Source organism: Corvus hawaiiensis, chromosome 4, assembly GCF_020740725.1.
Source record: "Corvus hawaiiensis isolate bCorHaw1 chromosome 4, bCorHaw1.pri.cur, whole genome shotgun sequence".
Taxonomy (NCBI): Eukaryota; Metazoa; Chordata; class Aves; order Passeriformes; family Corvidae; genus Corvus; species Corvus hawaiiensis.
This window is the reverse complement of record NC_063216.1, coordinates 6644056-6932413: the sequence shown is the minus strand read 5'-3', so window position 1 is coordinate 6932413 and position 288358 is coordinate 6644056. Positions and strand designations below refer to the sequence as shown.

At 43.7% G+C, this 288358-nt stretch overlaps 1 protein-coding gene across 2 annotated transcripts; it reads right to left on the bottom strand.

The window, feature by feature from the left end:
• Positions 1 to 143331: 143331 nt before the first annotated feature.
• On the bottom strand, positions 143332 to 269917 carry ST8SIA1 (ST8 alpha-N-acetyl-neuraminide alpha-2,8-sialyltransferase 1). 2 transcript variants are annotated; one of them, XM_048300122.1, is made up of 5 exons: positions 269204 to 269472; positions 242972 to 243116; positions 209036 to 209145; positions 204957 to 205049; positions 143332 to 160924 (listed from the first exon to the last, which is right to left on the bottom strand). In XM_048300122.1, the coding sequence occupies exons 1-5, from the start codon at positions 269446 to 269448 to the stop codon at positions 160438 to 160440; spliced, it is 1080 nt and encodes a 359-aa protein (XP_048156079.1). In that variant the 5' UTR covers positions 269449 to 269472; the 3' UTR covers positions 143332 to 160437. The 2 variants fall into 2 exon arrangements, with proteins under 2 accessions (XP_048156079.1, XP_048156080.1); XM_048300123.1 differs by lacking the exon at positions 204957 to 205049 and having other exon boundaries at positions 269204 to 269917.
• Positions 269918 to 288358: the final 18441 nt, after the last annotated feature.

Here is a 288358-nt window from a genome sequence, read left to right as displayed (position 1 = left end):
CAGGATTTCTGACAGACAGAAGGGGTTGCAAGGTTGTGTGTAGTTTGTAATAGGGGAAGGACGTTTCACTCCAGCCGCACCTAGCTCGACACCCCGAAAAGGGTGAGCGGTGTCTAGAAAGCAAGGGGGGGTGACTCGAATTTCCCACAAACTGCACACGTCTAGGTGGAAAGCACCCCATACTCATCTGAGGGCTCTGTCTTCAGATTTTTCACAAAAAGATCTCTTCGTGTAAAAGGGGGATCTGTTTTGGTGGGCGTGTGTGAATTTGGACTGCTTGGTGTAGTGAAGAGACAACCATAAGTAACTTAAGGAGTACCTCCCAGGCAGATTTTGGTCTCTTCACCCACCCAGGGAAGCAAAGGGAGACACGGCGAAGCTGTTTGTGTCGCAGTGTGTAATTAAGTTTTACCTTCCTGTAGTGGTTTTGATCCCTTCATAAAATGACTGAAAATCCTAGTGCAAATAATAAAGCTGCATTTTATGCTCTGCTAGCAAAACATAATGCCCGGCCCTCTCCGGGAGGGGAAGAATGGGTTCAAAATAACTGATTTAATTTGGAGAGTGTGACTGATAGAATATGTTCAGTACAACATGAGACAAAGTTTAAATTTGGCCAAAATAAAACCATAATCTGCTCCATTTTAGGAGCATGCCTTACAGCAGCTATAGATCACTGCTTTAAGCGATGTAGTGAAGAGAAAGCAATCATAGATTCCCTTCAAAACCTAGTGGAAATTTTACAGGAACAATCAGATGAAGAAAGGAATGAAAATCATTTGCTGCAGGCTGCTTTGAGGGAGGAATATTTTAAGAATTCAAAGAATGCTGACTCACCAAAAGAGACAGAGGAAAAGAAAACTCCTAATATTAACCAAATATACCCCCAGGAAGAACTAGTGCTAGTGAAAAATTGTGGGGAAAACTGCTGCCCTCGTATGAGACCGCTAATTAAAACAGAATATAATTATATCAATGATGAAGATTTTGAACCGCATATCACCACTAAACAAATACCATACACTGCTACTGAATTGGCTAAGTTAAAAAAGGAGTACGGGCGGCTCCCCCACGAATCTGAGACGGAATATGTCTTCCAAGTGTCTCTCACCAGAGGAGACCAAATTCAATTACCTGAACAGGAGGCCAGTGGATACTGGGGACATGGAGTTTTCTTAACAGCAGGAGACAAACATAACACATGGTCGCTGACTCAGCGTGCAGCTTTCTGGGCTGGGGGACTCAATCCTTTAGAAAGGGGAGACCCTTTTGCTATAGTTGGTACCCCCGATCAACTTCTAGAAAGCGTCCACAAAGCTGCCTGTCTGCAAATGATCCATGAAAGGAAATTAACTCCTGGGTACGAATCCCCCACGCAATTACCTGTTAAACCTGAACTGATGACCCCTTTAATTCGAGGCCTTCCAGAATCACTCAAACCTACAGCAATTGTCCTTCAAAAAACCATAGGTGCTGTAGGTCCTGTAGAGAGGTTGGACAGATTCCTTGGAAACCCAAGAGACCAAACTGCATCTACCGATCCTGGGTTTACTCCGTATTCAACCCCCTCTCAGCCACCAGGTTCACAATCAAATTCACCTGCCGGTGATTGCAAAGTTTGGACATGGAGTGAGGTTGCAGAAGATCTGATTAATTACAGTAGGAAATATGGACCTATAAAAATCCCAGAGGAAAAATCAGAAAAAACAAAAGGTGTCAGGTACATTAGGGCTCCTCATAGTGAAAAACCAGAGAATGTAAAACAGATCCCTAACCATCAGCATTGGTGGTTATTAGGTATGAAAAAGGGGGTCCCCAGAAATGTGATGCATGGCTTACCCCTTGATAAATTGAGTAAGGTAGTGTCTAACTGGCACTGCCAAAAACCCATTCTACCGAATTCGTCACTTTAACCCAGTGCACCCCTCCTCTCTCAGAATCTGGGCAGTGAGTCAAAGCCACTTCCCCCTCAAAGTCCGGCCAATGAGCCAAAACAGATTCTTCCTCAAAACCAGGGAAACTAGACCCTCCGTTTCTTGTCAGTGGGCAAAGAAATGGAGCATAGGTATACCTGAGAATGCTCACTAAAAATAAAACAGGGGATATAATGATCACAGCTATTACAAGTCCTAAACGAGCACCTGTAACTTTTCTGATTGACACTGGGGCACACATTTCTGAGCTGACAAAGAAAGATGCCCAGAGGTGTGGAATTGTTCCAACAAAGAACCAATATTGTGTTTTAAGTGCCTCGGGAACAACAGAATCTATGAATGTGGCCTTTGTCAAGCTCACTTTGCCTGGAGAGGAAAACCAACTCTCTATCAATGTGGTGATTGGAGATATTCCAACCAATTTATTAGGGATGAATGCCCTTGCTAGGAGGCAGTGGGAGGACTCAGAGGGTCCTCTGTGGTCTTTTGGCACACCACATTTTGACATCAGACTGCTCCAAGCTGCAGCCTCCCTACCATTCAGCAAAGTAACTAATGTGAAACAATACCCCCTTCCCCTGGGTGCCAAAGAGGGTATCAAGCCAGTGATACAGGAGCTATGAGAACAAAGAGTAATAGTTAATACCCATTCTCCTTTCAATTCTCCGGTGTGGCCAGTGCAAAAGCCTAATGGGAAGTGGAGGCTGACAATAGATTTTCGTAGGCTAAATGCTAACACAGACCCTCTTACAGCAGCAGTCCCAAATCTAGCAGAATTATTAACACTGATTCAAGAAAAGGCTCATTCAATCATGCCACCTATAAATGTCAAAGACATTTTTTTCATGATACCTTTACAGCCAGAAGATATGGACCCTTTTGCTTTCACATGGGAAGGACAGCAATACACTTTCACTAGGCTTCCTCAAGGGTACATTTTCCTACCCTGGCTCATCACGCTTTAGCCCAAGAGTTCGAAAAAGTACCCAAAGCGGACAATCTAGCTGTTCATCAATACACTGATGATATCCTTGTGGAAGGAGATGAAATAGAAGAAGTGAGAGATACCCAAAAGAAAATAAGCTCCCACTTACAAAGCCCGGATTTGCAAATTCCCTCAGAAAAAACCCAAAAGCCTTCACATGAAGTGAAAGTTTTGGGAATTTGGTGGAAAGGAGGTATGACATGTATCTCACCTGATACCCTAACCTCTTTAGATCAGATTAAAATGCCTGAATCCAAAAGAGATCTCCAACATGCTTTAGGATTTTTAGTGTTCTGGAGAAAACACATCCCAGATTTTTCCATAATTGCCAGACCTCTTTATAACTTGTTAAGAAAAGGGACAAAATGGGAATGGACTGCTTCTCAAGAAGAAGCATTGCAATTGTTGGTTTTTGAAGCAACGGCTCACCAAGCCCTGGGCCCTATTCATCCTAGAGATGCTTTTCAGGTGGAATGAGGATTTGTCTCCTCAGGGTTGTCAGCACACATATGGCAGCGGGGTCCTGAGGGTCCGACAAGGCCTGTTGGTTTTTACTCCCGTGGCTTTAAAGATGCTGGAAAAAAGTACACTACCTGGGAGAAAGGATTGTTTGTGGTTAGCTTAGCTCTCCTAGAAGTGCAGAAGATTGCACGACAACAACCAATTGTTTTGAGAGGCCCTTTCAAAGTTACTAAGACAGTCTCTACTGGGGCCACCCCACCTGACGGGGTGGCCCAGAGGGCCTCAGTAAGAAAGTGGTATGCTCAGATTGAACATGATTGTAGCGTCTTCTCAATAACTGAAGGAGCTGTAAAAAATCTGGCAATGCAAGAAACTGAAAACTTGGGTAGCAGCCAAGACAAACCTGCCTCAGTCATTAAAGTAGCCCCTCCTTTTTCCCCCAAACAGTCAGCAAATTCTTGGTTTACGGATGCTTCTGCCAAGTGAGAAGGAAAGGTGTGGAAATATAAGGCTGTAGCCCTCCACACTTCCTCAGGTGAACGAATTATCACAGAGGGGGAAGGCAGCGCCCAAGTTGGCAAGTTGATAGCTGTTTGGAGTGTTTTCCAACGTGAGGCACAGAATACTTCTCCTGTCTGTATCTACACCGATTCCTATGCTGTGTTTAAGGGATGGGCTGAGTGGCTTCCTTTTTCGCAGCAAAATGATTGGGAAGTTAACAGAATCCCAGTATGGCAAAAGGAAAAGTGGCAAGAAATTCTAAGTATTGCAAGTCAAGGGAGTTTTGCCGTGGGGTGGGTAGCCTCTCACCAGACAGATGGAAATCCAGCAGGAGAGTGGAACAACAAAGCTGATGAATTAGCAAGACTAAGTCATGTGAAAAAAGATCAAATTACAGAGGACTGGGAGCACTTATTAGAATGGTTGCACTTAAAAAGACAACACACAGGTGCAAAAGATTTGTACAAAGAAGGCCTTGCTCGCGGTTGGTCTGTTACCAGAGAAATGTGTAAAACATGCATATCAGCCTGTGAACAATGCCGCAGACAGCTAGAAAGACACCCTTTGGAAGATGACCCTCTGCATTTAAGAAAGGGTAAAGGCTTACGGGATGCGTGGCAGGTAGATTATATCGGCCCCTTTAAAAAGTCAGGAGGTAAACACTTTGTGCTGGTAGGAGTAGAGATTATATCTGGGTTAGTCCAGGCCGATGCTTTTAAAAGAGCTACAGGAGATAATACTGTTAAAGCATTGCAGGGATGGTTTGGAACTTTCCCAAAACCACAAGAAATTCAATCTGATAATGGGTCTCACTTTACTGCCAAAGTTGTATAGGACTGGGCAAAAGGTGAAGGGATTAAATGGACTTTTCACATGCTTTACTACCCTCCAGCTAACGGCATTGTAGAAAGGACCAATGGTCTCTTGAAACGACTTTTGAAACCACAGGAGGGAATTGGGATGTTCGGCTATGGGAAGCTGTGAAAGGTGTGAATGATAGATGGGGGGTAAACAGGTGTCCCAAAATCACTGTCTTTTTCCCAACAGCTCCAAGCATAATTCTCTCACTACAGGGACCAAATGATCCTAAGAATCCTGCACACTACCCTGGACAACCTGTTTTGGTAGACCTTCCTACTGTAGGAGAAGTAACACTAGTGCTAAAAACCCCTCTGAATAAATATGCATGGATAGCCTCTGATGCCCTAGGGAGAGAGCATCGGATACATACACGCTGCATAATTCCATCATTCCAATTTTCTGCCTTTTGGTGGCAGACTCTGTTGTGTTTACTTTTCACAGAAGAACTCCGAGGGACATGAAGAAGACCACATAAACCATGATAAGACTTTTCTGCATCCTACCACAACACCAGGGCCAAAAACCAGCTGAGTGGCCATGGTCTGAAGCTACCATTAGGTACACTAGTGCTCTAGGATCCTATCCCAGAGATCGTTGCCCGAACCTAGCCACTGTAGTACTGCACGACTCTGAGGTATACCGTCCAAGTGAATGGGGATGGGACTTGAAGGATTGGACTAGAATCCTAAAAGGAACAATTGGTGAAAAAATTAAGGTGGGATGCAGAAAAGTAGAAGGATCTCTTTACGAGAAAGCTTCCACCATTGCAATCGCTGGAAATTCTCTAAAACCAGATGGGAAAAGTGATTTGCACCCCACCATCACGGCCAAACTCTGCCCTACAACAGAGTGGGAGTGTGACAAACAAACCCCCTTCATCCTGTGTTGTTGTCAGAAGAATGTTGGTAACTACACCTTAGACCCCAGCGCCAACAATGTTGAAGTCACAAAGCTTTGCAGAAACAAACTAACTGACTGCTGGTATAACTTTCCTCTAACCAAACCAACCTGTGTAACATGCAATTGGCAAAATAACATGGCAGATCAGCCAAGTCTGAAAGGTTTAACTTATAAATTCAAAATAAACGCCGTAGCAAAGCCCATACTGAGTGCAGTAATCACATACCATGGTATAAGTACCCCCCTTGTGCTGGATGACAAGAATAAAGCTTTTCCACCCTTTATGGTAACCCAAGGTGACGATGTTACAATACGATGTGGATTAATTGCTGAATTTTTTACTGAACCTATACACAGTTATAGCATTGGACCTCACAGCTGTGTTTTGTTTTGTGAAATTCAAAATCAAGATTGTTGGCTAAACTTAATTGCTGTACAATTTTCTCATAAAGTCATGTGTGGTAAAAACAATACAAAATACTGGGGGGAACTCAAAGTCGATGTTGCAATACCTACCACCCAACCACCGGTCATGCTAAGCCCGAGAATTTTTGAAATTGGACCATGTATAATCACCAAAACAGGCCAACAACAAATATTGCTCAATCCGGCATGGTCCCTTAAACAAGTCAAGTTGCTGATGCAAAACACTGTCTCAGAAATTCAGCCAGTCCACCTTTTCTGCAAACTTGCTTCAAGGGGTGGACAACCTGGTTGCAAAAGCAGAACCCTTCTAAGAAACAAACGCAAAGAGATATAACCGGTGTTGTGGGAACAGGATTGGGAATCTTAAATAGTATTGATTCAGAAGTACTAATGAATAAATTGGCTGCCACAACTAGAGATTTGACTAAAATACAACAACCCATCAGTGGTTGTTATCAAACATATTACCAAATTGAGAAAAGGTAAATGTGAATGACCACAAATTGATAATTGACACGCTTGGTGCTACACAAAACAACATTTCTTTGGCTCTCAGCTGCGTCCAGGCTCAATTGTGGATGCAGTCAGTTGCTGCCTCAATTATAAGAGAAGGCAAAGAAGGCACTTTTCCTACTGAAATTTGGAAAATAATCTGGGACGGTGCCACTGATTTTGAAAGAGAATTCCAATCCTGGTGGAATTTAGTGAATTTTACCTACAATCCCATCACAAACACAGCCACAGACTTTGTACTAACCATACGTAATGCTTCAGTGCATTTGATATTCCCTATCATTGCATTAGGGCTGAACCATGATGCAGCTATTCTCTACCCTTTCCAGCATAAAGAATGGGCCCATCAAATTGGTAAGAAGTGGCAAACTGTTAATTTGGAAACTTGTATTGTCTGAGAACAACAAGGGTTTATCTGTGAAAGTAATGCAATTAGACCTCAAGACATTTGTTTGGACACAGAACAAAATATCTGTCATTTTAAAATTCATCCTAAGAAGATTCCTGAAACAGAGCTTGTGTATATAGGCAATGGATGTGCATGCTTAAGAACTGCATGTGATAAGGTATTTATAGAAAATTTAGTAGTAGATACTAAAATCCATTCAACTTTTTGTGTTTGTAACTTTACTAAAATCACAGGATGTGAGTTCTCTTATTTAGCCCCATTTACTTCTTATTGTCTTTTACAGTCCAGTTACACACTGATCCACCAATTATTGCCTACCCCCCATTGGGATGAACCTTAGTTTGGTAAAGCACTTGTTGCTTCACCAAGATTCCATTGAAATTTTGGAAAAGATCAAGAAAAACGGACAGAAAACCTTGGTAACTGTTCATCACAATGTGAAAGAAATTCATCGTGTTCTAGAAAGAGGAAAGAAAGATGCTGGACACAGCTGGCGGGATACTCCTTTTGGGTGGTCACCTACTGCTACAGGTGTCCTGAACAAATTGTGTCATCCAGTCCTTGTTCTCTTGATTTTAGTTTTGATTGGTTTTGTTTTATCAGCAATCTTACACATCATGAATTGCAGAATGATGAAACAGTTAACACAATTGACATCTGTAATAGATGTGCGCAATTTGGACAATATCCCATCCACTGTGGACACCCCTAAGGTTATTGACACAAGACAAACTACATGAGTATTAAAATAAGATAAGACATGATTAAAAATTACATGTGTATTTTGATTAAAAATTACTTATTCCTTCTTTTTCCTTTTCTTTTCTTTTCTTTTCTTTTCTTTTCTTTTCTTTTCTTTTCTTTTCTTTTCTTTTCTTTTCTTTTCTTTTCTTTTCTTTTCTTTTCTTTTCTTTTCTTTTCTTTTCTTTTCTTTTCTTTTCTTTCTCTTTTCTTATTTTCTCTACCCTTTTCTGGGATATGCTACCAACATTGACGAGTCCTGAAGACTTCGCAACAACACTACGAAATCGTGCTGATAGAGCTCTCCTGATGACAATTGTGAGTCATGGGGTGGTGTAAGAGACGGTCTGAAGATCCCTCATCTGCCTCACGATCATTGCCGAGGACAGAGGCTAAACACAGGAGTTCCAACCTGCCTAAGGTGGGATGTCTGCCGAGTGTTGCCTGTGGGTGTGCCCGCTGGGAACTGGTACACATTCCTGAGGAAATTTGTGCAGGTCACGGTGGACTGCACCGTTCTTGCTGCCCAGGCAGGAAGGACTGCGCTGAAGCGGAAAGGAATGACCTGTCCTGTACACCTGTCCTGTACCTGTTTCCCAAAGCAACGGGCCTCATAACAACGGCTGTAGATTTGCCCCACCTCTTGGGGAAAAGGGGGAGATGTGGGGATACAGCTAGAAAGCAGAAGCGAGAGCACTGCTAAACTCATGCCAGAAGTAGACGCGCTAACGCTGCTCGGTCGCGAACCATGGCAGGCAGTATAGTTAGCACAGGAGACAGGCATGCTTGGTATGTACCTGTGATAGTGCTAGTTTTTAGTTTTGCAATGTTATTACAAAACATAGATATGGTCTTGGTCAGTTGCCCCTCGTTTCTAAAAAGGGCTATAAAGGGACTTTCTGAAATAACTGAGATGAGATCTCCCCACGGAAAGAAGACTAATCTATTGGCAGCAGACCACGAGGACTTCATCTCATACGTTGGTAGCTATTACACCCCCTTTCTTCCTCTCTACTCTTTTACTTTTTTTTTCTTTATCTCTCTCTCTCTCTTTCTCTCCTCTATTGCATTACCGTGTTGTGGGTACTTAATAAAGGTGCACTGTTTTGATTAAAACTGAAATCCCTTGTGTCCTTTTGCACTCTGAGATCTGTAAACGAACTATCACGACCCTCGCTTGTATTAACAGATCGTGACACATGTCCAAAAGAAAAAATCACTGGAACAAAAAGAGCAAACTGATCCAAGGTGAACTGATCCATGGTGAAAAACAGAAGCCTACGAAAATCTGGGGAAAAAAAAAAGGCAACTCACGTGCCCGATTCACAGATGCAACTCTTGCAAAACTTTTGAAGGCAGTCTCACTCCCTCTGCTGAACAATCAACTGGAGGAAATCCCACTCCAAATCTGTGGGAAACAACAAAAGTGGTGCAACAAGCACTTCATGGAATAAAAACTAAAACTCCACCTGAATAAATTAATGCAATTAACAACCTGTTTCACTCAGACCTTTTTTTGTTTTGTTCTGAGGAAATTTGTTCCTTTTCTCTTTTCTAAGAATGTCAAACATCCCTGCATTGATGATAAAGAAAGCAGTTTGAGGGCAGAGAAAGTGCAAGCAGCAGAATCACACCTAAATGTGATAACCATTTATTCACGTGGACACTGTCACTTTGTGTCAGCCCCAAGAAGTTTTACTTCTTTTTAATAATGGGTCTAGTGGGCCAAATTTTCACTTATTAAGAACCTACCAACACGTTGGATGGAGCTGCATGAAAACCAATGAAATGTAAAGTGTCACCATAATTGCTTGCATTGTCAGTTTGTTAACGTTTGCCATTTAAGAATTTATACATAATTGAAATCATACAAATATGTTCTAACCTTCCCAGTTCTGCCTCAGAAGACTTCAAAATTATTATAATTCAGCTAATTTTTTTTATTTACTATTTAGTGAATTAAAGAATCTTGACAAAACACAAGCAAATTCTACATAAGAAATGATTAAATCCCCCTTCCTAAACCAGGAGGGCTTTTTGCAGCCATAGACTGCAAATAGGACATGAATAAAATACAGAAAAGCCTTCTACCAGCTCTCAAACTAAAGTGCTGTTCAATCTCATGCCATATGTCTTAAGAAGGTATTTTATCTTTGCCTCACTCCACCTATTTATAGCACATTCTGCAATCTCAGACGAGGGTGCAGAATGTGATGAAGGCAATTTAGTCACTAAAATTCAAAGGAAAAAAAAAAAGGCTATTTGGATTAATGAAACTAATTTTGAAAGAGAATTAATTTCTTTTTAATCCCACCAGCAGTAAAGCCCCAGTTTCTAGTTTGTGTCAAGATTACATTACAACAGTGCTATTAATCTGTCTCCTAGAAAACAGAGCATAGGCCTGATGTAAAGATATGTTTGCATGAGAACATTTTGTATGGAGATGCTTTGTGTGTTGATTTGTATCCTAAAAACTAATCCTTCATAATGTATAAAATTATCCAGCAGAAAAAAAATATTAATGTAACAAAAACTGTAAAAAGAAGCTACAACCAAAGAAGCCTTCCCGAAGATACCTGACTAAGACTTTAAAGTGTAAATTAAACCACTAAGATTAGATAAAGGGAAAACCCATTCCTTAATCATCTCAGGCCTAGGAAAACAAACAAACAAACAAACAAACAAGGCTGAAAGAGGAGAAATACCCATAGATAATGAAATAACAGATCAAGTGATCCCATTAGTAGGAGATGTTGAAATTCCAAAGAAATCAAAACGGGCTTCCCCAGTGATTATTGAACACCTAGAAGGGGCACAACCAGTGTCAGTTAAGCAATATCCTCTAAAGCATGAAGCACCACTAGAAATAAAACCAATAACTGCTACATTTATTGATCAAGAGTTGTTAAGAGAGTATAGGTCTCCCTACAATACCCCAATTCTACCAATACAAAAGCCAAATGGAAATTATCAATTAGTTCAAGACCTGAGAGTGATAAATACAATATCAAGAACACTGCATCCTGTAGTAGCCAATCCTTGCACTTTACTTACAAAATTACAAAGTGGCTGGGTGTGGTTTTCAGTTCTAGATTTAACAGATGCTTTCTTTTGTCTGCCATTAGTTGAAAGCAGTCAGGAAATTTATGCCTTTGAATGGGAAAACCCCAAAACAGGGAAAAAAGCCAGCTTACATGGACCCTATTGCCACAAGGATTCCAAAAATAGCCCCACAAGAATTGGAGATCAATTAGCTAAAGAACTGGAAACCTGGACACCGCCACTCTGGGAAGGCACACTTCTGCAGTACATTGATGACCTACTAATAACAACAAGAACCCATGAAAACTGCAAGGAATGGGCTGTAAGTCTTTGAAATGTTCTGGGACTAAGTGGATATAGGCTCTCCCCTGAAAAGGCTCAGCTAGTCCTCCAAAAAGTGCAATATGAACTGGCAGGAGGAGAGAGAGCCTTGGAAAATAACAAGAAAGAGACAATTTGCCAGATGCCCTAGGCAACTACAATAAAAAAAAACAAAACTAAGAACTTTTCTGGGAATGACAAGACAGTGTAAGTTATGGATCTACAGCTACAGACTAACTATGAAACTCTTATACCAGCTCCTAAAAGAAATGGAGGGGACCCACCTATGCTGGACACCAGAGACTAATAATGCATTTATAACTCTGAAATGTGAGTTAATGCAAGCTCCAGCATTGGGCATACCAGATGTCATGAAACCTGTTCTGTTGTTTTCGTATGAAAGGCAAGGACGGGCATTGGGACTTTTGGCACAGAAGCTAGGACCGTACAAAAGGCCAGTGGCTTATTTCTCCAAGCAGCTGGACGTGGTCAGCCAAAGATAGCCCGCCTGCCTGTGTGCAGTGGCAGCTGGGACCTTGCACATAGAGGAAGCCCTCAAATTCACAATGGGCCAGCAGATAACCATTTTTGTCTCACATACAGTGTCAGCAGTGCTCACACAGAAAGGAAATCACTGGTTAATCCCATCTCGCTTTCTCAAACACCAAGCTGTCCTAACAGAATTGGAGGACGTGAGTATCCAAGTAACTAACATCTTCAATCCAGCAGCTTACCTCCAGGGCAAGGCCGCCGAGGAACCTGTACAGCATTGAAACCATGGAGGCAGTTTACTCTAGCCACCCAGACTTGAGGGACTCTCCACTAGAAAACGCAGACAGCTGGTTCACTGATGAAAGCACCTATGTCAAGAATGGTAAGCGGTTTGCTGGCTATGCAATTACAAGCACAGACGCTGTCGTTGAAGCAAATCTGTTACCTGCGCGGACATCAGCTCAAAAGGCTGAAATAATAGCCCTAACTGGAGCCTTAATATCAGCTGAAGGAAAACCTATCAACATTTGGACTGATTCAAAGTATGCTTTTGGAGCAGTACACGCTCCCAGGGCTATTTGGAAAGAAAGAAGTTTATTGACCTCACAGAAGAAAGAAATCAAGCATGCTACTGAAATTTTACACTTGCTGGAAGCACTGTCAAAACCTTCAAAAGTGGCTATAATGCATTGTAAAAGACACTCCCAAGGTAACACCATCCCTGAACTGAGAAATGCTATGGCAGACAAAACAGCAAAGGTAGTGGCTAGTAAGGTTCAAGTTCAAGCCCTAGCTTGAATCCCTTCTAGCATCCTTAGGAATAAAAAACCCCCACCATACGACACTGATGATTTAAATTGGATACAGGAAGAAAAGGGACAAGTAAGAACAGACAGGTGGGCTAAAATAAAAGATCTCATAGTCATACCCAGAAAACTGTTAAAATTATTTATCCAAAGCAAGCGTTCTAAAACACATTAGGGAGTTGACGCCTTACATAACCACTTAGAAGACAAAGTAATAGCACTGAAATTAAAGGAGACAAAGGAGGAAAAACAACCCTAATACCACTGTTAAGCTAAGCACAGAGACTATCTCTAAAAGAGTTTTACCAAGAGATGTGTGGCAAACTGACTTCTCTGAATTCTCTAGAAAAGGGACATACAAGTATCTCTTAGTCCTCACAGATACTTTTCCAGGTTGGCCAGAAGCTTTCCCTTGTAGAACAAACGAGGCTAGAGAAATTGTTAAAGCTTTAGTACAAGAAATTCTTCCGTGATTTGGGGTACCGAGGGAAATGAATTCTGATAGGAAATCCCACTTTGTAGCCCAGGTAGTGCAAGGAGTGAGTCATCTACTAAGTATACAGTGGCAACTACATACACCATATAGGCCACAAGCAAGTAGACAAGCAAAAAGGATGAATCACTTAATAAAGCAACAATGAGCCAAAATTTGTCAAAAAACTAATTTCTATTGGTATCAGGCTCTGCCCATGGCTTTGTTAAGCATTTAGGTCCAGAATTGCAATCACTACGCACTACGGTTGTTCATTGTCAACCACCACCACCACCTGATAAACCCATTCATAATATGAATCCAAAAGACTGGGTTTATATTAAGTCTCTTTCTGGAAATCCACTCCAGGAAAAATAGGAAGGACCTTACAATTTGGGACAAAACGCGAACCTAGCATCAGATTACCTTAGATAACACTTCTTGCAAATTTAAAGAGATAGAAGAGAAACTTACAGCAACGTTACCCAACTTATCCTGGCTTAAACAATTGTTTGTAACAGTTATTTGTCTTGTGATGTTCTTATTTACTGATTGTATTAGTAGTTATTGTTATATGATATTAGGTGCTTTGTATCTCAATGCGTATACACAATGGCAAAAGCACAAATTTAGAAACAAGATAGAGAAGGGTACTTACATTCAAGACGCAAAGTTTGGAAAGAACTAAAAACGATCAAGGAAAAGGGAGGATTGAGAAGGGGGATGATCCATAGTTAACTCATGTAAGCACGAATAAACTATTAAGAGACAGCAAATGTTAATCACAAAACCTAAGCAGCAGAATTGGCCTTAATCTTGTCAAGATAAGAGGAACAGGATCTTTTGAAAACCAGCACAGAGATCGCTGAATCATCCAGCGAAGAACTGCGCATGCTCCAGAAAGAAAGGTAAAAAGTGCATTGTGACGAAGACTACTGATCTTCATCAGAAAGACCCCCGAAGAAGAAGAGGAGCCTTCCTCAGTGCAACCACCTGGGTACACAGCGCATGCATGGCACATCTGCTAATGATATTAATGACTTCCAAGAAGTAATTTCTATAACTTCTCCTATCCCAAGGAATGTGATGAATATTCATAAATTTTACACATAATGCTGGACTGCATGGAGTGCTCTGTCTGTGTGTGTTAGGAGGAGCGATCCCCAACACACCCAGCGCCGAATAAAGCAAATACCCGCTTCTCTGACTCTGTCTCTGAAGCATCTCCAGGCCTGGTTTTGGGCAATTCAAAATAGGTGAATACACATTACAACTACCCCTGAAGTTGTTGCGTAGGCAGATTTAAGAGGAAAATATTTCATCTTCATCACTTTTCTTCTTTCTTGTTTTGACAGAATTAAGAACTTGTAAAAAATCTGATATCACGGATGCTCACCACTCCTCCAATTAGACTACACTCGCTTAGACTGTGCTCAGGACAACAAAGTCCAGAGCTTTGGATATCTCCCGCTTCTGCCCTAGGAATTGCTTCCAGTGCTGTACCTTTGCTCCAGCTGTGAAAGCAAACCAACAGAACCGAGGAAGTTCTTTTAGAATGAACCAAGGATTCCCACACAGTGTTAAGCCTAGCCCATTTCTCTTGAAGGCTACAACGGCAGTCATGGCAGTGAACACTGCTCTTCACTGGGCCATTCCTCTGAAAAAAAACATGCACCACCTCTCAACCTAAACCGTTAAGCCTCCTGGTGATGCTGACTGACAAAGCGTCCAACTGCAGTTAGATTCCAACAGCTACTTCCAATGACCTGTCAACAGAACTTTGCAGACTTGCAACAGTCCAACAAACTAAAGGAGCTATGTTTTATGGCTGCTTTTCAAACGTCATTGATTTATGGCCCTTTGCCAGGTTAAGTGAAGGTGGCCCGTCCACCTTGATCAAAGTCAGTAGAATTTTGGCCCAATCTGCTGTTATGCAACACGTCATGACACGATCTCTTGGTGTTGATGCAAAATTCCCACGGAAATGCATGTCGTTACATGACTTAAGGCTACCTACTCACAGAGTGTCCACTCCACTGCCACACCCATTTTCTGGCCACCTTTAAATGACTGAGCTGTCTTACTTTTTTAAACATTTCTCAGGGCAATGTGACCACCAACTCCTCCTTTCTGAAGTTTAGGAACCTAATTTAAAAGTAGTACTAGCAATACCAGTTTATCCAAAATCCATTTGCGCCATCAACAAACTCTGAGCAAGTGCTGAGAATTAGTTTCAAGACTTCTACATATTTTTACAGTGGGCTTTTTGTTTGCTTGTTTGTTTTTAAAGCAGATGGAGTAGTGTGCTGTTTCCCTGAGGCTACCAGGGGTGCAAGGCAGGTAGGCAGAGCCCCGGTGTGGGCGGCACAGGGGACCCCGGGTGCTGACGGCTGTCACCGGCGTGCACCAGGTCGGGACCGGCAGGCAAGGCTGCACCCCGCGTCTGCCGCAACACCTGCAGCTTCTGCAGCCTGAAACGCAGCTGGCTCAGGGGTTTAAATCAAGAGCCAAAATATTTTGCTGGTCAATTTGGGGCAGAGAAAGGTCATCACTTCTAGCATGGCATAAGCCTGCCACTACATTTCTGTGAAGGAAAATCACCTTGTTGGAGTGAAACTCCTGGGTAAAATACTGAAGCGCTCTCAGATTCATATTATCCGACATTTCTGTGACCTTCTTTTATACCTGCATTGTTTCATACTGCTGCTTTTGGGCACAAGTTCTTTGTACACTATTCTGGAAATTTAAAAAATCAGAAACAACACCCACCCCTCCCCCACCACCGCCCCTTCCCCAGCCACAACCCTAACAAAACCAACCTGCAGAATCTTCAGGATTTCAAATGAGAACAAGCATAGATGGGACATAAAAAGATGGATCCTCCTTAGACATTTCTGCATGCAGTGCTCTGCAATCAACTAAATTCTACTTCTCATACACCAAATATTTGCCTTGGGAACTCCTTGCTCTCCATTCAAACCCTTCTGGGAGGGTAATCCAGGAGATACTCTACATATTTTTAGCACATGTTGCACTAGGCAATTAAATCCAATGCACACGATAACTTGACTAACTGAGGCAGTGACAAGGTCAATTAAGACCTGTTCATATCTTAATTTGGAGCTCTTCCAACCGCTTGAAAGGTGAAGCCTTGGACATTGAAGGTTCAGACTAAGGAGAATCCAAAACATGGACAGCATCTCCCTTCTGCTGGAAGCCTTAAAGTTCACCACTGCAGTCTGCAGCCTACACAGATCATCTGAGTATTGTAAAAGTTCTCCAAGGAAGAGCAAGAACAAGGCTAATGCATGCACACAAACGCTGATCAAAAGCACTTGATGCTCTTGGACAAAAAGATGTAACCTTCACTTTTGGAAAGACAAGGTGACTATGGTTGTTTCTACAGTACTCGTAGGAAAAAAACCCTGAAGTTTTGCAAAACCTCTTTTCAGGGGTTTGTTAACTTCATTTTTGTTAAGAACTGGGGAACACAGAGAGACCTGTCACTTTTTTGCAGAATGCCATAGAAACTGCTACACTCACTTCTCCCCAACAGTCCAAGTAACCTTCTCTGCAAATACTGACCATACGCAGTTCTGGTTGATACAAACCCCATCACCTAAGAAAGGAATAACTCGGCAAGCAGTTTGCAAAGATGAACAACTTAGCACGACTGCGGCTGATGACATGCCCCGACCTTTTTTGCCTTCAGCTATGGGTGCCGTACCCTCCTACCCTCACACATGCCACTCAAAGCTCCTTGCGTGGAGCTCTCGCACCACCTATGCCAGCAACTGTGCCAAGCTGCCACCCTTCTTCAGCACCACCGCACCTACTACAAGGTAGCTGAATCAGAGGGAAAAGGAGGTCGCCAATGGAGGGAAGTTGTTCCTACTGACAGCTAAGCTCCAACTTCGGTGTCCTTTACGTCCTTTCCAGGACGGGCGGGAAAACGCCTCGGCGGGGCGCGGCGCCGGGCGGGAGCGCCCGGCACGGCACCGAGCGCGCTCCCCGCTCCCTCCCGCCCGCGCCGCTGCGGGGACCCCGGGTTCGCCGGAATCGGCCACGTGCTGCACGGACGGCAGCGCGGCAAAGGCGGCCGCCCCTCGTTGCCCTGGGAAGGCCGGCCTCGGCTCCCCGTTCTCTCCACCGGCACGGGCAGTGCCAGCAGACTCTTGCTGCGGCCGCCGCTGGCCGAAAGCCTCGCCGCGCACCGCCCGGCCGGCCCCGCCGCTCCGCGGGGTCACACGGCACCTGCCGTGGGCGGCCGCCGAGCGACAGGAAGCAGAAGCGCTCACCGCCGCGCTCCTCGCCACCCCGCCCGGGCGCTCCTCTCCTTGCACTACCACGATGACGCCGGCCCGCCCCGCCTTCCCCGTCGCCTGCGGCGCAACGCGGGTGCTCCGAGCCATGCAGCACGCGTGCGGCCGGGCCCTGCCGAGCTGCAGGCGGAGCCGGGGCACGGCCTGGGCGGGAGAGCTTCCGGCGAGGCTGAGCGGTCGGCGAGCGCGGGCGAGCGGCTGGCGGCACGATGGAGAGACAGATGGAGGCGGCAGTACCGCGCGGCGTAAAATAGCTGATCGTGCCGCAGCCGCCCGCTCTGCAGCCCCTCGGCTGCTGTCGAGAAGGGCCCTGGCCCTGGCCGCGCCGGTGGCGAGGTGGCTCCGCAGTCCGCGGGCATCCCTGGCGGGGCAGGGGAGCACTGCGGGCAGCCCCGGGGCCGCGCAGGCGTCTGTAACGCGCGGTGGGAGCCGCCGGGAACTGTTTTACGTCTCCCGGGGGGCTGGGGAGGTGCTCGGAGACCACGCGGCAGGTGACTGCCGTTTGGGAAAATTAATCCACCATGCCTGAGGTTTATGTCCGAAAAGGAGACAGAGGAGTCCTGCAACATTCTTTGACAGGGAGAGTCCATGGGGCTTTTCCCATGGGGTCTCTCAAACGGTTGCGGGATGCAGCCCCCTTTTTATGCCAAGTTCCTGGCCACAACGCCCTCTTCCTTTTCCCCAGTGGCTGAGGTATTCGGGAATTACAGACTTCCGGAACTGCCTACTCTATGCCCCCCTCTAATATGCATCCCCTTTTGGCATCGAAAAGAAAGAAGAAGAAACTATTCCTAATTCTATTAAGTCTTTGTTGCCTTGCTCTAGGTTCAGGAATTTAACACGGCCTTGTTTAATCAACAGTCCCTGTTGATTAGTAACAGTTCTAGAGAACTAATAGTTTCTTCTGTTACTTCACTACCCATAGGTTCCTAGCCTTGTCTACAGGCAGATTCACACGGTCTGTTTGTAAAGACTCATCCATCTCATTCCTTTTAATCCCTCCTCTTTTTATTCTATCTCTATTTGTCTTTACAAACCTTAATTACCATTGATTTAATTTTTTCTTCTGGAGTCTTCTTGGGTTTTGCTATTATTTGCAGTGACATCCTTTTCTGTCCTTTTGTAGTCATTTCTGGATCAGGTAGGCATGGCTGCTAGCGGCATCCCCTTGACCACCTGCTGAAAGAGCTGCACCCAGCATGGTGTCATGCATGGTAAAAAGATTAGAGTTGCTATAGCGCATAAGAGGAGAAATTGTATTAGTCCATAGCTGGCCATAGGAAAACGTGTCCCATTCCCATCCTTTCCACGTTTGGACAGGTCCATGAGCTGACTTCATTTCCTTTGTTATTTGGTTGACCACATTTCCGCTGTCATCTGTTTGCAAACAGCAGCTCGAGTCATTTAATTTCCCACAAACTCCTCCTTCTTCTGCTAACAGATAATCTAATACCATCCAATGTTGAAATACCGCTTTCCTCATTTAAGTGGCTTGGTCAGCAAGAAGGTCAAGAGCTGTGGCTGGCTGGTTGGTTATTATTTCCGAGACAGCTTGTAACCTAATTATCCCATTCAAATGATAAATGGGTTCCCAGGCATCTGGGATTACTTCCTTAGGTTTCCAAGCAGCTGGTCCATTGTGTTGTGTAACTCGTTCTGGTGGCCATTCATCTTTTCCCCATTTTGGGGTGCTCCCTGCAGCCAGGGCTGCATCAGCTGGCTGCTTTTCTCTAATTAAATCATCACAGATTTTGATTCCTAAGCGATTTCCCTGAACTTGTGGTCGCAAAAAGAACAACAGTCTAATATATATACCATATCCCTGACTAGTTTGGAGGTAGCCTGAGCTACGCATGTTGGCCACAAATCCAATAATGTCCTTTCAAAGCCTGTGTTCCATTAGCAAAGGGGCCTTCCTACCCTTTCTCATCAATTGGTGGGTCAAAATACAGCAGGATTCCTGTGCCTAATGGTCCTCCAACAATAGTTGCCCCACCATAAGGGTCACAGCATTTGCATTTCCAAGCTCCCACACAGGGTTCCCAATCTACATTTACACCTGCAAGCTGTTTGGTTGGATTTGGAGCAGAACTCACCAAAAGGGTTTGAGTTCCAATCCGATGTTGCCATTCCCACTGATAATCACAAACAACATGTCTTCTACTTGTGGAATTTTTGTGGGGACAGCTTAAAAATAGGTGGTCAAAAAAACCCCTTGTCCCTCCCCATTGCTTTACAGGCTTCCAAATATTTTTGGTAAGTGTGGTAAGAATACCTTACACAGCTACCATTAGTGAGCTGAACAGGTATTTGATTGCATTTGCCTTGATATTTGGAACAATTGTAAGGAGGGCAATTGTGGGTCCAAACCCAATTGTTTAAACCCAGAGGGAAAGTCAATTCACGAACTCCTTTTCCTACATAGACACGCCCTGTCCTATTTAGGCAAGAGGTGCCTTTTTGAGAAGAAAGAAGTGGCCGTGAACTTCCTTCTTTGGCCCAAAATCCCGTCCTATTGTGGACCTCACGTCGGGTGTTGACCCGCCATTTAGGTTCAGCTGGGCTAGCCAACCATGGCCACTCTTCAGATCCTCCTGGCCCTCCATAGAGCCAGCAATTGCTAAGGTTAAAAACTTTTGCTACTTCTTCTCCTAAGGCTGCAAATTGATTCTCCCACTCCTGGCCTAAACTTAGATGACCATATAAAAGTAAAATTATTAAGGAAAATATTTTAATAATGTGATCTAATTAGCTAGTGTAATTTTCATGTTGTCTTCTGCACCACCTGTGGCAATTGAAGACACAGAAACCACTTAACATAAAATAATCCAGCAAGTATTAGCCCCCAAGTGAGTGGAGATTCTAGAGGAGGGATGCCCATAGAGACTATTTCAGCAGACGGTCTGTGGGTAGGCACGCAGGGCTTCCTCCGATGTCGAAGCACTGGCTACTGCTCTGGCCCACTCCTGCAGTCACAGCCTCCCAGCCGTCTCCTCCAGCTGAGATGTCCAAATCTCCGAGGCTTCAGAGACCTTGACCCAAGTGTTCAGCTGTCTTGATGGCTGTTTCTGTCATCAGTGACACTTGGAATGGGCCACGCCATTTCACCACCACTGGCGCTTCTTTCTACTCCTTAACTAGGACTCAATCTCCTGGTTGGATGTTACAAGCAGCAAAGTCCAAAGGCAGGGCTTGTGCCAGCTGAGCTTCCTGTTGAAGGGGTTTCACAAGAAGCAGTATCCTGGCCACAGATGGTTTTAAATATACATCACTTGGCTGTACCCCCCAGGTTGAGAATTACCAGGGTATTTGCAAACGACGATTGAAAGGGGGATAACTGAATCTCTCTTCTGGGTTGGGCCCTCATTCTCGCCAAAGCCAATGTCCGAAGGCCTACCCATGGCATCTTGGTTTCTATTATCAGCTTCAAAAGGTGTTTATTTCTCGATTCATTTTTTTCTACCCGAGCCGAGCTCTGGGGGTTCCAGGGTCTATGGAGGTTCCATTGTATTCCTAAAGAAGCCAAAACCCCATGAAGGATCTTTCCTGTAAAATGAGTACCCCTATCTGAGTCTATTGCTTCTACAATCCTGTCTCTTGGAATGATTTGTTCCAAAAATGCCTTAATAACTGATCCGGTTGTTGCTGAAGCAGTTGGAAATGCTTCTGGCCACCTTGCTAGCTGACATGCGATTACCAGAAGATATGAAGCCTTCCCACTTGGGGCATCTCGGGAAAATCCACCTGGCATCTTTGGAAGGGACATGCAGCCCAATGCCTCCCTCCCCTGGCAACTTACTTTGTCACTTGGCTGTTTGCTTTAGCACAGATCAAGCAACCTTCAACAGCTCATTTTGCCAGTCTAAAAAGACCCCTCTTCACGGAGTTGTTTTAATATTGGTAGGGCCAAAGGTTCTGGTATCTTTTGTTTGCCATGCCTTGTAAACCAATTATTGCCTTTTTTCTCTGCCACACGACTTTTACCTATATCTTGAACTCTGGTAGAAAAGACAGCTTCCCGGGCAGTGATGGAGTCACTGGGAGCAAAGGGGGCATCTTGGAGAGTTCTGGCAAATGTGTTGCTTTCTGAGTTTCTTCATCCACCAAAAAGGAGACAGAGGAGTCCTGTAACATTCTTCAACTACAGGGAGAGGCCATGGGGCTTTTGCCATGGAGTCTCTCAAATGATTGCGGGACGCAGCCCCCTTTTTATGCCAAGTTCCTGGCAACAGCACCCTCTGAGGTACTCGGGAATTACAGACTTCCGGAACTGCCTACTCTATGCCTCCAATATGCACCCCCCTTTTGGTATGGAAAAGGAAGAAAACGAAACTATTCCTAATGTTATTAAGTCTTTGCTGCCTTGCTCTAGGTTCAGGAATTTAACACGGCCTTGGCTGAGCAACAGTCTCTGTTGATTAGTAACAGTTTCTAGAACTAATACTTTCTTCTGTTACATCCCTCCCTCTAAATTCCTAGCCTTGTCTACAGGCAGATTCACACGGTCTCTTTGTAAAGACACATCTATCTTACTCCTTTCACTCCCTATCTATCTTACTCCTTTCACACCTTCTTGGCGGTGGGATGGCTCCCCCCGGCACAGCATCTGGAACAAAACCCCTGTATACGCACACACACACCTGCTCTTCCCCTGCACTCTGCTGCACAAACACACGCACACACCTCCCCCACACAGTAACATCCTCCTCCACATCCCTGCCATGCTACTTGCAGTGGCCCCACCCCTGCCATCCCGGCTGGCTGGCGGTACCCACTCCTCACATGCTTCCCCATGCCTTGCATTTCCTTGCTGCCCCCTCTGTAGCCTTCCCTCAACCTGCCTTTTCTCCCCTGCCTTGCATTGACTTGCTCACCCATCCCCCACCTGACTTCCTTTCACATTCATCTAGGTCTGGCCTTACCTTTCCTTTTCCTTGTAGGACCCTCATTGCCTTGCCTCGGCTTGCAAAGCCACTACTTGCCTTGCCTTGCCCTTGAACCCCTCCCTTGCCTTGCATGACCTTGCTCACCCCTCCCCCACCTGGAATTCAAGACCCCTTTTCAATGACATTTCATGGCCTTGCCCTGCCCTTTCTGCTCCTCCTAGGAATCTCAAAGCTCTCAAGCATCTCCGGTGTTTCAGAATCACATGAGAGGAAGACCAGGGGAGGACGCATGTTGCCACACTCATCTCTATGGGCAGCCTTTGTCTGGGAGCAATCCTTGCATGTCTTGAATCTTGGAAAGGCAATTCACATTTTGTCCTTGAGCTCCAGGACCAGAATGAGAGTTCTTTTGCATACAAAGGAAAGCAGGTAGCTCAAGTCTTTCAGGTGCAGAGGAGAGATGACCCATGTGGGATCAAGGCCAGACAGAGCAGCTGGTCCCGGCCACTTTTGTGTACCATCAGTCCTTCAATGTACTTCTCACCTGCCTTGCCTTGCCTTACCTTGTCAACACAACAGTTTCCTTGCCTTGCCCTGCTAGCTCTCTGTAGCCTTGCATTCCTTTGCACGGCCATGCCCCACCCTTGACCTGCCTACTGCTTTCCTCCAGGGCCTTGGCTTGCCGAGCCCTTCCTGTTTCTGCCTGGCCTACCCATCAGTGGACTTTCCTTCCTCCTAGAGGCAAGCCTTGCCTCTAACTTCTAGGCCTTCTCTTGCCTACCACTCCATTTGTTTGCCCCTCACTGCTCTGGCCTTGCCTACCTCTCCCTTGACTTGCCCACAATTGCCTGCACTTGGTTTGCAGTGTCTTGACTGCATGGAAGGCAAGGGAAAGAGTGGTAGGCAGGGCAAAGCAAAGCCAGCAAGTTGTAGGTAGTGCGAGGCAAGGCAGACATAGGCAAAGGAAGCAGAGCAAGGGTAGCTTAAGAAGAACTAGGCAAGGTACTGAAGGCAAGGCAAGGCCAAGAGACTCAGAGGGCCTTTCCTTGGGAAGGCAAGGACATAGTGCCAGTGTTGCTGGAGCAGATGTTAAGGTACCATGGGGAGGAATAGTCCAGCAAGACATTTCTCTTCTGGCCCCTGGACATGTAGGGGCAATTGTTGGACATACTCAATACTGGAGGTGGATCAGTCCCTGGATGTGTTGTATTTTGGAGGAGAGGATGCCGTTCCTTTGGAGATGGGCATGTAGTTGTTCTCTGTGGCAAGGAAGGCTGGTTTGGATGCGCACATGAGGTGCTCTTAGGGATTTTAAAGGCTTTTCCCAACAGGCAGAGCTCTGGGTTAGAGCTGTTGAGCTGTCAGTGGGAATGCAAAGGCCAAGCTCATGAGCCTTTTGTCCTGGTGCCTTTAGTGTGTGAGCAGTCCCTGGTGCCGTTGTCTTTGGATCCTGACTCTGGGAGAGGGAAGGCTTAGGATGGTACCTAGAGCTGAGAAGGAAAGTGCTGAGAACAGCATGTGTGCTGCTAGTTTGAGGGGTGCAGTTGAAGTTGTAGGCAGCAAGAGCTTCCTCAGCTGGCACTGTTTTGAGCTCTGTTTTTGCCAGATCGTTTCAAGTTGGTGGGCAGAATCTGTGAGAGGGAAAAGATTTGTTTGGGCCAGAGAGGTTTGTCTGGCTCTTGGAGTGTGGTGTAATGAAGAGTCTGCTCTTGGAAGGGGAAGATTCAGGAAATCTTTTTGTCCTGACACCGTTGATTTGCGTGCAGGGACATTTGCAACTTGCCTCTGCCCTTGGGGTGGTTTCGAGCTGCGCCAGGTGCTTGGCCTTCTTTGGCAAGTCCAGAGCGCTATCGTGTGGTTGTTTCGATGAGCGCTGGCAGTGCCGGGGAAAAAGCCAAGAGCTTTGCTGGTGCAGCCCCAGTCGTGTGGGAGCAGTTGGTGGAAGAGCTCCGCTCTGCATCCTGCCTCTTGGAGACATAAAAGAATGTGATCCTGTGCGTAGCGGGGAAGCAAGAGGAATCTTTTCATTGTTGGCTGTGCAGTTTCTAAGCAGCAAAAGTAAAGGCAGTTCCAGCACGGCCTCTTTCTTTCAGAACCTTTTTTGTGCCATCATGAACATGCACAACATGTGACTCACACCCACTGAACTGCATCAAAGGGCCTGGAGATACACACTTTCCTTCAAGCTCTATGTACCATCCTACCCTCCACCTCTCGCGGATCTCAAAACCCTTCCAAACATCCAGCAGCTGCACGCAGAGAACAAGTCCTAGAATAAGGTGTTGGCTTTCATAGTCCCTCTAAAGTCTGTAAACTAGGTGAAACATTCCAGTGACCAGCACTTTCCTTCGCAACTATATATAGAGCATCATCACATTCTCTCAAAGTGGGTAAGTCCACCCTTGCAGCGCAGCTTTTCCAGCCACAGTTCGGACTGAGAGATGGGCCAGGTAAGAAAGCATTTGTTGACTATCCCTCCTCTCTGGAAGACTTGATACTCACAGCGCAATCACGTCCACACACCTTCAGTGTGGCCAAGTTCAAGCAGCTAGAGCTTACAGAGATGGGAGAGTCAGGACAGAAGATGTTCCAAAAGTACCGTGTAGTTACAGCAGCATTAAAACTGTGCACAGCAGTCTGCAGCACTGTAGCTTCCTTCTCTGACAAGACGTGCCATCCCATTGTTGGCTCTCGCAGCTCGGTTGCTAGCTGCTCTCCTGAAGAAAAGAACTAGAAGAAAAGGCCAATGCTGGGCTGCACTTTCCCCTTGCTTCACGGAAAGCCCCCTAAGATCCCCGCTGCACTCTCTGCTTCCCGTCTCCTTGGCATCGACCTCTATGTTTGCTGCATCTCAGAGCCTAAAGGTAAGCGCCATTGTTTCCAGGGATGGTTGGAAGAGGAATAAGTAGTAGCACAAGTAAATAGTTGTCGTTGAAGTTCCACCTTCTCAATGCTAACGTGAATTCAGCAGGCAGGCATGTGCCAGCTATGATCCTTTCTCAGTCTTTACGCTGCGGAAATGAGCCCGGTGCCCTGCGCCTTCGTTCGGCCACTTTAGTGCCTGTCTCGCACTTTCATTCTGCCGGAGTCGAACGGTCGTCTGCTTCTCGCCCAGAGAGCACGGTGCCGGCAGAGAAAGCCTCCAGGCTGCTGCTTCTGCCGAAACACTCCTGGGCTCCGCACTTTCTCTCTCAGCGCTAGGTAGCACCGCATTCTGTTTGCGTTATAGCCTGAATCTTAACGGAAAGCTTCTCGGCTACGTCTCGCACAGAGAACAGTTGTAGGTCAAAGAGCTTACGCGGAGCTTACCCTCGACGCGTGGATACCTGTATTTGTAGCACATTCCAGTGGCAGCCCTCTTTCCTTTCCAGCCTGCACAGCGCCGGCAGATCGCGGTGCTCTCTGCACCTGCCTTCTCACTTGCAAGTACCAGCGCCAAGCTTACAGCCTTGCAGGGAGCGAAGAGGCGGATAGGCGTCTCGCCCAGAAGAACGTGCCAGGACGGAAAGATGGTCTTCCTTTCTCCTGCTCCTTGCCCGAATTGTGGTGCTGTGTTGAAAGTCTTGCCCAGCGAAAAGCTACTCCAGCAAGTGGTTCTCTCCTGACGCATTTCGCTGAGCGAGAGCTACACGGACAGTTTGCACTCGGTGAAACAGCAAGAAAATGCTTGTCCGTCGAGCTGAAGGAAACTCCCTGCACAGCACACTGTGGCTGCGTGCAGTGTTCACGCTGAAGAGCGGCAAAGCTCCAAGCCATGGCTGGGCTTCACTTCTGTCCAGAGCACAGAAGGCGAAGAACCAAGCAGCTGGGCACCGGGCTCATGTACTCAGGGGAGCCAATTTCAAATGTCCAGCCAAGAGCTGCTTCACAAGCAGCTGCAGCTGAGAATGCTCTGGCTGCTTCAGAAAGGAAGGCGCAGCCCTTGCACTCCTGGACACAAGCTGGCCACAAGCAGGTTCCTAAACCTTCAGTGCTGCAGAGTGCATGCAGCTGGAGCACAGCCAGAAGGAGGCGTCCAGAAAGAAGGCGTTCTTCAAGTCCCCCCCTCCTCCAGGCAGCCTTGCAACTGAGCACAACACACTGCGCCTCGAGGAGCTTCTTCCTCAGATAGATGGACCGTCCCCTTCTTCACTCTCGCAGCTCCGTTGCCCACGTGCAGCAGCTGCTCCCAAAGAAAAAGGCTCCAGGGGTAACAACCACTGCTGGGCTGCACTTTCCCCTTGCCTCACGTAAAGCAACAGAAACTGTCCTCTGCACTCGAGGGTAAGCTCTGGCTGAGCTTGTTTACCTAAAACTGTTCTCTGTGCCAGACGTAGCCGAGAAGCTTTCCGTTAAGATTCAGGCTACAACGCAGACAGAATGTGCTGCTACCTAGCACTGCGAGGGAAAGTGCATAGCCCAGGCATTTTTCGGCAGAAGCAGCAGCATGGAGTGTTTCGCTGCCAGCACCGTGCTCTGTGTGTGAGAAGTAGACGACGGTTCGACTCTGGCAGAATGAAAGTGCGACATGGGTACTAAAGAGGCCGAATGAAGGCGCAGAGCACCGGGCTTGTGTCCGCAGCGTACAAACTGAGAAAGGAGCATAGCTGGCACTCGCCTGCCTGCTGAATTCACATTAGCATTGAGAAGGAGGAAGTTCAACGAAAGCTACTTACTTGTGCTACTACTTATTCCTCTTCCAACCATCCCTGGAAACACTGGCGCTTACCTTTAGGCTCTGAGATGCAGAAAACACAGTGGTCGATGCCAAGGAGAGGGGAAGTAGAGAGTGCAGCAGGGAGCTTAGGTGGCTTTGCGTGAGGCAAGGGGAAGTTGCAGCCCAGCATTGGCTTTTACTTCTAGTTCTTTTCTTCAGGAGAGCAGCTAGCAACCGAGCTGCGAGAGCCAACATTGGGATGGCACGTCTTGTCAGAGAAGGAAGCTACAGTGCTGCAGACTGCTGTGCACAGTTTTAATGCTGCTGTAACTACATGGTACTTTTGGAACGTCTTCTGTCCTGACTCTCCCATCTCTGTGAGCTCTAGCTTCTTGGCCACACTGAAGGTGTGTGGACGTGATTGCGCTGTGAGTATCAAGTCTTCCAGAGAGGAGGGATAGTCAACAAATGCTTTCTTACCTGGCCCATCTCTCAGTCCGAACTGTGGCTGGAAAAGCTGCGCTGCAAGGGTGGACTTACCCACTTTGAGAGAATGTGATGATGCTCTATATACAGTTGAGAAGGAAAGTGCTGGTCACTGGGATGTTTCACCTAGTTTACAGACTTTCAGAGGGACTATGAAGGCCAACGCCTTGTTCTAGCACTTGTTCTCTGCGTGCAGCTGCTGGATGTTTGGAAGGGTTTTGGGATCCGTGAGAGGTGGAGGGTAGGATGGTACATAGAGCTTGAAGGAAAGTGTGTATCTCCAGGCCCTTTGATGCAGTTCAGTGGGTGTGAGTCACATGTTGTGCATGTTCATGATGGCACAAAAAAGGTTCTGAAAGAAAGAGGCCGTGCTGGAACTGCCTTTACTTTTGCTGCTTAGAAACTGCACAGCCAACAATGAAAAGATTCCTCTTGCTTCCCCGCTACGCACAGGATCACATTCTTTTATGTCTCCAAGAGGCAGGATGCAGAGCGGAGCTCTTCCACCAACTGCTCCCACACGACTGGGGCTGCACCAGCAAAGCTCTTGGCTTTTTCCCCGGCACTGCCAGCGCTCATCGAAACAACCACACGATAGCGCTCTGGACTTGCCAAAGAAGGCCAAGCACCTGGCGCAGCTCGAAACCACCCCAAGGGCAGAGGCAAGTTGCAAATGTCCCTGCACGCAAATCAACGGTGTCAGGACAAAAAGATTTCCTGAATCTTCCCCTTCCAAGAGCAGACTCTTCATTACACCACACTCCAAGAGCCAGACAAACCTCTCTGGCCCAAACAAATCTTTTCCCTCTCACAGATTCTGCCCACCAACTTGAAACGATCTGGCAAAAACAGAGCTCAAAACAGTGCCAGCTGAGGAAGCTCTTGCTGCCTACAACTTCAACTGCACCCCTCAAACTAGCAGCACACATGCCATTTTCAGCATTTTCCTTCTCAGCTCTAGGTACCATCCTAAGCCTTCCCTCTCCCAGAGTCAGGATCCAAAGACAACGGCACCAGGGACTGCTCACACACTAAAGGCACCAGGACAAAAGGCTCATGAGCTTGGCCTTTGCATTCCCACTGACAGCTCAACAGCTCTAACCCAGAGCTCTGCCTGTTGGGAAAAGCCTTTAAAATCCCTAAGAGCACCTCATGTGCACATCCAAACCTGCTTTCCTTGCCAAAGAGAGCAACTACAAGCCCATCTCCAAAGGAACGGCATCCCCTCCTCCAAAATACAACACATCCAGGGACTGATCCACCTCCAGTATTGAGTATGTCCAACAATTGCCCCTACATGTCCAGGGGCCAGAAGAGAAATATCTTGCTGGGCTATTCCTCCCCATGGTACCTTAACATCTGCTCCAGCAACACTGGCACTATGTCCTTGCCTTCCCAAGGAAAGGCCCTCTGAGTCTCTTGGCCTTGCCTTGCCTTCAGTACCTTGTCTAGTTCTTCTTAAGCTACCCTTGCTCTGCTTCCTTTGCCTACGTCTGCCTTGCCTCGCACTACCTACAACTTGCTGGCTTTGCTTTGCCCTGCCTACCACTCTTTCCCTTGCCTTCCATGCAGGCAAGGCACTGCAAACCAAGTGCAGGCAATTGTGGGCAAGTCAAGGGAGAGGTAGGCAAGGCCAGAGCAGTGAGTGTTGGGGTCCCTCCCCTGCCGTGTAGCCCTGGGAGAGGGGCCCTGAGGGCACAGACACGGGGCTTCCCTGTCCCTGCTCAGCCTCGTTCCCATTGGTTGGTTTGTGTTCCCTGCGCGGGCAGAAGGACCCTTGGTCCCGTGACTGGAACAGTTCCTCAGCGGAGCTCCGGCCATGCGGCTGGAGAAATAAACATCTCTCTGAAACAACTATCAAGAATCTGTCTGTCCATATATATTTCCTTTCCACGGGACTCCTGGTTTGATATATGCGTGTTGCAGGATCCCCACTGCAACAAATGGTGGAGATTTGAGAGCAGAACGATCCCCGATCCCTAAGCGACTGATTTGTGTGAGTAAACCCTGGAAACTTTGGATTCCTCTTCTTGGTTTTGCTTTGCTATTCCGTATCTAAACTATGGAGGAACCGTGGGAAGACTCTTGGCTCTCAGAGCCGCATATGGACATTTATCTTAAACTTAAAATGATTCTTGAACAACGATTTGTGAATTTTAGCTTGATTCAAGCTCAAAAAGAACTGAAACACTTCCTGGCATGGTTGTTTAAGAACTTTTTCTATGTTTCTTGGGATTTAATTCTTACCAAGGGCTTTTGGAAAACCGTTTGGACACAGTTAATATTGGAGTCAAAATATATGCCGATGGAAGAATATTTTCGTGAATATTATTTAGTTACCGAGAGTGTTGAGCAATGTCAGCTGTGTCCTGGCGAAGGGAAGCCTGGCGCAGGGACCGTGCGGCCCAGGCCACGTGCACCGAGCGCTCTGAGAGCAGCAGCGAGGCAGTTCCCGCGCGCGGGCGGAGCCACGCGAGCCGCAGTGTCGGTGGCGGAGCGAGGCGCGGCGGGAGCGGCGGGACCCGGCAGTGCCCGCCCGGTCCTGTGCAGTGCGTGGTGGAGCGAGCCCCGTGAACGCCCGACCGAGAGGGGCGGCGCGCGGGCAGCGGCTGGCGGCGGTGGCGGTGGAATGGAGCCGTGCCCAGCCGAGACGCGCGCTGGAGCGGGGCGCGGGGGAGTCCTCGCTCGGGGGCCCGGCCGAGACGTGGGTGCAGCGCCCGGCAGCGGCAGCGAAGCTGCGACCAGAGGAGGCGACGCACGGAGAACTGAGCGGCACGGCCCGGCCCGGCCCGCGCAGCCCCGAACGCGACCCCGGGAAGAGCGCGCAGGCACCAGCAGCCCCGACAATTCCAACATGGGAGCGACCGAAAGAGAGGGCAAAGACGCAGCGAGACAGAAAACAGCAGACACTCGGAAAAAGGAAAAAATCATAGTAACTAAGATCTTAGGGATAGTAAAATGGTATAATGTTAAGCAAAATTATGGTTTTATAACAAGGTGTGACAACCAGCAAGACATATTCGTGCATAGAACTGCTATTAAAAAGAATAACCCTGAAAAATGCATCCCAAGCTTGGGAGATGGAGAGGTGGTGGAATTTAATATTGTACTAGGGAGAAAAGGGTTACAAGCATCGCAGGTCACTGGGCCTGATGGTGTTCCTGTAAAAGGCAGTATATATGCAAAAAAATCGTAGTCATGTTAGACAGTATCTCCATTGTAAGTCCCCCCTACAGTTTCCCTTTCCTAATCCCACCTTTCCCTTTTACCCTATGTCCTATTACCCCCAGTGTATTCCCAATCCGTTTTTTCATCCATGGTTTCCCTCACAAAACCATGCTTTTGCCAATTGTGTCCCCAAAAATCCCTTTCCAATGCCGAGTGGGGGATGAAAAGGGGGAGGGAAGAAGTTAAACCCTCTCCTGCCTCAGTTTCCCCACAAAGCATGCTCAGAGTTCTGTCTCCCTTCTGTCAGCCCTAAGATGTTCCAGAGAATCTGTTTGGACATTTAAAGACTCAGGAGGGTGGCTTGTTTTGTTTTGAAACTGTTCTTGTTATGTTTATCCAGTTGTTTTCATTCTCCTTTTATTAAAATAAAACGGGTGAGGTGTTGGGGTCCCTCCCCCGCCGTGTAGCCCTGGGAGAGGGGCCCTGAGGGCACAGACACGGGGCTTCCCTGTCCCTGCTCAGCCTCATTCCCATTGGTTGGTTTGTGTTCCCTGCGCGGGCAGAAGGACCCTTGGTCCCGTGACTGGAACAGTTCCTCAGCGGAGCTCCGGCCATGCGGCTGGAGAAATAAACATCTCTCTGAAACAGCTATCAAGAATCTGTCTGTCCATATATATTTCCTTTCCACGGGACTCCTGGTTTGATATATGCGTGTTGCAGGATCCCCACTGCAACAAGTGAGGGGCAAGCAAATGGAGTGGTAGGCAAGAGAAGGCCTAGAAGTTAGAGGCAAGGCTTGCCTCTAGGAGGAAGGAAAGTCCACTGATGGGTAGGCCAGGCAGAAACAGGAAGGGCTCGGCAAGCCAAGGCCCTGGAGGAAAGCAGTAGGCAGGTCAAGGGTGGGGCATGGCCGTGCAAAGGAATGCAAGGCTACAGAGGGCTAGCAGGGCAAGGCAAGGAAACTGCTGCGTTGCCAAGGTAAGGCAAGGCAAGGCAGATGAGAAGTACATTGAAGGACTGATGGTACACAAAAGTGGCCAGGACCAACTGATCTGTCTGGCCTTGATCCCACATGGGTCATCTCTCCTCTGCACCTGAAAGACTTGAGCTACCTGCTTTCCTTTGTATGCAAAAGAACTCTCATTCTGGTCCTGGAGCTCAAGGGCAAAATGTGAATTGCCCTTCCAAGATTCAAGACATGCACGGATTGCTCCCAGACAAAGGCTGCCCATAGAGATGAGTGTGGCAACATGCGTCCTCCCCTGGTCTTCCTCTCATGTGATTCTGAAACACCAGAGATGCTTGAGAGCTTTGAGATTCCTAGGAGGAGCAGAAAGGGCAGGGCAAGGCCATGAAATGTCATTGAAAAGGTGGGGGAGGGGTGAGCAAGGTCATGCAAGGCAAGGGAGGGGTTCAAGGGCAAGGCAAGGCAAGTAGTGGCTTTGCAAGCCGAGGCAAGGCAATGAGGGTCCTACAAGGAAAAGGAAAGGTAAGGCCAGACCTAGATGAATGTGAAAGGAAGTCAAGTGGGGGATGGGTGAGCAAGTCAATGCAAGGCAGGGGAGAAAAGGCAGGTTGAGGGAAGGCTACAGAGGGGGCAGCAAGGAAATGCAAGGCATGGGGAAGCATGTGAGGAGTGGGTACTGCCAGCCAGCCGGGATGGCAGGGGCAGGGTGGCTGAGAGCGGCATGGTAGGGATATGGAGGGGGGTGTTAGTGTGCGGGGGGGGGGGTGTGTGCAGCAGAGTGCAGGGGAAGAGCAGGTGTGTGTGTGCGTATACAGGGGTTTTGTTCCAGGTGCTGTGCCGGGGGGAGCCGTCTCACCGCCAAGAAGGTGTGGGAGTGAAAGGAGTAAGATAGATGTGTCTTTACAAAGAGACCGTGTGAATCTGCCTGTAGACAAGGCTAGGAATTTAGAGGGAGGGATGTAACAGAAGAAAGTATTAGTTCTAGAAACTGTTACTAATCAACAGAGACTGTTGCTCAGCCAAGGCCGTGTTAAATTCCTGAACCTAGAGCAAGGCAACAAAGGCTTGATAGAACTAGGAATAGTTTCTTCTTCTTCCTTTTCCATACCAAAAGGGGGGTGCATATTAGATGGGGGCATAGAGTAGGCAGTTCAGGAAGTCTGTACCTCCTGAGTACCTCAGCCAAAGGGGAAAAGCAAGAGGGTGCTATGGCCAGGAATTTAGCATAAAATGGGAGCTGTGTCCCACAGTCATTTGAGAGACTGCATGGCAAAAGCCCCTCTAGTTGAAGAATGTTACAGGACGCCTCTGTCTCCTTTTTGGTGGATGAAGAAACTCAGACAGCAACACTTTTGCCAGGACTCTCCAAGATCCCCCTTTGCTCCCAGTGACTCCATCACTGCCCGGGAAGCTGTCTTTTCTACCAGAGAAGTTCGAGATATAGTTCAAAGTAGTGTGGCAGAGAAAAAAGTCAATAATTGGTTTCCAAGGGATGGCAAACAATAGATACCAGAAGCTTTGGCTCTACCAATATTAACTCCATGAAGACAGTCCTTGCACTTCCTAAGGATTGGCAGAAGCCTTCCTCAAGATGTATGCTGCTGTGGGTCTTTTTAGACTGGCAAAATGAGCTGTTGAAGGTTGCTTCACCTGTGCTAAAGCAAACAGCCAAGTTACAAAGCAACTTGCCAGGGGAGGGAGGCATTGGGCTGCATGTCCCTTCCAAAGATGCCAGGTGGATTTTCCTGAGATGCCCCAAGTGGGAAGGCTTCATATCTTCTGGTAATCAAATGTCAGCTAGCAAGGTGGCCAGAAACATTTCCAACTGCTTCAGCAACAACCGGATCAGTTATTAAGGCATTTTTGGAACAAATCATTCCAAGAGACAGGATTGTAGAAGCAATAGACTCAGATAGGGGTACTCATTTTACAGGAAAGATCCTTCATGGGGTTTTGGCTTCTTTAGGAATACAATGGAACCTCCATAGACCCTGGAACCCCCAGAGCTCGGCTCAGGTAGAAAAAAATGAATCGAGAAATAAACACCTTTTGAAGCTGATAATAGAAACCAAGATGCCATGGGTAGGCCTTTGGACATTGGCTTTGGCGAGAATGAGGGCCCAACCCAGAAGAGAGATTCAGTTATCAATTCAGAATCAATTTGCAGCCTTAGGAGAAGAAGTAGCAAAAGTTTTTAACCTTAGCAATTGCTGGCTCTATGGAGGGCCAGGAGGATCTGAAGAGTGGCCATGGTTGGCTAGCCCAGCTGAACCTAAATGGCGGGTCTATGTGAGGGCCATAATGGGATGGGATTTTGGGCCAAAGAAGGAAGTTCACGGCCACTTCTTTCTTCTCAAAAAGGCACCTCTTGCCTAAATAGGACAGGGCGTGTCTATGTAGGAAAAGGAGTTTGTGAATTGACTTTCCCTCTGGGTTTAAACAATTGGGTTTGGACCCACAATTGCCCTCCTTACAATTGTTCCAAATATCAAGGCAAATGCAATCAAATACCTGTTCAGCTCACTAATGGTAGCTGTGTAAGGTATTCTTACCACACTTACCAAAAATATTTGGAAGCCTGTAAAGCAATGGGGAGGGACAAGGGGTTTTTTTGACCGCCTATTTTTAAGCTGTCCCCACAAAAATTTCACAAGTAGAAGACATGTTGTTTGTGGTTATCAGTGGGAATGGCAACATCGGATTGGAACTCAAACCCTTTTGGTGAGTTCTGCTCCAAATCCAACCAAACAGCTTGCAGGTGTAAATGTAGATTGGGAACCCTGTGTGGGAGCTTGGAACTGCAAATACTGTGACCCTTATGGTGGGGCAACTATTGTTGGAGGACTGTTAGGCACGGGAATCCTGCTATATTTTGACCCACCAATTGATGAGAAAGGGTAGGAAGGCCCCTTTGCTAACGGAACACAGGCTTTGAAAGGACATTATTGGATTTGTGGCCAACATGCTTAGCTCAGGTTACCTCCAAACTGGTCAGGGATATGGTATGGGTATGGGGTATATCAGTCCGTTGTTCTTTTTGCGACCACAAGTTCAGGGAAATCACTTAGGAATCAAAATCTGTGATGATTTAATTAGAGAAAGGCAGTCAACTGATGCAGCCCTGGCTGCAGGGAGCACCCCAAAATGGGGAAAAGATGAATGACCACCAGAACGAGTTACACAACACAATGGACCAGCCTCTTGGAAACCTAAGGAATTAATCCCAGATGCCTGGGAACCCATTTATCATTTGAATGGGATAATTAGGTTACAAGCTATCTCGGAAATAATAACCAACCAGCCAGCCACAGGTCTTGACTTTCTTGCTGACCAAGCCACTTAAATGAGGAAAGCGGTATTTCAACATTGGATGGTGTTAGGTTATCTGTTAGCAGAAGAAGGAGGAGTTTGTGGGAAATTAAATGACTCGAGCTGCTGTTTGCAAACAGATGACAGCAGAAAAGTGGTCAACCAAATAACAAAGGAAATAAAGTCAGCTCATGGACCTGTCCAAACGTGGAAAGGATGGGAATGGGACGTGTTTTCATGGTTAACTGGCCAGCTCTGGGCTAAATGAATACGATTTCTCCTCTTATATGCTATAGCAACTCTAAACTTTTTACCATGCGTGACACCTTGCTGAGTGCAGCTCTTTCAGCAGGTGGTCAAGGGGATGCTGCTAGCAGCCATGCCTACCTGATCCAGAAATGACTACAAAAGGATAGAAGAGGATGTCACTGCAAATAATAGCAAAACCCAAGAAGACTCCAGAAGAAAAAATTAAATCAATGGTAATTAAGGTTTGTAAAGACAAATACAGATAAAATACAAAGAATAAAAAGGAATGAGATGAATGAGATGAATGAGTCTTTACAAACAGACCGTGTGAATCTGCCTGTAGACAAGGCTAGGAACTTATAAATACTGAAGTAACAGAAGAAACGATTAGTTCTCTAGAACTGTTATTAATCAACAGGGACTGTTGGTTAATCAAGGCCGTATTAAATTCCTGAACCTAGAGCAAGGCAACAAAGACTTAATAGAATTAGGAATAGTTTCTTTTTCTTTCTTTTCAATACCAAAAGGGGGGTGCATATTAGAGGGGGGCATAGAGTAGGCACTTCGGGAAGTCTGTACCTCCTGAGTACCTCAGCCAGTGGGGAAAACCAGGAGGGTGCTGTGGGTGGGAACTTGGCATGAAAAGGGGGCTGCGTCCTGCAACCGTTTGAGAGACCCCATGGGAAAAGCCCCATGGACTGTCCCTGTAGTGGAAGAATGTTGCAGGACTCCTCGGTCTCCTTTTTGGACATAAACCTCAAGCATCGTGGATTACTTTTCCCTAACGTCAGAGACCTGCCGCGTGGACCCCCTGAGCCTCCCCAGCACTCTGGGGGGTGTAAAATAATTCCCGGCGGCTCCCACCGCGGTTTACAGACGGCTGCGCGGCCCCGGGGCTGCCGGCAGCGCTCCCCTGCCCTGCCAGGGCTGCCCGCGGACTGCGGAGCCACCTCGCTACCGGTGCGGCCAGGGCCGGGGCCCCTCTCGACAGCAGTCGAGGGGCTGCGGAGCGGGCGGCTGCGGGACGATCAGCTATTTTATGCAGCGCGGTGCTGCCCCCTCCATCTATCTCTCCATGGCACCGCCAGTCGCTCCCCGCCTGGCGCGCTCACGCTCGGCCGCGCTCGCCGCCCGCTCAGCCTCGCCGGAAGCTCTCCCGCCCGGGCCGTGCCCCGGCTCCGCCTGCAGCTCGGCAGGGCCCGGCCGCACGCGTGCTGCATGGCTCGGAGCACCCGCGTTGCGCCGCAGGCGACGGGGAAGGCGGGGCGGGCCGGCGTCATCGTGGTAGTGCAAGGAGAGGAGCGCCCGGGCGGGGTGGCGAGGAGCGCGGCGGTGAGCGCTTCTGCTTCCTGTCGCTCGGCGGCCGCCCACGGCAGGTGCCGTGTGACCCCGCGGAGCGGCGGGGCCGGCCGGGCGGTGCGCGGCGAGGCTTTCGGCCAGCGGCGGCCGCAGCAAGAGTCTGCTGGCACTGCCCGTGCCGGTGGAGAGAACGGGGAGCCGAGGCCGGCCTTCCCAGGGCAACGAGGGGCGGCCGCCTTTGCCGCGCTGCCCTCCGTGCAGCACGTGGCCGATTCCGGCGAACCCGGGGTCCCCGCAGCAGCGCGGGCGGGAGGGAGCGGGGAGCGCGCTCGGTGCTGTGTTGGCCTCTCCCGCCCAGTGCCGCGCTCCGCCGAGGCGTTCGCCCACCCGTCCTGGGAAGGACATAAGGGACACTGAAGTTGGAGCTTAGCTGTCAGCGGGAGCAACTTCCCTCCATTGGCGACCTCGTTTTCCCGCCCTCCGATTCAGCTACCTTGTGGTAGGTGCGGTGGTGCTGAAGAGGGGCGGCAGCTTGGCACAAGTGCTGGCATAGGTGGTGCGAGAGCTCCATGCAAGGAGCTTTGAGTGGCATGTGTGAGGGTAGGAGGGTACGGCATCCATAGCTGAAGGCAGAAAAGGTCAGGGCATGTCATCAGCTGCAGTCATGCTAAGTTGTTCATCTTTGCAAACTGCTTGCCGAGTTGTTCCTTTCTTAGGTGATGGGGGTTTGTATCAACCAGAACTGCATAGGGTCAGTATTTGCAGAGAAGGTTACTTGGACTGTGGGGGAGAAATGAGTGTAGCAGTTTCTATGGCATTCTGCAAAAAAGTGACAGATCTCTGTGTTCCCCAGTTCTTAACAAAAGTTAAGAAACCCCTGAAAAGAGGTTTTGCAAAACTTCAGGGTTTTTTTCCTACGAGTACTGTAGAGACAACCATAGTCACCTTGTCTTTCCAAAAGTGAAGGTTACATATTTTTGCCCAAGAGCATCGAGTGCTTTTGATCAGCGTTTGTGTGTATGCATTAGCCTTGTTCTTGCTCTTCCTTGGAGAACTTTTACAATACTCAGATGATCTGTGTAGGCTTTAGACTGCAGTGGTGGACTTCAAGGCTTCCAGCAGAAGGGAGATGCTGTCCATGTTTTGGATTCTCCTTAGTCTGAACCTTCAATGTCCAAGGCTTCACTTTTCAAGCGGTTGGAAGAGCTCCAAATTAAGATATGAACAGGTCTTAATCGACCTTGTCACCACCTCAGTTAGTCAAGTTATCTTGTGCATTGGATTTAATTGCCTAGTGCAGTGTGTGCTAAAAATATGTAGAGTATTACCTCGATTACCCTCCCAGAAGGGTTTGAATGGAGAACAAGGAGTTCCGAAGACAAATATTTGGTGTACGAGTGTTGGGATTTTAAGAGATCTAGTTGTTTTTCTGTTAAAGGAATTTTCCCCCATTCTGTTACTAAGACGATAAATCGCTGGGTGCTTAAGAGAAGACAAAAGGGCCTGGCTACTCTTTTGTTTCACCTGGGTGTGGGTTCAGTTCGATCTCAGCGTCCGGAGAGAGAAGCTGCAGAGAAAGGAGCTGCTGGTTCCTCTTTTCAGCTGTTTTCTGCTGGAAACAACGCCAGGATCCCAAAGCCACTTTCCCTGCCCTGCTGGAGGCCGGGCTGTGGCTGCCCTGCCCCACTGCTGCTTTGAGCTTTCGCTACGCTGTAGCCGTGCTCGCCCTGCCTGGACTTCCGGGGGGGTTTCCCATCTGGATACATCTTGTCCGCCACCCGGGATTTGTGCTCGTGCCTGCCGCTCCAGCCTGCCGTTCCAGTCTGCTGTTCCCGAGAGTCCGGAATCGGCTGCCCAGCGGTTTGTGAAGCCTTTGTTCCATCCTTCCCTGGGATCCCAGGCTACCGGAGCCGCGTGCTCCCCGAGCTCGCTCCGGAGCGCCCCCTGCAGCCGCGGGGAAACCATCGCACCTGCCCTGCTCACCGGGAGCCGCCAGCGCCCTTGCCGGCTGCGAGCGGAACTGCACCCGAGGGGAAAGGGCCTGACAGCCAAGAAGGTTGGGACTGGGTTTGTGATTGTTTGCTGTTACTGCCATAGTTATTGTTGTTTGTTTGACTGGATATATATATATAATAGTAAAGAACTGTTATTCCTATTTCCCACATCTTTGCCTAAAGGCTCTTGATTTTCAAAATTATAATAACTCGGAGGGAAAGGGGTTACATCTGCCATTTCATGGGAGGCTCCCGCCTACCTTAGCAGACTCCTGTCTTTCAAAACCAAGACAACGAGAAGTAGAATTTAGGAGTTGATTGCAGAGCACTGCATGCACAAATGTCTAAGGAGGATCCATCTTTTTATGTCCCATCTATGCTTGTTCTCATTTGAAATCCTGAAGATTCTGCAGGTTGGTTTTGTTAGGGTTGTGGCTGGGGGAGGGGCAGTGGTGGGGGAGAGGTGGGTGTTGTTTCTGGTTTTTTTTATTTCCAGAATAGTGTACAAAGAACTTGTGCCCAAAACCAGCAGTATGAAACAATGCAGGGGTAAAGAAGGTCACAGAAATGTGATGAGCAGGAAAGACTCCACTACTAGAATAAGTAGTAAAGTAGGTGTGTTTATTCCAGCGCTGGGACGCATGGGGGATAATGCCTCCAAAGTCATGCGTGCCGACAGCTGCATTCAGCTTGGTATTTATCAGGTTACAAGTTCCATATTCATTGAGTTTCCCAATACGCCTATACATAATCATTGCCTAGCCCCGCCTAGCCTCGCTTCGTATTACAATGAGCCTAAAAGTCATTTACATCCCCGTTGCGCTTGCGCAGTGTTGTCTGGTGGTCGTGAGCAGGGGTCTCCGAGATGAAATAAGAGTCTTCCTCAGATGAAGTAAAGGGTCTTCCTTATCCTGAACTTTTCACCTTTCTTCCCTGTGCATGCTCTTTATGCCCCTGGGCTAAGTCCAAACTTCAAGACTGGTTTGAGTTAGCTTTAGGTTAAAAACAGGATCTTCGGTCAAGATTCCTTCCCTTTATCAATAGTCTCATATCTTCTCATCCTGCTTTGGTAGGCACAATAAGCTTTGGGCAAGCAGTATGCATCGCTTCTAACAAACCAATTCTTAGTAAATCATTTAATCTCTGCTTCCCCATCCCCCTGATTCAGTCCCCCCTTTTCTAAAGAGTTAGTAAAGTTTTTTACTAATACATACATTCTTTTCCTAATGATTATTTACGGTAAGCATCCCTTAATGCTTTTCCATAGGCGTTTGACAAAGTAGTTAAAACTGATAACCTTTTTAGTACTCTATAGTTCCAAATAAGCAACATGATAGACATACGCAAGGCAGGCACTAACCAAGGTTAATAAGACAATTACGGTGTGACATAACGTATTTAGGATACCAATTGCGGTAGGTGACCACCTGAAAAGCGTGTCCCAGCAGTTATGACTTGCATCTTGTTTTACTCTTTGCAAGATTCTGCTGATTTCTTGTGTGTCATGATGGATGGTGACTAAGGTCTTTTTCCCGTTTGTTCAGATTTCTTCTAAAATCTCAATTAGGTCCTGATGTTTCACTAATTGCTTTACTAATGTTAGGTCCATCCCAATAGGTGTGGGTAGCAATTTATGCTATATGGTGTAGTTAGACCTTATCAATTGATGAGACACAACCGGTGCTAAATAGGAAAAGTCACACGCAACAATCTTGGTAAAATTACAAATACAAAGATTAGAGTGGTTCCTGGCAGCTACATTTATATTACTGTTATCTATCGTCGTAAAAGTGCAGATAGTTCTTAAGCACACACAGCCTTGGCCAATATATACAAGTACAGATTTTGGTGGAGTGTCTGGGTGGATCTCGAAGTGACAAATGCCTTGTTCTGCATCAAGACATACGTCTTTAGCATCAAGTGTATTACTTTCATAGGTAAATCCTTGTTGTTCCCTTGTGATGCAAGATTCTAAATTTACCGTTTGCCATTTTTCTCCTACCATCCGGGCCCATGCTTTGTGTTCAGACGGGTAAAAAACTGTCCCGTCATAGTTTAGTCCCAATGCAACAATAGGATGAATTACGTAAACTGTGGCATTACGTATAGTAAGCACAAAGGCAGTGGCTGTATTAGTCATTGGGTCATAGGTGAAATTTACCAAGGTCCACCAGGATTGGAGCTTTCTTTCTAATTTAGTCGCATTATTCCAAACAGCTCCTCGGATTTCGATAGGGAAAACACCTTCATTTCCTTCTCTTATAATTAAGGACACTGTTGACTGCATCCATAATTGAACTTGTATGTAGCTAAGGGCTAATGATATATTGTCCTGAGCTGTGCCAAGTGTGTTTAATATCAGTTCGTGGTCCAGGTCGCTGATTTTTGCGAGGTCTGGGAGTATTTTTGAGACTTGCCACCGGCTGTTTCCTAACGCTAATAGGGAGGATTGTAGGGGCTGTTTTAATTTGCTCAGGTCACTGGTTGCCGTGGCCAATTTATTCATCAGTCTCTCTGGATCGATTCCATTTATAACTCCCAGTCCTGTTCCCAGCATGCCAGTCAGGTCTCTTGTCATTCTGCCTTTGAGGGGGGGGGGGTTGCTTCTGCAGCCAGGCTGTCCACCCTTCAAAGGATGTTTGTATTAAAGGGGAACAGGCTGGTTGGATCTCAGAAATATTAACTTGCATTAGTAGTTCTACACGCTTAAGAGACCATTCTGGATTAAACAGCAGTAATTGCTGGCCTGTGTTCCTCACTACATAAGGGTCAATCTCATAAATCCTTGGTTCAGGTTTAAGTGATGTGACCTGGGTTTGGATCCGATTGCCAGCGTAGGTTGTAGTAGGCCTAGCCATGGCATTTATCTGGAATTTGAACGAGAGCCCATTACTGTCCTGGCCCCAAAGACAAACTACTTCAACGGTCTGTACTAATGTAAAATTATACCAACAATCTGCTTCACTTGAATGGCTACAGATTTTATTATGTTTGTCTGTAGGAGTAGTTGAGACACTAATTTGGGTTGGTTTTTTATGAGTGGTTCCGTTAATCATTCGGCATCCTATTTTGATTTCTTTTCCTACAGTTCCCTGAAGCTGCCAAGTTTTTTGTTGTTTTTCCCATCCTTGCTTTGTATACACTTGGTTTCCGTGCATGACCACAGTTAGCAGGTTTAAATCCTTTAAATCCGAATATTTCCCCACGAGTCCAGTAAACCGCATAAAGGCTTAGGACCGACCATACGTCTTCTCTCCTATGAATAACTTCCCAACTGGAGGTTACAATTATGACTGTAAAAAACCCCAGTTTTCTGGGTTATACTTGCGTGCCACCCTAACGTTCTCATTTTGTTCGGGTAAACTTCAGTTTCAGTTCACCATCACCAGGGGCCACTTTCAAAGGGGCCTCTGGACCCTTCTTTACTCGGGTATGGTGAATCCAGTTCTCTGATCTTAATTGCGGTGTAAGTGGTGAGAAGTACCTGAAATGGTCCTTCCCACTGTGGTTCCAGAGTCTTTTCTATAAGAGACTTAACATATACATAGTCTCTAGGCTGAATGTCATGTACAGGACCGTCCAAGCCTCGACTTTGGGCTCCAGCCACGTGTTTTCCCATTTCTCTAAGCTGTTTATCTAAAGCAATCATATAGGTGGCTAGTGTCTCTTCCCCTATTTGGGTAGATATGCCTTTCTGTATGCCATATGGTCTCCCATAAAGTATTTTGAAGGGACTTAGCTTTTCTTTAATTCTAGGCTTGGTCCAAATTTGTAACAATGCAAGTGGAAGAGATTGGGGCCAGAGTAAGTTAGCTTCTTGCCCTAATCTCACAATTTGCTGTTTAATCAAATGATTCATTTTCTCTACTTGACCACTCAACCGGGGGTGGTATGGAGTGTGGAGTTCCCAATCTATGCCTAAATGTCGGCTAGTTTGTTGTACCACCCTTGAAATAAAATGTGGTCCCCTATCTGAGGACACTGTGGCTGGAACTCTGAAGCATGGTATTATTTCTTGTAGTAACGCTTTGGTTACTTCTCGAGCCTTAGCGGTTCTTGTAGGAAAAGCTTCTGGCCATCCTGAAAAAGTATCTGTCAGCACTAGCAAATATCGATACCCCCCTTTTCTCAGAAGTTCCATAGAATCAATTTGCCACTGCTGTCCAGGCCCATGGCCTCTCCCAGTTTGGCCCATTTTTGGTTTGGGGGTATTTTTGGGATTAGTCTGGAGTTTTGTATAAGTTTCTGGCGATAATTTTCCCAATTATGTAGTTATATAAGGCATTTGATCCCCAATGCGTTTTCCGGTGCTCCTCTCTAACTAGTGACCATAGCAAATGAGAGGGAATAACCAATTTTCCTTCTGCAGTGATGGCCCATCCCTCTTGGTTGAATGTTCCCCCTTCATCTTTAATCAATTTCTTGTCCTTTTATTATATGTTGGCTTACCCTCTAGGGAAAGTTGTCCATCTGGGATCAAGGCTCCAGTTGTTGTTACCTCACCTTTTGCTTCTTCTTTTGCCTCTATGTCCGCCAGTTCATTTCCTTCTTCCAATTCTGAGCTCACCTTTTGATGTGCCCTTAAGTGCATGATTGCTACCTTCTCAGGTAGCTGGACTGCTTCTAACAACCACATTATTTCCTGTGCATGTTTGATGCTCTTTCTGTGCGAATTTAACAGTCCTCTTTCTTTCCAAATGGCCCCGTGTGCGTGTACAACTCCAAAGGCATACCTTGAGTCTGTATAGATGTTTATTTTCTTTCCTTTTGCTATCTCTAAGGCACGGGTTAGGGCGATTATTTCAGCCTTTTGTGCAGAGGTGTTTGTTGGCAGGGGTCCGGATTCTATCACCTCCCAGCAGGTGGTAACTGCATACCCAGCATGCCGCTTTCCACTGATGACATAGCTGCTCCCATCAGTAAACCAGGTCTCTGCATTGTCTAAAGGGGTATCCTTTAGATCCGGGCGGCTGGAGTAGGTGGCTTCGATAGTTTCCAGGCAATCATGGTGTACCGGTTCCCCTTGATTTCCACTGAGAAAGGAAGCTGGGTTGACAATGTTAGTTACCACTATTTCTACATCATCTTGTTCCACCATGATGGCTTGAAATTTCAGGAACCTTTGTGGGGAGAGCCAGTGCCCGCCTTTCACTTCCAGGACCACGGACACCATGTGGGATACCAGCACAGTCATTTTCTGACCCAAGGTGAATTTGCGTGCTTCTTGGATGTTTAGCACGACTGCTGCAACGGCTCTGAGGCACCCAGGCCATCCTTTGGCTGCTGCATCTAGCTGCTTAGAGAAATAGGCAACTGCCCATCGGTATGGGCCCAGGTCCTGTGCTAGTATTCCCAAGGCAATCCCTTGTTTCTCATGGGAAAATAGAAAGAATGGCTTACTCACGTCTGGAAGTCCTAGAGCTGGAGCAGACATGAGGGCATTCTTTAGCTGGCTGAAGGCCCGCATGGCCTCCTTTGTCCACTGGAGATCTCTGCTTTCCTTTGTAATGAGCTCATATAGTGGTTTCACGAGCAGCCCGTAATTGTAAATCCACAGTCTGCACCATCCTGTCATCCCCAGAAAAGTCCGTAACTCTTTCACTGTCTGGGGTTTCGGGGTTTGGCATATTGCTTCTTTGCAATCTCACCCTAAAGTTCACTGCCCAGCACTGACTTCATAGCCCAGATAGATCACTTTCTGTTTCACCACTTGAGCCTTTTTCTTAGATACCCTGTACCCTTGGAGTCCCAGAAAGTTTAAGAGGCTTACCATCCAGGCTATGCAAGCTTCCTCCGTTTGGGTAGCTATTAAAAGGTCATCCACGTACGGCAGTAGCTTCCCTTCTCCTGGTGGGGCTTCCCAGGACTCCACGTCTTTTGCGAACTGTTCTCCAAACAGGGTGGGACTGTTCTTAAATCCCTGAGGCAACACCGTCCATGTGAGCTGGGTTTTGCGCCCACTCTTAGGGCTTTCCCATTCGAATGCAAAAATTTTCTGGCTGGCTTCATGGAGAGGGAGGCAAAAGAAGGCATCCTTTAGATCTAAAACAGTAAACCAAGTTAGCTCTGGTGTTAAGCATGTTAACAGAGTATAAGGATTCGCTACCACAGGATAGAGATCCTCAGTTATCTTGTTAACAGCCTGTAAATCCTGTACCACCCGGTAAGACCCATCAGGTTTACGGACAGGCAAGATAGGAGTGTTGAAATCAGACTGGCACTGTTTTAACAGTCCCAGCTGTAAGAATTTTTCAATTATGGGGCTAATTCCTTCTCTGTCTTCCCTTTTGAGGGGGTACTGTTTAATTCTAACTGGTTGTTTTCCCTCTTTGAGTTTGATTTGTATTGGGGTTGCAGTTTTGGCTCTCCCAGGTACATCTGTGGCCCAGACTCCTGGGAGCACTTGACTCATTATCTCTTCTCTAGTTTCTTCTGCAGAGTCTTTGGTTGTTAATATTAGGCTCAGTATTTCCACATACTGTTGGTCATTTACCTCCAGAAGAATTTCCCCATTCCTAAAAATAATGGTTGCTTGTAATTGTTCCAATAGATCTCTTCCTAAAAGCGCTTTTGGAGAATTGGGTAAATATAAAAACTTGAGAATGCCCCATTGTTTCCTGATTTTATATTTCAACAGCTTGCAAAAATAAGCTTTTTCAGATTGACCAGTTGCTCCATGTACCACAATGTAGTCATCCCCCTTCAGGTCACCTGTATAGTGTATAAGCCACTCTTTATAAATTCTCCTATGCCTTCTGCCAAGCCTGCTTTGCTGCCACTTGAAATCGTCTTCAAAAGTCTTTACTACCTCCTCCCAATCTGTTTCTAGCGCACTACTGTTTTAGGAATGTGATGCTCCTTGCCACACAAAAGTTTTAAAACAAAATGTTCCTTGCTTTCCCAGCACTGTTGCATAACAGCAAACTGGGGCAAAATTCTACTGACTTTGACCAAGGTGGACAGGCCACCTTCACTTAACCTGGCAAAGGGCCATAAATCAATGACGTTTGAAAAGCAGCCATAAAACATAGCTCCTTTAGTTTGTTGGACTGTTGCAAGTCTGCAAAGCTCTGTTGACAGGTCATTGGAAGTAGCTGTTGGAATCTAACTGCAGTTGGACGCTTTGTCAGTCAGCATCACCAGGAGGCTTAACGGTTTAGGTTGAGAGGTGGTGCACTTTTTTTTCAGAGGAATGGCCCAGTGAAGAGCAGTGTTCACTGCCATGACTGCCGTTGTAGCCTTCAAGAGAAATGGGCTAGGCTTAACACTGTGTGGGAATCCTTGGTTCATTCTAAAAGAACTTCCTCGGTTCTGTTGGTTTGCTTTCACAGCTGGAGCAAAGGTACAGCACTGGAAGCAATTCCTAGGGCAGAAGCGGGAGATATCCAAAGCTCTGGACTTCGTTGTCCTCAGCACAGTCTAAGCGAGCGTAGTCTAATTGGAGGAGTGGTGAGCATCAGTGATATCAGATTTTTTAAAAGTTCCTAATTCTGTCAAAACTTTCAAAAGAAAGAAGGAAAGTGATGAAGATGAAATATTTTCCTCTTAAATCTGCCTACGCAACAACTTCAGGGGTAGTTGTAATGTGTATTCACCTATTTTGAATTGCCCAAAACCAGGCCTAGAGACGCTTCAGAGACAGAGTCAGAGAAGCAGGTATTTGCTTTATTCGGCGCTGGGTGTGTGGGGGATTGCTCCTCCTAACACACGCGCGCACACACACACACACACACTGAGAGCAGTCCATACAGTCCAGCATTATGTGTAAAATTTATGAATATTCATCACATTCCTTAGGATAGGAGTGGTTATACAAATTGCTTCTCGGAAGTCATTAATATCATTAGCATACATGCCACACATGCGCTGTGTACCCAGGTGGTTGCACTGAGGAAGGCTCCTCTTCTTCCTCGGGGGTCTTTCTGATGAAGATCAGTAGTCTTTGTCACAATGCACTTTCATCTTTCTTTCTGGAGCATGCGCAGTTCTTCACTGGATGATTCAGCGGTCTCTGTGCTGGTTTTCAAAAGATCCTGTTCCTCTTATCTTGACAAGATTAAGGCCAATCCTGCTGCTTAGGTTTTGTGATTAACATTTGCTGTCTCTTAATAGTTCACTCGTACTTACATGAGTTAACTATGGATCATCCCCCTTCTCAATCCTCCCTTTTCCTTGATTGATTGTAATTCTTTACAAACCTTGCATGTCTTGAAAGTAAGTACCCTTCTCTATCTTGTTTCTAAGTTTGTGCTTTTGCCATTGAGCATAAGCATTGCGATACTAAGCACCTAATATCATATAACAAATAACTACTAATACAATCAGTAAATAAGAACATCACAAGACAAATAACTGTTACAAACAATTGTTTAAGCCAGGATAAGTTGGGTAACGTTGCTGTAAGTTTCTCTTCTATCTCTTTAAATTTGCAAGAAGTGTTATCTAAGGTAATCTGATGCTAGGTTCGCGTTTTGTCCCAAATTGTAAGGTCCTTCCTATTTTTCCTGGAGTGGATTTCCAGAAAGAGACTTAATATAAACCCAGTCTTTTGGATTCATATTATGAATGGGTTTATCAGGTGGTGGTGGTGGTTGACAATGAACAACCGTAGTGCGTAGTGATTGCAATTCTGGACCTAAATGCTTAACAAAGCCATGGGCAGAGCCTGATACCAATAGAAATTAGTTTTTTGACAAATTTTGGCTCATTGTTGCTTTATTAAGTGATTCATCCTTTTTGCTTGTCTACTTGCTTGTGGCCTATATGGTGTATGTAGTTGCCACTGTATACTTAGTAGATGACTCACTCCTTGCACTACCTGGGCTACAAAGTGGGATTTCCTATCAGAATTCATTTCCCTCGGTACCCCAAATCACGGAAGAATTTCTTGTACTAAAGCTTTAACAATTTCTCTAGCCTCGTTTGTTCTACAAGGGAAAGCTTCTGGCCAACCTGAAAAAGTATCTGTGAGGACTAAGAGATACTTGTATGTCTCTTTTCTAGAGAATTCAGAGAAGTCAGTTTGCCACACATCTCTTGGTAAAACTCTTTTAGAGATAGTCTCTGTGCTTAGCTTAACAGTGGTATTAGGGTTGTTTTTCCTCCTTTGTCTCCTTTAATTTCAGTGCTATTACTTTGTCTTCTAAGTGGTTATGTAAGGCGTCAACTCCCTAATGTGTTTTAGAACGCTTGCTTTGGATAAATAATTTTAACAGTTTTCTGGGTATGACTATGAGATCTTTTATTTTAGCCCACCTGTCTGTTCTTACTTGTCCATTTTCTTCCTCTATCCAATTTAAATCATCAGTGTCGTATGGTGGGGGTTTTTTATTCCTAAGGATGCTAGAAGGGATTCAAGCTAGGGCTTGAACTTGAACCTTACTAGCCACTACCTTTGCTGTTTTGTCTGCCATAGCATTTCTCAGTTCAGGGATGGTGTTACCTTGGGAATGTCTTTTACAATGCATTATAGCCACTTTTGAAGGTTTTGACAGTGCTTCCAGCAAGTGTAAAATTTCAGTAGCATGCTTGATTTCTTTCTTCTGTGAGGTCAATAAACTTCTTTCTTTCCAAATAGCCCTGGGAGCGTGTACTGCTCCAAAAGCATACTTTGAATCAGTCCAAATGTTGATAGGTTTTCCTTCAGCTGATACTAAGGCTCCAGTTAGGGCTATTATTTCAGCCTTTTGAGCTGATGTTCGCGCAGGTAACAGATTTGCTTCAACAACAGCGTCTGTGCTTGTAATTGCATAGCCAGCAAACCGCTTACCATTCTTGACATAGGTGCTTTCATCAGTGAACCAGCGGTCTGCGTTTTCTAGTGGAGAGTCCCTCAAGTCTGGGTAGCTAGAGTAAACTACCTCATGGTTTCAATGCAGTCATGCTGTACAGGCTCCTCAGCAGCCTTGCCATGGAGGTAAGCTGCTGGATTGAAGATGTTAGTTACTTGGATACTCACCTCCTCCTATTCTGTTAGGACAGCTTGGTGTTTGAGAAAGCGAGATGGGGTTAACCAGTGATTTCCTTTCTGTGTGAGCACTGCTGATGCTGTATGTGAGACAAAAATGGTTATCTGCTGGCCCATTGTGAATTTGAGGGCTTCCTCTATGTTCAGCCATTGAAGCTGTGGTCCCAAATATAACAATATTTATTTGACCATTTCAAAAATCCAAATGAGAGGAGAAAAAGATCTCTTAATCCCCTCATTGAAAATCCCACACTTTTCCATAGCATGATCAGAGCCCTCGTACCTGCTTACGGAGTGGTTTAAGTGGAGAGAGCATTGTAAACATCTCTGCCGTCATTGAACGTATTGAGCAGCATACTGCAGATGCAATTTCAGCCTTACAGGAGGAAGTTGACAGTCTGTCCCGTGAAGGATGCAAAACAGGATAGATCCCAATTTCATACTTGGCGCACAAGGAGGTGTATGTGCTATTGTCAATACCACTTGTTGTTCTTATGTGGACCAAGATGGGAGAATTAAGAAAGATTTAGATGAAATTCGGAAAAGAACTCAAATTCTACATGAAGTAGCTTCTAGAAATAACACCTTAAATTTTGATCATATTTTTGATACTCTCACCTCATGGCTACCAAACAGGGCCTGGGTAAAAGAAATATTCATAATAGCTGTAATTGTAGTTATTATCTGTGCAATAGCCTGTAGAGCAGCCGGTTGTGTAAACCAGTTCTGCGGGTAAAGAGTAGAGTGGAGTAGAGACTAGACAAGGCAGAGTTTTGTTAGTCACTAAAAGGGGGAAAATGATGCCATGCAGATTTTTTGCCTTTTCTTTTATACCCCTGTTATACCTTTTTTACAACTTCTGTATTCTTAGTGCTTTTTGCCTACATTCTTGGACTTGTTTGTCAAGCTGAGAGACTAAACCTTTTAGAAGCTTCATAGGTAGAGGATAGTGTGCCCCAGACTCCAAGGTCCTCTCCAGAACACATTTTGTAAACTAAGATAGAACCATCCAGGGGAAGGCTCCTCGGAGAGGGGGGCTCACTTGAGCCTCTCATTGGGGAATCTTTGATAGATATGCTAATTAGTAAGACCTACAATGTTATACTAGATCTTGGGGGGGGCATTGCAGTGTGCATTTTGGTGCATTTGACCTGGATGTGTGCACCTAAGGAGCCTTAAAATAAATACCAAGGTAAAATCCCTTTTCCCCTTCTAACCGTGTATGACTCTTAAGACCCGGAAAAGGAGTCAGTGTCAGCTGAGGATGATCTTCGTTGCTCAAGCCCTACCTGGCATCCAATGAACTGCCTCACACAGCCTAGAAACATGCTCCTTCCCTCAAGCTCCAGGTACAAGCGGAGTCTCTCACTCTCGCAGATCCCCAAAAGCTTAAAACATCTAGCAGCTGCTTCCAAGCAACAAGGCCTATGGACTCTGTGAGGCGTACAGGTGATTCTCCCTTTCCTTCTGCACCACATGTCCTCTCGATGTTGCAGAGTCCACAGAGAAACCGCACGGCCTTTCCACTTGGAAGAGCTAAATGCACCAGGAAGGAAAGCTTTTGCTAAGCTGCCCCCTGGCAGTTTCCTCTCAGCCTTTCATATTCGGAGAAAGTACTGAAGCTATCCACTGAGAGCTGGAAAGAGTCTGATGTGCTTCTCGCACAGAACAATGTCCCAGGACACTCAGGCAGACAGGGAGGGCGCACGCGCACAGAGTTGCTCCAGTTGCCCTCCGCCTCGCAGCCTTCCTTAAAAACAGCGGGCAGAGGAGCTCTGCACATTCCTCCTTTCATACTTTCTGCTTCAGCTGCCTGTACTGTCACACATTTCCACTGTGTCAGATCCCACTTTGAAACCTTAAATCTGCCAGGACGGAGAGCTTGCTTTTCCCTTGCCCCTTACACTGGCAAACTTTTATTCTTGTCACATCAAATTAACAGTCACTATCTCCTTGCTGCCTGTGAATTGCGGTCACAAACTACGGTTCTCTGCACTTACCTCCTCAGCGCTGTGGACCGTCATGAATTTCAGTTAGGCAGAGAGCAACGTGTTCCGGTAAATCCAAACACAAAAACCAAGCACCGGGACAGAAGCACCTGCTGGATTGTACTTTCTCCTGGCAGCAATGTAACACACGACGCACCGCGGCTATGGTCCCTCCTTCTTAGTTATATGTACTGTCCCAATTCTTCCTGCAAGCACAGTCTAGCTTCTAACGTTGAAAGAAAACCAACTGCTGTTCCTATCGCAAAGGTCTAAGAACAAAATCCCATCTCTGGCCGCCGCATTCACCTTGCAGCAAAAAAATCAGGCAAAACAAGCTGCTGAAGAGCACAAGCGCGAAGTCTAAAGCGAAACCGAACAGTCTCCAGAGTACAGCTCTGCTGGGAAAAAGATCCACCACAAAAAGCTTTTGCTGGCCTCCCCATTCCGAATCATACGTTGAGCTTGGACAGCATTCAGGTGACAAACTCAATACTCATCAATCCCAAAACCTCCACTAAATCTGTGGCGATCTGCACGTCCTTTGTCAGCTCTCTGGAACGCCAATCTGCTCCGATAAAAAAACATCCATATTGAAAGACTCATCCAGCAAGTGCTCCTCCCCCGGCACATTTCACAGAGCGACAGCTGAGTGGACAGTGTGGATGCTGTGAAATGCAAAGGGCATCCTGGTGCCTCAAGCTGAGGGAAAACCGAGCACAGCACCCGTGTGCGTGCGGGCAGTACGCATGCAGAAGAGCGGCTGAGTGGAACGCCGTGGCTGGGTTTCTCTTCTGTTCAGACAATGTAAGGTGAAGAACGAAGCCGCAGAGAACCGGGCATGTGTGTGCTGTGCACAGAATTGCAGAATTCCAAGGGCTCATTCACAAGCCGAGTGGGCTGAGAGTGTCCTTGCTGCTCCAGAAAAGAATGTGCAGCCATCGCGCTTCATCCCACAGCGTGAACATAAGCACTTTCCTAGTCATTTAGCGTCGCAGAGTCCCTGCAGCTAGAGCTCACCCGGGAGCACGCGTCTGTCAGAGACTGAAATATTATATTTTATGACTTAAACATTTTCTTAAAGGACTTTTAAAACTGTATTACAAAAGCTGAAGAGAAGACTCCCACACCCTGAATGGGGCCCTGAGGCCTGACACTGCTCGCTGATGAAGATAAGATAAAGTAACAACTCAGGGCTGGGGACATTCACTGAGCATAGGCTTAACACCTCCAAGATGAGGACCACAGCCCCAGGGCTATCAGCTGCCAGGCTCGAACAGACCCTCGCACCAAGAGGTGGAGGGAGGAGAGGCTCTGGGTATCTTGGAAAAGCCTCTGGTCAGAGGCGCAGTGACTGCCCATCCTCCAACTGTGCAGAGGAGCCCAGCTGTGGGGCCCTCACCCAGGGAGGGGAAAGCTTATCCACAGCAGAAGGGGGTGACATGGCTCATCAAAGGGGCCCCCCTCAAAGGGGTCCTCAGACCCTGCACCAGAGCACCAGAGATGATGCAACAGACCCTCAGTGTTGCAAGGGACAGTGTCAAGCTAGCCTCTGCAAGAGGAGGCACATGGGTGTTCCCACCTGGCCCAAAGTGTATATTAACCCACAGGATTCTGCACTCTCCAGCGTGTGGCGGCGTGTGGCGGCATGTGGCGGTGTGTGGCGGCGTGTGGTGGCATGTGGCGGCGTGTGGCGTGTGGCAGCATGTAGTGGCATGGCCACAGCAGCAACGGGGGACCCTCACCACCAGCAGACCAGATGGAGGGGAGCAACAAGATGTCGTTGGGACCCTCAGATGAGTGATATGCTCCCATCTAACCCCTGTCACGTCTCCCTGTTCCCTCACCCCCCACGCACACTCCTTTCTCTCTTTCTTTTCTCTTCCCTTCTCTTTGCCTCTTTTACTATCAAATAAAATACATCCATTTTTTGGCAACAACATCTAACCTCATTTGGTTTTAAACTCATTTCTGGGGATATTTTGAACCTTCCAGGTTCTTTCCAGTTTATGCTCAGAGATTTAGCTTGCTTTGCTTTCCTGGGTCTAAACCGGATTGTAACAGCGTCAAAGCAGAAGGCTTTCCTAAAGTACCCCTCCTCCAAGCAGCCTTCAAAAGGAGCACATCACACTGTGGCTCTGTGCCTTTCTTCTAAGAAAGACTTCTCCTTGTTTTCACCCTCGCAGCTCCCGTTGCCAACCTCCAGCAGCTGCTCTCCTGGAGGACGCCCTTCCTGCTACTCCATTGCCTTGCACTGGCTTTTCCACTCATCCATCATTTCGACTTCCCTACTGTCGGCAATTGAACCACGGACCCAGACTGGCAGGGAATCAGAATCATTTATTCAAAGGAGTGAGTTGGTTTTATACACTTTTCTAAGGCACAGTATTTCCATATATGACGTGACCTATCCCAGGCTGCCACATCAGCAACATACTTTCTCAATGTCCTTTTATGAGATGATCACTCGCTGTTCACTCGTTTGTCAGCTCCCAGCAGGCTCCTCTCTGTAGGGGTCTGCCATGTGACACCTCCTCCCCCCGCGATCCGGTGGAGACAAGCCTCTTTGTGCTGCCATGTGCTCCTTTGTTCTGCCATGTGCCTCTGCAGGCAGAGTTTACAGCTCACAACCTAATTCTCTTATAATTCCCCATACCCATCCCTTTTCTCCGGGCTTTGTCTTGCCTGATCCTCTTCCCCAATGACTCTCATTGCCTTGCCTACCCCTCTCTTATGTTAACATGCCTTTCCTACCCAACCCCGCATATCCTGACAATTCCTGATCATCCCTTCCCTTGCCTCATTGACCCTTACTGACCGCTCCGTGTCCTGGTCTGGTCCACCATGATCTCACATGGGCCACCTCTAACCTGCACCTAAACCACTGGGGCTATGTTCTTTCCTTCCTCTGGGAAAGAACAATGTCTTTCTGGTCCCAGAGCCCAGGGGGAAATGTGGATTGCCTGTCCAAAATTCAAGCCCTACAAGGATTGGTGCCAGACAAAAGCCTCCAGGACAAATATATCTGGCTGGACATGACCTCCCCTGGGCTGCCTCTCATCTGTTCCTGACACACTGGGAGTCTGTGAAGGCCTTGAGAGTCCTAGGAAAGAGCAGGCAGGGCAAGGCAAGGCCAGGAAATGCCAGGAGTAAAGGGGTATTGAATTCAAGGTGGGGGAGGTTTGAGCAAGGTAATGCAAGGCCAGGAAGGGGTTGAAAGGCAAGGCAAGTAAAGTGGTGGCTTTGTGAGGCAAGGCAGGGCAAGGCAAGTGAGAGATAGGTGAGGCAGTGAGAGTCCTAGAAGAAAAAGGAAAGGCAAGACTGGACCTGGCAAAATGGGTGGGTAAGTCTACTTGGGGGATGGGTGAGCAAGTCAATGCAAGGCATGGTAGGAAGGTCAAGGGAAGGCTACAGAGCGGGCAGAGAGGCAATGAAGGCGTGGGAAAGCAAGGCAAAGCAAAGGAATGGTCAGGAATGACAAGGAAATGAGAGGTTTGGTAGGAAAGGCAAGGCAAGACAAAGGAGGGATTGGCAAGGTAACAAGTGTCCTAAGTGGAACAGGCAATGCACGACAAGGCCAAGAAAAAAGTGATAGGGTAGGAAATGTGGAGGTTGGGCGAGCAAATCCATGCAAGGCAATGGAGTGGTAGGAAGGGCAAGGGATGGACACGGATAAGTAAGGAAGTCAAAGGATAGGGCTGAGGCGCTACCCATACAGGATTAGCAAGCTTATCAGCCCTAGAGTTACCTTCTGCCATAAAACCTGATAATGTAGTATGACTTCATATGTGCAAAATGTAGTAAGGATGCATTTGATCTTGAATTTCAGACCACAAAGATTTCAATAATGAAAACAAAACAACATTATTAACTTCTTTCAAAAGTGAGCAATCTAAACTCTGTGCAATATCTGCAACATTGGCAGAATCAGTAACTAGGTTCAATGGGACATGAGAAAAATGCTGAAATGCCATGGTCACAGTCCTTAATTCAACAAGCTGAGCAGAGCCTGACTCATAACCCTCTATCACTTGCCATCCAGAATCATCCTTCTAGGTGACAATTGCCTTCCCAGTTTTCCCTGACCTGTCTGTAAAAACAGTAGGTCCCTGTAGTGGTACTTGGCTATTTTTTGGACGCAAAGTCAAAGAAGTCACTTTGCTAACTGCAATAGTTTATGACAGGGCAAATGATAAGCAATTTGTCCCAAAAAACTTTGTAACGCTGCTTGTAGTGAAGCGCTATTAGCAAAGCTCCACTCAAAATAATCTTGTTCTACTGGAAGTACGATTTTTTCAGGGTCTTTGGTCATGAGTTACAAGCATCGTTGCTGACATTGAATTATCAATTGAGCAATTAATTCAAACAATGTAGGGGCCGTGTTTTTTGGCTGACGAAGTAAAAAAATCCACTCTAAAATATGCAATGGTTCAGTCCACTGGTCATTCCACTGGCCAAAGATACCTGTAGGATGAAGATCTGGAATGGTAATAAAAACAGTCGTATCAATAGAGGGATCTATTCTGTAGACTTGTCTTGTGGAAACAGCATGCTGGACCCCATCCAGTGCTTGCTGTGCTTCAGGAGTCAGGGTCCGAGGCGAATTTAAATCTGGGTCTCCTTTCAACGTATCAAACAAAGGAGACAACTGTGCTGTGGTTAGTCCCAAGTAAGGATGTAACCAATTGATGATACCTAACAATATTTGAGCATCATTTAAAGTTTTAATGGAATTTTGAAATAGTTCATTTTCATGCTGTATCATTTGTTCCAGGATTTTGACTCCCAAATATTTCCAAGGAGGGTGTTGTTCTACTTTTTCTGGAGCCACCTGTAATCCATAGGAATGCAAGGCAGAAAGTAATTGGGGTTGTATCTTCAGCAATTCTTCCTGAGTTGGTGTTGCTATATCATCCATATAATGATAGCAATATGAACCAAGAAACTGTTCACAAATTCCAGATAAAGCTTGTGCTACATACCATTGACAAATAGCGGGGCTATTTTTCATACCTTGAGGTAACACCCTCCATTGATACCCCTTTACAGGTTCAGCATTATTAATTGAAGGTACAGTGAAAGCAAATTTTGTTATGTCCTGAGGTTGCAATGGAATTGTGAAAAAACAATCTTTTAAATCAACAATTAAAATGTCCCACCATGTAGGTATCATTGTAGGTGAGGGGATTCCAGGTTGCAGTGCCCCCATGCTTTCCATCACTGCATTAATATTTCTGAGGTCGTGTAGCAAACTCCATTTCCCTGACTTTTTCTTAATTACAAAAATAGGTGTGTTCCAAGGACTTGTAGATGGTTCAATATGTCCCTGCTGCAATTGTTCTTGAACCAATTTGTGAAGGGCAGCTAATTTCTCCTTTGATAGGGGCCACTGGTTTTCCCAGATCAGCCATTCTGTGAGCCACTGCAAAGGCAGAATAGGGTACTGTGTGCCATTCTGCAATTAGTTTCTCCTAATTCTTATCTCACAGAAAGTAAATAGTAATGAGTATTTTGGAGCAAACCACTACAAGCCCCTATCAAAAATCTGTGCCAATTCACACCCCCCCAGGCTGCTAACACATCCTGTCCCCATAGGTTCAATGGTGCTGCTGCAACATAAGGTCGAATTGTGGCTGCTTGTCTTTCCTCATTTTTGACTAGTACAGGTTGTGTGCTTAAGTAACTTTGTGTTGTTCCTCCCAATCCTGCGATGGCTGACCCCACAGGAGTCAAAGGCCAGGCAGGAGGCCATGCAGAAAAAGAAACGATGGAGATATCAGCACCTGTATCAATTAAACTTCGAAGTTGAATGTGCAATGGGTTGGCACCTGGTAAAGTGAGGGTAAACCTCATATGCGGTCGCTGACCAGAGATGTCTTTGGCCCAGAAAACCTGTGGTGTTCCGGTGGATCCAAAGGCTCCATCTCCATGAATTTGTTGTTCTGTCCTGGGAACACATGACTTAAAAGGCACAGGTTGAGCAATGTGAGTCTTTTCTGGAATAGTAACTTGAGGTGTAGGAGTAGAAACCATAGTACAAATTTGTCCTGTAAAATCAGCTTCAATGACTCCACAAAGATCCCCTGAAGAGTAGCGCTCGATCTTCCCACAAGCAATGCACTCAGCCCCTGGCCTAAAGGCCCATAAGCATTCAAGGGAACCTTGTGTACTTGGCAAGAGTTCAAATTTACTGTTGTGGCGGTGGAAACATCCACGCCGGCGGCTCCTTTTGTGCTCCCACTGAGTTGACTGAGTAAGCCTGCATTGGCAGCATGCCCTGATTTGGCAGCATGCCTGGGGAATTGTTGAGGAATGGTTGGAGGATCAGGGACATGGGTCCCTGGAAGAGCTGTACAAGCAAACACCTTTTTAGATTGACATAAGCAGGCCTCTTGCTAACTGCAGAAATCAGCAGGCCTCTTGCTAGCTGCAGAAATCAGCAGGCCTTTGCAGGCCTTTTGCTAGCTACAGAAAAAGGAAATAATGAGAACAGAAACCATGAGAATAAAGAAGGAAGTCAAGGACACAGATACAGTGTTCTTGACAATACTGTTATGGATAAGAAACAGGACGTGCTGACAAGATGTACTGACCATGAGAGATGAGGAGGAACCCTGATTTCCCAAATCGCAACATAAAGCAATACGTGCAGCCTTTTATCCAGCGCCAATAGAGAAGTGACAAGTATGCATATTTCAGTGTATAAAAGCAGAATCCTGATTCCAATAAACTGAAGCTTGCATTATCAATCACATTGATTGTCTGCATGTCTTCCCTCGCCGGAGTCAACAAGAGGGAATTACTTGTGTCTGCGTGCCCTTCCCCTTTGCACTTTTCTTCCGTTTCCCAAGTTTCCCAAAAATTGACCATTAGCATGATATTTAGATTTACACTGTTTTGCATAATGGCCAGGTTTCCCACATTGATTACAAGAAAAAACTCCTGCTCTCCCCGTCCCTTTCTGTTTCTGCCCTGCTTGGTTCTGTTTACAATTAGCTTTCAAGTGCCCTTGCTGTCTGCATGCAAAACATTTCTGAGGTGGTCGCAAAACAGCTGCTAAAGCAGATATTTTATGTTCCACAGACCTAACCTTAGAACAAGCTGTAACCATATCTGTTAACCATATCTGTAAGTGTAGAGTCCCCCAGAAGGCTATCAATCACCTACAATCTTCATTTGCATTATCCTGAGCCAACTGTTTACATAACACCTGTCTTAGATTTTCATCTTCTACCTGTCTCTCCAATGATGCAGCAAACTTTTCTACAAATTGCAGAAACTACTCTTTTGTTCCCTGTATTATTTTTACATATCGAGGTTTGGGAGAGGCCATTTCCATGGGTTTTATCAATGCACCCATACCTATTTTTTGGCACTGTTCGAGAATTGAAGGATGTCATCTAGCTTGCAAATCAGGGTTAGCAAATGCATTTCCTCCCATTAGGGCATCAGATCCAACTGCACATCTAGGATCATCTTGTGGCCAATGCATATTTTCCAGTGCAGCTCTCTCTGCCATCTGTTTCCAGTGACTCTCAAAAACCCCAAGTTGCACAGGTTGAAATAACACTTGAGCAAGATGCTTAATATCAAGTAAGAATTTATTACCCAAATTATTTGCATAACTTCTTGAGACCCCAGACCATATTTAGCAATTCTCATCTGTAAATCCTGAACCACTTTCCATGCAATCACACTATGGCTATCTTGTTGATTAGATCCTGGTGAAGCCTTAAACACTGGATACACCTGAGCATCTTCCTCTGCACTGGCACTAGCACTAGCACTCCCCCTGGCATTAGGCATAGCCAGCTTTTCAACCAGCTCCCACTCTCCATACTCTAGAGCGTTTTATTTGACTTGCTCCCAAAACCAACCAGGCTGTCTCGGCTGCACTGTCACCTGACAAGGAGGCAGTGTCCAAGGTCTGCTTTTCCAAGCTTTTTTAGAGTGGCGAAGGCCACACTCGCTTTCCTGAGAACACTCCTGCCCTGATGCGACTTCTGAGAGTCTCTGTTTAATCTCCCTCTCATCCCCACTGTCACTGTCAGTGTCACTGTCCTTTGGCAGTGGTGGAAAAAACTGTGAGAATTGTTTCGTGAGTGGCTGTGCAGACAATGGAGATAGAGGCGGGGAAGCTGTAGGAGCAGGCAGTGCAGTAATATCTGCTCTCTGTTCTTTTAAAGTTATCTCTGCCAGCTGATCAGCAGGCGAGGGATATATTTGCATCTGCTGCACAAGTTCTCTAGGAGAAGGATAGGTTGGTGGCACATAGTCTTTCGGGGAGGAATACAACTTTTTATCAGGATTGCAGTTTTCAACAAAAGCCTTTTGAGTCTCAGGCATATCAGGAGCTGCCCTTTCCTGTCTCCTCCTCTAGTTCCATCAGATCGTCTTCTGTAGGAGTTACTTCTGCCTTTTCACTGAGCTGCCCTCCCTCTGCTTTTTCCTGCTCTTTTTTTCATTGTTTTAAAGTTTCAAAGAGCAGACGCCAGCTTGTTGCTAACCTCTGTGCCTCTTTGTTTCCACGAGAAACAGCCTCCCACAGCTTTTCCGCAACAGCATTCCAGGAGCTTATACTGAAAGCAACACTCCCATCTGCTGGAAAATAATGAGATTTCACCCACAATAATATACTTCTCAGTGCATAGTCTGCAGTGCTAGCACCTGTGCTTTTTAACAAGATTTCCATGTAAGACAGCACAGTCTTTTCTTGGCTAGTCAAATTATTCCCCATATAAAAATTGTTGCCAACAGCTCACCTCAATGAATTAAGGTCTTCCATTAAGGTGGCAAAGTCTTGACCCAGGTCAATAGCAGAACCCTCTGCTCTCAAAGCTGTGTTGGCCACCTGTCACCTTGGCACTTCACCCAGCCAAAACTCCCTGCTATCGAAGCAGGCTTCCTGCTCTCCAGGCAGGCTCTTTGGATCATGCTTCCCTTTTGCTCCCAACCACGTCCTGGGTCCAGGAATCACGTCAGGGGATCACCATTTGTTGCAGCGGAGATGGACACACGACACACACTTACTGTAATCCAAAGCCATAAGAAGCAAAGATTTTTATTATTCTCAGCTATTACTCTTATACCTCTTCACAGTTACGGTGGTTCATTATGATTGGCTGCTTAGCAAACAATGACAGGGCTGTCTAAAAAACAATGACCATTCAAACAGCAATACAGTTAGCTATACAAGCAATTAATTACATATTATATGCAAGTTTCCTCTTATACAGTCTTGATGTTCCATAGCAGGAACATTTTCTTTCATTGATTATCATCTGTGGCTTTCACTGTGACTACAGTTTCTCATGGGTAGATTTTTACTGTTTTTAAATCAAGCTCTGTGAGGTCTTAAGACCAGCTGTCAGCCACATCAGATTGCACAAATGGCAAGGGCAAGGAATAGCAAACAAGGTATAGGCCTGGCAAGGCAAGACCAAGGAGGAAAGCAGTAGGCAGGCCAAGGGTGGGGGATGGGCATGCAAGGTAATACAAGGGAAGGGAGGGCTAGTAGGGCAAGGCAAGGAAACTGTTGGTCTAACAAGGCAAGGTAAGTGAGTGTTACATCACAGTATTTCTGCCAGAGAAAAGCTGCCAGGACAGACAGGTCTGGCCGGCCCTGATCTTGTGTGGGTCACCTCTAATCTGCTCCTGAAACCCTGGGACTCTGTGAAGGCAATGTGAGGAGCAGGCAACAAGGCAAGGACTCTAAAAACGAGCTAGGGAAGTCTAGGTGGTAGATGGGTGAGCAAGGCAATGCCAGGCAATGCCATGGTAGGAAGTGCGAGGGAATTATTTGGAAGCCTGGGCAAGGCAATCAAAGGTTGGGATATAGAAGGAAAGGCAAGGGATTGTCGGGAATGACAAGGAAATGAAAGGCAAAGCGGAGCTAAAGGAGGGTTAGGCAAGGCAATGAGAGGCACAGGCAAAAAGCATTAGGGAAGTCAAGGTGGGGGGCAGGTTAGCCAGGCAATGCAAGGTAATGGACAGGAAGGAAGGGCAAGGGAAGGATACAGAGGGGTCAATAATGCAATGCAAGGTGTGGGTAGGCAAGGCAAAGGAATTCGAAAGAAGGGCAGGCAAGGCAAGGCCGGGCCAGGGAAAGAAATCATCAGGCATGTCACAGTGGGATATGAGCATGCAGGGCAATGCAAGCCAGGGGAGTGTTAGGCAGCATGAGGCAAGGGATGTGCTAGATAGGCAAGGCAATGAGTGTCCTAAGAGGAACAGGCAATGCACAGCAATGCCAGGAAAAAAGCAGTAGGGAAGTCAAGGTAGGGGATGGCTGAGCAAGTCAGTGCAAGGCAATGGAGAGTAAGGAAGAGAAAGGGAGGGACACAGAGGGGTCAGTAAGGCAATGCGAGTTTTGAGAAGGAAAGGAAAGGCAAGAATAGAGAGGGGATGGGTATGGAAGGCAAAGTCAGGCCAGGAAGGGGTGAAAAAGGCAAGCCAAGGAAAGGCAAATACCTTGTATTACCCTGAATGCCCATCCCCCACCTCTGATCTACCTATCCCTTTCTTCCCTGGGCTTGCCTTACTTTAGCAGGACATCTGGCCCCACCACAGGAGAGTTCATCTATTGTTTCTTAGCTGGTGCAATAACGCAGGGCATCTTGCGCTCACATGAGCTTCACACGAGCCTTGGTGAAGTAACTCAATCAGGGCAGTTTGCCTTGTAGTGAGTTATTTTGCTGCCATGGGATTGATGCTTTTAGCTGACACTAAACATCTTGCTGTGGAAGCAGATATGGAAAGATAAGCTGGAATTTCTGACTGACAGACACTTCACTTTACAAACTAAAAAAGCTACACCAAACTTTCATAAAGCAGAAGTCTTCTGCACATTCCCTAGAAATGTGTGGGGCTTTCCCCTGAAGTTGGGACACTGCTTTGGGGTTACTCTTTTGGGGGTTGAGTGAAAGGAATCTGTGTACACTATCATCAGTTTGGTGGTAAATTACATTGACTCCTAATCTATACTATTTCTTTGCTAGCTATAATATAGGTACCTTTATGCAGTGCACTGTTTTATGTAATCTGCTAGTAGTTATTTTGTTTTATACTGTGTAGTAAGTAACTCTGTTTAAGGCCTTTTGTCTGTTACCTCATGTCTATTCAATAAATAATCCATTTTATAATAGACCTAAATCAGCCATTCTTAAGAACCAGCGAGCAAGAGTGATTTAGGTGCGGGTCACTGTCTTGGGGTGACTTTATGATGTGTATCCCATATCGCCGCCCCTGCCCAGAAATTAACTTTGTGCCTTTCTATGCCTCTGAACTGAGCCTGAGAGGGGGAAGGAAAAAACTGAGCAAAACTTTTTCAAAGCAGTTTGCAGCTTGTTCAAGGTCACATAGAGATAGCAGGTTTTTCCCAGCTGCCACAGGGGAGTGAGGAAGCACCCAGCTTGCTGCTTTTCAGTCAGCTTTTAGCCAGTTGTTTCAGTTTCTTGTTCTCTGGAGAGAGACTGAGACTTGAACTTCCCTGGAATTACAGATTTTCTCTCTTTTCTACTGGACTGCTTTCAACCTCAGAGCACATCAGGAGGACTTTCCACCGGGCACAGAGGGCCTGGCCCTGGGCCAAGCCCCAGCTCCAAGGAGACCAAAGGGAGGACTCTAACACTTTTTCCCAGGTTTTTCCTCCACAGCGAGAGATTTTATTATTTAGCATTATTTAGCATTATTTTCTTTTTTCCCATGTGTTTGTTAAATAAATAGTTTTATCTCCTTCACTTTCCTTCGAGGAAAATCTATCTTTTCCCGAACCTGGTGGGGGAGGGGTGGTTGTGCCTTCTCTCAGAGGATATATTTCTAAATTTGGCCAAACCGGAACAGTCACCTAAACAGAGCTCCTGCTAAAAATCTGAGCCTAAGGCAGGGCTCGTCTAAAGCTCTCACTCAATCCACAAATATGGCAAATGTTGGAGGTTTTCTCCCAGAGGAAAGCTACCTGGAAATAGGACTCTGGCTGGGCTTGGACTCCCAGGGGCCTCCTCTGAACTGCTCCTGAGAGACTTTGGGGGAAAGCTTTTCTTGCTGTGGAAAAGAGGCATCATTGACAGTCCAGGCACCTAGGGCTGAAAGTGGGATTTGGCCTCCTCAAATGGTGAACATGGGAGGATTTCTTTCAGAAGAAATCTGCTGGAAACTGGGGCTCTGGCTGGCCTTGGACTCCTGTGGGACCCCTCCAAACTGCCAATGAGACACTAGGGTGGAAAACTTAACTTTCTTTGGAAAATAGCAATCATTTTTAGCCCAGATGCCCAGGGCCAAATGTGGGATTCCACCTCCTCAAATGGCAAATATTGGAGGCTTTCTCCAAGAAGTAAGTTGTCAGGCACTAGGGCTCTGGCAGGCCTTGGACTCCCGGGAGCCACCTCTGAACTGCCCCTGAGGCACTTGGTGTAAAGCTTCGCTTGCTGTGGAAAAGAGCCATTGGTCAAGCCTAGGTGTGTGAGGCCAATTAGTGGGATCCCACCTACTCAAATGGCAAATGTCGCAGGATTTCTCCAAAATGTAGGATGCCCAGAAGTAGGGCTCTGATGGGCCTTGGACTCCTGTGGGCCTCCTCTGAACTGCCCCCCAGACTGTAGGGTGGAAAGTTTTCCTTGTTGTGGAAAAGTGCCACTGCTGGCAGACCAGGCATCTTGGGCCAAAAGAGGGATCCTGCCTCCTGAAATGGGGAATGTTGGAGGATTTCTCCCAGGGGAAATCTGCCAGCAACTAGGGCTCTGGCTGGCCTTGGACTCCTGGGGGCCTCCTCTGAACTGCCCCTGAGACACTTGGGTGAAAAGCTTTCCTTGCTGTGGAAAGAAGCCATCGCTGGCAGACCAGGTGCCCAGGGCTGAAAGAGGGATCCTGCCACATAAAATCACAAATGTTAGAGGATTTCTCCAAGAGGAAAGCTTCAGGATCTAGGGCTCTAGCTGGCCTTGGACTCGTGAGGGCCTCCTCCCAACTGCCCCTGAGACACTTGGGTGGAAGGCTTTCCTTGCTGTGGAAAAGAGCCATGCTTGGAAGCTCAGCGTCCAGGTCTGAAAGTGGGATTCTGACTCTTCAAATGGTGAGCATCAGAGAATTTCTCCTAGATGAAAGCTGCCAGGAACTAGAGCTCCAGCTGGCCTTGGACACCTGGGGTCCTCCTCTGAACGGCCCTGTCTTGGGGTGACTTTGTGATGTGTATCCCCTATCGCTGCCCCATGCCCAGAAATTAATTTAGTGCCTTTCTGTGCCTTTAAACTGAGCCTGAGAGGGGGGAGGAAAACCTGAGCAAAACTTCTTCAAAGCAGTTTGCAGCTTGTTCAAGGTCACACGGAGATAGAGACTTTTTTCAGCTGCAGCAGCAGAGCGAGAGAGGGGAAAGCACCCTGCTTGCTTTCAGCCAGTTTTTCAGCTCTTTTTTCTTTCTCCAGAGAGAGAAGGAGAGTTGAACTTCTGTTTCCCTGGGACTTTATTTTTTTTTCTTTTTTTTTTTTCTCCACTGGATTGTTTCAACATCAGAATACATTGGGAGGAATTTCCACCAAGGTCTTGGCCCCAGAGGTGGGCCCACCAGCCCGTCCCAGCTCCAAGGAGGGGGAGAGAGAGATCTACGGAAGGACTCTGAAATTTTCCCAGGTTTCTCTCAGCAGAGTGAGAGGTTTTATTATTTAGCATCATTATCCTTTTCCTGTGTGTTTGTTAAATAGTTTTTGTGGGAGACAGAGGAGTAGAAACTCCTGCAATTAAAGGAGGCTTTGATTTACAACCCTGGAAGAGACTAGGTCTGGCTTAATTGACAGAGATTTATAGATCTTAAGCAAAAGGATTACAAGCCTGTGTTCCTATAGTTATAAGTAAAAATGTACACTGGGTGTTCTGGTGGAGGGTTTTAAATATAATAGCGTGATTTTATATAGTTTAAGTTAAGAATGTAGATGGTATAATAGAGACATCTGTGTGTACGTGACATGAGAAGTTATTGGTCAAGACATAGCTGCATTGCAGTGAGAAGTGCCACAGGTGATAGGTCATAAATCCAAAACAAAGTGTCGTTTTAAGTGCCTATTGGATTAGAAAGTTATAAATGACGATGTAACTCTAAATCTTGGGACTAGTCACCATTATTCGGAGGTATTGTAAAATCTCACACCTTGACTGATGTGTTTTGTTATTTTAAACAATAAATTTGTGTAATCGTGTAGTCCCATCCCTGAAAGTTATTGCCTCCAACGAGTGAACACGTGGGAAATTCGACAAGTTTTTATCTCTTTCACTTTCCTTTGAGGAAAATTTATTTTTTTCCCGAACCTGGTGTGGGAGGGATGGTTGTAACCTGCCTTTTCTCAGAGGATATATTTCTAAATTTGGCCAAACTGGAACAGGCCCCTAGACTCTAGGGTGGAAAAGTTCCCTTGCTGTGGAAAAGACCAATTGTTTGTGCCCAGGCACCCGGAGCAAAAAGTGGGATTTGGCCTCCTCAAATGGTGAATATCACAGGATTTCTCCCAGAAGAAAGCTGCCAGAAACTAGGGCCCTGGCTGGCCTTGGATTCCTCTGGGCTTCCTCTGAACTGCCCCCCAGACACTCGGGTGTGAAAGCTTTCTTACTGGTCTAAAGAGCTATAGTTCACACCTAGGGCTGAAATTGGGATCCTGCCTCCTCAAATGGTGAATGTTGGAGGATTTCTCCCAGACAACAACTGCCACGAAGTACGGCTCTGGCTGGCCTTGGACTCCTGGAGGCCTCCTCCCAAATTGCCAATGAAACACTAGGGTAGAAAGCTTTCTGTGCTGTGAAAAAGAGCCATTGTTCCCACCCAGACACCTGGGGCCGAAAGTGGGATCCTGCCACATAAAATGGGAAATGTCAGAAGACTCCTCCTGGAGGAGACCAGCCTGGACCCAGGGCTCTGGCAGGCCTTGGACTTCCAGGGGCTTTCTCCAAACTGCCCCTGAGACACTATGGTTGAAAGCTTTTCTTGCTGTGGAAAAGAGCCATCATTCACACCCAGGTGTCCAGGGATGAAAGTGGGATCCCTCCTCCTTAAATGGTGAACATCACAGGATTTCTCCAAAACATAAGCTGTCAGGAAGCAGGGCTCTGACAGGCCTTGGACTCATGAGGGCCTCCTCTGAACTGCCCCTGAGAAACTGGGGTGGAAAGCTTTCCTGTTTTGGAAAAGAGCAATCATTTTTTCCAAGATTCCCAGGGCCAAAAGCAGGATCCCACCTCCTCAAATGGCAAACACCGGAGGATTTCTCCCAGAAGAAAGCTGCCTGGAAATAGGACTCTGGCTGGGCTTGGACTCCCAGGGGCCTCCTCTGAACTGCCCTGGATACACTAGGGTAGGAAGTTTTCCTTGCTGTGAAAAAGAGGCATCATTGGCAGCCTGGGCGCCAGGGTCCAAAAGTGGAACTCAGAATCCTCAAATGGTGAGTCCCAAAGGATTTTGCCCAGATGAAATCTGCCAGGAACTGGTGCTCTGGCAGACCTTGGACTCCCGAAGACCTCCTCCCAACTGCCCCCAAGGCACTTGGGTGGAAAGCTTTCCTTGCTGTGGAAAAGACCCATTGTTCGCACCCAGGTATCCAAGGATGAAATTCGGATCATGCGTCATCAAATGGCAAACACTGGAGGATTCCTCCCAGACAAAAGCTGCCAGAATCTAGGGCTCTGGCTGGCCTTGTACTCCTGGGGGCCTCCTCCCAACTGCCCCTGGGAAACTGGGGTGGAAAGCTTTCCTTGCTGTGGAAAAGGACCATAGTTTGCTGGGGCCCAAAGTGGGATTCTGCCTCTTAAATTGGCCAATGTCAGAGGATTTCTCCCAGAGGAAAGCTTCCTGGAAGTAGGATTTTGGCTTTCCTTGGAATCCCAGGGGCCTCCTTTTGAACTGCCCCCAAGATACTAGGATACTAGGATACTTTTCCTTGCTGTGGAAAAGAGCTATTGTGTGCAGCCCAGGCACCCAGGGCGGAATGTCGGATTCTGCCTTCTAAATTTGGGAATGTCGGTGGATTTCTCCCAGACAAAAGCTGCCAGGAAGTAGGGCTCTGGCTGGCCTTGGACTCCCAAAGGTCTCCCCCAAGCTGCCCAGGATACACTAGAGTGGAAAGCTTTCTTTGCTGTGGGAAAGAACCATTGTTTGCAGCCATGCATCTGGGGCCAAAAGAGGGATTCCCCCTCTTTCAGAAACTAGATAAGTTTAGTGTCTCAAGCCCTTTTTTGGGGTGTTTGTGCCAGGAATGAGGCCACACTCAATTTGAAAATTAAAAACTGATTTATTAAACAAAACGGCCGAATTTCTTAATTAAAAAAATCTCATCCGGATCTGCAGCAATTGAAGACACTTGCAGCCAAGAATAGGCTAGACACCCAAAGCAAAGACCCACAGTGCTGGGTCTCACTTGGGTTAGCCCCAAGTGAAATAGTTTAACAAGTAGGCCTAAGATCCCTAGCACTGGGCTCTGCCTGGGCTAATCCTGAGAAAAGTGTTGTAGAGGCAAAGGAGCAACCACCAACACTGGCAAGAAGCAGGCAAAGAGCACTCCTTGGTCTGTGTTCAAGGTTTTTATGCTCCCCTAACCCCTCCCATCACCGTCCACTGTCCTGCCTCCAAAGTACGAGATGATTGGTGGAATTCTTTTCAAAGTCCAACTCATTGGTCCTGGTTCAGGGGATGATGTAAAGTCTTTCTGTCATAGTCTAGCATAGCCATGGAAGTGATTATCTTCCAAAGAGGTGCTTACAGCTTCCTCTATGACCTAACAGAACCTATTAGCTGGCTAGTTTGAATATTGGTAACTTTTTAAGCCACTTAAGAAGCTTGACACGCCTCTGTGATCCACATTTAAGAATGAACAGAGCCCAGGAAAGCTCTCTTGTCTTCCGGCCTTTGGACAGGTAGCGGGGGGGGGCGGGGGGCTGCAGGTGGCCCAGCGGGGCCGGGCTGGGCCTTGCTCGGCCTGGCCAGTTCGGCTGTGGTGTGGTCCTGTTCCATCCACGCCCCCCCCCAGCCCTGCTCCATGCAGACGGCGTGGCCCAGCTCCCCACCATCCCCCCTCCAGTGCGGCCAAAGATTCATCTGAGGATGCCCACTGCCCGGCAAAGATCATGTGACCAACAGCGATAAGCGAACTCCACTGCAAGGCCCAGGTGAGATTAACCCTTTTTTAGTGATGTAAGTTTCCTCCAGAACAGATGAAGCCTGCAGACATCAATCCTCTCCCAAGTCAGAAGAAGAGGGAAGGTGAAGGCACGTGAAAAAAAGAGACAGCAAAGTCAGCAAAGAAGGAAGAGCTGAAACCCTGAGGGAGGAGAAAGAGAAGCTTCAAGCTTAGAAGCTGAAATTCTGTTGTAAAGCTATGGTGATGGACTATGATACATCAGAGTACCCGCTGTAATTTTGTGAAAGCATGGGGGGGTGGAGCGTTCAAATTGCAATTGTGAGCAAAAGTATCTGTTCTGAAATAAGCAAATGACAGTAGCTGTAATTTGATGAGGACCCTTGCTCCCAGGGAAGGAGAAGACCTCTGTTCCTAGAGATGAAAGCGATGAGGATCCTTGCTCCCAGGGGAGGAGGAGGGCCTCTGTTCCTGGAGCTGAAGATGCTCCCAGAGATATGTGAAGAGAACCTTTTCTTCTGAATGGCCCATCCTTAAAATGGTACCCCAGTAGCTCAAGATTGGACCCTCAAAAACAGTTGTGGGGAAAGCTGTAAGTCGAGGGAAGGGACTTTCACATGTGAGCAGAAAACTTACCTGGGTGGCTGTCTTGCTGTGATATTGAAGCCATGAGAGAACTGTTTCTTGTGGCGATGTCTCCATAGCATGAACAAGAAAGACTCCTCTCCCTAAGTGAACTGAAAAAGATTATTATAGAGGTGGTAAACTGACTGAAAATCCCAAGGGTTGTCTTTTTACATTGTCAGTGGCAGAAAGGTGGGGGGAAGAGAAGTGTTCTGAAGGTTTAGTCTGATTTTTTTTCTTTCTTTTAGGTCTTTATATTCTTTTAAGTTTTGTGCCTGCTTTGCTTTCTCCTAATTCTTATCTCACAGAAGCAAAATAAGTAAGTAATGGATATTTTGAACCTAACCACTACACTTAATTGGTGTTTCTGCCCGGTTATGAACTGAGCCCGCTACACTTTTGACCAATGGCTTGCTGATTATTAGGGGTGCAGTCTCTGGGTGATGTCATCTGAGTTTCTGGCGGGAAACCTCTTCATTAAAATTCATGGTTACTATGGAGCGTGGTGACAGGTTACCGGTCAGCTTTCTAAATATAGCACCTTGGCTATGGGTGAGGGGCTTTTTCTCTCTGGAATATAACTGAACTCAAAGATGAATACCACAGGGTTTTTCAATGTAATTTAAACTCTTAAACTCTGTTTAGAACTTAGAAGTCACATTTAACACTTGAACATCAAGGAACGTGAACTGCCAAGTCTCTTAATTAACAATAAACAACATTCATATTTTGAGTTACTTACTTATTCTTTCATCAATGCGAAAGCCAAACTTTCTGGTTTATTTTGGAATTCCTGTTTGTGTGTGTGGACAGTGGTGTGTGGGGTATGCCCAGCCCCTGCCCTGGAGGGATCTCTGCTGAAATAAGGGATTTCGTAATTGCCCAGCAGGACTCCCTGGAAAGGCAACCACTTCTTTGGTCACAGCGAGAAAAGACAGACCCACAATCCTTTAGGAGACCCTATGCAGATCCTTTGTAACCCATTGGCCTTTACCCATCCCCTGTATCCCTATAAAAGCTAGGCCTCTGCCCCTGTGACAGGGAGAGCTCTCGTCCCTGGCTTTCCAGGGAGTACAGACGGACAATAAAGCTACCTTCCGTGCGGAACCAGCCATACAAGCCTCTCGTCTCTCTCTCTCTGGTCTGGCTTGGCCTGGAGGATGCCCTGCAGAGCTGAGCTGGAATCACGAGCTGATAATCACTAAAGAGCTGACAGCCTCTGCAAGGGCCCTCCTGCCTAGCAGCTGAGGGAAGACACCGGGCCTTGGGAAGGCGATTCCTTTCGGGACCATCTCTCTGGACGGGTCACCTCTTCCTGGATCAGAGCCACTGACCCCACCATCAGCTGTAATAACTGGTGCCTGAACAGCCATTGGACCTCAGACCTGGCCTGAGCTGCGTCTTGACCACACCAAGACAGAACCAGCCGTTCGTGTGCTGATCCTCTGAAAATAGACCTACGTTTTAGCAGGTCTTTTGGACAGGGACAGTTTGAGACCCTCGCCTCCCACCTAGGACAGAAGTCCCTGAGGATTGAACTGCCAGACCATCCCCCCAGCAGACCTTTCTAGGAGCCAGCCTCACCAGAAAACGGGATTTGTAAGTTTAAACTTGGGGCTCTCCTCCTCTTTCTTGTGCACAACTTGAAGTAATTTTGGGGTTTTTTCTCTTTTTTCTGCTGAGGGAGGAACTAAGATGGGACATAGGCAAGCTAAACCCAGCCTTTCCCAATCTGAGAGAGACCTATACCCCTTCTCTTAAAATCCAACTTTAAATTCTCTAAAGGTGCTCTTTCTAAGAAAAATCTCAAATCTTTCACTAATTAGATATCTCGAAATTTTCCTGATGCTACCACAGACTCTGTCCTTTTTGATCCATTCTGGGACAGAGTGGGGAAGAAACTCTATTCCTCTCAAGCCACGGGAAACCTCTCTGTTTCCAAATTCATTCCTTTATTTCATTTATTGGTTAAAATGTGTCATGCGAAAAACCCCCCTCAGCCAAACTCTGCTGTTCTCTGCCCTTCCCCCCTCCCACTCCCCCTCTCCGCCTCTGGCAATGGCCAGCCAGAGCTCAGACCCCGCCTGCCGCCCTGGCCCTGGCCCACCTGGGGCGCTGGCCACCCCGCTTTCCTACCTCGATCCCCTATTTCCAGCAGTCCTCCCATACCCAAACCCCCCCGCTCGCCCCCTCGGTTCCACTGCCACCTCCCAGGCAGCATGTATGGGATCCATCCCAGACCTATCCCCCCTCCCCAGGATGGATGCCTCTGAGCCCCCCCAGCCCCATCTCCCTGTGCCCCTGGTTTTTCGCAACCCTTCGCGCACGACACCACCGTTCCCCCCCTCGCACTGGCTCCCGGTGCCTCTGACCCCCCCCCCACCCCACCGCGTCCCACCTCACTGTGTCCCTGCTCCACGTGGCCCTGCCCCCCTCCCACCCCAGCGTGGCGGCCCCGTGCCAGCAAGCCGCCCCGCCACCGCTGCCCCTCTCCCCCCTGCACCCACACAGCAGACATGGTACAACACGGGACCAGTCCTGCACATCCCCGCGCATGCACTGTGGGACATGGAACAAGCGTCATGCCCCCCGCCAGCATCTGCCCCTATCGCCGCTCGCGGGACCCAGCTATCCGCGGTACTGCCCCAGGCTACCGCCCGAGGAGTGGAATCTCCCTCCCCCTTTCCCCCACCACCAATGGCCCTGGCACCCTGGCAGGAGCCAGCACACCCGCTCTCTCCCCCCTCAGCTGCATCTTGTGCAATCCTTGCTAATGCTCTCCCTGCACCCCCCCCCTCCCTCTACCACGGGTTCTTGCGCAATCCCATCTCCTCCACTGCTGCGCTAGAGCCCACTGCCCCCCCACAACCTCCTATAGCCCATGCTGACTCCACACGGAATTGTGAAACCGGCACCACCTGCAACCCGACCTCCCCCCAAACGACCTGCTGCTGTACAACCTCTCCACCCCCATGCTGCCACAATATACCCCGCTCCCATCCCTCAAAACACTCCCGACCCCCTGCTACCCCTGCCCTGGCTAAAGCAAAACTGGCATTTCAAAAATGCCGCGCTACGCCTCCTATAGCCCAGCACCGCCCTGCCACAGCTTATCCCTCCTTTTCAGATGACAGTAGCAGCAACTCTGACTCTGAATCTGAGGATCGATGGGCACAGGCATGCAGGGAGGCGAACCGAGAGGGAGATTGGGAGTTAACCCAGAAAATCTCAGCCTTTCCAGTCATTATAGGGAAAGGGAGGAGGGGTGGTCCGACTACGAAAACATGGGAACCTATCCCATACAAAGAAGTCAAAGAGCTTTGCAAGGCAGCAAAAGAAGGGAGAGGGTCACATTTCTTTAGAAACTTATTGGAAGCCACTTTCTCTGCCTATACATTAGTACCACATGATATTAAAAACATTTTTAATTGCATCCTTTGCCCTGCTGAATATATGTTATGGGAAAGGCATTGGAAGAGACATTTAAAAACATTGTCTGACACTTATGCTAAAGATGCATACCACTTCTTTGGTCACGGCAAGAAAAGACAGACCCACAATCCTTTAGGAGACCCTATGCAGATCCTTTGTAACCCATTGGCCTTTACCCATCCCCTGTATCCCTATAAAAGCTAGGCCTCTGCCCCTGTGACGGGGGGAGCTCTCGTCCCTGGCTTTCCCCTTTGCCGGAGTACAGATCGACAATAAAGCTACCTTCCGTGCAGAACCAGCCATACAAGCCTCTCGTCTCTCTCTCTGGTCTGGCTTGGCCTGGAGGATGCCCCATCCCTGCCCAAAGATGAAATTTATCTACGTTGATGCTGTCCTCACTGCTGCCTCAATGACCTAAAAGTAGATAAGAGCCTAGACTGGGTCAATGACCTTTTTGGATGATGGGGAATAACGGGATGGATTGCATCTTTGATTAAGGGAGTTTTGTGGGTATTCATTGTAATTATTATTGTGTTACTTATGTTCTCTTGCCTCCTACGTTGCTGCAGAAAGGCTGCCGGGAATGCCTTTTTAATAAATACAGAAGGGGGAGTTGTGGGGTATGCCCAGCCCCTGCCCTGGAGGGATCTCTTCTGAGATAAGAGATTTTGTAATCACCCAGCAGGACTCCCTGGAAAGGCAACCACTTCTTTGGTCACGGCGAGAAAAGACAGACCCACAATCCTTTAGGAGACCCTATGCAGATCCTTTGTAACCCATTGGCTTTTACCCATCCCCTGTATCCCTATAAAAGCTAGGCCTCTGCCCCTGTGACAGGGGGAGCTCTCGTCCCTGGCTTTCCCCTTCGCCGGAGTACAGATGGACAATAAATCTACCTTCCGTGCGGAACCAGCCACACAAGCCTCTCGTCTCTCTCTCTCTGGTCTGGCTTGGCCTGGAGGATGCCCTGCAGAGCTGAGCTGGAATCACGAGCTGATAATCACTAAAGAGCTGACAGCCTCTGCAAGGGCCCTCCTGCCTAGCAGCTGAGGGAAGACACCGGGCCTTGGGAAGGCGATTCCTTTCGGGACCATCTCTCCGGACTGGTCATCTCTTCCTGGATCAGAGCCACTGACCCCACCACCAGCTGTAGTAGTGGTGGAGCAGGTTGTGCTTTGCTAGATGAGGTAGTGCACTGGCCCACCCCAGATGGCCCAAGCCCTTACAGAGCTGTCAATCATTGGACCTTGGAGGCAGTGCTAACCCAACCCTTGATTGACTGAGGTGTCAATCAATGACATACTGGTGGCGGCGCTAACCCAGCCTCTGATTGGTCGAGCAACCAGAAGTCCCATCTGGGAGGCAGGCCCTCAAAGGACCAAGGGCTTAAAAGTCTGTCCTAGGTTACAATGTAAGATGTGCCCACAAGCATGTATTCTATCACCATCTTCATGAGCTGTTAAAACCAGGTGGGGCAGTTCTCCCTGCCTCCTCCCTCAAGACTATGTCCTGTTAATGGCCCATCAGTGCCTTATCTCATGACTCATCATTCCATTGTGAGATGCTCCACCCAGTGGGAGAAACCAAGCATCCCATCCTGGATATAAACTGCGATTTTTGAAGACCACAGGCAGCCTTTTCCACTGGATTTCCAGAGGACAAGAGCTACATACCTACCACTGGACCTTCTGAGGAAGACCAGATCTTTCTACACAGGATCACCACTTCAACAGAACCACATCCATTCACTTCAGGAGGACTGTAGCCACCACCTTATCGGACTGCTACTGCTACCCTGACTTACAGGGTCAGGTTGTATCTGACTCTGTCAGTTTAAATCAGTTTTTTCCCTGCCTTGTTTTATTTATTTATTTATTTATTTATTTTTATTTATATATATATATATTAGTAAAGAACTGTAATTCCTGTTTCCCATAACTTTGCCTGAAAGCCCCTTGATTTCAAAATTATAATAATTTGGAGGGAAGGGGGGTTGCATCTTCCATTCCAAGGGAGGCTTTCTTAGGCAGACATCGGTCTTTCAAACCAAGACAAAGGCGCTTACCACATGTGTGGACCCTGACAGCTTCTTGGAATTTCCATCTTACTCGTGCTGGAACCCTTGGGGTTGGTTACTACATGTGTGTTTTTCTGTACCTGTTCTGTTTTTCCATTGTTCTCTTTCTTCACTTTTCATGGAACCTTGTGGGCACCTTAACATTTTCTAAGTTTAAATCATCTCTAGGTTAAATGGGCTAAGTAGAGGCTAAGTTTATGCTAAGTTAATACTAAGTAAATGCTAAGTAATGCAATAATAAGTGCTTTATATTGAATTCAGTGTTGTATTCAATCCTTTGCCAAAATTTCCTTAATTTTCTATATTTTTGCTAGTAAACTTTCTTGTGGTTTTGTGAGGACCCAGTTTAGTTTTGATTTGTCTCAACACTGGTTGTCAGAGGCATGTGGGGGAGGAGGTGCACATGTGCCACTTGCAGGAGGCAGCTAGGAGAAGATCAGGGAAAGCCTTGTGTCTTGGGAGATGTTGCCTGGCAAACATTTCACACCTCACATGGGACAGGCAGTCAGCAGGAGACACTGTACTCCCCAGAGAGACCTCTTGAATCTCATGGCAAAAGATCTCCACCAATGGACTGCAGTGGAAGGTTGGATTGGGCCAATGGTGTCCTGTCAGCAGGCAGACTTTGGGAGGGGCCATGGGGTATAAAAGTAACTGCATCATGATCTTTTGCGGCTTCTTCACCCTGGCCCTAGCCCGCATTTTTGTCCTTTTTGCCCTGGCTCCAGCCTGCCTTTTGGGTCTCCTGCCCCCACTGGTGCTTGCTCACCCTTGCATCTGCCCTGTGTCCCTGATCAGTGCCCTGCCACTTCATCCTTGCGTCCAAACCTGCCTGCCTCTGATCCAGCCTGCCACCATGATCCCCGCTGCAACCCTGTCCAGGGTCCTGTACCTCCTGCCCAAGCGCCCACTCACTCATCTTGTGTCCGGCCACCCATCACAATGGGAGCTGTGCCTGTGGGGCCATGCCTCTCTGAGAGCTGTGCAGGCTCCCCGACAGGCAGCATGCACACACCCCCACCACCTGGACCTCGATGGCACTCCCCAACTTTCTGGTGGTAACGCCCTCTTCTTCTGTCTCTGCCCTCTCTCTCCCCCCATCCTTTTCCATTTTCTTTCCTCCTTTTCTGTCTTTCCTAGTCCTCTTTAATAGAGCAACTCCTTTTTTTCCGTTACCAATAAACGGTTCTCAGATAAAGTTGTCTCCTTTGATTTAATTTCATCCTAGACCATCTGCTTTTAAAAGAACTCCTTGCAGTTCTCCACAGTGGAACACAGCAGGTTTTCACCTCTTCAGAATATTGGGTGCGGATTTTTTCTTTACGCCAAGACAGAGTAAAGGAACCTTGATTTGAACACTTCAATTTAAGTATTTGAGCTGTAAAAGAAGGAAAACCCATTCACCAAGTGTCTCAAGGTCCGTCTAGAGGCATGCCCAGGGTGTCCAAGACCAGCCAGAGCAGCCGTCAGTCCTGGCAACTTTCATCTGGGAGCAATCCTCCGACGTTTGCCATTTTAGGAGGCGGAATCCCACTTTCAGCGTAGTGTGCCTGGCCATGAATATTGGCCCTTTTCCACAGGAAGGAAAAACCAGCAACCCAATGTCTTGGGAACAGTTTACAGGTGGCCCCTGGGAGTCCAGGGCCAGCCAGAGACATCAATCATGGAAGCTTTTATCTGAGAGCAATCCTCTGACATTCACATTCTTAGGAGGTGGAATCCCACTTTTGGCCACACATGCCTTATTGTGAATATTAGCTCTTTTCCATAGGAAGAAAAACCTGGCAACTCAGTGTCTTGGAATAAGTTTAGAGGCGGCCCCCAGGAGTCCAAGGCCAGCTAGAGCCACCAGTCCTGGAAGCTTTTGTCTGGGAGCAATCCTCAGATTCCTAAAATGTTCACAATTTTAGGAGGCAGAATCCCACTTTTGGCCACATGGTCCTGATCATGAATATCAGCCCTTTTCAACTGGAAGGAAGACCTGGCAGTCCAATGTCCTGGGGGCAGTCTAGAGGTGGCCTCTGGAGGCACTAGGTTGAAAAGGTTTCCTTGCTGTGTAAAGAGCCATTGTTCCCACCCAGACACCTGGGGCCAAAAGTGGGATCCTGCCACATAACATGGGAAATGTCAGAAGACTCCTCCTGGAGGAGACCAGTGCCTAGGGCTGAAAGTGGGATTCTGCCTCCTAAAATGGCGAGTGTCAGAGGATTTCTCCCAGACAAAAGCTGCCAGGAACTAAGGCTCTGGCTGGCCTTGGACTCCTGGGGGCCACTGCTTGTCAGAGACTTGATAAATTTAGCATCTCGAGCCAAGCCTGTGTGTGTTTGTGGTTGGGGGTGGGTCAAGCCTTGCTTTCTGGTGAGACAGTGCCCTGCCCCCAGACCCCCCAGCTTGGCAGAGCTGTCAATCACACACTGGGCAGGGGGTGGTTCTAGCCCAGCCCCTAATTGACCGAGCGACCAGAAATCCCACCTTGGGGGAGAGATCCACAGAGGCCCTGGGGCTTAAAACCTCCATGTGCTTGCCTTGTGTCACACCCAGCCAGCCTTTTTAGAGTTTCTGTCTCATCCTTGGTGGAACCTGAGGAGCTGGTAGCTATATGTCTTTTCCTATATCTCTTCTGTCTTTCTCTCTTTTCTTCTCTTAATCCTCTTTCATGGAACATTTGTAACCTAGCATTTACTTAGCCCATTTGACATAGCAACAACTCTTTAAGATGTTAAGTTAATGAAGTTAATACTAAAAGAATATTAAGTAATGTTATGATAAGTTGTTTCATTTTGAAGTTGGTGTTGTATTTTGTCCTTTACCAAAGCTCCTTAATTTTCTCTATTTTTGTGAGGAAACTTTTGTGTATTTGTGACCTCTTGAGAATATCTGGTTGGGATTTCTCCTTATGCCAAAACAGAGTAAAGGAACCTCCAGTTTACCACCATACATCTAAGTGTCTAGGGCATAACACCTCTCCACTGCCTCCAGGACACTAGGGTGGAAAGCTTTCCGTGCTGTGGAAAAGAGCCATCGTTGGCAGACCAGATGCCTGGGTCCGAAAGTGGGATTCCACTTCCTCAAATAGCAAACATTGGAGGGTGTCTCCCAGACAAAAGTTTCCAGGAACTAGAGCTCCGGTTTGCCTTGGACTTTAGGAAGCCTCCTCCTTTTCCATAGTAAAATGTTTCACCCCTTGTGTGGCTGGAGGCAGCCTAGGAGGCACTTCTGAAGCCTGCCTTTTCAAAGTGGGCAAGAGTAACTAACTCCGGGACTGGGACTCACCCCACTGGCTTTGCAGACCTGCCCTGTGGCCGTGGCTGCACGTGTGGGTGTGGAAAGGTTGGGAACAGTATCAGGTTCTTGCTGCTAACAGGAGTAAAAGGCTGCTGGCTGTGCCAGCCCAATTCTGTAAGTATTGATTAAAGATTTAGAATCCAGTTTATCAGATGTGAATTATCAAACTGGGGGATTTCTGAAGCTGCATTAACTCAAGTGGAAAAGCTGTTGTATCTTTGCAATACTCCTGTGTCTAGATCTCATCTTTACCCTGTGATTCCTGTTACCTTCTTGCTTGGAGTCAAATTTTTCTCCCTTTTTTTCAGCAGTATCTCCTTTTCTTGAGCTACAAAACCCTCACTTATTCTCCCTCCATCCCTCTGGACACAGCAGCCACCCACCAGCAGACACATGTTCTGGAGCACTGGCATTTAGATAACCAGTGAACTCTGCAGGGATAAAAGGTGGCACTACTTGATCTAAATGCTTCCAAAAATAGGTAGACTAAGGACAGTAAAGTGAGATCAAGGTTAGGAAAAGCAAGGGGCAGCATCATGGAACTTTTCTTATTTCCCCATGATTAGGCTGGCTTAGTTCTTAATGGTTGATGTTTGGAAACGCATCCATGACGTGCAATTCTGTGTCTTTTAATCAATGTAACAATTATTTTAATTAGAGAAAAACTTTACTTTAGCTAGTCATTGATTATTACTTGGGTGCCTCCTTGGTGTTTTTCCCTTTCCCTGCTGAAACATCTAAAACCAGGAAATAAAAGAACCAGCAACATTGAGCTTTTATGCTGAACTGTCACATACAAGCCTGGATGTTAAAATCTGAAAGTTAGGCTCAGTTTCATTGCAGCTTATCCAGTATTCATTGATAACGAAGAATTCAGCTTGGAATGTTTGGCTCATTTTAGTGGTCAAGTCTGATTATCTTGAAGGCAGGATGAGTGAAAAGAAGCTTCAGATATGAGAGCAACCTGTATTTTCCTGGCAAGGCTTCCTCTTAAATACAGAAATTATTCAAAAGACTCTTTACCTGTTACACAAAAGCCAGGGCTGACTCAAATAGCTGGAGTTACACCAAGGACCAGGCCAAAGGCTGCTTGAGGACAGGGAAAAGGGCAAGAGGGAGTGTGGCAGACCTCCAGATTCCTCCACCACCCCCTGGACAGGGATGGGGATGTCTCTGCCCCACCACAGTACCAGCATCCCTAGGTCACCTCCCACTTGCTATGAGTACACCATGGAGCCAACATTCCCCTGCCCCTTTGCTGATTTTTGAGACTTCCAGATGGCCAGAAGTGCTGGGCAGTGGTGCTGTGCTGGGCACTTTGGGTCTGGCCCCTCACGTCCTCAAAACCCCTGGTATACCTGCCTCTGTTGCACAAAAGGAGAAAGCTTTTGGGTCTGTTTGAGGTTTAACCACATAACCTGGCTGGAGATGTGGTTTTGGTAGGAAGATCTATTTGCAGGGAACTTCCTTAATTATTTTGGCCTAAATGACAGGACTTACTTATAAAGCAAGTTTGTGTGTGGAGCCACCCAGCTGATTCCCCCATCAACTAATCAGCTTCCTCTCCTGCCTTTGGTGACCTTTACGTGAGAGGACAAGATTTCCCAAAGAAAAAACCTAACCCACTGTCTTGGGGTGACCTTATGATGTGTATCTCATATCGCTGCCTATGCCCAGAAATTAATTCCTGTGCCTTTCTATGCCTCTAAACTGAGCCTGAGAGGGGGAAGGAAAAAACTGAGCAAAACTTTTTCAAAGCAGTTTGCAGCTTGTTCAAGGTCACACACAGATAGCAATTGGTTTCCAGCTGCAGCAGGGGAGAGAGGAGGCACCTGGCTTGCTGCTCCCGGGACAGTTTTTGGGCCAGTGGTTCAGCTGCTTCATTCTCCGGAGAGAGACTGAGAGTTGAATTTTTCCTTCCCTGGAATTTCAGATTTTCTCCCTTTTCTACTGGACTGCTTGATTGCTTTAACATCAGAGCACATCGGGAGGACTTTCCACCAGGCACAGAGGGCCTGGCCCTGGACCAAGCCCCAGCTCCGAGGAGACCAAAGGGAGGACTCTAACACTTTCCCAGGTTTTTCCTCCACAGCGAGAGATTTTATTATTTAGCATTATTTTCCTTTTCCCATGTGTTTGTTAAATAAATAGTTTTATCTCCTTCACTTTCCTTCGAGGAAAAAAATTTTTTTTTTCCCGAAACCTGGTGGGGGATGGGTGGTTGTGCCTTCTCTCAGAGGATATATTTCTAAATTTGGCCAAACCGGAACACCCACCATCCTAAAAAATCTTCATAAGTAGTGTATTAAATGCAGTGGCGTCCAGGGTAGTGCTCAGCTCTCTTCCATGGAAGGGGAGGCCAGACAAGACCTAAGGAGCCATCATAGCATCAGGAAAAGAAGCAGCAGCATTTTCCTCCTTTCCCTCTCCCTGATCATATGCAGGATTTACCTATCAGGGCAGTGTGCTGGTGGGGAGAAGAGCATGTTCCCATCCCTGGCTCTGCCCAGAAGTTTCTTATGGCTCCAGTGGGGCAAGATCCTTTCTCACGTGTCACAGAATCATTTAGGTTGAAAAAGACATCCAAGATCATCAAGTCCAACCTTTGACCAGTCACCACCTTGACAACTAAACCATGTTCCTGAGTGCCACATCCAGTCATTTACTGAACACTTCCGGGGGTGGTGACTTCACTGCCTCCCTGGGCAGACCATTCCAATGACTGACAACCCTTTTCATGAAGGAATTCTTTCTGATGTCCTGAACCTCCCCTGGTGCAGTGTCCTTCCTCTCCACAGCTAAACCCGTAACCAGAAAGAGTATGTTCTGTAATTTGCCTTAGAGGAGACTTTTCTTTTCCTCCAACAGCCAGAAGTTAAAAGTTACTGAAGGAGAATTTAATACTCCAAGAATTAACACAGTCTCATCCAGGAAAAGCCTGCAGGTCATCTCCACATGTGCTTTATCATGATGACTGCAGTCAGCAAAATATATCCTGCCTTTAATCTCCATCTCAGTGGACAGTGTTTTATGACTTCCCCCTGGTAACTTCTCTTTCCTGAGCAAATCCAGCTGAATCTGTTCTGCATCCTGAGGGCAAACGTCAGGACACTCGAGTTTCTTCCAGGAAGGTGCACAAACATTGCTGCATTGCACAACAAAGCTCTGAAAGTTTTCCTTTCTCTTTTTTCTCCACAGTTTAACTGAACTTCATATCCCACAAACCTCTCCCAGTATAAAGGGGGTTTAGAGATGTTCAGAGAGGAGTTGGTCTGAGCAAAAGAAAACTGGGATCCTTCTTCACTCCTCAAGGCAAGACTTGCATGCCAGGGCTGTAATTTTGGGTATGACTTTGCTCTGTGCTAGCACATCACAACAGAACTGTCACAGCAGAGTACCTGGCCAGAGGATCTCCTGTCACAGTGTTCTCCATTCAGTTTTCCAGCACAGTGCTGTCCCTGGAGTCTTCTGTGGGGCTGTCTCGGTTTGAAAGACAGGTGTCTGTCAAGGAAGGCAGGGACTTCCCTTGGAATACAAAATGTGACACCCTTCCCTCCAAATTTTTATAACTCTGAAATGATGGGGCTTTCAGGCGAAGAGATAGGAAAAGGAATAACAGCTATTTACTAGGGTGTATATATATATATATATATATATGTATATATGTATGTATGTATAACAAGGCAAACAAACAACAACAATGGCAGAAATAATAGACAAAACCAGAAATCCAACAAGAGGCTTCTCTCGGCTGTCGAGCACTTTCCCCTTTGGTGTAGTTGGCAGGGGCACTGTTGGCTCCTGGCTGGGCCGGGCAGGTGCAATGATTCCTCCGCGGCTGCAGGAGGCAGTGTGGTGGGAGCTCAGTCGCCTCGCTCCACGCGGTTATGGCGGGTGAGCCGGCGAGAGAGAGAAGGGGCTTTCCTTTGCAAACTCATGGGAAACAGCTGGTCTCAGTGCCCCTCGGGAAACTGAATGGACTGCAGCAGGAAACCTCGGAAGCAGCAAGCTGGAACGGCAGCAAACAAAACCCACCCCTGGGTGTACCCACCTCTGCCGTTCCAGCTGTCCGTTTTCTGGTGGTAGCAGAAAACTCCGGGCCCTGCCAGAAGCCGCGGGGCGTCTGGTTGCCGGGTTACAGTGTAGCAAAAAGCCCTGAAGCAGTGGTAGAGAACAGCGGGGCTGGGCGGGGAATCGCTCCCTTGGGTAGCTCGTTGGCAGTGGCCGATCCCAGGGTCACGCTGCGCAGAGCGGGCGGTCCCCAGCAGGGAATGGGGTGCTCCTGGGTTCCGGTGCGGCACGCACTGGCTCTGGGCTCTCAAGTAGTAGAGAAGCAGAAAAGCAAGCCAGTAAGCTCCAGTCACAGTGCGGAAGGGAAAGGAAAAAAAGAGGCAAAAACTACAGGGCAAAAGTATCTCTTGTCAGAGAGGGATCGCCGGGGAGACGAATCGCTGGCCTGGAAGGAAGCAGCTGCCCCCCCCCCCCCCCCCAACTCTCGCAGGAAATCCCGGGCTGGCTCTCACCCATCTGATACTCCCGAGGGGTGAGGGGGCAGCGACCACCCTGGACACACACAAAAAAAACCCCAAACCGAAAATTCATGTGGGATAACAAAACTATCCCCAAGACGAGGGCATTGGGAGACATCAGTTCCAAGCGCCCTGAAAGGATCCACTTGAAAAAATTGCACTTCAGATATGGAGCACTCCACTGAGAAGTATTTCAGAACAGCTCATTAGTAGTGTTCATTAGCAGTAAATGCAAAGCACAGAGATAAAGTGTGTCATAGGAGATATTTCATCTTCTATGTTTCCGTAAAGAAAGTACATACTTGTCATACCGTTCACCACTGACAGTAATACACTGTCCTACCCTGCAAGGAAGCTTTAATAATTTAATGCCTGGGAAATTAAATAGATGGTCTTACTCATTCTGATATAGTGCAGGCAGGTTTGATTGAGTAGGGAAGGGATATCTGATTATTCTGCTGAGAAATGAAAATAGCTAACAGCAAAATTAATTAACTACTATATTAATTGAACAAGTAGCACTAGAATTAATCTGAGCTCTAAACTGAAATATATGTGGATGGGTGCTTGAATGAACATCAGTTGTCAGGTTTAAGTCGCAAGTGACATTGGTGGTTCTTTAGTCATCTGGATCTGGGGAAACTTGCTTTTCTTTGATTGATGGGAAGATAATTCTCCTTTCCTTTGTATAAATCCACTTCCCTGGGTCAGGTCCTTATGAGAGGTGAATGAGCCTTTCTGTGCACAGCCCACTCAAATCAGCAAAATTAACTTGTTAATACATGAGGAAAACAGTGAATCAGAAGGCAATCCAGCCCCAGACAAGAGCAGAGGCACGCTGGGAATATGGACACACTCTCTAAAGGAAATTTGGGCTTGCAAACTAAAGCACTCCCATGCTTCTCTCCCAAACGGATTCCTTTAGACAAAAGAACAATCAAAACCCAGTTGGACAGGACCAGATCCAGCCTTTGCCCTATTGACAGTTGTATGGAGCAACACAGATTTGTACAACTAAAGGTTCCCAGCCAGTTCTTTGTATTTTGAGAAAGGCTGTGTGTGAAACCTGCCCAAGTTATACCAAGACACAGCTGCTGCAAATGAACACAGTTTAAGGAGCAAGACATTAATCTCAAGAAGCTTGGGAGGTATCAAATCTGTTCTTTTCTCCTCTTTGGGGCACAAAGGTTGTATTTCTGTCCCATTCTTTGCAATAATTGAAAACAACCAATTGAAACTTATGCTGAAAGCATAGGTTGGATTTTTCCAGCAAGTTCTTGAGATTACACAGGTTTTCTTTACCTCCCTGCAGGAACTCCCTCCCACACGCCCTTAAACACTGCAGAAATTTTTGGCAGAAATAATGTAGAGAGCTGTTCTTACAGATTACTTGAATTTAAAAGGTTTTAATGGCTTTCTTTTTTTTTTTTTTTTTTGGGTAGAGCTTACCACAGGGAAACAGGAATAGAACATATCTGGATCTCAGATTTTGTCACTGGAGAACTTTCATGTTCAAAAGTTAGCAATTACAATGGCATGTGGGGGTGGTTTTTGCATGTAGGGACAAGGCTTTCTCAATAGACAGACAGGAGAGGGGTGCACGGCCCAGAGAACTCTTCTGAAAATGGTGCAGATTTATTTTTCTTTATCAATATCTATGCCAGCCTATTTCAGTGGTTGATCAGAGACCTGAATATTGAAGACTGGGGAAGACTGTATCTCCTTCTGAGGAAAATAAAACAGAGATAATTTTTTTCTGGTTTACATGGAGTTTATTGCAATGAGGAGCTGGCTGGGTTTTCTTCAGTTTGCTTTGTTGCTGTTCTCTCCTGTGAGAGCCTGGGAGTCAACCTTTCCCTCAGGACAGAGCGGGTGGGAAGGCTCACCTGAATTTCTACAGAGGTCATGTCCCATCCACCAGAATCCCTGCAGGAGGTGCCAGACCCCCATGCTGCCTGTAAGGCTCACAGTGGCATCCCTCAGATGAGAGGGAAAGGACAGCCAGTGCTCCCTCATTCTGGCACAGTGCATCCCAGAAACCTCTAAAGGAGTCCCTGCTAATTTTCGCTCCCATAGTCCCCCTTGATAGTGTGGGCACAATAGTGTGGAAAAAGCTTTCCAAACTGTGGCTCGTGATTTCCCCACAGGAAAGGAAGGTTAGGAACAAGGGAGGGAAGTGCATGAGAAAAGACCCTTACCCACCCCTTGCAGTCCAGTAAATATCCTTCTCACAGTCCCCCAGAACAGGGAGGGTCTGACATTTTATTTAGTGTAAAGTCACCTGAATTGTTGCTGGCACCCTGCTCCTGCCACACATGGCACAAGTTCTGCCTCCAGTTGTGGGGCTGTGCTGGGAACAGATGTGAGAGATCTAAGCTCAGAAACCAGACTTCCTGGGGAGAAACAAGTGATGCTTTCCCCAGGATCATTTCAGAGCTGGCCTTGCCATGCACCCCAGGAAGAGCTGCCTTGAGATCAGGACAGGTGGAATCAGGACAGCACCTGGGCAAGAAAGTGGGCGCATGAGAAGGATGTCTTCTGGCAACTTGTCCACCACTGGGAACCTGGACTCTAACAGAAAAAAAAGTGGGCAGCATTTCAGCATCAGACATTGCTCTCTCTTTACCTTTATTTTCTTAATCTATTTGTGTTTTAACATTAGTTCTTAAAGCAAATGCACTGTACTTAGCAAGCTGTGGTTTCTCTTTTGTTTAAAGAGTGTGATAGAGAGGCACCTGTAAAGAACTGAAGTCCTCTGAAATGAAGAAGGTAACCCCCCTGAAAACAGCCCTCAGCAGGGTTTGCCCTCTCCTCACCCTCACTGACCACACCTGGGACTGCCCCACCCCTCCTCACCCTCACTGACCACACCTGGAGCTGCCCTAGGCATTGATTTACACTGGAATTTCACGAAATCCCACTCTGAGTCTTACTCAATAAGCTGAGCATACCTTGCTGCTTTTCATATTAAATATGAAGCTGACTAATATGGAAAAATATGGAGATGAAGAAAAATAGAATTGATAGGGATTGCAGCTTTAAAGTTTACCTGGATTGGACCTGGGATATGGCATTGGGGAAAACCCAGACTGGATTTTGCCAGAATACAGAATGGGGGGGGGGGGGGGGGAAGGACTGGAATTTTCTGCAATATGGAATGGAGGAAAACATGAACTGGATTTTCAGAGAATACAGAATGGGGGAAAACCCAGACTGCATTGGGGGTCAATCCTGGAATGGGTACAAAATGATGGGTTTTGATCCCAGTCTTTTGTGCAGAGATATACAGCAGAAACTACACCCATGTTACTAAACCAAGAAAATCCAATTGCTTCAATCATGTGCGCTCTGAATCGCTGGACTGCTGGTGATTAATGACTCAAACACTCAACCACTTGCTGTAGCCACCCAGGTGCTGTGAGATGCTGGGCTGTTGTGTGTCATAGCTTACTTGTGCTAAGGGCTCAAATAATTGACTGGGTCCTTTGCTAGTGATGCAAAGAGGGGCCTCCCAGGTGCAGAAGGGTGTGCATACCTGAGGCTACAAACTAGATTTCCAGATAAAGCAAGAAGCTGATAAGAGGAAAATCCTGTGAGGTGGGATAAATCCTTCTTGTCATGCCTCACTTACATGACTCAGCTGTGAAAACTCCCCACCAAAGTACTGGGAGATTCCCACCTTGGATGAAGGTTTTCATCTTGGTTAATGGGCTACCACACCTGGAGTTGCCCCACCCACTCCTCATCCTCAGTGACTACACCTGGGGCTGCGATTTCTTAACTTCCTAAAAGCTTTTTAAATCTCATCCTGACCATCAACAATAAGATTTATTTTATTTGCAAGGATACTCAATAATCAGGAACCCTGCTCTTAAAGCAGTCAATGCACTTTTTGGAGCTCTTTGGAGATTAGAATTGCTGTGGCAATTATCAGGAGCTAGCAGCTTTTGTGAAAGTGACACTACACCATGACACTCCTCAGGCAGTGTGTTTGGAGACCCAAACACTGCATCTTTCAGTTTTAGCCATCCCTTCATTTTATGGGCTCAGATTTCTGCCTGCTACCTGCTTTGGAGGTGGCGTGTTTTCTTGGGGTGACTTTCTGATGTGTATCCCCTATTGCCTGCTCTATGCCCAGACATGAATCCTGTGCCTTTCTGTGCCTTTAAAACTGGGTCCGAGAGAAAGAAAAAAAGCCAGGTGAACTTTTCAAAGCAGTTTTGTGTTCAAGGACACAGATACACACTCCCCTGCATTCTGCCTGGCTGCTCCACTTCTGCAGCGGGGAAGAGAGTTACATTCCTTTTGCTTTTTAGCTAGTTTCTTGTTTGTTAGCTAAAGTACGGAGCCTTGGGGCTTTGGCTTTTTCTCTTCTGGACTGTTCAACAGCACCAACATATCAGCTGGGAGACCTTACACCTTGGCCCGGAGGGGCCCAAGCCAACCCAGCTCTGAAGAGGAGAAAGCCGCACCCACAAAGGACTCTGAAATTTACCAGGTTCCTCCACAGCAAGAGGTTTTATTATTTAGCATTATTCTTTTCCCGTGCCTGCATGCACTGTGTTTGCTAAATAAAAGTTAGGTTTTTTCCTTTCACTTTCCTCCAAGGAAAATTCTTTCCAAACTTGGTGGGGAGGGGTGGCTATAACGTGCCTTCTATCAGAGGACGTTCATTTCGGACGTTCCTCCGAATTTGTCTCAGATCGGGACATGTGTCATGACTGACTTCCACAGGCAAAGCCTGAAATATTCTTAAGATGTTGGTCTCAGAACTAACATTCAGGCCTTGCCAAGCACAGTTCTATCTCACATTTCCCGTGTCTTCAATTTTAGATCAAACTTTGTTTGCTGGACAGGGCAGTTCCTGTTCTCATCATATTAGTAGTCCACGTCTTCAGAGAATGCATATCCTGAGTCTGTTCTTCCATTGGTTTTGCAGGGCTATATTTTGCCTACACCACAGGGTTGCCTAAACCAGGAGTATGAGTGGGCACAGCCTCACATACATGACCTCCTAGAAGTGAGCAGGCATAAAAGGGAAAAGAGAGGACCATCCCACCTCTGCCTCCCTATACACACAAAAATACACATTTTTGTACTTCAGCCAGTGCCAGGGGTGTGGGAAGCAATTCTTTTTCTGCTAATACAGTTCAGAAGAAAACTGCTACTCTGTCCAAGCAAGGAGGAAGCAGGGGAGGATTTATAACTCAGCATAGGGTCTGAGTCAGATCACTTCTGGGAACCACTCTTAAGTAGTGGAGTTGATGCACCATCCCCAGCCACAAGCCAGGTCGACCCACAAATCACATTTATGTCTGATGATATACCAACAGACTACAGTTCTATTTCCAAAGCACAAGCAATATAACCAATAATATTCCCCAGAGTGGATCTTTATTATTTAATAAATGTAGACATTGGCTAAGAACAGTGAAAAATATTAAATATTAATAAATATTAAATGTTTAATAGAAATTTTAAAGGAAGCCTGGAAAACAAGAGACAGGTTTAGCACAAAAAGGTCCACAGTCATGGCAAGATACCTCGGGAAAGTACATCTACAATGATTTGTGAGAAAAAACATTGAGGACTTGCTTCACCAGTGTTGCAAAGGGAACTCATATGATGCAGTTCATTTAAGGACAGCTGAAAAATAGCAATTTGGGGAGGTAGTCCTTTTCTGTTTTGCTGGAGTCTCAAAAGATTAGTGGCAGATGGCTAGATAAATTCTGTGGGTAGAGTGCAGCATTCTTGGGGCTACGGATGTAATTTCTATTTCAAGAATAATAGGGAGGATCTTGGAATAGTAAGGAAAGACACAACACAGGACAGAAAATTAGTTGATGTGAAAAGAAATAGAAAAGTAGTGGGTTTTTTTACCATTTTAATTAAGCAGCTGGAGTCATCATGCATCAATGGATATTTGTATGTGTAATCTTGGAATTGAAAGGAATGAGATAGATTTGTTCTTACAAACAAACTGTGGGTCTGGTGATAGGTAGAGGCTAGATACTGAAAGATGAAAGAAACAGTGGGAGAAATTCCACTGATTGATGAAAGGAATGAGTGGGTTTAGTCTTTACAAACAAACCATAGGTCTCCTGGTAGGTAAAGGTCAATACTGAGAGATGAAAGAAGCAAAGAGGGGAACCATAAATTCCATAGGAAAAGAAAAAAGAGGGGTTTACATTAGAAGGGGGTCTGTTTTAGGCAATTTGGGAAGCCTGTACCTCTCAAGTACCTCAGCCAATGGGGAAAGAGAGAGGGAAATGCAGCCGGGAAATTAGGATAAAAAGCAGGCTGTGTCCTCTAACAATTTGAGAGACCCCAGGGGAATGCCCCATGGCCTCTCCCTTTATGCGAATAAAGTAACAGGACTCCTCTGCCTTCTTTTTGGACATAAACCTCTGGTGTTTGTGGATTAATTTTCCTGACAGGATTTATCCTAAATCTATTTTGTATGCACGAATAAATGTGGTATACACCACACCATCAATGGTAAGAGGCCTATTTAACAACCTTTAAGAAAGATAAGCAATTAAAACTTAGCAAAAGACAAAGTACATGCACTTTTTATGTCATTTCCATTAGCAGTATTTTATATTACAGGCAGAGAAATGCCATGTAATCCTACTAAAATGCAAAGCTGTCATATAAAATGACACATTATCCGTGCACCTCATGCCTCCCAAACCTTGTGAATTTACACCATGCTGAGTACAATTTAATTAAGAATCTTCAGGCAGGGACTGTTGTCAAAGCGGGTGCTTTTCTCTGCATGCTAACAGTTAAAAAAAAACCAAATTTATAACCCAAAGAAAGTGAAAAATCTGCAGCCAGATTCCTGCAAAGCCTGAGACACCAATTAAAAAAGATTAAGCAAAACAGAATGTAATTTTGTGTTATTATTTCAGAAAGCACATCCATAAATTATAAAGCACCATTCCCACTGGAAAGCTGTGTGAGTACAAGGCACTGTTGAGTCTGAAACATTACTGTTCTTGAATAAAAAAAATTGTATTATTCAAAAGCACCACACTGCTTTAAGAGCAGAATGAATGAAGCTGAAGAGTGGTGTGTTGACAGTGCCCTGTCGTCCTGTAGCACAGGTACAGGGCTGGCCCTGCCTCCCAGTCCGAAATCTGGCCATTTTTCCTTTGCTCTGAGCCTCTCAAGCTTTTTAACAAGGGCTTGAAAAATCAGCTTCTCACCTGTCCAAAATAGGGCTTAACCTTCAAAGTTATTCAGCCATGCTGCTGAGAGAGAGCCAGAAGCCAGAAAGACAGTGTTGGAGACCGAATGTTATAATTTATGGTTTAAACATATTCATGAAGGATCTTTGTCTATTATAGAAAAACTGTATTACAAATGCTGCAGAGAAGACCACAAAAACCCTCAATGGGGCCCTGAACTGCTCACTGCCCGTTGATGAAGATAAGAATACATTCACAGAGGGATCAAATTTACCACCTTCAGGGTGGAGACTGTGGAGGCTGGTAGGCCTGCAGTACTAGGGATGAAGAATGTCCATTGGTGGGACAGTCCCTAGCACCAAAGATCCTCCCCAAGTTAGGGAGACAAAAAGGCTTCCCCCCAGGATGTTTTGTTTTACTATGTTAATGTACCCCTGTTCTGCTTCCCCGGTTGGCCCATTGGCCTCCCTGCCCCTTTATACTTAATATGTCCATGCCTTAGAAGGTTCTCTCTTCCTTGCTTCCCATTGGCCTTTACTCCCTCGCTACTCCCTCAGAGTCTCCTATTGGTTCCCTTACCCTAACCCCGCCTGTGTACTGCCCCCGTACCCTCAGATCACTGGCCCCTGATGCTTGCTCTGCTCTTGTAGATAAACCTGGACCCTCCTATGTTATTTGTCTTCATCCCTGGACCCCTTCATGTGCATGGCTGCATTAAACTCCTCCCGTGGAACCACATACAAAGACTCTTCCCATCTCTTTGTTGTCGACCCATTTTCTGGAGCTATCCATGTGTGTGTGCGTGTACGTGTGTGAGTGTGTGGTGGTCCTGTCGAGTGGCTTCGCCTTGGAGACGCTTTTGGAAGGTTGCAGCACCTCACCATCCAGCACCGCCCGCCGTGACAGGAGACCAGAGCCCCAGGGCTATCAGCTGCCAGGCTCGAACAGACCCTCACACCAAAGGGTGGAGGGAGGAGGAAAGGTTTTGGGTGTGTAGTAAAAAAGCCGCTGATGAGAGGCAGTTAACACACATCCTCCACTGTGCAGAAGAGCTCAGCTGTGGGGCCCCTTCACCCCAGGAAAAGCCGCATGCACATGAAGCACAGCAGAGGGAATGTCATGGCCCATCAAAGGCCCCCCTAAAGGGGTCCCCAGACCCTGCACAGAGCACTGCACATGATGCAACAGATCCACAGTGTTGCAAGGGATTGTGTCAAACTGGCCTCCTGCAAGGGAGCCACGTGGGCCTTCCCACCTGGCCCAAATGTATATTAATCCATGGGATTCTATACTTTTTGGTGTGGTGGCAGGCAGCTGGAAACTCTTACCACCAAGAAGATCAGATGGAGGGGAACAATGAGGCATAGTTGGGACCACTGGAAGGGTGATATGTTTCTACTTAACCCCTGTCACTCTCTTCGTGCTCCCCCACCCTCCCATGCTTGCTCCTTCCTTCCTTCCTTCCATCCATAAAATATACCAATATTTTTTGGCACCAACATCTAAACTCATTTGGTTTTAATCATATTTTTTGGGTATATTTCAAACCGTTCTGGGTTTGATCATTTTATTCACAGATGCCTAGTTTCCTTTGCTTTTCTGTGTTTAAACTGGTTCGTAACGGACAGAAAGAAGAAGACAGAGAAACATTTTCAGGACAAGCAAACTCAGTCTTACAACACTGGGATCTCAAGTAAGGAAGCAAAATTGAAGTGGAAGCTTTCCAGTGCTGTTGGAGCAGACAATTCTCATCCACAAAAGTGAAATTACTGATTTTATCACCTTGCCATTGGCATTTAAGAACTTTCATCTAATCCTAGAACATCTGTGTGAGAGCTGACTTTAAATGTGTGATTTATTCATTGTGGATTAGCATTAATACCAGTTGGTATAAAAATGCACACAATTTGTAAAACGGGTAAACATTATCTCATCTAAATCTGTTGCGGTGACAAATTACATCAGTGAGGAAGCCTAAGTTACACGTCAGAATACCTCACACCTAAAGGTTTATAGCCACTTTCCATTTAATATTGCATCTCAAATATAGAGCAAATAGCTCCTGAAAAAACTTACAGATCCCTTAACCATATGTTGCCCACCATGGAAATTTTCTGACACAGAGTGACAGGACTCAACTCACTGTGACATGAAGAATTCAGTACAGGAATCTGGAGGTCCATCTGCTCTGAAGGAAAGGCAAATTAGGCTCATACTACTTCTTGTTTTGCTCATGAGTAAAACTATTAGGGATGTAAATGTGGGAATTGAAGATCTTTTAACTATTTGAATACTCATTCTGTGCCACAACAATAAGGAACCAGATTTTTGGCTTAATTCCATGCTGATCTGGTTTGATATTGTTCCATCTGGATATAACATAGACAATGTATAAGCCACACATTTTGTTTAAAACAGAAGGAGGTGGGGCAGATTCTGGCTTCCTCTGAATGATCTGGCTGGTGCTGAGGGGTTCAAATGTGGTACATTGACCTTCCTATTCCCTGTCTTGATGACTTTAAGTCTTACTCATCCCATCCAATTATCCTGGCTCCAAATCAGTGACATATTCAGAGTATGTGAATCTATCCAAAGAACTGCATAGAAAACACATGAGTCTGACATTTTTCTTCTTGCACAGAGAATAAGTGGGGACACGTCTTTAAAATGCAGGATCTAGGGAGACACTTGATGCTCAGATGGGAATTGAAAATGGATGAAAATATGAAGATAAAGGTCCCATATCATCATCCTGACTCCAGGCAAGGTAGGTTGCTGTAACATCATCTGAGATTCACTTCAGGGATCTTTAACAGAGCAGCCTATTACACACCTACCTCTTACCAAGCACCTATCTCTCTCCTATTACTGTAATGCCTCTGTGCTTCTGGAGTGTTAAAAATATATTTACTCTCCAAAACTAGAAAAGAAAGAAAGCACTTGCTTTGCAGATAGAGACAGAGTATATGAGTACATCTGACACCCAAAGCATCAGAGGAGTTTAGGCACCTGCAGTTTGGGAAATAGCAAGTTCTTTGGAGCATGTGTGCCTAAATTCCAAGCAAAAGTTGCATGGGAGACCTGGAAGGAGAGGGAGCAAGGGAGGACAGGGGAATGGCCTGACTTGATTGTCCTAAATTTCAGATCCCCATACCCCAATTATTTGCCCATTCTGGTGCTGTTTCTGCTTTATTCCAGCAAAGAAAATTCCTAGGAATACCTGATCTCCTGTGCTAGCTCCATCAAAGTGCCTGGATAGCCCAATATCCCCTCTTAACAAGGAAGGCATGCGAAAGGGTTCTGTCACTACCATACATTCCCAGATTCTGGCAGTGGGTCATTTAGGATTGTGCAATGACTGTATTTAATAAATGCCTGCAGAGCTTTCTTGTATGCCTCTGTCTGTATCCTTTTATAAACTACTCCAGAATTTTGGCCTCCCAATATCCTGTAACAGGGAAGGCAGTAATTTAACTGCAGGCTCTGTGAAAATTGTACTTAATTTGTTTTAAACTGGCAGCACCATGAATTCATTGGGTTCACCCTTTTTCTTGTAAAACAAGAAAAATATGGCCAGGATTTCTCTGCCACTGCATTTAATTTTTGTCATAACTAAAACATTCAGAATACTCTAATCCTAAAGATTGGGGGAAAATAGGAAAAAATTCACCTGGCAATAGGACTTTGCCTTTTTTTGATCATATAGTTAGAAATAGTTTGATGCAAAGTTACTAAAAATAACAGCATTTACAGAAAACCTACAATTTATACTATGTACTTTGATCATTGTCTTGGTTTGAGACAAATTAGGGGGAAACACTCTGAAATGAACGTCTTCTCCACAGAAGGCAGGTTTCAGCAGCCCCTCCCCCACCAAGTTTGGAAAGAAATTTCTTGGAGGAAAGTGAAAAAAAAGCTGTTTATTTAACAAGCAGGGCGCACACAGGCACGAGAGAATGAATAATGTTAAATAATAAAACCTCTCACTGTGGAGAAGACCTGGTAGATTCAGAGTCCTTTCTGTAGGTGTGGCTCTGCTCTCTCTGGAGCTGGGGTGCAGTGTGGGCTCCTCTGGGCCGCGGTGTGGGGCCTCCTGGTGATGGTGTTCTGGACCGGAGCTGAACAGTTCCAGGAGAAGAAGAAGCCACAGTCCCAGGAAAACTCCTTGCTTCAGCTAATGAACAAGAAGCTAGCTAAACAGCAAAGAATTCGAACTCTCCGTCTCTCTCTCCTGAGAAAAGAAGCCGAGAGCTGGGGAAAAACAGGAAGGTTCTTCCTTGGCTCTGCAGCAGTGAGAGCACAGGGGAGTCTGTGAGTCCTTGAACACAAACCACGCTGAAGAATTCACTCGGCTTCTCCCCCCTTTATCTCGGACCCAGCTGGCCAGGCCCTTGTAAATAGTCTCTTTCCTTCTATCCTGTAGGATCTCTTCAGGTATTGGAAGGCCATAATTAGGTCACCCCAAAGCTTCTCTCCTCCAAGCTGCTCCAGCATTTCTTGGTAGTAAATGTTTGAGAAAAAGGCAGTTTTAGATAAACATTTATTGCTCTGACAACTCTCACCAATGTTTTTGTCACAAACCTAGTTTTTTATCAATGTGTTAAATCCTTTTGCTCATCATTTTAACCAAAGGGTTCAAGCAGAAGGCATTTATTTTGTAGGGATTTAAACAAGATTCTGAGCAATGCTGGAGAATGGATGCCCAGAAGGTAAAATAATGTTGCTCAATATAGCCCTTAAAATAACTCAAACTCCAGAGTTCATAGTCGGAGGCATAGTGGCTCACTAACTTCCAATAAATATCTTGGGAGACTGCAATATGTCCTACTATTACAGAGCAACACCAAGAGGGATCTGTGTCCTAGTTTCAGCTGGGATGGAGAGAGTTTTCTTCCTAGGAACTGGGGCATGTTGGGGGATCAGGGACATGGATCATTGATAGAATTATGGGATCAATAAAAGAACTGTAGCAAGAGCCTGCAAGCAAAAGGCCTGTGTGAGAAAAACTCTGCATGAGAAAAATCCCTGTGTGAGAAACAAGCCTGAGAAACAAGAAGGGAGTTTGAAGATTTGCAGCTGTTCAGATAAGAACCGGAGAAGGGGAGGGTGAACTCTGAATTCTTTTAATCATAGCATAACTGTAGAAGCTTGCCAATGTAAGTCCAATTATGTAGAAGTAGAAATGCGCTTTGATAAGTTTTAAGCCACTTAAGAGTTAACAAGCTGGTATACTATATAAGTGCCTCGGGATTGCTAATAAATGGGAGCTTGCTTTTATCAACCACATTGGTTTGGACTGCAATTTCTCCTCGCGCCGGAGTCCACGGACTTTTTTCAATTCCAACAGGGGCAGTGCTGGGGTTTGGATTTAGGATGGGAACAACATTGATAACACACTGATGCTTGTACACTTTAGCTTACCCCAAATCTAGGACTTCCAGATTTCCCATGGTCTGTCAGTGAGCAGGTGTACAAAAAACTGGGACAGATGTACCAAACTGCCCAAAGGGATATTCCATAGCAGCATATAAGCTGGGAGAAGTTGGCCATGAGCTGCTTGAGAATGGGCTGGGCATCACTCAGTGGGGAATAGTGTTTATTCTTCTCTTGGGTTTTATTCCTTTCTCTCATTTTCCTTACTATAATAATAATTATTATTATATTTTACTTTGTTCCAGCTATTAAACTGTTCTTACTTTTGGTTTTTTTACTTTTTTATTTTTCTCACCCCACCCCACTAGGTCAGCATGGGGGAAGTAAGTAACTGGTACTTAGTTGCTGTTGCCACAAGAATCTGCTAAACTCTTTTCCCAATTCTGCCTTCCTCTTGGCATTCCTGAAAGGACCAGTGTGGAATCCTGCATGCAAACATGTTGACATTTCAGTTTTGTTTTCTCTTTGAATAAAATATAAGCTGCACTTGGTGTATAATTGTGACATTTAGAATTCCCTTTGCACCAATCTTGTGTTTCTCTCCCATGACATGGATCATGTGGAAAATCCTAGTTGTATGGATAACCCCTTTGAAGCCCCAGCTCTGATTTACACATTGCTCTAAGGTAGGAATTAATGCTCTTCTCTGCTGCAGCCTCTTGGTGGCAACAGCATAAGGCAACATTTCTGAAAGTGTACCAAAGGCTACATTTTCCTATGTTTTGTGGCAGGTAGGGATTCCCTCTGACAGGTCTGGAAAAGGAGGCAGCGTGGAAAAGTCTAACTCCAAAGATCCAAAAAACTCAAGTTTTCTATCTAGTCACTAGGCCCCCTTTCCTTCTGCTCTCACCTTCCTGTCACTGACACCAGTGCCTGGCTTTAACCATGTGTGCACTATTCCAAAGGAGTTCTGACTGTGGCTGAGGGAATCCCAAATCCTCAGCCAGACCTCCTGGGCAGGTGTGTCAGACAAGGAGCAGTGTCCACGTCAGAACAAGCAATCATTTTGTACTGAAGTGCAGGCTCTCAGCCCATGTAGAAGGTGAACACCAGTGTTAAGTGCTAACACACCACTGTGCTGACAAAGGGTATATTCCGTCACCAGAGTACATGCAATAGTATTTTGGTGCTGGATTATTGGTTCCAGTGACCTCTGTTTGAGAGATTGAAGAGCTGCAGCAATTACTGAGGATCCTGCACATTACAAAGGAACTTTTATTTGACAAGTGGTCTTCACTTGAGAAATCATTTCCAGCACAGTAGGAGGTTAAGTTGCCAGCTAACTCCGTTCCTACACGATTTCCCTTGTGGTTTTACAGGCACTTTCATGACTTTTTTGCTGCCCCTTTGAAGAAAAGTGCATTCATGGAAGGTGACAACTTATGGACTTCAGCTCCTGACAGGTTTTTCCAGCCTATTCCTGGTGTGGCATTTGCATTTACTTGAAACAGTGAATTGATGTTGGTTAGCTTGGCAAACTAACACTACTTTGCTTCCTTTAGCTGGATTATTAACAGATGTTGGTTCAGTAAGGCATGCTACACTGCAAAATAGAGCTGCTATTGATTTTCTGTTGCTAGCACATAGACATGGATGTAAAGATATCAATAGAATGTGTTGTGTGAATTTGTCTGATCATTCAAAATCTATTCATGCCCACATTAATGAATTACAAACAAGCATGTCAAAATTGCATGAAGAATCAGAATCTGATTGGCTTAATAGTTTGTTTGGCAATTGGCAAATTGCGAAATGGATCAAAAATCTACTTAAAATTGGATGCCTGATCCTATTGGTTATTTTTTTGCATCCTGCTCATTGTGCCATGTTTATTGTCTTTTTTGCAAAGGGCCCTGCAGAAGTCAATAAAAGCTGCCTTTGTAATACAAAAACAAAAGGAGGGACCTGATGAGGCTGACAGCTGGACTGGGGGCCTCACAGAATGAGACCTGAAATCAGCCAGAATTTATCTGTGAGAATTTTACAGTGGAAATTTTGCAGCTTCAGTGAAACCCACAGAGAAGGCCAAGAAGATAATCAGTGAGAGAAGATGTTCTGCACACAAGGAGAGGATGTTCTTGTTATGGGACATTAAGAGTGTACAAGGAAGAACTTGTGGATAATATGTAGAAACTATACCTTTACTTGTATAGCTAATTGTTTTACTGCTTGAATGGTCATTGTTAGACAGCCTTGTCGTTGTTTGCTAAGCAGCAATCTTAATAGGCCACAGCAATTGTGAAGAGGTATAAGAATAGCAGTAGAAAAAATAAAAAATCTCTCTCGACTTTGGATTACAACAAGTATGTACTGTTATGTCCACCTTGACAAAAGCCACAAACAGGAAGCATTACCAGCTTTTCCAAAGAGAAATGAACACTCAGGCAGGCAATTTTTCTTTCTGTATTCCAGGGTATTGCATACAGACATATAAATTGACAGCAAACCCAAAAAAGAAGCTTAACAGAAAATATAAGTTGTAAATTTTCTTTTAATTTATTTTCCAGAAAGACACTAAGTTATAATTATATAACTTATTATTATAACCATAGTTTGGTTAGGATTTAGCACCTGAGACATTTTTATTGGCATGTCTCTAGTGACTTAGAATTTATTTTTATGATATTTGATAAACTGCATACAAGGAATACTTGGTGCTTAGTGAAGATAAAACAATATTCTAAACTTATGTCCTTTTTATGTGCTTTGCTAGTACCACCTAAGTTTTAAAATCATGGTATACTTGGTTTATTGTTGCTGCCTGCTCAGAGAGAGCCGCCCCTCCCCCTCCCTGAGACTGGTCAAACAGCCATGTGTTCTGAAACCCCTTTGTTCCAAAGCGCGGACAAAACTGAAAGTAACTCAAACTCTGGAGCAGTGTCTGATTGGCCAGTTACCCCGAGTCCGCCCCTAGTTCTCTCCTTTCCCTCTCTTGAATAAAAGAGAGAGCTCAGAGTGGGCCCGCCCTCTTTGGCTCTGCTCCGTTCTGTGAACATCTTCTGTGTGTCTCTGTCTCTGACTGAAAGCATTTAATGGCAGGATTAAGGTATAAGCCAAGGGCTATATTTCTACCTCTTTGCTTCTACTCGTGGTATTAGCTTTGCAGCTACCACTTGCCGTCTTTAGAGCTACTGAAGTGCCAGATCGCCCGTGTAACCTCTCTAGGCTGCTCGAGGCTTTCTAAGGCACTGAAATATGAGCCCAGCCGGATAAGAGCTGTGAGTATTTCCACAGTTTATTGCCAAATTGGCACAATTTCTAATCGCTACTAAAGATGGGTATTTGGCTCCTCATCTTTCAGGCAGCTTCCAGGCAGCTGAATTTGGGTTGTGTCTTACCCAGAGATGACCTACAATGTGCCCAAAACTCCTGAGTATTCTCACCACCTCTTAATAGCAAAGTCAGGGGCATCAGACTCTCTCAGGGTGAAGTCTTGGCACAGAAGAAACACAATGCTACAGTACGAGAACTTGTCAGGATTTTGAATTACTCTGCATTTGCCTTACCCTTTATGGACGCTTTTTTTTTGACTGTAACAGTCACATTTATGTATCACCATCCAAGACATCCCATCTAATATTCCTATTCCAGGCTCAGGTTGAGAAAAATTTTTAAAAATTATCCAATCTTGATTTAAGGATGGCAAATGGTGTAAAATCCATCCCCTTCCCTTTTGCAAATTGTTTCAGTTCCAAGTGATGCACATAATTTTAAAACGTATCTTGTGGGCAAGATTTTTGTCTTTTTGTTCTTGTCCTGGGTTGCAGTGTATTCTATTACCATCCTCATGAGCCGTTGAAATCAAGTGGGGCAGTGTTTCCTTGCCTCCTCCCCCTAGACTATCTTTCTGTTAATGGCCCATCATTGTCCTGCTGCATGACTCAGAGATAACTCCCTCTGGACTCTCTTCTGTTAATGAGCCTAATCAACACTTGGCCTCATGACTCATTACCCCATTGTGAGCTGCTCCACCCAGAGGGAGGAACCAAGCATCCCATCGTGGATATAATCTGAAACTCTGAACACCAGAGACAACCTTCCCACTGGATTTCCAGAGGACAGGAGCTACATAGCCACCACTGGACCTTCTGAGGAGGAGCAGACCCTTTTTTCTACAGGATCGCCGCTTCGGGAGGACTGCAGCCACCATTCTACCAGACTGCTGCCACCACCCTGACTACCAGGGTGCCACGTTGTGTCCTAACTCTGTCAGTTTAACCCAGTGTTATCCGCCTTTATTTTTTCTTCCCCCCTCCTTTTATTTTCCTATTAAGTTGTTATTCTGACTTGGTGTCTCCCACTAGTTTGTTTTCAAACTAGTACATATTTTGGCGCCCAGTGTGAGGCTGGCTGCTGAGAAAAGTCAGAATTACAATTTTGTATTGTAGAAGCCACCTACTCACTATGATGCTCCACATGCTTACGTGGGTCTTGTACTAGCTCTCTATACTTTTCTGCACATGGGGAACTATCTGCCGATTGTAATGCTCCTGTGTAGACCAGGGTATGGTATAAAATTTGCTTTATTAGTCTATTATGCCTACTGCATGATAACCTCTGAGACAATTAACATAATTTGGAATATATACTCAACTTTTTCTGCTTGTCCTACTTTAGGCTGCTACATCTGGGGTCTCAACAATTATACCGAGCCCCTGGGGGGAGGATTAAAGAATGGCTTTTTCCAGCCTTTCAGACCGGACACAGCAGTTTTTGAAAATATTGAGTTCCCTGTGGATGTTAAGGATGGCATAATCTTCTTGTCAGTTCTTTTCTCTTTTTTCTCTATGACCTGCACTGTGTACACCATGCTTATGATCAGAGCTATGGCACAGCATCCTCAGGATGAAAGGAAAAAAAAGAGCCGAGCAACAAGCACAATGTCTACACAGATTGTTGCAAAGAAGAAAGGAACCAAAAGCATAGCGACAGCATCCATCTCTACTCAGACTGTCACAGAGGAGAAAGAACCCAGACAGAAGACCACAGCGTCCATGTCCACGCAGACTGACACAGAGGAGAAAGAACCCAGACGCAAGACAACAGCGTCCATGTCCACGCAGACTGACACAGAGGAGAAGGGAACCAAAAGCACTGTCAGCGTCCCCATGCAAACCATCACTGAACCAGAACAGCCTAAACCGATTGCAGTTGCCCCCGTTCAGAAGAAGAAATCAAAAAGCAAATCAGTCCGCATAGTGACTGACGAGGATGCAGCAGGACCTTCACACCCAGCAGAAGAGAAAGAGCCAGAGATCATCACTCAGTCGCTATCCCTGGGTGAGCTGCGCGACCTGTGGAGGGAATTCACCCACCAGACAAACGAGTCTATCCTGACGTGGCTGCTCTGCATCTGGGATGCTGCAGCCAATGACACCATTCTGGACGGAAGTGAGGCCAGGCAACTGGGATCTCTGTCCCGGGATGTGGTCATTGACCAGGGGATCGGGAGAACCCAAGAAACTCTCAGCCTCTGGTGGCGACTACTGACAAGTGTAAGCGACGGGTACCTTTGTAAAGAAGATCTCCAGGTGCACCAAGGAAAATGGAGCACAATGGAACAAGGTATCCGGTGCCTGAGGGAATTGGCTGTGCTGGAAATAATTTTCTCAGAAGACGAGAGATTTCCTAAGAGCCCAGATGGTGCCCAGTGTACATCACAGATATGGTTGAGGTTCACACCCCTTGGACCAGAAATGTACTCCCGTTACCTGGCAACGCTGCAATGGAGGGAAGGCGAGGACACAGTGGGCGTCTTGGTCAACAAATTGAGAATTTATGAGGACACTGTCACAGCCCCGTTTCGCACCCATGTCTCATCTGTAGAAACAAGGCTGGCTGAGCAAGTCTGGAGCTTGATTGAAGAGGGCCATCAGAAACTGAAAAAGGAACTTAAGGAAGAGATTTACCACATCCCGCCAGAACCAACAAGAGTCTCTGCCATTAGGAGCCGGCGTCCCCCAACCAGGGAGAGAGGATACACCCCACAAGGTAATCTCTGGTTTTTCCTTCAGGAACATGGAGAAGACATGAGTAAGTGGGATGGAAAACCCACCTCCTCTTTAGCAGCCAGGGTACGTGAACTAAAAAGAGGGACAACTACCACAAGAAGCTCATCTAGAGTCAACACCGCTCCAGTCTCTCGCGCACAGAATTCCAGACGGTATAGGAATGATATATATATATATGACCAATCCTCTTGAAGGGACCTCAGGAGCATATTCACCGGAAGGGAGCAACATGCACCATGACCAGGAATAGAGGGGCCCTGCCTCTAGCCAGGTAGAGGAAAGGGACAATCGGGTCTTTTGGACTGTGTGGATCCCTTGGACTGGCACATCTGACCCACAAAAATACACGGCTTTGGTTGACACTGGCACTCAATGTACTCTGATGACATCAAGGTATGTGGGAGCAGAACCAATTTCTGTTTCTGGGGTGACAGGAGGATCCCAGCAGCTGACTGTGCTGGAAGCTGAAGTGAGTTGAACTGGGAATGAGTGGCAGAAACACCCCATCGTGACTGGCCCAGAGGCCCCATGCATCCTTGGCATAGACTATCTCAGAAATGGATATTTCAAAGACCCAAAAGGACGTCGTTGGGCTTTTGGGATAGCTGCTGTGGAGACGGAAGATATCAGACAACTGAGTACATTGCCTGGTCTCTCAGATGACCCCTCTGCCGTGGGACAGCTAAGAGCTGAAGAACAACAGGTGCCAATCGCACTGTCGCCAATATCACACCCACGGAGACTCTGTCATTCCCATCCATGAGATGATTCGTAAACTTGAGAGCCAAGGGGTGGTCAGCAAGGCCCGTTCACCTTTCAACAGCCCTATATGGCCAGTGCGTAAGTCCAGTGGAGAATGGAGACTGACGGTGGATTACCGTGACCTGAATGAGGTCATGCCACCATTGAGCGCTGCCGTGCCAGACATGTTGGAACTTCAGTACGAGCTGGAGTCCAAAGCAGCAAAGTGGTACACCTCCATCGATATCGCCAATGCCTTCTTCTCCATTCCTTTGGCAGCAGAATGCAGGCCCCAGTTTGCTTTCACCTGGAGGGGTGTGCAATACACCTGGAACTGACTGCCCCAGGAGTGGAAACACAGTCCCACCATTTGCCATGGACTGATCCAGACTGCACTGGAAAAGAGTGAGGCTCCAGAACATCTGCAATACATCATCGTGTGGGGAAACACAGCGAAGGAAGTATTTGAGAAAGGAGAGAAAATCATCCAGATTCTCCTGGAAGCCGGCTTTGCCATCAAAAGGAGCAAAGTCAAGGGACCTGCCCGAGAGATCCAGTTCCTGGGAGTAAAGTGGCAAGATGGAAGACGTCAGATTCCCACCGAGGCCATCAATAAGATCACAGCAATGTCTCCACCAACCAGCAAGAAGGAAACACAAGCTTTCCTAGGTGCCATAGGTTTTTGGAGAATGCACATTCCCGAGTACAGCCAGATCGTGAGCCCTCTCTACCTGGTTACCCGCAAGAAGAACGATTTCCACTGGGGCCCTGAACAGCAGCAAGCCTTCGCCCAGACCAAGCAGGAAATTGCTCATGCTGTAGCTCTTGACCCAGTCAGGACAGGACCAGAGGTGAAGAACTTGCTCTACTCTGCAGCCAGGAACAATGGTCTGTCCTGGAGCCTTTGGCAGAAGGTGCCTGGGGAGACTCGAGGTCGACCATTGGGATTTTGGAGCCGAAGCTACAGAGGGTCTGAAGCCAACTACACTCCCACAGAGAAGGAAATCTTGGCCGCCTATGAAGGAGTCCAAGCTGCCTCAGAGGTAATCGGCACAGAGGCACAACTCCTCCTGGCACCCCGACTACTGGTACTGGGTTGGATGTTCAAGGGAAAGGTTCCTTCCACGCATCACGCCACCGACACCACATGGAGCAAATGGATTGCTCTCATCAGACAGCGTGCCCGTATTGGAAACCCGAATCGCCCTGGGATTCTAGAAATTATAACAAACTGGCCTGAAGGTGAGACTTTTGGGTTATCTTCTGAAGAAGAGGAAGAGCAAGTGACATGCACTGAGGAAGCCCCACCATATAATGAGGTACCAGAGACTGAAAGACGTTATGCCCTCTTCACTGATGGTTCCTGCCGAATTGTAGGCGCTAACCGGAAGTGGAAAGCTGCAGTATGGAGCCCCATATGACGAGTTGCAGAAGCTACCGAGGGACAAGGTGGACTGAGTCAGGTTGCAGAGCTTAAAGCTGTCCAGCTGGCTTTGGATATTGCTGAATGAGAGAGGTGGCCAAGGCTCTATCTCTACACCGACTCATGGATGGTAGCTAATGCTCTGTGGGGATGGCTGGATCACTGGAGAAAGGCCAACTGGCAGCACAGAGGGAAACCCATCTGGGCCGCTGAGATTGGCAGGACATCGCTGCCCGAGTAGAGAAGCTGACCGTGAAGGTTCAACATGTGGATGCACACGTACCCAAGAGTTGGGCTAATGAAGAACATCACAACAACAAGCAGGTTGATCGAGCTGCCAAGGTGAAAGTATCACAGGTGGATCTGGACTGGCAGCACAAGGGAGAATTATTCCTAGCTCGTTGGGCCCATGATGCCTCTGGTCATCAGGGGAGAGATGCAACATACCAATGGGCCTGTGACCGAGGGGTGGACCTTACCATGGACAGCATCTCACAGGTCATCCACAGTTGTGAGACCTGTGCTGCAATCAAACAGGCCAAGCGGGTGAAGCCTCTGTGGTACGGTGGACGATGGTCAAAGTACAGGTATGGGGAAGCCTGGCAAGTTGACTACATCACCCTTCCCCAAACCCGCCAAGGCAAGCACTACGTGTTGACCATGGTGGAAGCAACCACTGGATGGCTGGAGACCTACCCTGTGCCTCATGCTACTGCCCGGAACACCATCCTGGGCCTGGAAAAGCAAGTCCTGTGGAGACATGGCACCCCTGAGAGGACTGAGTCAGACAACAGGACTCATTTTAAGAATAGCCTCATCAACACCTGGGCCAGAGAACACAGTATCGAATGGATATATGATATTCCTTATCATGCACCAGCTGCCGGAAAAGTTGAACGCTGCAATGGACTACTTAAAACTACCCTAAAGGCACTTGGTGGGGGGACCTTCAAAAACTGGGACGTGAACTTAGCAAAGGCCACCTGGATGGTCAATACCCAAGCGTCCATCAATCGAGCTGGTCCCGCTGAGTCTGAGCCCTTGCACACAGTGGATGGAGATAGAGTCCCTGTGGTACACCTGAGAGGTATTTTAGGAAAGACTGTTTGGATTAATCCCACCTCAGGCAAAGACAAACCCACCCGTGGGATTGTCTTTGCTCAAGGACCTGGTTACACTTGGTGGGTAATGCAGAAAGATGGGGAAACCCGTTGTGTACCACAAGGAGACCTAATCTTAGGTGAGAACTGTGTGTAGGGTTTCATTGTATATATATGTATGTGTGTGTGTGTGTGTGTGTGTGTGTGTGGAGTTTAAGGAAGGTATCGATTTGGGATGATGTAGATGGTAATAGAATAAGGGGTGGATAATGTCCTGGGTTGCAGTGTATTCTATTACCACCCTCATGAGCTGTTGAAATCAGGTGGGGCAGTGTTTCCTTGCCTCCTCCCCCTAGACTATCTTTCTGTTAATGGCCCATCATTGTCCTGCTGCATGACTCAGAGATAACTCCCTCTGGACTATCTTCTGTTAAGGAGCCTAATCAACACTTGGCCTCATGACTCATTACCCCATTGTGAGCTGCTCCACCCAGAGGGAGGAACCAAGCATCCCATCGTGGATATAATCTGAGACTCTGAACACCAGAGACAACCTTCCCACTGGATTTCCAGAGGACAGGAGCTACATAGCCACCACTGGACCTTCTGAGGAGGAGCAGACCCTTTTTTCTACAGGATCGCCGCTTCGGGAGGACTGCAGCCACCATTCTACCAGACTGCTGCCACCACCCTGACTACCAGGGTGCCACGTTGTGTCCTAACTCTGTCAGTTTAACCCAGTGTTATCCGCCTTTATTTTTTCTTCCCCCCTCCTTTTATTTTCCTATTAAGTTGTTATTCTGACTTGGTGTCTCCCACTAGTTTGTTTTCAAACTAGTACAGTTCTAGACACCTGCTCCTGAGACAGACTCTTTTTATAGACAGCGGGGAAAAAAGAGGCATTGCAAAAGCACAGTTCTTCTGGCCTATATTAGATCAGCTGAAGAGTGACCTAGAGAAGTCGCTTCTTCTCCCATTGGCTCCCTCTTAACCTCTACCTGGACCTTAATTTTGACATAATTTTACCTAAAGAAAAATATTTTTGTTTCAGACTATGATGCTTTGTGCTTTCCCTCCAATGAGCTGAATCAAAGGAATTTCTAAATCTCCCAGTATAGTGCAGATTTTCAAACCTTGAAGTCACTCCATAAGTCTTAAAACTCCCTCCAGTTTTTCAGGATTTTGGGGGATGATGGATGATTCTGACGGTGCTTTGCAAGCCCGATACCAGTGTATTTGGGTCCAGAGGCACTGGCAAATAAGCATCTTAATGTGGTGCTGTGTCTGACTAATTAGGCAAGTGACTCAACCACTTAGTTCAGGGAAATTGTCATAGTGGTGTGACCACAATCATTCACAAGCGATACTGTCATCTATGCATTGCCTTGTGTTGCACAGCTTAGACAAAAGGGGATTTAGAAAAATGTCTTTGTGATTTGGACATCACAAAGAAGCAGGACAGAAATTAATTTAGCTTAATATAGTAAATTATGAATAAAAGGAAAATTACAATAGGAAAAAAACCCCTTGACACTTAATAAACTTTATAATGGGTTGTCTTGGAGTAAGCTATTATGATAGTATATTCCATGATCCTTTGCTTTGTGCCCAAAAATGGTTGATGTATCTTTAAGGCCAGGGGCTGGATGTGTGTGGGGCCGGGGGTAGGGAGAGCCCCTGTATCGGCGTGGGCATTTTTAAAAGCCTCGCTGTTCAGGTTTTCCATGGCTTGGGGAATATCACGAGAAGTGTAAGCTTGGCCTGAGATCCTGTTGCTCTGTGGCTTTTTTCGGCACTGCGACCAGGGCCTGCCTGTTTGCTTCCCTGCTTCGCTATTGCTCAGAAGCCCAGAGCCAGAATGTGATGTGCCAGTTGGGACCAGGACTGTCTCCCGCTGGACCCCTGCCTGCAGCATGGTGACCACAGCTGCTCCTGTGTATTAGGCTCCAGGACTTTGATCCGCTGCGGTTTCTACACTGCAAGCTTCTTCATTTTTTCCCTGTTTCCCGGCCGTTTGGGGGTCCAGAGCCAATGTGTTGGGTGCCGCCAGGACTGTGGCTGCCTGCCAGCGAGCCGTTTCTCTGCGCAGTAGCCCGACATTGCGACCAAGCCCTGCCTACCTGCCCAGAGTGTGCCGGCTGCCGGTGGGTGTACTGGGACCAACTGCTGCCCATGAGCTTTACAAGAGGAGCAATCCCCTGAAAGGACTTAAACAAAGAATTTTTTATTTTTGCATATTTTGGTAATTTGTTTTTACTTGGTTTTGTAGTTTGGCTAAATGTTGTAACTTTCATTTTATAATTTAGTTTTACTTACTTGATTTTGCTTAAACTTTGTAACTTTCAATCTATAGTTTAGTTTTATCATGTAACTGACTTTCGTAGATTTGTTTTATTTGCTATTTAGACCATTAGCTAGTAGTAGAACATTGATAGCAAGGGACTGAGAAGATGAGTAAACCTAACTACCTGTGGCTTGATTACAATGACCTAAGACGCTGAGAGTACTTAATAAGTAGAAACCTGTCCAAATTGAAGAGTTTTATGTTTTGCCTTGCTGACGTTAATTGCATGAGTCTCACGTTACCAAGAGGTGGGCAAGTCAGCAAAGATGGACTGCACATGTGCAAGCATGGAAGTTCAAACAGAGGACATGATGAGGAAGATGCTGGAATCATATAAAACATCCCAAAACCCCAAAATAAATGCTGCAGTTCTAAACAATGAACAGTAGATGACAATCTTGCTCCATGAAAACAAAATGACCAAAAATTTTAAAAAAATCTGAATTTATGTACCAATTACATACCAAGGGGGACAGATTGGGTGTGATTTGGGGAATTCTTTAAATATTATAATGTATACAAACCCAAGGGAACAATGCCTGAACGAGCATGCTTGTGGAAAGGGACACCTCCAGCACGCTTCCAGTACTGAGTAAATGAATGCTTTCTTAACAGGTTATGCTGTCAAGCAATTTTCTTCAAATAACTCCCATCCTCCTTTGTGCCTGAGCTCCCACCACCACTGGAAGAGGTTGCTGGGCTCGTGTCAGAGCGCCCTCTAAAGCTGCAGGGGAGTCACTGCAGCCTCTCTGCCCAGCCAGGAGCCAACAGCGTCCCCTGGTGGTTGTGGTCGTAACTACCGCAAGGGGAAAAAAACTTACCTCATGGGTAGGAAAACCATCTGTTACTGTGTTGTTGTTTTTTCTGTTTTATGTACATCCATATTTGCCAGTAAAGAACTGTTACTCCTTTCCCCATATTTTTGCCTGGAAGCCCAGTAATTTTGAAATTGCAGTAATTTGGGGGGGTGTGTGTGTGTGTGTTTCTTTTCCACTATGGGAAGGTTCCTGCATTCCTTGGCAGACTATCTTTTCAACCAAGACATGGGTGTATTTCAGCTTGGTGTGTTCCTTAAATAACAAACAAAGCAGAACTGCTTCCAAATATTACCTGGAGTAATATTACCTAGAATACATTTTATATAGGAAATCTTCCAAATAACTAAATCTGGAAATCCATCAACAGCAACTGAGCAACCTGGTCTAGGGGAAGGTGCCTCTGACCAGGGCAGGGAGGTCGGAATGAGATGATCTCTAAGGTCCTTTAGAACTCAAACCATTCCATGGCTCTGTGATCAATAAAACTGCAATTCCATGATCTGTGTTTATGCAGCAGCTGCTATTTCAGCCCTGTACAGTAATTACTTCTTTTCCTTGAGCAAAATGAATCCCATGCACAATTAATGCTCACCAGAATGCTCAGGTGAGTGCGTCTGGCTCTGATGGGTGTGTTTTAGGCTTATATTTATGGCTCTTAGCATCCCTGGGAGCAAATTCCCACCCTGGCAAACTTGATGAGGGAATCTGCAGCTCTCCAAACCACTGGCAGATGAAATTACACAGAGGGCTGCAGCTACTGCTTAATTAGGAGGATGAGAAATCTCAGGGAAATGTTTGCCCTCTGTGTGACAAAACTGTGATATGGCTGGGGGGGGAAGTCAGTCCCTTGTGTTGGTATTTCAAACTCCCTCTAATGTTTCAATCCTGATGCCTGAGCTGGAGCTTCAGAAACCACCCTGGAGAGAGAATGGAGAAAAAGGAAAACACTGCAGAATGCTTGGAACAGCTCATTTCAAGCAGAATTGGACTAACAAGATTTTTCCTTTAAATTAACACACCTTTCTTTTATAAACCTATTTTATTGTGCAACTAAGAGAGAGAAATGAGTGCTCCAGACCTTCTACCCAAATTAGCTCAAACTCAGTGTGTGCTTAGATCTCATCTGCACAGTCCTGGCAGCTCCAGAAAAAACAGTACTGGAAAACACTAGGAAGTATTTTACTGCAATATTTATACTTGAGTCTACATCATTATTTCTTCTTTTGATTAATGAATTTTGCTATGCATTAACAATATGGGGGTTTTCTTACCTCATTTCTTTAGAAACCCGCTTACCTACACAGTCATTTCCCTCCTTTTAACTTTTCCAGACCATTCCTTTAGTCACTGGACAAGATTTGCATTCCATCTCCATGGAATGAATGGCATTTCTTTGTGAAGAAGTTTTGCCTCATCATTATGAGGATGCCCTTGTCTTAGTGACAACGTGAAACAGGAATGTATAGCGAGGGACAGCTGAGAAGTGCAGCAGCCTGAGAGACTAAGAATTAGTGGTCCCTGCATCCAGCCTTTTCGCAGGAAACATTGCACTAGAACATCTGCCTGCATGGGAAGAAATCAGTCCAGTCTCATTGTCTGGCTGAGTTTCAGTGGGAAAACCAACTTAAAGTGGGGCTTAATGAAGATCCTAGTTAAGGACCTCTATAAAATCATTTGTTTCCTGCTTGTTATCTGGAATTCTTTAAGAAAACAACTCAGATTAAGTAAAGTTTTTCTGTTTTGAGAAGACAGCAAAGCCATAAAAGAGACTCTGTATCATATATTTTTTTCCTATTTTCTCTAATTGAATGCTTTCTCTTTTTATTTTATGACCTCCAGCTTCTTCAAGATAAAAGACAGATAAAGTCTCTTACAAAGTGAGATTAGTGCATGTGTAGCTGAAAGCTAGAGCTAATACCCTTCCTATTACTTTTCTCAAAGGTACCACACAAAAACAGGGGGTTTTTTTTCAGTCAGCTGCAATGAAGAAATCTGTTACACTGCCAGCAGCAGTCATTCATTTTTCTATCTGTAACACAGGGAGACAACATAATATACAACATCCTACACATGTCCTCCTGCTGAGGTTAATCTTGGCTTGCTCCCATAGAAATGGATGTGAGGATTATGTAGGCTTTTTCCAAGATTAACTAATCTAGAGGGAGGGAGAGCTGAGTGAGCAGTTTGCAAGTCACAATTTATTTGACAAACAGTGCCTGTCTTTCCATTCCTGGTTCCCTGACCCCCGGATTCAGGTTGGCATCAGGAAGAATTTCTTCATTGAAAGGGTGGTCAGAAGGTCCATCGAAGTGGTGGAATCTCCATCCCTGGAGGTGTTCAAGAACTGACTGGACATGGCACTCAGTGCTCTGGTCTGGTTGACAAGGTGGTGATTGGTCAAAGATTGGACTCGATGATCTTGGAGTTCTTTTCCAACCTAATTCTGTGATTCCATGAGGTGAAACAACTGGAGGAAGCTGTGGAACTGTGGAATGGCTGCTTCTTATTGAAAATGAGTGAGTGACAAATCTATGAGAGGAGCTGAGGTAACACCAGACAGCTGCAAGAGACCACTTCATGAATAATGGAATTTTATTCCTCCACACTCCAAGAGTTAAAATGCTTCTAATTGTTCCTGCACAGATGGGACCAAGATCCTCTGTGCTGGGTTTGCTGCTCTCTGGAGAGGCAGAACTCCATTAGACATGGATGGAAGCCTAATTTAAAAAAAAAAAAAAAAGAAGAAGGCTATTAAAACAAACTATGCTTTTTCCTTTCCCTGTATTGTAATCACCTGAATGATGGGTTGGGTAACAAAAAATTTAGGGAAATGAAAAAACATTTCCCAGAAATATGCTGCCATATTTCTAAGGACACCAGCAGGTGCTGCTGAATAATTAATTTTTAATGCATCCATTCTGTTTTACTGCTTACATTGACAGCCATTAGCAATATAAATAACAGCAGATTCTCTTTTGTGGACTAGCTTCTTGTCAATGTTCATTTTAAGAAGAGTAGGACAGAATATTCTCCATAAAGTGCGAATATTTTGTATTCAAATATAAATATACACAGAGTGGCTTTTTTTTTTTCAAGGAATGAACTTGTACTGTCAGAGAAATCACACTCAAAAGCTCTTTGACCACTCTGACCTCTGGTTTTTGTTTGCATTTAAAAGGAATATCTTCCTGAGATCTGGGATTGGAACATGGATTTTGCAGTACAGATGAACCTGCCAAGCCAGTCTGTTGAAACAAAATTATTAAAGCTCTTTAGAGAAAATAAAGTGTGTGAGACAGGGATTGACATATTGCGAGAGCTATCAGGACACGTGCAATAACAGAGTAGTTAAACTAGAAAATCACCATGTGAGTAGTGGGTTACTTGCTGACAGCAAGGAATCTTGGTTTGTTCCACTGATAAATCATGGATATTTTTCCTTCTGGTTAAACGAAGTCCACTGTAAACAAAGAGGGTTAATATGATTCCACGGTAGCATACAGTAATGCATCTCTAAATTGGGGTTCTGCTTGAAACCAAGTTTATGCCCCTTGACACCTGGCCCTTATTAACATGTTAGGGGGTGCTGCAAGAATTTATCCCAAAGCCTCTGAGGCTGTTCCAGCATGTCGCAGTTGAGATGGACACGACACAAATCACGCACACCAACTCCATTCAGAAGACAAAAAGCATCTTTAATTCTACAAAGCCTCTTTTATACGGTTTCTTGGCACTCGTGCTGTTTCCCCACTGGCTTCTACATTAACACCCTACAAAACTACTGGTTACTTGCAACTAACAGCCATCTAAAACAATCTAAAGCAAATATCAGCCTCCCTAGACCAGCTGTGCTTTCTACATCTGTTGTTTATGGTTTCTCGCTTCTGTTGATGCTATAATTCTCACGGGTACAAACCTAATTCTCAAGGATACAAAGTGATTGCGTCCAAGTCAAGCTCTGTGAAGCTTTCAGAACAGCTTGCTGGTTTCCACACCAGCACAAGATGAAAGGGAGAAGTACAAATACTCTCCTTTCTAGCAAACTTATGTACAATTCTCTGAATTCTTCAATTCAAAATAGAGACCAGGAGCAGTTCAGCACTGTTCTGTACAGGAGAATATGCTCACAGAGCAAGACTCCAGCTGTGAGTACTGTATGTGTTTGAGATCTCTTTGTCCTTGCCTCCTATAAAATATGCCAGCTTGTCTGCTAGGATCCAGTTAGGAACTATCTGACTCATTCTTTCTTGGGACTCATGTATTTCCAGAGAACTGCCAGGGATGTTTTGCTGGTGTGATTAAGTGGTATCTCCTGGCATTACCTTCCGTTTTCTTCCAGGAGAAAGCACAACATATTTGGCTTCAACTGAGAAAAATCCTGTGAGTTGAAATAAAACTTTCATACAACATCCTTGGAAAGCCACCAGCTCTCCTGAATTCTTGTGTTAGTAAACTCTCTAGAAATAATGAAGTAAACGAGTACAAAAATTCTTCAAAACCAAAGTGCTACTGGGTTTGAAAATGTTCAAAATGCTCTTTGTGATGCTGGTGGCCCGTCTTTCCCTCCAGTCTCAGAGAGAATGAAGAAATCTAGAAAGTGATATGCAGAGACCTTCCCCCTAGAATTTTTAGATTATTTTGAAAGCAAAAGTCATACCAGTGATTGTTTGCATGCCAGAAACCACTCCTACAGATTTCCAGAAGCTGTAGCAACAGGATCTCCTCTGGAGGAAGAAAACAGGAAAACATGAAATTTGCAGGGAGGTTCATTTTTAGTTTTGTATAGGTGAAGACACATCCAGGAAGAGGGGTTCCTGCACAGGGCACTGGCAGGCCTGACAAACTGAGGCATTCAGTGAGCATGTGTCACTATTTATATTCCAAATTACTCTTCCCAAAAATTTGTCTCAGGAGGAACAGTCAGGCTTTTGTGCAAAAGTGAAACAACATGGAGAAGGGCACAGAGAATAAGATGATTGAGCTGACAGTGAAGTTCTGGAAACAGGGTCTGATAAACTTCTGCAGTTTTAAAATACAGGTCTCATATGGAAAGGTGAATCCATTGTCATTTGTCCCAGATAATAAGGAGAGACAAATTGAGCCCAATGGTACAGCATTGCGAGTGACGCATTCTGAAAAGCACCACTGGCGCCATCTGCCTCCTTGCAGCCTCCTTGGGGGAATCACACCACCCTGCCACGTGTATCTTACATGAGACACAAGGATGGGACAGTTTTATAAATTCCGTTTTCACCAGAGCAGGAATGTCAGCCTGGGGTAAGTTCTGCTAAGGAATCTGTCACCAGCCCTAAACATCTCTGCCTTGTATTCCAGGCCATTAGCAAGGCTATGTGTAGCAGAGATGAGTTTATTCAGCTTGTGCAGCGTATGACAAATGTCTCCTAAAGAATCATAGAATCACAGAATGACCTTAAGGACCATCTCATTCCAACCCCCTGCCATGGACAGGGACACCTTCCACTAGACCAGGTTGCTCAGAGCCCCATCCAACCTGGCATTGAACAGGGATGGGGCAGCTACAGCGTCTCTGGGCAACTTGTGCCAGGGCCTCAACACCATCACAGGAAATAATTTCTTTCTAATAGCTAACCTAACTTTACCTTCTTTCATTTTTTTTTTTTTTTCAGGAAAGAAAGGGTAAATGTGTAAACCAAAAGACTTGGACCCTAATTTCTACTTTTGTTTCTTTAATACTTTTTCCAGGTTAGGGATTGCTCATTTACAAAAGCAACAACAAAATATCTTCACAGACTTTGAGGAAAACACAGGTCTTTTATCTTAAGACATTATTCCTCAAAACTGCTTCTAGCCTAGTGTATTAGTTTGAAAGCAAACCAGCGTGAGATTCCAAGTCAGAACTACAGTTTATTAGGAAAATTCAAATAAAGGCAACAGTACAGAAACACTGGCTTAAACTGACAGAGACAGAATACAGCCTGACACCCTGTTGGCTAGGGTGGTGGTAGCAGTCTGATTAAATGGTGGCTACAGTCCTGTTGGAGTGATGGATGTGGTTTTGTCGAAGTGGTGATCCTGTAGAAAGGTCTGGTCTTTCTCTCAAGGTCCAGTGGTAGTAATCAAGCTCTTGTCCTCTGAGATTCCAGTGGGTAGTGCTGCCCATGGTGTTCCAAGCCTCAGATTATATCCAGGTAGGAATGTTTGGTTCCTCCCCCTGGGCGGAGCATCTCACAATGGGATGATGCAATTTTATGAGTCATGCTGGGAAGATCTTGATGGCCTATTAGCAGAGATACCCCTCCAAAGGGTATTATCAGGTCTGACTCATGGAGAAGATAAAAGAACACTGCCCCTCTATCTTAACAACTTACGTAGATGATATTAGAATACATCGTTTTGGTTACATTTTACATTGTAATTTAGGACACCTAGGAAGGCAAACTCTCCTGACTTCCCCATCATAAGATACTCTCTGGGGGCAATTTAAAGCATTTAAAGTCCAGCTCGCATCTGCTGTTGACTGTAACAGGAATTTAGGGAGTTTTTGAAGATACCCTCCTCAGACCTCATCTGGCTGGAGTATGTAATTGAATAAACAGTGAAATGGAACAGGTAAACAGAACATTCTGCCTCATAAGGGTCTCAAAGGGGTTCTCTTATTTTTGGGGACAGGAGAGGGGGGAAAAAGAGAGAAGAAAAGTAATTGGAGGCATTATATGCAGTGCTTGCCTGGTACTTTCTGATGATTATCCTGTACTTGAGAAGCAAGAGACATTCCAATCAGCTGGAATCAGATTACTCTGCTCAAAGATTTGTGCTACAGCTACACCTGGGGGCTCCATCTATGATTATAATTGATGTAGGCACTGTAAACCTGAGGCATGAAAGAACCTTAGGCACACATAAGAAGAAGTTTATTGTCTAAAAAAGACAAACCAGGCAAGGGGAGAGAGAAGGAAAAAAGATGAAAAGGGCAAGGTCATACCGCAGAGACAGGAGGATGAACGTCTCTAGTGCCAGCTCATTGCTTCGTCTAGGGATCCACATGCTGCTTCTCTCCATGAAATCCAGGAGGAACTACTGCTGGCAAGAGCAGTTCCAAGAAATATTATAATAAATAAATTGCTAATATTTGTCCTAGAGCATTTTCTTTAAGGCTGAAGGGTGTGGGAAATCAGGTCTGGAAGGCAGAGTAGGGGTAAGGTAGGAGCCATCTATAGGACTCAGGAAATTTATTTCAAAGGATTTAAATTTCCATAGTCCAGGGAACTGGCCGAACAGGACTCGAAATTTTCACTGGGAAATAAGAAACAAAAGAGGAGGGAGGAGTAGAAAAAGCCAGAGAAGCCCTCAACTCCAGCTCCTCTCAAGTGTGACAGTGCATGAATCTGTGTGGCAGCTTTGTTTTTCAAACTCTTTCACTCACCAACCCCAAGAAATGTTGAAAAAGTGACTTTGAAAAATAAAAACTGAAAAAATTCCAGCCAGCTACAAATTGAGGGCTTGAGAAATGTCTACATTTCAAAAGTCTTCCACACTCCCCCTCACTGGCCCAAATGAAAATGAACGGGAAACTGGGCTCCAAACTCAGCTTGGAACTTTTACCCAAAAACAGTAGATAGAAATAGAGCCAGCAGGCTGATGAGTCATTTGGGGCAGCAAGTCTCCATGCAGAGGAAATAAGATGTCAGCAAAGTCATGGTTTCCAAAATACACTCATTTAAAATTAGATATTAGTCCTAAAAACTGAAATAAATGTTTTTTGAATAAACAGTAGGCATCACTGTATAATTATCAAAAGTATTTTGTACATGCAAGAATGTAAACAGAGCAGATAAGAGTAATTAACTTAAATCATTAACAGCATTCAGATGAATATAAACTTCACCCTTCCTTTACTTCAATGTTCCCCCAGAAAAGCCACTTAATGGTTTAAGTTAGGGAAATAAAAATTGAAAGATGAGAGTGAGAGCAAAAAAGGCAACTCCTCTGGAGCAAGATACACGAAGGAAGGGAACACATTCATCCTCAAGCAGGGAATACAAAGCAGTCAGAGAAGAACTCTTGGACAGCCAAGAAATACAAAGCAGGGACTGAGGAAATTCGTAATAAGAAGCCCAAGCAAAATATGTGACACAAAGAAAGAGAAAGCAGTTTTTATTCTCCTGCACAGGGGGCGTGTCACAGTGATTGTCTAGCACTGTGTACAGTAATTTCTTCCCTGAAGCAAAGATTAAGTCAACATAGATATAAAATAAGAATTTAGCATCTGGTTCAGACAATACCTGACAAAGAATTTGTTATAAAGTAAATTAAAAACACTTTCCTTGTAAATTATATAACCAAATTATATTTTCCACCATGTGGGAAATACACAGAGGGACAACAAATGTTAAATAAGAGCCTTGGTTTGAAAGACAGGTGTCTGCTAAGGAAGGCAGAGGCCTCCCTTGGAAAGGAAAATGTAACCCCCCTTCCCTCCAAATTATTATAATTTTGAAATTAAGGGGCTTTCAGGCAAAGATATGAGAAATAGAAATAACAGTTCTTTACTAGTATCTATAACAAAGCAATAATACAGAAACACTGGCTTCAACTGATGGAGTCAGGATACGACCTGACACGGTGTTGGTCAGGGTAGTGGTAGCAGTCCGATTAAATGGTGGCTGCAGTCCTCTTGAGGTGATAGATATGGTTCTGTAGAAGCGGTGATCCTGTAGAAGGGTCTGGTCTTCCTCTGAAGCACCATGGTGGTTATGCAGCTTTTCTCCTCTGGGAATCCAGTAGGTAAGGGCTGACTGTGCTGTTCCAAACCTCAGATTATATTCAGGTAGGAATGCTTGGTTCCTCCCCCTGGGCAGACCATCTCACAATGGGATGATGCAATTTTATGAGTCATGCAGTGAGGCTAGATGGCCCATTAACAGAAGGTATGTCTCCGGAGTGTGTTACCAGGGATGTGTCATGAAAGAGATAGAGAACACTGCCCCACCTGGTTTTAACAGATAGTGATAGAGTATGTACTTTTGGTTACATCTTACATTGTAACCTAAGACAGAGTCATCACAACACTCATTTATCAAGTAGATGTAGAATTTAGCATCAGCTTGTTAAAGAAAATAACAGAATTTAGAAAAAATAAACAAAGTTAATTGTGCCACAAGAAGGGAATCATGGTATGCCAGTATGGTAGGAATGTAAAATGTACCCAGTTCCCAGAAGAAATGAACAACCCTAAATCAGCTGGCTTTCCATCGGAGAAAGAGATGGTCTCCATGCATGAGTGAACTGCACTTCTTTCCTTTCCATGATGCTCCTTGCCCAAACTATATTATCACCATCCGACTAATTGCCAAACTGAATTACCAGCAAAATCCAGCAAGCATCAGCTCTGCTATCCAAGATGGAGTATTTAACATGTGGAAGAGCAGCTTGCAATATCCCTGCAGTGTACTTGGGTTCCTGGGCAGATGGGAAAAACCTAATCCAGCAAAGTGCTGCTGGCTCATACCCCAAGCCTTGTGCATCCTCTCTTTGCCGGGACACTGTGGAGAAAGCAGTGGCCTGGATCCATGGAAAGATCTGGGAGAAACCACGTGGTGCCAATTAGCAAAGAGCAGAGCTGACCTCTGCCCAGGGCAGCTCACACAGGGCACAACCCAATGTCTGGAGTATGAAAAAAATAATTTTGCTTTCCCAAGCCTGCAGGACCCTGTTACTTCCTGGTTATCCCTGTCCGCACATCACTGCTGCAATGGCAGAGTTTGAAGTTCAAGCCCCTGGCCTGACTAATCTGAAACAGGTATCAAATAATTTCTGAGGAGCACCTTAGCCTCCAGCATGGAGTGTGAGATATCCTACATTCTTTTCCTTTCTTTTTTTTTTTAAAAAATATTTTTTTTAAATTTAAATTAATCTCTCTTTGTTCTTCAAGCTTTCTCCATTACAATGCAAAAATTGCAAATATTGAGATCTCAAGAAAATCCTTTTTTAGCAAAATATATTGAGGACACATTTAAGTTTATTATCAGAATTCCCTGGATTTTCAGTGTTGCTAAGAGTATTTGATCTCTATTGATGTTTAAATGTATTCCATGTATCAGTCTTGATATAATGAGGGCCCTTAGGCTTGTATTAAAGCTGGTTTATTAGCCATAAAATGTCATACTCATAAATGCATCACCAGGCAAGGAGTCCTGGCAAGTATTTATCTGATGTAATCCACAAGATGTCTTGTGTTGCAGGAAGATCAGCTGTTCTGTCCCACAGCAGCTGCCACAGGAGTCCAGACAATTATTCAGAAATAATGATTTGTCTCAGAGAGAATGGCTAATCAGAAAAAAGTTGCAAATCAAAAAATTAATGAGAAGACATAAACAGCAAACAATGACACAAATTCATCCTAAGCAGACGTAGCTGGCTGGTGACTCAGCTCTCACAGAAAATCTACAGAAGAGGTGGTTTGAGGATCCTTCTTACAGACAGCTGATGACAAAATGACAATCAAGAATCTTCCATTTCTATTTGTATGCATCCAACATCGACATATTTTTCTATTTTGTCTTCTTTCAGTGATGTTTGCAATACCCTTTTCACTTAGTCTGCATAAATGGCTACAATGGAAAGATTAACTGCAGATGGTTTGAGTTTGGTGTCAACTCTGCAGCTTCACACATCAACAGTTGCAAATATCAGTATATTCATCATCTAAAAAGACTTTATTTGGCTTCATGACACACTCCAGTTAGTTCTCTATGAATATAAAATCAGCACATAAATGGCTTAGCTCAAAAAGCAATAAAATCTATTGGTAGCATCAGAAAAAAAGATGATGAATAGTTTTTTATAAGTGATAACTTATTCAGTGTACATAACAAACACACAGTCTGTGCTACCATAATTTTTTTAAGCAGCTGGGAATTACAAAATTTCCTAAAGAGTATATTTTTCCAGGTCACCATTAGCATTATTTATTAGAGTTACTGAAACCTCCTGTGGCATCTATAAAATATGCTTGATTTCAGGATTTCAGAAATGTTATGTAAAGCATCTATTAATATTATACAGCCCTTTCAATGGTGCAATGTGATGGAAAATAACTGGAAGCTCAATAATGAGGAGCTTGTATCTTAAATAATTAAGAAAGCTCTGTAGCAGACAAACAAGGAGATTTTTGTTTCCAATGCAAAACTTTTAATATCTTGGTGTTTTCATTAAAAGCAACAACAATAAAACCCCAAAATTAAATAAAAAATAAAACCAAAACCAAAACAAAACCCCACCAAACCAAACAACACCAAAAAAGAAAGAAAAACAAAAAGCAGACCTGCACAGGTGCCACCTCAATGCTGTGGTGGGACCCAAAGCTACATGTCAGCTACCCTTCCCAACTCCCCAGGATTCCACCTGAGAGATGCTGTTGCCACATGGCACAGGGGAAGAAGAGCCTGGACTGAGCCTGTTTTGGGGAAGCAGAGCCCAGGGCCAGCTGCCATGGACCTCAAAATGGGGGCCACCATCTCACTCTTCCCCACCAAAAACCTGGCAGAGACCCTCACATGACTCTTCTATTCCATTTTTTCCCTCTCAGGTTATACTCATATAAACCTCTTTAAATCAATTCTTTCCTGAACTATTTTGTTGGCACAGTTGTCAATGCCACTTAAGTCAAAGAGAAATGGAAACAGAAAGCATCAGAGTTGTAAATTTCTTGGAGGCAACAAGCCCTGCAATCTATGGAAAAGTGATGCCTTAGGATTTTGGCTTTTATGTTTTTCAGATCCTGTACTGCTTTAGTGTCTAATTCTAAAACTCCATATAGCCTGTTAGCTACTGTTTTCCCATTCTGGTTAGACATAACAAATCCTCTCTAGGCCTAAGACTCAAGGGCATCTTGTTCCAGGTCCCAAAATATGTAAACTAAGCCTCTAAAAGGGGGGACAAACTTGGGGTAATGACATCATTACCTGAAATTGTAATTGGAGAATTAACCCTGCATAGTGGGTTGAACCTGAGTTGATGGACAGACTTCTAGACCAATGATGCTCCTTGCAATTTACATATTTAAACTGTGCAGAAAGGTGGGAATTTCCTTTTTGTTCCAGATAGCCTGCTGGAAAGCCTTCCCCTTTTCTCAACGTCGTGGCACGGACCCTGGGTCGCTGGTGGGGGAACTATCTCAGAGCCGCAGGCAGCTAAAACCAGCCATGGACTGCCACACAGCCTAAATCCATCCAGTGTGGCTTCTTGGGACCAGCGGGTCCCTCTCCTCTCCACGCAGAGCCAGCGGAGCCAGCGGGAGCCGGCGGAGCCTCCTTTCTGCAGCCAGCACACTCCGCGCTGAAGAAGACACCATGCAGCCAGCAGCACAGAGGGAGTGAGGCTTTCTTCCACTGTAAAGCCTGAACAAGGACACTCTTCAACATGGTGGTTTCAGAGTCAGAGAGAAAGAGAAAGTGAGTCATGTGAGACAAAGTTGAAAATGGCGACGGGAGAAAAGAGGGCAGTGCTGCGTTTTTCGCCCGTAGCTTAAAAATACTTCTTGCATGCTGTGGTAAGAAACTGTAATATCACAAACTGTTTGTCTCTTTAATCCATTTGAAGTACATGGGGGGATGGAGAATTCACGCATGGCCTGTGAAGATTGTGAAGAGTGCCTATGCCAGGTAGTGAGAGGCTTTTAGAGACTTGCGAAGAAGAGACTTTGTGTTCAGGCCAAAATAACTCATCCTTAAAAAAGACTAATAACCCCATGTGATGGCCCATGTTTTGCAGTGTGAAGGAACTGTGAGATTTTTCATGGGAGAGATGTTTTACACCACAGCAGATTGTTTCTTTCTGGGCAGGTCTGCTGTTGGTGGCAGTTTGGGAACCACGTGAAGCAGAAGAAAACCCTTTTTTCCTTAAGCATAAGAAAGAGACTTTTCAAGAACTACAACACTGACTAAAATCCCATGTTCTGTTATCCTTTGTGCGAGTTGGGTAAAGGGAAGGGGGTGCTGAAGAGAGGGGAAGTTTGCTTTAATTTCTTGTTATTTCTTTTCACTTTTAATTCTGTTAGTAATAAACTTTTTCTTTGTACCGCAACTGTTTAAGTTTGAACCTGTTTTGCCTCGCAGCTCTCTAGTTTTCCTCAATATTTTCTTATTTTTCCCCTTATGAAAATAACAGATTTCATGTGCTTGACACTTAGCTGTGTCAAACCACGACACCCTTATATGCAAATGGACCAAGTTTATAAAAGTGTGAAAAACGCTTGACCCGTCGTCCATTCTGGGTGTAGCCCTAGGGCTCTGTCTGCCCATAAGTGTACCTTATTGAAGGCCATTCAATAAATACCTGCTTTTATTCTCTTAATTTTGTCTAGCCTCTGTTTTCAGGTAGCCCCATCAAGGCATCAAAAGGAATCATGTTAAAATATACAGGAAGGAAGGGCATTGAGTACTTACTCAAAACATAATGAGATCCTGCCGGAAGGTTTTAATTTCCAGATCCTACTGGATGCTTTTTTTTTCAGGTGTGAGGTCTGAAGCAAAGCACTACAGACAGTAATAAAATACCTTGCTAGTCTGTTAAAAAGACTTACAGGTTACAGTTAAAAAATTACTCACAGCTTTCTCATTGACTTAAAGGAAGAAAGATCAGACTCTCACTTGCAATTATCACACTGAATGCAAGCAGTGTTTCACATCATCTTCTTTTTAAATCCTATTTATTAGCCACTGCTAAATGTCAATGAACAGTTTCAGCAGTGTTTTCTCTCATCAGGTAATGTCACCATTAGTACAAAATGATCCATCATCAAAAGCCTGATGCTTTGAAAGATCCTAGGAAATAGTCACTTGGAACAGCAAGACAGAATGTGCACAGGATGGATGTGTGTGTGGCTTGGTATTACAGATTTTTCTTCTCTCTTTTCTTTCTCATAATTCTGTCTAAATGAAACTTCCTTTGGGAAGCTGGATTTCTAGTTTTTCCTAACCATGTTTTCTGGCATGTCAGGAAACCACAAGCAGTAACACAGATTTGGTTGTTCCCAGTGAAAATCTAGGGGAACAATGACAATTTAAGAAGGGGAGAAGGACAAGCTGGGGGAAGGTGCTCTTTGGGGCTGTAACATACTCTGAATCAGCTGTACATTGCATTTACCTGGAGTGATCTCTCCAAAAGGTGTCAAAAGCCTTTGAAATTCAACAACATTTTATTGAAATGTTATCTAGAAACTTAAAAGAGAGAAAAAATCACAGCAAGCATGAAAGGCAGAGCAGCCCCACTTCCAAATCATGACCCCACAGTCATTTGGGAACACAGAGCTCAGAAATGAAGACAGTATCACTGGTCAAAGGGATGTTTCAAAACCTGGTTCTGTTCAAAACATTTCCTGACTTGAGATTTTTAGCTGTGTCTCCATCCCATCCTTTTTTCAATCTGGAAGAGGATTTGTTGCAAGTTGTATCCAAGTTATGGACATACTCCTATTTCTCAACCACTTCAGAAAGTCTCTCTTACTGTTGTTCCTATTGATCCAGCAGTGAAATGGAAAAATGTGGGATAAGAAAAAAACCCACAGCATTTTATTTTCTTCTTCCATGTACACCTAGTTCCTACAGATAGCATTGTTTCTGTACTTCAAATAACTGCAAAACCAGTGAAAAACCTATGGTGAGGAAAACAAATAATCCTAAAGGCTGCTAAATTTTAACTAGCACTTGTTATCTACAGTACTCAGAGAGACTAATGTCACAATATTAGTATCAGCTGTTCCTTCATCAGAAGCCCACTCCCAGCTGCCAGTAGGGAGGGAATATGACTTGCCTGGTGCCCTGTACCAGGTTATTAGCAGAGCTGCAAGTAGGGGCATATCTGAAGTGTCCTCCTCCAAAACCAGACACACTTGGCTGTCCAGCAGAGCTAGGAGTCATAATTCTGGTTTATCCTTTAATAAACAGAAGCTTTGTTCCAGGATTAGCAAGCACTATGATAGTAATTAAGAGAGGATTTCTTTAAAGGACAAACGTGAATTAGGCACCTATTCATTTTGCTGTAGATGCTAAATGCCCAATTACTCTCTCTGCCCTTGCAAATCAACATTTAATATCAAAAAATATTATGAAAGGCAGTTCTTAAACAGTATGATTAAGACATCTAATGTGAACCTAATATGTGTAATGCACAAACAGGTACAGACATTGTCCAAAATCTTTGGTTTGTGTAAATATCTGAAGATAAAAGCCAAATGATGCGATGGAAACATGGCCTCCAGTGTGGATTTGCAAAACCTCTGTATTCTCATCCCACCTTACTCCTCAAAACAAAGCAAAGCTTTCCCAGTTGCAACCTGTTCTAGTAATGGTATTTTGTGTCATGGTTCCTGTTTTTCTAGTTGGATGATGTGCACTGTACCAGCTGCCATAAGTCTGCTCCAGATGCTCACCTCCTGTGTCCTCCTTGTGATTTCTTCATGGAAAGGGTTGTCAAGCACTGGAAAAGGCTGCCCAGGGAAGTTTTGGAGTCTCTGTCCCTGAAGACATTTGAGAAATGACTGGATGAGACACTCAGTGCTCTGGTCTGGTTGACAAGGTGGTGATTGACCAAAAGTTGGATGAGATGGTCTTGGAGGTCTTTCCCCAAGATTCTTCTTTTCCCCACCTTAATGGTTCCATGATTCTCCTGTCTGTTCTCCAAAGAGTCCCATGCCAAGTCCCCAGGACACTCCTGAGGCCAGTCAGTGAGTTCTTGCAAGGTCCCTTGCATACTATGCAGAGGGGCTGAGCCTGGGTTCTCACTCCCAGATATTTCACTGATGTGATTAAAGATAGTCTTATTTATAGCCTTGAGCACTGGACAAAATTTACTGTTGGGGAGGATGAAAGTTTAGTAAGGTATGTAGGCTTGGCAGAAAGGTCTGTGAATGTAGAAGCTGGGGATGAGGTAGAAATGAAAGCAAGTTTTGATATAGAATACAAGATGTTTTGCTGAAACAGTGATCACTGAGTAACTGAGAAAGCAAAGGTTGGAGATGAGTTGGAAGGAGATTTTTAGGAGTAAGACAAAGGTATGTGACTACAAACAAAGACATGCTTTTCACCAAGTAAATAAGTCTCAAGAAGAGCATAAGTAAATAGAAAACATGTCTTTACCAAAAAGAGAGATATGGCAGGCAAACAAGAAATGTTGATGTAGCAAGAAGAAGAAAGGTCAGAATTTTCCACTGTAAGCTTAAATTGTAACTTACTTACTCTTGTGATTGGATAATAATGACTACAATATGGTGATGGTAGTAGTTATGATAGGCTATAGGCAAATGTAAAGGTATTGTGTATGATGCTTATTGGTTGTTATGTGTTAAGATATTCTACAAAGAAAAGTATATAATGCTTTGTAACTTGAACAGGAAGTGGCTTCAGGTATGCCTACAGCTGGAGCTGGCAGTGTAGGGCTGGCTCTGGATACCCACTCCCTGAAATGCTGTAACTTCACCTATGCAATAAACAGCTTTCAAGAGAGCTGCCTGAAGTCCAGACATCCTTCATGAAACTTTCTCCTAGAATTTACAGATAAGCAATACCCATGATTCAAAAAATAATGTATTAAGTGTATTCTGGTCAGCAGGTGGCAAGCTGTACCATGGTAGGATTTCATTATCCCCAGTGGGTAACTATGGGCAGGTTAACATTGTCACATGAAGACCCAAGGACTGTGCCTTGCAGAGTCTAAGGCAGGAGATATTTCTCCATGGCACAGACTGGCTTCCATTCAGGAATACGGCACTTACAATCTGGGCACTTTGCTTAAAGAGAGACAAATTAAAGATTCCAGGTAGAAAAACAAAATACCTGAAAAAGGCCCAGCAATGCCTATGATGGATGATTTTCAGCAGAGGAAGCATTAGCATCTTACTAATGGACAAAAAGATGCTTTGAAAACAACCAGGATAAAAAATGTTCTCATTAGCACTGAAGATAGAGCAAGTATTAATGAGCTTAAACATCAGTCACAAAAATTTGGCTTAAACAAGGAAAATTTTTATAACCAGTAGAATAAGCAGCCAAGGGAGGTTATGAAACCAGGAACCATGAAGATGCTTAAAGCTAAATAAATATGCATAAATTAGAGAGCATTTACTGCCACTCTGCACTGATTTTACTGCTCTGCAATGCACTGGCAAAATAGAATTGAACCTCATTTGTCAATGTGAGATCTTCTTCCATAAAAATAAATGTGTCTATCCATGGACTCTCATTATAGTAGTTATTCCTGGGATGTTTTTCACAGAAATAATGGAGGTTTTACTGGCATTGGCTTCACATGACACACTCCAAAAAGAGGAGCATTTTCAGAATCCAGGCATTGTTTGCCTTTGGAAGCCTCCAGAGCACTCGTCCTCCCAAGGTGGGCGGGCTTCTGCAGCCTTGGAGAATTCTGCAGGTTTCGGAAAAGTACAGGGATCAAGGAGCAAGTTCTTTGTGGGGTTTTAGGTTAATTTTTTTTAAACTCTGATATACTCTACTAAATACTTGCCCAGTACTTGCTATTTTTGCCCTAACAAACTCTTCTGTAGCTGGATAGTTGAAACTCACTGATAAAAGAGGGGAAGGTGAATCTCAGTCATGAAAATCTGGGGATTGAACTCTGCCAGTGAATGTACCTTAAAATGCAGCATTATTCCAGGCAGGATTTGGCATTTTTTGGACAAAGAAGAAATGACTGAAGGGAGCTGTAGTGGCCGTGTTCAAATATACCAAAAAACCCTTTCAACTGTGATTCTTGTTATCAGGCACAAAGAAGGTGGTTTACAGCCCTTGTGTAAATCATCACACTCACAGAGAATCCAGCAAACCAACAACTAACCCAGGAATAAAACACAGCATTTCTTCAAGGTGATAACTGAATTATTACAACTCTTCAAGGGGACAGGGAGGCAATGTCATTCCTACCTTTGTCAGTCCCCAGTCATCACATTCCTACTCTCATATCATCCTGCCTGCCTCACTGCTGCTGGCATTGCCACCTTCTGTTATCCAGCTGTTACTTCTTGTGACCCTCAACAGGCTCCATTCCCATCCTTGTCAATCACAGTTAGGGAAGTACTAAAAAGCCAGCAGGATAAGAGCTGGAATAAGTAATTAGGAGAAAGTGTGATAACTGAAGAGGAAGCTTTGCTAGCCTGAGTGTGGGATAACAGTAAGATGGGACTGCAGGAAAGTATTTTGGAGTCTGGTTCCTTAAATTGATGCTAGATCTGAGGTACCTCCTGGAAAAATGGTTGGAATGGGGATGGATGAAGTTTGAAAGCAACACCAAGCAGAGAGTTATTGCTGATATGGCCCTTGGAGATGGTTATTCTCATCGTACTTGGTGTTGTAGGTGTGTGTGTATGGTAGTGCTTTCCCTGGAGCTGCTCCTGCTCTTGGGAAAGTGCAGTGCCTTTGCTGGAAGCACATTGGAGCTCCCTGGGGATTGGGAAAGAGGGAAAACGCTATGGGATGACCGTGTGTAATGACAGCAAAAACTGAGAGATGCCTGGTAATGTGAACTAAGGTTCTCCAGGTATGTGTGAGCAGCACCAGGTAAATTATCTGAGGCTAAACAGGGCTAGCACAAGGTTCAGCGCAGTGATTAAACCTCTTATTTGGATCTAACCCAAAACATGTACAGGACAAATCAATTTTCTCTATCTCAAAACATTCACGTGCCACTTGTCTCTTAAAAGAATTTTTATCAGAGATGATAGTGAAGATGTCTTTACAAACAATTTGATGGGTGAAGGTATGGGTGTTAATGTCTTTGAAATGGGTCTTAATGTCTCTATTAACTTCAAGCAGCAGGTTTGTTACAGAGCCCGGACAGCTTGGCTCCCCAAACAGCAAGGGGGTCTGCACAAGCCTGAACTTCTGAACTTTGGGGTAAAACGACAGGTTCAGGGGAGTATATGTGGTAGGAGGTTTGGGAAGGCCGTACCTTCCTATTACCTCAGCCAATGGGGAAAGGAAGAGGGCATCATGTGGCCGGGAGTTTAGGATAAAAGGAGGCTGCGTCCTCCAAAACCTCAAGGGAGAAACACCACAGGTGTGTGCCCCAGTGGACTCTCTCCCTTTATTCAAATAAAGTTCCAGGACTGTCTCCTTTGTGGACACTGGCTTTTCATAGCATGATTTTCTGTACAAGAGGATTAGTTCTGTTGTAGTGGTACGCATTTTATTGAAGATATTTGCAAAGTTTCACCCTCCTTCTAATTTGAAGTTTCCTGGCTTTTATTTCCACCTATCACTTTTTATTCTACCTTTTCTAAGTAGAATTAGTGAGACTAAAACTATGGTAATATTGAAGATGAAGGCAATATCTAAAAACCTCCATTTCCAACAGTCACTTCTGTACTGAAAATCACGCTATGAAAAGCCAGTGTCCATAAAGGAGACAGAGGAGTCTTGCAAATTTATTCAATTAAAGGGAGAGAGTCCACTGGGGCACACGCCCATGGTGTTTTCTTCCTCGAGGTTTCGGAGGATGCAGCCTCCTTTTCTTTGTAAAGACATTAGCACACATCTTTCCTATCACTCTGAACTGTTAAGCTGTAAGAGACAAGGTGATGCTGAATGCTCTCATCTCCCTGTGAGAGATGAAATAACATTTTACTGCAGCCCAAAAAGATTACTGAGTAAAAGAATAAAAGTTCCATATTTGGTTCTGTTCCATATTTGCTGTTATCTATGGTTTGGATGTGTTTTGGCTAATCTGTTGGGTGCTGTTGAGAACTGGGAGAGGGACGGGGTTGAAGATAGGGCCAGAAAAGGAAGAAGGATGAGAGGGGAGGGGACAGAAGAGTAGGTTGGGAGAGAGTGTAAGTTAATGAGTACCCATACAATGGGAAAGGGGACAGGGCACCCCTGGCCATGAAAAGGCATAAAAAGTTGCCATTTTGTTGGAGGGTGTGTGTGTTGGCCTCTCGGGGGGGGGAAGGGGGGGAAGAGACACACCCGACTCAGATGACTCGTTACAAATAAACAGTTTTCTTTTGCTTTGAAGACTTTGTCTCCACTTAATTATACAAAAAAGTGAGTTTATTTCTAACACCCCTCAAATAAAGAGATTCCCAAAGGTAAAAAAAGCCCCCATGTTTAAAAATAAGGTTTCCCTAGTTTAGAATTATGTCCATAGTTGCCCAGAGAAGCTGTGTCTGGCCCATTCCTGGAAGCGTTCAAGGCCAGGTTGGATGGGGCTCTGAGCGACCTGGTCCAGTGGAAGGTGTCCCTGCCTTGGGGGTGGGAACAAGATAATCTTTAAAGTTTCTTCCAACTAAGCCCATTCTAGGATTCTGTGATCAAATTTTAAAATAACCTGATGTAGTCATTATATTCCACCTGTTCTAAGTCTTAGGAAAGTTTGAAAAAATAACAGTGAAAGTAATGAGAGAGATTTGTCTTTACAAACAAACAGTGGGTCTGCTGATAGGTATAGAGAGATCCTGAGAGATGAAAGAAGCAATGGGAAGAACCATAAATTCCATAGGAAAAGAAAAAAGAGGGGTTTGCATTAGAAGGGGGTCTATATTAGGCAATTTGGGGAAAGAGAGAGGGAAATGCGGCCGGGAAATTAGGATAAAAAACAGGCTGTGTCCTCTAACAATTTGAGAGACCCCAGGGGAAATGCCCCTTGGCCTCTCCCTTTATTCGAATAAAGTAACAGGCCTCCTCTGTATCCTTTTTGGACATAAACCTCTGGTGTTTGTGGATTAATTTTCCTGACTGCAATAAATTTCTCACACTTCTGTGGCTCAAATCCCTACTGCTTAAACTTGCATAATATAGCATGGAAGACTTTTTTTTCTTTTTTAGTGAAATCGAAATAATTGAAATTATGATAAAGCAATAATTTCATTGTAACATTAAAAGTACTTTCCTGCAGTGAGAATGATTCATCTGCTCTGTGTTTTTTTTTTTCTTTTTAGTAGTTTGTCCTATCACTAAATTAGACCTACAGCTTACAGCCTGTAATGCACTGTAATGCAAATCTGGACTGTTGAAAGCAAGATTTATATGCTTAATAATTAGATATCTCTCTAATCTTCTTCAATTTGGTTTAGGAGACAACTCATTATTTGGTGTCAGAGTAATTGAATCATTACTTCTATTTTAGAAAAAAGCCGGTTCTTGCAAAGGAACACACTGATCGTAAAGGTGGCACAGTGTCTATCCAGGGGGTTGTTTTTACTTGTTAATTCCACATCCCAGTGCGGCTCTGCCTTTACACCAAGGACATACTGGCAACCGACGGATCCCACCTACCGCTATTTCAGCTGTACTTCATCACATGTCACCTCACCTGTTCCTTCTCTTTTGGGCACCAAGGAGCCCCAGCAATACTGAAGATGCACCAGGTCTCCCAGTAAAAATGAATTTGGCACACAAGTCCTACCACAGCTTGGTTTCAGCTATGGCCAAACGAACAATGAAGTTGTCAAAAGAAAGCAGTGTGGGGATATGGGAGCAATGTGGAGCTATTCCACCAGAAAAGCTTGCCAGGACTCTAAATAAGGAACAGGAGATGAGGGGGGGAAAACCTCATCAGTCATATTTTTATCACAGTAAATTCCCTCCAGCTTCTAAAGAAAGAAGAAATTATCTCAGCACTTGTGTCATGGTTTAGGTTTAATCCCAACTGGCAACTACACCGCACAGAGCCACGTGCTCATTCCCCCACCAGTGGGGTCAGGGAGAGAATTGGAAAAGTGAGAAAACCTATGGGTTGAGATAAAGGCAGTCTAATGGGTAAAGCAAAAGCTATGCACAGAAGCAAAGTAAAACAAGGAATTAATTCACTGCTTCCCATGGGCAGGCAGGTGTTCAGTCATCCCCATTAGAGCAGGGCTCCATACAAGCTGAATAACATTAATAGAGAGAAGCACTATTGTGCTGGAATTGTCTTTTAGGAGCACAAAAACTCAGGAAAAGTGATACCAAAGAGCATCAAACATGTCTTTGAAGGGGAGGGTGTGTGAGGGAACTCCTCACAAGGTGTTTCACACAGAAGTTCTGAAGAGGTGGTGCAAGATCTCACCATGCAGAGAAAAGAGAACAAGGAATGGGGAAGTGGTCCTAGATAGGGTTTTTCCTAAAATTTTTTAATTTGAAAACAATGTCACTACATTATATTTCTATCCCCTGGCTTGGGTCCCCTGTTACTTGCCACTGAAGCATCCTGGATTCCTTATGATCCATGCCAGCCCACTCTTGCATACCTCTGTCTTGCTGTACTACAGCAGGTGTACATTTTATCTTCCCAAAATATTCAGCTAGCAGAGATGTGAAGAAGACTTCTGACAGTCAACTGTAATTTCTCTCCTCTGCCCCCAACTACCAGACCTTCAGTTTTGTTTTTAATCGGGAAATCATGAGTGGTTAATTCTTGATGAATTTATGTTTGTCCATGAAAACAAAGACAGATTGGCTGGAGGTTGTCTCCTGAATCAGCCTGGCTTAAATCATCTGAACCAACAGTTCAGTTTTCCTTCAGTCCTGTATATTTTCCCCTGACATGTAAATTCATGAAATGCTGATGCTACACTCTCCCTAAACAGGAGCTTTCATAAGAATTTTTCTGATTTGTAAAATGTGATTTGTAAAAACAATATTTTATTAGAATTAGTGCATATGCAGTGGGAATAACACCAGCATGGGGAATTTCAAATTTGTTGAGTGGAGTTAGTTAAATGTTTGATACATTTCCCAAGAATGTTTTTCACTTGAAATGACAATTAATTTGTGCCTGTTGTTCACATCTCTGAGTGTTTGCTTTGCACAACAGCAAAACATCTGCATTGCTCTAAGCCAAACTAATATAAACTACCAAAAGAATTGTAATTTACCCATTTACACAATTGCTGTCAGCGGTTTGACAGCTGAAAAATTCCCTGGTTTTGATTATCCCCATAGTCAGTCTTGCCCAGCTGACTAATTGCTCAATAAATTATGGGTTTTCTATGATGGAAAATGGAAAAGAGGGAGCACTGAATAGAGCTTGAATAGCCAAAAGGTAATAGCCATATCTTCCCCATGAGGAAAATCAAATGAACTAAGTCAAAATGTGTCTTTTTGCTTCATTACTGATTATATGAATATACCATGACTCTGTGTGTGTGAACATAGAAATTCTGGGACAGAATGTCCAATAGATACTACAAGAGTATAAAATTGCTTGTGCTGCTTTGAAATGTGCAACTACTGTGGCTTCACAAACCAAATCTAAGTTTAAATTGAAAAAGAAACCTGCTCAGAGCAACAGTCTATATTTTTGCTTAGTATCTTGATGTGGTTTTAAGTCTAGGCTTAGTCTGTGGAAAAATGCCGCACTCTGAACATACCCATTACAGTTGATTGGACATACGAATCTGTAAGAATATTAGGCTATCACCATTCAAAAAAATAATTATAAACCATATGAAGAAAGAAAGAAATGAAAACTTCCTCCTGAATTGATGTAATTAAATTCTAGCATTCTGTCAGGATAAAATGCAGACAGTGATGGTTCCTACTCTATTAATTCTGCATTAATACTGGTACAAATGCTTTGGGAATACTACAAGCTGCTTTGCTGCCCACATGTCAAGAAAATTAAAAAGTAGAAGTCTGAGAAGAACAATCTGGGAGTTGTTAAAGTATTACAAACATTCTGCAGACAGTCTTGAGGAGCTTGCATTTAAATTTAGTGAGGCAGCAGTGGCATGATGATTGTAGGTCTACAGATACTTCTGTGAAGGAAAGTAAGTGCAAATACAGCTTTGTTCAACCTAGCAGGGAGGCACAAGAAGATCCAGGGACTTTTCTGTGAAGTCAGATGGCTTCAGAGTAGAAATGAGGTGCACACAGTAGTCCTCTTTGGAATCCTGTCGCTGCTAATATAAAAAATACAACAATTTCATGCCATCTCTTCTTATCATGAATGGCTTTAGCCATTTGTTTCAAACCATTCTTGGTTTGAAAGACAGGTGTCTGCCAAGGAAGGCAGGAGTCTCCTGTGAAATGAAAAAGAAAATGCAAATCCCTTCCCTCCGAAGTATTATAATTTCGAAATTAAGGGGCTTTCAGGCAAAGGTATGAGGAATAGGAATAACAGTTCTTTACTATTTTATATATATGTGTGTGTCTAACAAGGCAAAGAAACAGCAATAACTACGGCAGTAACAGCAAACAGAACCACAAAGCTGGTGCCACCCTTCTCGGCTGTCAGGCCCTTTCCCCTCGGGTGCAGTTCCGCTCGCAGCCGGCAGGGGCGGTGGCGGCTCCCGGTGAGCAGGGCAGGTGCGATGGCTCCCCCGCGGCTGCAGGGGGCGCTCCGGAGCGAGCTCGGGGAGCACGCAGCAATGGCAGCTTGGGATCCTGGGAAGGGATGGAACAAAGGCTTCACAAACCCCCTGGGCGGCTGATCCCGGTGTCCAGCTGGAACAGCAGGCTGGAACAGCAGGGACGAGCACAAATCCCAGGTGGCAGATGAGATGGATCAAACTCCGGAGCTGTAGTGGGAAACCCTGGGATGTCTCAGCAGGCAGGACGTGCAGGGGCTACAGAGTAGTGAAGGCTCAAATGCAGCGGCGGGGGCAGGGAAAGGTGGCTTTGGGAATCCCGGGGTTTCTCCAGTAGAAAGAAGGCAGCCTAAAGCCGAAAGCCTGCAGCACTGTTGAGATGGCAGCAGCCTCTCCCTCCATCTGAATGCTGAGCACCAACCACCCACACACCCAGGTGAAAGAGAGTAGCCTGTTGGACCACACCCTCAATGGCTAGGTCCTTTGTCCTCCCGAAGTACCCAGCAATTTGTTGCCCCAGCTACATACATGGGGAAAATTCCTCAAGAGGGAAAAAACCAGAAGGGGAATTCCCAAAACCCCAACACGTATATTCTTTGTCACAAACCCAGTTTTGTCAGTAAGTGTGATCATGGCCACACAGCTCTGCTGACCCAAACTGGGGAAAGGTTTTGGTTCTGCTGGAAGAAGATCTTATTTTTGATGGCTCCAGGAGAGGTGGGGGAAAAGCTCCACATGATGAAGGATATTACAAACCACATAAGGCAGGACTGTTCAGTGGTCATTACATGAGTTTCTCTGGTAGAGGTGTTATGAATGTATTGTGATGTTGGTTTTTTGCATGTTACTTAATGTTAGAAAAACTTTACCTAGATGATATAGAATGTCTATTGTTTATGTAGTCAATTTAGAAAAGATAGGCAGAGAAAGTCTTCACATTCCTGGAGTATCTTATCAGAGAAGAAGAAGAAAAACCAGAAACCAGAGAGAGAAGAATTTATGGAGGGAGCAGAGACAGAATGGAGCCAAGGAGGAAGATAAGGCTGATGGGATGATACATAGAAACTCCAAAGAATTTATGAATCATGCATGATTGTGATGAATATGCAATAAGAGATGTACTTTTAAAGACGATCTTTTGGATGTAGAGGGGTACCTTTGGATCTCTGCCAAAGCACACAGCTGTAATACCCTTTTTGCTAATGTCTCCTAATTATCCCTTTTATTAAACTTCTTTTAAAATTTCTAAAGAGTGAACCTCATTTTTCACAGAGGTCCCAGAGGCTTCAGTCTTGAATCATCCCAGCACAGGGTGCTAAGAACATTGAGGAAGCTACAATGTAGGTGTTAAAAAATCTTTAAATTCATTTACCTCTCCAGTAGGCAGCAAATCAAGAACTCAATGATGGTGTGAACTGTGCTGTTGAGGGAAAGAGAACACTGACCTGTTCTGTGAAGTCTCTACAAAGAGCCTGGCCTGGCAGTGAGAAAATTTAATTGATCTTTCTCCTCAAGCAGAGCCAAAATACTCACACACCCCCTCCACCTCAGGTGACACCACTAAAAACATTTGTCCTCATAGAATCACAGCTTCCCAAGATGAGGTGTGAGATCATTTCTGTGATCCTGGAGTAATTACTGAGTGAAATTATTTACATGGGCTTTGCAGGGCAGCAATCTTGCATGGAGAAGCAGCAGAGACACCCCACAAACAGGTGATCATTTTGTTTCAGTTGCTGAGGCATCACAGCTGGTTCAACAGTGATGAAGGTGCTGTGTAAACCACTCATGAATTTTTATCCCAGCACTGACCTTGGTTCTTACAATGGCTCGGACAAAGCGAGCACATAATTTTTCTCCACTGGGTAATTGTCTCTTTAGGAACACAGTAGTAAGAATCATGCTAATAAGGCTTGTAGGATTATTCCAAAGAATTCAGTCTTCTTGGGAAAACTCTCAAGACCTCTTAAAATATTAACGGAGAGTATATAGTATACAAAATAAAGGGAGAGTAAGGTGCCCACATTCTTAACTTGTCAGTTAATTCTGAAAAATAGGTTAGATTGATACACTGGTTGAACCATAGTTCCTGAGACAGAGCATCTGGAAGATATTTTTTACAAGTAAACATCCTTTCCAAGTCATCCTGTCACTCCAGCCATAAAAAAAGAAACATTTCTGCAAGCTTTCTTGTTGATCCATATTTTGTATACAGCCCTCTGCTTATTAGATTTCTGATTTAATTGAAATGTATTAGTTTAATCTATTTTTCAGTATTATCTGATGATACAGACAGGCAGGATTTACAACCTTAACTATCATTTGAGCATTCAGAAATCCCCAGAGGACAGAAATCCACCTCTTCTGCTATTTACAGATACAGCAAAGAAACCCAAGAATTATAAAAATTTTTTACAGATTTCTGAGACAGAAAAATGCAGTACTTCACCAAATCCAAAATTCCCTCTGTGCAGGGAGTGCAGAAGGAGTCAGGAAGACTGGGACCACAAAGGGACCCACTGGTGTATCCACACAGGAGTCTGCAGGCTAACAGCAGCGGATTTTGGCACTGCCAGTGGGAGAAGGAGAGATCCCACTTCCCTGCAGCACAAATTGTGAGGCTGGAAAAAGGTCACTTGGCATAACTATGGCAACTATTTGCTAATTGCTGTAAGGAGAAAGAGAGTCCAGACTTCATACATCTCAGCAAAACATTGACAGTAGAAATGGTGTGGGTCTGCTGGAGAAAATCCTCTATGCCAACAACTGAATTTCAGGATGAGAGTCAGGGGACTGCCTTACTTTCCCCCAGACTTCTTTCCAAACAGCACGCAATGAACCAGAAGAGATTCAAGTACCTGTGTGGGAGATTGTCTTATCATACAAGATAAAATATGTGTCAAATTAGTCTGGAAATGAAACCAACAAAAACTCCTCTCCATCTTAGGTCTTGAGGCAAAAAAAGAAGTGAGGAGTCAGGGAGAAAAGATATGAATGTCAAGACTCTAGGGAGCTGTAAGAATTTATCCTCTTGAAAGTTGTCTCTTGGCTATGGAAGGGAGCATGTGGAGGTATGGCTTGTAGCCAGTAATATCTATCCCTGTTCGTTAGAAACTAAGAACTAGGTGCTTCTCTGATCCTACCAGTCCATGGCAGGGGTAGAGATGATCTTTAAGGTCCCTTCCAACCCAGGCCATTCCATGATTCTATGATTCTCTTTGCCTATATGTTGTGCTTACTGTGAAAAACGAGGTTCACTCTTTATAAAATTTTCAAAAGAAGTTTAATAAAAGGGATAATTAGGAGACATTAGCAAAAAGGGTATTACAGCTGTGTGCTTTGGCAGAGATCCAAAGGCACCCCTCTACATCCAAAAGATCGTCTTTAAAAGTACATCTCTTATTGCATATTCATCACAATCATGCATGATTCATAAATTCTTTGGAGTTTCTATGTATCATCCTATCAGCCTTATCTTCCTCCTTGGCTCCATTCCGTCTCTGCTCCCTCCATAAATTCTTCTCTCTGGTTTCTGGTTTTCCTTCTTCTCTGATAAGATACTCCAGGAATGTGAAGACTTTCTCTGCCTATCTTTTCTAAATTGACTACATAAACAATAGACATTCTATATCTTGTATTACATTACAGAACCTAGGTAAAGTTTTTCTAACATTATGTAACATGCAAAAAGCCAACATCACAATACATTCATAACACTTACCACACATGTACAACATGAGGATGACAATGAATACTTTCCTGTTCATGGAAAGCCAACTTTGACATCCCTGACTGTGTTCAGAAGGCTCCTCTGTGGCCACTGTCACATATTTAGGGCCACTTTTAGGGGGGAGAGTAAAATAAATGTTTCAGAAAGCCATTGCTGTGTGGATTCTGTAGCACAGCTCCTGTGAGAGAGACAAAATTTCAGTCTCATCAGAGTAACCTTGCAATAGCCAACAGTAACCAAAAGCAAGTTGAACCTGGGGTTAGTTTTGATTTCACTCATCTATACTGAGGCTGAAAGAAATAGATAGATTTGTCTTTACAAACAAACTGTGGGTCTGCTGATAGGTAAAAGCTAGATACTGAGAGGTAAAGAAACAATGAGAGGAATTCCACTGATTGATGAAAGGAGTGAGAGGGATTTGTCTTTACAAACAAACTGTGGGTTTGCTGGTAGGCAAAGATAGATACTGAGAGATTAAAGAAGCAATGGGAAGAACCATAAATTCCATAGGAAAAGAAAAAGCGGGGGGGAGGGGGGCATACATTTGAAGGAAATCTGTACTAGGTGATTTGGGGAGCCTGTACTTCTCAAGTATCTCAGCCAATGGGGAAAGAGAGAGGGAAATGCAGCTGGGAAATTAGGATAAAAAGGAGGCTGTGTCCTCTAACAATTTGAGAGACCCCAGGGGAATACCCCACGGCCTCTCCCTTTATGCGAATAAAGTAACAGGACTCCTCTGTCTTCTTTTTGGACATAAACCTCTGGTGTTTGTGGATTAATTTTCCTGACAAGGGTATACCAAAATAAATCTTTTAAGATTGTTTTCTCCCCTTCTGCCAGCCCAACATAACCAAAGAAGAAATCACAAAGGCTTAAATGACCTTTTAAAGAACAAAATCCTGCCACTGACACACATACATTTTGGGACTCCTTCAGAACAAAGGCGGGTTGCACCAATTCACCCTTTTCTATGCCTACCACAGTCCCATGTGAGGTGTTTTCCACTGGCAGAAGATGCTGGTGTTGGCAAATGCTCCCCTCAAAGCTCTGTTCTCCCTGGCAAAGATCTCCACCGCTCTGTGTGGGAACAGGGCACTGGTGGCTGGCATATCCTGAGAGCCGTGACAGGGCTTGCCAGCTTGGAACAAAATCTGGACACTTCGCACCCAGTCTGTGCTCTAAACAGCTGAAAAAATAATAAAAAAAAATGACCTGGCTGAGCACAACAGCCTGGTTTGGCTTCAGGTCAGCAAAACTCATCCCATCTGCAACATAGGAGGGCAGTGTTTCCTTGGGAGCATCGCAGCTGCAGGGAAATCCAGCTGCAGATAACCCAGAGGTGAGGAGATGTGGAGGTACTTTATGTTTATGCTAGGAACCATTTGACTTCATTAAAGGTGGCAGCTAATTTAGGAACTGAAAGGAGGCAAAGTGCAATTTTGGTCACAAAAAAAATCATCCCAGTAGTACCCACAGCTGAACAGTTGTGACATGGATGTTATGAACAGAACAGCAGTGGACAACCTCAGCTTCTTGGCTGCCTTTGGACGAGCACTCCAGGGCTGCTATCCTGGCATTTTAACAGAAGAGAGCTTCCCTGTCTTTGAGCCATTCCCAAGCTGCAGTTCCTGTCCGAAACTCAGAGTCTGATCTGAGAGCCTAGCTGGCCACAGAGGGGGAGGTGGGAGAAGACTAAGGACGGGTCCCTTCATTACTGCTTTGCTGCAGCTGGGATAGCTTTGAACTTTTGCCCAAAGGTTTGCCCTCCTGAGGTTTTCAATCTGTTTTTCCAGAAAAAACGAAGTCACTAATTAGCTTTTATCCATGTCCTTTCTCAGAGCATCTCTAACTGTATTTTCCATATCTGCAAGTTCATGGATCATAGGAGCTGCTTCCTGGCTGCTCCTGTGAGTGTGAGCAGCTCAACTGCTCTAGGAGATCCACAGTATTCCCACTGCCTCCAAACAGACTTCCAGTTGTAGTAACAAACACACACTGCAAGAGTTACTACATTCATCTATCAGGACATGTGAGATGAATGCCTGTGCAATCTTTGCATATCTAATTGCTCTGCAAAGGTCACCTTGGTTGCTGCAGAGAGAGCTTCTCTCCTGTGACAGATCCTTTTTTAATGGGTTGTTTACACACTGGAGTCAGTGACTAATGTGCATTTCTCAAAGAGTTCCTATGCTCTGCCCTGGATGCCCCTTGGCGGGGTGGAGCAGGACATTTAAAAGATGTTTTCTCACACGGGTAAGGCAGGGGGATGTGGATAAACTCTGACTGACTCACCTCAAACTAAGTGAATCCAGGTGCTGTTCTTCATGCCCAGTCTTGGCTGTCTGAGGGAGAAGAGCAGGAAGCACTGGAGGATCTTTCCATCTTGTCTCTAACTCCCCTGGAGCTACCAATGGGCTGATGTGCACAGAGGCAAGAGGGCTGAGCCTGCTGCAGTGCACCCAGGTCTCAGAGCTGACAAAATGTGGAAAGATGCCTTGCTAACACTGCTATTGAGAGACCTGCCAAAATTGGGGTGACCTAATTGTGGCCTTCCAGGGCCTGAAGGGAGCCTGCAAGAAAGATGGAGAGACACTAGTTCCAGGTATCAGGAAAATTAATCCACAAACACCAGAGGTTTATGTCCAAAAAGAAGACAGAGGAGTCCTGTTACTTTATTCGCATAAAGGGAGAGGCCATGGGGCATTCCCCTGGGGTCTCTCAAATTGTTAGAGGACACAGCCTCCTTTTTATCCTAATTTCCCAGCTGCATTTCCTTCTCTCTTTCTGCATTGGCTGAGGTACTTGAGAGGTACAGGCTTCCCAAATTGCCTAAAACAGACCCCCTTCTAATGTAAACCCCTCTTTTTTCTTTTCCTATGGAATTTATGGTTCTTCCCACTGCTTCTTTCATCTCTCAGGATCTCTCTATACCTATCAGCAGACCCACAGTTTGTTTGTAAAGGCAAATCTATCTCTTTCCTTTCACAGGGTCTGGAGTGACAGGACAAGGGGAATGGTTTCAAAATGTCAGAGTAGGTTTAGATTGGATATTAGGAGGAAATTCTTCCTTGTGAGGGTGATGAGTCACCAGAACATGTTGCTCAGAAAAGTTGTGGATATCCCATCCCTGGAAGTGTTCAAGGCCAGGTTAGATGGGGGTCTACGCAACCTGGACTAGTGGAAGGTATCCCTGCCTATAGAAGGGGGTTGAAACAAGATGATCTTTTATGTCACTTCCAACCCAACCCATTCTATGATTCTGTGATCCTGTGATATACCATAGACCATAGTACCAATGGGTTTTTGATTTGAGGTAGAAGATATAAAGAGATACTCTTCATCTTCTATAAAGAGAAAGCCCACAAGCCATGAGAAGCCCATGCTTGGGAGTCTGGGTATCCACCTGTGCAAATCTTGAGTCAGTCCTCATGGCTGATATTGTGGTGCTCTACATCTTATCATGGGAATGTCAAAAGTCAATCTTAGAAACTAGAAATAAGAAAACTCCAACCGATCTATTGCTTCTTCCTCCTACACAGACTCCAAACTACTTCATCTGATTTTATAAATGGCCCTGTTCCCAAGTCCAGATCCAGAAGACTATGAGAGCTTTGCATATGCTTTTGGTTCACTTCTGTCTACCATAGCTACTGACAAGTTTCTTCACATTTGCAAAGCTAAAAGTATTATCCATTTCCAAAACCTTCTTTCAACAGATGGACCCAGAGACTACACCTATACCAATAAATTATGCCCAGTGATTCCCTTGAGTCAGTCTTGCCCACATCCATAATTAATATAAACTTTGGTCCAAAACAAGAGCCCAGCACAGAAAGTGCTTTTGGGAATGGTTCCTGGATTATCCTAGCTTCTAAACTGGAAAACATTTGGGAGATCCCTAGCTGGCAAAGACATGAGAATCATGCTGACAACTTCCCCGTATAAGGAGTTGTGTTTCTGTGCCTGGGAGCCAGCCCAGGCACTGAGGAGTTTAGTGGAAGGGATGCAGCCATAAAGTCTCTGGCAGTTACAAGTCGTGGATCATAACTCATCCTCACTTCTCCAGCATGGGAATCCACAGAGGACAACCCAAAACACCAGGAGTGTAATACTACACTTAGACCCATCTCCTCCTGCTGAAGTGAATGCTCTTACTGCTACAGTCAAGTCATTATCAGACACAAAACAGCCTCACAGGTGATTAGAAAAAAAGCTATGTGCATGGCCCTTTGAGTGCTACACAAACTCCCCCTACCAGTATTCAAATGTCAGCCAGTGTCAATAGCTGTGAATGATGCTTCCATTAAATACTTCCATGGGATTTGCCCTCCTAGACCTGTGTTTGCTGGTTTATCCATCTACTGCAGAATGACAGGAGAGCTCTGCAAGGGATATTTACTTATTTCAGGAAATAAAAAAAAATTCATCTCCAGAGCCAGCTGTATTTTTAGTAATTTTACAAGGTTTAAGAGCCTGTCCAAGAGCAGCTCTGTTCTTAAAAAGTGTAAAGCAGACAACTGCTGAAAACCAGGACCCAGAAATGCCCCAGGCCGAATTTGGGAACTACCCAGAATTTAGCTAAACTACCACTGGTTGCATTTGAAAATCCAGACCTTAATCTTTTGTTGTCATAACAAAAAGTCAAGATTAGGTATTTAGCATTCAGATGTAGGTACAAAAATGCTGCTAGCAAGGATTTTCTTGTTATTTTCTAAGTCCGTGAGAGATCTTTCTCTCTCACAGAAGAGGTAGCAGGGAATGTAAACAACCAAGCCACCTGCAACCTTGAAAAGTCTTGTTTATGGTATAGTAGAAAATATTTTGACAATGGATGTTTTAGGATTTTGGCCAACCACCCCCAAGGGGTGGCTGGTCCTTTGTCCAATTAGACTATGAAGAAAAAAGTCTATAAAGAGTTTGTAAAATAATTAAATAAATCAATCTTGCTGCACAATTCCTGCCTGCTGGATCTTCTCTCCTCCTCCTCCCTATGGCTGCAGGACACGGTGATATACCGTAGGAACCAGGCCTGCGGTAATATTCAGATTCTCATATCTGAAAAAAAGCAGCTGTCTCCAGAACATCAGTAACTTCCAGCTCTAAACTCTCCTAAGGATTTCTATTTCAGATGTGCTTCTCCAATGCTGCTCAGGTAGCACTTAAGTACAATTTAATCTTTCTCTGGAAGTCTGTCTTTGAATGGGTGAATGTATATTTACCCTTTATGAACAACAATCTGGGTCTGACAGGAGTATTAAAGGCTTGCAGGGATGTTGATAATTCCCAACAATTTTAACAGAAATGTATACTACCAGCAAGATTTTTCAGTATTTATTTCTGGGCAGTTTTATTTCTGCTTTTCTCAAGTCAGACTGAAATACAGTTTCTAATTCTTTCTCCTTGAGATTTTTAGTGAACTGAGCTTGAACTCATCTTACATTTTTGTTAATCCTGTGTAATCTTTGTAGAAATCCTGCTACTCTTCCCATTAAATTCAGATCATCAGCCCACAAGTTTCTTTAACACAGATTTGAACTTTTCCCCTTACACATCCATCTGAAATCAGAAAAGTCTGGTTCATATTCTGTTTCATTAATTGCATGGCAAAAGGCTTATGAACTATTGAAAAGGGATTAAAACATGAACACATTCCTTGTAATCACATTATATCTTGAGACAGACTTCAACAATCATTTCTTAATGAGAAGCAAAAGGGAAGAGGAAAATATTGTCTGGCAAGTTATGAAACAGTAAACGCCCTGCTCTGTAATCAAACTGGAAAAAGAAGAACCTACTTCATGTGAGGAACATTTCCACCAACGTAGTTGGTCCTATATTAGTCCATTATTAAGGAAAAATGTATGTGCACATACACATATAGCAGGCCAGTTTGATAATGTATTTTTAAAAAGAGAATAAAAAGAAAACTAAAAGAAGAAAATAAACATAGATCTAAAGATCTTGCCTGAATTGTTTCCATCCTGGCAGAGCACTGCTGATGGGATGTCCACACAAGGCTCGTGCTCTGTGGAATGGACCAGTGACATGAACCTGTCCAAGCAAGCCCCATCACTGGTTGCTCAGTTATTCAACAACTGAAAATTAAATAAGGAATTATTACCTAGTTTGAACTTGAACCAAACACAGAGTATTCTAATCCAGAAAATCAGCCAGCAGAGACAAAAAAAAATGGATACAAAAGTCAACCAGCTTTAGTTACTGGACTTGCAGAACTCTTTTCTACTTACATCCCCTCTGACTCAATTCCCTGCAGTGCAGATGCCTTCCCAAACTTTACCTACTAATCAGATCAATTCCACTATCAATTTTATGCTGGACCCTGGTGGAAAACAAGCAAAAAAAAGCCAACAGGATGCTGAGTTGCATCAACAAGGACATGACCAGCAGAGATAAAGAAACCAATGTCCCACTCAGCACTTGTCAGGCCATGCTTGGAGTACCATGTCCAGTTTTGGTTCCCACTACACAAAAATGATATGGACAGTCTGGAGAGGGTCCAGAGCAGGGCACAAAGATATTCAAAGGGCTGGGAATCTACTATATGAGGAAAAGCTGAGAGAAATGGATTTCCACAGCCCTGAGAGAAAAATGCTTAGGGGAGACCTTAGGACCATATTCCAGTGCTTAAAGGATGGCTTCAAAGAAGATGGAGGCTCCCTTTTCAGAAGGAGTCTCATGGAAAAGATGAAGGGCAATGAGGACAAGTTACATGTATGGATATTCCAATTAGACACGAGAGGAAACTTTTTCACAGTTAGATCAATCAGCAATTGCAGTTATGTCCCCAGGGAAGTAGTGAATTCATCAACATTGGAGAAGTATAAGATTCACCAGGACAGGGGGCTGGGCCATCTTGTCTAGGCCATGCTTTTACCAAGAAAGGCTGGACCAGATGATCTTTGACACACACCGGTCACAGTCATCGCTTGTGATATCAAACAACAATAATTTTAATGTACAAGGCTTCTTTTTCTGCACAGAGTATTTTAGATCAGCATTCCCACTCTGTTCCATGGGTTTGCATTGCTGTCAGTAAACCCTGAACATGGCCAGCATGTGCCAGATATCTGTGGAAGAGCTTGCATAATATTTGTTTCCATTTTCTAGGTACTTCTGTTCTGAGCTCTTCCTAGTGCCAGCAGGGTTTGCAGAATTAAGCCCAGGGGATCTATGAACACAGAATTGCACATGCTTTTATAAAAATTTTCATAACAGGCTTAGGCAGTAGGTAACACCAATCTGAATTATGGATGGATACCAGTATTTGTCAGAAGGATGATGCTGGCATCATCTTCAAAAGCACTTTTTCAGCTGTATTGGTTTCTGTACTCTTTTGAACTTTTTTTTTTTGCCAAACATGAATCTCTTCTTTTTACACTGAATAAATAGTTATTTATACCGCTTTTATATTCAGTGCGGTTGCCATGAGCTTTCTAGAGTTCAGATCATCAAAACATGCACTGATGAAAAAGTATTTGCTTCCTCCAGGCTACTTTTATGTAATTTTTCTCTACAGCATCTGTCTCAGTCTGTCAAATGTCTTTAATGTGGAGCGGCAGCTTTAGCAATTCCTGTAGGGATCAGAGTGGGAACAATTTGGGGGCTTAGAGGATCCCTCAGAGTGGGGGGAGTGGGCAGGGAACACCACAAACAGCAGGGCCCTAAAGGGAAGAGAAAGTTTGGGGACTAGAAAAGGAGCAAGAGGTAGGAGATGAAATGAAAGAAAAGAAGAAGAAATGTGAAGTACTCAAAAAATTGGGAAAGGAGAAAGTTCTGAGAGGGCTTGGCCAGAGCAGGTGGGAGCAGGAAGGGATCTGGAAGGCAAAGGGAAACAAGCCCTCACCCACCATGACCCAATCCCACAGAAACATGAAGGGAGATGCTCCAGCCCCCCATTTTCAGCCACCTTCCCACTGTCCCACCAGCCTGTCCCACCAGCTGAAGAGATACACACCCTTAACACTGCCTAGTTGTCCTCCTCCGTGTCAGTCAGAACATTTGGACTTGGAAAAGCCAACAGGTCCTTGGGCTATTAAGCAGCCCCACTGAAGAAACAGCAGCAGTCACACCATGTAACTTGTTCCGAAGCTGGCAGGGCAATGGGATCAAAGGAAGTACTCATAGTTTGAAGAATCATAGTTTGGGCTGGAAGGGACTTTTAAAGGCCATCTGGCCCAACCCCAACATCAGATGTAGCATTCCAGATACTGATTCAGTTACTCTACATGGGAAAATCCCTTGCCTCAGCCTTCTGGCCACACCACATGGTCACTGGCCATGGCAAGTCCACATTGTTGACTTGACACCCTCCCAAGCCCTCTTGTCACAAGCACTGTCCCCAAGCCTGTCCTTCATAAAAACATTGCATTTGCTGTTTTTGTATCAGACATGAGCTCTGAGGACACCTGATCCCTCTAACAATTATCCATCCCGACAGCTGATAATTCCAAGAGCTAAACCACAACTGCCAGGCCATGTGCAATCTAAACCCAAAGTGTCGCATAATTTAATGGACCTAAGGCCATAGTGCTGTCACTCGTGATTTCCTTTTGTTATCATGTTTTTGTCACACTTTCCCCATCCCCAGACATGTCTGGTGTGTCACCAAAGGTGGTTTCTCTCACTGAGCATTTGTTAGCAGCCAGCTGGTGTCCCAATGGCAATGAGTGGTGGATTTGGAGAGCATAAGGAAAGGAAAGCATCTGATCTACCATGGATGGGTTATAACGTTTGTTAAATTGCTTTTCCAAACTGTTGAAGCCTTCAAATGAAATCTTCGTTTTAATAACTTGAGTGAAACAACTTTTGGGAGATCTAGATTCTAAAACGGACTCTGAAAAACATATTAAGTCAAGGTGAAAATGCTCTGTTATGGCACAGGGTTGTTACAAGAGAATGCAACTGAACTATCTTGAACTTTGTCTTCTTGCTCACATGCATATTTTCAGTTTCATCTCCTTACTGGAAAATCTTACACTCGCTTGATTTTTAAGTATTTTGTTCTATTTTAGAATACTTCTTTTTAAATTTAAACACCACACAGAGTCTGATGGTAATTCAGCATACACAGTTGTATTTTATTTTTAATATCATGGCAGATAATTTCTAAAACAGGGATTCTGAAAAGCTTTTCCTCATCATCTATAACGTTTTTTGGTAGTAAGCCTGCATAACACAGTATAAAAACATTCCCTTTTTGGGAAAGTACTCTATGTCTTATGAAATATTTTTGCATAATAACATGGGTACAGATTAATTTCAACAAGTAGAGCTGCAAGTATCACCACTTGTAATTCTAAATAGTGAATACAAAGCTCCAAGAAATTGATGCATAAATCCTGCATGAAAATTATCTAGGATCTTCTTTTATAGTGATATTGCCTTTTCTTTGGCAGTGTATTACAAGTACTTGATTTTTTTAAACTGTTTTGTAAGATCTATGCATTGCTGGTACTGGTTAAGAAAACCTTGGGTTTTGCTCAGTTATGGGTACATAATAAAGGAAAAATACAAAGTAGATGAACTGACATCAAAATATTGAAAATACGACAGTGATCTTTTTGAGAACTGGATCAAAATTTTTGAGAAAAGGACAGGGTCTAAAGCACATTACAATCTTACCCCTGTTAAATGCCCACAAAATAAAAGGAGTCTGTAGCAGAGTGGACCAGAGCAAATTATTCCACTTCCCAGTATCTTTCAAGATAATTAAATTGGTTCTTCACAAAAGGCCAGATGGCCTTTACAAAAGGGGCCCATGCAGACCTTTTCATGGAAAGTAGTTAAGTCCTTGAGTCCTAACATTCTTTCTTGAAAATACCCAGATATCCAAAGGGGTTGTGTATAAATCTCTCTTTAGTCAGAAGTCTACTTTAGATATCTGAAGCCTTCTCACCAAACCGCAGGATATATATGTATACAGAAATTAAACAGAACAATTAGATTAACGAAAATGCAAAAATGTCGTCGTTTTAAATTTTAATTTCAGTTGCTTAGCCCACCAGACTTGCAGATCTTGAGGTTTTCAGGGAAGAGGCTAAAAGCTGGAGATGAGTATGGCCTGATTTGACAACCACTGAAAACAGTGACAAGAGACCTTGCACTTGAGATTCGATGGAATTCTAAGCCTTTTATGTCAAAAAGAAAGAAGTAGGACCAGAAAAGACTGCAGGGAAGAGCAAAGAACAACAGGGATAATAATCACAGCTGCTGGATGGCTTTCATCAAAAGCAGTAAGTAAACAGGGCGTCCTGTCTGGAGGAGAGAAGACTCAAGGCCTTTGTATGGATAGATCGAGGAAAAGCCACACTACGTGATGGGAAGTTTAATTACCAACCTGAGTGGACAATACAGGAGGATATTTTATGAAGTAGCAGTTTAATCAAGATGGACATAATGAAGTATCCCATGGTTGTGGCACACTTAAAATATTCTCTAAGCAGATATGGCAACACAAAATGTGACCTGGGACTAGTGTCCAACTGGAGGAACTTCTGGGCAGGGCCGCTTGTTTCTTTCAAGATTCCAATTCTCTCTGCCAAAATTTTTGAAGTACATTAAGAATATTTTTCCTTAATATCTGAGGGACTGCAAAGATTTGGTCCTCGTCGACAAACAGCAGCAACTTGACATAAAGTGGTTGATCAGTTTGAGGGGGTAAGGAAAAAATCCGCAGCAGAAATCAAAAATGAAGGTTTTTGTCCCAAGTCCCAGGTCTTCTGAAAATCTTCTTCTTGAAGTTGTCACTCATGTTACATACAATTTCCGTGGTCATTAGGAAGACAGCATGTGCTGCACATCATCTGCTACCTGATGGAGGCTGAAATCTAGTTTTTGAACAGGCTCAAGCAGAATGTCCCAGCCAGATGATAGATCCCGGTGTGCCTGATGCATCAACTCCACAAAACCTCTCAACAGAGCTAGGCAAAATTGCACCAGATGGGAATATCTCCATTAACTCATTGTCATCAACACCACTGCAGCTCTCTCTGCCAGCTGACCTTTGCATTTAGGAGTGTATTTTCTACCAGACACCCAGATCAAACAATAGAAGATGTGCAACACTTCTGCTAAAATGCCATGAAGGGATGAACTGGAAAAGCACATCAAGGAAATAGATACTTAGAAGCCAAAAAATAACAGCCACACCAGGCTGTCCAAGCTGGGTACCTGATAATGGGCTGGAAATCTGGGTGAAAGAGCCCTTAAAGTGAGATACCAAGAGAATTTTCTGCATTGGATGTGCTTCTCTTGTCCCAGCCATGACCCCCCCAATGACATTCAAGCATCTCCTGTCAAAGCCAGACAGAAGGAGTTCTAAGGCCCTGATACTGACAACATTTTGCCTTTTCACAGAACATTTTCATACAAGGAATGAATATCAGTGTCAAGGTTAAAGGGTTAGGAAGAAGAGGCACGGGACTAAACAAAAATACCTGGGGGATCAGTGTAACTAAGGTAGGATTCCTTTCCAGAAGGAAAAACTGCAAGACATCCCTTTCAAGTAGCACTTCACCAGCTCAAAGTGCAAATGTACCTTCAAGGACTTGGACACCTTTCAAGGCAATTTTGCCTTCACAAGGAAGCACCCACAGAGAGAACCTGCACAGAAGTTTCCACCCATGGAGAGCTCCCCTGGCAGAAATTGTCAGAGGCAGGGAGTTCGCATTTTCTGAGCCCCCACTGACATCTAACCCTCCTTGAAACAGGAAGAAATCTAGAGAGTGACCTTGATGGAGATGGTATATTATAAAAACCCTAAGAACTATTAACCAAGAAGAATGAGGAACTCTCATTTAATCACTGTGTAGAAACATGCATTTAGAGAAAGGAAATAAATATGTGAGAGAAACAAGGAAAGTTAAGGCATAATTGAGAATTTCTAGCATAAACATAATCACTGGGATATTATCCTTGATTGGCTTCAGCAATTTATATCTGCCCACACCTGAGTAAACTGGAAGTTAAATGATCTCCCGCTCATCTTGAAACACAGTTTTTTGAAAAAGAACCATCATGGATAAAGGAAAGGGAACATCTGTCTTCCCATCTTACCGCAGCAGAAACCACCTTTGCTATGGATAAACCTTCCAATAAAATGAAAAGAGAGATCTTTGCTTTTTGGTACTTACCAGACCGAGGAACCCTACTCCAACTGTCCCTGCAGTGGCCAGGATCATCTGACCCTTTATCCTCCATTGTTTTTAAAGGGGGCTGGGGTGGGGAGGTTTAAAATGTAAAGAGGAACAGGGAATTACCTTGATTGTTTGGACATACTGGATTAGAGAGCGAGGAACAGAGAAGAAAAAGAAGCCTCACAAATACTCTTTTCATTTCTTAAAATGGTGATATTTATTTGTTAAGATAATTAATTTCAAATAATGAATAATGTAATAGTTAACTTTGAAAAACTCCATCAAAATTAAATTAAACAATGAGCCTGTCCTTTCTGATCATGCTCATTAAGACTCAGCAGCTATGAAAAAAGGCATGGGCTACTATAAAATCATTATTTGTTTCCATCCACTTGCACAAACATTATAAATAAGACTTTCCTTATAAAAATCACATGAGGTGGTTGTGGCACATTTTGTAAAATGCAACTAGAAAAAGACAAGATACTGTTAATAAATAATACATTCAATAACAAAGCAATTTTTGCTATTGAGAGACATTTAGACATTTTGGGGTACAGTCACCATGAAACCATCTGAAAAAGGGACATTCTTCAAAGAAGCACTGCACAGTACTTGAAAAATGAACAAATTCTACAGACATAATCATAGAAAATACATTATTGCAGGGCAAAGAAAGAGATTCCCTTAGTCCTTGTGTTGGCTGACAGCAAACATTTGCTACATTGGAGAGTGAATTAGATCGAAGCCCTAATCACAAGACTTGGAACAATATCACGGTTTGGGATGTTTAACACACTCCACACAAGTACCTTTGCTCCTGATCATGCCAAAAAACCAATGATTTGAGATGTTCACCTAAGTGCTCCTGTCATTTGGACGTGATATCCAGCCTGTAAAGCTTACACATATCAGAAATGAGACAATAAGTATTACACGCTGGGCACTGGAGGTAAAACAAATCCATGGTATTATGCAATCTCAGAGGCATAATTGTTTGCTTATCTACTTTAAAATCACCTCAAGACATTGAACTACCACATTACCATCACATTTTTTCAATAAACTGGGCAAGAGAAGAAGGAACGCAAATGAAAGTACTAGAATTTACCAGCTAACACTGATATCCCACATCACACGGCTCCTTTGGGAATATTGTGTGAGTGAGCAAAAATGGCAACTGTGCCCAGTCCCTAAAGAGCCAGGAGAAACCTTGTGTCTGTCCTGCCAGGGCTTTGCATACCAGCATTCCTGTAAACCACAGACTGATCCCAAATCACCTTGTTTTATCCAAACACTGAGCTCCTTTCCAACACCTGTTTAAGTTCTGGTAGCACCACTGATCCAAGCGGCACTTCCTTGAGTACTGCACCAGGAGGCCTTGCCCCTTCTCACAGCCAGGGTCAGCTACAAAGCAGGAGGTCTGAGATGTACAGATGGTAGGTCAGGGAAGGTGACAGCTGGGACCTTGCAACTACCGGGCAAAGCAAACAGAAGCTTTCAAGCAGTGCTTCCTGGGCTGATTGCCTTCAGATAACATATTTTGTTCTCAAAGTAAAACACCAGGGAGTTGGGATAACCCCAGTGATTATGCCCTGGTGCCCTGGCTGGGCAGATATTCAGGATGGCTACAACTCCAACAACAAATGTTGGTGCCTTGTGAAATCACTGACTTCTTGTAAATACCTCAGTGAGGTAAATGCAAAATTAACAGTTTTGAAAAACCTTTGCCCAACCCATTTCTGTTCTGTCAAGCACAAAACTTCCCCAAGTTGTGGCTGTGCCTACAAGAAATAGAAGGGAATTCACAAAGTTTTAGTTTGCACTTCAGCTTCTAGCCATAAGCTAGAATGTACCAAACCACAGTCACTTATCTCCTGGCACAGGGACAGACATGCAGGATGTGGGCAGGAAACACGTGGCGTGGCATGACCAGTGAGCCTGACTGATCTCCCAGTCAGTGTAGCCCCACAAGCCCACACCTGGGAATTAATCGGATGTGCTGGAAATGCAAACAGATTGTCCGTTAGAGTGCTGGAAAGAAGCAGATTTAACTTTAGGAACAGAGCAGTTTGTTTATTACCATCATAATGGTAAGGGCCACATTACCATGTCCGAATCTGAGAAGGAAAAATAGTCAAAAGGGGATGTGGTTCACTGCAAAACCTGCTAGAAATATCTTCTTTCCATTTCTCTTCCCTTCTCTTTTCAGTATTTTTACACTACAGAGCTCATACTAATAATCCATCTCAGGGACATGACATTCAAATAAAAACACATGCATGTTTTTACATTCATCATCATCCACATGCTACATTTCACAGTTCATTATCAGAGCAATGTACCACTCTAGAAAAACATCACAGTGAGGCACCCTGGTGTCTTTGTTTGTCTGCTTTTCTCTGGAGCGTTCGAAATAGCCAGAGTGTGAAACAGCATTAACACAGGTTAAAGCCAGGTGTCTGGTATGTGTAAGAAACAGAAAAGTTTAGAAGTCCTTGTAACTTCCATGAGGAATAAAATGAAAATAAAAAATACTTGTATTTATGCTGAATGTTTTTATTATTTGAGGTTAGGATTAGGGTTAGCTTTAACTTCCACTTTGCAGAAGCTTCAGAGATTCATCGCATTGCCCAGACTGATAGTACTGGACACATCTGTCCATCCATTCCAGCCTGGAGACTGGCTCTATGTTAAATGGTGGGACAGTTACCCTTGCAAACTAAGTGGAGAGGACCATTCGAAGTCCTGACTACCCTCACTGAAGCCAGAGTTGCTGGCAGGGAACCCTGAATTCACTGCTCCAAAGTTAAGAGACCTCTGCTCCTGAAAAAACTGGAAAACAGAGACTGATACAAATCAGGATGATGTGATTTAAATTGTTCTTTTGTGCCTGTTATATGCACAGTTGGTAACCATGGTTCAGATTTGGTTCCAAAATTTGCATGTGGTTTCAGTTCAAAATGTATCCAAAAGCTCTTAATGAGAACAACTTGTCAGGGTGGTACTGAATATGTGAAAATGAAGTCTGGTATGTTTTGCCTCTAGATAAAGATAGGGCCTGTGCCCATGGGACAGTAATTCCAAACATAGTATTTGATCACAGTAAGGATTATTGAACATATTGAAAAGCAAATTTCAGATCCAATTTCAGCCTTACAAGAAGAAGTCAATGATTTGTCTGGTATAGTTTTACAAAACAGAATGACTCTCAATTTCCTACTAGCTGCAAAATCATTACCACTAGTCGTTGTTCTTATGTAGATCAGAGTGAAAGAATTATTAAGGATTTGGTTGAAATTTGAAAGCAAACTCAAATTCTACATCAGGTAGCTTTCAAAAGGCCCACTGAATTTTGAATATATGTTTGACACCATCACCTCATGGTTATCAAACTGGGCCTGGATAAAATGAACTGTTCATACCACTAGTATCTGTAGTTATTATTTAAATAATAGTTGGCTGTATGATAAAGTGGTGTGGTTAAATATGGAGTAGAGACTAGACAAAGTAGAGTCTTGTTAGTCTCTAAAAAGGGGGGGAAATGACGCCAAATTTATTTTTGCCTTTTTCCTTTTATATATATTCTCTCTATTCTTTACACATATATTTGTAGCTCTGCAGCCTATTATTGTATTCTAGCTAGTTTCCCCAAAAGACAAAATAAATTCCAAGGCCCCTATCCTATCTTGGTTCTCCCTAGGACCCAAGGTTGAGACTAGCTCTTCGAGACATATTTTTATAAACAAAGTTTAGTTTCTGTCTGAAGGTGGGGGGGAGGCAGGATTCAGAAAGAGTTGAACCGGGGGAAATCGTCTCACCCCTTATGTCTCTAATTGGTGATTTTTGTCAATTATGCTAACGTGCCAAACTTATAAAACTGTATTCACCCTGGGGGGGGGGTGGGGGGGGGGGGGTGGGCATTTTGTGGACATTTTCCATGTCTGCCCCTAGAGGCCTCCAAGAAAGACCAGCCTTTGTATTACCTCCTACACTAATATTATCTTGAAAGTGTATTGTTTTATTTCTAGGTTTTTTAAGGCATCAATAGCACCACGGCAGCTACAGGCCCTTATTAAGGAGAAAACTTCTTGTTTCTAACTGAAGTTGAAAGCTATTTCAGATAATTAATTTCTATTTTATTGACACCTGATTGACTATGAGTGCACTAAGATATTCCAAAGATTCAAAATGTCACTGTGTTCAATTTAGGATAAAACCCAAAGACACTTTACAGCCAGACTGGGGTTTATGAAAGCCAGAAAATCTTTCTGTTTTTAAAGAGAATGATAATTTGTAGAGATTTCATTGCTGAAAACATAAGTACAGTTATGAAAAGATAATATTGTGCACAACACAGAAAAAAAAGCATAAGACCAACTTTTTTAAGAAAACCAGCATGTGAGATTAGAATTATGCCTTAGATAAAAATTGTCATTTAAAAAAAGAGAAGAAAGAAGGATTTCTTCCCTGCAAACACTATCAGAAAAGAAGAATTGCAGTTGATAAGCACGGGGAAAAGATCATCCCATTCCATCAGTAAAGTCTAACAGAATTATTTGACAATGAGTGGAAACACTTGCAGACATCAGATCCATCAAGAACAATAAATTACTTCAGGATATCTAATTCTCAGTTACAGCCAGTGAATGGTGAAGCTTCCCAGTGTAGAAAAATCCTTTTTTCATTTTTACTTGGCTCATACAGCACACTTGACAGATCGAGCAGCTCAGGGATCACTTCCATGAAACAAGGACATGACATAGATCATTATTTGATTCCAATCTGACACCTTAGTGTGGCAGAAGTTTGAAATGCAGTGAGGTATTTGCCTTACAAAAGCAACCAACAGCATAAACTGCTCAAGGTCTATACTTGTGGGGAAAAAAGAATCAGTAGATTACAGAATAGGAACCTTTGACTAAGTATCATAACCTGACAGTGCTTTAAAATAATTTAAAATTTTCATAGGATGAATTCCCTCAGGTTTGAGAACAATCAACTGGTTAAAATCCAGGCAATTCTATTGATTTGATTGAGTCAGAACAGTGAAAGAGAGCAGACAAATTGGTTTATAAATTGAGGGGTGTGGCAGAGAGGAGAAAACCTTATTTTCTCATAAAAAATGCACAGCTTTTCCCTGTCCTGCAATCCAGGTGCACCCTGAAGGTAATGCTCCTATTGTAGTTCCTAAGAATGGGGGAGGATTTTATCACAAAAGCATAAATTCACTCAGATAAAAAGGGTAGTTCATTTGCTTGTTTTCACTGTTCAAAACAGATAACCTTAATAAAATTTCTGGGTTTTTTTTCACTTTACTTTCCAAGCATGAGTTAATTAATTCTCACAACATCTGAGCTGAAAGTAATCTCCATTCACCTAACAGAGTAATCACCACAGAAAGAACGACTTCAAAACTCTGGGATTAGTAGTAGTGGAAATAGGAGAGCCTTCATCTAATTATGAGTTAATAGAGTAATTACTACTAGGAAGATGTAAAATGCTGCATACAAATACTGATAAACCTTAAGTGGTTTTTGTCTCTCTGTTAACTTTTTATGTTTAGAGCAAGAGGAAAGTTCAATGTAGTGCAGAGAAAATTTTAATCAACTTGTGAACACAGCAAGTTTCACCCCAGTTCAAAAAGAATTGAGGGAAAGAGAAGCAAAAGAATAAAGATTGAACATCTATTAATAACTTCGGGTTCCAAGCATTTAAACCTATGCTTCCATCCCGTTACCTTTACCAGAGATACTGTGTCATTTTGTGCTTTTATCTCCTTTCTAATATTTGTCTACTTCTTTGGCCACCACTACTAAATGGCAGCACATAAATGGTCACAGAGTTCAGAAGAGCTGAACCTCCATCCTGCGCTTGTTTTTTTTCTTTTTTTGACTACATTTCGAGTATAACTTTTTTTTTTTAGTCTGTGGACACCACATGGGATAATCTAGAATTGAAAATCTTGCAGAAGTATGGACTTGAATGCAAAGCTAGAAGTGCAGAATAATTTGGAAACCTGGGGAAATTCACAGATCTCTTAACATGGTTTCTTTAGTTATTAGTGCATTTTAGGAGAAAAAAAATAGGGGATATTTTTCACATGTAAAATTTTTGAATTTTTTTCCTCTAAATGATTTGAAAGTAATTCTTCAAGATATTAACCAGCATCTGAGCGATAAACTTCAGACTATTTTGTTTATATTTATATAACTGTGTGCTATCTATTTTTAAGGGAGTCTCCAGAGACTTCTGAAAAGAGTAAGAGCTCTGTTTGACTCTTTGTTCCATTTTCAATGCAAGGTGACATGCATAAACAAGAAAAAAAAATCTTCTGTTTCTGCCTTTGCATGGAACAATTCTTGGAAATGCTTATGGAGTGGGAGTTTCAAGAGCACTGAGAGCTGACCTAATCCAATATTGCCTCAGTGGGGATTTCATTACTGATAGAAATAAGACCACAGCAGTGTTTTAAGTCCTTGCACTCTGCAGCATCAGGCAGTCACCTTCCAGTGACCTCCTCCTGTATGCAAGTCTCAGAGAAGATGGCTTTTGGATACTCAGATAGAATTATTTTTATGCATATGTTTTGTAACAGGCCAAACCATGCAGCGTGACCAAATGATAATACACTAAAGGACATAATTTCCAGGCATTTCCATGCTCCTTGCAGTTTTCAGTACAAAGTCCAGGCCTTTAAAACCAGTCAACACATGATCGATCTGTAGGATCAGAGTCCTTGAAGGGCCCTCACAGAACGAAGAAGTATCACTCAGCAGGCAGAGCTATGGCTAAAATATCTTTTTTTTCCTATTAGTGCAGCACACTCTGTATCATCTGCCCAAACTCTACAGCTCAAGAGGCAGCGTCAACTCACATGCTCAAAGGAGTCCTGCCAGACTACTCCAAACAAGCATTTTCCTGAAAACTGGACATCTTCTGGCAGTTTTACTCTGCATATGATGGGTACCCAAAAAGAAAACTTGCATTCCTGAAGAAGGAGTGTTTATTTTCAGGATATGGAGGGCTTATTTAAAAAAAAACAAAAAGCCAAGCATTTCCTATAAAAACCCATGCACAGAAGAAAAAAAAGTTGTAATTATGGCACTTTTGCAGAACACCAAAATATCTGTTGGAGACACCTGAGTAGATGCTTGAATTGGGGTCTCAGTACTCCAGATTACGCAGTTTTAATCAAAATTGCTTTTCCTCCATGCATTTATTTTCAGTGAAAAATTTTCATTTACTACCGAGATAATCACACAATAACAAAGCTTCTGCAGAAGGAAGATTCCTTAAGCTGTTGGTAAGAATTTAGCTTGAAATGTATTAAGCTTCTGTAATTGTTTCCTTCCAATAAACAGAAAAAGATGCAACTCATCTCTGCTATGGGTCCCATCTGAGAGAAACAATTAATTGAATATACAATTAGAAATCAGCAGGAACTGTCCAAAAGGTACTTTAGTGATTTACTGAACACCATCGTACTCATAAATCCCGAGAACTAGTGGTGCTGCTTTCTTAAACTCACTCTGGAGTCACTCACAGGAGTTAAATCCAGGATAAAAGGGGAAAAAAAAGGGTTTAACTTGGAAGGTGAAGACATCAAGTAATAGTAAATTCCACAGGGTCGGAGTGCTAAAGGTTCCCTTGCCTTAGAAGGTCCCGGACAGGATAAATATTCAGCTCAGCAGAAAGCTGATCCCCTCCACAGCAGAGGGAGTACCCAGACAGTAATTTAAGATGCAGCTTTAATAGGCCTTTCTGAGACTTGCCAGGCATTTCAAGTGCTGCTAGAAGCAGGCTGGTGTCCTAAGGGATGAGCGGCCATAATTTCCAGTAAGCCCAGCACTTCTGACTGTGAAGCAGGACAGGGCTTACCATGCCATGGGTAATTATTTGGGATCATGAGCTGGTCATGAAGCTGCATCCCCTGGTCCTGAGCCCAGTCAGGGTGGCATCGGTAGGCACTGGGCAAAGCCACAGCAGTGGCCACAAGGAACAATCAGCCGTTTCCACCAGGGAAAAAGCTCCAGCTCCTGCTCTGTCCCGCACAGCTGGGCCTCACAGCCACAGTTGGAGTGTCTTCACAGTCCTGCAGAGAACTCAGAATGGCCAGAAGAAGCCTGAATCTGGCAGTGCCTCTCTTCTGGTTGTACAGAACCTACCCAAGCATTTTCAATTAGCAACATATTTCCACCACCCCCCCACCGCCCCGCCCCCCACAACAGCTGGAAAGCAGAGTGAGATTCATTCTAAAGCACATGCATTAAGCTGAAGAGGCAGAATACACCAGAGCTCAACCTGCTGCAATAAAAACTGATGAAAATGAATAATTAGAAAGGGATAAGTAGATGTTTAAGTTCTCACTGCTGCCAAAAAAATGTCAGCCAGGGAGAATACATTAAGCCTCCTGTTGGCTCTTTGCATTCCACTTAGGGAAATGTGTTTGTTAATATTTAACAAAAAGAATTCTGAGTATTTTATTAGTTTTTCTGTTCAGAAACTACAAAAAAGTCAAACATATGATAGATTCCAAGAGATAAAATATGGGAATTCAAGGAAACAGATATTATTTTACAATTGCCTTGAAAAACACATCCTTCTTCCATCCTCTTTCTCTTCTCCAGTGAGGGAATTACCAACACCTGGTTGAAGTAGTATTTTTTATTTTGAGCTATTTTGAACTCTTGGTGGGTATGTCAACACTTTAAAAGAAAAGCTGGTTCAAATAACAAAATATATTAGCTACCTTATGGCTGGATTTTTAAAAATCACACTTCTATCCCCAAGGGGAGAGGTCATCTGGAAGGACAGGGAAGAGAGATCCTTTAGGATGATGGTTTGGGGCACAAATACAAGTCCACGTTAAGAGGAGGTCACTGCACACCAGGACAGGTACAGTACCCAGAACACCTCTCAAACAGCCATGGAGATGGGGAGTAGGCATTTCTGGACAAAGCCTGATGAATTTTGCTTACTTGGAAGTATCGGCTAATGGAAACCTCACCATATGATTTCCTAAAGGAGGCCATGATTCAAGATAGCAGCTGGTTAGTCTGTTTTATATCCGTGTTTTGAGAGGAATGGCAGGAAAAAACAGCTTGTCCTTCCTATCACCTGGACTTCTTCCAATACTTACTGATCTATTAAGCTGAAGAAGAGTCAGAGAGGCAGCAAAGGGTGAGATTGCTATAATCTCCTTCATTATCCTCACTTCTAGATCAAAAGGTCCCTTACTCCTTAATCACAGGCAAGGATGAGCCCGATATTAAGTTAGTATTCATGAAGCTGTTTCCAGGAATGGTTTTCCGTAACTACCACATTTCAGGACACTGAGTTTCAAAAAGCAGGTGCTTTGCTTAGTTTCAGCTCTTAGTTTCAGACGTGCTAACTCAGCTGCCTAGATAGCAACATGATTTTGAGAAAAATAACAAAAAGATGAAAGTTAGTCAAGTTGAAAAAACAGCCAATATTTCTATATTCTGTAAAACTTCAGTTGTAACAGAGGCTTAGACCTTTGACTTTAGTAGCTGCCTCACACCAAACCAGTTATCTTCATTCCAGCAAAAAGATAAAAATACAACATTCATGAGCAAGAGTTCTTAGCACTATAACAAGGTCTGTGACAAAATTAGAGGTATTTTTATTCTCACGAGCACATCTCCCACTCCCTTCTCTAGGATTTTGCTTTGCTGGTTTGTGTTTTGCTTGTCTGATTTAGAAAGAGCTCCAGAGGCTTTCCAATCAACAAGGAGGGAAAGGTTTACATAGTTCTATCACAAGTTCAAAAATTGGTCTTGATTTCCTCAAAAGGATTGTATCAAGAGTGATTTCAGTGCATACCTTTCTTGTAAAGGTATTTAATTTATTCTACTTACAAACACAGGACAATGATTCCTATGCAGGCAGGGCAATATTCCAGCACTTCTGTCCCTTGTCAGCTCTATGATAAAATTAATAACTATGAGTATTAACAAATCATTTAGCCAGCCTGAACCAGTTTTTATTGAAGATGAACTGCAGCAGCTTTCAACCTGGCAGATTTGTGCAGTTTTAGCTATACTATCAGGGAAATTCAGGGACTGGCAGTGGAAATAAGAGGTGCTACAGGAGAGAATTTCACTAACAAATATTAAGATTTCAAAAGACTTCACTGAAAATATAGCAACACAAGCAATGACCTCCCTCCTGAAGGTGGATACATTCTCAGGCCCTTCCATGCAATGCTGTATTTCATATCAGTGATCCTACACATGAATTGCCCTCCTCCAAGACATCCAGAAGGGAAGCACCACACTCCACATGGATGGAGTGTTTTCACTCCAACATTTTTGTCAGGTAACAGCCACTCTTATGTTCTCAGTTGTTGCGGTGGTTGTGGCTGCCACCAGACCAGCTGGGGAGCCGCAAGGCCCGAGATCAGCTGAGGTTCAATGGTGGGCCAGCTCCGAGGTGTAGCATCTTCCCCCTGGGTTAGAGTGAGTACCCACAAATGACTATATTTAGTTGGCCCATTGGCCCTCCCCTTTTTCTTTGAATATGTATTTCCCCCTGTTAATATGTATGTTATCTAGAAGGTTCTGTGTACCCTGACACCCCATTGGTTCTCTATCCTTTGCCTCTCCCCCCTCCTTCCTCATTGGTCCCTTTATCGTCAGTCTGCACCCTCCCCGCACCCTGGCCCTTACTGGATTGGACTTTGTTGCTTTGTCCACCCCTTGTACCTCCCCTTATATTATAGTGGAACCCTCTGCCTTCAAGGTCTTTCACTTCTGGACCCTCCCTGGAATAAATTGTCGGAATTCTATGCGAGAGACCCCTCCTGCTCCATTATTTCCGATCGGCAGTTCTGAGACTGCTAGTGTGTGTGTGCCTCCACCGCACCGGTGGTTGAGAGTGCTTGCGCGAATGCCCTCGTGGTCTTGCCTGTGTGCCCCTGACAGGGATTGGCGACTCTGGGAGAGCTGGATCCTAATGTGGGACGTTCGGGGAAGACGCAGCGTTCTCGCCAGCGACACCAAAGCGCGACTGCATCGCCCAGCTGCTTGGTTTTGTCTTTTTGACTGCTCTTGCCACAAAAGACTTGCAGTGCTCTCCTGCATCCCTTTTTACCTCTGGGCAAAAGGCCGATTGCTGGCCAGTGTTTCCATGGACTGACAAGTCAGCCAAAACAGATTTTGCATTTCAAAAGCAGCATTTATTTTTGTTTCTCTCCTTTTCTCAACTGCCAGTCTTCTGGAAGCTATAAAAAATTATTTACCCTTGAAGCCATTACTTCCTCATCAAATGTGGTTGCCTTTGTACAATGCAGTTATACTCACTATATGTAAATGTGAACAGAGCCAGAACTATAAATTTCTCCAATATCAGCCACACATCACACACAGCCTGGGTCTCTCCTGCCCCCATAATTCCTTGGAAGCCATCTCCTAGCAAACATCAGGACTGCAGACACCAGAAGGGACTCACGAAGGCCTCAGGTTCAGTCTTACAGAGAGAGGTGGGGAATACAACACCTCCAGATATCCAGGGCACTGATACGAAACACTGGACAGAGTTTTCCTACAAAAATATTTGTTTTCCCCTTGTTCTTCTAATCCAATTATTTTCCCCACACATGGAACAAATAATTTCCAAGGGGTTGGAGAGCTGTAAGAGAGGTTCAGAAGTTAATCCTAAGTACTGGTAAAAATACCAAAAGATGACCAGCAAACAGGCAGTTCCCCCCTTCTCTCCTTGTTCCCTCTTGCCCTCAAGGCAATGCTGGCATCCTGCTGAAGTGCCATTTTAGCACATCATATTCCAACTGTTGTTTTCACAGATAATGCAATCTATAAAGCACTAAACAGCGCAAACCTGATGCACCCAATAAAAACCATACCGGCACCTCTTCGTCTCCAAGAAAGGCAGCTCAGTCAAATTCTGCCATAACAAGCATCAAGGAAAATATTTTACTTTCAAATCTTTTGCCACTGAGTCCCCACATCATAGGTAACGCACTAATGAAATGGAATGAATTATCAAGTGATGTTCCATCAGTGTGCTGACTGTACTTTTAACAAAAACATGAACAAAGATAACACGGGCTATGAGGTACATTCAGATTTTATCAGAACAATAACTAGAGCACTCCAAAATCTCCACATTACCCTTTAGCATTGCCCTGTGATCCTATGAAACAGTGTCCACTTTATGCTTGGAATACCCATATTCCAAAGGAAAATTTTTATTATGAAACATAAGTTTAAAAAGAAAAACATGACTATTTTTTCCCCAGTGTCCTACACAGACAGTTGAATTATTCATATTTAAAAAAGAGCCATGGATTTTGCTTCTTAAAAAAATTAATTGTATCTATAGAACTTGCAGCTGGTAGTCTACAAGGAGAGACCTTATCAACACATGAGAAGACACATCCCCGAAAATACTAGAACTTTAGAGCTAGAATAGCACAGGAAGTTGTTGTGGAAAGCTGATGACAGTTTTGTTGTTCCAACACCTTGACTAGATTTTCAGTAATAAGATAATAAGAAAGAGAACACTGATCTGGATTTTTCAAGTTAATGGTGGTAATACCTTGCAGCTGAAATTGCACCACAGACTGAGCTGGGATTCTCCTCTTGTCCTCCAGTGCTAAACCAAAGCAAGCAAACAAAAAGATTTCTCATTTCCATGGTGAGAGGACCATCTGCTGCCCAAGTAATAACCCAAAATAAAACAGTCCTTCAGGCATGTGCACACTGATGGAATTCACCACTGCAAGCAGAGATGCCTTACATAAGGCATGCCCTTCTAATTTTTCCTTTTTCTTGCTGGCTGTGCAGCTTTTCAGTGCTCCCAAAGGCTGTTTTACTTCCCAGACTCTCTTTAAGCAGAGACAATCTCACGTGAGAAGTGCAAGTCTTTAAGGCTAACATTACAATCCAAGCAGAAAAGTAAGTCATATGCAGAGAAACGATTTTTGAAGCTTTGACTAATTTTAAATGACACATTCATTTCTGCAACTTTCCTGCTATAAGCACATGAAGAACCTCATTCTGCATGCCACTGAACCCCTCAAATACCCTCAACAATCCATGAACATCTGGAGTCCAAATGAATGCAGAATTAATCCCTAAGGCTGGACAGCAAAACAGGTCAGGAACCATCCCTGCTTTGAAAGTCACTGTGGAAATCTTGCAGCGGGCACTGAAATCAGGCTGCACTTCACTAGTGGTTTTGTAACATGTTTTCTTTTCAGACCAGTTTGCCTTAACCAGCTCTTGCCCACACTACAGCACCGGTATAGCTGTAAGTGCAATGACCTGAACTATCCCAATAAAACCTACAACACATAGGTCTATCCATCCCCAGTAGCAAGGCATTCCTATGACATTCTAACCAGATTCTTAGCACCTTCACTCTCCCAAGAGTCTTCAGAGGGGCTGATGGTACTCAGCCCTTGGGCTTTTAAGCCCTTCCTTTTCCTTCCACTGCTGGGGGCAGGGAGGGGGAGGGGGTGTGGATAAAACAAACCAACAAACAAAAAACGAATAGAACAAAAAGAAACAAAGAGTCAATGACACACACATGCTGTCCTACACACACACACACACCCAAACAGAGGAAAAAAGCAAGGGAAAAGTGAAGTTCTACAGGGTGCTGATCTGGAATGAAATGGAATTTGGAACAGGTAGTCATATTTGGCACTGTCAGCAAAAGCTTGTGAGTGGCCCGGTGATTCTCTGAGCCTTAATGCCCTTTTACACTTGTCACTTAAAAACGTCCCCGGAAAGTTCAGCTGTGCTGCTTCTGACGTGTTTTCCCACTGCTGCTGAATGGACTTGATTGAGAGATACATTTAATTCCCTCCCAATTCCATTAAGCACTAAACAATAAGGACATATTCCATTTGGCGTTCAAGTAGCATCTTTATGGTCCATGCAGATCCCTTTAAAAACAACCAACATAAAACAGAACTCTCTGTTGGAGAGCATGGAAATTAAAAACTATTGGATCTCCCAAATCAACTCCTATGATCCTCAGGCTGAAGGCTGGATTAGAGGGTCCTCACATGGTTCTAGCTGCATTCTCAGTACACCACTTTTATGAAGAAACCAAAGTTGTAGAAATTCCTCTGGCATGGCATGGAATCCAGAGTCAGGCAGGACATTGTCATAGTAATGATGGCTGATAAACTTCCCATGCAGGTCCACTGAGAACGGCCAGAAGCCGTAAATTGTTACTTCCTCACACAGCCCAAGGGCAGCACTGACCAGGAAAAGCCCTGTGGAAAGGCGTTTGGCGTGAATACCTTTGCTTTTCCAGAACTTGCTGATGTCCCGCAGGAAGTTGGGGTTGGCAAAAAGGACTGCCTGCTTGGCACCAAAATCCTCCAGGGTGTAGTAGACGCGGAGGGAGGGTCCTGTCCCTGTTTTCATGGAGAAGGCTGGCATGTAGATGTAGCTGTGGTTATAGACCTTCACACTGTCCACAAAGGCTTTTCGGGACCACAGCAGATTCTGGAACCTGGAAAATCACAAGGAAAAATGAGTTGGTCACACACAGGTTTTCCCAGATGTTTCACAATCCACCTAAGGGCGGCTCTTCATATGCGTATTTACAATTCACTGCATACCTTTTCTGAGCCCAGAGAAAGTCCACACAAACTTCTGGCTCTCTGACACTGCCTCTCTTTTGAAAACAGGCACCTGAATAGACAGTTGAAAACTATCTGGTATCCTGATAACTCCAAAACTTTTCTGATTTCATCTTTCTAAAAAAACCCAAATCAACACTGACAATATTCCATAACACTCAATCCTTTTTAGCAATATTTTTCATTTGTCCAAAAACCAACTTACATTTTTCAGGTACGGGAATCTGTAAAAGAAATTTTCAAATCTGTGTTCTTAAAGGCAGACTGAAATAAGACCCCAAATTAGATTAAGAGGGCAAGGTATATGTACAGATTATTTCTCTGATATGAAAACAGCATATTACAATTTATTTGTCAATAGTTATTTGCTAATGAATGTTTTATTCCTGATGTTTGACTGACAAACTACTCCATAACCAGCATCCTGGACTATAAACTTTCCTGGCCATATGTTTCCTCCCCACCTTTATCACTTGACAATATCCAAAGCCTTCAGAGAGTGCAAAGCTTAGTTCCCAAAAAACAACTTCTGCACAAGCCTCACACACGCCTTTCATTGCAGCTGGGCTTCTCCCCTGCATGTGATCCCTAATTTTTTCCTCAGCTCCCAAATGCCCATCTTGCCTTTGTTGCTGCCTCCTGTCCCTGTTTCCTGCAGCCAAGGCAGATGTGTCATGACTAATTCCCTAGTCACACACCAGAAGAGTCAGAAGAAGAAAGTTAAGTCAGCAGCACTGGATTTTTTTTCCTTTCTCTTGTGCAAGCAGAAATAGGTATAATGATATGTTTTTAAATGGTTATAAAGAGATCAGTTTTATGTATAAACCTCTTTGAAACTAACAAGAATTACACAAACTGGTTTAAATAGAATGCCAGATGACCTCAAGAATCATCAAACAAAATTTCAGCTGAAATGACTGAAAACAAAAAAATCCGAACAGCTTCAACAGCATTGAAATGTCTCATAATATATGCCATGTCTTTTTGAAGTCTTTGTTTTGGCAAAAAACCCCCCAGAAATATTCTTGATAAATTGAAAGGTTTTGTTGACATTTTTAATATGCAATGTTTGGTCTCCTCATTTGCTGCAAGGTTCTTGCAAAACTTCCTGCACATGGTATTAGAATGGAGCTGGTTTGAAAACTGAAGTCTGTCTGGGTCTTCATGGCTTCTTTGCTCTGCAGATCTGCTCCTACTGCATGGTGCTATTTGCTAATGGCGACAGAGCCACTGGCTTCCAAACAAGACATCAATTCAACCCCCACCTACAAAACAAAACCCAATTATTTCATAACTTATTGCATTTGGCATTCTTTCCTGTAGAAACAGCCAAGACACAGCTGAGTGTAGAAGGCCAGCCAAGACCAAGGAGCCTGGCAGAAATTCATTGTCTGCCTGTATCTCTTCATGTGGGCCTCTCCCTCCATCACTATCAGACCTATGACTGTTCCCCAAAATAAGCTTTACCATCCTCTCTTCTCAAGGAGTAGCAGGACAACCTGCAGATTATCAGATACAGGAGCTGGCTCTATCCTACCAAGCTTATTCTGTTTCCATCAGGACACTGTCACTGAGGGGGTAAAAACAAATTAAAAAGAAATCTCAAGCTTAATACTTTAAATATTCACCTAAGTGCTCAGACCCCCAGTACCCAAACATTGTTCTAATATCCCTAATCACCTTTGAATGGTCCTAAGACCAACAGCAGGCTTTCAGTCCCCATAATTTGGGCTATTCACTGGGCATTGTAGGCTCAAACTTCCTTCCACATTAAAGGGGTGTTGAGCAAATGGCTTTATGTTGTAGGGTCTTTGCACCTTGGCTGAGGAAAGGCCAGAGACACATTCACTGTCACTCCTGAGTACTATGTCCTTTCCCACTTAGAACTAGTCCACAAATTTTACTTCAGAGGGCAAATAGTTGTGGTTATTCTCAACCTGCACTTTCCAGCAAATTTACCATTCTTAGAAAAAACCCACGCAGCTCAGGGTGAACACATTAAAATTCCTCAGTCTCAGAGGGCCAGAGACTGTCTCTGAATATTCATTTGCTATCATTGCCACAACATGTTTGCAATTCTTCTGGATAAATCTCCCCAAATAGGCAATAAAGTAACAAGAAGTGAACAGCAGACCCATGAGAGCGGTGCATGGGAGGGACTCCATGCAGGAGGGACAGCTGCATTTGTCACCCTACTGCTAACTGTCCTTCAGGAACATCATCACCTCCTGGAAACCCATGCCTCATTCCACTGATCTGGATGGCAGTGCTGGTAGGCATCCTGCCCAGTTCAGCAGACGGACATTATACAGGTGGCCAGGAGCCCATGGAGAAACATAAAACATGCTGATTATGGCTGGGCTGATGGTCTAACAGCCAAAAAGCTGCTGCCCATCTTGAGCACCTCATGAGGGGACATATTAGAAACAAATGAAAATTTCTGTTCCCTATTTGTAAAAATGGGAGCGCTCTCCAGCATTCTGACACTTTATAGGCTGGATAGAAGCTGAGAAATCTGAGGACAAATGCTGTGCATAAGCAAGTTTCTAGAGATGGTGCTGGAAGCTCAAGTGTGTTTTCCTTTAACTCCCAATCCAGACAGGGAGTCCTGCAGGCTTTGAAGGTACCAGATTGTTGAGGCCCTCCCCCCTGCCATGTAGTCCTGGGAGAGGGGCCCTGGGGCATGAGACACAGGGTTTCCCTAGCCCCTGGTCAGCCTCGTTCCCCATTGGTTGTTTTGTGTTCCCCTGCGTGGGCAAGGACCCTCGGGTCCCGTGATTGAGCAGTTCCTTGGCAGACCTCCGGCCATGCGGCTGGAGAAATAAACATCTCTCTGAAACATTTATCAAGAATCGGTCCATATATATTTCTTTCCACAGGCCTCGTTGTCTGATACATCGCGTTGCAGTATCCGCACTGTAACACCATACCACACCCATCCCAGCAGGCAGCATGAAGGCTACTCCATGCTTGACAGAGAGACCAGGAAGGCTTTTCCCCTCAAGCTTTGTAGTCCCCACAATGCACGACAATGTTTGTCTCCTGCTTGTCCTGGCATAGACACCACCAGCCTGGTGCAGCCCTTGCATCCACATGGACACAAATGCTTTCACTTGTGCCAATTCTCACCCAGGATGAGGAACTGCTGCTTCCTGGTTAGTGCTGGCATCTACTGAGCTTTCAGTCCTTTCAGTGGCACAGCCCAGAAACTATGCAGCTCCACCACACACACAGAGAGCAAAGAAACGCACCAAATGACCTAGCCCTTTGCACAAGAGTGCATCTCGGGCAATGTTATCTCCCCAACGCAGCTTGGAGCAAGAAACAGCTGAATTGCTTTCAGGGTCCTCCCCTGACCTTCTGCAGCCAAGCTCACACAAATGTGTGGTGGGTTGCTAGCACTGGGATAAAACTGGAGCTGGAATCTTCCAAGCCCTGAGCGCTTGCTGCCTGCACGAAGGGGCTGCCCCCCCCCGCCCCGACACTGGCCAGACAAGTCAGGACCTGTCCCTGCCATGCGCTCTGAATCCCCTTTGTTCTAAGTGTGGGTAAAACTGAAAGTAACTCAGACTCCACCGAAACAGAGTCCAATTAGCTGGTTATCCCGGGTCCACCCCTAGTTCTTCCCTTTCCCTTCCCCCGAATAAAAGAGGAGCCGAGCGGGCTCCGCCCCCCTTGGTTGGCTCTCCTTCGGTTGACCGCTGCTTCTGTCTCTTTCTCGGGAAGGGAGGAATAAGACGAACAGGACTGAAGCACAAGCTAGAGCTGTATTTCTGCCTCTTTGCTTCTGCTCTTGATAGTAGCTTTGCAGCTATCACTTGCCGCGTTTTGGAGCTACTGAAGTGCCAGATCGCCCGTGCAGTCTCTCTAGGCAGCTCGGGGCTTTCTAAAGCACTGAACTATGAGCCTGGCCGGCTAAGTGTGCTGTGAGAATATCTACACTGAGCACCACCTGGAGACTCCATGAGCAGCTTGGGAATTTGCAGTGATGTGTTCCAGCAGCTCCATGGCGGCTCCACAGCCCAGAGAGGCACGAGTGACTGAACCCTGGTGAAAACAGATCACAGCAGGTCCAGCCCAGACACTTTTATTTCCACTGCACTCATCAGTGGACAGTGAACAACTCAAATCATCAGCACCACATTTTTCTGTTAGGTTACTAGGAAAGATCAACTTAAAACCAGCAACTTTCAGCAGCATATGGAGGCAGAGCTGCACAGATACCAGAGAAATAATTTCCTTGCTACCAGCTGGAGAATTCCCTCAAATGCTCTGCTCCACTTTGTCAGAGAGAAAGATTCATCCAAGAGAAAACTGCCATGGCACATTGTCATGACAGAACAATCAAAGACTTAAGAGCATTAAGTGTTTTGGGTTTTGTTTTTAATCTGTTTTTAATGTTCTTATTGATGTTCTTTAGCAGATATTCAGGGACAGGGCTTCTCTCTGGTACTGAGAGACAGTTCTCAGTAACCACAAGGAATTTGCCGCAGTGACATTGAGCTAACCCTCTTGTGGATAATTATGGCAGCATTCTCTTGCATCTTGGTTTCTCTTTGATCTCCCCAGAGAGTCACTATCTCATGTGTGTGACAATATCCCAGGCACTGACTCTGTTGGCATCTGCAAAGTCACAAGTTCAGCATTCTGGATTAATTGGGAGTTGACTTACCAGAGAAGAAAAATAAAATAATGAGAGGAACAGCTCAAATGCCAAAGAAATAGTGTATTATTTTAAAATTACGATAGATAGACCTCAAGGGAATAGAGCAGAAGGTGTAAAGACTTATGTTTGTCATGTCCCTATGACAAACAATAAGCTCACAAAAATGATTTAGATAATTTGATGTCAGCATTAGCCAAGAATGATTTAGCAATTTGTTGAAGCTGTTGGACTCTGCTTACAGCTGGGGTCATAACCAGTCAGCTTGCAAACACACATCTGAGCCTCCTCTGCTGTGACAGAGGGGTTGTATTGCGCTCATTTCTCGGAGTGCTTTTCAAACAGCAATGCCCTCCTCAGTGCCCTGTGCTCTCACTCATATCAGGCTCTTCTTGATGATCTGTGTCATACATGAACTCCCTAATTAGCTTGGTCTTTGCATGTTAAGTGTTTTGATTAGTTAATTTTGGGTTACAAAACTTTAATTGAGTGTTAATGTTCACCCATCAGTCCAGGTACAAATATCAAGTTCTGCTATTAGTGTTTTCACTTGTTCAAAGCAGTTTATCTGCACCAGTTCCAGTTAAAATCCCCTAGTTAAAAGTGTCCCAGTTAAAATTCCCTTTCCAACTTTAAAAAAAAAAAAAAAAGTTGTTTTTCTCATGTTCTCTGTATACTTTTGCAAATGTTTTAAGATGTGTTGGATGTATTTTAATATTTATTTTAAGGGTTTCTACTTTGCTCAGAACCAGCTCCAAACCCCAGTTTCTAACAGCCAACAGCCAGTTTTAGACCTTTAGCCGTTGGTCTGTAAGTAAGCTCCATGGCAACCTGAATCTTAATAAGGACATGTTACCACTCTTACTCCAGCTGCTACTACCCCCCTGACAACGACGAGCTATTGGTAGACAGAGATAATCTGTCAAAAGGGAAGCACCAATCACTTAGGACCAAAGGGGTGTGCCATGGGCGGTCCGTGGGCGGACTGGGGTGGAGCAAGGGTACTATAAAATAGTGAGTCAGCCTCAGAGCAGGGGCAGACCACTGCAGATTTAGCTGTAGTGGGCGCCAGTGCTGGGCACTTAAGCCTTACTCCTATTTAGGAGCCTTCAATTTTTCTCTGACTTTTGGGTTAGCTAAAAGTCAGCCCAGCACTGCAAGTTTTCCACCGGAGGTCCAGTGCTGTCTAAGCCCAAAGATCTCTAATCCCTGCGTTCCCGGAAATACCTCTTGAGCCACTAGGATCCCAAATTTTGATATTTTCCTGATTTTTATAATTTTTCAATTTTTCCGTTTTAATAAATTATCTTAGTTTTTCTAAGAGTTGCCTCGTTCCTCACAATCTGCCCCTCTGGGGCTTAACGCAGACAATCTTACTGACACACAGACTGTGTCTCAACAAATTGTTTCCATGTGCTCATTCCCCATGTGGGTACTTCCGGCATGCATTAGGTGCAAGGTAAACTTTCTACTTGTCTACACAGGGAGCCAGAATTGAGGACTTACAGCACTATAAATGGACCCCCTTTCTTACTTTATCCCAGCTTTCCCAACTACACAAGCCACTGCTTAGCTTACGGACAGCTACCTGACTTAAGAATCAATTATAATCCCATTAAAGTCAGTGGCACAGCCAACTCTGGTACCCAGTGCTCTGTCTAAGCTCATTTCAAACACCTTCAGCAGGAGGGATTCTCCCCAGTTCTGACTGTGGGTCCCTCGACAGGCACCATGGTCACCCAGCTGAGAGTTCGTGGCATGGGTGAGGTGATGCTATTCCAGTATTTTCTTTCCGCTTTGCCCTTCTTCCCTGCTGGCTCTTTATGGACCAGATCCTCGGTCCTCTCAGGGAGTGACTGACTCCCAGACTCACTCCAGCTCATCCCTTCTGTTCATCCTTCAGCCTGCTGAGACCCCACACTGCTGCTTCTTATGGACAGGGGCTTCCAACTTCAAACAGCCTGTTCTTCTCTGTCCTCTCTGATACCAATAATTAAAGACAAATTTGCCTCATTCTCCTTTTTATAAACCTTTTGAATGGTGTTTTCCAATGCAGGGATTCTGGGTACTTCCACCATCATCTCTCAATACCCAAAAGAAGGAAAAAACACTCTTTCCAGTGACTTTCTGGGCCAGTCTGTTTCTTAATGACATACTGTCCTTAGCACATGACCTTCAGAATAATTTGATGCATTCAGAAAGTCCAGTTACACATGGCAGAAGGAAGTTTTAATCCCCATGAAGAGGTAGACTCCTTTTCTGACTGAATTAAGTATTAATTAGAGCTTTTTTGAAACCTCCACCCATTACTGCTCTTACTCTGTGGCCCTGGAAATACTATATACAGTGCGAAGGGAAAGCTGACAGTTTTTCAATAGAACATAGAGCTATCCTGTACAGCAAAGCAATGAAACATTAAAATCGGTGTTCACTGGTATTTTGGGACTGTGTGTGATCTTTATTCTGCCAACTCAAATTAGAATGTGCTTTTAATAGCTACTCTTTCCAAAACCAGCAGAGTTAAACATCAATTCTTTCTGTTATCTGGCAGCTTGGATCTTAGCTTTCAGAAGATGAGCTGCTCATCTTAGTTTGACTCTTCGAAAATTGTGGCTGCTGTAGTCACACAAAAGTGGAAATAATATTAAAGGATAGGCAGAACAGCATGGATGCAAATTACTTGCATTGTTAAAATGGCTGCCTGGTATTTCTAAGTCTTCTGAATAGTTCCAAACTCTTACAGCTGGAAGTCAGCAGGGTGGGAAAGTAGGATGAAATGAAATCAGCTAGGAAAAACCCAAAACAACACAAAGTCTAATATCTTTGGCATTTGATTTCACTGGACTGCATGGACAGAGAGAGCTGAGAAGAAACATAAGCAGAACACACATGTCCTCAGGTTTTAATGGAAAAAGAATCACAGCAAAGCCTGGACAGAGACTTTAGGAGATTTACCTTGGATTAAGATGGTATCCCTAACACTGTCTGCTGTGTCTTTGGGACAGCAACCGAACAGGAACAGAACAGAGAAGCATCTCCACACCTGGATCTTTCACTCAAATACATTCCAGACACAGGTCCCTGTGGATCACTGCCCACAGAAGCACTGCAGAAACACAAGGCTAATAACATTATGCCTTCCTGATTGTGCTGGCCTCCTGTGCTTTGTAACCCAAGTGTAAAACCTACCAAATGATTGCAGTTATTGAAAGACCTATTTATAGCTGAGAACACTTTTGCTGAGTCTTGAGTTTTCTCTTTATTGTCATGACATCCTTCACACATTAATAATTTGCAAATATCAGTGAAGGTGACATTCAACTGCATCCTCTCTTCAGCCTCTTAGAGCTCTCTCTCAAAAAAAACCAAACCTGGAAATAGAGAGGAAAACAGCAATGTTTGAATGTGTATTCTTTTAAAAGGTGCTCTGTGCTACAAAAAATATAGACTGACTGAAATTATTTAAAACAGTAAATGCTTCAACAGGGATTATGGCAAGAACTGTAACTAGGACGGGCTCTCTTTTAAGTATATAAGCACCCTTTTTAAACTTTAGTACATGAATCATTGGTGTTCTCTGAGATCAACACAGCTGCAGCATAGATCCCTATTAAACACTGTCAACTAAAAGCTTGGTAAGAAAATCAGATGTTCAGAGCCCATAGGAATATGTGGTGAATATAAAATATTTAAAATCAGGTAAAGTAAATTCACATAACTCTAAAATACATAAAAGAAGATCTCTCTATTTTTTTCTGTAAGCTGTTTCCACTGGGCAACCTGACCTGCATTCCTAAGGGAACAAGCACTGCAATTGATCAAGGTACTAGTGGCCACCTGAGTATAAATAGAGGCGGTGACAAATTGCTCTGGATCCAAACATGAGGCTCAAATGATAGAAAAAAGAGAGAAACAAACAGCAGTTCAACAGCCAAGGAAGTTTCTTCCAGTCCTTGGCACATAAAATCTCAGGCCATTAGTAAAATTCCTGGAAATAAGCCGGGAGGATCCAAACAAGCCCAAGGACTGCAGCTGTAGATCTTCAGAACAAAAATACTTTCCTTCCATCTAATATCAATTTACAGCAATCTCAGTCCTGTTCAGTCATGCCTGGAAGCATTAGATGCTCCCTAAGGCTTCCAGCAGGGTCCAAGGTGTGTTGATTGCTGCACACTGGGTCTTTGAAAGTCTTCCTTCCCTTCTGCAACTCACACACAGACCCCTGAGGAAGACTAAGAACAAAACCAGTATATTTTCAACTGCACATCCAGTATTTTCAGCTCAGATTTCCTGATACAGGTGTAGTTTGTCAATGCAGTAACCCCAGTGAATCTTACTTCCAAATATTTGCCCAATCTGTTATCCTCTGCATCCTCCTAACCAATTATTTTACCCATTTTTTCCCTCTTACTTCATGATTGCCTCAATCCCTTTGTCAAGAGCCTCTTAAAAATTCAAGTATACTCTGCCTACTGGATATCCACATGCACCTCATCAAAGAACCTCCAAAGTTTTACAAGAGCGCATACATTTTCCAGGTGTTCACTAATATTATCTTCTACTATAGTCTCCACCAAATCAGCTGGAAGAGATCTCAGGCTTACAGATACACTTGAGCTATTTTTAATTTGGACTATTTTTAAACACTGATCCCATTTCTAACACCCTCCAGTCTTCAAGTACCAAGGCAGTTTCAGTGAGGAAGTACACACACTACTCTTCTTTCATGGGCGAGCCCAGTTCTGCCTATAAATTCACATCCATCCTGTATCTATACCATAAATTCACTTATAATTATCTTAGTCTCAGTCTGATGAGCCTCCCCATGGGCACAGGGGATGATCTCAGTGTCTTCCACAGTGAACAAAGAAGCAAACAATTAATACAGCCTCCCTTTTATAACCTGTTTTTTAAGCTGGCCATCAACTAACCACACACACACAGCAGGTGGGGGTGGGTGTTTTCTGCTTCTTTTTGGCTTATGCAGTTGCTGGAAAGAGGTTGTAGCACTACACTTTCATTCCTTGGATTAGTTGTTCTTGGAAACTTTTTCTACCTGCCACAAAGATAAAATATTTAATCAGCCAGAGCTTATTATAGATTCAATTTCCTTTGGAAACAGCTCCAGCTTTTGGTAGGATGTTTCTCTGTTTCCATTAATCTCCTTTTTCTCTGTCCTTTAGTAATGTCAACTTCCTGTTACCTTTTCTTAAGGCTTGACAGATACTCCTGGCACTTTGTCCAGTATAATACCCTTAGGAGAGTCCATTATGTTGGGTAGATCATCCAGATGAATTTTCTAAGATGCTTCTTGGTGTTTAAGGCTGAGAATGCTGCTTAAACTGCTTTTCAACACAGTCAAACTGCCAAGGTTTCCCCTCAATTCTTAGTACTGCCTGTACTCAATTTAAATTGCTATAGCTGCAACACTCTTGACCAAAATAATAGAATAGAATCAAAGTACAGATAGCTGAAATATGCTGGAGCTTTTTCTAATATCTCCAACTATTTTGATATCTGTGCAAGTTCTCGTTCCTACACCTTTTTCCCCCTCACTACCTTCAATTAAAGGAGAGACAATGTAAAAGAAGTAAAAAGCGACCTTTTTTTTTTAAGGTAGCAGGAAAGAAGTGCTATCTGCTAGGACAAATGGATACTTTTGAAAGCCATTGAGTACTTTAGAGCCCTCTATGCACTGCCTGAGGAAAGTGGAGCAGAACATTCAATTTCCTGTTTTGCATAGTTTCCAAATGCCAGTGAAGATTCAGTGGCAGAGATATTTATATTATTTAGGAGCAACTTGATAATTGTGGTTGGTGGTTTTCCCCTATCACACATCTAAAGATGCTATGGCTCCTTTTTTTATACAATATGCCACAACTCAGATGTGGCCCCCCCCTTCTCACAATCTGAAATACCATGCCAAAATACCTTTCTCCCTTTTGCTCCCTATCTCAGGGAATGGTCAATCCCAATGAATTGTCAGAACTGGATGGAGCTTGACTGCAGAAGACCGCATTGGCACTTCTTTCAGATTCAGGCAGCACAATAATAAGCTCCTTTAATGTTCAGGGTATTCTGAATTACAGTAGAAATTCTATCAAAAAACTTCTGACAATCACATTAGTACTAAATAAGTTCCACATGCTTATGTGATTACAATAAACACCAAAGATACAAACACAGACTAAGCCATTATTTTAAAGTATTACAGACTAATCAAACAGGAACAAAAGCTACCATTAGTGCCTTGACTCCCCAAAGCAGCAGTAACATATTACCTAAAAAAATTTAGATGTGGACCTAAAATCCAGGCTGAGGGTATTTTTGAGGGAGGAGGGAGGTGTGGTCTGGGGTCTACAGCACAACTCAGACATAGGAAAAGAGAATGCTTTAAGGGCACCCATTAGAGAAGGCCAAGGTATTTTTCAGATGAGTCCAAATTGCAGGTTTGAAAGTAGCTATAAATGTCGAGTCCATCAGCAGCTCCAAAGAACCTGAGGTTGGCCATGAATTACTGGAACAGTCACAGCCATAAACACCCCCTTGAGGAATCAGTCACACAACCAGAAGACTTCCAAATAATGGAAGGACCATTCAGGGATGATGCCTGACAGACCTTTACATCCCCAGCAGCTCAGCACACATATTCCTAAAGCAGCAACTCAAACAGCACAAGTGGTGAAATCCAGCTCCATGTTTTTACAGACAGGGGCCAGGATAATTTGTCCAGTGATGTGTGCAACATTGGCAAGCTCTTGCTGAGGTTTTTATCCACATGCTTTACCCAGATAATGATTTGTAAAACAAATATAGTTTTTAACAAGAGACATATCTTTATCTGAATTTGTCTCAGGGCCAGAATTTCCCTTCCTTAATCTGCTACTCCAGCAAGCCACAGAGAGCAGTGCTGCTCTGCTTCACCAAGCTAGGCAGTAACCTTACACACTCCAGTAGATCCAGCACTTTGCTTGGAATACCAAGTCCTTTTTAGACTGGTCTTACTTGTTCTAAAAATCAGACCATTTTTTCTACTTTCCCCCACAACTACATTTTTATGTTAAAAATGACCAACCTAAGAAGTGCTGTCAAATGTGACGAATCCTTTATTTTGAATATACTTTGACACAGAGTAGAAATAGGATCATAAAGATCCTGTCTTGAGTCTTTAAATTGACACAGTTCTCCTGGTATCAGTGGATGTACACCAACTTTCATCAAATTAGGATATACCTCAGTCTTGGTGATATCATATGCCAGATACTTAAAGTTTCAGGGACCACCGGCACACTGCATTATTCAAGAAGTATGCTGTGAACATACAACTAAAGACAGTGACATCATCTGGATGCATAAGGCTATGGAGATGATTCATTCAGCATAATCATTTGTATTCCTGAACCAGGTTTAATGTACCAGGAAAAATGAGGGATAGCAGCAACTGTGCTGGAGCATGAAGTGAGAAAAATAAACGGAGCACTAATGCTCTGACAAAAACAGTTTTGTGTGTTGTGTTCCAGAAGCCATTCCCAGTTCCATTTCCAGCTTAATGGGCCTATGAGCATGCAGTGAAAAGTGAAACAATTTGCATGAGGGCATGCTAGTGTGCCTAAGGAAAGCCAGTCAGTGGAAGCACGTCAGCCAGTACATGCCATCTCATTCCTAGCTTGTTTTTCCCAACGCCACCTCTGCATTTCCAAGTGCTGGAGCACCAGGTACACTGGAGGCAGATGATGACCTAGCTCAGCTGCATAAACCAACCTCCCCAGGTCCCTTGGGTAAGCCCAGCAGCTGGATCTTTTTCAGCACAATCTAACTCCAATTGTTTGGGAACAGCTCGTTTTCGTGTAGCAACACTTAGATTTCCCCAATAGTCAGAGAGCAAAGGATCACCTGGGTTTAGGATTTCTGCTAGGGCTGGGTTAGGGACAGGTGTTCTGGCAGAGCAGGGATGCCACAAGGGAACCCAAGGAAGAACAGAGAGGATGCAAAAGGCTGCTTGGAAATCCTGCAGTGTCAGCATTGTAAGAGATGCTGACTTCAGAAGGCTCTTTACAACCTTCCAGCAGCCCTGAAATGCTTCGTAACATCCTGTAACTACCTACTACAAAGCCTGGGATAAAGAATCAAGTGCTAGACTGTCAGATGCTGAAAAAACAAACATAAAGTGAGTGGAAGAAATTACGGATATCACCAGTGTCCTCTTGCCTCTAAACTATGATGATATTTGCTATATAAAAAGCTCACAGATGATCTTAAGCAGCCATCTGTGGCTATACTGCAAAATCTATGAGTAGATTCACAATTCACACTCTTGACATGGAGAAAAATTCTTGCTCAGCCCAGATGCAGAGAAAATTTTTCTTTCAAAGTCAGATGTATAGACAACTGAGCACATCCACACCATCTTCTAAAGGGTCTAAACCTTGTTCTAAAAATTCTTCCTGAGAGAACAGCAAGAATTTGTGCAAGTTCCCATTTTCAGGACAACGGTTTTGTACAGCCTTCCTGTGTAACAGCTGGGGACACAGTGCTGTGATACTGTTGAGAAACGGATTGTCCCCTTTCCATTCAAAAGGACCTTGAAGCCAGCAGAAGAGCTGGCTCCCAATTGCTCCAGATACTGCCTGCAGGAAAAAAGCCAGGGTGAGGCCACTGCAAGCTGGGGACGGGGCAGAGCAGGGCTGTATCTAGCTGTCAGCTCAGGGAGGAAGGACCCAAGGAAGGACAGTAACTCAGTGCCTCGCTTTGAAGGATCACAGTAACATATTCCTCACACTCACAGGAGGGGAGGGAGTATTGTATAATACTTTTTACAGCACAATCTGTGCACTGTCCACAGTTTTTTCACTTTATTTTTACATTTACACTGACTATAGTGCTATAGGCTTTCACATGCTTTCAACTTCCATATGTGTACAAGCTCCCACTTAAAATATCCTGCTTGTCATCCTTCTGAATTGCATTTCCTTTGGGGAAGCTCCCACAAGATTCAAGTAGCCACCTTCTGATTTACAGTCCTGATTTGGAAAAAAAGCCCTCAACTTTCTTCTGCAACATTCTAACACTTGAGAGCATGTTTAATTTTCAGATATAAATGTGATAAATTAGCAGCCCATTCCCTCCACATAAAAACTTCATTAAAAAAAAAAAAAAATCGCCATGTTTGAAAACAAAATATGATAAAGAATAAAAATCTAGGATCACAACATTCAAACCCACATTTAAAAAAGTTATGTTACCAGTTCAACATTTCTAAATATACAGCAATATTTTAAATAAAGCTCCCAAATAACTTAAAAACCAATTTGCAAGAAAAAACTCCCTATTTACATTTCTTTAACATTATCCCTGAGCATTCACAGCTAAGCCATAACTTAACAAGAAATCCAGTACATAAGAATAGCTTATTACAACCATAATGGAAGAAGTTACTTCCTCATTTTCCTTCCACAAATCCTCATATTTCAGTGCCATAAAACTTCTAAGCATCTGCACTGCTGTTTGTGTGTTTGATGAAGGATTAGTGACTGTCATTAGTGAAGTACACATTAGCTAAAAAATCAGTGAAAGCAGAAGAGAGAATTTTGCTAAAGGTTTTTTACCTAGGAAAATTCTATCTGTGACCATGTCTTGGGGTGACTTTATGATGTGTATTCCCTATCGCTGCTCTATGCCCAGAAATTAATTTTGTACCTTTCTGTGCCTTTAAACTGAGCCTGAGAGGGGGGAGAGGAAAAAACAACCGAGCAGACTTTTCAAAGCGGTTGTTCAAGGACACAGAGATACAGACTCCTCTGCTTCTAACAGCAGCAAGAGGGAAGGAAGCACCCTGCTTGCTTTCCAGCCAGTTTTCCAGCTCCTTTTTTCTCCAGAGAGAGACAGAGAGTTGAACTTTGTTTTTTCTGGTTTTTTCCCTTCCTCTTTTTTGGACTGTTTCAACATCAGAATACATCAGGAGAATTTTTCATCAAGGCTCTGGAGGTGGGCCCACCACGACCCAGCTCCAAGGAGGGGGAGAGAGACTACAGAAGGACTCTGAAATTTTCCCAGGTTTCTCTCCACAGCGAGAAGTTTTATTATTTAGCATTACTATCCTTTTCCTGTGTGTTTGTTAAATAAATAGTTTTTATCTCTTTCACTTTCCTCCGAGGAAAATTTCTTTTTTCCTGAAACTGGTGGGGGAGGTATGGTTGTAACCTGCCTTCTGTCAGGGGATATTTTTCCTCTAAATTTGTCCAAACCGGCACAAATAATTAGTGGCACCCGAACGCGGTGGCTCAAAGGAAAGTGAAAAAACCTGTACTAATTACATTTTGGTTTGCATTTAATTACTTTGTGTTGGGGTAAAGTCACCATGTTGGTTGAGTTCATAATGTCTCTCTGGCTTGATGTACTAATACCTTTCTGGGCCCTAGGCCTCTTTGCCTATCCACAACTTGCTCCAATCTTGTCCCTGATACGTAACTTTTGCCAAGCAGGGGCACAAATCCGGATTTCTATTTTGCTGTGCTCGGTGATAATGATTTATAAGAAGTTAACAGAGGTACAGGCAGTTGTTCAAAGTGTGTATGATATGTGGTTCCTCCATCCTAATCCCAGTCCTAGTTTCAGTAGCCTGTTTTGGGAATTTATTAGTAATTGCAACCAGTTTGTTAGAGGTAGAGGAGACGGGGTTTCCCAGCCTTTCATCTCCCTCTCCTTTGAGAATGTTCAGTTTCCCCTGGATGTTAAAGAGACCACCCTCCTGGTATTTAATCTGGTAAGCTTCCTCTATGTGGTTTGCAGCTTGTCTAGAATAAGAGCTCAGATTTCCAGGGTGAGCCAGATGTGGAAAATCCTAAATGGTGTGGGGAATGGGAGGATATGGGCCAAATCCTGAGGAAATTCTCTGACCCAATAGCTTGGAATTTTCCCCCTGAACAAATTCAGAACCCAGCGGAGGTGGGGAAATATCTGAAAGAGAAATACAATGACAAGTCTAATGAGAAAAAGCTCATTGCAATATGTTGGGCCTTGGCATATGCCTATCACACACTGCTAGGTACTGTAGAGCAGCAGAGGTAGAGCAAAGGTAGAGGGGCAGGAAGATAAATCAGCAGACACCCCAGTCATTCAGGCTGCAGCCAAACCAGATGGAGAGCCTAAGCCATTGACAGTGGCTCCTCTCACAAGGAAAAAGCACACAACCAAAACTGATTGCCCAGTGAAAGATGATGATGATGCAGCGGAAGGAACCTCAAAGCCATCAACTGACTCAGGCACAGAGACCATTACTGAGTCCATGTCCATAAGGGACCTTCGTAGCCTAAGAAAGGACTATACCCAATGGTTTGATGAATCCATAATAAGTTGGATGGTGCGTATTTGGGATGCTGCAGGTGATGACGTAATGGTGGATGGTGCTGAAGCGAGGCATTTGGGATCCTGTCATGTAATCCAGCTATCGACCAAGCGATAATAAGGAGGGCTGAGTCTGACAGTCTCTGGACACAGGTCTTGAGTGGCCCGAGGGATAGATATCCGTGCAGAGATGATCTCTACATGCAGCAAACCCAGTGGAAGAGCATAGAACAAGGGATCCAGTGCCTGAGAGAACTAGTGGTGGTAGAGGTTGTCTTCACAGATGACCCAGGATTGAGGAGTCCAGACCGGGTCAGAGTTAATCCAGTGATGTGGCGAAAACTCATACAACTTGGGCCACAAGAATACGCTTCTGCTTTAGCAATGATGAAACTGGATTACGGTGTGAATGAGACCGTGCAGGATGTGGCGACAAAGCTCCGAGCATATGCAGATGCTATGCGTGGCCCAACACATGCAAGAATCGCAGCTGTGGAAAAACGTGTACAGAAATTGGAAGATAAAATGGAGAAGAATCACCAGGAACCTAAGAAGGAGATCAGAGAGGGCCGCCTTCAAATCTTGGCAGTACAGATCAGAAATTCTGCTACCAAATGCAGACGTTCCCCAGAGAAAGAGAGAAGGTACCTCCCATGAAAGTGAGCTGTGGTATTTCCTGTATGACAGTGGGGAAAACATGAGGAGGTGGGAGGCACAACCCACTCCTGCTCTGGCAGCATGAGTGCGTGAATTGAAGGAGCGCAAGTCTCAGAAAGGAAGTTCTACCAAAAAGGAAGTAGCTCCAATTGCCCATAGCCAAACTGCCGGAAATGATGGAAAAGACAATGACACTTCTGATCCCCTTGAAGGAACCTCTAAGATGTATCCCCAGGGAAAGAAGCATAACCAGGATTAGAGGGGCCCTGCCTCTAGCCAGGTAGAGGCCAGGGAAAACCGTGTTTTTTGGACTGTGTGGGTTTGTTGGCCTGGTACATCAGAACCACAAAAATATGATGCCTTGGTTGACACTGGTGCGCAGTGTACAATAATCCCATCGCAGCATGGGGGGTAGAATCTGTTTCTATTGCTATTCTATTTATATTGTTATTCTATTTGACCCTCGTGGAAGCTGAGGTGAGCCTGACTGGAACTGAGTGGAAGAAACATCTCATTGTGACTGGTCCAGAGGCCCTGTGCATTTTGGGCATAGACTTCCTCCAAAGCGGGTATTTCAGAGACGCAAAGGGACTCAAGTGGGCTTTTGGAATAGCTGCTGTGGAGGCAGAGGGCATTAAGCAGTTGAACACCTTGCCTGGACTATCAGAGAACCCATCTGCAGTCGGCCTTCTGAAGGTGGAAGAGCAAAGAGTACCAATTGCTACCTCCACAGTGCATCGCCGACAGTACCGGACAACTCGAGATGCTGTGATTCCCATCCACAAGATGATCCACGAGCTGGAGAGCCAAGGGGTGGTCAGCAAGACCCACTCACACTTCAACAGTCCCATCTGGCCTGTGTGCAAATCGGAAGGAGAATGGAGATTGACTGTGGACTATTGTGCCTTGAATGAAATGACTCCACCATTGAGCACTGCTGTGCCAGACATGTTGGAGCTCCAGTACGAGCTGGAGTCCAAAGCAGCAAAGTGGTACGCCACTATTGACATTGCTAATGCATTTTTCTCCATTCCTCTGGCAGCAGAATGCAGGCCTCAGTTTGCCTTCACCTGGAGGGGCATGCAGTACACCTGGAATCGACTGCCGCAGGGGTGGAAGCACAGTCCCACCATCTGCCATGGACTGATCCAGGCTGCACTAGAAAAGGGTGAAGCTCCAGAACATCTGCAGTACATTGATGAAATCATTGTGGGGGGGAATACCGCAGCAGAAGTGTTTGAGAAAGGAGAGAAAATCATCCAGATTCTCCTGGAAGCGATCAAGCAGGCCAAGTGAGTGAAGCCAGGAATTGGCTACGGAAGTAAGTAAAATCTCTCCAATCTATTTTTCCATCTTCATCTATTCTCAAAGTTCCTTGAAACTGTTATTTAATAGCTACTAAAATAAGATGCAGAGATCCAGGTCCTACTTTTTATTCATTCTGGGGCAATTTTTCTGCCATGAGAGCCACATGATTCTCTGCCCTGTTGAATCGCACTGTATATCCTGACAGCTTGGTTTGCCCCATCCTGCTTTATCTTTCAACAGTACCATTTGTTCTTTCTCAGCACAATGATGGCTTTTGGCAGGTTTCTGTTTCCTCTTCCAGAAACAGACCAGCTATTGTGGAAAAAGGATGAAACCAAGATGAAGAATTCCAGTGGATCATCTTTAACCTACTAAATTGCTCCTCGTATCTTGAAAACCACTGTCCTTTCACTGTTTACTCTTTCAAATCAGGAATTTAAAAAGCATCATTGCCAGTGGGGGAAAAAAAAAATAAAAAAGAAAGGAGACAGGGAGTAGAAATTAAGTATTAGGGTGGCACGTTTATAATTTATCTAATTAATTCTGTAGACGTTCTTGCCTTTGATACATTCCAGACCAGATGGCAGAAAACTGCTTAAAAAACTGATTAAAACAAACTTCTTCAAAAAGAGAGTGGCTGAACTTAATAGGAAAGTGGTCTGTGGCGTTTGCTATGATACCCAAATAAACCAGCCAGAACCAATTTCAATCATTCAAGTTTTCACCAAAAACTACATCCCAGAGAGGGATCTTATCATGTTCTGCAATAAAAAAATCACTTGCTGACCTGAGATCTGACTGACACACTTTTTTTTGTGTTTATACTTGGACCTATTTTATATTTGCTTCTGGACTTTCAGTTATCAACATTGCAGACCATTTAGAAAAGGTAAAAATCAACTAATTTTTTTAATTGAAAAAAATACTATCCTGAGAAGAACTTGTAAACTGCTTTTGAAAATACGAAAAATGTGAATTTTATTTTTCAATGAATTAATTACTCTTCTGAAAAATGTACCCCAAAACTCAAAACACCTTTAAAAGTAGATTTTGCTGTATTAATACTGTGGCTGGGGGAAATGACATGCACATCTGTGACGATCAGTATATTAACAGGGAATGTTAATGAGCAAACAGTCCTGGTAACCCTTTAACTGCTGAATCCAGATGGAAGCCCACCCATGCTGGCTCTGTGACAGGGCACACACAGCCAGATACATCCTCTCAAGTATGTTGTATTTTCAGTGAGACCGAGTGAAAAAACACTGCATAAATCCCATGTCTCATCATCTCAGCTGGAGATCCAAAAAAGCTCTGATGTGAGCAAGGGAAAACAGCCAGAAGCAGCTGTTAAAATGCAAGTAGGAATAAACAGCTCAGAGATGGAAACATGAAAAACTCCAACATATTCTAGAAACAGATGCCATCAAAGAAAAGAGACTTCTTTCAAACAAAAGGGTCTGATCCCACTTCAACAGAGCCCCAAAAGAAATTCCTGTTGACTTCAGCATACAGGAACACACAGCACAAATCAAATAGGATAAGAATTGTCTGGAAGTCAAGCTGTTATTTGATGAAAGAGGACTTAAAATCCACCTGCATCATTGTCATAGCAAAAAACTCACTGGGATGAAGTTATCTAAATCTAACAAAGATTAATTCAATATCATCCTGATATAGATCCCAGATGCACTTTTGAGATTATATCTATCACCTTAGCATGAGAGATTGCATTTATCCTTGTAAATTCAAGGGATGACAGATCGGTCTGTTAGGCACCAGCAGTGCACCCTGAACATGTTATGACAAGTAATCTGCTTGAGAACAAGGAATAATTCCTTCCCTAATGCCAGGATCTTACACTGAACGTGCTGCTTAGACAATAAAATTATTGATAACAAAGCGAAGTCTGCTTTGTTTCTCCAACTGCAAACACTGACCACATCCAAATCCCTGTGCTGTGCCTGAAGTGCTGAGGCTGCACTTCCTGTTGAAAGATGGTGGTCATTGGATGTGGTTACACCACCCGATTCGGGACTAGGGAAGTGTGTGTGGCACAGGAACAATGGATGGAACTCACTGCCTGGGCAACGCTGCTGATGTCATGTCTGACTCCAGTGGAGCCACTCCAGGACTTTCCTCAATTCGGGCACAATTACCCCATGAGCAGCATTTTGAAACATGCACTCTCAGGGGAAGGAGTAAAGGAAAGGAAGAAGGACTTTCTTCAAGCCTTTTGGAGTCAACAACAGTCCACCAGCCTCAGCTAAACACTGTGCAAGAAACAAGCCACAATCCCTGAAGGGTGACCACTCAAAAAACTTGCTTGGCCTTTAAATGCTGAGACCCATAAATAAATAATGAAAGGACATGTGTGGAGATGTCTATTATGCAGGAAGCAAGTGGAATGATGAAAACAATTTCCCCACAGTGCAGGGAAAACACTGCAGCTGCATTTGTGGATAAAAACAAAGTTACATCAGCACAACTTGAAAGTCTGCTTATAGAGCACAAGTACAGGTGGCCAAAGACAATGTATAAGTGTCTGACCATTCTTAACTCCCCAAGGCAATGCCTTGCCTAGCACATGGCCCAGCCTTTTGTCTTTTCATAGTTAACACATTTCTTGAGCTGTTTAACTTCCCTTGCTCTGCAAAAGAAAAAAAGGAAAATTGCACTGTGCAAAATCATCTTTACCTTGGAGTACTTTGAGAAAGTTGTGAAACGAGGTGGCTGCATGGACTTACATCAGCCAGTAGGTGCCAACTATTTAAACTGCTCATCATGCCTTTGTTGCAAAGCTGGGATTGCAAGAAAATAAGACAAACAAAAGGCAGAGACAAAAAAGATGAAAAGGTTATATAGATCACCCAGGAACAGGCTGAGGCCAAAGCCATGGAAGGATGCTTTGAGAGGTGCAGCCTAAAAACAAGGGAACAAATTCCCAATAAAACATTTAAAGACAATTATGTGGAAAGAAATGTTTAAAGCTAACAATGTGCAAGCCCCAAGCGAGTCAGAGATTGAGTTCAGTTTATGAGAGGGTGAGAAAGATAAAGGTGACCTAAGGTGACACAGGTTTATATAGAAATATAAACACCTTTCAAAAATCTCTCCACTGCCTTCTGCAGGCTATGATTCTAGCCTAAAGGAACAGGGTTTTCATGCTTTGCTAACATCTGTTAGCAAAATCTTTTCTCTCTTCTTAATGAACATTAATCTAGACCTCAGAGACCACCATTGTCCCTACCAGCCACCTGCTGACCCAATGTGTCACAGTCAGCTCCATCATCCACCTTCTATTTCCTTACTTCCAGGATGCCAGGGCCACTCAGCTGAAAGCTTCATTAAGAAAAAGATGTGCTGGTGCCTATCTTTCTATAAAATTTTTCATGGTGAATTATGACATTCCTTGTTTTCTAGTTTTATCACTACTACCATGCTCAATAAGGGTATTTGAAATGGTTGGTATGGTATGGCCCCAATACAGGCTCTGCAAGGAAAAGTTTACAGTTTAGGAAGGAAAACAAAGCAAACTGATAAACACTGCTGAGACACCAAATAATATCAAAGAAGCATATCTCACACACTATAACTAAAGCCGCACAGAATATGAGGCTCAGGTATTTTTATGCTTTTTTATGACCCAGCAAAAACAAAAGCCAAGGGAGTGGCTACACTCTAAACCCTCTAAAATACTGCAACTACAGAGACATGTGAAAAACCACATTTTTAGGAGGCTTTGCAAAGAACTTTTCATACCAGAGCTTCTCCAACAGGTCAGGTGTGTAGCAGGACAGTTTTAGCCCAGCTGTGGATCTGCTGTGTTTGTGTATGTGCTGTGATAATGTGGTTTAATGATTACAGATGGGGACCTGGCCCAGCATGTGTTTTTACACATTCTCTACTCCCATTAGTCTCTTGGAAATTGCTGCATGGATGGCCAGAAGAAAAAAGACAGATGAGGAGGAAGGAAATGTATGTCTTGTTATGGGATGTGCTCAGCTCCTCAGAGGAGGGGCCAAAGGAAATTCACGCAGGGAATGAAGCCTCTTGAGGAAAGGTGGCATGTTCAAACACTGCTCGTGGAGAAGATTAACCAGGAAGAGGTCATGAGGGACTGACAGGTCATCACCAAAGACAAGGACAAGGCAACTGGAATGGCAAACAAAAGGAGCAGCAGAGCTTGCAGGCTCATTGCATTGTTGTTAAATGATTTAAAGGCCAGAAACATGAAAGAAAAAAAAATCAGTCTGTTTCTTATATGCAATGAGTGGGTGTCTTGGTTTGAAAGACAGGTGTCTGCTAAGGAAGGCAGAAGCCTCCCTTGGAATGGCAGATGCAACCCCCTTCCCTCCGAGTTACTATAATTTTGAAATCAAGGGGGCTTTTAGGCAAAGATGTGGGAAATAGGAATAACAGTTCTTTACTATTATATATATAACCAGTCATAAAGCAGCAATAACTATGGCAGTAACAGCAAACAATCACAAACCCAGCCCCAGCCTTCTCGGCTGTCAGGCCCTTTCCCCTCGGGTGCAGTTCCGCTCGCAGCCGGCAGGGGCGCTGGCGGCTCCCGGTGAGCAGGGCAGGTGCGATGGTTCCCCCGCGGCTGCAGGGGGCGCTCCGGAGCGAGCTCGGGGAGCACGCGGCACCGGTGCCCTGGGATCCCGGGAAGGGATGGAACAAAGGAGCTTCACAAACCCCTGGGCAGCTGGCCCCGGTGTCCGGCTGGACCCTCGGGAACAGCAAGCTGGAACAGCAGGCTGGAACAGCAGGGACAAGCACAAATCCCGGATGGCAGACGAGATGTATCCAAACGGGGAACCCCCAGAGGTCTGGGCAGGCAGGGCGAGCACGGCTACAACATAGCGAAGGCTTGAAGCATCGGCGGCGCAGGATGGCCACAGCCCGTCTCCAAGCAGGGCAGGGAAAGCAGGCGTGGGATCCTGGTGTTTTCTCTAGCAGAAAGAAAAGCGGCCGTAGAAAAACAGCTTCCTCTCTCTCTGGACGCGGAGACCGAACTGCCCCCACCCCCAGGCAAAACAAAAAGAGCAGCCAGGTTCTTTGTTTTCCTGAAGTATTCAGCCATTTGTTTCCCTAGCAACATGTATAGGGGAAAATTCCTTTAACAGAAAAAAACTAGGACTAAACTAAAACCCCAACAGTGGTACTCACTGCCATTTAACCCACTTTGTCATCCCACATCCATGCTGTTCTCCACGGAACCACATGGTTCCTACTAGGAGCTGAGTTTAGCAAGGAGTAAAAATGTCCTTTGGAAGACCCTGAAGTCCCTTTGCCACATCAGTGAGAGCAGCTACAGCTGCAAGTGCAGAGAGTGTCTGACTGACCTGCCTCCCTCATGCTGGAGGGAAATCAAACAAACAAAAACTTGAGAGAATCTCCCATCTGGTCAGTCCTACAGAGCTTTCCTGAACAGTTTTAATGGCACCGTAACAATTAGTCATCTCTTTGATCCAGACGCTATGTCTCCACACCCCAAAACATCTCAATACCTTCATTGTGACTGCAAGGGTTTCCCCTCATCAAAGGCCAGGCAGGCTCAGGACATCCTCTATCATTAGGCTGATGAGAACATCTTTGTAGCTAGGTTGATGAGGACACACTGATTTTTGGTGGTTTGGTAGAGGTTTCAGGTTTTGATGAGTGAACAGCAGTGAATCCACACAGGCTGCTCCCATTTCCCATTTCAAATCTTCTGGATTAATCTCCAGAGGGCTGAAACTCACACCTGCATCCATGCTCAAACAGATGCTGGGGCTTGTGGAGGTTTAAAATTCTGGAACATCTATCACAGAGGAAAGCTCTGGGGAAGAAAAAGCAACCCTAGCCATTACCTCAGATACCTAATTCTGCGAGACTTGGATTATAAATACATAAATGAAAACTCTGATTTAATTTCTCACATTTCATTCCCTGGCAAATGGGAGTCGCAACCATGACAGCAAGAGCATTTATTTTGCTTATGAGAACACTAGCAAAGTAACAATTAAACTGAGGCATCTTAGTAACATGCTTCCTTCCCCACAAACCTCTCCAAAGGACCTTTGTCAATTGACTTACAGCATAAAGTAAAATCTCATAATGTTTCCTGATAAATTATTTTGTAGCAAGTTGTGTTGGTTTTTCACAGCCTGGTTTTTGGTAGTGGGATGGGCAACAGAGGTGGCTTCTGTGAGAAGCTGCCGGAAGCTTCCACCATGTCTGGCAGAGCCAATCCCTGATGGCTCTGAAGATGGACATGCTGCTGGCCAGGGATGGGCCAGTTAGAGATGGTGGTAACACCTCTGTGATAAGATATTTAAAGAAAATCAAAACAAAGTGGGCACAGTTTTTACTAGCCAGAGAAGAGGAGGAGGTGAGAACATGTGAGGGAAACAACATGGGGACACCAAGGTCAGTGAAGAAGGAAGGAGAGGAGGTGCTCCAGGCACCGGAGCCGTGATGCCTCTGCAGGCCGTGGTGATGACCATGGTGAAGCAGCTGTGCCCCTGCAGCCCATGGGGATCCACGGGGGATGCAGAGATCCACTTGCAGCCCGTGGGGGAGGTGCCCATGCCAGAGCTGGTGGATGCCTGGAGGAGGCTGTGATCCAGTGGGAGACCCAGTGGAGAGAGAGGGCCCTGCTCCCAGGCTGGAGCAGCCTGTCCTTGGAGGACAGCACCCCATGGAAGAGTGACCCATGCCACAGCGTGAGGAAATAAGCTTTAATCATCTTTGGGATTTCAAATCTGTCTTGGGGTGATTTTATGACAATACCGTATTTCCCTATCGTCTGCTTTATGCCCAAAAATGGGTCCTGCAGCTTTAAGCTGGGTCTGAGGAAAAGGGGGTGGGGAGGAAGCCGGGTGAATTCTTCAGCGCGGTTTGTCTTCAAGGACTCACACAGTCCCCCATATTGCTTGGCTCTGCTTGCAGCGGGAGAGAGATTTTTTCCCTGTTTCTAGACAGCTTGTGGGCTGAGGCAAAAAGTTTTCCCAGGACTGCATACTGGTATACCAAAATCCTCCAGTAACTTCTTCTGGAACTATTTGGGCTAGCTGTGATCTGAGAACAAGATCACTGGACCCTGTGGACCAGTGAGGAGGCTGCGGGAACACCACATCCCAGCCCCAGACCTTGGGAGCGGCTGAGCCAGCTAGAGAGGGAACTCTAAATCCACCAGCTTTCTCCACAGAGAGGAGGTTTATTATCTGACATTATTCTTCTGGGGTTTTTTTTCCTGTGCCCTGCGGGCACTTTGTTTGTTAAATAATTTTTTTTTTTCACTTTCCTCCAAGAAATTCCTTCTGCATCGGTGGAGGAGAGGGAGTGCTGAGACCTACCTTCTGTGGAAGAGATGTCCCTTCCAGGGCATTTCCCCCTAAACTTGTCTCAACCTGAGACAAAAACACAGCTTTCACTCTCAGATCTCTTGAGCACACATTTATAGAACTTCTTTCATTTAATTCGTACTGAGACCAAGGAGAAATGAGTGCAGAACAGCATGTAAAGTCCAAGCAGTTCTAATGCTTTCACCTTCATCACTGAAATGTTGCTTTTATGCAGTATTTCTTTCCTGGAGGTAGATATACGCCAGAAGCAAGGTAGACACACCATCCCTTTCTTTGTGACTCTGCTAAATGTACCAGACTTCTTACTCTGGCCTAGGGTTGGGGGAAGAAAGGGCTGCTTGTAACAGAGAAGGAAATAATCAAAGACCTTGAGCCCTGTTTCAATCCTGGAACACACTGAATCATGTGTTTGCCCCAGCTTATCAGGGCAATAAAAAAAAATTACATTTTCTTTTTTGTGAATGAGAGAAAATTTTTGGTTATCTGGGGAGAAAACTCTTGATATTGAAAACAGCTTTTTCTGATCCGTTTTTATCTGGCATGGCTGTTGTGTAATTCAGGGATCAACTTCCCCCTTTTGCTGATTTAAAAAAAGCTTTACTGTAAGCTCTCCCTCTCATTCCATTCCAGGGAACTCTTAGAAAGATCATCTAAACTTTTGCAGTGCTGAGGCAAACAGGCTGATGCCACTTCACTGAAAAACTTATCCTGTCTGTGGAACATTCAAAATTGTGGACTATAATGTTCCCTCCAGATATCACAGCGTGGCCGAATCCATCTGTCCTTCTATCACTCTCTGAACAACTTGAAATTCCCTGCACATGTGCATTTTTTTCCCACAAATCACTGCTGATTTCTCACTTTTAAATGCACTTCAGGGGTGATTCTTTTTAAAATCCACAGGTTATGATATTAAGAGACGCTGGTGCTGGCAGATGTGACTGTCAGCTCCACAAGAACAATCCTCCCAGGTTTGATGTGTGACTGCAAGGACAAGACAAAAGGATGCCTCTTTGATAGGAGTTGCAATTCACAGTGGAAAGCTAAACAGAGACTGTTGAAGGGATTTTCAGAATTGCTAGAGGCTCTGACTCACATTCATTGTGATGATTTAAAATGTAATGACCTGTTTTCCCAAGTGTTTGTTCTCACCTCCTGCTAGGGGTTACTACCTCCAAGGAAAATCGGGAAAATGAAACTTGTGAAAGCTGGTTCAACCCCAAGCTCTGCAACTTCGCTAAAGCCACTCTTGCAGATGAATTGAGCTATGGAACATGCACCAAACTCCCCAAATTCCATCTCAAATCAGTAGCAAACAGCTAGGAATGAGGCACTTAAATCCATGTACAGCATTGGGTAAATAAATACACACGTAAGGCATAAGGCCCTTGTGTGTCTATGGAAAGGGGCCAGAAATTCAAAGTTTTCCTGAAGAATAATCATTCTGAGAGATTTTACCAACTGGTGTAAAAATGCTTTTTCTGAGGAAATTATTGATCACCCCTAAATTAGTTGATTATCTTCTAATCAGAATTTTTTTAAACATCAAAAGTTAAAGATGTAAAACTACTCATTAGCTCAATTTTAAATTGTTAGAACAGTAAATAAACAGGAAAAAGTATTTTCTTATTTCAGAGCAGAACTGAATGGAGATTAGGATCTCCTAATGTCCTATAGGGAGGATATAAATTCCTGTTTAACTTCTGCTAGAACAGGGTGAAACAGTAGGTAGGCACTGTTGCCACACGTGAGCTGTCTGTCTGTCCAGCTCAGCCATCAGCTCTTGCGCTTCAGATGTTTGCTCTGTCTGAGCCTACGATTGCCAGGTGCTACTTCCAGTTCTCAGTGCTCAGCAAAAAGATTTGTATTTTTACCCTCACATTTTGACCACGTAAAACTGTTCTCACTAACAGCAAAGCTGTGAAACTGCACCCATGCTGGATATTTACATCCAAGGTAAAGGAGCTTTTCCTCATACTCAAACTGCTCCAAATGTCTCCTGGCAAAAGCAAAATGAAGCAGCAGTAAATTATAAATGGGGTAACAGAGTCTTTTTTTTATAATACGCTGCTGCTGCCAAACACGTTACTGACTGGCTGATTCCTAGAAAAAGGAATGTTAGTGTTTTGGTGGCCAAAAGCTGGTTTATGGGTAGTCAGCATAATGTCAGGATGCAAAATAAGAGGAGCCTTCCCTGCTATGCACCACAAAAATATCCAATCACATTCTTTAGAGAAACCACATGAATTTAAAGGCATAGGCATTGGAAAATACATAGGAACTGAGAGTGAGAGGCTTTTGGAAACATTAAGGTTTCTATCAAGGTTAATCATTGCCAGAAGGGCTGTCTTAGTCATTCTGTAGTTCATCACTGAATAAAAACAAGAAATTACAATTTCAGCTAATAACTTGTAGCTTCTGGTTCCTAATAAGTTGAGTTTTCCTACAAAACAAACCTAAATTCTGTTTTTAATTACATAATTGCAAATCCAGAGTAACTGGTTTGGGAGATAGAACACTACAATGAAAATAAAAGGCTACTAAGAGTTTGATTCAGAGTTTTTCTGCTTGCTGACCTTAACTGATGGGAATTAGGCTACATTTTTCATGGGTCCTTCCATCCAAAATGTTTAGATGCATATATAGTTATCAAAGAAGTGCAATACAGCAGCTGCAAACATTGTTCACCAGGTAAAGCAGCTTGTCCTGTCTTTGAAAGACTGAAGAGGATTGGTTTTGGAGGAGGGCTAAAACAGTTCAAACTACTCCTTTTAATACATTTGGCCAAAACAACAAATAATGCTGGAGTGTAGGTTTTTTGTAATAAAAATTTTCCCAGGGACTAGGGAAAACCACTTATTTTTCTGAAAAATATTCAGAAATTATTGACCTGAGTTTTTAAGAAGTACAGACTTGTTTATGTAATAAATTTCTGTAATAATTTGTATTTGTCTGTGTTTGACTGTGGACAGCTGGAAAGCAGACACAAGTGCAAATAATTTAAATGGTAAAGAAATGGGGAATCGGTCTCTAATTAAGGGTTGTGGTATGAAATGGGCTTATGAATTACTAATTTAAATAACCAGCCTTAGTTCAGTCCTACCTCCATCACTAATGAAGGGTATAGTTAAAAATACAAGTACCTCACAACTGACCTAAATCTGGTCCTCTGGAAGTGCTGCACACACCTCAATTTTGAGGAAAGGCTATGGCAGCTCCCAACGCTAACACTCATCGACTCAAAACAAAGCCTATTGTTTGTAGGGCACTCTGCCCCATTCAGACACATGGGATATCATTAAGTTCCGTTGGAGAAGCACAAAGGCACAAACATAAGCTTTGGCAGTTGTGAGAAAGAGAGCAATTGCAGGAACTGTAGCTGTTCAGATGGTGAGAATTAGTGTAGCTCCCTTGGCTTCCCTAGAATTATATGGATATAATACACCAGCTGAGGATGTTATTCATTATCTGTAACTCCAGCTGTGCCTGCATGGCTAATCCAGCCAGATCTTTGAGTCAAGGCTTATATGGCATGAAGCATGCTGCATGATATGATATGATATATGATATGATATGATATAATATAATATAATATATCAAGAAGAGACTCATAGATAGTTTCTGCATCAACCATGACTCAGAGCTAAGTGAATATGGCAGAGCAAATAAACCAGGACCAGAGTTCTTAGGAGGGCTCCTAAGTGATCCTAAGCCCACTCAGTGATCCATGTGCACATCAAAAAGTCATTGAAATTATTTAATTGTTGAAATGACCTGTGTTATACAATTTGTAAGCAGTTTGTTATAAGCACTGAACATTCCATATTCAAGCTGTTCTCATTCAAAGTCGACAGCTGCTGCAAGATGGGAGATACTTGATTCATTCCTACCTTATATACAGTTTACTTAACGAATTCTTTATTCAGCCACCCCTTTTCTCCCCTCTCCTTAATTTGCTCTAGAATTCAGGGCAAATTTACAGCAAATATTTTAAAAAGAAATCTTCCTATCTATTGTGAGCAAGTGTACAAAGGGAGGGAAAATCTAGGTTCGTACCAATTTTTCTCACCAAGTGAAACAATATGCACAGAAAACCACTGACAACATATTCCTGACTCTTTTAGTGAGCCACCCTCATGAAAGCCATCCCTTCATCACGTCCTAGGATGTCTTCTTTCTTGAGGCTGCTGTTGTCAGAGCTGCCTGAACAGTTTGCACTCACTGATCATAGTCTATGCAGGCAACCCCTCTGTCACTTTGCATGGCTCAAAACTTCTGGCAAACTGCACTAAAAGAAGTGGCAAAGACCCTTATGAGCAATTCATAGATGAGTCTTTGCCAAGAGGCTGCAGAAGCATGCTCATGGCTGGTCTATCTGCAACACAGAGAGACCATGTGCCTTCCTGAGGGCATACATTACCCCCACATCAGTCCCATACATTATCCTGGCCAACTACCCTGCAGCACTGACATAGTTTGGCTTCCCTCCACACAGATCTGGTGTTAAATCTTCAGTGAGAAAAGGGGAAAACACAACGAAAGAAAGGGGAGAAGTAGATCTGGGGTTTAAATCTTATCTGCCAACACTGGCCCCCCCCCGCCCCCAAGCTCTTCCTGCACCTTGTCTCTGCCTGTCAGTCCACCCCATTCCTCCCTGGTTTCAGCAGCAGCAATTTTCACTTTGTTGGGCTGGGAAGGAGAGTCTCTTGGCTACTCAGACTGTGTTTGCTGCTGGACCAGCAATCCCCCATCTCCTCCACTGAAAGTGAGACTGGACAGAAGGTTTCCAAAGGCTGCATTCAGCCCCCGTGCACACTCCCAGCTAGAAAATGTTACTTTACACTGAAAGCCAGAATAAATGGTTGAATAAAGCATAGAATAGAAAATGGGAATTAGATTACCTCATATCCCAGTTCAACTTAGGAACTTCACCCTGTTTACAAAGGCAAAAGCAGTCTCCCTTCAGTTCTAAGCAAATGTTACGCGAGTTCTAACCAAGGTCATCAGGAACTCCACCCCTACTCTAAAAACCACCCCCCTTCTTTGCTAGTAACATTACAGCCAATTTCTCAAACAAATTATCTAAAGCAAAAGATCTTTCCTGACATCTGAAAGTTAGCACACAACATAAACCTTGCTTCCCAGTTTCTGCCCTGACCACTGGAATGTTGCTGCCACTATGAACACTGAGTGTCCTTCAGGAAATGAGAAGCCTTTCTGAATAGTGCAAGACAAGCAAAATTCATACAGAAAATTCTGAGTCAGGGCTTCAGCTCTCCTACCTCTGTTATCTAAACATTGCCAGGAGATCCTCAGTAGAGCCACCTGAAGACAACAAAACACAATTTGGAAGCTGTCAAGCATGAATTCCCTTCATGTGAAGAAGGAATCAGTCCCTTAAAAGGCACTTCACTCTATAGGACAGAATTTTCCTTTGCAACTGGTAAGCACACACAGGGAAAAAAACCTCATTGATATCTCACAGCCACTTTATTCCAAGTAAGTAAATAATTTAAAGTAATTAATCACCACCACTCTTAATTTATGATTCTTTTTCCTTGGGATTCCAGGACTGTTGCTAATGGTGGTTATTTAAGGCTTCATGTCACAGAGACATATTTTCATGCAAGGTTGCAAAGGGCAAAAGAAGAGGAAGGGCAAACAGTACTGTAGAACTTAGCTGACCCAGCAACATGCAGGAACACTGACAAAAATAAAAAGAGGATGTTGAAGGTCCTTCTCCGCTGTGGCTCCTCAGTGATTGTGGAAAATTAACAGAGACACATCCCTGATGCACATCACTGGCTCGTAGGAAAGCAGGATGCTCAGGGTCCTGCCACTGTGCCAGAGGAAAATTTCTTGGACAGTAAGTTTGTCACTTGATGTGCACCTCTGCATCTGAGGAGGAAGCATCAGAGATGAGAACCAAACCCTACAATATCCTGACAGTGTGTGAACAGCAATTAGCAACTCTCTGGACAGAAACAGATTTCCTGGCAGGTCTCATTAATGTCTTTATGCAGATTTAATACTCATGAAAGAAACTGTGTGAGCAGCCAAGAACATTAAGTCTTCTTCACATGAGGTACCTCAGCAAACACTTATGATCAAAGACTGGGCAAAGAACCAGGGATATGCTGCTCTGGACTTCAATGACTCACTGCTGGACTGTGACAGCTCCCTCGTGTTTCTGTTATCCTGTCTGAAAATGAGGGACAGGGGTATTTTGTCCACCTTCCTAAATGCTTCACCTCTGCACCAGAATGTAAACAGCAGCTTGACTTAAACTTACAAAAAATGCACCTTCTGAAGTGGGAGGGAGATCAAATCTTTTAAATCACGCCCCATAAACAAACCTTTTGGTCCCCGCTCTCCATTACAGAACCAGCAGTCAGAAGCCTTTCCCAAAGGCCGACTCAAACCTTGCCGCGCGCTGTCAAACATGCCTTCCTCCCAAAAGCTCCACAGCTTTTCTGAAGATTCCTTCCTGCCTGACACAGAAGGATGAGATTCAGTTATCATTCCCTAGGAGGATGATTGGAACAAGGTAGGAGTGGACTCCAGCTAAGAGACAACCCGTGAAGGAGCTGCAGTTCTGAACTGCCTCTAGTTTTCCTTAGCGGTATCCAGGCCCCTTCATGCCAATATGAACACCTGGATTTAGTGTTGTTCTACTTCCAAATACTCGCTGATCCATGCCTGGATCCCACAGGTGGACGACGTGAGAACAGAGTGCAACTAGGACTCCTGGGATATCCATCTGTTTGGCACATACCTGCTAAAGCTCCAGCTGGGCAACCCCAGAGTAAAACTGAGCTTACCTGATCCTTTTAGGGTGGATGGGAAGAGCCTGAGCAGATGATGGGCTGCCCATCTCCTTGAATGAGCCATTTAGAGAACAATGAGCTTTGCTGGCTAACACAGCTGTGCTTTACATTCACGAAAGCACTTGGATCTGTACATGCAGCATGATCACATTCTGATCAGTACAGAAGGTCCACCTTTGATTCAGATTTACAAGGCTTTCCTCTGGCTATTCATCCTTCCTATCTTCCACAAATAACAGAAGCCTACAACAAACCTGGCACTGATGCTAGGTCTTCACTGTATTTAACTGACAACCTCTGATATATATATATATCTGAGTAAATTTGTATCTTCTGTTACAAAGCCCAGGTCTCACAAAATTGATCACTGCAACTGCTATAAGAGAATGGTATGTTTGGTTGCAGGGCTTTTTGTTTGTTTGTTTGTTTTATAAATCAATTGCTTTCTTAAAAAATAAAGCTTGCTTACTGTTTTCTTGCCGTGACTACTGTTCAACAAGCCCACTGTCAGGATTCAAATCTGGCTACTTCTTGGATTGCCTTCCTCCCCAAACATTAGTCTGGCATAACCATAATGGAAGGTAGGACGAACTGGCCAGAAATATCTGAAAAGCAACTCTTTACCATATCAAAGAGCAAGCTTAATTAGTCTAAGGAATCTAAGAATCACACCCTTTTACCTTGAAGAGTGTAAATAGATCTTTCAGTTACAGAGCTGACCTTTATAAAAAGAAAACGGAGTAATGTTTCATCATTTTATCCTGATTACTCTGTTTTGTCTTTTATTCTTTTTTGAAAGCCTTTATGATTGTCATTGGGAGTGAGTAGAAAAGTGCTACAGGTATGTCTACAGACCAGACTTCAAGTTTTTTCTAATAATCTCTGAAGGCATACATGGGCTGCCAGGACTAGGTGGCCTTGCTTAAGCAGAGGCTGATCCCTCACAACTTAGGCCATTCCATGATTCTGTGAGTCCTCCTCAAGCTCAGCTTTAAAAAAGATTTCAACCCAAACCGCCAAGGTGATAGCTGCTTTCATTGTGTATTTGCAGCACTGCCAAGACTTGGGTAAAGTCACCTCAGCAATGCAAATCTCCAGAGAGTAAGAAGAATTTTACAAATTACATGCTTAGATGTGGGGATTTAAAAGTCTACCCACAGTGTTTAGCCAGTCTCTGCCTGGAATGGGGTTGGAAAAGGTAACATTAGATGACTCCCTCTTAGTTGGATAGTAAATACAACCATCTGGTATAAATCTACATTACTGATTTACAGCACTTCCTTACTGCGTAGTAAGAGCAGAGACTGAAATTGATAAGAGTCAGATCAGAATGAGGAAGGAAATCTTGACTGAAGTTTTAAATGAGCCACAATCTTTTAAACCACAGGATGAACTTTTGCCATGGAAACAGTGACAGGTTCAGCTCTCTGTTCTACACTGTGCTTCATATCAGTGTTACTCAATGCCAACCTGCTGCATGAAACAGGCAGGGCACTGAAAAACTCAGCTAAGAGTATTCTGAGTACAAATTCACCACTGCTACTCATTAGAAACATTGCTCTGGGCATAAACCCAGGCAGAAAGACACTGTCTTGTTTAGAAGTAAGGCCTGTCAAGAGTAGCAGGAGTAATAATTACCACACAAGAATCAACACCCTCCCACAATGTAATAAAATAAGTTTGGAGATGTAATACTACATGTATTTTTAGAGAATCATAGAATGATTTCGGTTGGAAGACACCTTAAAGATCATCTGTTTCCAACCCCACTGCAATGGGCAGGAACATCTTCCACTAGACCAGGCTGTCATTTTGCACATTGTTTGCTATGCTTCTAGAAAAAGCAAAAAAGGTAGGAAAGTCACAGTGGAACATTCCAGTCTGAAAAATTAATTTCTTTTTCCTTCTAAAGTACAAAGAATCCATACTCTTTCAGGCAAGCCAGCTATAGGGGCTGGCACAAATGAAGTTAAAAACAATAGTAAGATTTCCTGTACAAAAATTTCAGAAAGCAGCTAAAATTTCTTATTCTAAGACACTTGAGAAATCTCTTGTGTATTGTTTCAAAACTCATGTGAAACAGACACTTAATTTTAGTGTGCAATTTGACTTAAAGAATCGAACTTTAAGGGTCTGATTTTAGCACCCTTCCTGCCTCAGTGAGAAGTGCACAAGTGATGCAAATGCATAGACAGCTGCCAAAATCAGCAATGCCAAATCTTACAACTGTATGTTCACATACTCAAGGGAGAGTGTTAAAATTACTCTATTGGAGATCTTTTTTACTCCCACTTTACAGCTCCATCTTTTATTAGCTGGTAATAACACAGTTCAACATTACAAGCTGTCTACACACTGATCTAGCTTTGTATTCTAATTTTTCAAATTTTAACTTATGGAAGCCTGATCTTATTTTATGATTATTCCCCAGATATTCAGGCTTTAATTAATGCAAATAAATGCCCTGAAAACTTTAAGTCTCACAGGGATGACAAAACTGACAGGAGGTAGAGCTCAAATCAACATGACATCCCTTGATATGTCCCTGTGTGCTGATGGAATTCAGGAGAAGGCTTTGTGGTTCTTAGTCAGAAAACAAAACAGAAATTGAAAGAACAGTCTTCCTTGTTTACAAATAATCACAACAGCCTCTCACATCCCATCCTAAAATGCAGACACCTCTGCTGTGTGTTTTCTCCATTTACATTTGGGAGAATTGAAACCACACCAGGAGCACCACAGACAGCAAGACTTCTTTCTTCACTAAACTGTCTTCCCTGTCACCACCATCCACCTTTTGAGGTCCTCTTACCCTCTTGCAGAGGAATTCCTGCTATTAAGGTCTCTGGTGGAAGATGTGGATGAACTGATGCCCCTTTAGGCCACCTGTTACATGTTTGTTTGAATTCCTCTAATCCCTCTTCACCACAAAATCCCACCTGAGGCCCAGGGAAACCATTAGAGGAACACCCTGCAATCACAACTCACTGTCTTGGCTGCTCTGAGACCAGCTTCAGAAATTCAACTAACTCAGAAGAGAAAAAACAAAGATTTCTGGTAAAAAATTCCAAAACTTGTCTTTTTCTCCCTGATGTGTCATTTTGAAATGCTGGCTTCCATAAATATTCTACCCATTTTGCATATACACAACTACCTAATTGTTTATTCAGCTGGCATACAAGTGAAACAGAGACATCTCTACAATAAAATCAGAACATTTCCTCCAAAGACCTCTTAATGAACAGTAATGAGCCTCTGGGTAGAGCTGCTCAACACTTTCTTCTCCCACTTGCCTGCCTCTAGGTTTAAAACCACTTTCTAGAGTGGTCAGAACTAAGCTGTTCACAAGGCTTCTTATGGAACATAAATCAATCAGGATCAGCAACTCACAACTTTCTGAGACAGACTTGGAAATTTGGCTTTCATACCTTGCACACCTTGGCTTTGAAAATAGGTTTTAATCCCTGACAATACTTTTCCCTCAATGATGATGCCATTTAACTTCTTTGTTACCTCCTAGGAAGGGCCTTCTGAGTATGGAGATATTTCTCCCATGTTTAATCATTTTCCACTCTCTTTCTGTGGACTAAACCAAGTCAGAATAACTGATTCCTTCTGCCCTTGATTTCTCCCACCCCCTCACCCCTCTTTTAATACAGACAGAATCATAGAATCATTAAGGTTTTAAAAGACCTCTCAGATAATCAAGTTCAGCCATCAACCACCACCATTTTCACCATTAAACCAGGTCCTCAAGTGCCATATCCATAGATTTTGTTCACACTTTCAGGGATGGTGACTCCCCATGGCTATTCTGTTCCAATGCTTTATAACTCTTTCAGTGAAAAAAAATCTTTCCTAGTATCTAATCTAAACCTCTCCTAAGGCACTACTTTGCTTTTTATACAATCTCCTAAGAACATCTGGAAAAAAGTCCCAAAAAATTCTTCCTTAGTGGTTCTGATATTGTTCTGGCTATTTATTTATAAACTCCTGATAAACTTTTCTCAAGATTCATCTACCTTCTGGTTTACATAAAAAACCCTTAAGTTTGTGAAGTACTACAGTGATTTACACAGGAGAGTCGGTTCCCCTAAAGGACTCCACACAGGCATTTCTCTCTCCATTCATCCTTTCCTTCAGCATCTATTCCAAGTGCTACTGATTCAGCCTTCTCAGGTGGTTATCTCATTCTCAGCAATCCCCAGCTGTTTAATGAGAAAACTGACACTAATTAACGCTTCTGCCTCTGACATCTGTGCTTTAACCTAAAGCTTTTGGCCTGCTATCTATAAGGATAATTTCTACACTCGTGTGCCCATCTCCTGAATTTGCAGGTTTTCTTTAAGTTTATGGGATCACATAGCTGTAGATGCTGCAAACCGTGAAAGTTATTTAGAGACAGGAACAAAAGAAAAAGTGGGAATGTCACTGTCTCAGTTTTGAAAGACAGGTGTCTGCTAAGGAAGGCAGAAGCCCCCCTTGAAGTGGCAGATATAACCCCTTTTCCCTCTAAGTTATTATATTTTGAAATCAAGGGCCTTTAGGCAAAGATGTGGGAAATAGGAATAACAGTTCTTTACTATATATATATATATATGTATGTATATAACCAGTCAAACAAAACAACAACAACTATGGCAGTAACAGCAAACACAAACCCAGTCCCAGCCTTCTCGGCTGTCAGGCCCCCTTTCCCCTCGGGTGCAGTTCTGCTCGCAGCCGGCAGGGGCGCTGGCAGCTCCCGGTGAGCAGGGCAGGTGCGATGGTTCCCCCGCGGCTGCAGGGGGCGCTCCGGAGCGAGCTCGGGGAGCACGCGGCACCGGTGCCCTGGGATCCCGGGAGGGATGGGACAAAGGCTTCACAAACCCCTGGGCAGCCGATCCCAGACTCTCAGGAACAGCAGGCTGGAACGACAGGCTGGAACGGCAGGCTAGAGCGGCAGGCTGGAGCGGCAGGGACGAACACAAATCCCGGGTGGCAGACGAGATGTATCCAGATGGGAAAACCCCACGGAGGCCCAGGCAGGCAGGGTGAGCAGGGCTACAGCGTAGCGAAAGCTCAAAGCAGCAGCGGGGCAGGGCAGCCACAGCCCGGCCTCCAGCAGGGCAGGGAAAGCGGCTTTTGGGGTCCCGGCGTTGTTTCCAGCAGGAAGAAAGAACGGCCGAAAGAAAGAAGCAGCAGCTCCTTTCTCTGCAGCTTCTCTCTCCGGACGCTCAGAGCGAACTGACCTCACACCCAGGTGTAGACAAAGGAGTAGCCAGGCCCGCCCCACCCCCCTTTTTGTCTTTCTTAAGTTACAGCTATTTGTCCCCTAGCAACATGCCTATGGGAGAAAATTCCTTTAACAGGAAAAAAAACTAAAACTAAACTAAAACCTCAACAGTCACAATCTGGCAGACTACAGAGAAGTAGCAGTATTCTGTCTTCTCATTATCTGCAGTCCTTCAGATTGCAGAATGCCTTGTATCTTCATTTAAAAAAAAAAAAAAAAAAAAAAAAAAAAAATATATATATATATATATATATATACACGTTTGCTTTCCAGTCAGTATCTGAAAATATCCAAGAGGTGCAATACTGGTAAAAAAAAATCTAGGTTAACGTCAAAGACTGTAAAGAAAGATTGGTTACTTAAACATGGATTAGCCACTTAAAAATCTTTGGAGATGTTACTCTGAAAAAACTTGGATTGTCCATACAAGACACTAAAGTATTCCAATGACTTTGAAGATATTAGTCACATACTTAAATATAAGGCACTTGATTACGCTATTCCACATATTGATAGTAGGATTTAGAAGCTCTCATATCAAGTCCTACTGCAGGAATATAAGGATGAAAAAAATCACCTTAATTAAAAGCATTATTTTCTCAAGGACATATATAGTTTTCCCATTTCACAGACCTAATAATGGAAAATCAGACAGCTGGTTGTCTCTCTGTTTGGTAGTGCTGGCAGACTCTTGGATACAGTGGTCTGAAGAAGACACCAGGAGGTAGGAGAGGGGGGAGGAATGAAAAGCAACAGTCTTCCTGCCATAGCTTGCCAAGAAAATGAAAATGTGTGAGACAATGTTTTAATAAATATCCCCACAGATGCGCAAGCATTGGTGATTTTGTTAAGGCAAAGATTTTGCAATTAAAGTGTCATTGACAATGGAGATAACGATGATTATCATCAAAATCCCAGACAAGAGACTTACAAATGCATGTGTAGAGTAAGGCATCCTATTCCTCTCCAATCCTACAATAAACACACAGTAGAATTGAAATTTGAGGATATTTCAATCACAAATCCAAATGGATTATTTTAATCCTGGTATCTTCTATCTCTGCTTTATGAAAGCTACTAATAAAACATTTGTTTTTGTTTAAGAAAAAGCATCAAACCATGATTTCATGAGATCTCATTTATAATTTCCCATTTCATCCCCACATCAATTTGTCCTTTAAATGACTGTAACATGGAGAATTCTGTAGGTTCTTTGGGAAGTTCTTCCTAACATCTAACAATTGCTTTTGCTGATGAGCTAACATCCCTAAATGTACCCTCAGAAAACTCTTACTGCTCTCCTCAGCCTTTCCTTCTCCCTTCTTTTCTCCTACCAGATTAAACAACTTTTCCTCCAAGTTCCCATTTCCCTAACCCAAAATGTCACCCCATTATTTTTCATCTCAGCAACAGCACCTGACCTTTCTCTTTGGAGCCAATGGTGCATTTTGAGACACCTCTAAACCCAACAGTACTTTCCTTAGGGCTGAGGGTTCCTGGATCTTTTTCTTCCTGCTCATTGCTGTATCTTGTGGTTAAGAGGGGGTAGATAAGAGAGTAAAAGCCATTTATTTAAATGGGGTCAAAACATGGCTATAATAGCAACAAACTGTTCCAATCAGAGCAGGACTTTTTTCCAACTCGACATATTTCTGTTTGTCAGCTAAGAAAACACAAAAGCAAACCAGAAATTCTGGATGTTTTCTTTCCTGGCCCTGCCTTTGGTCTGGTGGTAGCACTGGGCTAGTCCCCTCCATCCCCATGTTTCGCTTCCTTTTCTGTTTAAACAAGGACAAAAATAGATGTTGTTCACAAAGAGAAACTAAGGCATCACTTATAAATGTAAAGGTTTTTAAAGAAACTTTGTATTAGAGGAGGGAAAAAAATTGATTACCAACAAATGGGGTTTCAAGCAACCTCCATATCACAGTCTTGCCTCTTAAGAAGTACTTCCCAGAAATATTATCCCCTTGCTGTTGGCACAGAAGTTCAGAGACTCTTGCAGAAGAACATAAAATGTGAATTAAAAGAATTATTCTTATAACTTTGGACTTCTTCTCAGTGAAATAATCTGAGATATATTTAGACACCAGGAATGAAAAAAGAACCTCTATATGAAGTATTTAAAATCTGGTGACTAATTGACTTTACAGGGAAAGATCTTCTCATCATCTGACTTGAGCACAAAGGACAAGATAAGCATGAAAGGTTTTCCTTCAAGAACATATTTTGTGGGTAGGTTTCTATCTTTCTTTTTCTGCTCTTTGGAATTACCAAATATTAATGTAACTACCCAGGAAAAGAAGATGTAGTTTTTACATGGAGACACAGTAAAGAGGAATTCTCACAAACCATTTTCATGAGCGTAAACAACAGGCATAATACTGTACATTTGTTGAATCAAAGATGAAGGAAGCTTTTATCAAATTAAATTACTGCTTCTTTTTATTCTTAATGGTCTAAGTCAGTTGGATTCAGAGATGTCTTCAGGACTGAATCCAGGCAAGATTATGAATTGCCTCTAAAATGCAGGGACACCGGAAAGCAAATTTAATCCCACTCAAAATCCCTGGGAACCTAATAAACAGCAGCAATATTTAACTGGCATTTCCAAGCTGAGAGGCAGAATCACTGCATTTGTTAGTCTTTAGTCTAATTCCTTCATCATGCTTTAGTTCAAGACACTGGATGCAGCAAACCTTGTCAAATATCACAGGGATCAAAAAGGTGAATTAATTTACTGAAAGAAAAATGTTCCCATTCAGTGACGGAAGTTCATATTTCCACACAGGCCAGAAATACACAGCTCATGGATAAAATACTCACCAGTAAACATCAGCAGCTGGTCTAAAACTCCCTGAATGCTGGGAAACATCTGTTCGGAGTATTTTATCCATGTCATTGATGATATAAGTGTGCATAGGTTAGACAGATAAGCAGACATGGCACTAGAAAGGAATACTGCTGCAAACAGCATCTGTTTGCAGATTTAATTAGAAGTTTAGACAAATTATTATTGTATGACATTTGCAAGAGTTGGTAAAGATAAGAAATTCATAAAATTTGCTTTTCCTAAACAGCCCAGATCCAGTGACTTTAGAAACAGATAATAATCCACATCCAGAAACACTTTTGTATTTTTTCGTTAAAAATCTTATGTCATTGGTCAAAAATCATCACTGCCTCCTAAGCATTTTTATGTCCACTGACTCGTCCCTCTCCACAGCTGTAGAAAACTGTTCAGAATACAGAAACAACCTCTGTAAGTGACATAACCTTGTTGATTTTTCCCAGAGTCTTAAGAATCGCTGTAGGCACATCACAGGTCTTGCTACCACACTGCCTCTTTCCTAGAAGGTACTTACAGCAGCTACTCATGGAAAGAAAATAAAATCCAGGACAACCTAAAATAAAAAAAGTGGTTCCATGCAGACAAAGCGAAGCTGAGTAGGATGGTAGGGGAAAGGACTGAAAACATCAAAGATGTGGGATTGCAGTCCCAGAACAATACTCAGGGCTAGAGGGTGGGAGAGGTCACCCTGGCCCCAGGAGCAGCTTTATGCAACATTTCAATCCCAACTGCAACCTCAACACTGGCTTTGGCAGACAAGTTAAGTTTTGAATGCAAAGTGGAAAAAGGAGTCACACAGGAGTGAAGGACTATGAGTTCCAATATTAACTGAAAAGAGATGCCTGTGAAAAACTTTAGACAAAAAAAGAAGCTGGGACAGTCATCACACATCCTCTTAGACAGGAAGATTTCTACCACAGTACATCTATTGTCAGTTCTCCTGTATTATACCAATTGAAGTTAGGGTAGGACATTCCCCTAACCCAAATGGGTAGGACATTCAAAGGGCAGGACATTCAAATCAAAATCAGAACAGAGCAAAATATTTCACGAGTGAAAACTGTACTACCAGTCACATTTCCTGTTGAAAACAGAGTAGGAACTTGATCTCTACATTTTGCAAAAAGCAATGTTTAGAAGTAATTTTTAAAGTCAATGTACTCCTAGATTAAGATAGTGACTCTTCCATCCTAAGGTGCTAAATTGAGAGGGAAATGGTATCTCTGAAATAATTACTGACAACAATTTGATTTTCTAAAGGCACTTATTCTGGTTTTAGACCACATAGGAAATTGCTTCCACATCCCTGGTATGAAAACTTTGCCCTACTCAACATGCATCACCATAAATTATCTGGTAAGGGTAAATCTTTTAGAAACCATTAATAGTGTTGCAGGACCAATTCACTAAACCTGCCATAAGACACTTGAGAGATAATTGAGATGCCAAGCCTCATCAATATCAATATACTTCAAGTAAGGACAAGAGGAGAGGAAAAGAATGACAATGAATAATTCCATTATGTGATGCTACATAACTCAAAGCATAGGAACAGATGCATCAGTCACAAATCTGAATGTCTTTGAATTTCATGAAAGTCTGGACGTATAAGCAACCTTAATTCCTTAAAAAGCTTCTTTCCATAGGAGTGGTGATAGAGTTGTAGTCTTTTTTTTCTGTTTTAACTTTCAAGATATAACCTTTTTTCCCCCATGCTAACTTAACATGCAGGAGATAAAATAATGACTTTGGGCAACACACAGGAAACACCAGTCAATTATTTAACAAAATTTTAAAAATTAATACATTTCTTCCTAACCAGGCAGAGGAAGCAAAGCCTTAAAGGAGGCTTCTGCCAATTTTCAGTGCTATGAATTTGTTACATGTCATTCTCAGTTACTGGTTGTGTATCTCCCCCTAATCAATACACATGCACATACGCTCTACAATGCTCTCTCATCCAAGGTCTTGCATCACAGTTACTGTCCACTCCCTTTGAAAACTGACATTAATCACAATACTGTTTTCTTCCTCTCTTTTTTCTTATTTCCCACTGCCCTCCACTCCTCCTTGTGATATCCACCCCTCACAAAGTAGCACCTCCCTCACTCCATCTGCTTCTTCAACCATGTCCTCATTCTATCCTTCCGATCTTGCTCCACAGTCTCTCCAGTGTAGCTCCACAGTCTCCTCGAAGCATCACTAAAACTCCTTTCCTTTTATGTTCAAAAATAGTAACTACAGTCAGCTTTCTACTGCAGGCCTTGATGGAGGGGAGGGTGCAAACCAAATATGCCTGAGTTAAATAATCCTCTGCCTTGAAAACTGTAAAACCCTCTGCAAGCTTTGTGTTTCACACTGCTCCACTTCATTTTCTCCCAAATGCCATGGCCAAACTGATCTTTCCTTGATGGGATGTTCTGGCCATTTCATTGCACTTCATAAATCAATTAGCCATCTACAAACCACAGGATTTTCAGATTCCCTGTCTTCAGGTCCACTGCCCTGCATAACTCCCTGATTTTGCCTGGCACTTGGTGCCATCCCCTGCCAATGGGAGTTTGCTTTGATCTCATCCCACAAGCATTGCTGTGCCTTCTCTTACTCAGGCACTCTCTGCTTGCAATCAGCTCTTGAAGCTCATTATTACTCCATTTCCTTCTTGCTCGCCCTCTCTGTTCTACTCTGTCAAAGACTGTAATCTCTTCCCCACACAAAACTAGAGAACCCTTCAATTCCTGAAAGAGGAAAAATATTACATTTAAATACCCTCAAACATCCATTTCCAAGCCAGTGCCTTTCTTCTTTTTAAAACACCTGGCTTTCTACCATGTATTTAATTTCTCTGCTTTGCTTCCTTTCACAATCCATCACCTCCCAGTACTCACATTATACATTTCTTTATGCCTGATAATTTCCTGCTCATCCCCTTGGTTTATATTTTTTCTCTTGTGTTTTCCAGTGAACATGGCAGGTTACTACCAGACCTTGTTTTGTCTGAGAACAAGCTACTTAATTCCAGATGATAAACAAAGAACATAGCAATTAAAATTCAGGAAGACAAAATCAGAGAGATAGCACTGACATTTTTTTTCCCTACTCCCTCTTCCCCACTCTCATCAGTGACTGACATTTGGAGAATTTCAACCAACTCTAATAAAGAACACAATTTGTCCCAGTTTCCTAAGAAAGTGAAGCTTGTATGATCACACCCTGCCAAGCAGTCCTAACCCCTTTCACACTCTGTAAGTCAGTATCAAACAAATAATGCAAAGACAGTGAGAACCCAGAGGTTATCTCTGCTGAAACAAAGAGAAACCCAATTTAGCATCTTCATTAACTGTGGGATGCAGCAGTCAGCTGGCCTGACCAGCAGAGTAGGATGGGGCACCCATCAGTACATACTTCCCTTACTTTCCCTGCTTATACTGAAAGGATCAGAGGTTTAGTCTTTAATTATTTCACCTAACACCAAACCATTGCCTATTTCACCTTTTCCAGACCCCCTTCCAGGATCAGATTATTAAGAACACAACTCTGATGCACTGATTTTATAACACAGATGAAGCATTTTTCTTTTTGTCTATCCCTAACCAGAAAAGGAAAAATATACTCTCTACCTTTTCTGAATTATACTGGGATTTGCAGTCACCAGTTGGGTTTTGGATCCAACGTCCTTGCTGTATTCAATGGACAGAGGAGGAAGGTTGCACCTGCACACAAAGACAGTCGAGGTTTTAAATGACATTCAGGACTGATAGGCTTCAGAAGATGTAAAAATGCTGTATTACTGGCCCAGGCTACAATTGTTCCCTACTGCACTGCACCTATAAGCATTTTTGTACCAGACTGTGGGGAAATAGAGAAATAAAACCTTTTGCAGAGATGAGATCTGTGTAGCTGCTAAGCAGAAACAAAGGCATATACTTGACATTTCTGACAGGCTGAAAGGCTGTGGAAGAGGCTGTTACTATCTATAGAAAAACTGTCTTTTAAAATTCAAACTCTTTTAAAGTTCTGGTTTTCACTCTGTTTTTTCTTGTTTACCAGTATCAGGCTCCAGATTCATACTACCATTCTGTGGTATTACAAGCATTATAACTGGCATTTTTAATATTACACTGCGGGGTACCATCATCTTGTAGAATTTACCAAGAAAACACAGAGAAAAAACAATTAAGTGGCTTCTTAAATATGCATGTGTCAGTTCTGCTCACAATCTTGTTCTGGTGGGCAGGGGGATAATGGAATAAAGCCAAAGCAATTGAACAAATTTACTTTGGGAAGCAGAGAATCAAGACTCAAAAAAACCAGAGCTAGAGGGAAACATCCACACTGAACAGTCCTAAAAGCTCCCTTGTAAAGACCTAAGAGAAGGAGGAAGGTGCAGGACATAAAGATACATTCAAACCGTATCCAAGCCTATGCACTGCCCCAAAAATTAGTCAGGAGAAATCTACTCAATACATAAAAATTACACTAAAAACTGGTTTCCAAACATTTTTTTTATTTCAGATTTCTCCTTTAAAACAAAGACATGAACAGTATTTGGAATGCTTAAAAGGCACAAATGAAACCGTGATTCTCAGAGACAAGCAGAACTTGGAATTTTTTTCAGAGAAAGGCTTTTTTAGTTGTTTATTTTGTTGGGGTTTGGGGTTTTCTCTCTGCAGTTTTTGTTAACTCAAAAACCCCCAAACAAACAAAACAACAACAAAAAAAACCCCAACCAAAACCACAGCGGTGCTATATCAGCATCTATCTGCATATAAATACCAGCTCTCAAAAGCTTAAATTCTCATAATCAAGAAATGCCAAGGAAAAGGACAGCAATGTCCAACCTACATGGAACATAGATGAATTCAATCACATTCACCAATAAACACAAAATTTCCAGGAACATTTTCTCCTTTTCATGACTATATTTGTTAAGATGTGTACAATGTATTGAGATTTCAGTCAAGAAACAGCTTCTAGTTTGCTCTACCACAATTTAAGAGAAGCTAGAAAATTTCAAAAGAAGACAGAAAAAAATAATCAAAATAAGAGGTTTCAGAAGCTGCAATCATTTAAAAAAAAGAAAAAAGAAAAAAAAAAAAAAGAGTAAGGCTACGAGCATAAGGAAATTTTAATTCTCAGACATAAAAATGATAAAATTTTAATGAGAAAGAGTTTCTTAAAATAAAGTAAATAAAATAAAAGTCAAACAAATGTTTGTGAAGAAAGATTCATAGGTGATTTGCCTTAGGGTAGAGAGGTGGCTTAAATACCTCTGGCAGGTCACAATTTAATGCTCTCTGCTTTGAATAAACACAAGTTCATAGGGCAAGCTTTTAAAAAACCATTTTTGGTTGAAGTTTATTTAAAAGCACTCTGAAGGACTAAGATCTCACCCTGGTTTTTTATCATCTCAGCATCTAAATAATGAAAATTCTTTCATAAGCCAGTCACAGATGCATTATTTAAAGACATCTAATTCCTTTCATCAGTAAGTCTGATTCCCACCTTACTGTGCAGGAAACATTAAGAAATAGCCTGAGTATCCAGAGGAAACTGCAGGAAATCAGTTGCTAGACCTTCCCAATTATTTTCTTGGATAGGTCAGCAGAGTGCTGAGTGTTGTGCAGGTGAGGAACACACTGAAGCACAAGACTCATACCAAGAAACTTTATTTTTAAAATTCTCTCACTGTTCTATCTGGTACTGAGAAGTAACTACATGAAAAATAGTTATAAACATGGCTTAGGACTACTACCTAACATTTTTCTCTTAAAATAAGCATTAGCATGTGGGGAGGGGGAAATAATTTTTTTCTTAGAAATAAGAATTACAAACTTGAAAATCAGAAGAAGAGCCCATTATAAACACAATACCTAAAACATACAGACCATGTGCATCTTTCTCATTGCAGATGCAGCTTGCTATGCCTTAGGGGCTGAAAACTGCTGCTCTTTTCATCTCTTTGTTGGAACAACTGTGTTTGTAGAAGATACTCAGCAACCAGATGAGTTTAAACTCATTAAATAACCTGAGCAATTACAACATATGACTGCAGCCATCTTCTCTCATATGACAAAGCTTATGGAAATACACATAAGTGAAATCAAAACTCATGTGAAGGGAACTAAAAAACAAGGGCAAAACCTGGCAGGACATTTCACACTGCAGAAATACTTTGAAGATTTTACACAAATTTCTTTTCCAAAAAAATGAAAAATGTCATGGAAGTCACATTGTGCTCCTTCTCTCTTAGCTCTCAGATTATAGAAATCAGATTTCAAAAAAATCAACTAAATTCTGTTTTTTCACCCACTGTAAAAATATTTTCTCCCAGCAGTGTATTAATTTCTAACCCAAAAGAACTGAAACATTTTCCATAAATATGATTTCATATCACTAATACAACAGAGCCTGCAGACAGTGACTGGGATTTTGCAGGATTCTCCCTATCACTTATTCCTAAATCAAAACAAACTCTGTACATATAATGGTTGCTTTACCCTCCCTACAGAGAGATGGGTTTTTGTGATCAAGCTAAAATAACTGCTGTTTTCTTGTTTTGTTTTTAAACTTGTTGTTTTTGTAACTTTTGCTCCTACAGCATTTCAGTTTCTAGAAAATATAACCATGGCATATACACTGCAGTTTCTTGTATTTAGTCGATGGAACACCTAAGGAGTTATGCAGTAATGGCAATCAGAGTGCTGCCCTCTCCCCCTGTGCTTTACATCTTCTCTTCTGTAAATGCTCCAAGTATATGTTTCCCTTTGCCGTTAATGTGTTCTATTTCTTTGCTTTAGCAGGCATTTAATAATGAAGGCATTTTTGGTCTTTGAGATGCAAACCAGAAATTACAGTCATGGTTTAGAGCAAATTTGTATGGTTTTATAATGAGCCATCAGGATCTAATAAGGAGACTTATAGTGGGTGTTCATTATACATCCCTCTGAAACCCAAAGACGTTCCCATTCTCATCTCTTTTGGAGCATTCCTCCAGTTTCTCCCCCACAATGTCTCTTTTATTCATGTTTATCAGGGAGGTACTAATTTCTCGCTTTCTTCCTTAAGGATCGCAGACCTAGGAAGTGCCAAATTTAATCACGAAAGCAGTAGCTCGTTCGACATCTCTCCTGACAGGTTCTTCTAAATCAAGGAAGGCTGGAGGGAAAGGAAATGTCAAGAATCCCAAAAACCTCACATCAAGGGAAGAGGTTTGGCCTTTCCTCAGACAGTCAACCACAGTTCAGTCTTGAGGGAAGAAAAACACAGGAAGATTTTAGCTTGTACCAACTCAAGCCTTGCCCCATAAATCAGCCCCTACTCATGAGTTCCATGGGTTGCACAGATGGCATTTTGTTTCAGAGGACAGAGCACAGAGCAGGATGAAGCACTCTGGCTATCACTGCATAAATTATGAGAAAAGCAGCTCCTCAGTACCTCCCTGAGACACTGCACAAGTTGTCATAACTTTACTGACCAGCAAATTGTCCCCACACCCCATACCCCTTTGTAGAACCAAGCCAAAACTCCTTTTTTTGCCTCTCCTCACACTTTGACCCAAATTGCTTGTGAAAAGGATCCTGCAAAGGCAGGGCAACAAGGCAAAATATCATTGATTAATCCCAAATGAACAGCTTTGAAAAGTCTGAGGCTTAGCAGCAGGAAGGGGGGACAATGTGTCGTTAGGTTTCTGTCTTACCGCATGACAAAATCTGCTTGATCTATTTGTTTGCCGCAGCCACTCTTTTTCAGGATCCCACCGTTTCCCACCACGGAGCATTTCTTCAGTGGCAGCTGGAAGGGAGTAGCCTAGCAACACAAAACAAGGACCAGTTTTACAGAGCAGAACACAAACATCTTTGTAGCAGCCACTCCTGGAGAACCCAGGGAGCTGTTAGGGCTCAATGACAAAAAGAAAAAGGAGAATTAGGAGTGAAGAAAAAAAAAAGGTACAGAAATTAGCTGGTAAGAGCATGTAGAACAGGTCTGATCCCCACTCCCAAAACCAGGACACAATAAATGTGATACAGAAGATGGTTTTCTGCAAAACCAAAACTGCCTGAAGTCCTGATGCAGACACTGACCAAAGTCGGGCAGTTCGCAAGCCTTCCAGGCAAGCTGCAAGACGGGGGAAACAAGACAACCAGGAAAACAGGAAAAAAATAATCCATGAAAGGGAACTTCCTGAGCTGATATACAAAAGACACCTCTGGGGAAGAAAGGAAGGGAGGAACAGGGAATGCTGTGATGACAGAAGTGCACTGGGAATCTGGAGTCACCCTGGCTCTCTGGATGGTTGTGTTGCTGGGACAGGTCAATCCAAAGCCTTAGGCAAAGACATTTGGAGCTTGACAGCAGCTCCTTAAACAGCCAGTTGCTGAGACACATAACAAATTCGTATTAGTATAAATTAAAATTAAAAAGGGAGCATTTTTAGCTGAGGAGCTCTTGTAGCTGCTTAACCGGGCATGAAAGTGCAAGGTCAAATGGTCACGGGATCCTGTGCACCAAACACAGTAAAATATTAGATCTGTACAGTCCTCATTCCAGAGGATCTCAAAACTGTGGATGGGACATGTTCCTGTCAGCCTCAAGCCTTTTGTGAGCTTGGGGCAGTCATTAAAGCAGCACACAGCACTTCAGAGCAGAGCAGCATATGAAAAAAAAGGTGGTGAAGAGACGTGAATTTAAAGCAGTGTGATTTAGTTACAGAATGTGATTTGTCTACAATGCAGGAGTTAAAACTCTCCTCAAGCAAAAAAACTGCGCAGGGAATTTTATTTATCAAACTTGTCAAAGCCTGACTTTGCAACAGAGACAGGAGTTACTGCACAGGCCTCGGAGAATAAAGAAGCCACGGAGAGAGAATGCAGCATCACAGAACAATTCGCTCTGGGTGGCCTCACTTGCATGTACAGAGCAACATCTGACATTGCATCATATATTCACCAGGCACTGCAACACAGGACATGGTCCAGAAAACAGACCCAGTATTACAGCACAGATTCTGCATTTTTAGAACTTATTCCTGCCGTCTTATCTCTCTTCTTAGATTTACTTGCTTTGTCTACTTTTCGCTGCAAACTAGACGCTGTTCAGTCACAACCTGCTTTTTAGTGAAAATACTAACTCTGGATTAAAATATGCTTGTGTAGAAAAGTAAATTTTAGTGTCCTGAGACCCAGCCATTGTTAGAAATATACTAATAGCACAGCAGAGCAATACTGAGTATGCAGCTGCATTCTTGTCCTGCGTCTGCCTTCTCAAGAACATTATTTAATTTACAGTTATTGAACCAGGAGCATATCTTGAGATTCAAAGGACATCTCATCTCTGAGGTGACCCTGATCAAATGAGAGCTCACATTCTCTGTAATGGGGTGGGGGTGGGAAGCAGAGGAAATGTAGACTTGGTATGTTCTATAAGTAACAGTACCTTTCTTATTCAAGATACATGAAAGCTCCTTTCATGACAGCTGGTTATACAAGGGCTGTGCCAAACCACAAAGGCAGCAGATATTAACTCTTGCTTTTAAGAGTAGTGGGCACTGTCACATAAATTCTGTGCCTTTAGACCCCCCAAACAGACATTTAGCCAAATAGACATTTAGTAGTTACGAAATGCTTCCAAATTCTGTGAGCTGCAAACAGCCTTTAATATTGCTTGAGATGACTTGCTGTCCCTTAAGGGAAGCTAATTTCCTGTTCTGCTCAGAGATGATAATATCAGTTCTTGTTTGCATACATACTTTGGTTTCCAAAATCTGATGAAGTTTTAAAACTCTTGTCCTTCTGTTATCCCGAACACTGGCTTGCTACCTTGGTGTGTACAGAAAATTCCCACACCAAGGTGAGGTATTTCTATTTTTTATTCTAGTTTGTGCAAAGTAGGGAGCATGGTGGGAACCCATGAATTGTGTAAATATACACAAATTCTACATTTTAACAAACAAAGGCATCAACACACATTGGTTCCAAATTACACTCATTTTTAATTAATCAAACCCTTATTTGCTACTTATATCTCTTGCTTATCATTCTAATTTTTCTTCACCATATTCACTGCTCAGTCCTGTTGACTTCACTCCTGGTGGCTCTTATCCAAAGAGCCTATTCATCTCAAATAGCACTCCCTTTCCCTTAAAACAAAGGATTATCCAAGCCTGTAAATTTCTAAAAGTTTCACAATGCAACTACTTAATCACACCTGCCAAGCTATAGCTACTGATTAACAGCAAAATAATTCCCAAGTTTCATTCACATCTTGGACTACGTATCACTTCAGAGAACCTAAGGAGCAAAACAACAAGATCAGGGCTGATGAGGTGATGTGAAGGAGCCAAAGGAAAGTAGAAAGGGCAGATTATATCATGGTTGTCCCTCTGCCTAATCTGTGAAGATCCACTCACTCTATGGACACAGGAGGAAAACCAGGCTGAACACAGTTCTCTGTGGAAAGCCACCATGCCCACAGACACTTTTGTCTCCCCCAGAAAAGTACTGAAAATTCAGGACATGACACAGACATCAGAGTCTACAGACCACCCTTTAGCTTAAAATGGTCAACGGTCTATTTTCCAGAAGACCAAACTTATAAACTTTCCACAGACATTAAGCAAAAGACATCATTCCAGTGCCATTACCAGCATGCAGGGAGTTGCAAAGTCCAAAGGATTAACTGTCTCTGTTGTTTGGTGGCTTTCAGGTGCTTTGAGCTTAATGAAGAGCAGTTGCTGAAGCCTACATTTGTTAACCTGCACATGACTTCTCTTCAGACGTTCAATCACAAATCTGTGTTATTGCTGTGATTGCAGGGACATTCCAGGAACTCTTTGTCCAAACAAACACAAACTGACCTGTCACACAAAACTTATACAAGTCCTAGACTCAAGTGTTGCCCATAAGCAACTATGAAACATATGGCTCCTTTTTCTCTGTCTACAAAATCATCTAATGCTTTCCGATTTTACCTTCCACATCACAACACTTTGCTAGGCAAATTTTCAGTTCATAGTTGACAGCGTGTAGATGCTCACATTAAAGGGACCCAGCTGTCATTTATGCTAAATGGTCCCAAAAAGCTCAGCTGTTTTTCTCCTTAGAATTCTAAGCTAGCCAAACAAATGCTGGCTTTAGGCAGCATAGTTGTAACAAAAGCATTTCCACTAATATTAGCTTCCTGAAACTCTGTTATTTTCATTTGCAACACATATGTTATTTTCTTCATTCATAAAATTTTTATGAATGGCCAGTGTCTTGTGAGTGGACTGGAAAAAAACAGCCTCAGTTTATTTAGTCTGATAGAGAAAATATACAAAAAAATATCACCAACTTATCTCCATTATTAAGCAATAATTACCATATAATTTACAAATACTTTAAAATAGTAACACCCTTCATATTGGAAATAAGCAGGATGAATTCCCTTTAAACATAAGTCAAGTAATTTAAAAAGAATTGCATAAGGCATTTTTTTAAAAGGCATCTCCCAACAAAACCAAAGACAGGAAGGCCCCATTGTCTCATTTTCCCTTTTGTAAACAATGAACCTCTACTGACAATCAGTGAAGGTGTTCTAGCTCATATTCATGTAAACAAAAGAAGAACCTGCACATCCCCCTGCAAATTCAATGACAAATAAGCACACAGAGCAATAGATTAAAGACTCACAATTGAATACGGGACTAATTTAACAAAGCATCTCTCAAGCAATTCACTGATTAATTTCATCATTCATCTAAGTAGAAATAAATCACTGTCATCCGTTAAAAGAACATTACACAGTACTAACAAAAAATAATTTTAGATAATGCTACTCTAAATCACTTTGATTTCATTGTTAGGTTGTTAATGCACTAATTTTTTGCCCACTCACTGCTGAAGACTTTAATCAGAAACCAAGTTCTTATTGGAAAAACAGGAAAAATTACTGTATTCAGCCTCTGATTTAATGCTGAAGATATAAAAATAATTGAAAACACTGAGAACATTAATTAGAATAATTTCTCTTTTAAATTAACATTTTGAATTTGAAAGAGATGCTGTGGTTTTGCTGTTCCTTTTGAGAAGGTGGCATCCTGAGGAGAAGTGTGGAGTTCTACTGAATTTCCTAAGGAGCCAGCAAAACCCTGAGAGTTCATGGTGGTTTTTCACACTGTCAGACGCTGCAGGGTGGTACAAGCTGCTTCTTCATTGTTTACAAATTATGTTCGGTCTGATGCGTCCATCTATTCTACAGAACTATCAAGACATGACAGCTTAACGACAAAAACCCACCAATGTCAGGGAAGGCATATTCCCGATAGGGGAATGTGTGGGGTGGCTGTGGTTCTTTCCATTTCACTCACTTCTCTCCAGCCAAATTCCAATCATCCCTACCCAGGTGTAGGAGTCCAGAGCAAGGAGTGACTAGTGACAGCAAGGTAACAGACACAGAATCACAGAATGGTTTGGGGTGGGAGGGACCTTAGAGATCATCGTGTTACAACACCTCTGGGCAGGGACACCTTCCACTAGACCAGGTTGTTCAGAGCCCCATCCAAACCTACCTGGCCTTGAACACTTCCAGGGATGGGGCATCCACAACTTCTCTGGGCAACTTGTTCCACTGCCTAACCACCCTCACAGAAATAAATCTCAAATTCCACATATCTACACTAAATCCACTCTCTCTTACTGGAACAGGTGGGGCTCTGATTAAAATGTGATTATTACAAGAAGAAATGGTCACAGTGACTATGAAAGGAGATAAGGAAGAGAGCCTACATTGGACCTCCAGCTACCTTCTTCAGTTTATTTTGTCACTACCAACAAGTACGTGTTGAAACCTGAAGCTCACTGATGGTACAGAAGAAAAGTTGTCCAGGTGGGATTAGCTCCTCTGTAGGTCCACATAACTCAGTCATGACAGTGGTGTCTTTATTCAGCCCTGAAGTAGGATTCAACGTTCAAGCTTATGCAAACTTTGTGCTCTTCACAAACATGTACTTTAGGCAGTGTTGTTTTTCATGAGATTAGAACCTCAGAAACTATTTACACGGGGACAGAGGGCTGCAAAACACCACTTGAAAGACTGAATGCATTGCTGTGCTGCTGCAGGAAAAGCTCTGCTATCCAAAAAGACCCATGAACTGCAGAGCAGCCACACACCAAAGAGAGAACACTTTTGAAGCATTATTCACATAAACCATGGAGTAGCACCAACTAAGCTGGCAGTCACTTTTAGTTCCAGCTGTACTTTAAGTAGGAGCTTCAAAATGGTGTGATCTTTAATAGCTTTCTACCCAGCATGATGTCACTGCAAGGGAGCACTTGCTTGGAATTAAAAGAACATTTCAAATTGCTGATGTGGCATTTAATTCAATAGAGTCAGCTTCCATACAGCCAGGACAGCACAGTGTGGGGATTACAGAAAAAATAATAATAAAAAAAGCACATTTGTAGATTGGAACAGACTGTATATCATAGACAGTATTTTAAACAATGAATGCTCTGGCAATGTCAAGGGAATTCACCTTGACAAGACAAAAAGAATAAATGGGTGAGAAATTCCAAAGATCTGCAAGATTTCTGGATCCAAACTTTATGGCCTGCAATGCATTAAGACTCCAAATTTTGTATTAAAAATTATAAAAAGAAAGTATCATTTGGTGATATTGTGGGGGTGGGGAGGGTGTCTCTTATTCTGGGAGATGTTACAGTTTCCAACATTTCCACAGTTGGGAAGCCTCAAGAAGAACTTACGCTGCCTCCTAAATAACTGCATTTAAATGTTCTGTGGAGTCACCCAGTCCCATGTAAATGGTGGAAAATGGAAAAATAATGTATGAATTCCTTGAGGAACAGGATGACCAGAATCCATAAACAACTGCCTCTGTTGGCTTCCCTCACCACCTTTTCATACTCTTGAGTGACTCCTTTGATTTTTTTCTTTTTAAATTCTATGTGATAAGGCTAAACCTCAAGACATAGGACAAATCACTAAACTCATCCAACATCCACAGGAACACTCAGCAAATCCTTCCTTTTGCCTGATCTCCTGACAACACCAGACGCCATGAGGCTCAGAGGACACCACCATCCTTTGTGTGGGATTGTCAGCCCTGCTCTTCTTTGCCAGCACCTTCAGAGGCAGGTACACAACAGCCTTCCTCTTACATTTCAGCTGATTTAGGTTAAATGCTGGCACGGTCCAGTATTTACACAGCCTCCCAGATCACTGGCACTAGATGGCAGAAAGACACGTAGGAACAGCAGGTATTCCAGCACTTATCTCCCTGTTTCTTAATCTGCTCCAAGTCTGAGCAGAAGAAAAAAGCTGTGTATCAACCTGTAAACACCAAGGTTGCGTTAATAAAATGCTCTAAGCTTAAGCCAAAAAAAGTGCACCAAAACCTCTTCAAGTTTTGACTGTATGTTTCATGGAAACAAGGATGAACACAAGTCATCACTTCTGGGAAGAAAACTACTTTTTTAATGTCATGCAAATGTATTAAACAACATGAGTAGTTATCTTATGATAGTTCAACGAGTTTTTCTGCAGGTCTGAGAAAATGCAGTATAAACTTCAAGGCAGTTAATCTCCTGCCTTGCGGTGCACAGTATCCTGGTCGAGGAAGTTGTTCTCTGTAGGCACACACTAACTCTCATGCACAAAAGCCTTTGTTAAAGTAAATAACTGTTACATTCCAGGTAGAGAAATGAAGACAAAAACAAATAATATAACTGCCAAGTGACAAAGTCCTCCAACTCTGCCTGTACTTTCTCCCTCAGTGATTTCAAGATGCACAGTTTAAGTAGCAAGCAGAAACCAAAAGAGAATAGGGAAAATTGCAGGATATCTGCTTACATATATCTGGTGTAGGAATAAGTAAAGAATGTTGAATTTTTCTCTTGTGGCAGTGTGGGACAACACACAGACAGCAAGGAAGATATCTGGAGATTTTGCAAGACCATTGTTCAGTAAGGCATACTGTTGGAAAAGTTCAAGGACTTCGGCGGGGAGAGAAATTGCAGAACAACCAATATGATTTATAAAAGCAAGCTCCGTTTATTTGCAATCCAGAGGCACTTATATAGTATATCAGCTTGTTAACTCTTTATTGGCTTAAACCTATCAAAGCACATTTCTGCTTCTACATAATTAGACTACATTGGCAAGCTTCTAGTTATGTTATGATTAAATAACTCAGAGTTCACCCTCCCTTCTCCTAGTCAGTACATCTTATCTGCACAGCTGCACCTCTTCAAAACTCCCTTTTTGTTCTCAGGCTAATTCTCACACGGGTGCTTTCTCATGCAGGTAGTTTCTCACACTAGCTTTGGCTTGCAGGCCTTTTGCTTGTACAGTTCCTTTATTGATCCATAATTCTGTCAATGATCTGTAGGTACAAAAATGCTGTTAGTGAGGATCTTCTTGTTATTTTTCTAAGTCCGTGAGAGACTTTTCTCTCTCACAGAAGAGGTAGCAGGGAATGTAAACAACCAAGCCACCTGCAACCTTGGAAAGTCTTGTTTATGGTATAGTAGAAAATATTTTGACAATGGATGTTTTAGGATTTTGGCCAATCACCCCCAAGGGGTGGCTGGTCCTTTGCCCAATTAGACTATGAAGAAAAAAGTCTATAAAAGAGTTTGTAAAATAATTAAATAAATCAATCTTGCTGCACAATTCCTGCCTGCTGGATCTTCTCCTCCTCCTCCTCCCTATGGCTGCGGGACACGGTGATAAACCGTAGGAACCAGGCCTGCGGTAATAATGATCCATGCCCCTGATCCTCTAACCATTCTTCAACGGGGTACTGTTTACTTTTCCCAGTTTTACAAAAGGTTTATCAACAATTTCATGTTCTTCAAAATCTTATTAGCAAGACACAGTATATGCAATAAATAAGGTTAGTTTCAGCTCATAAAAAATAGAAAGGGCTTTCAATCCTACTTGAAGAAAAGGACAATAACACTTACAGAAAGGAATGGATCTCTGAATTCCTGATCCCCCTGATATGAATAAGCAGCTACAACAAAGGTAATTAATCAACTTATATAGGCATCAAAATACAGATTTAGGTATCATCAGAGGTATCAAAGTAGCAACACACCTCCATTTTGACAGTATATTAGACAATGAACCTCAACAAGGAAAAGATCCTCTCATCAACAAGTAATCCTTGCCTTTCCTTTGCCTCTATATAGTTCAGATGAATCACTGACATCTTTTGAGATTCACTAGTTCAAAAGACACCAAAGACAAGTAGCAAGGATTGAGCTGTCCAGGAAATTTGCAATTAGAGTTTAAGCAGAGTTTAAACACTGAGATTGGTTTCTCAGCAGCATGGAAACACTGCTTATGTTTTTTAATACTTGCACATTTCCATTTTTTTCTCCTCTATTAATGAGAAAAATGAAGCCTCTTAAGAAAGTTTCACTTACCTTACAGATAAGGAGGCAAAACATAACTATTTTAAGACAAATTTCAGACTTTGAAAATTCCAAATTTTACAACACATATGGAGATTATTTACCAATGTATCAATCTGCATCTTACAACTTTAGTCTATCCTTCATGCAGAAAACTATATGGCACATGATCTGGCTCATGTAACTAACAAGACATGAAAAGCTGACAAGTAAGACTTGAAAAGCAGGTAACAACACACAAAGAAAACAACACAAAGCATTTCAAAGACTACACATTAAGCAGTGGTACAGGTTTACATTTAGAACACTTTCTTCAGGGCAGTCTTCCTGAAGAGAAGTAGAGCCACAGTTAAAAGCCCTTGCTGGAAAGTCAAAAAGGTCAGCAGCATCAAAGATTTACGTATAATGAGTGACTACCAAAGTGTTTAAAAAGCCATGTTTACCAAATAAGGAAGCAATTAGAGGGAAGTGCAGTGCCATGTAATGTCATGTCTAAAAGTTATGAAAACAGAAGTTTAGAAGGCCAAGGAGGTTGAGAGGAATAACTACTGCAATTACAGAACCAATGAAGTTTCCATTAGCTATTTATTTTTTCTGGTAATGAAAACAAACTTAAAATGTATTTTCACGTAGAGGCATGAGAATAATTCATTAATAACTTGTCAAAACTGATTTGAATAAACAACAGTCACTTCTACATCAATAATAAAACACTTAGCAACATAAGATTAAAATGGGGAAAGTGTCATTTCGTTATATAAGGGTGTAGCTTCCCTAAAAAGTAATCAGAAAGTGTCATTTGTTGCAAGCTTACGTGAAGCCTTGTCCAGAGGAGAACAACAGAATTGGGGAAGGGTCAGGAGCACAAGTCTTGTGAGGAACAGCTGAGGGAGCTGGGGGTGTTTAGCCTGGAGAAAAGGAGGCTCAGGGAAGACCTTATCACTCTCTACAAGTGCCTGAAAAGAGGTTGCAGCCAGGTGGGGGTTGGGCTCTTCTCCCAAGTAATAAGCAACAGGACAAGAGGAAGTGGCCTCAAGCTGTGCCAGGGGAGGTTCAGGTTGGACATCAGGATGAATTTCTTCACTGAAAGGTTTGTCAGGCACTAGAATGGGTTGCCCAGGCAGGTGGTGGAATCACCATCCTGAGAAGTGTTCAAAAAACACGTGGATGTGGCACTCAGTACTCTGGTCTAGATGACAAGGTGGAGATCATTCAAAGACTGGAATCAATGATGCTGGAGGTCTTTTCCAACCTAAATGATTCTGTGATTCTGTGAAAGTCCTTTTGGGGCTCACTCCTCTACTGAGTGTGCAGCCAAACAGGGAGGCCAGGCCTCAGGGACCCAACCCAACCTAAGACCAAGATAGCACAATTACGCATTAGAATCTGGAAACTAATTTCACACCAAGGCCTTTCCTTACTGACTCGGTGCTTCCCTTGCTTTTAGCATCATAGAATTCACATAACCCAGCCCACCTCCTGCTCCAGCCAGGGCCACCTGGTCACTATATGCTGTTTCTTACGTGTAAGGACCCTGGACAGCTCTGGGATCCACTTTGCACCCCTCGGCTTTCCCCGCCATCCTCTGCGAGGTGTACTTACATTCCCTGACGAAAGAGGCTAAAGCAAATGATGTGCCACCCTCTGTTCGAGGTTGCAATTTGGAGAAGACAATGACAAGTTTCAATAAACTGCAATTCTCTTCTGCCACTGAACAAACAACCATGGAAATAAAATTTCAGGAAGAATTGCTCCACGGAAAGGTGGGTTAAGCATTGGAATGGACTGCCCAGGGAGGTGGTGGAGTCATCATCCCTGGAGGTGTTCAAGAAATGACTGGAAGTAGCACTCAGTGCTTTGCTTTAGTTGACAAGGTGGTGATTGGTCAAAGATTGGACTCGATGATCTTGGAAGTCTTTTCCAAACTTAATGATTCTATGGTTCTGTGAAATCACAGTAGCTGCTAGGACATCATATTATTTTGTTATTTTAAGATAACAAAATCAGACCCAGCAAATAGGTTTTGCGCTTCCTATCAAGTAAAACAAATTTTATTTTTCACTTAAAGCAATTCCCAAACCAAATGCAAATCCAGGGCAAACTAATGAACATCCAGAGCAGCAGGAAGCTATTAACAGAATGGTAATGCACTGGATTGAATACTCCCTCAGTAATAAGCACAACATAACAGAAAGCTACTTGAATCTAGAGCCTTTCCCTCCACTTCATTTTTGGGGCCTACTTCAGGCCCAGTTTAAAGGCTAGGCTGAGGAGGGATAGTTTCCTAACAGCAAATATTTGAGCCTTGTGACCTGGAAGAGGATGGGGTAAAAGAGCAAACGACTTGAAGTGTACCAGCAGGGAATATCCAAGTCCCCAGCAGGGATGAGAGGTTGTTAAAAAAGCTATGCTGAATCCACTCCCAGTACTTGCTAACATATAACACTAACATTCAAACATGATGACTGCAGCTTCCATGCAGCATTTCCAAAGACATATCCTTGCCAGACTTGTTTCTCTGGCTGAGAAAATTACTCCATTCTGCCTCTTGTACTCACTCTGCTGCTTTAGTTTTCATCCCTTTACCAAGATATGTCATACAAGAATTGTCATGATCTTTCACCTTTTGAAAACTGAGTTGTCTGATTTTGATATTCCTCAAACTTAAGCTTCCAAATTTTCCTTTAGCTTTCTTTATTCACATGAGGAATCTCATGGAAAAAGACAGCACAGATTGGTTGTTGGCTTTTGATAAGAGATATATAAAATAGAATGGTCTGGGCTGGAAGAGACTTTAAAGGTCATCTTGTTTCAGCATCTTTCACTAGACCATGAGGTTCACTCTGAGGTTGCTCAGAGCCCCATCCAACCTGGCTTTGAACACTTCCAGGGATGAGGCATCCACAGTGTCTCTGGGCAACCTCTGCCAGTGCCTTCCCACCCTCACAGGGAAGAATTTTTTCCTAATATCCAATGTAAACCTACTCTCTGTCAGTTTGAAGCCATTCCCTCCTGCCCTGCCACTACATTTAACTGTGTCCTCTGGTTTCATCTTCCCACAGTATCTCTATTTTTTTTTTTTTTTTTTGAGCTCTCTAAGTCAATTAAAGAGAAATATTCAAGTGTTGTTGCTCTCCACTCATGTCTAAATAGCCTTTAAAGGGCAGACAAAAATGATTGCAAAATGACTTTTTGAATGTTGTACAATATATTCCTTCTCAATTGTGTCCAGCCAAAAAAGTCACACTTAGAGAAAATGCTTTTTCCCATGGCATATAATCTCTTATAATATGACCTGTAATTAGAAAGCCAGATTAGGTTCTTTTCTCTTTTTTGTATCACTAATAAAGAGTCTACACAAGTGAACCACCTAGACCTTCCATTTTTGTATTGCTCCTCTCACAATGCCATTCATGACACCTGGAAACAGTAGATATTAGACCATCCCACTGCTAACAACCAAGTTAGCAACGATATCATGCCCTTTTTTCCCAGTAAATATGATTGTAGCAACTCTAGAATACGCAGAGAACAAGTAGATTAAACAGATTGCTTTTAACAGCATCCCTGTTGTAATCTTACTTACATTTGCATACCCTTCAACATAGCTCTGTTCTCTTTTCACCACAAATAAGTGTGACTCTGTCTTGGACTGCCAGAGCCTATATATTCTCTTCTTTTTCACTCAGCTTCTCCTTTTTGTCAGCAAAGCAATGGCATTTTTGGGTGTTTTATTTCGGAGTTAAATCCCAAAGAGAAACCTTACCAGAACTACTGAGTATCATTGAGCTTTTGTATGAAAGTCTTGGAGGCCTGTGAAGTTTGTAATCTTTCATAAATCAAATCAATATTCAACTGAAAAGTTTATGGATGTTAATAAATTAATGGCCTGCTGTTGCAGCGGGGATTACTGCAACAAGCATATATCAAACCAGGAGTCCCGTGGAAAGGAAGTATATATGGACAGATTCGTGGTAGATGTTTCAGAGATGTTTATTTCTCCAGCCGCATGGCCGGGGCTCTGCCGAGGAACTGTTCCAGTCATGGGACCCGAGGGTCCTTGGCCACACCAGGGAACCCAAACCAACCAATGGGGAATGAAGCTGACCAGGGGCAGGGAAACCCTGTGTCTCCCCCCCAGGGCCCATCTCCCAGGGCTCCATGGCAGGGGAGGAGACCCCAACAGCCTGCATTTTTCATTCATGAAATAGTTTAGTGGAAAAGCTTCCACTTAAACAGTGAGAATTTTCACCAAGGTTTCATTAAGCCTGAAGGGGACACTTGTAGATACAACTGGCAGACTTTACACTACAAATATTCCAGTGAAGAGGAGGCTGTTTTACAACACTCTGCTAAAGATAAATTAGCAATGATTCTACATCAGAATTCAAAGTGGGCAAGACTTTCACAACGAGTTTGGCAAAGTGGTGGGTCACTACACTGTTTTGTTTAAATCACTTCTCCCACTCCTACTTAAAATTCAGACATCCAAATTCACTACATGAGAGAAATGCAAGAACTCCACTGAACTTGCAGTAATTCATATGTAACAGGACTCCACACAGAGCTCCTTCCACTACAGAACAAGCACAAACCCACGTGCTTCAGAGCAGGAGCTCTACTCTGTCAGGTCAGCCAGGGATGGAGATTAAACACTCCCTCAGGCCTCTCAAGCCTCAGGCACTATGAATGCCACTCATCCCAGGGAGTGACCTAGGGAATAGCTCCACACAGTTTGGTATATTGGGTGAGCAAAAGGTGAAAAAATCCCCTTTCCAAGAGGATTGCATAGGAGGATGCAAGATTTCAGGCAGACAGCTCTCAGTACTTGTCCATTTCTCCCCGCTGCCACACACAAGAACATATTCTAAAAGCACACAGGCAGACAGACAAAAAAAAAATGGTTTTAGCTGAGGCCTGGAGAACAGGTTGATATGAAGGATGGACCTCTAAGGCAAAAGCTCACACTGTAGTCAGATAAACCCCGCACTGTAATTCCTAACATGAAGCATGTGTACATATGAAGAAATATCAAGCCCTAACATGGAGAGTTTTCAACAGAGATTTCCTTGGCAGATACAGTATTTTCAGTTACTTTCAAAGTGCTGAATGATGTAATTGTATATTCATATGTATCACACACACATATCTACAAAGACAGATTATAGCAACAAAAATGCAATTATAGACCATAGAGTCTGAGAATAAGCAATAAACAGAGAAAAGTACAAACTCCATAAATGAATGAAAAAAATATTGCCATGATTTTGTAATAAATATATGAGAAGAGTAAGTGCTCAGTGCTGACCCAGCAGATGAGGTAATAGCCTACACAGCTGATTGGACACCCCTGAATTTATTTTCTCTAATCGCTGTTGTAAGTTATATCCATTTTCACAGCCGCAGAGGTGCCTCAAAGAACCTAAAGCACAAGAGTAAAGCTCAGCCACTCAATTAACAGCCCGAGCAGCTGTGGGGATAGAAATTAAAATTATTTTCTCCATAAAAATCTGTAATTTCTACAGTGAATTTTAAATTTGAGATATTCTATGTATGAATTTTAAATTGAGGAAAATTTAGGCTAGCATTTCTCAGCATTCTGATTGCAATCAGGATGTGTGTGTCATGTTTAATTTCTGTTTCGATTGTTCATGGGTTTCCATGATTTGGCTTGGGATCTGATCTCCCAGCAGCCTTTCCATGGCACTTCAAGCACAGAATTCCAAACCCCAGAGAACCTACAGGCTGCAACACAGCCTCTACTGCAGCTGCTTTATTTTCTGTTCCTTCCCTCTCTTTATTTTCTGTTCCCTCCTTCCTTTCTCTCCTCCATCCAAATGAAACTACTGCAAGTCCCAAAAGAGTGGGAAGAATATCAAAGTACAGCATAAATTGCTTTTAACACACCACCAAAGTAAAAAACAATTTTCACTCAGCTCATCATTTTTAAAAGACAGCTTTTTTCTCCCTCGAATAAGTAGCTAGACATACACTGAAGGCAAAACACAAAGACATGACTATCAAAAGACAAATTTTAAAGTAAAACCTGTGTTTTTTAAATTTACTCTTTCTGACAAGAATTTGGAGTGCACTGCCAGTAAGTGGTAGTTAGGCGTATATTAGTGAAAGGAAAAAGACTCTGAAAGCATAATTTCAGAGAAAATACTTTTTGAAAAACCATGTATTCTGGTGGAAAGGCTACTCATCAGAGCCAAATGCATACCTTTCATACTTTTGCAAGTTGTACTGTATTTAGCTTCTCTGAAAGTACAACAGGGTATTAACATATTTGCCAGAACATGGAAGAAATTTCTTACATTTACAGGGAAAATGGCTATGAAGTCACTGACTTGGATTGCTGCCAAATAAGGAATGCTGCACAACTTATTTCTTCTGTATTTACTCAAGTTTTAAAGAGATTTCAAAAATGAACCACACCTGACCCACTAATGAGATATTTAACAAAATCATTTTATATGGTTTCCAAAACCCTGATCTGTAGAGCATTAAAATAACATCAAATTAACTTGAAAATTCCACAGACAAATGTCATCACAACTTGCTAATTCAGAATGGAACCAGGGTATTTTTGTGATCTTAAAAGATCAAAACAGCACACAGAAACAAATAGAGAGAGCAAAAGACAAACATAATCACAGAATCATTTAGGATGGAAAAGACCTCCACGGTCATCAAGTGCAACCTTTGAGCCATCACCACCTTGTCAACTAAACCAGGGCACTGAGAGCCACATTCAGTTGTTTCTTGAACACATCCAGGGGTAGTGACTCCACCACACTCTTTACCATCTGAGGTCCTCTTTCATCACTAAATTTTACTGGATAAAACTAGAAGCAGCTGTGGCTTAGATCAGGCAAATACAGAATGTACCCAAACCTCATACAGGCATTTAAAACCTCAAAGAATTGTGCACTTTTCCTTCAGACATGGCAAACCAAACATAAAATGTGTATCATATAAGTTAATTCCACTGGAGTTCTGCTCTAGGTTACAGATTCACAGCCTGGCTGAAGTAAGAAAGACCCACAGTGGGTCATCTGGTCCCACCTCCCTGCTCAAGCAGGCCCGTGCGAGAGCAGAGCACAGGATTGTGTCCAGATGGTTCTGGGATATCACCGGTGAGGGAGACTCCACACCCTCTCTGGACAATCTTGGTCACTACACAGGGAAGAAGTCCCTCCTTATATTCAGGTAGAACTTCCTGGGAATCAGTTCCTGCCCATTCCTCTTCCCATTGCTGTGCTCCATGGAGCAGAGCCTGGTCCATGCTCTGAGCAGACACTGACAGAATGTCCCCTTTTAGCATCTCTTCTCAAGGATGAACAGCCCCAGTTCCCTCAGCCTTTCTTCATCAGAGAGATGCACCAGTTCTAAATTATATTTGTTGCCCTTCAGGACCTTGTCATAGCTTAGCAAGCATAGTCCCGGAAGGGACGTCCTTCTTAAGGGGTGCTTACAGTTTCCTCTGGGAACTGATAGAACCTATCAGCTGGCCAGTTTGAATATGGACAATTCTCTAAGCCACTTAAAGTTGTGACCACCTCTGTGATCCACATTTAAGAATAGGCAAACTCCCCCTCCAAGCTCTCTCTCGTTTCCAGCGCTGGGACAGGTGGCTGCAGGCCCCGAGTGGGGGCCAGCGGGCCCGGCCAGGCCCTGCTTGGGCCAGGCCGGGCCGGGCCACGGCCGTCCTGAAGCCATGGACCTGTTCCAGCCATGGAACCCCCCCACTGCCTTGCCGTGGGCATCCGGAGCGGCTCGGCTCTCCCCCCTCTCCACTGCGATAAGAAAAATTCAACATTCCAGCTGCAAAGCTGCAAGGCCGAGGTGAGATTAACCCTTTTATTGCTGTGAAGAGCTGAAAACCTGAGGGAAGAGAAACAGGAGATGCTTAAAGCTGAAATTCTGTTGTGAAGCTATGATATATCAGAGTATCCTGTTGTAATTTCATGAAGATATGGGGGGTGGAGTGTTCAGCTCGTGAGCAAAAGCACCTGCGTTGAGATAGGCAGATGCTGACGCAGCTGTAATTTCATGAGAAGTTTGGACAGGGAGAGATGAACCAGATGAGGACTTCTGCTCCAAACGGGAAAGGAGAAAACCTCAGTCCGTAGAGATGAACCAGATGAGGACTTTTGCTCCAAATGGGAAAGGAGAAAACCTCAGTTCCTAGAGATGCTCCCAGAGATAGTCCTAAAGATGAAGATGATGAAGACCCTTTGCTCCCAGGGAAGGAGAAGGGCCTCTGTTTTTGTTTCTGAACGGCTCAACCTTAAAATTGTACCCCAAAAAACTTCAAGAGTGGACCCTCGAAAGCAGTTGCGGGAAAAGCTGCAAGTCGGGGGAAGGGACTCACACGCAGGCAGAGAGACTCCTCTTCCTAAATGGACTGAACAATATTTGGAAGTGGGCGGCTGTCTCGTTGTGATAATGTTTTCATAGCATGAGCAAGAAGAGACTTCTCTTTCTAAATGGACTAAACAAGCTTCTTATGGAAGTGGTAAACAGACTGAACATCTTAAGGGTTGTCTTTGAACATTGTCAGTGGGAGAAGGGAGGAAGGTGGGGGGAGGAGGAGAGTTCTGAAGGTGGTATAATTTTTTTTTCTTCTTTTAGGTCTGTTAATAAACTTCTTTATATTCTTTCAAGTTTGGTGCCTGCTTTGCGTTTCTCCTAATTCTTATCTCACAGCAGATAAACAGTAATGAGTATTTTGGATCAAACCACTACACTAAATTGGTGTTTCCGCCCGGTTACAAACCGAACCCGCGACAACCTCCATGTCTCCCCTGTCCAGAGAAGCCCAGACACAGCACTCCAGGGTGATCCTCACCAGGGCTGAGCAGAGGGGCAGCATCACCTCCCTGACCTGCTGGCATTGCTCTTCCCAATGCACCCCAGGACACCACTGGCTTTCTTGTCCTCCAGGGCACTGCTGGATCATGGATAGCCTGTTGTCCACCAGGTCCTTCTCTGCAGAGCTGCTTTCCAGCTGGTCAGCCCGCAGCCTGTGCTGGTGCTGGGGTTGTTCCTCCCCAAGTGCAGGACCCTGCATGTGCCTTTGTTGAACTTTAGACAGTTGTTCTCTGCCCATCCCTCCAGCCTGTCAAGGTCCTTCTGTAGGGCTCAGGATCAGCCACTCCTCCCAGCTTTCTGTCACCAGTGAACTTGCTAAGTAAGCAAACTCAGATTCTGCTACTCCCTCAGGTAACTGCTTGCTACCCCAACCACAGAAGAGAAGTGAAACCGTCTTGTGGGATCTGCAGAGAAGGAATGCCCTGCAAGAGCCAAGCGTACCTTGCTTTTATAAAAAAATACTACCTTTCCTGACAAGGTTTGTTTTATCTGTGTTTTAAACCTTCAAAGCCACAACAAAGCTATCAGAATAACATGAGAACATTATTACACTGTGGGAGAAAAAAGCCATCTAGACAACAAAAGAATAGGCAGCAGCAAAGCAACTGCAGCTCCTACCTGACACCAGTGATGAGCAAATAACTTTACAGTTGAAAAATTGACCATGAAAATGTGTAATTCTTTTCTAGAACACTTTGAATTTCACTCCAGGTGTGCAGACTACTCTGGTATTGGACTAATGGAGTAGTACTTCCATGGAAGGGGGCTGCCTCATCTTTATGCAGGATTCAAATGCCCACAGCAGGATAAAGCAGAGATGCCAAAAGCGTTAGACTGTGGGAAGCAGGTGAAAAATGGGATTCGTGTTCCTCGCCTGCATCCCTGCAATGACTCTCTGTCTCTGAGGTCTGTGCTAAGCTGCATGGACTCCACACAACATGACAGCAGAAAGCATTAGTGGGAAGTCAATTGATCCCTAGCTGTGATTAAAAGGCCAACTAGAAAAAGATACTAATAAAGATAGAAGAATAGCAGCAGTAGGTAGGGAGGCCTGGGGGCTACCTAGGAGAGAACACAGAGACAAAAATGTGGTGAGAAAAGCAGGATAAAGAACTGAAGCAGCAGACCAGGGAGCTCTCATCATTCTCCATCACAGAAAGGGACACTGATCCAAAGGGATATTGTGGGTAGCAGATGTCTTTGACAAAAGCCAGCACAAAAGTACACTGGAATGAGAGAGTTTTGAAAAAATACTGATTTCCTGTCACCCTCTTACCTGTAACAGGATTAACCACAAATGCACCTTTAGCAGAAAATACTTGCTAGTTCACCTTACTTCTATATTACCAAAATACCTGTTGCTATCAACAAAAGGTATATTTATTGTTGTTTTACAATTGTTCCCACTCTCAGTCAGACACCAGCTCAAAGTTCAGCTCAGGCATGTAAAGATCCTGTCCCAACTGACAGGCCAGAGTTTTGCTCTTACAGATTTAAAGACAAAGTGTCTATTATGAGAACTTCTGAAATCAAGACCTCTGTGAGGTCTCTTGGCAAATCAGGTTTGATTTTGATCTGTCCTGTATATTGTCATCTCCATGGAGAAGGAAGGGTAACAAGAGTCACATAAAACATTTGCCCTGAACAAATGTATGACAAAAACCCAATTAAGCTGGTGACACTATTTAGGTGCAGGGCAACTTACAGCCCAACCAGCTTTTCTGTAGCTGGAGATGCTCTGAAGGAATGAAAATGTAGCTCATCAGTGGGAAGATAAAACTAAGTGGGATGTGAAAGAAGCAGCTCTGCTGAATAAAAAAGGTAGCATTTTTGCAAGCTCACAGTTCTGTAAATATCTGGGTGTTAAATGACTTGACAGAGCTATGCTCACAGACAGCCTGTTACACCAGATCCCCTTCACTGCAGCTCCCCTCAGAACCACCAAACCAGAGTGGGTACCAGCCATCACATAAAGGTCCCTCCCAGGTCAAGTTGGCCTTTCAGGTCACCTTACCCTGGGCAAATATTACCCTCAACTAGAGCTGGGAGAGAGAATCAAGTGCAGTGTTCCATAAAGCAGAGGCCCAGCAGAACTCACAGGAAGGGGAAAGAAAAGAGAAAAGACAGCAGGGGCATAGTTATTAACATGCATTTTACAAACCAAATCAGTGTGAAAATCAAGTTTACATGGTTAGCAAGAGTAATATTGCATGGAGGTAACTGGCATATCAAACTTCGGAGTGCAGGAAAAATGGAAAGAAGGGCCAAAAGCTTGTATTTAAAAGAATAAAACTAGGTATTACATCTTGCATAGCTAATTATTGTGAATGAGGAGTTCCTTGCAGGATCAAAATGCTAATAATGAAGCAAGCAGGAAGGATTTAATTTACATTGGAGTTGAACCACGCTGAACACTTTTTAACTTTGCCTCTACGTTTTTCATCTCTGATGAACAAAGACCCTTTGAAAGCACAAAAAGCAGGTTTCTGGTCTACTTGGAAGTGTTATTTATTTTGTAAGCTTCACATAACAGCAGGTTTCAGAAAAGTACTCAGCCTTACAAGCACTCAGTGGGAGCAGATATCAAACTTTAGAGAGAAACCAACATTGCTAATTATCACTATATAGGTTTTCTCTACAAATTCCTTATCTCTCAGGTCATCTATTCTCAAACAAACAGATATTCAATTTGAAATTCCCAAAACATAGGGACTACTTTGGCACCATGACAACAATTTGGTGTAAATGCATACCTGAACGTGGTACTATCTGATTGTCCCTCAACAAAATGTTGCAGAAAATAACATAGAGTCAGAGAATAGCCTGGGTTGGAAAGGACCTTAAAAATTATCAAGTTCCAACCCCACTGCCATGGGCAGGGACACCGTCCACTAGACCTGGTTGCTCAGAGCCTCATCCTTAAACAGTTACAGGGATGGGATATGCAGAACTACGCTGTTTTAGTACCTTGCCACCCTCATGGTAAAGAATTTCTTCCTAATATCTAATCTAAACCTACTCTCTGTCAGTTTGAAGCCATTCCCTCTTGTCCTGTCACTCTAGGCCCTTGGAGACAGTTTCTCTCCGTCTTTCCTGTAGGTTCCCTTTTGGTACTGGAAGACCACAGTTAGGTCACCCCAAAGCCTTCTGTTCTCCAGGCTGAGCAATCCCAATTCTCCCAGCCTTTCCTCATATCAGAGCTGCTCCATCCTTGTAATTAACTTTGGTGTTTCTCCTCTGGACTCGCTCCAACAGGTCCATGTCCTTGCCATGAAGGAATCCTCCTTCAGTCAGACTAGACAAAGGTAACTCATTCACTACATGAAAACAATGGCTAATAAAGTCTGAGAAACTGGGGAAAAGAAAAAAAAAAGTAATTATTTGTTATCCAACAAGCCACAATAGCAAAATTACGAGTCCTTAGCAGAATTGCACTCAGCAAAAGGGTACTGTTGGCTAAATCCTGGCCATGCTGAAGTCAGCTGGAACACTTCTGTTGACTCGGAAGTAACCAGGCTTCACTTCCCCTATTTTACCACATACTTTGATACTCATTTCGCCACCACAAGTTCTTTCTATATTCATATACAGGCCTGAGTATCACAGGAGTTCTCTAGATCTCTTTTTTTTTTTTTTTTGTGAAGGAAAAGGAATAGTGGTTCAGCATCTCTATCTGTTTACTGTGTGGGGAAAAAGAGATCTTGCAGTATTTCTTCCCCACAAACTCTACCTGAAGAAACCCTCATTTTAATTTTCTCCAGAGATCTCCAAGCATAGATTTAGGTGTGGAGTAACATCATACATTGAATTTAAATGACTATAAAGTGCCTAAGGGAACTGTTATAAAGAGCATCATACTCATCCAAGAATTATTTCTCTTTGGCTTTCTCATTTTGACTGGCATAATACTGGATCGCAGAACAGATCTGTGTAGCCTTTGCATTTATTGTCTTCTTTCACCTAAACTATCTGCTATTGAGCCCAGTCCCAACACTTAAATTTGCAGCATTGCTCCACAGTACCAAGCTACACTGTGCATAGAATAATCAGCAACACTAAATACAAGCTTGTTCAAACAGAAAGGTGACATTAAGCTCTGCTTTGGAGTAGTTGATATTGATGTGTTGTACCATTCCAAAGGATAAATCTGAGAATACATTTCTGAGGGCACCACACAGTTAATTGGCACATATTTTCCTTAAAGACAATTAGAAAAACAAAAACATTCAGAAGTTTAAAAAAACCCAACTATTTGATTAAAAGACTTGTGGTTGTTCGGCCTAGAGAAAAAGACTGTGGGGAGACTTGATAGCAGTCATATGTGAAAAAGATAAGGAAAAAACATCTCTTAACTTATAGCCAGGGGATAATTTCAAGTTAGATGTCAGGAAATATATCCTGTGCATAAGGGCAGCAACTTACTAGATTGGACAGCCTAATGGGTTGTGGAGTTTCCATTACTGGAAGCTGTAAAAAATTATTAGATAAATATTTCTGAAAAACCTGAAAGATGATAGATTTAGGTTAGATGTTAAAAAGAAATTCTTTACTATGAGCATGGTGAGATGCTGGAACAGGATACTCAGAGAAGCTGTGGATGCCCCATCCCCAGCAGTGTTCAAGGCCAGGCTGGACTCTGAACAACCAGGTGTAATGGAAGGTGTCCCTGCCCATGGGGCATGAGATGATCTCTAAGGTCCCTTCCAACCCAAACCATTCTATGATGCTGGTAGAGCTGTCAGCCATGGGACAGAGGCAAGAGGGCAGTGACCTCTGAGCATCCCCTCCAGACAACGACTTGGCACAGGTTTCACTATGATTCCACCAGAATGAACTGATGGTGCTTTGTGTTTTGGTGTAGCACTGCCTCATTGTCGTGGTTTGACACTGGCCAAACACCTGGCAGTCACGAAAGCTGTTCACTCACCCTCCCCTGCCACAGCTGGGCAGAGGAGAGAAAAAAATTAACGAAGGGTTAATGAGTTGAGATAAGGATTGGGAGAAAATACTCCAAGGGCAAAACAGGCTCAGCTTAAAGGTACAAAGTGAATTTATTACTAAAAAAATGAGGGGAGGATAACGAGAAGTAAAATAAGCCCTTAAAAACACCTTTTCTTCCCCCAACCCCTCCCTCCTTCCCACTGACAGCCCAGGGAGACAGGGCATGGGCGTTTTGGTCAGTTTGTCACCCAAGATCTTCTTCCGCTGCTCAGGGAGAGGAGTCCTTCCCCTGCTGCACCATGGGGTCCCTTCCCACAGGAGACAGTTCTCCATGAATTTCTCCAGCATGGTTCCAATCTCACAAGCAGCAGTCCTCCCAAAACTGCTGCAATGTGAGTCCCTCCCACAGGCACACAGTCCTCCCAAAACTGCTGTGGCATGGGCTACTCTTCCACAGGGTGCAGTCCTCCAAGGAGGAGCAGGGCCCCCTCTCTCCACCGGGTCTCCCACTGGATCACAGCCTCCTCCAGGCATCCACCAGCTCTGGCATGGGCACCTCCCCCATGGGCTGCAAGTGGATCTCTGCATCCCCCGTGGATCCCCATGGGCTGCAGGGGCACAGCTGCTTCACCATGGTCATCACCACGGCCTGCAGAGGCATCACGGCTCCGGTGCCTGGAGCACCTCCTCTCCTTCCTTCTTCACTGACCTTGGTGTCCCCATGTTGTTTCCCTCACATGTTCTCACCTCCTCCTCTTCTCTGGCTAGTAAAAACTGTGCCCACTTTATTTTGATTTTCTTCTTAAATATCTTATCACAGAGGTGTTACCACCATCTCTAACTGGCCCATCCCTGGCCAGCAGCATGTCCATCTTCAGAGCCATCAGGGATTGGCTCTGCCAGACATGGTGGAAACTTCCAGCAGCTTCTCACAGAAGCCACCTCTGTTGCCCACCCTGCTACCAAAAACCAGGCCATGCAAAACCAATGCACCCATGAATCCCCCTGTGAAGGTGCAAGCCTGACCTTGTAGAACTAAATCATAAATAGTGCTTTACCTCTGGATTATGTGGTGTGATTGAATGCATTTCTTCATGCACCCTAATGAGTGCAAAGGGAACAGTGTGAAAACGGGTGCTGATTTGGCTTTGCTATAGCAGAAGCCCTTTTTTTCTTGTAGCTGGTGCTTCTTGTGCAAGCTTTAGCGAGGTGAGGGTTGGCCTCTTCTCCCAGGAGGACAAGAAGAAATGTCCTCAAGCTGTGTCAGGAAAGGTTCAGGTTGGACATCAGGAATTTCTTCACTGAAAGGGTTGTTAAGCATTGGAACAGGCTGCCCAGGTGTCAGAGACTGAAATACTATAGTTTATGACTTAAACATTTTCTTAAAGGACTTTTAAAACTGTATTACAAAAGCTGCAGAGAAGACCAACACACCCTGAATGGGGCCCTGACTGACGCCTTACATGGCTCGATAATGAAGGTAAGATAAAGTAACACTCAGGGCTGGGGACATACACAAAGCACAAGCTTAACACCTCAGGAGTGGATATCACGGCCCCAGGGCTATCAGCTGCCAGGCTCTCGAATACCCTTGCACCAAAGGATGGGGGGAGAGAAGCTTTGGGTGTGTGTTGGAAAAGCCTGTGGTCAGAGGCGCAGTGACTAGCATCCTCAACTGTGCAGAGGAGCCCAGCTGTGGGACCCCTTCACCTGGGGAGAAGCTGCCATCCACATGAAGGACAGAGGGGATGATATGGCCCGTCAAAGGCCCTCCCAAAGGGGTCCCCAGACCCTACACCAGAGATGATGCAACAGACCCTCAGTGTTGCAAGGGACAGTGTCAAGCTAGCCCCTGCAAGGGAGAGACATGGGCGTTCCCACCTGGCCCAAAGCGTATATTAATCCACGGGATTCTGTACTCTTTGGCGTGTGGCATCACGGCCACGGCGGCAACGGGGGACCCTCACCACCAGAAGACCAGATGGAGGGGAGCAACGAGATGTCATTGGGACCCTCGGATGGGTGAGATGCTTCCACCTAACCCCCGTCACTCTCTCCCTGTCCCCCCACCCACATTTGTTTTTCTATTTTTCTTTCTTTTCTCTTTCTCTTTGCCTCTTTTACTATTAAATAAAATATATCAAATTTTTGGCACCAACATCTAATCTCATTTGGTTTTAATCTCATTTTTGGGTATATTTTGAACCTTCAAAGTTCTTCTCGGTTTATGCACAGAGACTTGGTTTTCTTTGCTCTTCTGGGTTTAAACCCGATTGCAACACCAGGGAAGGTGTGGAGTCACCATCCCTGGAAGTGTTCAAGAAAGGGCTGGACATGGCAGTCAGTGCTATGGTTTAGTTGACAAGGTAGTCGTTGGTCAAAAATAGGACTTGATGATCATCTTTTCCAACCTAAATGATTTTGTGATACTCCCAGTCACCACATGTGGTTGTTGACCATTCCCAGCATATATTTGTGGCTAGCTAGGTTGTATTTTTAACTCGATAGAACAAAATCAATGAGATGGTACAGAAAAGGTGAGTGAGGAGGTCTCTCCAGGGAGCTGCCTGCCCATGCACATCATCTGCAGCTGCACTAATGTTGGAATCACCAGGATCACCTGCACCACACGGACTTCTTCCCTTTGGCCACTGTAGGAATCTCTCATTACCATGGACTTAATATGGCTGCAAACACTTTGGTCACATCCCATAAAACCGTAAGTAAGGAGCTGTTATACACATAAGAAATTGGTCTATCAGCATTCCATAGCACATTTATCCCTATCTGACTGGCTCACTAAATGTCCCCATCAGCACAAGGCAGCATTACCCTTGTATTACAGCAATATGCATGTGCTTAAACTGTTCTGTGAATCTAGACCTTGTCTTAAAACAAACCTCCTGCCGTGTCAGAGAATGAAGGCATCCAAATACATCTGCATTATTTGGGAGTGCCTAAAAAACTATTTCAGGTCTCAGAGCTAACATTTGGGATAGAATTTGGGTGATTTCCTCCAGAAAAAATGATCATCCGGATGCAGTGTCTTTCATCCAGACCTTCTGAAACTGGAGACCATTAGTCCAGTACGCTTTACGCCGAGGAAAATACAGCCATTGGAGACTGCTTCCATGAGGCAACATTAAAACAGCTCTACTGCAGCCACCAAACTGGCATGCAGAATCTCAAACCTCTGCACTAGCCCCACTCACAGGACTTTATAACTAATTTTCAGCTTACAGATCAAGGGCTCACCTAGGAAAGTGTGCAAATTGCGTTAGCAATAATGGACCCTACAGGAAAATACCCTGTGAATGCCTCCAGCAGTCTCCCTGGGACTGATGGACTGGACCAAAGTCAGTGAGCCTAAGCCATGGTCTTGGACTCAAGTATTCCTCCTTCAAACCATCTGCAAAGCCAGGTATGTTTTTATGAAAATTGCTCTTCTCCACAACATATCCAGACTGGCACTGCCAACTGCCCCTAGCCCCAAATGCCCATGGTTGGCAGAAATCTCTAAGTCAGTCTTTGAAAAAGAAATTATAGAAGAAGAAGGGGGAAAAAAAAAAAAAAAAAAAAAAAAAAAAGACACCACCTCTGCACCAAAAAGAACTATTTCTTTCTTGGGATTCACAGTTATATTACACAAGTCCAAATTCACTAGGCCATTAAATGTTGTATGTTGGCTCAGTTTACGCCAGTACTTTCAGTTTCCTTGCCTTTGCCTGCCTCTACAGACTAACCCTTTGGCCACCACATTCCAAAGTCACCTCAGCAGATTTAATTGCCAAATTTCTCCTTAAAGACTCTAAAAGAGTATAAGCTTTGTAGATCAAGAAGGAGAAAGCAGCCTGGATTCTTGGTCTGAGCAACCTGCACATCTAGGATTTATCCAGTGCATCCTGATGGAAGAAAACCAGTACTGTGGTATTTTCCCTATGTCCAAAATGTCACTTGGAAGCCAATGCTTGCTGCTGCATGGGAATCATTCAGGTGATAAAAGTAGTTCCAGAAGAGAGCCACAGCCCTTCCCCTCCACATCATATGAGGTCATAGGGACTCTAAATAAACCATGCCTGGCCACATTAAGTCAATTTCTGAACTGTAATACAGCAGAGCTCTCATTACATGTAAAGCTGGGTTTACACTTCTCCCTGAGCAAGAAGACATAAAGGATCTCTTGAAAGTCACTATATAATCTTCCCACAAGATTTGTAACTTTGCTACCCCTTCTTAATAGTTTCAGTGGTGGCATAACCTTCTCTGACTTTCTCCAAGCCTGCAGACTCCACTAAGCCACACTTCCATCTGTATTTAGGAATTCGTGGGTGAAGGCGGGGGGGGCGGGCCTGCATCTCTGCTACACATAAAATACCTTCTGAACATAATCTGGTGTCCTGCCACATTCCAGTAAAATTTACATGAGCCATATCAAGAAACCAAATAACAATACAAAAAATAGAAGTATGTAGTAGTCCATAAATTCCTACTCATTCTCCTGCCAGGTGGTAAGAGCTGGGCACAAAATGGACCCAAACCTAAGGCTCAAATAAGCCAGTACTGGTATCATGCCTATTTTAAGATGTATCTCATCAAAAAAGCCAACTATTGCAGAGAGAAAATTAATGTAATGCGCTCTGATCACTGAATAATTCAAATATATAGTCACATATATAGCAAAACATCTTTAAACTTAACAAGATGAATTTTAATAACAAAATTCATAAATAAAATGAAAGGCCAGCAGGTGGACAGCATAAAAAGGATAAAGCTTTCTCAAGAAGCAAAGGTTTCACTGCACCTGTAGATGGAAGTCTTGGTATATAAATGAGTTCACTGCCAGAAAAACCTCTGCATGGAGAAACAATCTCCTTTGAGTATCTTATCGGTTATATAAAACTACAATAAAAAAAACAAAGCAAACCTAACTGTATTGCTTTTGGGCAGACTAGAACCTACCGCTCTTTCTATTTTTACACCCCCAGCCAGGCAGCTCATACGCCCTGAAGTCACTTACAGCCATCACAAGTCTGGCGCCCCTGTATCTTCTCATCTGTGCCCACTTCCTTTAATTATTCTTTTGCTTGCAACTGTTCCTGCTTCTAAAGCAATAAGTTTATGTTGCCATAAATCAGATGAACATTGACTAAAAAGCCCATAAAATTTCCAGGGCCTCTCTGTCCCTCTTTGCTTGTGCTTCCCCAATTCCTCTTTGAGATCAGCCTTTTTGCTTTGTACTTTGCAATCCCACAGCATAACATTTGTAGTTGTGACCTGTAGGTACTGTAAAAATGATACTTCAGGGAGAGCATTTCAGTTGTGCAGCCAATGAGTAGAAACATGAGCTCTTGTAGTACCAAAGAAAGAGAGTAATGGATGCTCAGTCACTTTGGATTTGAAACACAAAAGTTGAGTCAGGGCAGCTGATCCTCTCTTCCTGTGGGCCAAATTGACACTTTGCAGCCAGATCCAGTCCTTCCCTTTCTCTCTGTTACATTTGGAAAGGTCAGCAGCATTTGCACCGACTGAGACAAAGCCCATTTGGCATGTGCATTATTGCAGATAAAATACACAAAAATCAGGCTCACCCAAGACAGCCTGGCTGAGCTGCTTGGCTGGAGACATTCAGCAAGTCCAGGGTGACCAAAGCCCACATCAACAGGGGACAGAAAGCAACTGGGACAGAAAGCAACTCCTTGCTCTGTCTCGACTCACTTCAACAAGGGCATGTTGCCCATCCTTTAGTTAATTACTTCAAACTAAACACATTCCAGCTCAAGTTTTTCAGCATAAATTTGATTTTCACCATCATGTATGTTTGCATCTTTCCTCTACAGAGCAGTTTCAGAAAGACTGTGGCTTTTGCTTAACTGACCAGCCAGAATAAAGGATGGTCTATTATAGCTTTCCTAACAGGCCACACAAACTGGTCCAATTACACAGTTCTTAACCGGTCAGGATGGAATCATAGTGAAGGTAGGGGTTTCTCTTAACTAAATATTAAGCCACATTTTAGTTTTGATCACTCTGATGCCAATGGCTAGGGATTATCCAGGACTGAAGGGAAGACTCATGCTCCAAAAGAGCACAATTTGTCAGGTTTCTACAGATAGTATTTAATCTCCTAGTTTATGAAAAGCACTGTATAACACAATTTCTCAAATAATAAAAGAATTATTAGTTTCTTTCCCAAAACACAGGTTTTATTTCACAATATTTAAATACCTCTTCACCTTTTAGTGTACAGTGTTTTCCACATTTCCAATAATGAATGTTTATCACATTTTCATTTTGAGTCAATATATGTAGCCCAATAAAGAACAGAGTTTGCATATTAAAGTAGGCATGGGGAGCAGGAAAAAAATGAAGGAAGACCAAAAGGGAAAGCACTAAGGAATTCCCCCAAATCCTAACTAAATATAACTCAAAGGCAGACAGGGAGGTACTATTCAGACAGCAGACTTAATGGAAATAGAAATAAAAGCTGCTTAATAGAATGCCTGTAGACCTAAAATTTACATCTATATCCAAGACATCAAGAAAAAATATCACATATTACAGCCAATATTTCACTGTATTTCTCCAAGCAGTTATTAATTACAGAGAATTACTGAGAAGAGAGTACACTGCTAACAAAAAAATTAACGGAGCACTTCCAAAACCAACAGGGTCTAAAATCAGTCCAACAAAACAGAGTGTTTGCCCTAAGCAAGGTACCATTTTCCCCTTAAAGGGGTTCACTTTCTTTACACAGCTCTAGCTTCACATTCCACCCTGGATCTGCACAGCAGCTAGCTCCCATCTAATCCTTCCTAGAATCTTCTGCTCTTACACCTCACCTTTTGCTGGAACCAAAGTGCCATTTTCTTCCTCAGGGTGTTTCTCCTTTTATTCTCAGCATGCAATAAGGGGAAAAGCCTGCAGACTCTATACCAAACTCCCTTTCCCAATCTGAATTTTTTTTTTCCTGAAATAATTACAAATTATTCTACTTGCTGCAGGCTATAACTGTAAGAGCAGGGAATTTGCTTTGAAACAGCACCAGCAGATGGACACAAAATCTCTGGCTAAATGAAAAATGTTGTGAGCAACCAAGAAAAACCAAATAAGCTCCCAAAATTTAATAGGGACCCTGAATGAAAAGCACAAATCACACAGCATAATCATAAAATAATTCACTGTTACCCAATACACCATTCAGAAAATCCAGAAAGTGTCAGAGAATGTCTCCATTTTACATTTACAATTAGAGCAACATTTTCTCAGCCTTTATAATAATGGCAGGAATTTAAACTTTAAACAAATGTTTATATTATGTACGTATTTTGGAAAATATCATCTTTCTCCTGATCACAAAGTATGCAGAAAGAGATGTCACATTTCCCAGTTTTTTTTTGTGGCTGGCAGTTCTTTCCTTTGGATTTCTCCAACACCATTCGTGATGACTATTCATGAGAAGCTCAGTGCAAGCAGCCACTCTTGTAACTGACAGCTTCTGCAAGTGAAACTTTACAAGGGATTTGAGCAGCTAAGGAATCATCAGGGACAGCAGTCCTGGACACTCACCAACACACAGCTCTGTGTTCTGTTTAATAAAGGTCCACAATGGTGACAAGGTACATTTACAAGCTACCCATGACCATTAGTGCCCAGTCTGGCTTCTCCTGATTGCTGAGTATTGACCAGTTTCTCCACGGGAGGGGAAAGATGGTGCAGTCAGTGCAATATCTCATTTCTGCTTCCAAAAATTTTAATTCCTGAAATCAAGGGGTAAAATGACACAGAGGGGTAGACTAAGAGGAGCCACTTCCAGCAGCTGGAATTACTGGTTCATGCAAAACTCTGCAACATCAAATTTTGTTCTCATAAACTGAAATGGAGCATTGAATGACTATTTCCACATAAAAGCTTTTCTCTTTTGCACATTTCTCCCTTGGTGGGTCAAAAACTTGAAAAAATAAAAGGAGTAACGTAATCACTCAAAGTCTGAGGAAAAAAGAGGAAGCAACAGAGCTGATAAAAAAAACCAACAGCTGAAGTATTACATTCAAAAAGACAGTAAAATGAAATGTCGTAACACCACCAAAACCTTTTAAGCTTTTCAGCTCAAAGCAAAACTGAAAAACGAATTAACTGATAATAAATTTATATTTTCATGAAATAGCATTTTTAGTGGAAAAGCACGCTGTCAGAAAATGCTGACTCAACTGTAAGAACTCTATCTACAGATTGCTCAGAAGAAAATATTTCATTCAGAAATAAATGACATTTTACATATTAATTTTGGACATATTTATTTCTGTATTACATGAAATACAGCAAATTCCCTATTTAGTTTTGACTTACATTATCCTATAAGTTAGTCACTGGTTCAGGACTGAGAAGTCTTCTGCAATCACCAAATTGCTCAAGCCCAGCAGACTGATGTGGATGGAGACATTTTTATTTATTCCAGAGGAAATATTTTTTTGATTATATCAACATAACTGTGGTCTTTTACATTCCTGTGACGCGATGCAAGTGGAGGGCGTGGAAAGAACATTGTGTCCATCCCGATCGCGTCCTTACCAGAGCAGCTCCGGGGGGTGCCATGCAAACGCACTCGGACACACTCTGACACATCGTAGTAGGTGGATACTCGCTGCCACTCACACACACACACAGTCGGATAGCTCCTGCAGTGTCACCAGGGACAAAGAGGCGGGAGGGGTCCTTTGTATGGAGTTCTGAGGGGTTTATTGGGGTCCCTGCTCGAAGGGATCCAGGGACAAAGAACACAGAACACTGAGGGGTCCAGGGTTTTATCTGGATCGGCACTGGGGGTGGGCATAACATCAGAGACCAATGTTCTAGGGGCCAAGGGGTGGGTGGAGAGGATGTGGGGTGACAGGACAGTGACCACTGGGGAAGGTGAGAGGTGGAACAAGGGAACCGGGGGCCAGTGGGGTATCAAGGAAAGGAGAACTATCTAGAACATGGACTTAAAAAGGGTGAAAGGGGGTGGTCTTAGACCTCTGAGCTTGCCCACCAGCAGACCTCCACTGTTTTGGAGTCCTGAGGCTCCCTGGCCAATCCTATGGTGGCCTCAACCACTGCAACACTCCTGTTACATCCCCTGGGCATTTCAGAGTATTAACCATATTTTGTGAGTTGTTTTAAGCTTCTGTATACTTTTGAAAGGAATATTCATCTTCAGAAAAATCGCTTGCAAGCAAGCTAATAATAGACACCATTCTTCAAAGCAAGAGCCTGAAAAATTTAGGCAAGTACATTTCTTGAAACAAAGACAGAAGTAAAAAAATACATTTAAAAATTTACTGCAGATAAATCCTCCTTATTTTTTAAGCCTACCAGGATTTTTTCTGATAAAGGCCTACAAAATTCCTCTGGGCAAAATGCATAGGAGTACCACATCAGATTAGAGGCAGTGATACTTGCAAGGAAAGAAGGAGCAGTAGTGAATAGCATTGTCGGAAACAAACTGCCCATCAATTCGTTAAAGGGATAGCATTCCTGGGTTGGAACATCCTAGGGCTGGAACATGATGAAAATTCCTCTTTTCCATCACCAACCCCACAGTAGCATCTGCCCACCCCCTTCGCAGCCTGCTTGGCAAGCCTAAGGGACGCTGAAGGCGCAGCTCCTTAGCTCATGTTGTCCCCCGGAAATTTCTCTCTTCAGGACTTCCCAGGTCTTTACTCTTGATCTGGCCAACTGATAAACTTTAAGGACAGGTGTTAGGATCCTGGGATCCAGTGGAGTTGCAAAGACTATGACTTCTCTCTAACATCTCTGAAGGAGCCCATCCAGCATGCTGCTCTTTGCTGTGAGAGGAGGTAGGACACCACCATGGCCAAGCAGAGCGCTAGATTTAATCCAAAAAACCCCACATCTGAAATCCCAAATCCATCACAAAACAGTGACGTCCCTCTGCCAGCCCAAGTGGGGCTTTCCTGAAACCTTGGAGAGGACACACACACTTTGAGCACCTGTTGCCAGTATCTTTGTGGTACAAAGTTCACAGCTCTGCCAAGGATTCCAGTATTCTCCAGTAAACACTACAATATTGTAGCAACAAATCACACTAATCATCATAAACAAGACTTACAGCCACTGCTCTGCAACACATCATAAACTGTCTATCCGTCTCCAGAAATTCACTCCAGTCGGGAAGCCTCTTTCCAGCCGTACTGCAGGAAAAACCCACTTGCCAGGCAGGTTTCAGCATCTATTTTTTTGCTGAGCTTGCTTGGACACAGCAGCTAGGAGCAGCCTGAGGGAGGCAGAGGTCCATTATCCAGTTCATGGCAACAGGGACAAGTGACAAGACAGAGGACCTGGCATCCTGAACAAGACGCAGCTGTAACAGAGCTTCTCTGGATCATGTCAACAGAGACAGGTGCTGCTTCCATCTCCTCTGCCCCACACTGCAGCTTCCCCTCGCTTCTTCTCCATTAAAAGAAACTCTCTCAAAGTAATAACTCTGTTTTTGAGATCTAAAAACTACTTTTAAAAAAACCCCTAAAACTTCTTTGATGTTTTATTTGCAGGATGAAGTTAACAAGTAAGAACTCTGCTACTCATTTAACTGAAACAGCAACAAATAAGAAGCCCTGTGTGAATGACTCAAGACTGACTGGGAGGCTGAATAATTCCTTATACCTTGAATTTGACAGATCAAAGTAGCAGGTAAATCAATTAATACAGCCAGATGTTTGGCTTTCTTTAAGTGTGTAGCCACTTAAAATATTTGTATTCAACATACAAAATTCAATATAACAAACTCACTATTTAGTATCAGTTCCTGTATTAATTAAAAATACAAGAAGCAGCCTAGACTAGTATTACATATTGCCAGCACGCAAAAACCCTGCACTTAAGCCAAAGCACCTTTGATGGACATTAATAACCAACCACTTCCAACATTCAAAAACACAGGAAGAATCAACAAAGTCAAGCTGTTGGCTTCTCTTATTGGGTCTCATCGTTTGCCATCAAAGAACTTTATTAACCTGGAAGTAACTTGGGACACCTTCACACAAAGCACTGTCCCACAGATCCGAACTGAAACAGTTGTGGGTGACGGATCAGGCTTACAGTGACTGTGATCCCCAATTGAAATGCGGAAATCACCCTCTTAAAATAGCCAGAACCAAGCATTTTAAAAAACAAGACGTGACCCAATTTCATCCCTTGTGTACATCCCCAAAACAGCCAGGGAAGTATTAACATCTATACAAACAAAATTTTCAGAACATGGAAGTAAAAAAGCAGATGCTTGTTTGGTATTGAAAAATGAAGATACAATTTCTTGATGACCCTTCAGCCTATTTATACTCATTTGTATCATGTTACCATTTAGATTTTAATACTTAAAATGAAAAGAAAACATGGTTACTCACCTGTGGGAAGAGAGAGTAAGTTGCATTGTCAATTGTGACAGAATATAAAAATTCCCCATCAAACCAGAGGTTCTTTCCCATGGGAGAATTAATCTTCGTCATAGCAAAGAGCTGCCCAGGGTCACAGCATTCTTCCAGCAGCTTCCTAGAGAAGGGAGCAAAAGAGAAAGCAGTATTAATTGGAACCTTGTCACACCTTTGTTAATCATCACCCCTCATATCCGTGTTCCTGCCACTCTCAGGTGCTCCAAAGCCACCCTTCCCAGCCAGCAGATGAACCATGGGACAGCTTTCATTTCAGAAAATCTTAGAATAGAGAGAAAAAAAAAAAATCCAAATTTTCATTCAGACTGACACAGAAACAAAACCAAGATTCAGCAAAAGAAACTTCACCCTATACAGCCCATTTTAATGGGCAAAATCTGGTCTCCAACACATACAGAAATCAGAGAAGCTCGTTTGAAAATTAGATCCAAGGTACATAAACATTCAGTATCAAACCTTATTTATGAAGAGCAGGCCTCCTAAAACCCCACAGTTACATAATTTACGTATGGAAATTTTGGCACCTCTCTTCAGTTACTGAATGTCCTTGTGCTACATTCCCAGCAGTATTAGTGCCTGCTTCCTAACTGAAGGCCAGTTTGAGTCATACCAGTATGATGGATATATATAGAGAGTGTGAATATACTTGTTAGTGTCCCTGCTGAAACTCCGTATCTTCTTACTCCTTCATTTCCCAAAAATACTACTCAGCCTTAGTAGAAATTGGAGGGCTTATGAGGTGATTGAAGGTTATCCCGAAAATTCTGTACCACAGCAAACTCAGCAATTAATATCCTAAAATACAGAATGATGAAAAGCTCTAAAGGTCCAGAATATCCTATCTTTCCAAAGCCTGCATAGCACTAGGAAGGGTGACATTCATGTATGTAAAACACACATTGCAGAATTCTGCCCTTACAGTGTAATATTATGTTATTATATACATTCCTCATATATTTTAAAGGTAATCCCAAAAAGACTGGAACCATTTCCAGTAGCTGCACAGGAGCTGTCAGCAGAAAAACATCAATTATTAGTGACCACTAAAATGCTTGGTATAGCTGTTCTCCTCTACAAAAGAGATTTGATTCAGAACCATAAAGTCATTCAGAGAAATTTAAATTTCAGCATTTTTTGAAGTTTTGCTGCTACTTTTCGTCTCTAAAAATAGGTATTTGAAAAAAACCTTTTTTTTTCCCTATCAAAAATTGATTTTGCTGTAACTTCATAATTCTCTGCAAATGTGTCAGTATTATTTTTCAGACACACTTCAACTGAAGTAACAATAAGTTCCCAGCAACAGCTTCCTAAGAATGTGGTAGAGTCCACAAGGCTGGAGATTTTCAAGACACAACAGGACAAGGTGCTGCATATTCTCATCTAGGTTCCATTCCCGCAAAAGGTTGGAATATGTGATCATCTGAGGCCCCTTCCCACCTTGGTAGGTATGTAATTATGTAACTGGCCATTGCAGAGCTGGTTTATCTCCCTCTGAGCAGGAGACAGCAATGTGCCAGCCAGATCAGCAATTCCCATTTCAAGAACACCAATAGCTTTATTTACAACCATCAAGGAAAGGCTTCACATCAGCCTTCTGCTGATGCCCAAATAAAGCCTTCATCACAGAACTGTGAAAAACAAATTACAGGAAATTTGAAATCTCTCACCTTTGTGAAACAGTGTAAGACAGGCATGGAATACTGTTCCAAATACAAGATTTGAAAGTGGAGATTTTTCTGGCTGTCAACAAACCAGTTTGCAGGTTTTGTAAAATTATTTCTCTTTCTCAAGTGGAAAGAAAATAATTCTGCATATTTTTCTATCCGCACAGCAACTCTTTCAAAAAACATAAGTTAATCAAAGATCAGCTGGAGCCATTTGTTACAAAACTGTATAACAAAATTCAAAATTTCCAGTGAAATTCTGCAACTCACACCTCCTCTGGAAGTTTGGTCTGAGCAAGAAGCACAAAAAAACCCCCAAATAACGTAGTGGACAATTATCTAGGGAGTGTTTTATATTAATGAATCTTTTCTTAGCCAGGGTAGACTAAAGAGCTAAGGAACATACCTTTGTACAACTCCCTCCCTATTTATTAGATGAGCTATATATCTCTATTCTTTCCCATCCCCAAAACCGCATTCTTCCAGTTCCTGCTGAACCCTTCATTAATAAACCTATTACGAAAAGCAGTAGGGGTCTCCTGGAAGGGCCACAAATAGGCAAGCCACTAGTTCAAATATGAAGCTGTGTGTATGAACACAAAAATCTTGTGTACTCGTGTGTGCTTTCTGTCAGAAAAGAATAATTAGACGTCTCTCTTTCTGATCCAAATCCCAAAGTTACAAAGCAAGAAAAGCTTCATAGGAAAATGTTTATTTAAAAGCAGAATGGATTCAAAGACAAACCTATAGCAGGATACTTTGCAGGATCAGGGAGACTGAATTGTTTGCTGAGCTTGATTAAAATGCACAGTAGAAATGTTATGATAGAATTTGCAGAACTGCAGCAGCTTTTGGCCAGGAAACTCAGTTCACTGCAAGCGTTCCTTCACTCATAGGACATAAACAATATGCTTTTGATTCAAAGTTCTCTCCAATTCCAAGAGGACCTAATATTGGAATTGAAAAGGCACTGGGGGCCCTCAGATCCAAGAGCACTTAGGGGACAAACCCCTACTTGTGAAAGACGCAGGAGAAATGTTCCTTGGAGAATCTCACTTCAAGCCCCTCAGATTTCAGTTGGAATTGGGCACCAGGCAGGTCACTAAGCAAAAGGCAGCCTCAGCACTGATGTCTTAACCTGAATCCATCCTCAAAGCCTTCATCAAACTTCCAAACTACTTATTCTTCATCTTAAGTTAACAAGCTTTGCAGTCTGATTTCAGTTTGCAGACAGTTAATGCTTAATCACATCCTGGTTTGACTCAAGTCCCAGTCAATAATGACTCAGGAGCTATTTTGAACATCCCAAATGCAGCAAATATAATATCTAAAAGAAAAAATGGACAATTCCATGGTATGGGTTGTCAGCCAGGAGGTTATAGCTCTTTAGCTGTCTCTTCTCTGCAGTTGGGGGTTCCTGCCTCCCCAGCACAGCACCATTTCTCCAGCTGCTTTGGGATGCTGTCCTACATGGAGCATGTAAGCACTACCAGCACTGTGCAAGGCAGGAGGAGCAAAATTCTTCATCTCAGCTTTTTCCTTTTAAATCCATGCAAACGAGATGTACTACATTAATGTGAAAAAGATCAGACTGATGGGGAGCCACTTGTCAGGCAGCAGCAGCAAGAGGAAGGAACCTTCACAAAGCTTCTCCAGGGAAGTGGTGGAGTCACCATTCCTGGAAATGTTCAAAAAACAAGGATGATCCAGAGCACATGGATGGGGAGAGGACAGGAGAGACTACAGCCTGATGCTGCTCCTGCAGGTCCCAGCAAATGCCAGCAGACCTCTCACTGAACAAGGGCATTGATTCAACCATTGCTCAAAAATGGTAACATGAGACTTATTATTTCATTACAGTATGGCTTTAATGGAGCATTAAAATACTGACTGAGGCTCACATTCAAGTTTGAGATAAAAATAATTTGTGAAATGAATTGCTTTAGTCAGATTCTGCTCAGCTACCTGGATTTAGGTGGCATCATGCTAATCTTGATCAGGTGACTGCAAAATGGAGCCAGGATCTGACAGCACAGCTGGACATAAACTTTCCCTTTACAAGGCAGTTCCCATTCACCTCAACTTCCCTTGTTTTGCTTTGGGATCAAATGAATCTGAAGGCCCAGAAAAAAAATAGTACCTGGCTTTGGAGTTTCAGTTGCTATCAAGACAAAACCATCAGGTCGTCACTCACAACCAGGGTTTTGTGGAGCTGCTGGAATCCAGAGCACAGGTGGTCACTTGGGTTCACTAGGGAAGATTTGCACAGCTCCATTTCACTGCAATTTATTAATTGCTTCCATCTACATACCCCCCAGTAGAGGCAGGAGGACCTACCAAGATGGAGTCCTCAACTAAATCAATACCTATTTCCCAGCATGTGCAACCCCTATTGGAAATACTTCAGGGATTAGTATCAATAGTGGCTCTGAAACACATCTGGCTTGACCACCTCTAACAGTCTCAAAATTTAATCCTGAAATTCTCCTCATTAGGTCTTTGGTGTAATGTTTCCATAAGAATAACACATCCCCAAGTTTTTGAAAGAAGTTTTGGTGGCAGGGGAAAAACCAAAATCACTGCTTAATAAAATACTGTCTTTAATAAATTTGCACCCTCTTCAGAGTCTGATCTTTTGGCACTTCAGGTTTTGGCTGATTTTTAAATTATTTTTCCTTCCTCCTTTAAGAGATCCTTAAAGGAGGCTGCTGAAATTTCAGCCTCCCCTCTGATGAGCAAAAAGGCTGAAATTTCCTGAATTTCTTGCTATGAACAAAGCTTTTTACTCTTTCCATAATTCCTGTGGCTATTCTATCTTTTTCAAGACCCACCCCTAAATATTTCATTCTAAATAAAGCCTGGAAATATTATTTCTAGGGTAGCCACCCCCTGCCAACTACAGGGACAAACTGACCTCTCATTACTCACGCATCCCATGCCATCCAAGAACAGACAAAAAAATCTAGGCCCATCTCTCAGAGTAGGCAGCAGCCAATGCCTGCAGCTGTAATAGAGCTCTCTCAAACTGCCACATAATGGCTCTACTCATGGGCATCTTTTTCTCCAAGCTAGCAGTCTGGGAATTTTATGGCCCTACAGAATGCTACAAAGCCATTCAATAATAGTAAAATTACTGGTTCTACTACAATCAGTGAGCTTCAAGCTACAGTTGGCATTTGGCTTCTGAATATTCTGTGAAAACATTGTTGGGTTTGGTCACACACATTGAATTTCTCTTTCCTAAAAAGCTCAATGTAATACTTGTAACTGGGGATTAGCTTGAAAAATGTACTGAGACTTTGAGGTTTTCATGGTGTTTAAAGCACCTTATTACTCCAGGCATACCACCCCACTCAAGATGAAATTGAAAATTATCCGCAGCACAACTGTTTGCAAATATGATCTTAAAAATGTCTTCCTAAGAAAGATCACCTGGACAAGTACCAAATGAATAAGAAAATGGCCAATGCAAATGCTCTTGATATCCACAAAAGCATACCAAATTGGGTTTTTGGGACAGCAGTCATGGTTGAAGCTCTAGCTAAAATTAAGACCTTTGCCAAATACAACAACTAAATCAAGAATACATTGCTGTGCACAGGTTCACTTCTGAAAATACTCAGCTACCTAAGCTTGAAGAATAGGTCTAAATGCAATGAAAAAGAAATATGAAAAGAGTGGATATCACAGAGCAGAACAGAGATAATCTGATTTACTCCCCAGGCAAGGTCTCTACAATATGGTAAGATTTAACGAAGACTAATAAAGTCATGACTGTTCTCCTCCTCACATTTATTATTATATTGTTTCTTGATATGAAACTTTCAGCCTATTTCAATGCCCCCTGCAGCAATTTCTGGTGTCTGGACTTTAGAAGGATCATGTAATATTCCCCCAACTTCCTCAAGAGAGGGAAGTTATCAGGACAATAAAAAGGTTGCAGATAGTAAATCATGCCTGGCACTGCAACCTGCATGAAAGGAAAGAGATTGCACTGCAGAGACCACAGAATAAGGACAATTCATGCATACCATCTTCATTAGCTTAGTAATAGAGCTGCTGTGACTTTTTAAAGTAAGAAATTAAACTATAAATTAACAATAATTTGCTACAAATTGCCAAATTAATAGTTGCAGAGGAAGCTATGAAATCAAGCACTTGCACCTTTTCTGCATCATCAGTATCTTTTAGAACTTTTTTCCAGGCTTTTTTGAGGTGCCTAAAAGGGAAACAAAGTATTTTATTTAAACCGAGAATATAGTTTTCACTCCTTACTCTTATTTATCCAGATAATATTTGGGTTTTCATTACCTATTTTAAAATCACTGATCTGGTGCCACCCACACAGTAGAATTCACAGTTCTGTTTCCCAGACTACAAAAGAAAGATAAAACTGTTTTTGCATCCTGTGGGATGATATGGTTACCCTATCCTTGCTGCCTTGGCCTTGAATGAACAAACCCTGCTGCCTTCTAGAAGATAAAATCTGAGCTGTGAATCATTGCAGCACCTCATCCTAATCACTGATTTTGTTTAACTCTTTTTTTTTTTAATATACAAGTGATACATTTTTCTTCCAGACACATTCAAAGTGTCATAGAAAATGGGGTTTGATTTTGATTGTACCTACAGATTGGAGAAATACCTATTTAGATTGGAGAAATACAGATGAGGCCAAAATTTGCCAGGACTACCTTTTTGATGGAACAATGTTTGTGAACTAGAAGAAACCAAGATATAAAGCTGAGAGAATTGGGATTTTTCAGCCTGGAGAAGAGAAGGCTTTGGGGTGATCTAATTGGGGCCTTCTGGTGCCTGAAGGGAGCCTACAGGAATGATGAAGAGAGACTATTTCCAAGGGCCTGGAGTAACAGGATGAGGAGGAATGGCTTCAAACTGATGGAGAGTAGGTTTAGATTAGGTATTAGGAAGAAATTCCTCCATGTGAGGGTGGTGAGGCCCTGGCACAGGTTGCCCAGAGAAGCTGTGCCTGCCCCATCCCTGGAAGTGGTCAAGGCCAGGTTGGATAGGGCTCTGAGCAACCTGATGTAGTGGAAGGTGTCCCTGCTTATGCCAGGGGAGTATAATGAGATGATCTTTAAGGTTTGTTCCAACCCAGGCTATTCTATAATTCTGTAACTGAGTGAATAAAAGTCTAGCAGATTACCTGACAAGCTTTTAGTTTACATTTCCTCCTGCCAGTTCTTTTACTTAAATATGGAGGAGCTTTGATCTGAAAAGCTATTGAATCACTTCCTTTCAGAGAAAAGACATTTTGATTTATGCAAACTTGCTTCAAATTCCTATGCACAAAGCCTGTTTGCAAGGTTTGAAACACAAATTTTAAGGTATGAATTATAGAGTATGAATTCTAGGACTTGGTCAGATGAAGTTTTTCTAAGACTCTCGTATCAGATATATAAAAGAGCTGTATCATAAGGAAACCACCACAAATTGTGACTAGCAATAGCAAAGATATCCAAATTAGTTATGCAGTAAAATCTACTGGAATGCAGGATGTCTCTGAGCTGTCTGTATTGTTCCCAACCACATCAAGGAGAGACAGCAGCAGTGATTTGACATCTCACCTGGGAACTGCAATGAACAGCCATATTTCCTGGAGAAGTGAGGAATCTGAGCAGGAGCTCGAATTATGGTTTCTGGGTGGCAGCCAGAAACCTCACACAATGTTGAAATCCACTGGAACTGGTCCTTTGTTTTGTTAATGCCACCACCACCAGCCCCTAAATACAACTGTGTCAGAGAAGACACAGGGTTCATCTCATTTACAGTATTTGAAATGCAAATTGAGATCACTCCAAGCCTTCCTCATAGAGACCACACCTTTTAGGGTGTTTAGTCATCAGACTAAACACTTACTTCCTCTCTAATGGCCATAAAGGAACAACTGCCTTAGATAAAGAGATCTACATTTGATAGCTTTATTCCAGTCCATGAAGCCAGGCCTGCTGCTCCAGATCCTAAGAAGTCAATGGAGGTTTTTGCAGCAAAGGTGAGCTGTGAGAGAGGGACTGTAGCTCTTCTGCCTGTCTACAGCATCCCATGGAAGGATACTGTTTGCCAGCAGCCCCATCCGATGGTTTAACATCTCTGCTCACACATCCTTCACAGTGTCAGAAAGATGAACTGGCACAGCTGCACTGACCGGTGGTTTTGTCACAGAATTCAGAGGCAAAGGGGAGCGGGTCAGGGGACAAGATTAATTGCTTCAAGTGCTATCCTTTTTTTTTTTAATCTTATAAACCTGGCAGGGGGAGAGCAGTTTTCACAGATATGAAGTGAAATTTATGAATGGCTGTCTTGCAAAATAGCAGAACCATCAACTGAGACACAAAGTTACACTTCATGAAGTGCTGCTGCAGGAGGGACAAATTAGTTGTTCCCACCACTTCCCTCCTTCCTGCCAATGAAATTGCTGCTTGCTTTGTGCCACCACAAGCACAGAGAAATATTTGGTTTCAACAAGGGCACAGAGTGGCTGTTTTCTCTCAGGAGAAAGAGATTCACTAAAAATCAGTTGAGCAGCTCTAATCTTACATTTGAGCTTGCACTATCTAGAGTGTTGATAGGTCCCACTTGGGTCTAAGCAGTCAATTATCACACCATAGTGACTTCTTCACCTGCTTCTGCAACCCAGATAAAAGCCCTCTAAGTAATGCTCCTTGCAAAAGTGCCCCTATGCTCCAATCCAAAAAAGTCCATAGAGTGCTTTTCACTAATTTGATCAATTCAGTCATGCCCCTTGACAGAAGGTGAACTAGACAGAAAGAAAAAAAAAATTCCTTCATTACACAGATTTTCTAAAAGCAGAGACAACAGAAATGAAGAGGAAAGGAATACTCTTGCACTGGTCACTCCAAGTGGTTTTTGATGCAAAAACTGTAGGTGACCAGGCTGCCATTGACTATACATACGACAGAGGCAAGAATATGTAAAAGTATCACAGGAAAAGGCATGAAAACCCAATATATTTTCAAAGTCATATGAAGGTGCACATCTGGAGGAAAGTTTTAACCCATCACAGACGGACAAATAAATCTGAAGGAATAGACTGAAGGAAGCCCGGTTTTGAAGAGAAACTTGTTCCTCTCATTTCTCAGAAACTGCTTCCCACATCTCATAACTATCAATTGTTTAGGAGGTGAAATGAGTTTTGCCTGGTTGGGAAGTATCCATCTGATGCCTGCCAGCCAGCAGGATGAGCTGATCAGCCAAACAGGAGGCCAAACAAAATAGGAAGTCTTGGGCTTGACCTCTCTCTTTCATCCAGTTTTTCATTAAACTGGTAGGAACTCACTACTTTTCAGACTTCTATTATTCTGCATAATTTGGATGAAATTTGCCAGTGAGAAAAATTCCTTAAAGTGAGTGGATTATGATTGAGATTCCAGTTATATCACATTTCCAACTGACTGAAAAGGGGAAAATAATCCAATGAATGCCGAATAACACCTTTCTTTAGCTTCCTTGAAATGGACATTGACAAAACAGTGTGCTCTTTGTTGCTTCTGTACACCCAGAATTATACACTCGTTAAACTGTAATAGTCTGATTTTGGATGAAAGCCAGGATTTAATGCATCACCAAGGACTGACACTGGACTTGACTTACAGCCCTAGATGCTGCAACCACCAACATCACTTCTGTGAACAGCTGATCATCAGCTGGCCGAGGATCCAGAGATATTTCTGAACTGAGTTCAGTGGTCCTTCTGTGTGCTGACAGATGGTTTCTAACAGATGAACAAGAATGGAAAAATTACCACAGATTAAAATAGAGCCATTTATCTGAAACCCATCTTGAACTTGCAATTCCCCTGTTTACAGGTAAAAGCTTAATTTTTGAGATTTTGCTAATGTGTTTTAAATCTTGCCCAAGTGCTAGGTGCTATAAAATCAGCTTTATTGACGGAAACACTCTGCTAAAGGCCCTAAGTAGATTAAAATACAGACATATCCAAATTGGAACCTCTTTTTATGAGAAACTCCAATTCCAAGTCTTTCTAAGTCTCTTTTGGTGAAGCCACAGAAAAAAGTAAAATGGCAGTCACCTTGCACTCATACTGAACTCCATCACAGTTGAACTCTTTTGCCTCTTTACAGACTTACTGAAATAAGATCTCAACAGCTCTGGATTGAAATGAGTCTGTTCTTACTGGGAAGATCAGCTGAGACACTTTCACAAGTCACCTCCAGACACCTGTTCCAGGAACAAGAAGCCATATACCCTGTTTGTCTTCACACCTTTCTCTCCTGTAGGCCCAGTGAAACCCAAAAATCAAGTTTATTGATGATCACAGGCACTCTGTTATGATAAAACAAAAGCAAATGCTGGACTACACAATTTCTTTTTGCTACTCTCCTACTTTCATTCCCAGTGGCTGAGTGACAGCTGTGTGTTGTATTAATGGATTTGAGATGGTCAAAGCTCCATTTTGCACGCAGGAAAGTGATTTTCTTTTTTTTTTTTCTTTCTGAACATATCTCAGTAACAAACCTTGCCTTACTCCCACTAGCACTACATTAGAAAGGACAAAATGCTGATGGAGAAGTAATCTTTTGCCATTTGGTCTCAACAGTGCTGCCAACCTACTAACAACTCTCTGTAAAATGCCTCTTGTGATTACTTAAAGCATTCTCAAACCTCCTCTCTGTCCAATGCTTGCTACGGCAAAGAAACCTCAGGAGTCTCTAACAGGAGGTGGGGAGGAGTCCAGGAGATATTTTCTGACTTTCCTCCCACATCATCTCATTTCTGAGCCACTCTGCTCCTTCACTGGCAACCTCACCTGTGCCAAGTCCCTTTGGACAGAGTCACAGCACCAATCCACTGCTCACCACAACTATCCATTTGGATTCCAGGGTGTATAAAACACTGGGAATTTCCTGGGTCAGACTTAAGCAGTGAGGATCTAAGCACTCCTTGTTTCATCTAAACATGTAATCTGCATTTCTATTACTTAACAGCTGCTTCCAAAGGACATGCAGAGGCTTATCATCTGAGCTATTCCAGACCCTAAAAAGAGCTGGCAGGACTTCTCCCAACCCACTAGAAAGAATTTTCCAGTGTAATCAAGGAACATAAACTTGGCTTTTCACTACAAATATTCACATGGCGCTGGAAGCAGAGTTTCCAAAACTCACACTTCCAAAGCTCCCAGAAGTTCAAAGGCACCACTACAGCTTGTCAGGGCTCTGGAATAGTCCTTATACATTATATAATCCAAACAGCTTCAGCCATCAAGGTCATCACATATTTACAACTTTTAAGCCATTGCACACTCTTTTGCCTCTATCATTAAGCAAATTATATTTGGCAGCACTCACTACAAACAGGTAGCTTCACAACACACCACAATGGTTTAGTGGTTCTAGGGGGGGGAGGTTTCCTGCACAGGCACAGAAGAAGAAGCAGAAGTAGGAAACAGAGAGCTGGCAGTGAAAAAGAAGAGGTGAGCAGGAGAAAGGAAGCACGTTCAAGTCTATCCTAATCTAAGCAGTTTGCTGTGCTATGCCCTGTGCTGCTGGGAATAAACCAGGAACGTACAAACCCCATTATCCAGAGCAATGAAACAGCTTCCTAGGGAATAAACATGATTTATGTACTAAGCTCTTATAGGCCTGAAATCCTGGCAGAAAATGTAATTTATCCAACTTCCCCCTCTGCCCAATCCAGCGGCATTTAAGAAGCTAACACTCCATGTGATATTAGAATTCCTAAAAGCCCATCAAACATAAACCACAGAGATTACTACATGCTATGACTCCTACCCATCTTTGCCAAGATGTTTTCTTCTCCATCCACCTCTCCTGCCTCTGCCATCTGTCGGACCCGCCCCCAGCTATAGGATCACATCTCCCCTGCACAGGCATGAGTGGGTGGGTCTGGGAAACCCTGGGCTTCCAAGTGCTGCAGAACAGCTACAGGAAATGTTCCAGGCAGAAATCAAGTCTGAAATTTTACTTTCCCCTTCTCTTTCTGACTGAGTTTCCCATCCTTTATAGATTTCTTTATTCCGAGAGAACCCAGTTACAGGATCCATTAGAGTAAAAGTAGTAAACAGGAGACCTGTTGCTGTTTAGGGAGCTGCCTGGCATACTACAACAAAGCAAAACATGCCACCTTGAAATGCCTGCAATATATATACTTCAACACTATGAAATTCTAAATAAAAGCCAAGCCTGAAGAGTTTGACATATACAGCCACATGTATCACAGGAAACTATTTTGGGTTGAAGTACTGTCGAATTCCTAAGTTTAATTAGCTGCTGTGCTTCAGTTTTCACAGACTACCGATAATCCAAAGAAATCTAAATATTAAAAATACTTGAGCTAGGTTCTGAAAAGATCTGAGAGAGGAATTTATAAACCAGCAGTTTCAAACAAGATATAAAACTCACAGCCATGCAGTCTCTCAGGCTAGTGTATCCAACCGAGTTCACTTTTACCCAGGAGTCCACATTCTCAATTCCAGAAGAGTGAGGCATAGTGCTGGGAATAAAAGCCTCTTTTAAAAGACTCAAGGAAATCCCTGCATCGCAAACTCTGGGTCCACTAGTAGATTTATATCTCTCCCCCTGACACCCATAGGAAGAGCAACACAGAGTGATGCAAGCAACCTGGGAGATTTCTGGAGTGTGTCAGGGATAATTTTTGGTACAGGTATTGGTAGGTAAGGTTACAGCTGGATCTACTATTCACTAACAAGAAAGCACTGATTGGGGATATATAATCAATAAAACCACTGGCCCATGAAACACTGCATTCAGGATCCTGAGGGGAGTGAGGGAAGGAAGGTGGCAGATTCTCTAGTTTATTGATTGAGCTTGAACTCATCAGTTTAGACTGGAAGTAACGCATAATAATTTAGGAACATTGTTGGAAACTGCATGTTGGAAACAAGAATCCCACAGTCCCTGGCCCCAAGAGATGGCTGCCAAGGACATTCTCTCTTTCTGACCTCTTTGTCCCCAGTTTCTTGGGACAGCACTGGACTTACTCCACAATGAACTAAGTCTGTGGTTTTCCTTCCTGCTACTGAGTAAAAATAAAAAATGTGCCCTATCAGGCAAATAAATGTCAGTCTCTTGACCTGCACGAGAAGACTTCCACATTCACACCTACAGGATGTGTACTACACAAAAGTTAACTCAACATATCTTTTTCTTTGACTGAGCCTTTCATTACATTCAGAGCTCCCAGGCCTGATACAGCTGATTTGAAAGCATCCACCAACTGCCACCTTCTTAGGTCTCAAATTCATCTTGAAAACTCACCTTGCAGCTCAAGAATGCATGATAAGTTACAAAGCTCTACTGGATCATGGTCAGTTGGTCTGTGCTACTCATTTCAAGAAACGAAAGCAGTGAATTATGTAGAAAAAAAAAAAGGATAGTTTAGAAGCAACAACCAAACAATTTTAGAGAGCAATAATTCCATTTCCACAGTAATTAAACTGTTTACTACAGAGTTGGAGATGAGCTATTTAGTTTTCAACAGCATGGTGACATTTTCTTTTCTGGTACAATGTCACAATCTAAAAATAAACCAGATAAAAAAGCAAATTAGTATAAAAAGGGTATATGAGCTGAAGGGGAAACACATTTTTTAAAGTGATTAAGCAGCAATCTAAGAATAAGACATATATTTAAGAATTAACCATTCCAAGAACACCTGCACTTCCTAAATTAAGCTAATGAAGGTTAAAAAGGAATCGATTATTTATGTAAGCACCAAGAACATGAAAGGTTGTTATAAGTAACAGCAGTTATTTGGAATGGGGTGTTAAACTAAGTTAGTGAAGACTAAATGAAGTCTCAAAATGCTAAGAACCTGAGACACTGATTTATTTGGGAGATCATACTACCACTACTACATTTATTGCATGACTTTCTCTGCAGCATTTGGTGCCAGGCCTTGACAGAGATAGGAAACTAAACTAAAAGGACCTGATGTAGTAATTAGTCCGGCTAAAGACATTTCTGTGTTTTCATGCACTGAAATAAAAGTCCATTGTCAGTTGATTTATACTGCACATCTCTCACAAATTTCTGCAGGTGCCCACATGTATATTCCTACAACCATTGGGAAGTAGGCATATTTGGGGCAGAAGCTACCTGATGGAAATGCTGCAGAAGAGAGAAAAAGACAACACCCAAGACCCAAAATTTCACTGCTTTGCACTCTGCCTCCTGCACAGCAAGATCACTCTGGAGAAGATGCTGGCATTTGACAACCAGAAGCATAGAAGCTCCATGTCTGCCCCCACAAATCCCTCACCTTCACAGAGCTGTTCCAAAGCTTGGAACCAAAACTAGGCCAAGTGCATGTGGCCAAGGAGTTCTGAAGTAGCTGAATATCACCAGAACAGTGCAGCTTGGAGTTCTAAGTACACATTATGTATGCATCCATTTAATGCCAACAATGTGTATGATCCTACTAGAACATACAGTGAGAAGTCATCTCATCGGAAATGCTATGGATGGCATCCAGACAGAACAAAGCATGCCTTTAATGGGTTTATCTTTGGTTTAATGGGTTTGTCTCACCCTAAAACCACAGTAACCAACCCCAGTTTGAGATACGAGAAGTCAAAGAATTGCCTGCTGTAATTCATCATCCCTCAGCTTGAGCTGCTGGTGCCCCAAAGGGCAATCTAATCCTCAGCAAACAAAGTTCACTAGATGTCAAGCCTGTGGACTGTCTAGTTGGCAAAATGCAATCAGAGGATGAAAAAAACAGAGCAACAAATGTTGTTTTCCTGTCTTTTTGCTAACCATATGGACATTTTCCCTACCACAGCTCTTAAGTAGGACAGGTACCAGAGATAGCTGCAGTGAGTGGGCTGTACTCCACATATTTCATCACTCCACTTCCAAATCTCATTACTTCAACAATCATCTCAAGAGCAAAATGGTTCTTCTATCCTGTGGCATGAAAATGCCATCTCCTATTTATGGTTTCATGGCCTCTCTTATACCTCTGGCCATTGAAACTGGACCCTCAATTTACTCAAGTGATCTGTTTCCATCTGAAACTTGAGCTTCTTCTCTGAGATCATAATTTACCTCATGCTGTTTTAATTAATTGTTACTTCCTTGGGTTATCTTGCTTAACCAACTGAGCTGTCCTTAAGCTGTCCACTTCACTGAATGGTTTACCCTTAATTGATTGCCTTTCTGATTTAGCCATATACTCGTTCTCAAATTTCCTATGCTCTTTCTCTGCTATTCTGCTTCACATAAATGTGTATTTTATTCTCTGCTTTTAATGTTTCTTCTTCTTCAGTGCCCCTGCTGCTGCAAGCTCCTTGTCTCCATTGTGTTAAGCCCTAGCAATCTTCCACCTCCCTTACAATCTCCCAAGGCTTCTCCATCTCACCACCTTCCCTCCTGCCCTCCAAGAGCATTTTCTTTCCTTCTGGAGTACTCCATTCTGCAATCCCTTCCTTTCAGCCAACAAGAGGGTTCTGACACTTTTCCCAAGAGAAAACTCAGTTTTTAAGTAAGAATAAGAATATATGAAGGAAGGCACCCTATTCCTGACAGCAGCCAGCAACCAGGACAAGACTAAATTATGTCAGAGCTGTGCCCCCGGCCCTGTCCAAGCTGGACACTGGGGCAGCACCTGCTGCCTCTCACTCCACAGTCCTGTCGCCGGGGACGACATAAGTTCAGGGATCTGGGACAAAACCAGAGCCTAATTTGCACCACTATTTATAGAACATATTACTCTTTGAAGTGGGAAGAGTTGCTGGTGACAGCTGAGGTGGTTCTGGAAACGATCCAAAGCATTACGGCAATCCTCTTCTAAAACACCAGGGCACAAGTTATTCTGGAGCTGGAGTGCCTATGATGTCACCTTAAATTCCCAAGGGACAGTAGGCACAGCCACCACCTTCAGGCAGGGAGGGATGTGAGGAAAAGGAGGCAAGAAATCCCAAGAGTGCCTCCCCATTCCTCTTTTCAGAGGAGGTGTATCAGCTTGCTCAGGGAAAGCATAAGCCCAGAGGACCCACAGTGCTTTTCACCGTGAATTAACTTTCTAAAGGTTTATGGTCTTTTACAGTATCAACATTTAAAAGCTGCTGCTAAAAAGAGCAAGCAAAAATCCTAAACATCCTTCAAGAAATTAAACCAAGATATCTACTCAGTATTAGGATAAAAATAAAAATGCACTAAATAAATCATTCAACCTACTTAGTCCTAAAATGAGGCATCTTAAGACAGGAATATTGCCTGAAAGTTGGTTCAAAAATACTTTTTAAATCATGTTTATGTGCTCAATGACTTGTCCAGTGTGTTTTGGGAGATCTTCCTTTGCGATAGATTCAGACCATTCACTTTAGACCCAAAAAGGCGATGATGAAACGACAATGCCTGGCTATTTCTTCCTTAAACTTGTTTAAAGCTAATCTGTTCTTAGCAGTTATCCAGGTGTTTGAGAAATACCTGTACACTGGCAGCAATTCATGAGTGGAAACAAATTACTTCTCAGGACTTTGGGGTTTCTTTTTAATTTCTCTAAGGCAAAACAAGTTATTGATCTTAAATGGAAAGGAGTAACATTCTCACCAGATAGACTGCAGAGCCACACGAGACACCACCTGAAACCAAATGACTAAGCCAGAAGTTCTTTAGGAAAGAACTGATTAAGCTCTAAAATGCTGAGCAAGCTCGTATTCATCTAGGTTGACCTCTGATTTCAAGTGACAGCACACTGCACGTGCTCTCCTGGTGATGCCACAAAGAAGAGAGCCCACACCCCACTGGAACCCCAGCAGCCCAATTCCCTCTACACCAGCAGAGGGAACTTTGCTTTTCTCCATGATGCAGATCTGCTGTTCTGCAGCAGATGAGAAAACAGAATTTGTACTAAACTTGTAAAACCAACATTTTCCTACAGATTAGGTGGGCAAAAACAACAAACTCAACCTTCTTAGTACAAGACTTACAGTACCAATGGCCTGTTAGACAAGTGAAGCACAAAACTGTTTGGGGGTTTTTTAAATGAAAGAAAGCATCAAAGACCCAAGGCAAAAATAAACATGTTCTCAGATGCTGGACCCATTAGCATTTACTGAACTACACTAAATAAGTGTTTTTCCCTTGTTCTGTTGTCTAAACAGAACTATCAAAACACATGATTTCTCTAATGATAGGTTAGCTTTTGTGTTGTTCCCATTTTTTGATCAGAAAGCTCAAACTGCACACTCTGACATTCCCTTCTGGATATACTTAAAGGCAATGGCTTAAACAGGATAGAAAGAATAAATATCTCACGTGCACTTTTACTGCTTCATCCAACCGGGCATACATAAACCTGGAGATGTTCAGCATTTGTCCATAAGGCTCAGCAAGTGTGTTTGTGCTAGATGCTTGCTGGCTGCCAAGACAAAATGTTCAATAATACAACCTATGAAGGAATGCCCAGATTGGTTTTGTTTCTCCTATTCCCTTCACTGTTGCAGTTTCCTTAGTTAAAAAATGCATCTAATTATAGGCTGATATGTAATTCTCACTATAGCAATCCCTAGCACTTAAAAACCATGAGTCAGGCCCCCAAAATGATGACTAAGCACAGAAATTAGGCATCTGAATAACAACAACCCACACTGGATTTTTACTTGCCTTTTGAGAGCCAAGCCACCATTCACATTTACAAGCACTTCCCTTTAGGTATGAGGACTGAAATATTCTTTTTCATTTCTATCCCATGAAAGGAAGACTGTCACAAATTCACTTGATTGCAAGAGCTGGCACACCTATTACAAGGGTGGGCATCCTCCAAGTCATATTAAGTGCCCCTAGCCTCAAAATATGTAGTTCAGCATCCTTTCCTGCTTTGCTCTGAGAGAGGAGTAAGCATCACCAAGCCAGGTGAAATTTTGCAGGTGGACATCTCCTGGCCTGCTGAGTCTCAGAGCTCTAGAACCTGAAAACAGTTGGAATCCTGGTCCTTGGCAAAAGGTGTCCTCATACTCCTGAATTAAGACCATCACAGTGATAAATGTTAAACTCCTCTCCACATAACTGAGGAATAGTGGTGGATATATAAAGTTTCTGAGAACTTACAGGTGAATTATCTACTTTACAGACATATGTAGACAGACCGAAGTTTCTCAACCCATTTCTTAATTATATCATAAAAATTACAGAGGTCTAAAAGCAAATAAAAATTAAATACAGCATATATTAATCTCAAAATTATTTTTCAAATTGATCTTTAAGCAAGCTGTAGACAGAGAGTTCACTTCATCATTCCCATTCTCATCTGATCCAACAGCATTCCTCTGCTCCTGCCTCATGAACATTGCATCTCCTTTCTATCCCATATTACGGCTACACCCCATATGGATTTATTATCATGCTTTTTACATTGCCACTAAGTAGTAAATGGCACAGCACAGGAGACTGCAAAGAGTCTGAACCTCACTCAGACAAATAAGAAGGTAATGTTCCCTGAGTGGATGGCAGTAAATCACCCACAGTGAGCAAGGATAATCTAAAGACTACATTCCAATTAGGAATGTCTGCTGCAGCACCTGCTACTGTTGTCTAGTGACAGAACTCACAGATGGAGCAGAAGTAGAGAATCTGAATTTCACCAGTAACTGACAATTCATTCTTTTTACTCTAAGTAACTGTGAGTTACTATCCAGGAACAGGGATTCATATCTCCAGTGAATGCTACATATGGAATAAAGAGCTCTTCTATTCCCTTTGAAACAGATAAATGCTTCAATGGAAGTCATGGAAAGAAGAAGAAAAAAAACTAAAACAAAAGCATTGCACACTTCACAAGTAGTAAGCTGGTACCTCCAGGTTCTAGCAGCAGCAAGAGCCAGTATCCACCAAACCTTCAGCACGAGTATTGGATCACTCCTCCAGGGAACATTCCCATATCTTGTCACTTGCCCAGGTATTCCTTCACATTAAAAACTGCACTAACAGATGGAAAACCCACCCCATTAATAAAAATTCCTAATCTGCATAGCTGGGATCTCACTACAAACATTCTTGGTAAGGAAAATCTTTCAGAGCACAGAATGTCTCTCTGCAACCTTATGGCACTGTAAAAATAGTAATTTCTGGACAGTGATAATTATTCACAGAATTCCCAACTGACTCCAGTGGTGACCTAGACCTGAAGTTCAGTTATAAGAGATAACCAGGTCATGTATGTAGTTTCATTAATTCCCTTTATAACTCTGCTTCCTTTGTTGTATAGATGTACATGGGGAACCAAAATCCAGTGTCCCCTGGCAGTTAAAAGTAGAAGGATTGAACCCTAGATGAGTAACCTGATAGTCTTCATCCCAATTACCATTACGCCTAAATCTTACTGACTCACTGAGAAAGGCAGGCATCAATCAGAGAGCTTTGGGCTCAACATCACCCCCTCACTGCACATTTCCAGCTTTTTGAACTGGTTTCCTCAACCCTTTTGGCACTTCTGAGTACTACCTACAGCAGTAGGTCCCTCATCACCCTGCCCTGGGACACACCACACTGCAGGACCAACAGCATCAATAGAACAAGGGAACCTCGAAACACTGAGGCAGATGAAATAGAATTCCCAGAACTGACATTTGGCCAAGATGGACCACACAGAAAAATATCAAAACATTTTCACTGGGAAAAAAAAAAAAAAGTTTTGTTTGTCTTCCATCTCTGACAGGAAATACAAAGCTGTTATTTCTCTATTACAGCAATGGCCACTCCTGGCATTCCAGAAATATGCAGAGCAAGTTTTTCTCACAAGAAAGCAAGGAAAATAGCTGATGATCTGTTTTACCAGTGCTCCTCAAAATATAGGATAGCTATATAGCAACTTTTAAACTAAACCTGATGGTGCTTCCTCAGAGCAGAGGCAACCTGATAAATAAAGCCTTTATCTTGCTAATACATGAAGGCAAAGTCTGCAGTTTACCTGGAAAGCCTGATAGCCAATTATTGGAACATCAAGGATGCAAAACAACAGATGCCGTGAGCATCAGTGGGAGTTGCAAGACTCTGGAGAAGGTGATTGTTAGTTCAGATGGGGAAGGAGATAAAGGAGTAAATTTCGCACAAGTTCTTTGTATCACTGCTGTGAATGATAATTGGATAATTATAAAAGGAGTCACTCAAATAATCTGGGGCTCCCCTCAAAGCTGAGGAGGGCCTCAGGCATCTTAAGAATGGGAATAGGCTGAAGAAGAGGTGGAGGGGAAAAAAGAAGGAAAAAATATAAACACAATGGTTGTTCAGGAAATATTCAAGATGCTCTCAGCAAACATGGAAGACAAAAAAAGTTAAGCATTTCTATTCAGCTGTTCCTCACTGTAGCCACATCTCCATTTGAAAAGAGAATCTCTAAACCAAGAAATTCAGGAGGGCATTTTCCAGCAAATGGAACAGGAGAAGTCAAAATTAAAGTCTGTTGATTTAATGCAATAAGAACAAAAACCCCACACCATTCTGTTAGCCATAAAATATTGCATAACAATCTAATTTCACAACTTTCACCTTTATCTTGAATGGAACAATGGGAAAGTGACCTCCAGAATCCTGGTGAAAGCCAGGATTTAGTTCTCCACCATATAATTCACCTTGTTAAAAATTTTAAATACCACTAAGGTCAAGGCAACAGGCACAGCTTCTTCATGAAGCTCAGAGCTTCTGTAGAAATTACTTTACAGAAAAAACGTTTTGCCAGGGTCCAGGGACTTATCAGAGCCTTGTCCCACCCCACCTGCTGTTTTTCTAATCAGATTAAAATCCAAGACCTGGGAGAAGAATCTTTGGTCTGTACGTAAAAATTGTGGCATGACAAAACCTGAATCTAGTTTCTAGATTCTGAAATCACTGAGGTTTACAAACACTACTTAGCTTGGATTAATGTGCTTCAGCCTGAATTTAACTGCATGCAGCTATGTTAAAATGATTTAGCATTAGGAGCAATTTCCTTGCATTTTGAGAACTCCAGGAAGCATACAGAAAAAGATTAATGTATATCCAGGGATTAAAAATTTAAGTATTTTTTGGTGCTCAGAAAACTGGAACAACAGAAGGCTGCAGTTCAAACAGCTTCCTCATTTCAGTAAGGTTCATCCACACTGGGGAAAGACAAATTCTAAAGGGAAAAAGACAATTCATTTTCCATGCATTTACCTACTAGGAACTAGCCTCAAAATAGGAATTTTCGTATATGTCATTGAACATATGTCACATGGGAGCAGCACTCTTGGCTGCTCTGAAGATGAAAATTACAGCTAGAGGAATAAATCACTCATTGCTACATTGTATGGATGATTCAGTGCCCATTTCATCCACTACACAGCAAACAAAGGGAAAACATAGATGGGAAAATACATACATCCAGCAGTGTCTAGGTATGTACATACCAGGCTTTTGGGGCCCCAGCTGGCTAACCTAAATTTCAACGAAGTCTCTGTTCCTCCTGTTCCCCAGTGCCTGGCTGTGGGCCTTCGGCTGCTCCCAGCTAACAAGAAAAGAGCCTCAGGGAGCTGGCTACATCCTCCCATAAATACTGGCAGACTGGGGTTTTTACAAATCCAAAGGAAGGCAGCAATCCAACACTTTGCAAGATACTACAGATCTCAACAGTCTGTTTCATTAGGATTGCGAATCAAAGTCTGTAAGAAAATGCTACTTAGGGTCAAGGATGAGACCCGGAGCTGGAACTCAGGAATTTAAATCAACTCCTATCTTGCCAGCATAGCTCTCATCTGCAAAGACACTGTGAGCTAACTCAGATAACTAATTCTCATTGTTTTCATATCATTCAGGTATCCACCCTTGAAGATACGGAGCCAAACCTCTCTACAGCTTGCTTTCTTCATCACAGCTTCCAAATAATAACATGGAGTAAGAACATTTCTTTCCTCTCACCTTTATCCTGCTCTTCAAAATTGTACTTCTTCACCAAAACAACTTTTCATCTCAGCTGGAAACCACAAATTACAAATACTCCATTTATCATCAACGAAGCAAATACAACAGCAACAACAACAAAATCAAGTAAAATGTTGATGAAAACACAGCCAGGCAGTAGCAACACCTACTCAGGACGGAAAAATGGACTGGATTTGGCTCATGTTGGCATACCTGTTAGTTTCAGGGCAGGGCTTCTTGGGCCACAGAGGCAGAACTAACCTAATCCAGCATCTCCCAGGTCGACTCCTAACACCATCCTTCACATGTGTCTAATGAAAGCAGGAATAATACTGTGTCTGATGAAGCCGTTTAAGAAGGGCCAAACTCTTATCTAAAGTCAACCAGAGCAATAATCTCAGATTTCCCTTGAAATAGCACAGTGAGGATCCCAACACTCATGTAATTTGCAGTGTTGACATAAAAAGAGAAGGAAAAAAAAAAGCCATCTGAACTAAGGAAAACCTTGCTGACTTGGCAATAGCATCTGTCTTACCCAGCCAGGGAAGTGACCTGGAATTCTAGTTCTGTGTTAATGCAATCCAGAATGAAAAATGATGTGCACAGGGGGATGCTCCTCGTGTGACTGCACTCCACGCACAGACAGGGACAACTGGCAAAGAGCAGCTGACAGAGGAAGTTACAGTGAAGAAAGCCCCTCTGGCACACTGGGAACAGAACAGGATTTTCACAAGGCACACAAAGCCAACAGTAGGCGAGGCTTCACAGTCTTTTCACATTCACACTGCAAACACCAGAGTCTGGATATTCTGTCCAGTTCAGCCACTGACCCTGCTGTGTGGTTTCAGGGCAGTAGATTCTCTGCTCTGTCCATGGAAAATGGACAAGAGGACAAATCTGATGGAAAGGAGTGGAGAAGCCACCAGCCAAGGTGAGCATAGCCAGTTTGGCCGTGTCAGAGGGGACATTACTGGAGAGCAAAGACAAGTTATAGCAGATGCTCTGGAATGGAGTCAGGTCATGAACAGTGAGTTTACAGCGGACATCTGCCACCAGTTTAATCAAGCCACCACCAGAATAATCCCTGGTGACCTTTCAGCATCACACAAAACTGCAGCACCAGAAGCAAGAACAGAAACAAGATTTAGCAAAAGCTACATCTCAAGGGAAGCCTTTCTGTTGTCTTGCAGGGATTGCCCCATCCCTTCCTGAAGAACCTTTAAGACACTAATCATCATCCGACCCCTTCAGTGGGACTCCTGACAGGCCAAAACCTGCTGCCCCCCACAAGCATATTCACTCCCTAGAGGAGTTCCACCCTCTACAAACAAATGAAAGAAGTGTCATATAAATACACAGTGCTTGGGATTTGTGGTTGTATGGAGCTTGTAAGGCAGATTAAAAGATCCAGTTCTGCCTTTAATGAAATGCAGTATTTTAAATAGAACCATCCTAAAGGTATTACTGTATGTAATTTACTTTAGCAAATAACAGACAATTAAAAACATTTTTGCCTAAATAATCTCAGCAGCACTAGGCCCTAAAACAATCTGTAAAAACAGTTAGGGCTCAATAACATTAACCACCTCAGAGCATGACAAGCCATTTTACTGTAGGCAGATTAGACACATCCATCATTAGAGCAACTAACGGCTATCTTACTCCTATTTTGAGCACTTTGCACTTCAAAATCAAGCAGATTAACCATCTGACAGAATATTGAGCATTTGTCAGACAGGAGATGCTTTCACAGTTTGACTACCCTGAACCACTAATGTCTTGAAATTTAAAGGAATCCATGGCTATTTAAACAGGTATTTATATTTGAAAGCCAGTTCTGGAAATCCTCATTCAAACACAAAACCCCCATCGAATCATTCCACAAGAACCAGGCCAGTCTGGGTTCTTGCATAAGCAAGAGTTTACAGGGGTCTGATCTTTCCATAAGGTTTCTGGCTGTACAGAGAGCAGAAGGAAGCAGCAGTGGAGATTGAGGAGCTACCAGCACTTGGTTGCCAGGGTTCAACCCAAACTACCCCAGATTACCCAGATGGTTTTGTTGACCTTGCTAAGTCACCTAGTGAAGTTGTCCTTGATCCAGGTACAGAAGGCAAAGAGGGGATAGCCCTTCTGAGGTTTGAAAAGTATGATTTCATCGAGTTAATTACCCAACATCTACTTCAGCAACAGGAGTCCAGTGAGTTTATAGGAGAAAGTTCCAAACCTATCAGGTGTTTGCTCTGTGTAGCAAGAACCTGGCTATACAATACCAAAAATGCCACTGCATTACACAAAGCAGTACTATGAATATTTGCATATGGATTTTTAGCACAGATGAATTCCAATTTATGCTTCAAACTGAGTAAAATCAAAACTGTTTGTTAACAGAATGTGGCAGGAGGGCTAGGGAGAACAGCAATTAACACTCTTCTTAAATAATATTTTATTAATAATACATTAAAGCACACTTAATATTAGACTATTATGGAAAGCCATATTACTTGAAAGTTCACGCACAGGTTTTCTGTGAAGCTTTATCCCTCCTTTTGCATTCAAACAGAGACTGACATTCACTGGAATCTTCCAGCAGAAAGTGAAATTTGGAGTTTTTACAGCAAGCTTGCTTAGGGACAGCAGGACCAGAGCAAAGAGTTTCTGTTAGCCTCAAATATACAGCAGCTTGCCTGACTGACATGGGCTTCAAAATCTTCTATCGTGAAGAGAAGCAAATTTAAGCAGCAAAAACAGACTTCTACATCACAACTGCTGGAATAATATAGTTTACTAGACTCACTACATATCTCCAGCATACAATTTATTTTAAAAACTTTTTGAAGCAGATTGATTCAAAGCTCATTGTATTTAGTGCTGCACCAACTCATCAAGAGACATAGACAAGAAACAACAGCTCCTTTTATTGCATGAGACTCTCTTCAATAGCATTTCTGAGATAATCACTATGCTTAGAGAGTAGAAAAACATATGGGCAAGTGGAATAGCTGATAAGCCACACAGAGTTTTTGTTACTAAACCATGTGGTGGAAATGGTCTAAAAACTGTTTTGTAAACTGAAACTGCAGCAGCACTACCAATCTTTAAACATTTGGTTTACAAACATGACAACTAATAGACCAGACTCTTTCCGACGTAACCTGTGGGGTAATTTTTTAAAAAGCTGGATTCATCTACCCCCAAAAATGGGGATCTATGGTACACAGGATCAAGATCAATTAATATTCAAGAAGATCAACATAGCTTCTAGTGTTAGTTAAGTGCTTTAGGAGAGGGATCCTGCATCTGTACCTTATTGCTGGTTCTGTGTTAAAGGAAGGACTTCTTCCAGGCCTGCCTAATGAGATAATATTAACACACACCTGCTTATCACCTATCATTGCTCAGATTTCCTGCAGGCTTTGGGGGCTAATGGAAGAATGTGCCTTTCAAGAACTGTAAAGTTTCTGTTATCCCAGCAGACAAGATATTAAGTGATCACATGAGCTCCAGTTCATGACAAAGGCGAATACATTCAGAAAATACTGAAGAACTTCAAACAAAACTGTATGCCACTTAAAACCAAACAAAATTATTTTTAAAGGGCAAATAAGTCCCTTGAATTTTGGATCCGATTCATTTTACTAAAGAGGGTGTTTTTTGGAGGCAATTTGATTACCACTCACTCTGATCTTTAATTTGCTACTTGGAGGACAGGGAGAAAAAAAAAAACAGCTTCCCTCCGGGAAAGGGAGGGAAATCTGCTTCTCTTCCAATTCCCTGTATTTTACCCAAACATGGGAGAAATTTTTGAGGGGATGCAAATTTCCTTTTTAAAGTGGAGTGATTTAAAAAAATCCTCCCCGCCGCAGGGACCCTGTCTGTTCTCCAACGCTCTCAGCTGTGGCAGCCTGGCTGCAACATCCCTCCTCTCCTGAGCAGCTGGGCAAGGTGAAATGGGCGCTAGGGATTATCGCCATTTCCCAGCCACATCAAAAGCAAAGATAAGAGAAAAGGTGCCTTTTCACGTGGCTTCTATAATAAACCGCATGGAGTCAAGGACCAGCGCTGAGCTTCCCAAGTGCTGCTCAGAGCGGGTATGCTGACACGAATGCACATCCACGCAAACCTTCCCTTGCGCATCCCGGGAAGCTCCACAAGCTGGGCTTTCTCCTGGCAGCAAGCTGGCAGTCCCCAGCACCGAGGGAAGCCGGGCTGGCAGCCCTGGGGTTTGTTAGCAGCCATAGGGGCTGCCGCTGCCACTGATACAGGGGAAGCGAGAAGATCCCATTGTGCGGGCAACCGCCGCAATCCTCGGAAACCTCATCCCCCTTGGAAAGGTATCCCTGCGAGGATAAGCCTCCATCCCCCGCGCCGAGCCCCTTCTACTCCCCACAGCGAACGGAGCCACCCCAAAAAAAGTTTTGCTGGGCAGAAAGGGCCCTGCCTGCCTGCCGCCCGCTGGGAAAAAACAAAGGGTCGGGGAAGAAAGAATAGCTTGGGAGCTCGGCCGGGTGGGGAGGGCGCCCGGGTGGGCTCCGGGCCCCGGATTCGCGTGGCTGCCCGTTCCCGGATGCTCGTCCCCACTGCCCTTGGGCCGCGCACGGCGGTACCTGAACAGGGCGACCGCAGTCTGGTTCCTCTTCCACGCCTTGCCCTGCTGCAGCAGCACCCCCTGCACTATTTCCTTCTCGTCGGGCAGCCGGTACACGGGGAACACGTAGAGCCAGCAGAGGACGAAGACGCCCAAGGCGCTGGCGCCCACGGGCAGGCGGGTGCGCGGCCACTTCCACACCAGCCCCGCCATCCTCCTCCTGTTCCCGCAGCGCCGCCGCGGCGCCGGGCCGCGCTCCGGCATCAGGCCCGCGCCATGCGGCGCCCGCGGGCGGCGAGCCCGGCTCAGCACTGCTCAGCCCCGCCGCCGCCCGCCGCCATCGCCGCCCAGCAGGCCTCGGGTAGCGGGGCTGCTGCTGCCGCTGCGCCGCGGCTCGCTCCTCTGTCGGCGGCGGTGGCGGCTACCGCCCTTCCTCACAGTCATTTGGTTCCTCGCGTTCCCCGCCAGATGATGCTCCGCTGCTCCCCGCCCTCCCTCCGCCTCCTGCCGAGTCCCTCGCTCGCTGCCTTGCTGAGGACCGACCCGGTAAATTTTGACCCCGCCCCGGCCGCGAGGTGCTCCGGCCTCGCAGCCCGGCCCGAGGCCGCCGGGGGAGGGAGGGAGCGGAGACCCCAGCTGCTGCGGGGCTCCGCTCCGGCGCCACGCCCACTCCCGCCTCACCGCGGACACCGAACGGAGCGGAGCGCAGAGAAGAAGAGAGGGAGGGAAGTCCCGCTACGGGCGTCGCCGCCGGCACCCATCGACCCGCCCTCCCTCTCGGTGCCTGGCTCTCTTCCCCGGCAGAGGTCGCACCGGTCTTGCCCGACGGTGTCGGCGACGCTGACCCGCTCCGTCCCGTCCTCCCTCCCCGCACCTTGACTCCCCGCGGGCCGCCCCGAGCGCTCCGTATCTACCCCGGATTCAAGCCAGGAGCCCCGGGGGCGGGATCACCCCGCCTGCCCGGTCAAAGTGCACCCCGCACAAAGTACATCCTGCAAAAAGTACACAGAAAAATCTGTGGATTAAGATACTTTTGGGAGAGTGTAGCAAACCGGGGGCACGGGAAACGCAAAAGCAGATCATGCCACTGCCAGCAGTACTGATTCTAAAGCAGCAGCTCTTACGAGGAGCGGCTGAGGGCACTTGTTCTGTTCAGCCTGGAGGAGATTGACGGGAGACCTCACGGCTGTTCTGCAGCTTCCTTGTGAGGGGAAGCAGACGGGCAAACACTGATCTCATCTCCTTGGTGACTAGTGAAAAGACTTGAGGGAATGACATGAAGCTGTGTCAGGGGAGGTTTAGGTTGGATATTAGGAAAAGTTTTTTCACCCAGATGGTGGTGCGCACTGTAACAGGCTCCCCAGGGAAGTGCTTATGGTACCAACCCTAACAAAGTTCAAGAAGCATTTGGACAACACTCTCAGGCACACGGTGGGATTCTTGAGGTTGCCCTGTGCAGGAGCAGGAGTTGGATTTTTGATGATCCTTTGGGTTTCTTTTAATTCAGGATATTCTATGATTTTCTGTGCACACTAGTGTGGTTGGGTCTTTGAAGAGAATACGCTGAGGGTTATATCCCCGGGTGGAATGGGGGTGGTTGATGGGTGTTCCAGCCCTCTGGGGTTGTTGCTGCAGTGCTCAGAGTGAGGGAGAGTTGGTAGAGAAGCCACCCACAAACCAAGGAGCAGCAGTATCAACCTTGCACACCTATTGCAATTCCCAGCTCAGCCTTCCTATTGGGAATCCATCTGCACACCAGGATGAGGGTGCCACATGCAAAGCCCTCAGCCCTCCTAAATCACCAGTGTCATCATTTCATGTCAACAGAGTGACTCCAGCAGTAGAAAGCACTTCTCTGTGATAATCAGGTAGGCTGAAACATGGGAGACATGTTCAGGTCCTCTCAGTATCTCAGAGGCAGATCCTAGTTTCAGAGCCCGGTCTCTATTCCCTGGCATAAAAGGCAGATTCAGCTCAGGCTGATACCATCCATTTGTGTTCAGCATCTCCAGACATACCTTTCAGACCCACTGAAAAACACTGCAGACTACCACATAACCTTAGGAAGAGTTTCGTATAAGTTAGTAGCCAGCTGCTTTCCAGACCTTCAGCACATGGAGACTTGGCTACTTTGGGGCAACTTTCAGGGTTGAGTGGTAATTAAGGGATTGGGTGAAGGAAGGAAATCAAGAAGAAAGTTTGACACAATTAGTTTAGTATCACCTGGCCATAAGGTAGCAATAAAATAACTATAAATACTAGCTGGGTGTTTCAACAGTGTTTTCAGCTAGAGATCCCAACACATACTTAGTTCTCAGTAAAAAATAAACTTGGAAATCTCAATGGACTTTCAGTGCTTTGAGAGAAGGAAAAACATTCTCTCTCACAGTGTGTCGCTGTTTAGAAATATACACTGACAAACAGAACATTAACTTAATGATGTCTAATGAACATAAAAATGCCAGAAACATGTAATTGCATAAGAAATATTCTTTTCATTCATATTTGATATGCTAGAGTGTCTGGAGTGTTATAGCTGTTTTCTCTAGACAAAAATGGGAAAAGAAACTGAGCAAGGCACTTCGGTTAACCTCTAGAAAAAAACAAATTAGAGCGAGATAAATATTTTTATTTTGGTGAGGAAACTATTTATCAACAGCAGAATAAACAAAAATCTGTTCCGTCACATCTATTAAAAACAAACAGAACCATTCAGTCTCTGGAGACTAATTCAAAACATAGTCAGCTAGGGCCATTAAAATTAAAAAAAAAAAAGTGATTGAAATGTACAGAGCTGTATCCCAAATTAGTTCCTGACTCTTTGTTCACCTTTGGTTGAGAAGAGAGACAAACTAGAGGCTCTGTATTGCTTTGGAAATGAGAAAGAGGAAAAGAACAAGAGAAAGTAGGACTGACTTATTCTTTCAATATCCAAACTGCTTGCAATGAACTAAGTTAAAGTACACCCAATACACACAAGATTTTGGGATATCTTTTATTTGTGATCCTGTGAGACATCCCTAAGCCTTTCCTCCCTTGTTTTCTAAATCTATTTCAGCATGAAGCTCCCAGGCTGTTCACTGATTTCAGAGCCATCCATGGTCTGTCTGGTGCCATGGCAGTAACTCCATCACCGTATCCTGCCTGCCACCCTCAAGGAGCCGCATGGATCAAGACAGACATGAGGCAGAGCTTGTTATGTTGCCACTGACTTGCCATGGAGAACTGAAAATGCTTGGCCTAGTTCTGCTCTTGCACAGGTGGGAATTACAGACACACCAGGACAAGCTCAAAGCCAGGTCTATTACTCTGGAGTCAAATCTGTTTCTAGGCAGCATTATCAGTCACTGTCCTTTCCCTCTGTCAGTGAGCCCTGAAGAGCAGCACACCACTGCTTTCTGCTGGGAATAACAGCTGCAGGTGGAGAATAAGCAGGAGGTAAATAAAAAAAACCTGCCAAAAATGAGTCTTGCTTACAAACAAACAGCCTGAAGTAGTTCAGTGATACTTTGCAATTGTTGAGAAGATGTAGAGATGTCGTGAGCAACAATCCATATCATTAAATCAAAGCAGAAAAATTATATTCAGGCATGAGTCTACTCTGTTGAACTCCATTTTAGTGAGAATCGACGGTGAGTTTAACTTCACCTCCATTACTTGGTTCCACGTAACATCCCAGCCAGAGGGCCAGGTAGCCTGGGCAGGGTCTGCCCACCGCCAAAAAAAAAAAAAAATTGTTCCTGCGAGGTGCCTTTAAAAAGCAGCACAGAGAAAAGCAACGAGTGACAGCATGGAATAGAATGCCTTTTAAATTCTCAGGTGAAACAGCATGACTATTCACGGATCAGCGTTGTCGCTGTGATTTTCCCAGTTTCCCTCCAAAATGCACCAGCAGGGTCCCCTCCGTTCCCTGTTGCATTCCCCCCCTGCCCCTGCGGGTGGAGCTGACATTCTGCTCAGCAAACACCTTTCCCAAGCGATAGAATCCAGGTTTTCTTCTTTCCCTTGCTCACAAGCCCAAAACACAAGTGAAGATTAGAATTACATCCTTCAAAATATCCAGATTTTGCCTCCTTTCATTTGGAGTATCGTGTACTCCTACAGGCACTGAATTCCTTCTGTTGACACAGTTCTAAAAACTGGCATCTGAATCTCCCTCTGAAAGAGCAGCACAAACACTGTAAACTCCATTAATGGATGCACAGTTGCCCCGTTGGAAAATTCCCATTATGCCTCTCCCTATCAGAACTTACTCTGCACCTGTGCTGAAAGCACCCACAAATGTGTATTGTCATTGATAAAGCATTTTAAGCCCCTAATTTGACAGTTTTATATAATCCTATTGTGTTGGGGTCTCCTCTCCCCGCTGTGTAGCCCTGGGAGAGGGGCCCTGAGGAGAGACACGGGGTTTCCCTGCCCCTGCTCAGCCTCGTTCCCGTTGGTTGGTTTGTGTTTCCCTGCGCGGGCAGAAGGACCCTTGGTCTGGTGACTGGAACAGTTCCTGGGCAGAGCTCCGGCCATGCGGCTGGAGAAATAAACATCTCTCTGAAACAGCTATCAAGAATCTGTCTGTCCGTATGTATTTCCTTTCCACGGGACTCCTGGTTTGGTATATGTATGTTGCAGTATCCCCACTGCAACACTATTGGAGGGGAGAATTGTAACTATAATATCAAATTAATTCCTGCAAAGTCATGGTGTCCAAAAGCTAATCAGTTTTTACCTGGCTTGTACCAGTTATCCTCTGAAAAATTATTACCAGTTTTGCCACATTTTTCCCCTCAGCTATCATGCTCTAATGGTATCATTACTGTGACAACATCTACAGTCGTCCTTCCAGCTGCAGACAGGCATCAGAATGCACAAGAAGGAAGCATAAAATGGGGGAAAATGATTTACTGATGAAAGACAGAGCTCATTCTTTAAAACAGAGAACCTCTTTTACTAGCAGTGTTGAAAGGACTTTCAAAACATCTTTTTATGCAAACAGTGATGTTGGCTGGTAAAAAGGTGGAACAAGAATGAGTGAAAACATACAGGAGTAAGTGATAAGGAACGTATCAAGGCATTAGCCGCAGGCACTTTGCTTTTTGGTTTTGCATGGAAAGAAGGTGCTCTCATAAAATGTAGGAACACAGGCAATTTTTGACAACTTTACCATTGCTGCTGTATGTTATTATAGTATCTCTAGGGAAGCCATAAAGTGCTGTTCTACAGCACTGGCTTCAAGATGACTCTTTAGTGTGTTTTAATCCATGTAAAAATGCTCATGAAAGACATGGATGGGTAGGATAGATGGGCAGGAGCACCAGTAAGGTGAAGATAAGTAAGCACAGTGAAATTCTGTGTGAAATTCCTACCTGTACAGCTCTACGAGTTTGTCCTCACTGTTAAAAGGAGCAAGCTGTGCTGAAGTTAAGAGGTTTACTCACAAAAACAGCTACTCAGAAGGGTAAGGGACATGCTGGATTAGTGTCTATTAAGTTCTGTTCAGCCTAGAGAAGAGAATGTTGCATGGACACCTCATGGCAGCCTTCCAGTATCTGAAAAGGCCTAAAAGGAAGCTGAGGAGGGACTCTTCATCGGGAACTGTAGTGGTGGGACAAGGGGGAATAGGTTCAGACTGAAAGAGGGGGAAAATTGGGTTAGATGTACAGAAGAAATTCTTTACTGAGAGGGTGGTGAGGCCCTGGTACAGGTTGCCCAGAGAAGCTATGGCTGCCCCATCCCTAGAAGTGGTCAAGGCCAGGTTGGATGGGGCTCTGAGCAACCTGGGATAGTGGAAGGTGTCCCTGCCCACAGAAGAGAGTTGGAACTGGCTCTTCCTACCCAAACTATTCTATGACTTTATGTATTAGAACTGTCATGACAAAGATATTGTGGCTGGAAGGTCCTATTGTATAATGCACCATTTATGAAGGAAATAAAATGCATATAAAAGGCACAATAGAACATGCACACCCACATGCACAGAGACTACAAGCACATCTGACGCAAACAAGCTCTTCCCTTGTAAGCGCAGTTCCTTTTCCTTGAGGACTCAAACAGATTCTGACCTCATGTCTGATATTTGCTGAAGTTTTGATTCGAGCAGTTGCTGTCAGGAAGCCATCATTCATAATTTAGTGTTGGTTAAGAATCCTGTTCATGAGAAGGTTGTGTCTGATATAGAGGGGGACATAATAAATTTGGTCTCACAATAAGTAATCCCTCTAGACCAGGATGAAGTGAATAGAAGAAAAGCAGAAGTGAGGAAAAAGCTTGTTAATGTTGTTGCAGTATCTCTTCTTCTTACAACAAATGATCCTTAGTTCTTAGTAGGGAGAAACTTGAATTTGTGTGAGGCATCAGGAGACCTCTCTGCTGCTGAGAATTAACAGCAGATCTAGATGATGTGATTTGTTCAACTGTCCACCCTGGAAAAGGTGATGGAGAAAAGGTTGAAGCAAAAAAAGGAGGACGTGGGAATGTGTTTAAAGACAACTTTCAGCAAGAGTGGCTGAAACCCTCAAAGTCTGGACAGACAAGCATCTAAAAAGAAGCCTCACAAATACTCTGGCTGTCAATGGCCTCTGGCAAACACTCAGACCTTGAGCATAAGCTATTGCTCTGAAGGGTGTGGGATCATGGGAAAAACCAGATCCAGCATCCACAGTAAAAATGGAAATTTGACTTAAAATTGAGCAAAAAGCCAAGGCGTCAGTGATGGGAAATGAAACAGCCTGGCCAGATGGCGAGCTCAGGCACAGAACCAGTGCAGAGTGCTGATTTCTGTGCAGAGCTCAGGTTGTGTCCGTACGTATTAGCAAAATTTACATACTGGCCTCATAACAGTCTTTCCAAATATATTGATTGACATATGTGTGCAGCAGTGTCCTGGGTTGCAGTGTATTCTATTACCACCCTCATGAGCTGTTGAAAACAGGTGGGGCAGCGTTTCCTTGCCTCCTCCCATACAGACTATCTTTCTGTTAATGGCCCATCAATGCCATGCGGCATGACTCAGAGATAACTCCCTCTGGACCATCTTCTGTTAATGAGCCTAATCAACACTTGGCCTCATGACTCATTATCCCATTGTGAGATGCTCCACCCAGAGGGAGGAACCAAGCATTCCATCCTGGATATAATCTGAGATTCTGAACACCAGAGACAATCTTTCCATTGGATTTCCAGAGGACAGGAGCTACATAGCCACCACTGGACTTTCTGAGGAAGAGCAGACCTTCTTTCTACAGGATCACCGCTTCAGGAGGACTGCAGCCACCATTCCACCAGACTGCTACCACCACCCTGATTAACAGGGTGTTAGGTTGTATCCTGACTCTGTCAGTTTAACGCAGTGTTATCTGCCTTTATATTTTATTTTTTCTCCCCTTTTTATTTCCCTATTAAATTGTTATTCTGACTTGGTGTCTCCCACTAGTTTGTTTTCAAACTCGTACATTTTTGGCGCCCAATTTTTGGCCTGACTGCTGAGAAAAGTCAGAATTACAATTTTGTATTGTAGAAGCTACCTACTCACTATGATGTTCAGCATGCTTACATGGGTCTTGTACCTAGCTCTCTATATTTTTCCACACATGGGGAACTACCTGTAATGCTCCTGTGTAGACCAGGGTATAAAATTTGCTTTATTACTCTATTATACCTACTGCATGATAACCTCCGAGACAATGAACATAATTCGGAGTATATACTCAACTTTTTCTGCTTGTCCTACTTTAGGCTGCTACATCTGGGGTCTCAACAATCATACCCAGCCCCTGGGGGGAGGATTAAAGAATGTTTCTTTCCAGCCTTTCAGGCCGGACACAGGAGTTTTTGAAAATATTGAGTTCCTTGTGGATGTTAAGGATGGCACAATCTTCTTGTCAGTTCTTTTCTCTTTTTTCTCTATGACCTGCACTGTGTACACCATGCTTAGGATCAGAGCTATGGCACAGCATCCTCAGGATGAGAGGGAAAAAAAGAGCAGAGCAACAAGCACAATGTCTACACAGATTGTTGCAAAGAAGAAAGGAACCAAAAGCATAGTGACAGCATCCATGTCTATGCAGACTGACAGAGGAGGAAAAAACCAAGGGCGCTGTAAGCATCTCCACACAAACCGTCACTGAACCAGAACAGCCTAAACCAATTGCAGTTGCCCCCGTTCAGAAGAAGAAATCAAAAAGCAAATCAGTCCGCATAGTGACTGACGAGGATGCAGCAGGACCTTCGCACCCAGCAGAAGAGAAAGAGCCAGAGATCATCACTCAGTCGCTATCCCTGGGTGAGCTGCGCGACCTGTGGAGGGAATTCACCCACCAGACAAACGAGTCTATCCTGACGCGGCTGCTCTGCATCTGGGATGCTGCAGCCAATGACACCATTCTGGATGGAAGTGAGGCCAGGCAACTGGGATCTCTGTCCCGGGATGTGGTCATTGACCAGGGGATCGGGAGAACCCAAGAAACTCTCAGCCTCTGGAGGCGACTGCTGACAAGTGTAAGGGACAGGTACCTTTGTAAAGAAGATCTCCAGGTGCACCAAGGAAAATGGAGCACAATGGAACAAGGTATCCGGTGCCTGAGGGAATTGGCTGTGCTGGAGATCATTTTCTCAGAAGACGAGAGATTTCCTAAGAGCCCAGATAGTGTCCAGTGCACATCACAGATATGGCTGAGGTTCGCACACCTTGGACCAGAAATGTACTCCCGTTACCTGGCAACGCTGCAATGGAGGGAAGGCGAGGACACAGTGGGCGTCTTGGTCAACAAACTGAGAATTTACAAGGACACTGTCACAGCCCTGTTTCGCATCCATGTCTCGTCTGTAGAAACAAGGCTGGCTGAGCAAGTCTGGAGCTTGATTGAAGAGAGCCATCAGAAACTGAAAAAGGAACTTAAGGAAGAGATTTACCACATCTCGCCAGAACCAACAAGAATCTCTGCCATTAGGAGCTGGCGTCCCCCAACCAGGGAGAGAGGATACACCCCACGAGGTAATCTCTGGTTTTTCCTTCAGGAACATGGAGAAGACATGAGTAAATGGGATGGAAAACCCACCTCCTCTTTAGCAGCCAGGGTACATGAACTAAAAAGAGGGACAACTACCACAAGAAGCTCATCTAGAGTCAACACCGCTCCAGTCTCTCGCGCACAGAATTCCAGATGGTATAGGAATGATATATATATATATATGACCAATCCTCTTGAAGGGACCTCAGGAGCATATTCACCGGAAGGGAGCAACATGCAACATGACCAGGAATAGAGGGGCCCTGCCTCTAGCCAGGTAGAGGAAAGGGATAATTGGGTCTTTTGGACTGTGTGGATCCGATGGTCTGGCACATCTGACCCACAAAAGTACACGGCTTTGGTTGACACTGGCGCTCAATGTACTCTGATGACATCAAGGTATGTGGGAGCAGAACCAATTTCTATTTCTGGGGTGACAGAAGGATCCCAGCAGCTGACTGTACTGGAAGCTGAAGTGAGTTGAACTGGGAATGAGTGGCAGAAACACCCCATCGTGACTGGCCCAGAGGCTCCGTGCACTCTTGGCATAGACTATCTCAGAAATGGATATTTCAAAGACCCAAAAGGACGTCGTTGGGCTTTTGGGATAGCTGCTGTGGAGACGGAAGATATCAGACAACCGAGTACCTTGCCTGGCCTCTCAGATGACCCCTCTGCCGTGGGACTGCTAAGAGTTGAAGAACAACAGGTGCCAATCGCCACAGCAACAGTGCACCGTTGGCAATACCGCACTGACAGAGACTCTGTGGTTCCCGTCCGTGAGATGAGTCATAAACTGGAGAGCCAAGGGGTGGTCAGCAAGGTCTGTTCACCTTTCAACAGCCCTATATGGACAGTGCATAAGTCCAGTGGAGAATGGAGGCTGACGGTGGATTACCATGGCCTGAATGAGGTCACGCCACCACTGAGCGCTGCCATGCCAGCCGTGTTGGAACTTCAGTATGAGCTGGAGTCCAAAGCAGTGAAGTGGTACTCCACTATTGACATTGCCAATGCCTTCTTCTCCATTTCTTTAGCAGCAGAATGCAGGCCCCAGTTTGCTTTTACCTGGAAGGGTGTGCAATACACCTGGAATCGACTGTCCCAGGGCTGGAAACACAGTCCCACCATTTGCCATGGACTGATCCAGACTGCATTGGAAAAGGGTGAGGCTCCAGAACATCTGCAATATATTGACAACATCATCGTGTGGGGAAACACAGCAAAGGAAGTATTTGAGAAAGGAGAGAAAATCATCCAGATTCTCCTGGAAGCCGGCTTTGCCATCAAAAGGAGCAAAGTCAAGGGACCTGCCCAAGAGATCCAGTTCCTGGGAGTAAAGTGGCAAGATGGACGACGTCAGATTCCCACCGAGGCCATCAATAAGATCACAGCAATGTCTCCACCAACCAGCAAGAAGGAAACACAAGCTTTCCTAGGCGCCATAGGTTTTTGGAGAATGCACATTCCCGAGTACAGCTAGATCGTGAGCCCTCTCTACCTGGTTACCCGCAAGAAGAACGATTTCCACTGGGGCCCTGAACAGCAGCAAGCCTTCGCCCAGACCAAGCAGGAAATTGCTCATGCTGTAGCTCTTGGCCCAGTCAGGACAGGACCAGAGGTGAAGAACTTGCTCTACTCTGCAGCCGGGAACAATGGTCTGTCCTGGAGCCTTTGGCAGAAGGTGCCTGGGGAGACTCGAGGTCGACCATTGGGATTTTGGAGCCGAAGCTACAGAGAGTCTGAAGCCAACTACACTCCCACAGAGAAGGAAATCTTGGCCGCCTATGAAGGAGTCCAAGCTGCCTCAGAGGTAATCGGCACAGAGGCACAATTCCTCCTGGCACCCCGACTACTGGTACTGGGTTGGATGTTCAAGGGAAAGGTTCCTTCCACGCATCACGCCACCGACACCACATGGAGCAAATGGATTGCTCTCATCACACAGTGTGCCCATATTGGAAACCCGAATCGCCCTGGGATTCTAGAAATTATAATAAACTGGCCTGAAGGTGAGACTTTTGGGTTATCTTCTGAAGAAGAGGAAGAGCAAGTGACATGCACTGAGGAAGCCCCACCATATAATGAGGTACCAGAGACTGAAAGACGTTATGCCCTCTTCACTGATGGTTCCTGCCAAATTGTAGGTGCTAACCGGAAGTGGAAAGCTGCAGTATGGAGCCCCATATGACGAGTTGCAGAAGCTACCGAGGGACAAGGTGGACTGAGTCAGGTTGCAGAGCTTAAAGCTGTCCAGCTGGCTTTGGATATTGCTGAATGAGAGAGGTGGCCAAGGCTCTATCTCTACACTGACTCGTGGACGGTAGCTAATGCTCTGTGGGGATGGCCAGATCGCTGGAGAAAGGTCAACTGCAGAGCAGAGGGAAACCCATCTGGGCCGCTGAGATTTGGCAGGACATCGCTGCCCGAGTAGAGAAGCTGACTGTGAAGGTTCGGCATGTGGATGCGCACGTACCCAAGAGTCGGGCTAATGAAGAACATTGCAACAACAAGCAGGTGGATCGAGCTGCCAAGGTGACAGTATCTCAGGTGGATCTGGACTGGCAGCACAAGGGAGAATTATTCCTAGCTCGTTGGGCCTCTGGTCATCAGGGGAGAGATGCAACATACCAATGGGCCTGTGACCGAGGGGTGGACCTTACCATGGACAACATCTCACAGGTCCTCCACAGTTGTGAGATCTGTGCTGCAATCAAACAGGCCAAGCGGATGAAGCCTCTGTGGTACGGTGGACGATGGTCAAAGTACAGGTATGGGGAAGCCTGGCAAGTTGACTACCCCACCCTTCCCCAAACCCGCCAAGGCAAGTGCTACATGTTGACCATGGTGGAAGCAACCACTGGATGGCTGGAGACCTACCCTGTGCCTCATGCTACTGCCCGGAACACCATCCTGGGCCTGGAAAAGCAAGTCCTGTGGAGACATGGCACCCCTGACAGGATCAAGTCAGACAATGGGACTCATTTTAAGAACAGCCTCATCAACACCTGGGCCAGAGAACACGGTATCAAATGGATATATGATATTCCTTATCATGCACCAGCTGCCGGAAAAGTCGAACGCTGCAATGGACTACTTAAAACCACCCTAAAGGCACTTGGTGGGGGGACTTTCAAAAATTGGGAAGTGAACTTAGCAAAGGCCACCTGGATGGTCAATACCTGAGGGTCCATCAATCGAGCTGGTCCCGCTGAGTCTGAGCCCTTGCACACAGTGGATGGAGATAGAGTCCCTGTGGTACACCTGAGAGGTATTTTAGGAAAGACTGTTTGGATTAATCCCACCTCAGGCAAAGGCAAACCCACCCATGGGATTGTCTTTGCTCAAGGACCTGGTTACACTTGGTGGGTAATGCAGAAAGATAAGGAAACCCGTTGTGTACCACAAGGAGACCTAATCTTAGGTGAGAACTGTATGTAGGGTTTTGTTGTATATATATATGTGCATGTGTGTGTGTAGAGTTTAAGGAAGGTATCGATTTGGGATGATGTAGATGGTAATAGAATAAGGGGTGGATAATGTCCTGGGTTGCAGTGTATTCTATTACCACCCTCATGAGCTGTTGAAAACAGGTGGGGCAGCGTTTCCTTGCCTCCTCCCATACAGACTATCTTTCTGTTAATGGCCCATCAATGCCATGCGGCATGACTCAGAGATAACTCCCTCTGGACCATCTTCTGTTAATGAGCCTAATCAACACTTGGCCTCATGACTCATTATCCCATTGTGAGATGCTCCACCCAGAGGGAGGAACCAAGCATTCCATCCTGGATATAATCTGAGATTCTGAACACCAGAGACAATCTTTCCATTGGATTTCCAGAGGACAGGAGCTACATAGCCACCACTGGACTTTCTGAGGAAGAGCAGACCTTCTTTCTACAGGATCACCGCTTCAGGAGGACTGCAGCCACCATTCCACCAGACTGCTACCACCACCCTGATTAACAGGGTGTTAGGTTGTATCCTGACTCTGTCAGTTTAACGCAGTGTTATCTGCCTTTATATTTTATTTTTTCTCCCCCTTTTTATTTCCCTATTAAATTGTTATTCTGACTTGGTGTCTCCCACTAGTTTGTTTTCAAACTAGTATAAGCAGCAGTATGCATACAGCAACAGTGGCATACCGGAACCAGAACCAGGACCTCCTTGCATTTTTAAGTATGCCTCAGAAGTAATTTAAAATTTTTCTGGAAGAAAGTTGTCATTACCCTTATCACCACTTAACAGAGAAACAGAGACTTGAAAAGATTTGACAGATGACTGAGCTAGATTTGTAGCAGAGACTCCTTCAAGCCTAGTGCAGTGCTCTGGGACACACATTCCAGAGAAATTCAGCTGTGATTCAAACTGCTGGATGCACCAACAGCTAATATCAGTGAAGTGCTTCAAGATTATAATGATTTTTTTTAATGGCCTCCAAATTTAAGCAGCATCAATTTATTGGGACCCAGGTGGACAATTTAAAATTTGGTTAATGGGCAAGCAATCATGAAGAATTTATTCTGTCTCTTCACAAACATAACTAAGATAAAAGCAAGGCTCGGCACAGAAATTGTCCACCAAAGGACACAGATGAACTTGAAAACATCTGGAGTATTATTTTTCATACTGGGTGACAATACAAAGTGCTAGTGAAGGAAGAGGGTAATATCCTCTGACTGAGTGTGGTTTCCAAGGGAAAGCAGCCTCTCACAGGGATTTGCAGTTATTGCCCAAAGACTACATCAACACCATGACTAAAAACTCAAGAAATGCAGGACCAGGGACCAACATGCACATTCCTCTGCTGAACTTCAGCCATACTTTTCATCCCAGACCACAACAGCTCTTTCACTGTTGTCAAATAAAGTGATCCCACCATGAACTCTAGACACACAGACATCTTTAGTTCTGAAGCCTTGTAATTCTTATTTTTGTCAAGTTACTTATTCAAATGTGAATCCCTTTGAAAAGATTTGAGGGGCTGTGCTTTCACTCTGTTTTGAGATTAGTCCTGTAAACCATTTGAAAGACAGGGAAATACAAGTTTTCTCTCTTGAGAAGGGACCCAGGAGATGGATGGCTTTGTCTTACAAATGTCACACTGTCTACATGACACACAAATGTCCGTCATGTAGAAGGGAAGTTTCACAAGTCATTAAATCAGCCAGCTGGTGGGACAGAGTCTAATAGATAACATAAACTGTTTGCGAAGATAAATATCAACAAAGCTATTTTATTTGGAGACTCAACATACTTTTGAACCTGTCTATTCACTTTGTGGGAAATTTGACATCATAAGTTCATTATATTTTAACACTGTTGCACAAAGAATAATTTTTTGAGAGAGTAACAGAAAATTGCCAGTGTATCAGAAATGGAGCAAAGAACAAAATCTTTGATGTGCAAATAATCAGTCACCTGGAAGCAGGTGTAATTCTATCATTATTAACATGCTTTCTGCTGAACTGGAAGGGTCAACAGTGTGTACAATACACACTGTGTACAATACACAGTCTGAATTGAGATAACACATTATTGAGTGCCATTCAAAAATCAGTTATTAAAATAAAGTCCTTACTTGCATAGTATGATGACTTTTGCGGACTTGAAGATTCAAACAGACATGATATTCCTGAAAAAATGTTGGGAAAAAATGCATAGTAAAGTGCTATGCAGTGCTTTGAAACAGCTTTAAAATGTAGGCCATTTAACCAAACTACATGAAACCACTGAGCTTCTTCATGTGAGATGAGGAAGCTGTAAAATGTGGTGAAAGCTATTTTTTTAATCACTGTAATCACAAATTGAGAGAAAAATAAAGAGATGGATATCTCTTTCTAGAGTTGTCTTCAGAAAGGGAAGTGGAAATTAAAACATTATCTGTGAATACTCAAACTGAAGCTGCCTGGACTCTACAGAGTATAAAAAAGAAGGAGCCTGTCACTCTAGGTGAACAGAGAGCCCGTGATTTGCAAGATGGAGGGTGGATTTCTCTAAGCTGACCCTGGATTCTCCAGATGCTTGCCTTCAACTTCTTCTAGGTTTGAACTGGGTTTAGATTCGGCTTCTGTTTCTAGTTCATGAATGTAAACTGGAGGTCTCACACATCCTGCAGTGATGGTTGAGTGGTGCCTGTGTGGGATGTCAGCCCACATCATCACCTACTTTCTCTTCCCAAACAAAAGGGGAAATGACTGTCAGGGAGGTTTCATTGCAACATGATGGGCTGCTAGGGTGCTCTCCCCATTCCAGGGGTCATGATTTATAGCAGCTGATGCCAGAAATGGGTGGAATGTGCCCCTGGAAAGGCCTAAGGCAAGCTCAGTGCCTACATCCATAGGGGCCAGAGCAGTGGAAGGGTGTGGGGGAGGCTCGCTGGCTCCAGGCTCAGAGTCAAATTTTATCTTACAGTCCCAGCTGTCACAACTCTGTGACAGGAAGCCATAACTGATATTGTGGTGTCCCACCAGGAGCAGAGGAAGCATTTCCAGAGGGTGATACTAGTAAGCACCAATGTGGATATCAACTTCCCTCCCTCGGAAGGGAGGAAGAGTGTAAGGATGTATTTTAGTAGGAAAATGTGCTCACATGCCCAGGATTTGTGGCAAACTTGAAAGTCTCTTCAGCAGCAAAAAGAAAACACAACTCTGCCCACATGTAGTTCCACACTGTGGACTGAGCTGTCAAAATACTTCCCACAGCTGAGACCTGGAAGACAGGCACTCTGTTGCTGCTGAGACCTATTACTGGAACAAATACTGTGCTGTGTTTTGCAGTTACAATAATTACAAACATCAAACATCTTGCATTTCTTTTCCTTCCACAGATTTTCCGAACTCTAAATGCTGAATAAGCAGATAACTCCTGAGATAGAAATTTGGGAGCTTTGTTGGCATCTGTTTGTAGTTTTACAAGGATAAGTTTGGTAATAGAGGCTGAAGAGGAAATGAATGTGGAAGGACAGCTGGGTAAATCTGCAAGTGATGCTCTTCATCAGCACAGAACTCATGTAACAAAGGATGTTCTGTCACTGGGGTCAGAAGCTTTATGATTGCTAGGTTTGGAGCATGGATAAAAGCTACAGTCAGGCAAAATTTCAGCCCTAGGATTTAGCTATAGCCTTTGCTGTTCTTGCCATCTAGATTAATTCAAATACTGGGTTTTTTTCCTGCATGACACAGATTGCAGGAGCAGATCCCTTGGGTTTTCAGTCAGTGTATGTCCAAACAGTGTCTCCAAATTTTTGGGTGATGAGTTCAAAATATTCCCATGCCTAATTCCAGTGATTCATTTTATGATTATTCAACATGAGATGCCCTCAGGAGTCAGATTTCCAGAGGGGTTAATTACTCACAACTCAAAGGGTTCAGTTGCTCAAAAATACTCTTATAAAACCATATGAAGATCATATATTAAACCTAGAGAAACTCAGCAAGACATTTCTGAGCTGACTACCCATCATCCCTTCTAATAAAAAAAGGATCTTTTAGACCAACTTCTACCAAGTGTATTACCTAATTTCACAGGGAATTAAAACATTTGTCACAGTATGGAAAAAAAATGGGGAGCTTTTTAAGTTGATTTTCATTGTGTCTGTTAAGATTTTCTTCCCCCTGATTGTTAACTTAGGAGCATTTGAGCACTGTACAGCAGTGTCCTAACCGATTCACTTAACTAATTTTCTCATAGGATAGGAATTAACCCAAATATAAGTTAAAATATTTCAAAAATAACATAATTGCCATGATATCAGTGACTTGCTGTTTTATTGGCTTCTGTGTTACCTCTGTATCAGACCAGAGTTTGATTTCCAATGTCTTCAATTCTGTAACCTGGTTTTCAGGAGCAGCAGGTTTTGTCCTTGTTTCTCTGCAAGCCATCCAGTTGTGCCCCTTGACTTTTTGCTGGGTTACCTCCAAGCATTAACTAGAATTTTTCAACAGTTAAAACCCCATGAAATCAGATGCACATGTTTACATCTTTAGGTAGGAATTCCCACAGCACAAATATGTTTGCACTACTCATTTAGGTTCATGATTGTACATCCAGAAATAGCACAAATATATTTGATAGAATCACAGAAAAGCTTGGGCTGTAAGAGACCTTTAACATCATCCAGTTCCAACCCCCCTGCCATGGGCAGGGACACCTTCCACTACATCAGGTTGCTCAGAGCCCCATCCAATTCCAGGGATGGGGCAGCCACAGCTTCTCTGGGCAACCTGTGCCAGGGCCTCACCACCCTGACAGGGAAGAATTTCTTCCCAATATGTAGTCTAAACTTACTCTCTGTCAGTTTGAAGCCATTCCTCCTCGTCCTGTTACTCCAGGCCCTTGTAAATAGTCCCTCTCCATCTTGTAGGCTCCCTTCAGATATTGGAAGGCCACAATTAGGTCACCCTGAAGCCGCCTCTTCTCCAGGCTGAACAATCCCAATTCTCACAGCAGAGCTGTTCCAGCCCTCTGATCACATTGGTGTCCCTCCTCTGCACTTGGTCCAGCAGCTCCATGTCCTTCCTGTGCTGGGACTCCAAGGTTGGATGCAGCTCTGCAGGTGAGGTCTCACCAGTGGGCAGCAAAGGGGCAGAATCCCCTCCCTTGATAAACTGGAAAGCTAAGGAAGAAAATAGATTTTGTGAGTATTTTACTGCCTCATCCATCTAAGTCTAAGTTAATTTTCAGAAGTTTCCTTAATCCCAAAAATCATAATTTTCCAGTCTGTTCTATATGTTTGAAGATTTACAGCTCAGATGTCACTACTCAGAAGTTGTATCAGCACTTGGGTGTTTCCCCTCTTCGTTCCAGCCATACACGCTTCTATCCTTTGAACGACTGCATTTTTTTCAATAATTCTGACTGTTCTGAGGCTTCAGGTGCCTTAGTCCCCTCATTTTGGCAACTGAAGAGGTTTTTTGGACATGATGCAAGAGAACAGTCAAAAATATTTTAATTCCCTGTCATTAAGGTAGTCAGAGCTAATATAATATGAGATTTTCTTAGCGGAAAAGGATAGATAGTAAAATGCATAAAAGTAAAATTTGTATTTCATTTGATTTCTTGTCATCTCCCTATATCATATTTTCCTTTTCTCTTGATGCTTCACTCCCACCCATTCTCATAATCTACAAATTACTTTAGTTTGAGATATTTTCTGGCGTTAACTGCATTTCATTGGCTGTCAATTCAGTCTTCTGTTTCTGCACTTGCATTTGTATTTAGGAAACATGAGGAAAATTAATATCATAATTATACATTCAAGCAAATCACATGAATTAAATCTGTGTCTAGCCAGCCAAAAATATCTGCGGTTTTCATTGGAGTGTATACTTTTTTCCTTCTCCAGTAGCATCACAACACAGCGAGTACCACACAGCCACTCATTCAGTGCCCCATCCCACTGACAACTCTATCCCAGATGAAACCTGGGCAGACAGTGGAAAAAACTGCTCCTGCGTTATTCCATGGACAAGTACTCCATAAAGGAAGAGCAACACTCAAACTCTTTTCCTTATTAAGCGCCATCTTTTAAATTTCTCACAAAGTATTTCTCTGATTTCCTTAAAGCTCTTACAGAACATTGTGGGGAGAGATAAGATAGAATTGGGTTATGGGCTGTGGGATGTGCCTTCAGAGGCACATGGTGGCACAAAGAAGCACATGGTGGCACACAGAGGCTGGTCTCCACCAGACCCTGGGAGGAGGAGGTGTCACATGGCAGACCCCTATGGAAAGGAGCCTGCCGGGAGCTGACGGACGGGTGAACAGCGAGTGATCACCCCATGGAAGGACATTTAGAAAGTGTGTTGCTGACGTGGCAACACGGGATAGGTCACATAGTGAGAATTACCATGTAAGGAAATACTGTGCCTTGGAAGTGTATAAAACCAGCTCATTTATTTGAATAAACGATTCAGATTCCCTGCCAGTCTGAGTCCATGTCTCAATCGCTACAGAACATGTGACACTGTTTATCTTGAACAAACTTCTAACCAAACAAGGCACCAAAACCATGCACCTTCTTTTGGATTTGCCCAGTTGCAATATCCTTTTTACCTAAACCTTAACATTCTTGTATTCCACCACCACAGGTAGGTATCTCCTATTTCCTTAGAAGGTCTACATTGTGCTATAGCATCTACATTGATGTTTCATGGACTGGGCTTCAA

Excerpts from the sequence above, each read along its gene's own strand:
- ST8SIA1 (XM_048300122.1), bottom strand. The coding sequence starts at position 269,448 with ATGCCGGAGCGCGGCCCGGCGCCGCGGCGGCGCTGCGGGAACAGGAGG. Across the intron at positions 205,050-209,035 it reads CAAGCAGATTTTGTCATGCG|GTGCAACCTTCCTCCTCTGT; the intron begins GTAAGACAGAAA and ends CTTTGTGTGCAG. Across the intron at positions 160,925-204,956 it reads CCCAGTATAATTCAGAAAAG|GTTCCAGAATCTGCTGTGGT; the intron begins GTAGAGAGTATA and ends GTGATTTTCCAG.